Source organism: Bicyclus anynana, chromosome 20 (genome assembly GCF_947172395.1).
Source record: "Bicyclus anynana chromosome 20, ilBicAnyn1.1, whole genome shotgun sequence".
NCBI classification, from domain to species: Eukaryota; Metazoa; Arthropoda; class Insecta; order Lepidoptera; family Nymphalidae; genus Bicyclus; species Bicyclus anynana.
In genome coordinates, this window is record NC_069102.1 from 228 (window position 1) to 288,585 (window position 288,358).

The 288,358-nt window shown below is 39.0% G+C and overlaps 18 protein-coding genes and 1 long non-coding RNA gene across 30 annotated transcripts; 8 read left to right on the forward strand and 11 right to left on the reverse strand.

Moving 5' to 3' along the window:
• Window positions 1-7,870: 7,870 nt before the first annotated feature.
• LOC128199207 (uncharacterized) lies at window positions 7,871-13,341 on the reverse strand. The gene is made up of 3 exons (XM_052887679.1): window positions 12,314-13,341; window positions 8,635-8,748; window positions 7,871-8,083 (listed from the first exon to the last, which is right to left on the reverse strand). The coding sequence occupies exons 1-3, from the start codon at window positions 12,812-12,814 to the stop codon at window positions 7,931-7,933; spliced, it is 768 nt and encodes a 255-aa protein (XP_052743639.1). The 5' UTR covers window positions 12,815-13,341; the 3' UTR covers window positions 7,871-7,930.
• A 4,366-nt stretch (window positions 13,342-17,707) lies between these two features.
• On the reverse strand, window positions 17,708-30,416 carry LOC112046116 (tudor domain-containing protein 5). 3 transcript variants are annotated; one of them, XM_052887677.1, is made up of 10 exons: window positions 30,158-30,416; window positions 29,885-30,078; window positions 29,218-29,324; window positions 28,145-28,349; window positions 26,960-27,236; window positions 25,898-26,003; window positions 22,622-22,946; window positions 20,623-21,177; window positions 20,436-20,549; window positions 17,708-18,541 (listed from the first exon to the last, which is right to left on the reverse strand). In XM_052887677.1, the coding sequence occupies exons 2-10, from the start codon at window positions 30,071-30,073 to the stop codon at window positions 17,852-17,854; spliced, it is 2,568 nt and encodes an 855-aa protein (XP_052743637.1). In that variant the 5' UTR covers window positions 30,074-30,078; window positions 30,158-30,416; the 3' UTR covers window positions 17,708-17,851. The 3 variants fall into 3 exon arrangements, with proteins under 3 accessions (XP_052743637.1, XP_023938384.2, XP_052743638.1); XM_024082616.2 differs by having other exon boundaries at window positions 22,622-22,853; window positions 30,158-30,414; XM_052887678.1 differs by lacking the exon at window positions 20,436-20,549.
• Window positions 30,417-30,990: 574 nt separating this feature from the next.
• Window positions 30,991-31,962, forward strand: LOC112046107 (NADH dehydrogenase [ubiquinone] iron-sulfur protein 3, mitochondrial). Its single transcript, XM_024082605.2, has one exon. It carries the CDS (start codon window positions 31,111-31,113, stop codon window positions 31,906-31,908), a length of 798 nt encoding a protein of 265 aa, XP_023938373.1. The 5' UTR covers window positions 30,991-31,110; the 3' UTR covers window positions 31,909-31,962.
• A 2,538-nt stretch (window positions 31,963-34,500) lies between these two features.
• On the reverse strand, window positions 34,501-46,875 carry LOC112046117 (cactin). Its single transcript, XM_052887673.1, has 12 exons — window positions 46,705-46,875; window positions 46,362-46,527; window positions 44,431-44,597; window positions 42,937-43,174; window positions 42,159-42,620; window positions 41,474-41,597; window positions 40,427-40,604; window positions 39,528-39,721; window positions 39,064-39,158; window positions 37,667-37,848; window positions 37,183-37,327; window positions 34,501-35,054 (listed from the first exon to the last, which is right to left on the reverse strand). Coding segments are annotated over exons 1-12 (2,142 nt in total). The 5' UTR covers window positions 46,707-46,875; the 3' UTR covers window positions 34,501-34,865.
• An 8,361-nt stretch (window positions 46,876-55,236) lies between these two features.
• Window positions 55,237-57,695, reverse strand: LOC128199227 (uncharacterized). Its single transcript, XR_008251885.1, has 2 exons — window positions 56,648-57,695; window positions 55,237-55,378 (listed from the first exon to the last, which is right to left on the reverse strand). It is a non-coding gene; the product is annotated as an uncharacterized LOC128199227 (long non-coding RNA).
• Window positions 57,696-62,408: 4,713 nt separating this feature from the next.
• Window positions 62,409-77,592, forward strand: LOC112046106 (inhibitor of nuclear factor kappa-B kinase subunit epsilon). 2 transcript variants are annotated; one of them, XM_024082604.2, is made up of 8 exons: window positions 62,409-63,108; window positions 63,507-63,749; window positions 64,443-64,670; window positions 68,459-68,594; window positions 70,864-71,614; window positions 73,950-74,097; window positions 74,819-74,920; window positions 75,981-77,592. In XM_024082604.2, exons 1-8 carry the CDS (start codon window positions 62,605-62,607, stop codon window positions 76,095-76,097), a joined length of 2,229 nt encoding a protein of 742 aa, XP_023938372.2. In that variant the 5' UTR covers window positions 62,409-62,604; the 3' UTR covers window positions 76,098-77,592. The 2 variants fall into 2 exon arrangements, with proteins under 2 accessions (XP_023938372.2, XP_052743671.1); XM_052887711.1 differs by having other exon boundaries at window positions 74,822-74,920.
• A 4,349-nt stretch (window positions 77,593-81,941) lies between these two features.
• LOC112046137 (protein VAC14 homolog) lies at window positions 81,942-94,520 on the reverse strand. 3 transcript variants are annotated; one of them, XM_024082644.2, is made up of 14 exons: window positions 94,293-94,519; window positions 92,569-92,719; window positions 90,638-90,868; window positions 90,232-90,449; window positions 89,619-89,739; window positions 88,870-88,993; window positions 87,861-88,237; window positions 87,266-87,398; window positions 86,148-86,253; window positions 85,683-85,857; window positions 84,947-85,065; window positions 84,766-84,845; window positions 84,144-84,303; window positions 81,942-83,679 (listed from the first exon to the last, which is right to left on the reverse strand). In XM_024082644.2, the coding sequence occupies exons 1-14, from the start codon at window positions 94,391-94,393 to the stop codon at window positions 83,547-83,549; spliced, it is 2,229 nt and encodes a 742-aa protein (XP_023938412.2). In that variant the 5' UTR covers window positions 94,394-94,519; the 3' UTR covers window positions 81,942-83,546. The 3 variants fall into 3 exon arrangements, 2 of the variants coding, with proteins under 2 accessions (XP_023938412.2, XP_023938413.2); XM_024082645.2 differs by having other exon boundaries at window positions 87,861-88,219; window positions 94,293-94,518; XR_008251873.1 differs by lacking the exon at window positions 81,942-83,679 and having other exon boundaries at window positions 84,235-84,303; window positions 87,160-87,398; window positions 94,293-94,520.
• Window positions 94,521-95,221: 701 nt separating this feature from the next.
• On the forward strand, window positions 95,222-145,412 carry LOC112046118 (E3 ubiquitin-protein ligase AMFR-like). Of its 2 annotated transcripts, none has more exons than XM_052887917.1 (8): window positions 95,222-95,756; window positions 123,002-123,259; window positions 133,640-134,082; window positions 134,546-134,656; window positions 135,200-135,366; window positions 136,845-136,942; window positions 137,471-137,664; window positions 138,009-145,412. In XM_052887917.1, exons 1-8 carry the CDS (start codon window positions 95,487-95,489, stop codon window positions 138,202-138,204), a joined length of 1,737 nt encoding a protein of 578 aa, XP_052743877.1. In that variant the 5' UTR covers window positions 95,222-95,486; the 3' UTR covers window positions 138,205-145,412. The 2 variants fall into 2 exon arrangements, with proteins under 2 accessions (XP_052743877.1, XP_052743878.1); XM_052887918.1 differs by lacking the exon at window positions 95,222-95,756 and adding an exon at window positions 122,477-122,915.
• Window positions 145,413-145,809: 397 nt separating this feature from the next.
• LOC112046109 (dolichyl-diphosphooligosaccharide--protein glycosyltransferase subunit DAD1) lies at window positions 145,810-146,807 on the reverse strand. Its single transcript, XM_024082610.2, has 2 exons — window positions 146,491-146,807; window positions 145,810-145,992 (listed from the first exon to the last, which is right to left on the reverse strand). Exons 1-2 carry the CDS (start codon window positions 146,696-146,698, stop codon window positions 145,862-145,864), a joined length of 339 nt encoding a protein of 112 aa, XP_023938378.1. The 5' UTR covers window positions 146,699-146,807; the 3' UTR covers window positions 145,810-145,861.
• A 1,828-nt stretch (window positions 146,808-148,635) lies between these two features.
• On the forward strand, window positions 148,636-149,519 carry LOC112046103 (proteasome subunit beta type-1). The gene has a single exon (XM_024082595.2). It carries the CDS (start codon window positions 148,781-148,783, stop codon window positions 149,477-149,479), a length of 699 nt encoding a protein of 232 aa, XP_023938363.1. The 5' UTR covers window positions 148,636-148,780; the 3' UTR covers window positions 149,480-149,519.
• Window positions 149,520-149,521: 2 nt separating this feature from the next.
• Window positions 149,522-153,214, reverse strand: LOC112046102 (trafficking protein particle complex subunit 11). The gene has a single exon (XM_024082594.2). The coding sequence runs from the start codon at window positions 153,021-153,023 to the stop codon at window positions 149,712-149,714; it is 3,312 nt and encodes a 1,103-aa protein (XP_023938362.1). The 5' UTR covers window positions 153,024-153,214; the 3' UTR covers window positions 149,522-149,711.
• Window positions 153,215-157,058: 3,844 nt separating this feature from the next.
• LOC112046105 (SAP30-binding protein-like) lies at window positions 157,059-158,705 on the forward strand. Its single transcript, XM_052887955.1, has one exon. The coding sequence runs from the start codon at window positions 157,336-157,338 to the stop codon at window positions 158,194-158,196; it is 861 nt and encodes a 286-aa protein (XP_052743915.1). The 5' UTR covers window positions 157,059-157,335; the 3' UTR covers window positions 158,197-158,705.
• A 1,432-nt stretch (window positions 158,706-160,137) lies between these two features.
• LOC112046108 (zinc finger TRAF-type-containing protein 1 homolog) lies at window positions 160,138-168,361 on the forward strand. Of its 2 annotated transcripts, XM_024082607.2 has the most exons (7): window positions 160,138-160,435; window positions 162,097-162,335; window positions 163,017-163,187; window positions 164,977-165,188; window positions 165,782-165,939; window positions 166,005-166,204; window positions 166,633-168,361. In XM_024082607.2, exons 1-7 carry the CDS (start codon window positions 160,232-160,234, stop codon window positions 166,658-166,660), a joined length of 1,212 nt encoding a protein of 403 aa, XP_023938375.1. In that variant the 5' UTR covers window positions 160,138-160,231; the 3' UTR covers window positions 166,661-168,361. The 2 variants fall into 2 exon arrangements, with proteins under 2 accessions (XP_023938375.1, XP_023938376.1); XM_024082608.2 differs by lacking the exon at window positions 163,017-163,187 and having other exon boundaries at window positions 160,142-160,435.
• Window positions 168,088-179,209, reverse strand: LOC112046134 (WD repeat-containing protein 89). Its single transcript, XM_024082640.2, has 7 exons — window positions 178,868-179,209; window positions 178,281-178,501; window positions 177,711-177,883; window positions 173,330-173,593; window positions 172,841-172,932; window positions 172,074-172,182; window positions 168,088-171,656 (listed from the first exon to the last, which is right to left on the reverse strand). Exons 1-7 carry the CDS (start codon window positions 179,011-179,013, stop codon window positions 171,507-171,509), a joined length of 1,155 nt encoding a protein of 384 aa, XP_023938408.1. The 5' UTR covers window positions 179,014-179,209; the 3' UTR covers window positions 168,088-171,506.
• Window positions 179,210-179,759: 550 nt separating this feature from the next.
• LOC112046132 (translin-associated factor X-interacting protein 1-like) lies at window positions 179,760-187,537 on the reverse strand. The gene is made up of 11 exons (XM_052887956.1): window positions 186,367-187,537; window positions 185,504-185,641; window positions 184,112-184,290; window positions 183,450-183,625; window positions 182,982-183,108; window positions 182,391-182,499; window positions 181,900-182,069; window positions 181,609-181,804; window positions 180,796-180,948; window positions 180,162-180,333; window positions 179,760-179,985 (listed from the first exon to the last, which is right to left on the reverse strand). Exons 1-11 carry the CDS (start codon window positions 187,321-187,323, stop codon window positions 179,819-179,821), a joined length of 2,544 nt encoding a protein of 847 aa, XP_052743916.1. The 5' UTR covers window positions 187,324-187,537; the 3' UTR covers window positions 179,760-179,818.
• A 1,326-nt stretch (window positions 187,538-188,863) lies between these two features.
• Window positions 188,864-231,197, forward strand: LOC112046127 (ran-binding protein 10). 3 transcript variants are annotated; one of them, XM_024082627.2, is made up of 13 exons: window positions 188,864-189,104; window positions 207,619-207,684; window positions 214,139-214,303; window positions 214,870-215,060; window positions 215,555-215,739; window positions 215,922-216,034; window positions 216,479-218,070; window positions 218,468-218,624; window positions 219,629-219,742; window positions 225,569-225,646; window positions 229,304-229,419; window positions 230,162-230,273; window positions 230,916-231,197. In XM_024082627.2, exons 1-13 carry the CDS (start codon window positions 188,912-188,914, stop codon window positions 231,047-231,049), a joined length of 3,216 nt encoding a protein of 1,071 aa, XP_023938395.2. In that variant the 5' UTR covers window positions 188,864-188,911; the 3' UTR covers window positions 231,050-231,197. The 3 variants fall into 3 exon arrangements, with proteins under 3 accessions (XP_023938395.2, XP_023938394.2, XP_023938396.2); XM_024082626.2 differs by lacking the exon at window positions 225,569-225,646 and having other exon boundaries at window positions 188,866-189,104; XM_024082628.2 differs by lacking the exon at window positions 207,619-207,684 and having other exon boundaries at window positions 188,866-189,104.
• A 7,917-nt stretch (window positions 231,198-239,114) lies between these two features.
• LOC112048342 (juvenile hormone esterase) lies at window positions 239,115-250,499 on the forward strand. Of its 3 annotated transcripts, none has more exons than XM_052887749.1 (4): window positions 239,115-239,540; window positions 245,858-246,252; window positions 247,103-248,355; window positions 248,851-250,499. In XM_052887749.1, the coding sequence occupies exons 2-4, from the start codon at window positions 246,082-246,084 to the stop codon at window positions 249,062-249,064; spliced, it is 1,638 nt and encodes a 545-aa protein (XP_052743709.1). In that variant the 5' UTR covers window positions 239,115-239,540; window positions 245,858-246,081; the 3' UTR covers window positions 249,065-250,499. The 3 variants fall into 3 exon arrangements, with proteins under 3 accessions (XP_052743709.1, XP_023941604.1, XP_023941606.1); XM_024085836.2 differs by lacking the exon at window positions 239,115-239,540 and adding an exon at window positions 244,735-244,849; XM_024085838.2 differs by lacking the exon at window positions 239,115-239,540 and adding an exon at window positions 244,738-244,835.
• An 8,906-nt stretch (window positions 250,500-259,405) lies between these two features.
• Window positions 259,406-274,419, reverse strand: LOC112048341 (esterase FE4). The gene is made up of 3 exons (XM_024085835.2): window positions 273,736-274,419; window positions 266,642-267,924; window positions 259,406-261,448 (listed from the first exon to the last, which is right to left on the reverse strand). Exons 1-3 carry the CDS (start codon window positions 273,904-273,906, stop codon window positions 261,235-261,237), a joined length of 1,668 nt encoding a protein of 555 aa, XP_023941603.1. The 5' UTR covers window positions 273,907-274,419; the 3' UTR covers window positions 259,406-261,234.
• Window positions 274,420-283,442: 9,023 nt separating this feature from the next.
• LOC112048344 (cholinesterase 2) lies at window positions 283,443-287,255 on the reverse strand. The gene is made up of 4 exons (XM_024085840.2): window positions 287,036-287,255; window positions 286,069-286,312; window positions 283,942-285,218; window positions 283,443-283,662 (listed from the first exon to the last, which is right to left on the reverse strand). Exons 2-4 carry the CDS (start codon window positions 286,234-286,236, stop codon window positions 283,491-283,493), a joined length of 1,617 nt encoding a protein of 538 aa, XP_023941608.1. The 5' UTR covers window positions 286,237-286,312; window positions 287,036-287,255; the 3' UTR covers window positions 283,443-283,490.
• Between the last annotated feature and the right edge of the window lie 1,103 nt (window positions 287,256-288,358).

Below are 288,358 nucleotides of genomic sequence, written 5' to 3' on the forward strand. Positions count from 1 at the left end.
CCGGTATATAATGTAGACCGGACATCATGCTGAAATTACTAAATGAAACTTGGCAAGATTGAGACCATATAAACTTTTAGTCGCGAAAATTAAATCGGAGCAAAACAGGGGCTGAAAGTTGGTATGGAAAGTCCTTTATTTTTCAAGTTACATTTGTAAAAATGAATAGGTTCGTGCACTACCAAAAATGTACTAAAAATGATGTCATTCATTCATGAAAATTCTACCCCTAAATGGCGTAAATGGTTAAAAAGCGGTTGAAGTTTTTTTTTTAATTTATACGTAACTCATGCGAAAATACAAATAGAAGGGGTTAAAAGTTTACCTAGTACCTTCGATTACTACGCGGACGAAGTCGTGGGCGTCCCGTAGGGTTAAAATAAAAACTATAGTGTTTTTTCGCCCGGTGTTAGTTCGCCCTTTTTAAAAAAATAAAAGAAAATGTTAAAATAAAAAGACGTAGTTGTATAAAAACCATATATGTATTAATTAAAATTTAAAATTAAAATTAACTCGCACAAATATCGTCAAGATCATAATAATGTTACACTCCGTCCCACCGCTCCGCGCACCCCGCGCGTCATCGTACCAGTACGCAGTACGCACCAAGCTGACGCTCGCACCTACTTCACTGCGGCTCTGCGGGCTCGCACGTCACTACGTCACGTACTATAATCTTCAATGGAAAATACATATTCAAGCAAATTGTTTTTAATAAAAAATTATCGAGCTTTAATGTACCACATTAGACCAGCTTTGTAGCTAGCTTCCACCGAGGGATGTTCCCAAGTCAATAAATTACCTCGATTATCCGTACAAAAAGTAGGCGTCGCATCAAATGCATTTTAGTATGCTTTGTATAGAAAATCATACAAGTGATCCGCATCGTACGGATCGCACCGAACGAATTTTATCTACAACATTAAAAATCCGTTTGGATCGATGATCACATCCTTTTGAATAAGTCTGATTTTCTTGTAGCTAACATTGTTACAAACAAAACTCGTAATAACAAAAGCAAAGAAATCTGACACATTCGTATGGATTTGTTGGTGGGTGATACAAACTGTACGTAGCTATCAAAAGTGTCGTCAGCCCACAGAACTTCACTGATGAGGTGCGAGTGTGTCAATCGAAGACAATAAACGTGTACAATAACAAGTGTGTGTGTGTGTGTGTGTGTGTCGACATGGGATCTGCCGGCCTATTCGCTAACTCGGACGCTTTCACAAAAGAAACTTAAATATATCATTGATATTCAATAGTTATACATAAAAGATACACTGCGAAACATTTTTTTATCACTCAATGAACGATAAAGTTGCAATATAAAACGGCTGGTTGACCTTAACCCTTCAATAGTCCCAGAGGTAGCGAATACCCCAGACACGCTAAAGGATCGCTTACAACGGCTACACACAACACGGTCGCATGCACCGGACGGCGCGAACGTTGGTACTCAGATACACGTTCAGTGATATGTATAATAGAAACGTAACAAAATGGATAATAATACAAACATACTGCGGCCGACGCATCTATGAACAGAGATAATCCAGAGCTACAACATTTCACCATAATACTGCATGCGATTAAACTTGGAACAGGCTACAATCTTTTATTTTTAAAATTTTTCAAGAAAATTGCGCTGTAATTAAATCCAATTCCTTTTGGCCACAACACTGATGCACCTTAGAGGTGCACAGGGTATCAATAATAAACCATACATAGTTTGATCATAATATCAAACGGGGTGCAAGTGTTGTAGCATTTATAAATATCTCTGCCTATTGTACTAACTTATACAATAAGTAGTTCGCATACTGTTGAACATACAATTCGCAAGTATGACAAATAGCGTGCGCACGGAGATCACGCAGCGCACGGAGCGCACGCAGCCCACGGAGCGCACGGAGCGCACGGAGCGAGCGGGCGACGGTATAACTCTAAGCTCGGCGCGAGTACGACAGATTCACAAGTACTTGGTATAAGTACACCCCGACCGTTGCACTGCACATATTGACAGATTATGACTTTAGAAAAGCTTTTGAAGCTCGAAGTTTCTTGTTGTAGTGACTACAACCTTCTGATGAGAAAAATTAGCGCGAAATCAGCAGCATTTACGAGTATTATATAAATAAATTAAACAAGACATTTATGGGTCAATTCTGTTTCACAATTTTTACAATAGATATAAATCAGTCTCAGTAGAAACTGTAGCATTTGCAAAAAAGTTTTAACGATATGTAGCTCTAGATTTTAAGATTTAGGGGCCAAATAAACTTTTATAAGACTTCCAACTCTCCACGTTCCGAGGTTGAGTACTTTTTGGGTTAGATGACTAGATTAAATTATATTTCATTATTGTGATGTAGATTGTATCAACATACTTTATAGCAATGATTGCTCATTTTGTTGTTATTTTTTATTACAAATATGTAACAATGTATGAGGAAGTCTATGAATAAGCATTTGTGCAATAAAAAAACAAACAAACGAACGTTCTTTTGTATCAGCGAAATAATCACAGCTGAAGTTGACAGCCTGTCACAAAATGTCAAATATAGTCTAGTGTAACGGACAGGGTATAGACAGTATAAAATTACATGCTATAACATCTTATTCGGTATATTTTGAAATCCCCTTACAACTAACTATAATATCATAACTGTGCCGATTCAGTCGTACACACACGCTGCACCACACTGACAATACAATAGTGCGTGTAAAGCACACTTTACTTATGAGATATTCGCATTTTTGTAACCGAGACGTATGTATTATAAAATAGACTTAACGTCAAAACTATAAAGTCGAAAATTGTGTTTAATCTATTTGTGACGACAAAAATTTAAGTCTTTTTTGTTCGAAGGCGAGTCAGTGGGATACGTCAGTTCGTTGATCCCACACACACTCAGGGAAGTGGAAGAGTCCCAGTGGGCGGGGTGCAGAGAACGGCCGCGGGAAGAATATCCCCGTGTTCATTGGATACACTCCTTGTAACAGTGTACTACGGTTTTTTAAAATATATTGATTTCATAACATTATAGTAAAATGATAATTTTCATGACTTGACATAAGTAGTTTTAATAGTTACATATATTTTTTATAATAGAGCAAATGAACAATAAATATATTTTTATAAACACCCCTTCAAGATTACTTCGTCGTTTGTATTACGAGCTGTCAGAAACGCATTCTGCCAACGGCTGGACTATAAAAGTGGGTGTCAGTGTAGCGCAGCGCGCGTGCGACGAGCGGCACGAACGTGTTACACACTGCGGCACGCAAACTATTTGATCCAATACAAGCAGCACATTACCGGCGGCAGTGCGACACTCGCGCGAGCGACACTTACCACTCCACTCAGGCTGGTTTTACAGTCACGCTGACAAGACGCTGACCGTCGGCGCTGACAGACACAATGTATGAACTCCTAGGGAGCGTTTCAGAATAACGCGTAGCTGTCAGCGCCGACGGTCAGCGTCCGGTCAGCCTGACTCTAACACCAGCCTAAGTCAGCGCCGCGCCGCCGCACGGGACGGTCGTCAGGCGCTGCTGGCGGTAGCGCGTGCGCGTGACGCACTGGCTCGCTATTCGCTATACATAATACACTGATGTGAATTTTGTTAAGTCAAACCTAAGGGCCGGGCTACACGGCGGCGGGACTGCGGCACTCCCCAGCGACAACCATCACTTCACGTCACCGAGTCTTTACATTTTGTGATGTACTCGTATGTACATCGCTTTAGATGTTAGGGACGAGTATGTCCACAGATCGCGCATAGTGTAGCGTCCAGTGCAGCCCGGACCTAAATCATCAAGAGGGTACCCACACGCATCACAGTAACTTAGAAGTTTGTTCCCAAACAAAACTGATCGTCTCAAACGTCATGGATTTCAATACCTCGAGTTTTAGTTTCAGCGTTCTCATATAAAAATACCTCGTTTGTAGCCTGCATTGTCTTGCAGTGTTAAGAAAATATATGTTTTTCCCGAAGATACAATTGATTAGGTACACACAGTACACCTTGGATTCTAAACTTCAGTGGGGTGCTCATATAGAAAAACTGTCAGGTAAACTCAGCTCAGCTGCTTTTGCAGTGAGAAAAATAAGACAGTTTACTGATGTTGATACAGCTAGACTTGTTTATTTTGCGTACTTTCACAGCGTAATGTCTTACGGTATTTTGTTGTGGGGCAAGGCTGCTGATATACATTCTATATTTGTACTTCAAAAAAGAGCAATTCGAGCAATATATCAACTAAAATCACGCGAGTCCCTTCGTCAAAAGTTTAAAGAAATAGGCATTTTAACAGTAGCCTGTCAGTATATATATAACAGTATAGTTTATGTAAGACAAAATATTAATTTGTACAAACGAAAAGGAGATCTAAACCCACGTCTTACTAGACACGGGCATAAGTTAGTTATTTCTGCATATCGTCTCCAAAGAGTTAAAAAATCTTTTGTGGGTTTGGGTGTACTCTTCTATAACAAGATCCCCAAGACTGTGATGGACTTGCCAATGCACAACTTTAAGCAATGTGTTAAAAAACATTTACTTAGTCGAGGTTACTACACTATTGATGAGTTCCTTAACGACAAAGGTGCTTGGAGGCCATTGGATCAGCTTCCACCTTCACACAGGAAATAAAACTATAAGAAATTGTAATTTAATTGTTATCAAATGTAAATTGTAATACTGTATGACTTTTTTCAAAAGAGCAACTGTTGAGTTTCTTGCCGGTATCTTCTCAGCAGAACCTGCCTTCCGAACCGGTGGTAGAATCTTTACAAATAGTCAACTGACGTGTCAAAAGTGCTTGTAAACTGAGCCTACTTGAAATAAATGAATTTTGAATTTTTGAATTTACATATTATGCGTAAGTGCGGGAGCGGACGTCTTCTAAGTAGCTGTGACGTGTGAAGGTCCGGCGGGGGTTGTAGGGCGGGGGGAGGGTCCGTGAGCACTTCAATTATAATATCCGAATGCGAGGTCAGAAGGGAAGGGTCAAACGTGGCAATAATAAAAACTTATGCTAATCGCACATCGCAGCATGCAACACAAAGACGGGCGCCAGTGAACAGCGCCGTATGTTCGTGGAGTGCTGCGCGTGCGATGTGCGATCCCTACACAAAACGCCATTCCTAGACGGCCAGTTCTCGCGGCGTCAATTCCTTTACACGTAATATGACTGAACACTACCAACGACTGCAATCCACTCTAGAGAGCTCTCTCTGGAATCAGAGTTTTTCCGATTGACACTTAATTTTTGATTCCGAAGAAATTGACTTGATTTATTACTTTTATATTTTTCCTAAATGTGGCATTATATTATTAAAAATTAAGTACTTTATTATTTGTTCTCAATGTAGTTTAGAAACTAATATTATCAATTATTTGTGTCTATAAATGTTTTTTTAAAAACAAATATAATGCGTCATATTTGTCAGACAGCCTGTAGGCAGGCTTTTAGAGGCTTTTGGAGAAGAGGGAAGACTGTAGTAAGCCTTCTCCTCTTCTCCAAAAGCTCGCTATCGACGGGCGCCCGTGCCGTGCTCTCGCTGTGTGGAGTGGACTACAGTTCCCGACCCAACCTGTGAACTTGACGAAACAATAAACTCTCAAAACTGACAATATAAAGCTAACCAGCCAGAGAGTACCCAATAAAACTCGTTACCTTCAAACCAAACAAGCAAACTTTGACTTAAAAAAACCCAGTCTCGATATACAGAATAGCATAAGCATATATAATAAAATGTAATACAATAATCGTTTCGTCTACAGAACCATTACGGCGATACGTACGTCCACGTGACTCGACACCGACAGTCGCGACATTCCGGGTTCCGACATTGTACAAAATGGCGACAGAATGCGATGTCGAATATCGAAACGGCCGACTGCCGTTGTCGAGTTAAATAGATTGTACCTTTGTTCACTTAACACTGAAATAGACAACCGTCGGTAGGTTCGACCCACGACAGTTTGTCGGCGGCGTCCCCAGAACGAGCTCGCGACTAGCGACCACGTCGATAATCTATTTCAGTTTTACAGGAAACACTCATTAGCATGTAAAAATTACCCTTCACATATATTTGTATAATGTACATTACTTGTATACAGCGGTAACACTTCGGGGCCCGCGGACGTCGCGTGGACCCCGCCCGCCGCCCCGCGCCCGCGGCGCCCACTCGAGTCGGTCCGACCGACGAGCGAGCGAGACGGCGCGGGTCGGCGGTCCCGTGCGAGAGAGACAGACGTCGACACGCAGTAACCTAATTTTGTGCAAAAACTACAGAGGAATGTTGCTCGAACTCGATACGATCGCTTACGATAAATAAACTTACAACTTATACACTAAATGGACTAGCATCAAAATCAGACTTCGGAAATCATAACATCTATACGTGCGAGCGGCGGGCGGGCGCCGCAACTGACGGCTTCGTTCATTTAAACTGAAACTCGAACGACCGTTTCAAACAGCTTCAGTTCATCAGTCCCTAGTGGGAGGTTTTCAATGTTTCCATACTGCGATGGTCGCGTAACCGTAATTGAAACGGTGCCATCTAGTAGCACTACTGCACAACCGTTTCAATTCCTTAAAAATTCGCGTTTATGGTTACGCGATCGTCACAGCAGTAGGCACTCAGAACATCACGACGCGCGCACTGCGTACTGCTCGGTTTCGCTCGACCGCCGCCGCCGATCAGTAGACTAGAATACAATAGAATAGAACAAATTAACAAAATGGACGTGAATCGAGGCGAACTCTAATGGCAGTATAGACAACTCCGACGACCTCCGACCGCGCCCCGACGCCCGACACGACCGCTGCCGCACACGGGCGGAGCGCACACACAGCACTGATCGCTGACTTGCTCGAGGATGTATCTCGCCGCAGTCTATCGGCACGCTAACACTCAGCACGCACGCACGCATTCTCGCTTTAGAAGACTTCTCGTTTTACAAGATACGCCTGTTTTACTCCTAAAATCAAAAGAATCATTCGGGTGTAGTGTAACATTGTGTTTCACACAAACGATTTACTCTTTGAATGCACTTTTAACAGTAAACGCAGGCTCCCAGCCCCGGCTCGCCGCGGGGACGCTGTTCGACTTCAGTCGCAACCATCGCTGCGCGGACACTGGAGCGTCCTGCTGCCGCCGCCACGTTATCGTACAGCGCACGACAAACGAAACCGCACGGCACGCTCGGTGTACGTCGAAAACGTTGAGGAGCGCTCCGCTGCAACAACGTATCGCTCTCGTCACGATACACGTCGTCGACGCACGACGCAGCACTATACACACGAATCGCGAACAACGCATTTTCATTTCTTTTAACGACGGTAGTTAAATATAAGAAATGCGCCAGCGCCTGATAGACGGCTCCACTGACGCTGACGCTCTGACGCCGTCAGTGTTCGGCGCGCGCCGCAGGCCGGAGCTCGTCGCGACGCGCGCGCGATGTTTACGAAGCGACACACGTAAAAAATACATTTCAATCAAAATTTCAGGGAGGTACAAAAATTGGGGTTCCATCGAAATTGGTTTTTAAAAAAGTTTCCACGATTGGTTCGTTTGAGAGTCCAAGTGAGGCGGCACGCGACCCTCGGCGCGCGGGGCCTTCGACAATTCCGTTTTGGCAAATCGACCTTTGCGTACAGCAGAACCACCGCCGAATCGCGTCAATAACATTCACAGCGCAGAGGCAGAGGTGACACTCGCAGCACCCCTGACGAACAGAGACACGCGCCACACGGGCGCCCCACGGCGCAGGGCTCCGGTGCGTTGCTCCGTAATGTTCATGGAATGAGTTACACTTCGGCAGCGACTTCCCACGGGGCGACCGTCCGTACGAGCGGCTCGTGCGGCGCCGGCGCGGAGCACACTTCAGAAGTCGGTGCTGGCGACGGGCGGTCACTATAAGGCGCGGTCGGCGGCGGGCGCGGGCGGCGCGGTGGGCAGCGCGCGGTAGGCGCGGTCGGGCGGCGCGCGCGCCGGGCCCGCCAGCGCCGCGCGCACCGCCAGCGCGCAGCCCGCCAGCGCCAGCGCCGCGCCGCACAGCCCCAGCATCTGCAACAGTCACGACACTACATGTACTTATGTACAATATGTTCTGTTTTTAGATCACTATAACGTTGGCCTCGTAGGAAAGTTCCGAACCTCTCACGAGTGACGGAGCGGGCTGTACTATATTGATTCAGAGATGATGACCTGCACACATCTAAACTCATCACCGGTATAATATGCATGATCAAATTCTTAATACGATGCAGGTGTTACACGTGGGTAATTACATCAAAATCCCATTGCTCAGCAACCACTCACAGACGTTAATAATTAAATATGTAATAGGTTTCTGTAGTGCTGACACTGCTTGTGTAGTGTATCCAATGGTTGATTCCGCTGCTACACTATTATATTTGTCTCACATCCGCTCCTAAACATTCTACCAAATGGTGGAGGTTGTTTAAAAATGAATAATGATCCAATGCTAATGCTGCTGTACAACTGTGTGTACACCCGTCCCGGTCGCTATCAGTCAGAATCTGCGAGATAGACATCAATACACAATGATTCAGCAGTACGGTGGGGCCAGTGAGCCGAGGCAAGGCGTCACTCACCGCGGCCGCGAACAGCAGCTGCGCGGGCGGGCGGTCGGCGGGCCCCACGCGCGCCAGCAGCGCCGCCGCGCCGCCCGTCAGCCACAGCGCGCTCCACAGGAACGACGCACCGCCCTGCAACACGCGGAGTGCACACTGTATAACACATCGACCGGCACTCCTGCTCACGCCTTACTACGAGAACTGCGAAGTGGGGAACAATACGGAGACGTGGCTCTGAGGCCTGTTATCAAACTGATTGTCGGTCTGTGCACCTACTATAGGTAAGGCAAATAACTCAATTTTCAGAGGTTACATAGTTAAAAATGAAAAAAAATTAAAAATTATTTATTTCAAGACGGCTTAGTTTACAAGCACTTTAGAAACTTCAAGTTTGAATATTCTGAATATTTGACTATACCACCAGTTCCTTCAGAAGGCAGGTCATCTTGAGGGTCTATAGAGAAGGGTTCAGCAATGGACATGAGTTGTCTGACTCTGCTATTACAACATACCCAAAGTGTGGACACCACAGGCTCTAAGACCACTATCTAACATTTCAAATGTTTCTTCATGGACAACACATTATGTATAGGCAGTTCTATGACTGATCTCTCACGTGTGAACAAGGCTATACTAATACCCTATAGATGTTTTTAGAATGTAAAGCGTGTCAAGTAACTCAGTTAGGTAATAAATCCCGTCTCTCCACGGAGCAGAGTGGAGAGGTTTAGCGCGACGGTTAGCGCCGCCCGCCGTATCTAGATCGCGTCGAGTGGCGGCTTGTTCCGAGTCTCGATACAATACACTGAGGGAAGTCGGGAAACTTCTAATGAAACTTTTATTTTTTATTCAATGTCAAGTAGCCACTCCACCGTAACCGCACTCAATAAGTAAGTGAACTTGATACATAGAAGTGCTCTAATCTAGAAGAGGTGTGAGAGTTCACTGAACCCAATACTCGTTTTACAAAATGCTTGGACTTGGTCTCTAACTGTGGGCCTCAAACCTCAGTCACTAAATGTGAAATACTTCAACAAGATCTCCAAATGTACCACTCAAGACAACATCTCCTAAAAAGATAAAATAAAGTGAGAGAGTTTTATCACTAGACTCAAAAAGGCTCCTGGATTTGACCTGATTACTTCTCGTCTCCTCAAAGAGCATCCTAAAGTGTCTAGTATACAAGTATGTGACTAACCTCTTTAACCACATCTTCCAATTAAACTACTTTCCAGATATCTGGAAGGTGTCTCAGATCACAATGATACAAGCGAGGGAAACCCCTGGAAGAAGCCAGCTCTTATTGCCCCATTAGCTTTACTTCCGTCCTGTCAAAGGTCTGGGAAATAATATTCCTAGCAAGAATGGAAGAAGCCCTAAAAGAGAATGAGACTATTCCTGCTCACCAGTTCAGCTTCACACTTGACTGTCAAACAAGTCCACAGGGTAACCACACAATCCGCCAGTGCCTTGAAACAAAGGAATATTGCTCTGCAGCATTACTAGATGTCCTACAGGCCTTTGAGAAAGAGCTCTTAGTAAAAATCATAAAACTACTACCATATTCTATGTTCCTGCTACTTGCATCTTATCTGAATAATAAAATATTCCAAGATAAACAGCACAACGCTAGGTCCAGTTTCTATACCTACGCAGCAGGTGCACCCCGAGGCTCTGTTCTTGGACCAGTCCTTTACAACATATTTACATGTGACTTACAAGAATCACCTGATGTCACCATTGTAACATAAGGTGATGATGCAGCTTTCCTGTCTTGCAATAAAGATGCACATCAAGGTAGTTCCATCCTACAAAATCAATCTTGAATTGGCCAATTGAGTGCATCAAAATCCCATCACATCACCTTTGCACTTTGAAAAGGGGACTGCCCTCCTGTTAACCTAGGAAAGAAAGACCTGCCTCCAGCAACATGAGTTAAGTACTTGGGCTTCCATCTGAACCCACATTTGACATGTAAATATCATATTGACAGTAAAAGAAAAGAGCTCAACACAAGGTTCAGAAATCTGCTCTGGTTATTTGCCAGATAGTTTACACCGAGATTTAACAGCAAATTGCTCATTTACTGTGCAGTCTTAAACCTATCTGGGTCTACAGGATTCAGCTGTGAGGCACCTGCAGTAATTCCAACACAACGTGTAACCAACAGATCCAAAATAATATACAAAGGACTATTACTGATGCCCTTTGGTTTTCTTCCAACAACAAAACCTACCAATATCTGGAAATGTTGTTAAAAACCTCCCCAATGTTACACAACTCACCTGCTTTTAGTCTGATGACTGATCGCAGTTATCAAGAACAAAAAACAATTTATTCCATAAAAAAAATTTTGCACTTAGTAGGGGTTCTTTCTTGCTTGAATTTATAACACGCCCCCCCCCCCCTCTCTCTCTCTCTTAAATAGCTAAAAATAACTGGTAGAAATAATGTTTCAAATAGTATACCTTCCACCTTCCATATTTAAATGACTTTTTAACAGATGTCTGTTAATTGTGTAACTGATAGTTTTATAATGTACATCATCAATGCTCTTTTGTTTTGATACCTGAGTACAGTTAGGTATGGACCTGACTCGCTAGACGTTACCCTTCGGTCACAGTATAAGAGCAACCATCTGACACATCTATACATACTGTCTGAATGGTGGAAAACATGGTTAACTAGAAGTTTCTAGTTTACTGAAAGATAAAGTAACCTTTCATTTATTATAAGTATTTGTAACTTATTTATATCAAATTTATAATAAAAACATCTAAAAATAATTGATTATTTAGTTGGAACAGCAATCAAGTAATTGAATAACTCTGTGAATGTAAACTATGTTTTTGTCTAAGTGGTGATTTTGACTCCTTGTTTTGTAAACAGATGATTTTGATGACATTTATCTAAAAACCAGCACTGGAAAATAGCATCCAAAAGGTTAATTTGTTCAAAAACTATGCTAAGCTACACAGGGTTCAACAACCTTGCCAAACGTAGGAAACGCCAAAACAAAAAATAAGCTGCAGCTTTTTGCAGCTGAGGTCGATGAGGTCAGATTTCTTTTGGTATAGAGTTAAGTAAGGGCTCAAGGTTCGTAGTATAATCTATGATTATTTTTTATTATGTTCATAGACTTTGGCTGGTGGGAGGCTTCGGCCGTGGCTACTGGCAAAGACTTACTACCAAGTGAATTAGCATTCTGATATGTCAAGTAGAAATCAAAAGAGATGTGTATTTTCATCCTCCTCCTAACAAGCCCACTTCCATGTTAGATTGCATCATCACTTACCATCAGATGAGATTGTAGTCAAGCGTTAACTTGTAAACAACAAAAAAAATTAAAATGACAAAATTTCAAGGTGTCTTATCTAGTTGTTTGATCATTCTCAATGTACACACACAGCAAACGTTCAGTTTTACATGTGGTCCACTTGAATACATGTGCCAGTTCAGTGAAACCTGAAACTGCTAAATTGAAAGAAATATTTTATACACATTCAACATTGTAGAAGTTGGTAAACAAGTTGATATGTATGTACTATTCTGTCTACAGTGAGCTGCCGTTAAACTGTCTGTCAATCATCCCAAGCACAGGTCATTTTTTTTTGGATTTTATTTTTAGATTTAGATGTGTCTTGTAGATCTGGCTATATGTTTTCAGTGTAGTCATTGAGGCGTTGAGCACACGTACCAGCCGGTTCCAGTCGAGCGGCAGCAGGCGGTGCAGGCGCGTGACGTGCAGCGCGGCGCGCAGCGCGTGCAGCATCAGCGACGTGAGCGCGCCGAACAGCAGCGGGCGCGCGGCGCCGGCGCGCAGCCCCGCCGCCGCCCACACGCAGCCGCACGCCGCCGCGCTCAGCAGCGCCAGCAGCACGCCCAGAGCGCCGCGCGCCGAGCGCAGGTGCGCCCAGTGGCAGTACACGGGCGCCAGCGCGCGCGGGCGCGGCGGCGGCGCGCGCGAGTAGTGCGCGTGCGAGTCCCACGAGCGCTCCGTGAGCTCCGTGCCGGCGGGCGAGCGGCCGCCCGCGCCCGAGCCGCCGCCGCCGCCGCTGCCCGCGATCTCGAAGTCCTGCACGTCCTCGCCGCGGCAGCTCGTGGGCTCCAGCTCGCGGATCTCGTCTAGCAGCAGCTCCACCTCGTCGGCGCAGTACAGCTCGCTGGCGGACGCGTAGCGCGTCGGCGCCGCTTGCATAGCACCCCGGAGCCCGGCCCTGCGACTGTCGCCTCACCTCGCGCCGCGAGCCCCACGAGCCCACATCGCACTCGCGACCGCTTCACATTGCGGCGCGCTGTCTTTACCTAGTCCGAGTGGTGTCGACCCTCCGTCTGATCGACGATAGCCGCATTATTGTGAACACTTTAAATTAATTATTAATTATAAGTAATAATTGTAAACAGGATTTACAGACGCTGTACTACACGCACGCCATGTTTGTTATCGTATTTTTTTCTAAATCTAAACCACAGTCACAGATTAGATTAGATGATTTTATAAAATAGTTAGAGACCAGGGTGTAATCAGTCTGTACATTACGACCTCAGTACAAATTGCATATGCCTCATTAATTCCCTATTTGCTCAATAGATGGCGCTTTAAGCCACTTTGACCAGCAGGATTCTGAGGTAATCTTAAGCCAGGTATTAAAAAAAAAAATTATAACCTTGTGCGGCTTGTGACATTTTGTTTAATTTTGTAGACGAAACGGTTTTATTTCTTCTGCTTTCTTCATGGTGTTTTTTTGCGTTGATCTTTCCCGACGACCTGGCTTTTATTATGGATTTTGGTGACTGTTATAAATCGTTTTGACCTGTGCTTTACTTTGGATTCCGAGAACTCTGTTATATATGTCTTGTCTTGAGATTTAGTAGAGTTCTTTTTTTATTTTTTCGTGCAGATTTTTTACATTTAATTGGTGTAAGTCAAGAAATATATTTGGTAAGCAGTACCACTAGAGGTTTTGACGAAGATGACTCTATTCAAAGAGACGGAGTTGTTTATGTTCACAAAAGGAGAAATAATAAATAATTATATGTATCCCATTTGTGTTTTTATTATTTGTGTCCGAATTCCTAAATAAAATAATAGAATTAAAGAACAGTTTATACTAGTAGGTAAACATTATGTTTATGTCTCTATGGATATAGGTTTATATACGTAATTCGACGCTCATTTTATACTTATGGGTATATATTATAATTGGTGTAGTTCTCTATTTGCTCACATGATGGCGCTAAGCGGAGATGGCATCTGAGGACTCTATACCCTATATTCAATGTACTCTATGTTAGAGACTCTGTCTGCGATATTCTAAGCCGAATTCTTAATCTGTAGATACCACAGAGTAATATACCATACGACACTAATGACCACAGACGACAAATGAACATTTCCCGTTACCGTACTCGGCACATGCCATGTCCTCTGCCTTTTTAAATTGTTGCACGGCCAGAAATTGTCAGACGGCGCTCTCCGTTAGGAGTATTAGTGTTCTGTGCTCACGGCTCATTGTCATTTGGTAATGACTGGTAATGACCTTCATTTGTCGTCTGTGGTAATGACTAATGGCTGTGTTTAAAGGTGGGTACAGATTGGTGCAATGCAACATGTAATGCAACATGCAATGCAAGAATTTGACGTCCACATTGCTGCAATGTATCACGAATGCTCGTGGTTTTTACGCGTCGCGCGCACGAACTGCGCCTGGGTCGCGCACGCTCCGAGCGTTACAACTCGTGCGCGGTTCAATCCGAGATTTGTCGGTTTTTGGTACGAACACAAAGGGGCGCGCAGGACAGAGCCGACTGATTCGTAGCCAATGCGCGTACCGTGCGCGCCACACGTCCAAGGCAGCAGGGAACATGCAATGTAAGGCAGAATATTACATTACATGTTGCATTGCACCAATCTGTACCCACCTTAAGGCGCTGTCAATTTGTTTAGGTTTTAGCCGCGAGACTTCTTTCATGAAAAGGACTCTGTTTAACATAGATGTAAGAGTCGGTACAAGTATAATTCTATGCTGTTTATAGTCTTCGCTTTCCGTTGGAGAGTTTAGGCCCAGTTCGGACTACTTTAGTGTTTTAGTCGAGTACGAACGATATTTGGGCGGTAAACCCAAAAATTGTTCGTACTCGACTAAAATAGTCCGTACTAGCTATAAATTAATTTACTCTTTGACTAGGCCATAGCTGCAGTAACAGCAATGAAAGGAATATATTTACTCAGGAGAGTGACAGTGAGGAGTGCATCATTGCAGGCAATTATTATTACTTCGGCTTGCCAAAATCTTCAGAAAATATTTTTTTTTTTTTGTGTTTTTGGTATTGATTCCAAATTCAAAATAAAAAAGAAATAAACGCGTTCGTAATCAAAAATACAAGGGCTTTATTAACATCTGTTACGTTCCCATTCGCTTAGCAAATCGTCAGGCTTCTGATCTGACACTCGTCTCGAGCAAATTCAAAACTTCCCTCGTCGGCTCTCCAGATATTAGGTTTTATTTTAAACACAATTAATTTTAATGGGATTGAAAAAAAATACATGTCCTTAAAGTCATTTCTTTATTCTTGATGTATGAAGTAAAAATCTGCTAAAATAGAACATTTTTACTCATGCCACAGACCTGCAGTTTTAACTGTACAGTTTTCTAATGATTTTTTATTGATATATTCATAACATAATGAATGAAAAAAAAAATTTAAGATGAAACTGATAAAACTGAAGGTCTGTAGCCCTCTTCTTTTATCACTACGAAAAATGAGGTTTAAGTTTGAAGCATATCAAAATAATCATTTATAACACATTTGCTCGTAAAGTATCTCATAGTTCACCAATTTCAACGTATCTCATTACGCACATATGCCGTAATGTAATGTAAAATGCACATGTGCCGTAATAAAATTTTTAACATCCGCCTAAAAACCAACAGTAGGTTTGTAACCAACAGTAACTTTAAAAATATATATATATATGTCAGAAAAGTGCTCAACATTTTCTGAATAAAATTAACTTTGTGAGCTAATATATATTAAATAATTCTTTAATTCTTTTATTTTAATAATTTTTGGTGCATTTGCCTACAAAAAAAACGCTGGTGTGCACTCTTCGCTATCTGTGCAAAATTACAATCGTATGAAAATGTCATCTTAGGGAATACAGGCAAAGATGCAAATTCATTTTCAGAAAATGTGTTCAAACTGTGTTTCCTCGCAAAAGTGTTATAAACGTCGTATGACATACGTGCTCTTTGATAATTACAGCCTCTACTTCCTTACTATAGCTCTCGCCTTCGGCTCGAGCTAGCAATATCGCCTCGGCTGTACTTTTCAACTTACCACACTTATATCATAATGTACTATTACATAGAGATCGGATTATATGCAATGAAAAAAAGGTTAGAATACCTATATAATATTAAACAACATATTTTTAATTTATAACACTAAATAACAATATCAGTGGCGTTCACAAGGTTTTTGAACACGGTGGTCATTATACGTAGGTACCTAGAAATTGTACAGATTCGTAATATCCCCTCCGGTTAGACAGTGCATACTGCACGTTTCCATCTACGAGTATGAGCTGCACGACTGCACAATATCTATCTATATACAGGGTGTCCCGAATATAGTACGAGCCTACTCTACAGTATGATTGCTGACATCAAGGCCTACTAAAATAACGATGCAATCTAAGATGAAAGCGGACTAACTTGTCAGGAGGAAGATGAAAATCCACAGTCCTTTCGGTTTCTACACGACATCGTACCAGAACGCTAAATCGCTTGGCGGTACGTCTTTGTCGGTAGGATAGTAACTAGCCACATAACTGATTGTATCTCTTTTAAACACAATGCTAGGTGAGACATAATGAGGTGCATAATTAAATTGTTCATAATGCACGCTGCAATAACTTGACCGCGACAGTCCCCGAGTGCCCACGTATTTGTATATGAGGAGTGTAGTTATTCAATTCACTGTGCATATAACCTGAACTCTAGTAGCTGCTACACACGCTCCACATTAGTTATCACAGGTCCAATGGCCACACTACTACGTAGCACATTTCAATCTTATTTTAATAAACAATTTGTTTTCAACAAAATACATTTTAAAGCACCTCTATTGATACAGCCTATCAGAATTTTTCTCTTGTTTTTCAAGAGTTGAAATAATTCTGAACCAATATCCTTATCCATTACACAATAGGAGATTACCACAGATCTCACAGGGTCCTGTTTTGATAAGCAAAGCTGAAGAAGGTACCCAAATAGAAATTTTACCCTTATTTGTAATTAACTTATACTATTAAGAACTTATACTAACACAACTAGGTATATACCTACTTTTAGGAAAAAAAAAAACAAAAAGTGTACTTGCATACAAGTACAAAGTTTATAACAATTCAAAAACGAAAAAAATCACTACTTGTCATAGTATAACAAAAAAACATGTCAAGAAGAAGCACACGTTACTTTCACCAAGTTATAATTTATTCCTTCAATAAACTACACTAGAGAATATCAGTTATCTGTAAACCCGACCAATCCAAGCCATCACTTGTCGAACTGGACAACAATTCTACGGATTCGTCGTTTTTTGTCGGTTCTGGATTCTGGATGGATCCCTTTGGATTCGTCGGTATTTTGCGAAAAATGGTGAAGCACGTATTGTCATTCATTGTTTAAAACATATCTTATCATATTTATAATATGTTTTAAACTGGCAACTCAAGAAGACTTTGTCCTCAATTATGTGGAATTGGCTTTTAAATAATTCTGTCTATAGCCGCTCCCAAACAGCACGTGAGGTACTACTTCATTATGTCAACTATAATGATATCAAGATCACTTTTTGATACCACAGGTATGTCACTGTTATCAATTATTGAATTACAAAAAATAGGAACAACTTTCACGTTTCTTCGAACTGATAATATTTCTTCGCGAACACTGCCTGGCAGGTCTGATATTGTGAAAACTTACATTAATTATTATTGCTTATTTAAGTGCTAATATACAAAAGCGAGTACAATTGAGGTCAGTTAGAGAATTCTCAGATATGCGTTCAAGGGTGCGTCCGGCGCAGGGCGATGTGGCGCCGGAGACGCAACGGCGAACTAAACTTAGAGCTAGTCTCACTGTAATACTGGAGCGACACTGAGGTAGACGGGCGCCGGGCAGCGGGCGGGGGGCTGCTCGTCGTGCGCTGGCGCGAGGCTGCGCGCGGGTCAGTTGCTCCCGAAGCGGTAGTGCTCGAAGCCGGGCGGCGGGCGGACGGCGGGCGCGGGGGGGTCGGGCGGCGCGGGGGCGGCGTACGGCGCGTGGCCCGACGCGGCCAGCGCCTGCGCCACCGTCGACTTCATGAACCTGTGCGCCATGGCCGGGTCCATCGCGTCCAGCATCATGTACAGCTGCGCGTCGTTCACGGGCAGCGCGAACGTGGGCGCGGCCGGGGCCGTCGGCGCCAGCGCGCGCGGCGTCGGCGGCACGAAGGGCGGCTGCGTCACCGACCAGCTGGCCGCCCAGTCCGGCGGCGCGCACGCGGGCGCCGGCGCGGGCGCCAGGCGCGGCACTAGCCGGGCGCACGGCTTGAGCGTCGGCGGAACTGCAGGCGACGGCGCGACGGCGGGCGCGGGCTCGGGCGGCGGGGCGGGAGACGCGGGAGGCGGGACGGGAGACGCGGGCGCCGGGGGGGGAGACGCTGGCGGCGGGGAGGGAGACTCGGGCGGCGGGGAAGGCGACGGGGAGGACGAGGAGCACGAGGAGGGCGGCGGCAGGATGGGCGGCACGTGCCTGCGGTACTCGTCCACGAAGTCGAAGAGGATGCCGTCGCGCTGGTAGGCGGCCAGCTCGGCGAAGTTCGGCGTCTCGCCGTTCTCCAGCGGGGCGAACTTCGGGAACAGGTAGCACTCCGACGTCTGCAAGCCACCCGACGCGTTAGTGCACACATGGCGGACGAGAGGCGCGACTGTCGCGGCGACGAGCGGACGTCAGAAAGACCGACGCGTCCCGGGCGGCGTGCAGACCTCGAAGCGCTATCGTTCCCTCGCCGCAGCCCCGCCGGGGAGACCTCGGCCTTCCTTGCACGTCGCGCCGATATAATATGTGAGCGAGACCTCGCACGCGTCGTACGGACCGATCGGTTGATCATTTACAACTATATTCACAACAAGCGGACGCCCGCGGCTTTGACCGCGTGAAAATCGATGTAAACTTTCAACTCCTATTTCGCGCTCTTCTATTTATATTTTCGCATGTTTTATACTGTATAACAAATAGTTCACTACACATTTTACAAAAATTAAAACTCAAAACATGAACGAATTAAATTTAAAAAAAAACTCTATGGGTAAAATGAAACGCTTTTCATACAAACTTTCAACCCATAAAACCTCCTTCGTATTATGATTTCAAATCGTGCTGACTGTAAACATACACACTTTCATAAAATAATTCAACCCCTATTTAAACCCTTTAGGGCTGATATTTGCGGAGTAAATTTTTATGTTAAACCGACCGTTTGTAGTCCACTTTTCACAAATATATCTTGGTAAATGGCTAAATTGAAACAAATTTCTATTTTATACACGTTAGGGGTTGAATTTTTCATCCTCATTAAAAATTCTTGTTTATATTTAACGAATCGTTTAAGTGTTATTTATGGACATATTTTTATAACCGTAACACTAAAAATAAAGGACTTTCCATACAAACTTTCAAACCCTATTTCACTCTCTTTTATCTGTATTATTGTCTCAAAACGTGCCAAGTTTAATTTGAATTAATTTAGTAGTTTCAGCGTGAACAACAAAAACAGAAGGACAGACAAAAAATAACCTAAATAGTAATATTAGATATTTCGTTCTAAAAGCTGATCAGTTTGAAGGCGGTGCTAAGCCGGCGTTGTGTTAGTTTAAGCCGTTTCTGAAAAAACTACATGAAAGAACACTGGCAGGAAATCCCAACTCTTTATGATATGCCTAATAATGCCTTTTTTTAATTTGTTCATTGCTATTAAAAAAAAGGCATTACTATTTTTATTATTCGCGCTGTACTATTTTTGTAATATATATAGTACGCTCTATAGTAAATTTATCCTGATTGACAATTTAACGGTTTCACTTCCGATAGATTATAATATGCCGAAAAATAACGCGTTAAATTTTAATCAGTATTTTCAGTTCACAATATAACGGTAGATTACAATATCACGAGTGAGATTATAAAGTAACGTATTTCACAATCTAACGGTGACATATACAAAAGGTCCGAGTCTCGAATGTCCAATCGCTAGGACGCCTGCACGTTGAGCTTGCGGAAGAGCGCCAGCCGCCGTCGCAACATGTTGTCGACGGGCGCGGGCGCGGAAGCGGGAGCGGGCGCGGGAACGGGCACGGAAGCGGGAACGGGAGAGGGCACGGGCGCGTCTAGCCGGGTCTGCGCGGAGAGTTTGCTCAGTAGCGCCAGCCGCCGTCGCAACATGTTGTCGGCGGCGGGGCGGGGCGCGGGCGCGGGCGCGGCCAGCTGGGCCCGCAGCGCGCACAGCTTGCGCTGCAGCATGCCGGACGTGACGGACGTGGCGGCGGTGGCGGCGCTGGCGGCCGACAGCGTGCTGGCGGCGTCCTCGTCGTCGCCGGGGTACGCCCACGTGGCCGAGTCCTCGTCGTCGCTGGGACACGCCCACGTGCGCAGCGAGGACGCCGGGCGCGACACGCTGGCAGAGTCTTCGAAGGGCGCCGGCGGGTCCGCGTCCGACCAGTCGGACGAGTCGGACGAGTCGGGCGCGGGCCCGCCGGCCGGGCGGCTAGTTACCCCCAGGGCGGGGTCCGGGCGCGCGTCCGCGTGGCCCGCGGCCACCAGCTGCGCCGACACGCTGACGTCTTCGTCCGTGGAGGTGTCGATGAGCAGCACCTCGAGCGCGTCGCTCTGCGGACAGAGCGGAGCGGTGAGCGGCGGCGGCGGCGGCGGCGGCGGGGGGGAGCGGAGTGCTGGCACTCACCTGCTCGTCCACGGCCGTGACGCTGGCCACCAGCTGCCGGTCGGAGACGAGCGCGAGGAAGCGCTGCGCGGCGGCGCGCTGCCAGCGGCGGCCGCGCGCGGCGGGGCGCACGCGGGCCAGGCGCGCGCGCACGGCCTGCACGGGCAGCGCGGCCCAGCGGCGGCGCAGCGGGCGCAGGTCGCGCGCGGCGCAGCGCTCCACGGTGCCGTAGTCCACGTGGCGCACGCGCACGTGGTCGCAGTCGTCCACGCGCACGATGAGCGCGCGATGCCAGTCGCCGGCGTAGCGGCTGCTGCAGTAGTGGCCCGCGCGCACGGCGCCGGGCGGCAGCGCGCCGGCGCCGCGCGGCGACTCGTAGAAGCGGTTCATGTCGTCCATGAGCTCCTCCAGCGCCAGGTGGAACTGCTCGCCCAGCTGCAGCAGCCAGAAGTGGCTGGGCGAGTACACCTCGCCCACCATGACCTGCAGCAGGTCCCCGCGCGCCACGCCGTCCAGGCTCAGCTTGGGGATGCTGTCCATGAAGTTCATGCAGTCGGGGGGGAACAGCTCGTCCGCCTGTGGATGCGGAAAAATTATAGGAATGACTAGTGTGTACTTTTTTTATTAAGGTTTTTAAAGTACTACAATTTCATGAAGATTTGGAATCGATCTGATGATAGAGCCAAAATATAGACGAGGGAACTCTTTAACGGTTTACAGAAACTACCTTGATTTTGGGCTTAATTAATTTGTATTGATGAGAACTTTCCACCTAGATAGATTGTGGCTATAGATGTAAATAAACCGATTTAAAACGTTTTAAATAAAATTCTGCGGTTTTAAACCATTTTAAACGGTGTGTTTTATACTTCATTAAAGGATAAATTGTGGTCATCTGACATCGTTTTTCGTTTTAATTAGGTAGTTAAAAAATCAATAAAAAGTACCTACCTGCCTACATACCCAGTACACGTAACATATGTATCTACATATTATGTACGTATACCAAACTATACATATTAATTATGTAATATATATCACGCACATGCTGCTTACATTAGTACTAGTAACTATAATATATTTTACACTGAAAACTTAAAAATAATGAAATTTTAATGAAAATAAATACAACCGACTTCAAAACCTACGTACGGCACTAAATTAAAATGCGAAAAATAACATCATAATATTATTATGTTCTACCTGCTGATCAGTTTGAAGACGGTGCTATGCCTGATGAATTCAATTCAAGCCATGAAAAATTAAAATATTTAGGCGTTTCACATGTTACAGTGTACTTACAACAAAACATTGTTACCAAGTTTCATGATATGGAAAATGAATAAAAGGGCCACAGTGATTTCGGAAAATGTCTTATAAGCGTTTTAAGAAATTATCAGAAAAAATAAAAAATTTAACACCCTTATGGGTGAAATACTGTAAGACTATAATAAATAGTGGCTGTGATAGCCCAGTGGATATGACCTCTGCCTCTGATTCCGGAGGGTGCGGGTTCGAATCCGGTCCAGGGCATGCACCTCCAACTTTTCAGCATTTTAAGAAATTACATATCACATGTCTCAAACAGTGAAGAAAAACATCGTGAGAAAACCTGCATACCACAGAACTTTCTTAATTCTCTGTGTGTGTGAAGTCTGCTAATCTGCACTGGGCCAGCGCGGTGGACTATTAGTCTAACCAATTGGCATAAAAATAAATAATAAAGAAATATGTGATTTCACAATTCTTGAAGAATTTTATTTGACTGACATGTGTTTCATTCCTAACTACATGGACACAGACCGGTCTGCTGTAAGGCTGACCAATCAGGGGCAAGTTCGGACAGTTAAGATTGCAATTTAACGGTTTCACTTCCGATAGATTATGACATACAGAAAAATAACACGTTAAACTGCAATCAATATTTTCAGTTCACAATATGTCGGCAGATTATACTATCACGAGTGAGATTATAAAGTAAGTATTTTACAATGCACAGCACGCGGCGCACACTACTTACGTAGGCCACGCCGGGCAGCGCGTCGTCCGGGTCGGCGGTCGCGGGCGCGGGCGGCGCGCGCGGCTGCGGCGGCGGCGGCGGGCGGCGCGCGGCGGCCGAGCGCCGGTCGGCCAGCAGCCAGTCGGCGCGCGCGGGGTGCTGCACGGCCGCCACGTGCGGCGCGGCGCACGCCAGGCTCAGCACGCTGGTGCAGCCCAGGCGGTGGTAGTTGAGCTCGCGCCCGAAGCGCTGTCTGCGCGACCACGGGGGTGCGTTAACGTAGGACTGATGAGGGGCCCTGCTCGACTCCACTAGTCCGCTGAGCGACTGGAGTGAGCTCGGCTGGCTGAAGTGATTAGTGAACCAGCATCAATGGGCCTCACACTAGTCAACATCTTGTACAAAGAAAAAAGGTGTGTTGACTTTACATCACTACTACGAGGGGTTCGTAGCATAACCAGGAAATTACAAAGCTTATATTTTTTAGTAGCACCTCTGGTTTCCTACCTCCGTCACCCACTATTTCACGACAGCATATGAAGGACCGATTCACTAAAAGATTTTAGCACGACTTCATAAATCTCTTTTGTTGTTGAACCTTTCTTCATCACTGCAAGATACTCGATTTGATGTTCAAAAATAGTCACAACTTGTTCGACAGGACATCGTGGAGAATCGTAATGAATGCAAATAAATTAATGAAATTTTATACTATTGCTATTGAATAATGTAGCTTAAAAAGAAGGGTAATAATTCAATAATATATGACATTCCGATATATGTTAGGCTATGAAATTTTCAAATGACCCTAGTACACTATGGATATGTTCCACATAGAACAACATTGAAAGTTAAAAGCCTCAATAACTCAACAGTAAAGCAGCTAGACTCATCAATGACAGGCCGTGGTTCGATGCCCGCTGGACTATTGTCAAACTCATTCTCAACAGTCTTCACAGACTAATTCAATGGATTACGACTATAATGGTAAAAGTCATGTTTCTAAGTAAATAATCAAGTAAATATTATTTTACAAAAAAACGACAGTACTGTACCACACGACTAAAGTAAAACAACAAAGGGTCATCTACGAGCCTCAGATAACTGCATTGCAAACAGATTCTTTAAGTGTACAAAAAGGAACTGTTTCAAAGTTCTCTAAGAGGGTCATCTACTGGTAGTCTAAAATAACAAACAAACTGTTTCACTGTGCCTGTAGATGGCAGCATTACCCGATTACAATTTTCGTAACGCATTTAACTTAACCACACTAAAACCAGTAGTTGGACTTCATACTAGAGGTCGAAACGCGAGCTATACCTACGCACCTCGAACGTGGGGTGATCGTAGGGTGAAGACAGTCGCGACTGTGCCGCGGTGACAAACGCACGGTGTATTAGCAGAGTAAAGATTAATAATTTAAAAACTGCCGTTTTTACCATATTTTGCATTTTCGCTCGGTAACGGCTTATCTGTTTTACTTGAAACCTATACCAAAAGATAGTTTGGAATCGAAACCATCTTGTTGATTGGGAATTAAAAGCTTTGCAACCGGTGGGCTAGATATTTTAATAAAGTTTGTATAATATTTTGTATAAAAGCATAATTGAAAATTATAAGAAATATAAATAAATGCTTAAATAATAAAATTGTTTAAATAGGTAAATGACGAAAACGTTAACATAATATTAAATCATTATTTATTATAAGTACTACTACTAATACTTGTACAGAAAAAAATTTGTATAATGAAAATAACTTCTGGGAGTCTATATTTTTAACCGACTTCCAAAAAGGAGGAGGTTCTACGTTCGGCTGTATGTATGTTTTTTTTTTTTTTATGTATGTCCAGCGATAATTCCGTCATTTGTGGACCGATTTTGAAAATTCTTTTTTTGTTTTAAAGGGTATGATTCCAGGGTGGTCCCATTTTTTTCATGTCAGGATCTGATGATGGCATCCTGGAGAAATTGAGGAGAACTTTCGAAAATCGTAGGGACGGCTTGTGCGTTTGTTAGTGTTTCCATAAGGTATTTTAAACCACTACAATTTTATGAAGGTCTGGAGTTGGTCTGATGATGGAGCCGAAACACAGACGATGGAACTCGTCAACGATTTACAGCAGGTACCTTTTGTTTGGGCTTGATTTATTTGTATTGATGAGAACTTTCCACCTAGATGGGTTGTGACTGTATTAGGGATCTGGTGATGAAGACGAAGGATAGTTAAGGGAACTCCTCGACGGTTCACAGTAGCTACCTTGTGTTTTGACTTGATAATTTTGTATTGATGAGAACTTTCCACCTGGATAGATTGTGACTGTATTAGGGGTCAGGTGACGAAAATGAAGGAGAGTTAAGGGAACTCCTCGACGGTTCACAGTAGCTACCTTGTGTTTGGACTTGATAAATTTTATATTGATGAGAACTTTCCAACCATATGGATTGTGACTGCATAGGGGGTCTGGTGATGAAGACGGAGGACAGTCACCTTTCACGTTTTTCTGAATATTCATATTACGTGTGGATAAAGGGGGAGTGAAATTTTGTATATGAGTTAAGGTAGTATTTTTAAAATTGGGATTGTAGGACTTAGATACTTATCATAAGAAAATAACGTTTCAACTAATTGCTTATTAATTTTTGTTTACACTCAGTAGGTCTGCTAACACTAAAAATTAAAAAATAAAAATTTTAATAAAAAAAACTCTGAGTTGGAAGTCGGTTGAATTTTTTTTATTAAAATTTTTTTTAGCTTTATCTTTTTTTATTTGTTCACCTAAGGTGGAGATAATACCTAGGTGGCATCACCGAAATAAATATGTTTAAGAATACGACCAATCCTTCAAGGTTACTGATGTATTATCAGCCTTAATTAAATCAACCAATCAAAAAACACGCATTTTTATTGATCACTTCCCATTTTACTACAATTTATAAAGTATTTTATTTGTTTATATAAAAAAAGTTTATTTACAATCACAAAACTAAATGGAAACACAAAGTTGGCAAATGTAATTAAAATGCTGGAGGCGGGCAACCCTATGACATGTTTACGTACCGCGCTGTAGGTATTTATTTCAAAAATACGGCCGAGTTACTATACTGCTTGTATATCTTTACTGTGACTTAACCCTGAAATCAAGCGTGCTTAAAGAAGTTTTATTAAAAAAAATGAAAGTGCCACACCAGCAGATGTGCAAATGTGACGGTCACATTACTTAGCAGCAGCAGCTTACAACTCAGGCGGACAGGCAGGTAGATGGTAGGAGGGTGATGATGAACTGAACCAACTCACTTGTACAGCTGCAGCACGTCGGTGCACCACACCCCGTCTGGGTGCTCGTCGATGATCTCTCTGATCTCTCGGAGCACCTGCATCCTCGACCCACTGCTCACGCTGCCTGGAAAATAGACATCAACGTAAGTTTTGTCATGACTTCCTAAACCATTATGAATATATTCATCAACATTAAAGAGGTATTCTTTAATGTTATTTTTATCTACAGTTTATACTGTGTTTTTCATGTTTATTTTATTTTAGTTCAATCTGTTCATGACGTAATTGTGTGATAGATCCATGTCTATATTTATAAACGCAAATCTAAATCAGTCTTTTACCTAATTAGTCTAATTAACCTATTTATTATTCTTTTTTCATGTTTCTATTTGAGAACTAAATTATAAATGTTGAGGTACATTATAAGTGGGTCTAACATAACCTATATGTGGGTGAAACAACACTAATCCATGTTTTGTAAAACTCAATTTTAATTGTCATAGCCTGTTGGTGCCCTATAAAATAAATAAATAAATATCAAAAGACCCTCACAATGCACACGGTGTAATTTATTGGACAAAGTCTTCAGATATCATTGCCAATTCTTGCTTATTTCAATTGCTTACAAGATCGATACAGATTCTCATTATAGCAAAATTCAGAGTTTTAGATAGATTTAAAATTCATTGCCACCACAATGCTCTTCCCTATTGTATTATAATGAATTATCTGACAGGCCCGTTTCCTTGTGATATTGAGTTGTTTATAGTAATAGCTCTGTTGCTCTAGCGGTTAGCTTGTATGGTTTTTTACAACAAGGTCCAGGGTTTGAATCAGGCTTAGATACTGAGTTTTTCTTCTGAGAAATTTTGAGTTCATATTCTCAGCTCAGAGTTGTGAAGTTTTAAGCTGTCGGTCCAAGTCAATATAATGAATGTCTGATCTGATAGTTGTTGTTAATGAATTCAAGTCAAACCCACATTGGAACTGAGTGGAAGATCTCCATAACTGCATATACAGAAGGCCTAGCCTTGTAGCGGGTTAAAATAGGCTGATAATGAAAAATAGTGTGCTGCTCACTAGCTGGACTGCTCCTGCCACACTGCTCGTCGTCTCTGAAGGCCTCTGAACAGTCGCTGCTGCGGGACTCGGTGCGCTCCCGGCGGGCCTCGTACGAGGCCGAGCCGTGTTCCCGGCGGGGCTCGTTCGAGGCCGAGCCGTGCTCCCGACGGGGCTCGTACGGGGCCGAGTCGACCCGCGCAGGAGTGTTGGCACAAGGTTTGACGGGTGCTGGGGACGCATGCCAACTTGTGCCGACACTCCTGTCCTGAATGTTTCGGTCCTTTCTCTGGAAAACCTACATGTAGAAATACAAAGTCTATATAAATCACTCATGCCCTTAGTCTCAAAGGATTTCAATAATAATTGCAGGAGACAAATAAATATATAATGAAATTGTTGCACTCTTTAACAATGCCTCTTAATAGCCTCTGGGCAAGCAGCAGATGAGTGCAGTGATTCTGTTTACAAGATAGGAACATTCTGGAAAAAGTCCTCAAATGCATTAACTACCTCATTATCAATGTTTACCTTTTTATTATTTCATTGACAATTAATTTAAATCTCATATCACATGGTTTAATTAAGTTCCAGTATAGTCTGGATGACTATTTTTAAATCAAGACTTTTGAAGTAATTATGCTCTTGAATTGCCTAACTTATCTTCAGTTATAGCCTACACTTGAACCATTGGTTGCTATGGCTTTTATTATTTAAAATAGTATTTGTAAGACCACTATGATCAGAGCCTAATTTGTTTATTATCATTTTTCTCTATCTATATATCTCATATATCTCATCTATATCATTCTATTAAAAGTGGATGCACAATCAGTGACCAAAAAACGTCCCCACTAAATGAGTGCCAAACACAACTTCTTGGCACTCAATTCAAGTAGTCGTATTTGCAAATTCAACCTTAAACTTAATCCTTAAGGTTGAATTTACTCTAAATTTGGGAATTTATTGAATATTGAACTATATTTAAAGGCCTTTTGGTATAATTTTCTTTACCAATAATTCTAAAACTGCCAAAGCAAAATTAGCCAGTTTTTAAGTAACATTTTCTTCATGATTGTGCATCTTTTTATTATAAGAGGTCAATGTCAATAGGTTATATTTTATCCCCGTACTCAAATGGGAACGGGAACTACACGGAGCATTGGCTAGTGTTCTATAAAAATGATACATTGTAAGCATAAGTACCTGGGGACCATTCTGTGCGCATTGCAGTGCTGGTGCCGGTGGATAAGCCGATGCAGTCATCTGTCCATTTTGTATAGGCTTGGGTGGTGCCGGTGAACCACGTACACCATTGTGTACACGAGGCGGTTGCGATCGATCTGGTGGTTTGGGTGCAGCACTCTGGGTATTATATGCCGATTGTGGCACACTTCTCCGTTTCCCTTTTCTGGAAAAGTTATGTATTACCAGCACATCAAACAGCAAATTTGAATAAGGGTTGTATAATATTCTATATTTAAATAGACAACAAGCCCATGCCCGCAACTTGAAAATATGATATGAAATTTTTTTTTTTTTTCGGCCATTTGCAATCAGTCCTAAGACTATAAACAAATATGTTGCGAGTGTCTTTGTCTTGTGGAGGTCGATCCTCATTAGGAGTCGGCGCTCAATTGGTGCATCCTGTTTTTCAAATGTCCAGGTCGAGTATGCGTTTACGTTTAAGAAGCCTCGGACAGTCATCAGTCAAGAGTCTGTTTGCTAACATATTAGGATGAATAAGGAGTCGCTTCTTGTATCAATATGATATGATAATAATTGATATAAAAATACACAACATAATAATTGTAATCAAAGAGTCTAATAGCCAGTTTATAATATTGCTGAGGACATTCTGAGAAAAAAAGGAATCACAGATTATAAAGTTTACTAAGTTTGTAAAGAGGAAAAATTTCATTGTTTAAATAAGCTCTGAAACTACTGAATTGAGTTGAACAATTCTTTCACAGAAAGCTACTTTATGCCCAAGTGCTACCCATACTAATATTATAAATTTCATATTTATAATATTAGTATGGATAATGTGCAGGACCAGCTTTTTACTGTATCCTGCTAAACTGGATGTTGTGTTCACCCACGTGGTTCTCATTTCCGTAAGATAATTCTTAAGGAAATGGCGAACTACGCTGGCAAAGCCTCGCGGTTCTGCTAGTAAAATATATTTTTATCTTACAGGTATGGGAACCACACGGCTGAAATAGTGCAGCATATGCTAACTATAATAAAAAAATGTTGAGTGTATCTTTTGAACTTACGCCTTTGTAATAGAAGAAGGTTTTTGTTTTTGCACAAACTTGTCAACATGTTTAATGGCATCCGGCACTATCAGCGTCAGCACGGGGTTGGCTGTCAGCCCCTGGAACTGAACAATCATTCCATATTCACCACCACCAATCACCTGTGACTTACCACAATTACCTGAAGTCACCATTGTAACATAATGCTGATGATGTGGCTTTCCTGTCTTGCAATAAAGATGCATATCAAGCTAGTTCCATCCTACAAAATGAACTTGATGCAACCTAACTGTGGCTTTCTAAATGGCGAACTGTAGCGAGTGCATCAAACCCCCATCACACCTATGCACTTTGAAAAGGGGATTGCCCTCCTGTTAAACATTAAACACAATTAAACATTATCATCAAACCCTGTGCTGTTTAATATCATAATGGGTAATAGTAGTTAAGCCTATCTTCCAAATGACTATGCCTCTCCTCCCAAGGGAGATAGGTGTGGTGGGGGTAACCCCTCTGCCCTCTCTCTCTTATTGAGGATAGGTAAGTTAATACCCATCCACTTACAGTATTGTTTTCAACCTGATTCTTTGATTTCAGACATATAGATAGCTTACAGAAAATTGAATGATAGTGTTTTTAAATGATAGATTTTCATATTGGTTCTATTAAGTGCTTGTTGACTTACTAAGAAGCAATCAGTAAATTTTTCGCGAAGGAAAGTGATAGGGTCCCTGTAGCCAAACTTCGTCGCGGGTATTTGCGCACCGTACATGTCGCGGTAGTCACGCAGCAGCGAGCGCGCGTCCACCTGCGCCGGCGACGACACCACGAACGCCCGCAACACGTTCTTCAGCTCTTCCAGCTCTTCATCCATATTACCTACATAAAGTTCGATAGTAGGTTAGAAATTGCGACAACATAGTAACGGCAAAATAGAATTCAGAGTACGTCTACCTACCTTCAAACTTCAATATAAAATTATTTAATAGAGTGCTTCGGCTTCAACATATACAATAATTACTATAAAATGTGCCTTTTATCAAATTTGTTCGAGTTAACTGCTCAATCTGTTAAAGCTTAAAAACATCAGTGAATCAAATAAACAAGTGTAATTTAATAATTTTAAACAAAATACAAATCACAGACGACAAGACAAATACAAACAAAGAGTAGAGCATATATTAATTTACTCTTTGGAGTAGAGTTTCTAGTCTATAGTGATCTGTGGAGTAGAGTAAATTCCCATAAACTTACTCTACTCCACAGATCACTTTAAATAATACAAATAGCATACACAATTACACAGATTGTTAGATACATAAAAAAAAATCACAGACACATGATCAAGGACCAAAGAATAGTATATGACACTGTCACCACAGAGTACAGACATGACTATGACCACAAATAACTAAAAAAAATAACTTTGACCCTCAGACTAAATAAATATGGACTTGTATCGCACCCAAATTCACCAACAAATGGCAGTGATATTTTGTTCTACGTTTCTTCAACTATTTTAAAATCAAAAATCTCTATTTATAATTGCCGCTGACCTCAAACTCTGAATTCAAAAAAAAAAAAACATACATACAGCCGAACGTAGAACCTCCTCCTTTTTGGAAGTCGGTTAAAAATATTCGTATGGGGAAATAATAACGCTGCTATATCCAATGTTTTCATCTATGTAGAGTCACTTCTTCTCCTCGGAATAAAATAATATTCTTTGGTCAATTTCAATTTTTTTCAATTCAATTTCAAAATTTCATTCATTTGAAGTTTGTGGACTGTGGTCCTTCTTGACATTTGTGGTCAATGTCAAATGTGGTCAAATGTAAATCAAATACTAAGTTAATTTTAATATAGAAACCAGAAAATTACGTAAGGGGATAGAAGGAGAAACAAATAACAATGTCTTTTTTCTTAAAACGCACTCTGGTTGCCGGTCGCAACTTGAGGTGTAGTGTATTAAATAATAATCAATTATGTGGTCTGCAGCGAGTGGCCACGAAAACCGATCAAGCAGCACAATTGGAAACCAGACCGACAGTAGCCAAATTAGACCCTTTGCAGAAATCTCAGTTGATTGACTTTGGCAAATATATCGCAGAATGTATGCCTAAATACGTACAGAAGGTACAAATCACGGCGGGCAATGAACTGGAAGTTTTGATTCCTCCAGACGGAGTCATCCCCGTGCTGCAGTTCCTGAAAGATCACCACAGCGCACAGTTCGCCAACCTGGTCGACATCGCGGGCATGGACGTGCCCAACAGGCCCCACAGATTCGAAATCATCTATAATATATTGTCGTTGCGCTATAATTCCAGAATTAGGGTGAAGACCTACACAGACGAGCTGACGCCTATCGACTCTGCGTGCGAAGTATTCAAAGCGGCCAACTGGTATGAGAGGGAAATCTGGGACATGTTTGGGGTGTTCTTTGCTAACCATCCAGATTTGAGGAGAATTCTGACTGATTATGGATTCGAGGGGCATCCATTCCGGAAGGACTTTCCGCTCAGTGGTTACGTAGAGTTGCGCTACGACGACGAGCAGAAACGCGTGGTCGTGGAACCCCTGGAGCTGGCACAGGAGTTCCGGCGCTTTGAGCTGAGTGCCCCGTGGGAACAGTTCCCCAACTTCAGAGGCAATCCTGCCTCAGAGGAAGTAGTGAACCCAGGGGAAGATCAACCCAAGAAGCCGTAGAAATATTGTGATATATTTTATTATCTATGTTAATGAAATATAATATAGAATATTTATTTTGTATTAATAGATTTCCATTTGAACTATCAAACAAAACACTTACTGATTATTGTTATTACAAGATGCATAGTGCTGTATTCCTTTTCCTCTTCAACAGTTATCAATAAAAGTAGCGTTGCATTGACAGTGAAACTGTAGTTTGTTCTTGGTGGTCATTTATCATAGATCAATGTTATTGTCTTTATTTGATTTTTGAAGGCTTCATAAGCAGGGTTGTGCACTTTTTTGGGATGGGTAAAAAAATATTATAAAAACAAAAACCGGCCAAGTGTGTGTCAGGACTCAGGCCACAAGCAGTGTAAGGTCCCATAGATTAAATGCACAAACTATACACACCGACAGAGATTTTACGGAGTTTCAACTCTAGCTCTACCTACCTAATGTACCGTACCTACATAAAGCCAGCATACTAAACTTTCAATTAAGCATATGCAATAGTTTGCAAAATATATCTAATTAAAATATAAGAGTAGTTTGGGTCCAACCTGTGTGACAAAAACTGTGATAACTTGGCTTATGTACATAATACCACTTTATTATATACCCTATGGAACTTTTAAAATCAAACCAGTAGTTCTAAAGTACCTACTTAACAACATACAAACATAATTGGTTCACTGCAAATAATCTACTTTTGAATGCCAAGAAAACTAAATGTATTGAGTTTTCATTGCCAAATGTTAAAAAATTAGATAAGTCTATAATGATCGATGGTGAAACACTGGAAATGGAGAGTTCCACAGTTTTCCTGGGAGTGACCTTGGATTGTAAACTTCAGTGGGGTGCTCATATAGAAAAACTGTCTGGTAAACTTAGCTCAGCGGCATTTGCCGTGAGAAAAATAAGACAGTTTACTGATGTTGATACAGCTAGGCTTGTTTATTTTGCGTACTTTCACAGCGTAATGTCTTACGGTATTTTATTGTGGGGCAAGGCTGCAGATATACAATCTATATTTGTACTTCAAAAAAGAGCAATTCGAGCAATATATCAATTAAAATCACGCGAGTCCCTTTGTCAAAAGTTTAAAGAAATAGGTATACTAACAGTAGCCTGTCAATATATATATAACAGTATAGTATATGTAAGACAAAATATTAATTTGTACAAACGAAAAGGAGATTTAAACCCACGTCTTACTAGACACGGGCATAAATTAGTTATTTCTGCATATCGTCTCCAAAGAGTAAAAAAATCTTTTGTAGGTTTGGGTGTACTCTTCTATAATAAGATCCCCAAGACTGTGATGGACCTGCCAATGCATAGCTTTAAGCAATGTGTTAAAAAACATTTACTTAGTCGAGGGTACTACAACATTGATGAGTTCCTTAATGATAAAGATGCTTGGAGGCCGTTGGATCAGCTTCCACCTTCACACAGAAAGTAAAACTATAAGAAATGTAAACAGTAATTGTTATTAATTGTAAATTATAATACTGTATGACTTTTTCAAAAGAGCAACTGTTGAGTTTCTTGCCGGTATCTTCTCAGCAGAACCTGCCTTCCGAACCGGTGGTAGAATCTTTACAAATAGTCAACTGACGTGTCAAAAGTGCTTGTAAACTGAGCCTACTTGAAATAAATGATTTTTGATTTTGATTTTGATAACCTCTATATATTAGAGTATAGGTAGAGAGTACACATAAACATTATATACAAAATATTGTATATTGTGCACTCGGTGCACTCCATATATACTCCTAAGAACTGGAATTTGAGTGGCTCAGAAACCAACCATTAAATTAGGCTAGGTTAGGTATTTTTTTATTTGTGCACATACTGATAAAAAAACCTTTTCAATTTAACCAATAATAACACGTTAAATTGAAAGCAGTAAGTATATTGTGGATCCCAATTATCAACAGTTCATAATCTCGCAAGATATATTATAAACTAGCGGTATTTATGTACGACATATTATACCTACTCGTAATTATAATATTTTTTCAAGTAATTAACTTAAATAACTAGTTTAAAAAAAAAACACCTTACAGTAATACGGGAATATACGGGATTATGCGTACATGTGATGAATAAAAAACCCACAGCATGGTTTTGTTTGTATGATGTATATTGTTCTGTATATTGGGACGCGCGACGTCTCAGCGGCGGTACCGGTAGCGCTTGAAGTGGAACCACAGCTGGAAGATGTTGTTGTGGAAGTGGCAGCAGAAGCCGCGCTCGTACGAGTACTCCCACTCGCGGCTCACGATCTTGTTTGTATGATGTATATTGTTCTGTATATTGGGACGCGCGACGTCTCAGCGGCGGTACCGGTAGCGCTTGAAGTGGAACCACAGCTGGAAGATGTTGTTGTGGAAGTGGCAGCAGAAGCCGCGCTTGTACGAGTACTCCCACTCGCGGCTCACGATCTTGTTTGTATGATGTATATTGTTCTGTATATTGGGACGCGCGACGTCTCAGCGGCGGTACCGGTAGCGCTTGAAGTGGAACCACAGCTGGAAGATGTTGTTGTGGAAGTGGCAGCAGAAGCCGCGCTTGTACGAGTACTCCCACTCGCGGCTCACGATCTTGTTTGTATGATGTATATTGTTCTGTATATTGGGACGCGCGACGTCTCAGCGGCGGTACCGGTAGCGCTTGAAGTGGAACCACAGCTGGAAGATGTTGTTGTGGAAGTGGCAGCAGAAGCCGCGCTTGTACGAGTACTCCCACTCGCGGCTCACGATCTTGTTTGTATGATGTATATTGTTCTGTATATTGGGACGCGCGACGTCTCAGCGGCGGTACCGGTAGCGCTTGAAGTGGAACCACAGCTGGAAGATGTTGTTGTGGAAGTGGCAGCAGAAGCCGCGCTCGTACGAGTACTCCCACTCGCGGCTCACGATCTTGTTTGTATGATGTATATTGTTCTGTATATTGGGACGCGCGACGTCTCAGCGGCGGTACCGGTAGCGCTTGAAGTGGAACCACAGCTGGAAGATGTTGTTGTGGAAGTGGCAGCGGAAGCCGCGCTTGTACGAGTACTCCCACTCGCGGCTCACGATCTTGAACGCGATGTCCTCGTAGGGCGGGCCCGCGTGGAAGCGCAGCACGGCGAACTCGGGGTTGTCGGGGCACGGCTTCTGCGACAGGGTACAAGACTCGTGTCAAATTTAATATATACAATATTAATTTCGTATGTATATTTATGTTACCGTTAAATTGTAAAATACGTTAGTTTGTAATCTCACTCGTGATATTATAATTTGCCGTCATATTGTGAACTGAAAATACTGATTATAATTTAACGTTATTTTTCTATATATTATAATCTATCGGAAGTGAAACCGTTAAATTGCAATTCTTAAACGTTTCTAAATTCTAAATTAAAGAATATCTCGCCGGGGCCTCCAGAATAAGCACCGCCCATACTGTTGCGGCCGCTGACTCTGTCTACATGCTTCTCCGCGGCTTCTAAACCGAGAGCTAGCTCCACCGCCTTCTTATATGTTAAATTCTTCTCCATTAATAATCTGGCTTTAATCTCCGAATTTCGCAACCCAGTTAAAAACTGCTCACACAGGTTCTCTTCAAGATTTTGTCCAAAATTACAGTCGGTCGCCAAATGTTTCAAATTTTGTAAAAATTCGAGTATGGACTCCTCAACATTTTGTTTTCGTTGTCGAAATATTTCTCGCTCCACGTAAATTGAACGTTGAGGTTCCAGATGATTCTTCACGATTTTCACCAACTCGTCGAACGTCTTTTCCTCCGGTTTAGTCGGCGCGCACAAATCACACATTAAATTGTATGTACGATCACCCACTAACGTAATCAACGTGGCTACTTTGTCTGTACTTTGAATGTCATTAAGAAATATAAACTGTTCCACTCGACGAACATACAATGACCACTTCCCGGAATAAAGATCAAACGGTTCAATTTTACCGTAAGGCATTTTAATTAAGAACTTTAAGCACGCGTGATCCAAATAATTAAAAATCCCATCCTCGTCGCCAGTGTAATGTACGTCAATGAAACACAGCGGTCGGATGCTAACTGATTTATTTACTCACCCTCACTTAGTAATAACCAAAGAATATAGTATGCCAGACATTACAACACTACAGTCAACTGTCCGAACGAGCCCCTGATTGGTCGGGCTTACAGCAGACCGTTCTGTCTCCATAGAGTTAGGAATTAAACACATGTCAGACTAATAAAATACTTCAAGAATTGTGACATCACATATTTATTTATTATACCCAAAGATCTGACCAAATGCACCCGAATTGTCATGTTCTAACCTAACCTAACTTTAGATTTGATTAAATTATACTTATAATTAACAATAACAACATATTACTAATGGAAGAACAGTGTTTAAAATTAAGTGTTTAAAAAAACTAGGAAACGCGATGGCGATGGAATTTTCTTACTTTTTCTTTTTTCTTTGATTTGTCCATTGTAATTTTTTACTATTTTTATTATGCCCGCTGTAAAATTTTTGTATTAACTCTATGGTAAATTTATCCTGATTTAACGGTTTCACTTCCGATAGATTATAATATACCGAAAAATAACACGTTAAATTGTAATCAGTATTTTCAGTTCACAATATGACGGCAGATTATATTGCGAGTGATATTATAAACCAACGTATTTTACAATCTAACGGTCACATATACATGAAATAAGTGTCCGAAATATATCGATATCAATTAACAAAAGTTAAAAAACTTAATTTAAAAATCATGTATTTTTCAAATTTTTCAAGCGTCAAAAACGCCGTCGTCCATTTTGTGACGTCACAATGTTACTTGGTATAAACGTCAAACTAATTGATAACAAATATTTTTGTCCAACTCTCCGTTTGATAAAGGATTAGTTGACGTCGTGAAAGACGTCATGAAACACTTGAAATATAGTCCATTATGGCCGATAGCGTTTTGGCTCGTATTTTTTTTTATTCTATGCAAGTTAGCCCTTGATTACAATCTCACCTGATGGTAAGTGATGGATGCAATCTAAGGTGGAAGCGGGCTTACTTGTTAGGAGGAGGATGAAAATCCACACCCCTTTCGGTTTCTACACGACATCGTACCGGAACGCTAAATCGCTTGGCGGTACGTCTTTGTCGGTAGGGTGGTAACTAGCCACGGCCAAAGCCTCCCACCAGCCAGACCTGGACCAATTAAGAATATGACAAAGACTACATGGAGGAGGCTGGCCGACGATGATGACGACGATGACGATGCCGAGGGCACTAACCAGCGAGAACTCGGGCGTGTCGCTCTTGTCGATGAGGTCGGGGTAGAAGATGTTGAACTTGTACCCCTGCACGATCTTGGGCGGCGGGTTGTCCATGTCGTAGTGCGTCTGGTTGTACTTGTTCCACTCGAAGCCCGTGTGCACTCTGCCAATGCAAATAAACAACTCAATCACTGCATGTAGTCAAATTTCAACAACGTTTTAATAAAATTCTTTTCGAAGAGATAAAAGATATTTTAAATACACCTCAAAGCAAAGTCGAATACTACTTTATAATAAGGAGTGTGGGGACTGCCTGCACAAAGGTGCGATTCCCACGGACGACGCGGTGTGCGTTGGTGGTTTTTTAATAGGGTAGTTGACTCATGTCATGGAATAAGGGTTCGAAATACATCGATGTTAATTAATAAAAGTTAAGGATTTCGTAGAAAACTTAATTTGAAAATCATGTAGGTGTTATATCAGTATTTCAGAAGTGATGTACCTGTTGAAGTAGCGCGGCTTGCGCGGCCGGTACTTGTCGGCCCACAGGCACGGCTGGTCGGGCAGCGGCTGCTCCACGCTGAACTGCGCCGCGGCGCCGTCGCCGGCCGACTCCATGGCGCGCCGCGCCGCCGCCGTCAGCGCGCCGGTGGAGCGGTCCGCGCCCGGCGCCTCCGCCTGCGTCTGCGCACACCGCCACTTGTGCTTACCTCGCACAAAGTCAAACATCAACAAACAACACCAGCTCAAAACTTAGGAATTTAATTTATACCAGGGTGAGTGGAAAATGTCAGACAGGAACACTGGTGCGGAAAAATCCAGTCCTACCAATGACCAACCCGCATGTCCGGCGTGGTCATTTATGGGTAATTTTCCTTATTCTGAACTACAACAAAACTCAACAGCCCCTAGTCCCCGGTGGCCCCGCTGTTCCCGGCTGTGGCAGCAGTAACCGGAACCCTCATAAAAAGGCTCAAAGTACTCAGCGGGCGATGGAGCGAGCTATGCTTGGGGTTTCTCTGCGTGATCGAATCAGAAATGAGGAAATCCGCAGAAGAACCAAAGTCACTGACATAGCTCAGCGAGTCGCGAAACTGAAGCGACAATGGGCGAGGTACATAGTTCGAAAAGCCGATGAACGTTGGGGTACGAAGGTGCTGGAATGGCGACCTCGCACCGGAAAGCGCAGTGTCGACCCCCCACTAGGTGAACCGAGGATATCAAGCGGGTAGCAGGGAGCCGCTGGATACTGGCGGCTCGAGACCGTGCTCGGAGGTCCATGCAAGAAGCCTATGTCCAGCTGTGGACGTCTATCGCCTGGTAAGGTAAGTGGGAATGGACCATGGCCGCGCGGCCTCCCTCGGTCTGGCGAGTGGGCCGCTTATGTTGAAGTAGCAGAATGCTACACGATGCACGATGAACGTGTTTTTAAAATGATGACAGTCGCCTGGCACTTTGTTTTTTTTTATTCTTTACAAGTTAGCTCTTGACTACAATCTAAGATGGAAGCGGGCTAATTTATCAGAAGGAGGATGAAGACGCTAAATCGCTTGGCGGTACGACTTGGTCAGTAGGGTGGTGACTGGCCACAGCCGAAGTCTCCCACCAGAAGACCTGGACCAATTGAGCAATCCTCAAGCCGGGGATCGAACCCAGGACCTCCGTCTTGTCCATCCACCGCGCACACCACAGCGCCACGGAGGCCGTCAAATATGTCTGTAGAACCACGCTTCTGGTTTGTCGAACTAATTGTGTTAACTAATATTTTTTTCAAACGTTCGTACGGGACTTATTATAGTGACGTCATGAAACAGTTGAAATATAGTCATGGCCGACAGGCATTTTGGCTCGTGTTGTCAGAAACATATTTAAAAAGTAATATCTTCACGTGTCACTCACGGCTCGCTGCGCGGCGTGCAGGCGCGCGCGCAGGTAGGCGAGGCGCTGCGCGTCGTCCGCCGCCTCCGTCAGCAGCGTGCCGGCCTCCAGCGCCGCTGCAGGCGGTGTGTTAGGTAGATAAAGGCGTGTGTCACACAGATAGTCGGAATCATTTGAATTACTTTATTTTTTAGTTATGCAGTTCGGTTGAGGAATACTCCTTAGCACTCTGTATATATTAACCTAGCATATTTAATCTATCTCCATCGCATATTCAGCTCCATCGGCTCAGTAGTTTTTGCGTGAAAGAGCAACAAACATCCTTCCAAACTTTCGCGTTTGCAACACACATTACTATTTGAATGCTGCGGCAAGTCCATCCCACTGACTAGGACGGTTCCGCAAACAACCATTAAGCTATCGGCGACAAGCAGACACGTATGTCGCATACAATACACAAGATGAGAAGGGGCGTGCACACTTACCGGGCCCCAGGTACACGGGCGAGTAGTTCCCGGCCGCGTACTGCGCCGCGCCCCACGCCTCCTCCTCCGAGCCGTCGTCGGCGTCGCGACCGTCGTCGGCGTCGCGAACGTCGTCCGCGTCGCGACCGTCATCCGCCTCGCGCTTCGCCTCCGCGCCGGGAGTCGGCGGCCTGTGCGTCGTCGGTGACGAGCTCCTTCAAACAAATAAACTCTTCTAGTGACTTGCAACCTCGCTCTAAGTTACAACTGAGCCAATTTAGAGAATTCATATTCCTAGAAGCTTGCTATGCTTGGAGTTTATCTGCGAGATCGAATCAAATAAGAACATTCAAAGTCACCGACAGTCACTCAGCGAGTCGCGAGGCTAAAGTGCCAATGGACACACAGTTCGGAGAGACACTGGACGTCGGGAGTCCGAGTCCGCACCGGAAAGCGCAGCGTTGGTTTACTAGATGGACCGAGGACAACACGCGGCTTGCGGGGAGCCGCTGGGTGCTGGCGGCTCGAGACTGTTTTGTTTGGAATAATAGAGGCCTTGGTCCACCGACTGATACGGATGATGATGACATTCTTAACTAAACCAAACCAAACAAATTGTATCAAAATATAAACAAACATAACCAAGTCATGTTTCTAGGGTGCCGAGCATTGTGAAAGGTGATGTTTAGTGGTAGGTGATGGTATCATTTTGTACTGTGTAATATAAACTGGCACTGGCGTTTTGTTCTGACAGCCGTAGGTTATTAAATACGAGTTGTCATCGACAGTGACTGCCCACGACTTCCAGCTTCTGCTCCGCGCGCATCACCTCACACCCGCGCAATCGTTCGTCCCCCGTCGCCCGCATATTATGGGAGTGTCATCAACGAACTTGCCAAGCTATAGGGTTAAACACTCACTGCGCGTCGTCAGCGTTGTCGGCCTTGTCGGCGTTGTCGGTGTTGTCGGTGTTGTCGGCGTTGTCAGCCCTGTCGGCGCTGTCGGCGGGCTGCACGCCCTGCTCGCGCTTCAGCAGCTGCAGCTTGCGGCGCAGGTTCTCCTGGTGGCGGTCGCGCAGGCGCGCGCGCGCCATGTGCGCTGCACAGGACGGTTAGCGACAACGTCAACGGCTACTGACTATTTGTACTCTGTGTGACCACTAACGAATATCATTCATACTGTTACGAAGGACCTTATTACTTACATAAGGTCCTTCGTGATGTACTTACAAGCTGGTTCGGCCACAGATAATGAGGTCCAGGGTATCCCAGGCGAAACCCAGATCGGGCCAACAAAATAAAACGTAATTGTGATTTTTCTTACAAGAAAAACCTTAATAGCAGCCTGGAGTTGGGAAGTTGGCGGTGATAGTACACCCCCCCTCGGCCTCAGGCCTCGGAGTGCACGCAAAGCCGTCGGTCCTGCGCCTGATCGCTCACCGGTCGTGTCGGTCTGCCGGCCCATCGGACTGTGAGAGTGAGGGTAGAGAGTGTGAGCTTGCACACTTGTTCACTATAACCTCTCCTACGTACATGATTAATCTTAACATGAGATTGGCCGCCGTGGTCAAAAAATTCGGTCGAGAGCATATTATTACATCTACAAGTTTGTTTACAAGTTTGTACTTTATACATTGTTATCAGCAATATCGTAGAATTAATTTTTCACCGGCATTCGATTCTTTCATAAGCATTTCGAGAATTCTTCTAACTTATGTCACCGCTGTCAACGGACAAACTGTAGAAGAGCACGCGGCAGTTTAGTTTTAAAGTGATACTTAATGGCATCCAAGCAAAACTAGTGATTAACAAAAGTGTTACGGTTATTATTATGGATTTCGAATCATCTAGTTTCGGAAATGTGTATTTGACCATCAGGTCACGCATATTAAATGTTTGCACCCAAGTATGTAAACATACTATCTCAATTACAAATCAACAGAAATTCATCAAGTATTTATGAAGCACCTTTGAGCTGGCTGAGCAGGCTCTCCCAGTAGGGCACGTCCACGCCGTCCTTCTTGCCGCTGATCTTCTGCTCGATCTGCGTCTGCAGCTCTTCCAGCTGCGCGCCCGTCTTGCCCTTGAAGATCTGACCACAACATTCTAAAGTTAAAAAATTAGTTATTTCAAGGCTTAGTTTACAAGCACTTTTGACAGGTCAAGTCTGTAGTGATCTGTCACCGGAGGACGTGCGAGCGGCGGGCGGGACTCACCTGCGTGACGTCCTCGGCCACGGCCTCGTGCACGCCACGATGTCACTCTGTCACCGGAGGACGTGCGAGCGGCGGGCGGGACTCACCTGCGTGACGTCCTGGACCACGGCCTCGTGCACGCCGTCGCGCAGGCGCCGCAGCTCGCCCAGTTCGTCCGCCACGATGTGACTCTGTCACCGGAGGACGTGCGAGCGGCGGGCGGGACACACCCGCGTGACGTCCTCGGCCACGGCCTCGTGCACGCCGTCGCGCAGGCGCCGCAGCTCGTCCGCCACGATGTGACTTTATCACCGGACGACGTGCGAGCGGCGGGCGGGACTCACCTGCGTGACGTCCTCGGCCACGGCCTCGTGCACGCCGTCGCGCAGGCGCCGCAGCTCGTCCGCCACGATGTGACTCTGTCACCGGAGGCCGTGCGAGCGGCGGGCGGGACTCACCTGCGTGACGTCCTCGGCCACGGCCTCGTGCACGCCGTCGCGCCGCACGCCGGGCGCGCGCAGGCGCCGCAGCTTGCCCAGCTCGTCCGCCACGATGGTCTGCACGTCCTCCCAGTAGGGCTGGTTGGCGTGCTGCTCCAGCTCCTTGTACACGGCGATGTCCTCCAGCAGGTCCTCCAGGTCCTGCGCGTGCAGCCCGTTGAGGTACGTGTAGGGCTCGTGCATCTCCAGCGCGTCCACGCACTGCTCCGAGCTGACGTACCACGCCAGCAGGTCGACGGGCTTGGCGCGGCCGTCGCGGATGCGGATCTGGCTGCGCAGGCGCGCCTGGTGCAGGTGGAAGGCGTCCTCGTGGCGCGCCCAGCTGTGGAACTGCGCCGCCTCGCGCGCGCGCGCCGCCGCCGCCGCCTCCGCCTCGCGCGCCGCGCGCTCCGCCTCGCGCTCCAGGCGCCGCTGCTTCACCTGCCCCCGCCGACCCCGCCGAGCGATGATTCATTTGTAATTATTCATTATCGACTTTTTTTTATATTTTAACATACATTAAAAAAAGACTAGACTAGATTAGTCTTGTTTAAAGTAAAAAAAATAATTTTCAGAAGGTAGCAAGAATGGCACTATATGCATGCTTAAGTTTTGGGTGATGATATACACATGATGTGTGGTATCAGCTTATTTTGACAATGCCTCTGACCCAAAGCAGAGAAAGTCGAAACACGTGGTCTAAATCCTTAACAACTGTCGCACTCCACAGGAGCGAGCTACGAGCCGCTGTAGTCACCTTCTCCAGCTCGATCTTGTTCTCCAGCTGCTTCTGTCGGTTGAGCGCCTCCAGCTCGTCGTGCGAGACGCTGCGCACGCCCTCCTTGGCCAGCTTCTTGGACCACACGAAGGTGTGCGTGAGCGCCGAGTCGCCGAAGGGGTTGTCCTGGTTGGTGTAGCACTGGTACTCCGTGTCCCAGCCCATGCGCTCGCGCCTCTTGCGCTCCTTCTGCTGCTTCTCCGCCAGGCGCCGGGCCCTACTCACGGACAGACAGACTTGTATTATGTTGCATTGCCCTAAAGTAGTTTCATTTTATTTTATATACAATATCTTTAAAGTAAAACTTCATCACGCATGCTCGACTTGAGCAAACTGGTGATGAGTTACGAAAAGTGTTAAAAAACTTAGGTTAACTTACCGCCCACTATGTCAAAATAGATTTACCATGTAAAAAAACTTTTAAACTTAGGTCGTTGGAGATTTAATTTTCTACAATATTTAAGAAAAAACATTTGCAAGAAATTGGTATTTGTCCTCAAATTTTAATAGACGTGGGTCGTGGGCACCCATACCACATGTAAGCCCCCATTCACACGAGAGCTTTTTTAATGGATGTTAAAAATGCATTCAAACAAAACAAATGCATGCCCAAGTATATGTTCACTCAACAGCATTTTTTAAACAAGATGCTTTTTTTAGAGCAATGTTGCATTTTCAATTTTGGGCGTTGGAAATAGACCTTCATTTAACTTCATACTATATTTGAATGCTTTTTATTACATCTGTTAAAAAAACTCATGTAAATAAGGACTTAGTATTGACCATTAGGACAACTTTTTATTTATTTATTTATTTATTTAAGCCTTTACAATCTAAATTTATTACATAATATTTATTACATGCTTTACAGTTAAATTTCATCCCACTGCTGGGCAAAGGCCTCCCCCTTCCTCTTCCATTGTGTCCTTTCCATTGCTGATCGGGTCCAGTATGTCCCTTCAAAGGCAATCAGATCGTCTTTCCATCTACTAATTGGTCTGCCTCTTTTTCTTTTTTCCTCCCTTGGGCACCACGATGTTGTTATGCTACTCCAATCGTCATTTGATTTTCTTGTTATGTGTCCTGCCCAGTTTCATTTCAACCTCTTTGTTATTTTTCCTACGTCTTTCACTTTACTTTTTTTTTAGTCGAACTTTTACAATGCCAAAATACAAGTTAGAAATACTAGCTGACGCCGCGCGGTTTTACTCGCGTGGTTCTCGTTCCCGTAGGAATACGGGGATACTATATAGCCTATAGCCTTCCTCGATAAATAGGCTATCTAACACTGAAAGAATTTTTCACATTAGACCAATCAGACAAACAAACTCTTCAGCTTTATAATATTATAGATTTAGCTGGGTATCTGAAGGTCCTCATCTAACTTAGACTAATTTGACTGAGTAGTCAATCATGTGGTCTAAAGCACTTTTTGTCAATGCTAATGTTAACTTGACAGTTTGAAAAGTTAACCTCTTCTCCTCAGGTGTTTCATTGGCCTTCAACAACTCCTTCTGTTTCTTCTTCTCCTCCCGCAGCCTCACTCTCTCTGCCTCCAGCCTCTGCAGCAGCTTCAACTCCTCCTCGTCACTGTCACTAGATGAACTGCTCGATGAACTTTGTGATTTTTTCTTCTTTTTCTAAAAAAATATGAAATCAATAGAATAATTTTCTTGCCAAGAATTAGCAAGAAAAAAATTAAACCCATAAATTTCAATAAGAACAATAATGGAATATTTTGAATACTATCTACAGTAAATACTTTATTTAGAAGTCTGCATGAATTTCCTGTAGGACCTCCCGTTGGGGAGTGAATTTGACAAATTCTGGATTAATCTGTTCGGAGGAGGATGAAATCCACACCCCTTTCGGTTTCTACGTGATGTCGTATCGGAATGCTAAATCTCTTGGCGGTACATCTTTGTCGGTAGGGTAGTAACTAGCAACGGCCAAAGCCTCCCACCAGCCAGACCTGGACCAATTAAGAAAACCTCAATTGGTCCAGCCGGGGATCAAACCCAAGACCTCCATCTTGTAAGTCTCTGTCTTGTAATACTTCTGTGCCACGGAGGCTGTAATACCAAATATTTACAAATTGGTCTATCCTATATTTATCATGCACAGTTAGGAACTTATTACTACAGCTCAGCTCAGAGACTGGTTTAATCTCTTATAAATGTAATGTAATATTCAAACTAAAGGGGAATGCCCATCCCCAGCCCAGGCCTATCCTAACCACCTGACAAGTTACTTATATCTAAAATAATATTAGTTATAACTCTAGATTACACCATTACAAATTGTTAGCTCTCTCGGATCGTAGAAAGATGTTAGATTTATGTTTCTTATATAAATTACTTAATGGACCGGTAGATGCATCCACTTTACTTTCTAGAATTTCTTTCAGAATACCAAGACCATATTGTCGGGTCAAAAATTTCACGCCTTTCTGGACTAGTTACTCCAAAACAAATTTAGGCGCTTCAGCTCCATTAAATAGAATAATTTCCACATATAACACTATTTCTAAGGAAGTAAATATTGATATAGCTGGTGACACTTTGCCTATTTTCAAAAATAAACTAGAAAAATATTTTTTAACTCAGTACAAAAGAGATACCTCTTAAATGTTATTTTTATCTTTATATTATACTGTTTTTTTTTTTCTTTTTATGGTTATATTAGTTTAATTCTGTTCATAATGTAATTGTGTGATAGATCCATATCTATATTTTCAAACGCAAATCTAAAACAGTTTTCTCCCAAATTTAGTCTAATGAACCTATTTATTATTCTTTTAATTCTTTTTATGTATCTATTGGAGTACTAAATTACGCATGTTGAGGTAACCTATAAGTGGGTCTATGACACAACAACTTCACTAATCTATGTTTTTGTCAAACTCAATTTTAATTGTCATAACCTGTTGGTACCCTATAAAAATAAAAAAATAAATAATCTTGATAATTGTACTTTAATAATGAAATCATCACTTTATCAAAAAAGTAAAAAAAAATTATGACATTTTTAATTCATCTTTAATTTGTCCACAATGAGGGGGCTAAGATCGTTGACTTATGACTGCTTTGTTTGTTTTCATGCTTATTAAACTAGTTTGTTACAGAAAAAAATAATACAGCTTCAATTTGACTTCGCCACTTTGGTACACCGTCGAACACTCTGCCCTAGTGATAAAAAAATGTATTTTGCTACAAGAAACACACTTTTATTTAGCCAATTATTGAACCCGACCTTTATTTAAACATCATGTTATTATCTGCATATACTTTTATACGGGGGTATACCTGGGTTAGCTGAGCCGACATTGTATGGGCCGGTGGGCATTCCTCTTTATAATATTATACAGAATTTGTAAGACTTTTTATGGTTGTCAAGGAGCCTACCTTGCGTTTTTTATGTTTTGATTTCCTCTCTCTGCTTGCAGACTTGTGCTTACTCTCCGACCTTGACCTAGACCGGTTGCGCTCCTTACTTCTCTCTCCAGACTTCTTGTATCGTTCCACAGATCTACTTCGAGAATCATATCTACTCACTGATTGTTTTGATGACCTAAAACAAGGTAAACAATCAAAGCCATTAATGTCATGGTTACAACCAATAAACGATACAATTTCATAATGTTTTGTTATGTGTATGAATCTAAAAATATTCAGTTATTATTATTTCTTTAAGTACATTGTACGTTACCTCAATGAGAATTCTTATGATTTCGCAATCAGTACTTACATTTTTTGAAATCTGACTCACTTTACTTTTTCAATTTACTTAATTAATCTATAAAGTTATATTCATAAATTCCGATTTATTCATTATAAATATTATAAACTACTCTTAGATTTTTAGAATTATAGTTAAGTAAATACAAACAGAAAATAGCAATAACTTAATTTTGCAGATATTTTCTTCTTCTTCTTCTTCTTCTTGGTTCTATGGCTCCGCGCGTCGAGCGATTGAGCCAGTATCAAGTGCTTTTTTTTTTTTTTTTTTTTATTTAAAACGAGGAAACTTGTTTAATTATAAAACTCGAAATTTTGAAGGTACGGGAATTTTAGAAAGGATCAGAAAAGGATAGGAAATAATATAAAATAGAATACTTATACCGAATATTTACAATTAAATACTAATCATTTATTTTCAATACAATAAAACATATATTTACATAAAAAATTGTACATCTAAAAGCATTTACAACTGAATATCATTACTTAGGATAAAAGAGGAAAAAAGTTTATATATACAAGGTTTATCATAGGACAAGAGGATGTCAACGGAAGTAGGAAGTGGGATGTGGAAAAGAATAAGGTCCTTGTAAAATGATTCTCGATTAAATTTTGGACATGATAAAAATATGTGATTAAGGTCACCCACTTCACCACACTCGCACAAATCACTGCTCACAATTCCAAATTTCGCAAGTTGAACAGGAGAGCAAACGTGGCCCAAACGCATACGCGTCAAGATACATGTTACCCTCCTGCTCAATTTTATACTTGAGAACCATGGCTTTGTCGGAATAAAGTTTTGTATCCTAGCAAAGGCTTTGCCCCTCGATTGGCTGGAAATTGACCAAGCCACTTTCCAGGACTCCTGAAGTGAACGTTTTGTCAGTGTACACAAATCATAGGCGTAGTTACAATAGTCTGACATATCTCCGCATGAAATAGCCTCATTGGCAAGCTGATCAGCACGTTCATTTCCAGGAATGCCTGAGTGACCTGGTACCCAGGAAAACACCACTGAATAGCCTTTTTCATTACATGTAAGTAGAAGTGTTCTAATTTTTAAAATAATATGATGAATTTGAGCAGACTTAAAAGGACATCTAGATAGAGCTTGCAGAGCACTCATAGAGTCCGTAAATATAATGGATTTCTTAAGTTTAGCAAGAAGAATATATTCAACAGATTTAAACAAACCAAGGCATTCTCCAGTAAATACAGATGATTCAGGTGGAAGTTTTACTTTCTGAACAATATTATATTGAAAATGAAAAACTCCAACTCCTACTATACCATCTGATGCATGCTTAGAAGCGTCACTATATATATAATGATAATCATTAAATTCATTTTCTTTTAATATGTTTACAAACAGAGGAGCTTCAAATTGATTTCTTGGAATATCTGGATTGATTCTAACATCCGGAGAGGTTATTAATGCATTATATTTAAAACCGAAAGTAGGGTAACAATATGTACTATACATCGGCGCTTGTATGGAGCAAAATATTCGATAGCTTTTGATAAGACACGGGGGAGATTTATGGGACCAATACGAACAAGTGTCTGTAAATTCCAGAAGGAGTTGAAGTTTATTACGTAAAGGATGATATGAAAATTGCATAGCTTTAAATATATACCTATCAGATAGAAATTGTCGTCTTAAACATAAAGGTGGTTCAACACACTCTATTTGCATAGCATTGATAGGACTAGATTTCATAGCTCCAAGGATGATCCTTAAAGCTTTGGCTTGTACGCAATCTAATTTTCTAAGAGCTACGGCACTACATGGCTGTAGAACAAAAGTGGCGTAATCTAGCAAGCTACGAATTAAGGCATTATAAATAAGACGTAAGGATGCAGAATGAGCACCCCACCAGACACCAGTTAAACACCTGATCATATTTAGGTTTCTTTCACATTTAGTTACAATATAGTTACAGTGAGGTACTCCGGTAAGTTTGGAGTCTAAAATAACTCCCAAGAATTTTACCTCAGATTTTACAGGGATAGGATTATCCATATAAAGTACGTTAAACTCAGGAATGACTCTCTTTCTAGAAAATAAAACCACAGTACTTTTAGTAACCGATAATTCCAGACCATTGAGATTTAACCATTTGTTTAATTTAAAAAGGGAAGACGATAAATATTTACTTGCATTTTGTATACACTTGTCCGAGATATATAGTAGGAGATCATCTGCGTATTGCAAGACGTTTACGTTTGTGTTTAAAAATATCTCTAAGTCACAAGTATATACATTATACAGCAATGGACTAAGGACCGACCCCTGTGGTAGGCCTCTCCATACCAGCCTTGAAAGTTGAGTACCGTTGTGTAGGTCTAATTTAATACATCTCTCAGAAAGCATATTGATGATAAATTTGATTAATATTTGGGGAACATGGAGGTCATGTAATTTATTGTGTAAGACAGAGATCAACACATTATCGTACGCTGAGCTAATGTCAAGAAAGGCCGCAAGAACTGCCTCATTCTTCGAGAATCCTAACCTAATATCCGAAACAAGTATACTAATATTGTCTATGGTGCTACGACCTTTTCTAAATCCCAGCTGATTAGCTGTCAAAATATTATTATGTTCAATGAAAAATTCTAACCTATTTTTAACAAGATGCTCAACTAATTTGGCAAGAACAGAAGAGAGGGCAATTGGACGAAAAGAAGAAACATCAGAGGCTGGTTTATAAGGTTTTAATATGGGAACTATTATTTGTGTTTTCCAAGAAGATGGAATGTTACCAGACAACATAATTGCATTAATAACACACAAATAATAGTTCAAAGAAGCGTCATTGCAGTTAATCAAGAATGAGTATGTAATACCGTCTTCGCCTGGAGATGAGTCTTTTACATAAGACAACACCCCTTTCAGTTCGGATAAACTAAAGGGGGCATTAAGGTCTGTATGACTACATGGTACAGAGTAAGGAATACAGCACTGGGCATTATTAAAGTTTGGAACATATGGAGGAGCCAACTTGTCTATAAATTGATCGGCTAGCTCAATTGGTAAGGTACCTGATGAAGATGAATAGAAAGCAGACTTAAATCTTTTAATATTTCTCCAAACTAACGATGGGCAAATATCTGGACTTATGGATTCGCAAAATCGTCTCCAACCCTCAAATTTCTTCTTTTTGAGAAGCTTGCTAGTTGAACGAGCTATTTGGGTATATATTTCAAAGTTCTCTGCAGTCATCACAGAACAATATTTTTTTTCAGCCTCTTTCCGTTGCTTGATGGCTATAGTGCACTCATGATCCCACCAAGGAGGAAATGGAATTTTACCCTGTCTATTACCTTTTAATGGAAATAAAGTGTTAGCAGCATCAATTAAAATTTTAGTAAACTCATTTGAACATATTGTTTCATTACCACCATTAACAATAGGAAGACTAGATATCTTTTGATCAACATAATGTTTAAATGTATTCCAGTTATCTGGCAGTTTATGCTTTAGTTTAGAACTATATTGTAGATTAGAATAAGGGCTAGAGATAGGTAAAGTAAGTACAATAGGTGCATGATCACTGCCATAAGTGTGGTCAAGTACACTCCAGGATATCAGAGAGGCTAAACTTGGAGAGCAAAGTGACAAGTCTGGAGCACTAGGGCCTTCACCAGGGCGAGTGCGTCGAGTTGGAGTCCCATCATTCAATATACATACATTTTGAGAATCTAAAATATCTGTCATCAATTCACCATAATAGTTAGTGTTAAAACTTCCCCATGATTGATTTTGACAGTTGAAATCCCCAAGTACTAAGTATGGGCAAGGCAAAGTAGATAATAATTGACTAAACTCATTATATAAGGAAGTGGAAGGGTGAGGTATGTACACAGAAATAATACAAATTTTATTTACAATCACAGCAATGGCATTAATGCCATCACTGAGAGGAGGGAGAGAAAAAATCTTATATGAAAAAGTGTTCTTAATGAGAATGGCCACTCCACCAAACCCATCAAATCTATCACTTCTTACAGTAACAAAACCAGAGATCCTAAAGGGAAACTCTGATTTTAACCATGTCTCAGAGAGACATATAGCCATAGGCTTATATTTATTTAATAAGTAAATAATATCTGTTTTTTTGCTAACAGCACTCCTACAGTTCCACTGAAGGATTTTGTGGTCCATCATTATTAAAGTTTTGGTTTAAAGCTGTCAGTAAAGAATTGGCGACGTTGGACGGTAAAAAGTTAGTATTTGAAAATGAACAACTAGAATTTGAAAGTAATTTGATAAGTTCCAAAATTATTTCAGCAATAGATTGCTGAGGGATTGTATTTGATCTCTGTTTTAAAACATAACCATCAGGCATTTGAGAATTGTGATTATTATATTCATTGTTAATTGTTTCATGCATGGAGCGGTCATACCCTCTGGTTTGTTTAGGAGGGGCACGACGTTGAGTGAAAACAGTTTTTTTATGAGAACTGTTAGATGCCATAGGTTCATATGATCCAAAGCTAGAGGCAGGGTGTTTTTCATCGGACTTGGGAGGAGAGGAAGCTGCTACATCAGCATACAATTTTGATGTTGGAGGGTGGATCTTGGCTGCTTCTGCATATGATAAACAGCTCTGGGCCATTGAAATTTTAATCTTTTGCTGTCTTGAGAACTCCGGACACACTTTACTAGTGGCAAAGTGGCGACCGGAGCAATGGAGACAGCAAGAGTTTTCATATATAACTGAACATGTTTCTGAGGTATGATCATTACCACATTTAAAACAACGTGGTTTTGATCTACAGAGGACTTTAGTGTGGCCAAATTTGCAGCAGTTATAGCACTGTATTGTGGGGAAAATATATAGTTCTACCGGGAGAGCTGTGTAACACATGTACACCCTTTTAGGTAGCACTTGTCCATCAAAAGTCAGTACTACCATGTTGGTGTTGGAGAATGAAATTTTGCCATCAGTTATATTTTTCTTTTTGATTCTCCTAACCTTGATAATTTGGCCACATCCTATAGGAACAGTGATATTTTCCTGAATTTCTTCCTCCGACCATTCCTGGGGCACACCTTTTACAATACCAACTCTTGTAATAGTGAAGCTAGGAATAAAAACTTTATAAGAAAGAGCAATTACAGAATTCTCAGTGAATAAATTTGCATCTTTATAATTTGTAAAAGCCATGGAAACTCTATTTCTGCCAATACGCTTTAAACTACCATTGACAATGTTCTTAATGTTAATTTTTTTCAAATCTTTACCAAATTGGATTGGGTGTAAAGTAACAGGGTCCGTTGGGGATGATGTTATTTTTTGGACGTGAACAGTGAAAGGGCCTGAGTCTGATTCCACATATTTTCTGTTTAGCGGTTTTGTACTTTGTGGAGGGAAGGAGGTCGGTAAGTCAGTTTTTTCACTATTTTCGTTATTTATTTCAATAGGAACTGATTTATCATCGGAGTCATCTGAACATTTACACTCATATACTTTTCCGTCTTTACTTTTACGTTTTTTAGAGTTGCAATGTCTGCACCTTTTACGGGGTTTACTACGTTTCCTTTCAGATTTAGGGAGAAGACCATCCTCCGTGTCCATTGACGAGTCCTCAATGGTAATATTATATGCTACAGAAGGTGTTTTAGTAAACGTTAAAGGAGGTCCAGGGCCGGTTCCCGGACCGCCGGGATCGTCTGGGGGATCGACCCCCATAGTATAGAAAAAACACTTACCAAATAATCAAATATGTATAATATTTACACAATTTTATATATAAATAAGTAATAATAATTACTAACAACTATTTTACACTCTACTGATCCACTTATTTACAATTATTTATAATCGAAAGCCAAAAACACGTCCGCCAAATCAAAAGTTTCCCGCGCTTTTTTTCTGCAGATATTTTGTGTTCTTTTCCAAAAATTCCTAATCACAGACCACAAAACAAATGAAGTTCCTAATTCCACTCACAGATCACTATGTATAGACTAGAAATTATATCAATATACACTAGATTCCACTTTATGTCTAAAGACGTCAATGGTTTTCTGAATTTCTGCCAAACACAGAGGACAAACTTTGTCCTAAATTGACATTGACAATTGAAGATAATACACGTTAGATGTTTTCGATGTGTAAATTTACCTCGTCCCCCTCAAAAAAACGACAGACTTTTTTGTTGGTGAATTTGGGTGCGAAACAAGTCCATTTCTTATTAATGGTTTGTCTGTTTTAAGAATAACCAATTTTTATTATTTACCGGTTATCTTAATTTAAGCGAAATAAAAAAAAGAAAAGAATCTTATTAATTTTTAGTGTCACAAACAATCTTAGACCATTAATAACTGGACTTGGTTCGCACCCAAATACAAAAGTTATTAATGGTCTAAGCCACAAACGGCTAAAAAGATAAACGGCTAAGCAAACAGTACACCCTATCTAAGATATTATATGACTGTCTGTGACATCAAACAGAAAGGGTTTACCCTTAGATACATAGATAATAGGGTTTACCATAGATTTACGATTTGGTACAAGTACGTTTACAGCTCAGAATTAGACGTTCATAGCAAAAAGCGGTTCTCAGCGCTGATTTGTCAGCTGAGACCTTCACCCTATTCCTAACCGGCTCTAATAAATTCTACAAACCTATCGTCACCGAGGCGCTTTTCTTTGACGTAGCCAAAGCGTTTGACCGAGTCTAGCACGAAGGCTTAATAGTCAAACTGAACCGGTTCAGCGTGCCAATCTAAAATGGTCCGCCTGCTACATAGCTTTCTGTCCAACCGCACCTTCAGCTTAAGGTACCGTATAGACGGCACTCTCTCATCCAGCCTAAAGCCTTACTCGATAAATGGGCTATCACAGAAATAATTTTTCAAATCGGACCGTTCCTGAGATTAGCGCGTTCAATCAAACAAATAAACAAACAAACAAACAAACTCTTCAGCTATAAAATATTACAGAATTATATATATAGATTATATTAATAATAGCTATAGATTAATTTACTCTTTGGGGCACACACAAATTAGCTTTGGGGTATTCATCTTCATTTGACGTTTGTGGTATTCACATAGTATCTAGTACTCTGTGGGTACCTATTCTGCATAGATAATACACTTGGTATTCTTAATCTCATTCTGTGAAAATAATTAGGAGAGTGAAGTGAGATTCGATTTTTGGCGGGAATCGAGAAGCGCGCTTTTAAAATTGAAAATTTTAATTTAAAAAATTTTCAGTAATATACGTGTGAAATACAGTGTTCAAATGTAAATTAAATCCGGCAAAATGCCGTCAGACAGCGATGGCGATGCCCACGAAAGGCTGGACAGAAAAAAACGTAAAGTTCAAAAGTCTGGTGAGGACGATAGTGTAAAATACAAACCCTATATAAAGGCAGGTTATCGCAGAGCCTACACGGATAATAGCACTAACGCGGAATTCCCAGTGTTTGTGGAAAGCAGTGAGGTGGAAGTTAAATTGTGGAACAAAAACCCATTAGTTGTGTCCAAATACTTTAAACAAGTAAAAGGTATCTATGAGAGCAGGCGCATTAATGCTAACAAAATAATGTTAGTATTCAAACAAGCGACAGCAGCCAATGATTTTCTCAAACATGAATGCCTAACAGTTTACAATCTTCGTGCCTTCATCCCGGCATCTTCTGTGGAGAGGGTGGGGGTTGTCAGGTTTATTCCTAAAGAGTCCAGTAACCATGAACTATTTAATAAACTTTCTTCAGAGTGTGAGATTATTGGTGTAAGACGATTCATGAAAAAGGTTGTAGACGATGTTGTTCCTTTGTCAACTATTAGTGTAATTTTTGCAGGAACAACTTTACCACAATATATATATTTAGACAATTGGCGTTATAAGGTCTATACATATATTCCTCCACTAATGCAATGTTTTAAGTGTATGAGATTTAATCACTATGGGAAAATATGCAAAAATATACAGGTCTGTTCACGCTGTGCTGGTGAACACCACTACAAAGCATGCACGGCTGATACATTGAAGTGCAGTAATTGTGGTGGAGCTCACTTAGCCATATCCAAAACTTGCCCTATAAAGGCAGCGAGATTAGAAAAAAATAAACAATCTTATGCTAAGGTAATTGAAATTAATAGTGTTAATTTTCCTACTCTCCCGAAGCCTCAACAAATACAGCAAAAATTCCACCAATCTAAACTAGACACACAAGAAAATTTAGATATTTCTTATTCAGATATCATTAATAATAAAAAAATATTATCAGCAATAATTAATACATTAGTTACTATAGGAAACTCAAATGACATTAAAAGCACAAGTAAAATTAAAGAAGCATTTTTGAAACATTTGAATAAAATTTAATGGCTTCAAAGCTCATTATTGTTCAACATAACATTCAGAGTATTAATAATAAAAAACCCTTAGTAAAAACATTTTTAACACAGGAAAATATTGATATTTTATTATTAAATGAAACCTGGCTTAAAAACTCTAGTAATCTTGTAAAAATCCCAGGCTATAACTTTGTTGGAAAAAATGCAAAGAATGAACATGGTGGCGTAGGTATTTTATTAAGAAATACATTTAAATATAAACTTTTGAAAACAAAATTTTATGAAGATGTTCAATCCATAGCAATTTCTTTAGAAACCAATGTTGGTGACTTATCAATACTTTGTGTTTATTGTCCACCTAAAAATAAAAATAAATGTAAAACCAATAGACTTAAAAGTATCATCAGTGATATGCCAAAGCCCTGTTTAGTAGCAGGAGACTTTAATGCACATCATATTTCTTTTGGTTGCCATAGTACAAATTCAAGGGGTAGAAGCCTATTTGATATTTTTGATGAACAGGATCTGTGCATATTAAATTCTGGTAGGTCTACTACACTTCAGAGACCATATGCAAATAGTTCTGCTATTGACATAACTGGAGTGAGCCCAGTGCTCGCTCCGTTATGTGAATGGACAGTAGGTGTAGACACTTTGGGTAGTTACCGCTATCCCACATTCACAAAAATTAACTTAATTCCATCTAAATATTCTGTCAATGATAAAGTAGAGAAATTTTTATATAATAAAGCAGATTGGGATAAATATTTTAAGAAATCTAAGGAGTATTTTGAGTATATGACATTTAATGAACTAGATCCTTTACAGTCATATAACAAATTTTGTGAAATTTTGAACATTTTAAAAAAAGAATGTATTCCGCTTGTTAAATTTGAGGGTCCAAGAATTATTAAAGCTCCCGCTCCTTGGTGGGATGAAAATTGTGCTGTAGCAGTTAAAAATTCCAAAGAGGCTTTACAATTATATAGGCGAGTAGGGTTAATGGTAAATTATATAAATTATAAAAAAATAGATGCACTTAAAAAAATAATCATTAAAAAAGCAAAGAAAGATAGTTGGAATAAACTTTGTTCATCATTTAATAGATACACTCCTATAACTTATATATGGAATTATATGAAAAGATTTAAACAAATAAATAACCAACCGAGACTTAAAAATGATGTATGGATTCCAAATTTCATCTCAAAACTTAAACAGAATAATAATAACACAAACTTAATCAACTCTGTTTTTGAATACAACAATGACAATGAAAATTCCATGTGGCTACTAAATCCATTCACCTATGCAGAATTCAATATAGCACTTCAATCAAGAAAGGAATCAGCACCAGGATTAGACAACATTCCTTATATAATGTTTAAAAAGTTACATAAAGCAGGACAAATAGCTATACTTAATATTTTTAACAAGTTATGGCTTTCTCAATGTATTCCAGAGAGTTGGAAGATTCAATGTATAATACCAATTTTGAAACAAGATAAACCTGAAGACGATTGCAATTCTTACAGACCTATATCGCTGACTTCTTGCATAGGAAAATTGTTTGAAGTAATGCTTAAACTAAGATTGGACTACTTTGTAGAAACTAATAATTTATTACCAGGTTTTCAATATGGTTTCCGTAGAGGTAAAAGTGCATCAGAGAGTATAACTTCATTTATATATGATATGAAGAATTGTCAATTGTCTAAATCCACAGCAGTATGTATATTTTTGGATATAGAGGGGGCTTATGATAATGTGGACTTAAACCAGCTCATCAATTGTCTTCATGAAATCGGTATCCCTGGAAAAATGTTAAAATGGCTTTCAAATTTTTTTAATAATAGACACTTTTATGTTAAGTACAATAATATACTCCATGGGATAAACCAAACTAGTAAAGGTCTTATGCAAGGTTCAGCATTGTCACCAATTTTGTATAATTTATACACCTCACAAATTGAAAATTTCTTCTTAGGAGATGTTAAAATTTTACAATTTGCGGATGACTTGTTAATGTATAGTGTAAATAGAAATATAGAAATAGCTAAAAATACTATTAATTCTGCACTGTTCCAGTTGCAGTCTTATTATAAAAATTTGTTAAAATTAAATATCAATACTTCCAAAAGTTCATGTATGCTTTTTGGCAGCCCAGTGGGGAATAACATCAAATATAATGGTACAGATATTCCATTTGTAAATCAAAAGAAATTTTTGGGTGTAATTATCGATAATAAATTAAAATTTGACAGACATATTAATTATATTAGCAAAAATGCGTTAAAAGGCATTAATTTATTGAGATGTTTGACTGGAACGTTTTGGGGCTCTGATCCTAAAGTCCTATCTCTATTATATAAAAGCATGGTCAGAAGTCACTTTGATTATAGTTTCCTTGCATATATGCAAGCCAATTCCACATTATTAAAAAAACTTGATGTTATTCAAAACATTGGCTTGCGCATAATAAGTGGGGCTATGCGCTCTACACCTGTTAATTCAATGGAAGTAGAGACTTGTATTTCTCATTTAATTGTAAGACGCATTTATTTAGCTGAAAGATTTTGTTTGAAAGCTCTATCGTCGAGCTCTTCAATAGTGAACAAACTTTTGCTTCCAAATAGTCTACTAACTGTAACTAAATCTACAACTGAATCTTTACAAGTAGACCTGTGTCGATCGCGAATGATCAAATCTCCGACACCCGATCACTACTTGTGCGTGAGTAATTGGGTCGCGGACGTTAAAAACACCCGATCTTATGTGACCCGTTTGGTGACCCGCCCGGGCGCAGACTCGATTAAAAGATCGAAAGGTTTTTGTTTACCATACTAAATTGAACTTTATTTTCATTACAATAACTCTCAAATCTGTAGATCTCGTGAATAATCGGGTCGCGGACGTCTAAAACACCCGATCTTGTGATTCATATAAAAACTCGATCACTCGACCCGACCACGCTAAATTGAACTTTATTTTTAAAACAATAACTCTCAAATCTGTAGTTCTCGTGAATAATCGGGTTGCGGACGTCTAAAACACCCGATCTTGTGATTCATATAAAAACTCGATCACTCGACCCGAACACGCTAAATTGAACTTTATTTTTAATACAATAACTCTCAAATCTGAAGTTCTCGTGAATAATCGGGTCGCGGACGACTAAAACACCCGATCTTGTGAGACCCGTTTGGTGATCCATATAATAAACTCGATCTCTCGACCCGACCACACTAAATTGAACTTTATTTTGATTGTATTAGTGTTATAAATAATTATTTGGCTCAATTGCTTATAATGTCGAATCATCATTCGCAAGTACAATCTGTAGTTGACTCTTTTATTCGTATGTAAAGGAAGATATGTATTACTCTGTATTTATGAGTTTCATCGGCTTCATTCTCTATTCTGTAGTTGATAATGATGATGACTTGAGTGGTAAATTCGTAAGGAATAAAGTCTAAAATATATATGTAGGTATGTATTACTTTTAGCAATAGTTTTATCTATATAATATATAATAACTTTAATTATTTACATTTTTTATCTATATTCATAAATACATAAAATAAAATTTCCCATTTTTCGAATGTAAATTTAGACGATGACTTAATATTATTGTATCACCACGCAAAAGCGATACAATTACAAACCACAATATTTATTTAACTGATAGTAGGCATAACTTTGTTTTGAATCCGTCGGTCAATCAAAGGATCGGGTTCCGGTTCGGGTCTTACGGGTGTTCAGTTCAAATACCTACCTACTTCAAGCCGCGTCGCAACGATACACAAAACCCAAACAACCCGTGACCCGAATGATCGAAATGATCGAATCATTGAGACCCGATTACCATGAGTATGGGTCGCGATCGACCCGGGTTTTACGAAACGATCGAATTACACAGGTCTATTTACAAGCGACCGCAAATTCACTTTTGGCAGGTAAACAACCTACCATATCTATTATTATGACATATATGCATAATATTGCCACTAACATAAATGTTAGCAACGCCTGGCCCATGTACTCTTGCTCCTTTGATAGCCCAAGAGCCCACGACAGCCAGACCTTCGTTATTTTATAAAAGTTGAAAGTTTCTCTGTAGATGTCTCCTATACAGGTAAGAACGACCAGTGACTATAAAGTTTGGGTTGTGGTTACCTGGGCAGGTAACAGGTAGTAAAGGTGTATAAAATAGTACTTGAAATTCGTTAAAGTATAAAGCTCAATTTTTTAATATTTCCTTCGGGATAACTTTAAAAATCTCGTCATCCATTGCCGGACACTTATGACAGTTGCTCCCCCTGCCAGACACCCCTAAACTTTAATAAATTATAATTATACTTTCGTTATAGTATAAAAGCTAAATTTTATATATGTTACTTGGGGACTTATAAAAAGATGTTACCTCAATAGCCGGACAGTTTTCGTGGTTTTTACATCTTGCCAGACACATCGAAAGTCCACTATAGGTGCGAGCGCGAATGCTTAGTCGATTACTATTTTTTAAGATATCTAATAAAAAATAATTTATTACGTTCATAGGCATGTTGTATAAAGTAAAAAATGTTTGTTTAATATCATAATAATATAAAAAAAAAGTATAATTACAAGTAAAAAAAGATAATTAAACTTATTTATTAATTTAAACATTGTCGTCGATGTTTTCATTTTCTTCATCACTACTACTCCAGTCGATGGCAGAATCGTCCTCAACATCACCTTCTTCTTCAGTGTCTGAAAAAAAAAAATAAGCAAGTTCAAAAATTAAGCAAGTTTATACAATTATAAATAATTCAAAAATTATGTATCATAATTTGTCATAATAATTATATACCTGATTGAGTTTTGAGTGAATCACTAACATAACTCGGCAGTTGATCCCCTTCAAACCATTTGAACTGGTATTTGTCATCTTTTAATACCCAGCCATTATTTTCTGGTTGATATGTGGTTGGATTTTTTAAATGAGCATTATTCCAAATTGTACATATATAATTTGCTCGCAGAAATTGCTGCAGTAGTTCGCTTTTGCAAGGTGGTAGGTTGCTAGCGTCAAAATTTCGCAACTTCTTTCGGTCAAAAGCTTCGTTTACATCGGAGACTGTGTACGAGTCGATGAATATTTTCATAGTTGATATTATTAGCTTCCTTTTCAGTTAAAATATTTGCATCCTGAATTGAATCATTATTTTCACTAACATCTGGTTCACAAATTTCAATATTTTCTTGAGAAGTTGTAGCTTGAGGTCCTATTGAAGATTCTGTAGAGGAAGAGTGTAAATGAGATGGTTCTGTGGTCAACTTAGGTGTCAATGACGAGGCTGTTGAGCTACTGTTTGTAGGTACACTAGCTGATTTTGTTTTTTCACTGTTTTTTGTAGATTTTTCAGGTTCAGAAGTTAAATATTTTTTCATAAGTCATGTAAATGCTTTATAACATTCCCGATGATATCCATTTCCTGTATACTCATCAGGTAAAATAATGTCTTTATATTTAAGGTTTTTTTTTCTGACTTTCATAACAGTTTGACATTTTTTTAATGTTTTTTCCGAGAACAATATTATTTTACCATCACTTTTATTACAAACGAAACAAATTAATGTATCTCCCATGATAACACTTTTCACTAAACTTATACTTTTATTTCACAAAAAACTGTACAAATATCAATTATAAAAATTGTTTGCATCTACACATGATAGTTCAATATATCACTAAATAACAGATGGTGCGCAGTAAAAGAACGCACTCGACTAAGCGCTCTATCTCACTCGCACCTACTTGAACAGTTGTTACCCTGCACTCGCACCTATAGTGGACTTTCGATGTGTCTGGCAAGATGTAAAAACCACGAAAACTGTCCGGCTATTGAGGTGACATCTTTTTATAAGTCCCCAAGTAACATATATAAAATTTAGCTTTTATACTATAACGAAAGTATAATTATAATTTATTAAAGTTTAGGGGTGTCTGGCAGGGGGTAGCAACCGTCATAAGTGTCCGGCAATGGATGACGAGATTTTTAAAGTTATCCCGAAGGAAATATTAAAAAATTGAGCTTTATACTTTAACGAATTTCAAGTACTATTTTATACACCTTTACTACCTGTTACCTGCCCAGGTAACCACAACCCAAACTTTATAGTCGCTGGTCGTTCTTACCTGTATAGGAGACATCTGCAGAGAAACTTTCAACTTTTATAAAATAACGAAGGTCTGGCTGTCGTGGGCTCTTGCTCTATGAGAGCTTGATTATGAAAAATAAAATTCATTTGTTGAATATTACGTCAAACATAGACTTCCGGATGTTTATTGATAAAAATTGTAAATATTATTATAAGTTATATACAGATGGATCTAAAAATCAGCACTTTGTAAGTGCTGCTTTCTATGATCCACAAAAAAAATGTAGTAAAGCGTTTAAGTTAAATTCTCGATGTAGTATTTTTACTGCGGAATCTTTTGCAATTTTAAAAGCAATTTCTTATATAAAAGAGGAAATTTTACATAGTGTAAATAATTGTATTATAGTAACAGATTCAAAAAGTGTTCTTTTAGCTATTAACAATTTCAATTTTAGTTATAAGTCTTCATACATTATTTTTCAAATTAAAAATGTATTACTAGACATAAGAAAAACTGGAATGAACGTAGAATTTGTCTGGGTACCCTCCCACAGAGGTATAGCGGGCAATGAACTGGTTGATTCTGTAGCAAGACAAGGATTGTTTAATGAAGATTGTTCAGACAATATCAAAACTCCATTTACAGACTTTTATCATGAAGTGAAGAAGAGACAGAAGTTGCTTTGGCATGAACTTTGGAAAGAAACTAGTAAAAGTAAAGGATGTTGGTACGCAGACATACAAAATGAAATACCGGTGCAGCCATGGTATAACAAAATGAGTTGGGATTCAAGAAAATTCATATCAATAATAAACCGACTAAGGTTTGGTCACTGTTTAGTGCCAAGTCATTTATTCAAATTAAAAATTTATAAAGATAACAAATGCATGTACTGTGAAAAAGACGACGCAGATATCAATCACATAATTTTCAAGTGTTCAGCTTTTGGTATACAAAGAATAATATTAGCAAGTTCGATAGAGTTAGTAAAGGAAGAAAACGAAATTAAGTGTGATCCCCGCCACATTAAGGAATTGTTGAGGAACCATTTATTTTATAAGCCTGTTTTAGATTTCATTAGTAACACAATAGAAAAATTGTAAAATACAGTAGTAAATTTATATTTAGACGACGACGATGATAATTTTAAGTGCTTTGTATTATTTTTAAGAAAAATTGTAATATTTAAAGCAGGGCCTATAAGGACTTGTATCCAAGGCCGTAAAATAAATTAAAAAAAAAAAAAAAAAAAGTGAAGTGAGTTTGTTTCACACAAAAGATTTGTGAGATTTTTTATTGTTAATTAATGTTATTTGGTGAAGATTTTTTTAAAGAAGCAGGAATTAAATATAATTTAAATGGATTTTGAAGTGTCCATAAAGTAACGAAACGTGAATCGGTGGTTAATTAAAAATTTATAAAATTGTAAACAAAAAGAAATGTCTTTCCTGAGAGGATCAGAAAACTATGTGTGGTGTACGACCAGCGTCCTGGGCAAGGGCGCAACGGGGGCGGTGTTCCAAGGCGTCAACAAAAACAACGGCGAGCCGGTGGCGGTGAAGACTTTCAACCAGTTGAGCCACATGCGCCCGCACGACGTGCAGATGCGGGAGTTCGAGGTGTTGAAGAAGGTGAAGCACGAGAACATCGTCAAGCTGCTGGCCATCGAGGAGGAGCAGGAGGGGCGCGGGAAGGTCATCGTGATGGAGCTGTGCACGGGCGGCAGCTTGTTCAACATCCTCGACGACCCGGAGAACACGTACGGGCTGCAGGAGCACGAGTTCCTGCTCGTGGTGGAGCACCTCACCGCGGGCATGAAGCACCTGCGCGACAACAACCTGGTGCACCGCGACCTGAAGCCCGGCAACATCATGAAGTTCATCAACGAGGACGGGACCACCACTTACAAGTTGACAGACTTCGGAGCTGCTAGAGAATTGCAGGTACAAACTACAGGATTGACAATCAATATTTCTGGTGGTGGAGGTCTATGAGGGATTAGAAAGTCTGGTAGTGCAAACTGTAGCAACACATATACTTGATCAAATAATTTTATGTTTGTGTTGAGTTTTCAATAATATATATGTGTGTGTGAGTATTAGAAAATAAAACATTTAATATAGATTTCATTATTTATCACAAACTTTCAGTTCATGATCTTTAGTGATTTAGATGTCACTCAACAGGCAAGGCATATATATGCCACTACTATCACATTCATGTGAAATAATTATCATTATATATATAATGAATGTGTATCCATATCCTGTCTCCTATAATGCGGGTAGCCAGGCCTGGCACAGGAGTGGGCACATACATTACAATGATGTCTGTTACACAGGAGGAGGAGCAGTTTGTGTCCCTGTACGGCACTGAGGAGTACCTGCACCCAGACATGTACGAGAGAGCCGTGCTGCGGAAGCCTGTGGGGAAGAGCTTTGGTGCTACTGTAGACTTGTGGTCCATCGGCGTCACACTGTACCACGTGGCCACGGGGCAGCTCCCCTTCAGGCCGTATGGGGGGAGGAGGAACAAAGAAACCATGTTTTATATCACCACCAAGAAGGCTTCAGGAGTAATTTCTGTCAGTGAAGCATTATTTCTCTATTTTATGGTGACTATGGATATAAGATGACAGAGTTTGAGTGTGAATGAAAGGTTTATTTGGTGAAATAACATACCTTCAAATTTACACACATTAATGTCCTGTACATCAACTCTGTAATGCTTGTCTGTATAGTTGATTGCAATATTTATGATATTTCGGAAATAATCTGTGGGTGTCACTACACCAGGTCCTACACTAAGTATGTGCTTGCAGAATGATGCTCTGCTGCTGAGGCGAAACTTTACTGTTGACACTTAAAATCTTGTGTTGCGTAGTTTAATACACAATGTTCCAAAATGCTATCAAAATTGCATCTGACTGTACACTACACTCGAACTACACTTCCAAACGTAGTCAAACAAAAACTATATTTATACAGCATATTTATTTTGAATAAAACTTAACCTACTTGTTTAAATTATGTTAAGGATAAGGGCTAGTTTAAAACCAGAATTGTCTACGACTTTTTCTTGATATTCATAACTTGCTTATAGCTGACATAACTTGGCCTTTGAATGGTACTTAAAATTCAGTTTGATAAGATAATACTAATAATAATACTATATATGTATATTATTCTTCAAAAATAATTTATTTTAATTGGCAAAAATGTTTTTTACCTTTTGCTTTTTACCTAAATAAAAACCATAAATTCGTTTTCTATTCCAGGGAACACAGACAACTGAAAATGGACCCATAGAATGGGCTAGGGAACTGCCATCCCACTGTCAGCTCAGTGTAGGCCTCCGGAAGATAGTCACACCCCTACTGGCTGGTCTTTTAGAAGTAGACCCTCACAGGATCTGGACTTTTGAGAGATTCTTCTCTGAAGTCCAAACAGTCACCTCCACCACACCAGTCCACATCTTCCATGTCAACAAGGCTGCTAGTATAAAGGTAAAACCAGCCTCCCTGTAACTAATGTGAAATATCTAAAATATGCGTGTATTGAGGGGAATGGGCTGAAAGGTACGTCAAGTCAAGTACTGATATCTAAACTAATAATATAGCTATACTAATATTATAAAGAGGTAAAGTTTGCGAGCTACATGGTACGAAGTAATCTCTGCATCTAGTGTCATAGGCTATATGTTATTCCTTTGGAAACGGGAACTATGCAGATGAATCTATGGTATGGTATTGTATGTAACAAATAAACTCAAAAAGTACTGGATTGATTTGAATTTTTTTTTTATCAATAAAAAACTTAATTATCAATAAAAAACTAAATTATCCAAAACTAACATAAGCTATAAATGTTTATCACTGAATTCCCTAAGGAATAAAACTAAATGATTGAAACCCTTTGGTTCTGCTAGAGTGTGTGTGTATCAGTGGCGAAGGATGGAATTTTGACGAAGGTAAGCCATCCCAAAGAAAAAGAAATTCATATTGGTTGATACAAAATCCAGTTTCTCATACATCCATACATATCATTTAAATTCATTTATATAATATATCATTATGTTGTATGATTAAGATAATATGTCTTAACGGATTTTTTAAATATGTCAAGGGATTTGGATTTCCGAATGTCGACTGGGAATAATGAATATATATGTATGGAATTTTAAAAGGTAACTTGGCGAGAATCTGTCTGTATGGAATCTTCGCTGCTGGTGTGTGTGTGTGTGTCTGTGTGTGTGTAGTGTGTGATATATATACATAAGCAGCCACAAAGTCAAGTATATAAAATTATTGACATTCGGAATAAGAGTAATACTTGTTTGATTGACTTTAGAAATTAATCTATACTAATATTATAAAGAGGAAAAATTTGATTGTTTGTTTGTTTGCATTGAATAGACTCCGAAACTACTGAACCAATTTGAAAATTCTTTCACTGTATGGAAGCTACATTATCACCAAGTGATATAGGCTACATTCTGTCCCCTTATTCCCACGGGAACGGAAACTACGAACTTTATAAATAAATATTTTGATGCAAGTAAGTTTTTCGAGTCAAGGTTATGTATTGCTTCTCTCACGGATCAGACTGTTGCAGTGACGTGCGCACGACTTGTGCCGACGCCAAACGTGCGCCGTTCCGCGTCGTTTGCTTCTCTCAATGTTGAAACTATTCACTGACAAATACAATAGAAGCACCACTTTATGTGCCTTCGCTTTTCACAAATCCTACAGGCATTTTTTTTGTGGGATAAAAAATAACCAAACAACCACAATTTTTGGATTTACCGCCCAAAAGTTGTTCGTACTGGACTAAAAATTTTAATAAAAAAAATTCAACCGACTTCCAACTCAAAAAATAACTTTAACTAAAAAGCAAAAAATAACATCCTACCTATGAGCTACCTTCTGATCAGTTTGAAGGCGGTGCCAAGCCAGTGATGTTTTAATTAAACACGTTCTAACTACAAAATTTCTGTGGTTTAACAGTTTAAGTTTAACAGCTTTAATTAAAACACGACACTGGCTTGGCACCGCCAAATTTATCAAGTCCAAACACAAGTTTGGACTTGATAATTTTGTATTGATAAGAACTTTAGCTACTGTGAGCCGTCGAGGAGTTCTCTTCACTGTGCTTCGTCTTCATTACCAGACCCTTAATACAGTCACAATCCATCTAGGTGGAAAGTTCTCATCAATACAAATTTATTAAGTCCAAACACAAGGTAGCTACTGTGAACCGTCGAGGAGTTCTCTTCACTGTCCCTCGTCTTCATCATCAGACCCTTAATACAGTCACAATCCATCTAGGTGGAAAGTTGTCATCAATACAAATTTATCAAGTCCAAACACAAGGTAGCTAATGTGAGCCGTCGAGGAGTTCTCTTCACTGTCCCTCGTCTTCATCATCAGACCCTTAATACAGTCACAATCCATCTAGGTGGAAAGTTGTCATCAATACAAATTTATCAAGTCCAAACACAAGGTAGCTACTGTGAACCGTCGAGGAGTTCTCTTCACTGTCCCTCGTCTTCATCATCAGACCCTTAATACAGTCACAATCCATCTAGGTGGAAAGTTGTCATCAATACAAATTTATCAAGTCCAAACACAAGGTAGCTACTGTGAACCGTCGAGGAGTTCTCTTCACTGTCCCTCGTCTTAATCACCAGACCCTTAATACAGTCACAACCCATATAGGTGGAAAGTACTCATCAATACAAATTAATCAAGCCGAAACACAAGGTAGCTACTGTGAGCCGTCGAGGAGTTCTCTTCACTGTCCCTCGTCTTCATCACCAGACCCTTAATACAGTCACAACCCATATAGGTGGAAAGTACTCATCAATACAAATTAATCAAGCCCAAACAAAAGGTGACTGCTGTAAATCCTTGACGAGTTCCATCGTCTGTGTTTCGGCTCCATCATCAGACCAACTTCAAACCTTAATAAAGTTGTAGTGGTTTAAAATACCTTAAGGAAACACTAACAAACGCACTAGCCGTCTCTACAATTTTCGAAAGTTCCCCTCAATTTCTCCAGGATTCCATCATCAGATCCTGACATGAAAAAAATGGGACCACCCTGGAAGTAAACCCTTCAAAACAAAAAAAGAATTTTCAAAATCGGTCCATAATTGACGGAATTATCGCTGGACATACATAAAAAAAAAAAAAAAAAAAAACATACATACAGCCGAACGTAGAACCTCCTCCTTTTTGGAAGTCGGTTAAAAATACTAAAGTAGTCCGAACTAGGCATTACGGAAGCCACTGGCCAAAGAAGTATTTTCCAATAAACATTTCTTCATAATCATATTTTTACTTTGCAAAAGTGCATTATGAATTCACACATCCATACCATTATAATAAATGCAAAAGTAAGTCTGTCTGTTACCTTTTTCATGGTTAAACTGCTGCACCGATTTTGATAAATCTTGGTGTACAGATAAGACTTTGGAGAAGATGGTTATTTTTTATCCCAGAAAAAAATACCTGTAGGATTTGTGAAAAGCGAACGCAGTCGCGGAAGTCCGCTATAGTAAGGTATACGATTATTATTATTATTATAATTGGTTTATTTATATTCTCAGCGAAGAAAAGACATCATCACAACCATCTAACAGAAAATTAATTTAAAATTACTTGTGTGTGTGTATAGTGAATCAAAATAGTAGTGTGCAGTGTAAGAACATCTATATACAGGATGCTCGGGAGTATTTCCCACAACTTCAAGGTGTTGACGAGACTTATACAAACCGAACTGCATAACTAATATCTAAAAAAATAGATTTTATGGTTTCATACAAAGTAATTCAAATAATTCCGGCTATCCATGTAAACACACGCCTTTATCTATCATTTCATTTTAAAATACGTAAAACAATAGGCCACGTCATTATTATAAGGATGCGTTTATGGAACACACTTTAAGATCTATTTACTAAAGAAATATTATTTACTCCAAAAATATTCATTGTTCACATGTTCCATGAACATATTGAATTAATTTTTGTTAAAGAACATAAGTTACGGGAAATACTCCCGAGCAGCCTGTATTTATCAATATAATAAAGTCCGGCTGCTCAGAGATTGAAATAAAAAAATAAAAATAGCCTTTACATTAACTCATATGCTTAATACTACTTAACTTATTAAACTAAAGTAGTAAGGGTGTCCCTCGACATAGGCCTCCTCCAGACTTTGCCATTCTGCTCGTTCTCTAGCCTTTGTTCGCTTTTCGGCAGAAAAAGTAAATGGATTACTTTTGGTGGCAGGTCTTCCTCAAGCCCGAGGAGAAGTTCGAGCACCTGCAGACATACATCTGCGAGCAGACCAGCGTGGTGGCCGAGTCGCAGATCCTGCTGTACCGGGACTGCTTGCTACTCACCGAGATCGATGACAACACACTAGGTATTTTTTTTAAATTTCTTATTGACAAGTTAACCCTCGACTGCGATCGCACCTGATTGTCAGGATGCAGTCTAAGATGGAGGCAGGCTTACTTAGCAGAGGCACAAGTTTATTGTACTCTCTATGCACTGTGGCCATAGAAACATAGGTATAAATAATAAATAAAAATCTTAAGCATAGCAAAAAGCGAGGTGATATTATAAAAAAAAATCGTTTATTTCACTTTCTAAATTTACATAAATTAGTGCGAGTTTGGAACCTTCTTTTAGGAGTAGTAAAACTACCTTTGTATTAGAAGTCTCCGCGCTTCCATAGCTAGTACAGAAATATCAAATTCTAAATGAACATTACAAAATTATTATAATAGGTTGTTTCGCACGTTTGTGTGCGTGTGTGTGTGTTTTTCAGGATATAAGGATTCTACTTCATAATTCAATGACAATAAATATTTAATAACTGTTTTCTTGCATTCCTTAATTATTACTGGGTATATGTCGAGTTTTTTGTTTATCTTATTATATAAAACACCAGATTGCAAACAGAACTGTTTTCTAGCAAAATAGGTTCTAGCCCGAGTGGTTTGCACAACCAACATCTTTACGCCTTCTGCGTAGTTAGTAGTAGCTTGAGAGGTGTAAATGCCAACAATTTGTGTTTCCTCAACACCGTGTGCAATATATATAATTTTCTAACCGAAAGCAACTCGCATTCAGCATGCAAATTAGTTGTAGGATATCTATAAGGTGTGGAGAGCATAACCTTTAGAAGTAGCGTTGAGCTCTCTCAACATCTAGAAACCTTATCTTTGCCGCTCCACCCCAGGCTGGTATACAATAACTTATTATACATTGAGCCAAAGCTAGATAGACTGTGTTTAGAAGTTTCTTAGAAGCTATATGTCTTAAGTTATTGAAAATCCAAATGAGTTTCCTAATTCTGCAAGATACTAATTCAATATGCGCAAGCCAATGAAGTCTGTGGTCTAACATTACTCCGAGATACTTAACAGTTTGGACTTCCTTCAATGTTGGGCAGTCACAAAACTCATTAGTCTGCAGACAAGAGTGGATAAGTATAGAATGGTTGTTAAAGTTAACAGTTATATTCCGCTTACATGTCCTAGAGAGTAGCACGTACATACTTATCAGCAGATTCCAGTTTGACGTAAATCAATCTTAATAATTTGTATACAATTAAATTAAGTAGTTTAAAAGGTTGTAAGATATTGTATATATAATACCCAACCGTATAAACTCCGTGTCGTTTCACTTATTACTCCAAGCACGCAAAGTTAGCCTGCCAAAGTTTAATCGTAATACCGTCATCGTACCGGAATGCTATACTGCTTGTTGGTACGTCTTTTCTCGTAGGGTGGTAACTAGCCACGGCCGAAACCTACTATTAAACCAGACCAGATATTTTGTTATATAACGTTGAACCTTCGCATAGAATTAGGAATTTCATCATATTGCTTAATTTAAGGAATGTTAAAATACGTTTAGGTGTTTGCAATTTCACGTTCTATAATTAAGGTGCTTTACATTTTTTTATTACCTACTGTTCATCATTATTGAGATATTGAGATATTGGTCGAAAAATTAAAAAAAATTAGGATGTGAAGTTCGTTTTATGCTATTTTTTTTTTTTTCTCTCTTGTCGTTGTTTTCTATCTCGTGATAGATTAGACATTGACAAAATGTCAACTAGACTTGTATTATAGAATTTACAATTTTGTTGCCTTATATTTTATTTTGGACATAAATTACGAACTCCAGCGCCGCAAAGTCGACAAGGTCGTGCCTCGACTCCTACGGTTGGGTACCTGAAAATGACCATTGATTGGTGTCTTACTCGTACAATGGAAAATTACATAAAGTACATCTCTGGGCACGGCAGCCTTCTTCGAGCTCGTCACTGTTTATTAGCACCTCTTTCTACCGTACCCAACTGGTGATTTATACAAATAAATATTTTATTTTATTTTTATTAATAACCAATATTTTGAGATAATTTCGTGAGACTTTTATAATTACAATCAGCTTTTTGTTGACATTTGTGGCTACTTGATAGTTGTAACGATAAAATTATGTATTGATATTTTATAGGTAAACAATATATATGTCATATTTTTTTAGAGAAGAAAGGATAATTATTATTATTTGTCTTAACAACCAAACAGAAAAAACCTCAAAACGTATTGCGTTAGTGATATGTTTCCCATGAATAGTCGGAGTGGCCCAGAGCTAACGCGTGGTCGCGCCGTCCGCAGGCGAGAAGTACCCGGAGACGACGGCGGAGGTGCCGCTGCTGCTGTTCAACAAGAACAACAACAACGTGTGCATGGCGCCGGAGCCCGACATCCCCAAGTTCCCCGTGTTCCCCAACATCGTGTCCGTGGAGAACGACGCGGCGCAGGCCAAGACGGCCTGCAGCGTGGGCCACGCGCTGCGCCGCCGCGTGCAGGCGCTGTGCGCCGCCTCCGAGCTGTGCGGCGCCTGCGTCGTGCGCTGGGGCGCGCTGCTGGCCGCGCGCCTGGCCGCCACCGCCGCGCGCGCCGCCGCCACCGCCGCGCACGCGCAGCGCCTGCACGACGCGGCGCGCGCGCTGGACCTGGCGGCGGCGGCGGCGCGCGCGCTTCTGGGCGGCGGCGGCGCGCCGGCCTGGGCGCCGGGCGCCGCGCTGGCGGCGGCGGAGGCGGAGGCGCTGCGCGGCGCGGCGGCGGCGCTGCGCGCGCGGCACGCGGCGGGCGCGCTGCGCGCCGACTGGGACGACGCGCTGCCGCACGCGCCGTGCCCCAGCGCGCTGCGCCTGCACCTGAAGGCCAAGACGCTGGTGGAGCGGCTGCGCGAGTCGTGGCAGCACCTGGTGCGCGACCGCGCCACGCGCTCGCTGACGTACAACGACGAGCAGTTCCACGTGCTGGAGCGCATCACCGTGGCGGAGACGGGGCGCCGCGCGCGCGCACTGCTGCAGCGGGCGGCGCCGCTGGCCCGCGCGCGCGCCGACGCCATCGCCGACTGGTGAGCCTCGCTGTGTGCGGATCCAAGACTAATTCATAATAATAATAATAATAAAGCCTTTTATTTCCACATCAATTTACATTTCAAACGTTTGTTAGGTGTGTTAGTTTAAATTATAATTATATCTATATATTAATTCTAATGTTAGTATGGTTAGTTATCTTCTTGTGATGTGGATCCCGTTTGGGTGAAGGCCTCCTCTTTCTTCTTCCAGTAATCTCTATCTTTTGCGAGAGACATCCATTCTCACCCTGTTTTGATAATGATGTCATCAGCCCACCTTTTAGTTGGTCTGCCGACGCTTCTCTTTCCAGGTGGACCTTTCCAGTTTGTGACTTTTATGGTCCATCTACTGTCTTTAATTCTCGATATATGCCCAGCCCATTGCCATTTCAATTTTAGGGCCTGTGTCACAGCGTCAGTGATTTTTGTTTTTTGTCGGATAATTTCTGCCCTTATTTTTTGAATTTTCCTTAGTTTTAGTATACTTCTTTCAATCGACCTTTGTGTTGTTCTTAGCTTAGTTTTCACTGTATGCGTGAAAGCCCATGTCTGACATCCATACAATAAGCTGGGCAAAAGACAAGTGTCAATTACAATTTTTTTCATATCTGTAGTATAATTACCTTTTAAAATTTCCTTCAAGGACCAGAATTTGTTCCAGGTTATTTTACACCTTCTTTCCACTTCTTCTTCGTTATTTGTTGTGCTGAAAGATACTTGTTTACCCAGGTATATATATTTATCCACATATTCTATGTAGTTGCCATATATGTTTATAGGAATTTTTTGGCTATTTGTCATTATTTTTGTTTTGGAAGCATTCATCTCAAGTCCAACTCTAGCACTTTCTTTAACCAGTGACTGTATCATAGTTCCTAATTCTCTCGATGTTTCGGAGAGTATAACAATGTCGTCCGCGAATCTCAAGTGGCTCAGATAGGCACCGCCCACATATAATCCCTTCATTTTCCAGTCTAGTTGTTTGAAGATATTCTCCAGGACAGCGATAAAGAGTTTTGGTGACAGAGGATCTCCTTGCCTTACTCCCCTTTCTATTCTTATTTCTTCTCCTCTGGTTTCGAGTTTAACTCTGCTTGTGGCGTTGTTATATATATACTTCAGGATATTTATATACTTTCTGTTAATGTCCAGTGATGATAATGTGTCCCAAATAGAATTATGGCTTATACTATCGAATGCCTTACTATAGTCTATAAAGGCTATGTAAAGTGGCCACCTAAACTCTTTATACTTCTCTATCACTTGTCCTAGGGAATGTAGATGGTCAGTCGTACTATAACCTGATCGAAATCCTGCCTGTTCTATTGGTTGTGTTTCGTCAGACTAATTCATATGTGTACCAAATTCAACTGGATTGCTCTAGTATATTCGGAGAAAACAGACAGACATTAAAATGTCATTCATCATCATCATTGTCAGCCGATGGACGTCCACTGCTAGACAAAGGCCTCTTGCATGGACTTCCAAACAAAACGGTCTCAAGCCACCAGCATCCAGCGGCTCCCTGAACCCGCTTGATGTCTTCGGTCCACCTAGTGGGGGGGTCGACCGACACTGCGCTTTCCGGTGCGGAGTCGCCATTCCAGCACCTTGGGACCCCAACGTCCATCGGCTCTTCTTATGTGGCCTGCCCATTGCCACTTCAGCTTCGCGACTCGCTGAGCTATGTCAGTGACTTTAGTTCGTCTACAGATCTCCTCATTTCTGATTCGATCACGCAGAGAAACCTTAAGCATAGCTCGCTCCATCGCCCGCTGAGTACTTTGAACCTTCTTATTAGGCCCATAGTTAGCGACCAAGTCTCAGATCCGTAAGTCATCACTGGCAACACGCACTGTTCGAAGACTTTCGTCTTTGCGGAGTTTCCAAACGCTGCCTAGCCGAGCTGAATTCGGCGATTCACCTCTTTCTCGAAATTAGACCTACCTAACTGGCCTAGGTATATACATTCGTCTACAATTTCGAGTCCTCAAACATTTCTATTTCAAACACAGGTACATGCTCGGTTGTAATGGGTGACCACGGAACTACCGTGACCATTTTTGATCTTATGTATTTCTCTATTTCAATCTTAAATATTTTCTTGTTTCTTTCTTTTTAGACCCCTTTTTACGTAGTCGGGTTATAATTTTTAAACCTTATTTATTATTAGTTTAGTTTTTAGGTTTTAAAGTCGGTTTTATTATTTTTTATTTATTATTTATATTAGACACAAGTAATTAGTCGATGATTCAAAATGTGTGCGATTTTTAAATCTTGCATCCGCTCACAAGTATTCCAATACATTCAGTCAACACTCGACACTCGACAGGTACAAGGTGGCGCAGACGGTGTACCTGCAGACGCAGATCCTGGACAAGGACGTGTCCAGCACGGAGCTGAAGCTGCTGGCGCTGGCGGCGCGCCTGCAGGACGCCGAGCACCGCACGCGCGAGCTCGTCAGCGAGGCGCAGGCGCAGGTGACGCAGCGCTGCCATTGTGTACACTTGTAACTGTAGCCGTGAGTGGGGCGCGCCTGCAGGACGCCGAGCACCGCACGCGCGAGCTCGTCAGCGAGGCGCAGGCGCAGGTGACGCAGCGCTGCCATTGTGTACACTTGTAACTGTAGCTGTGAGTGGGGCGCGCCTGCAGGACGCCGAGCACCGCACGCGCGAGCTCGTCAGCGAGGCGCAGGCGCAGATGACGCAGCGCTGCCATTGTGTACACTTGTAACTGTAGCTGTGAGTGGGGCGCGCCTGCAGGACGCCGAGCACCGCACGCGCGAGCTCGTCAGCGAGGCGCAGGCGCAGGTGACGCAGCGCTGCCATTGTGTACACTTGTAACTGTAGCTGTGAGTGGGGCGCGCCTGCAGGACGCCGAGCACCGCACGCGCGAGCTCGTCAGCGAGGCGCAGGCGCAGGTGACGCAGCGCTGCCATTGTGTACACTTGTAACTGTAGCTGTGAGTGGGGCGCGCCTGCAGGACGCCGAGCACCGCACGCGCGAGCTCGTCAGCGAGGCGCAGGCGCAGGTGACGCAGCGCTGCCATTGTGTACACTTGTAACTGTAGCTGTGAGTGGGGCGCGCCTGCAGGACGCCGAGCACTGCACACGCGAGCTCGTCAGTGAGGCGCAGGTGACGTAGTGAGGTATACCGCAGGATACAAGTCAATTGGCTGACGCAGATGGCGGTTGTGTTTCAGAAGAGTGCGCAGCAGGAGCCGCCGCCGGAGCCGCAGCGGGCCAGTCAGCAGAGGTGCGGCGCGCGGCCCGCCGCCGCTGTCAACAACGCGGGCGTTTCCGCTGTATGTACTTGTTTGTTGTATGTTGAATATTTTCTACAGAAATATAAACAAATAATAAAAGGAAATATCCATCCCCGGCCCAAGCCTGCCCTAACCACCCAGCAATTTACTTTTATCTAAAAAAAACTTGATGTTTCTAAAAGTTTGCTTCAACGTTTTACGATATTTTAAATTCATCTTTATGTTCGCGCGAGACGAACGCGCAGCTTGTCGAAGTGTGCGTGGGGCACCTTTTAGGATGTTTTTTTTTTTTTGGTTTCCGTATAACCATTCTTGTTGCATACATACATTGTTGTAGTCTACTTGACGAAGTTATGCGCGTGTAAATTTGTATAGCTAAATGAACTAAGTTTTGCCGCGGTAGTGGACGATAAAATTATCAGGACATTGACGTGCATAGTGGCGGGTAGAGGATTGCTGTAATCTGCAGACGGGTGACATATTGTAACACACCATTATGGACCTTCACATATTACACATAACCTACTCTTCATATCACCCGTCAGCTAGGGCCAACCAGCCTCGGTCACTTTGATCAGCTGATGGACCCCTGATCAGAACGCGTGGGCGCCGGACGTTTGCCCATACAGTTCAATTTGTCTACAACGGGGATAAGCTAAGATTGTTGACCATAAGACTGAGTTTTACGATATTTTTGAAAATTTATGATTAGTTTATTCGTTTTCTTGTTTGTTACGCTTGTTGGTAACAGAAAAAAAAAATACAGCTTCAAATGTTACTTTGCCGTTTTGGTACGCCGGCAAAAATTTTTTTCTTCAAGAAACATATTTTTATTAAGTCAATTATTTAACCAGATCCTTATTTATACATCATATTATTATCTCCATATACAGGGCCTTACCTGGCTTCTCTGAGCCGACGTTGTATGGGCCGGTGGGCATTCCCCTTTGCCAACTTCACGCCCCTTTGTCAACTTGCATTGGAACAACCCCAAACCCCGCCATGGGGTTTGGGGTTGTACCAATGCAGTTAAGAGGAGACCTGCAGTGGGCATGGTGATGATTGTAGATTCTGTTTTTACCGTAACTTTTTGTCACAGAGTGGAGCGGGCCTACGCGCTTTGCTAGCGGAACACGACAACGTGTCCTCGGCCGCCGCGGCCAGCGCCGCGTTAGTCGCGCGACTGTTGCACCTCACGGCGGACGTGACGCCGTAGCGCGAGACACGCTCCGAGCGCGACTGTCGCGACTTGCCGTTTACCCGTGCTCAGCCTGACTCAGTGACCAGTGATTATGTGAATAGCCAACGCAACTGTCGCCACGTCTCGCCTTCTAATGTGACTTTTGATAATAATGTGAATCGTGATTCTGAGTTCAATCAAAATGATGTTACGAATTATGCGACGACTGATCAACTTTTTGAGAATCGTTTTAATTTGACGTCCGAGGTCGATGTAGAAGAAACTCTGACGTGCTTGAACACCGAGTGCTGCGGCAATGGCAACTTTATACATACGAACAGTAATTTAAATGATAGTCTAATGAGTGGTAACAAATCAATAAGTGAAGAATTTCCTAATATCAACGAATCGAGTGACCTTAAATGTTGGTGCAACAAGGACGACTGTCGCATGTACTTAGAGAATAATTATTGTTCAGACTATTATACACAAAACTCTGACGTCGCGTACGAGAATATTAGATTCCAACACAACGATACCTATGCACTTTCACCCGCTGGGAATGACGATGTGTCAGACAGAGCTAGCGACGTTAATGTAAAAAACAATTACAACAGTAAATGTAGGGCGAGTAATTACGCGAACAACACAGAATGTTCAACCACAGACACCAGCGCGACACTAGACAGCTCGGACGAGTCCATGACGTCACTGGAGTCCGGCATCAGGACGGTGATCTATGAGTCGGCCAGCTGTAAGGACGTGCACTCGCTGCCGGAGGACGAAGACGTGAACAGGAACGACTGCACCAAGCCTCCCTCCAAGTCCGCGTGTGCGCTCAGTTAACTGTTATCTCTGCACAGTGCACACCTACCATGTCTCTGTTGTAGATGATGCATTTGTTTTTAATAGGAGTAATTAACTCTGGTCAGCAATTATCCAATGGGAATATTCAAGAGTTCAATTATTGTTTTGTGTTAAGTTAACCAGAAGCCCTCATGATCATTGGTCACTTTTGTCCCAGCCGCCGTTATCATTTTTTATACGAGATTGATGAACAGTTGGTCTTTTCAATTTTTTAGTTGCTTACCAGGGGGAATAGTCTGCAGCTTGTGTGGCAAGATTTTGCAGATAATTGCCTACATCTAATGATGTTATATACTGCTAGATGTGTTATTGAGTCATGAAAAATTAATTGTGCAGCAAGCTGATTGAATTTGAATTTATCTGGTAGTCTGTCATGTTTTTCTAGCCTAAATTAAAATCAAATATTTTACATTTTCTAGTTTTTGCAATTACATAAAACCAAGCGTTTATCCTGATACTGATAAATAAGTACTGTCGGGATTATTATCAGTATATTTTTTTTAATAATTATAGTTTTACAAATTGATCTCTACTCCTCTCGACAGATGCAAGTTGTCAGGAGTTATCTAAATAACAAACTTAAGAGGCTTATGTAAATTCACTTAAAAAGATGACTGAGTAATTGTATTTATAAGATCTCAAATGAATTCCATTATCTATTGTTTTTAGAAATGTTATTCCTACTACTTACTATATATAAATACATATATCATACGTTTGAGGAGGCGAGATAAGAAGTATACAACAGTTATGGCGATGGTGATAACTCTCGCTGGCTTCCCCATGTAACGTACTAACTGTGTTGTATAGTTTACGTTTTTTAACTCATCTCAATGTTAAAAATAATCTAAACAAACTTTGGATTATTTTTAACATAGCACAGTCACAGTACCGTCTGAATAGTGTATAATAATAAGCTCAAGTTATTTTAAGTGTGACGTTACATCTTGGCTCTCTTGGACGCTGCACATAAATGACATATACAAGAATATGTACTGTATTGAGATGACAAGTCAAAGTATAAGATATGCACAGTGGTGACATGCAAATTAGTAGATGAAGTGTGTATAAGCTTGGCAAGTTCGCGGGTTTATATGCGGGCGACGGGGGAAAGGACTGCTCGAGTGTGAAGTCGTGCGCGCGGGGCAGAGGGAAGGACTGCGCGGGTATGAAGATGAGCGCGCGGGGCATCGGGAGTGTTACGAACGAATTTGCCAAGCTATAATTAGGTGAAGGTGATTAAGGTGATCAATTAAGTGATTGAGTAAATTACGAGTGTCTGATATTATATTACAAATGATATTGTATATGTATGTTTATGCTCAATGTTGTGTTTATTCAGCGAACAATGTTCTATTGTGGATTGTTTGTATATTGTTGTATAGTTGTTCTACTTTCGGAAAACGTTTTGGCTTTGGAATTGTAGTAGTTAATACTGACAGTATTTAGCGTGTGTAAAAGGTCCGCCAACACAGTAGACCACATGGGGGTCTTGCATTCATTTACTCTTTGTTTCTTTAACGTACATACAGACAAACAGACGAAAATTTTACTGATTACATTTTTGGCATCTGTATTGATCACTAATCATACCCTGGTAGTTATTATGAAAATATATTTTATGTACAAAATTGACCTCTCTACAGATTTATTATAAGTATAGATCATCTGATCATTTACAAAAGTGTCTTTGCTCTCCTAACTCTGCATCAGTTTGCGACACTATTGTGAATGTGTGTTCACCAACCTGTCTTCAGTAAGTACTCGTAGATATATAGAGAAGTAATATCTATGTTAGAGTGAACTATTCAAACAGACGTTGATCATTTATGCAGTATGTTATAAACCCTGTCAGATACGGAGGGAGCGTGTAACAATTGTTCGATATTTATAATGAGTAAGAAACACGTTTTGCAAATCTGCGTTTTGAAAACGCGTCGTCATATTCATTGATCAATGTTTGGGCTAGTCTTTTAGGTGAGCGAACTATTCTATCCTATCCTTCATGGGTCTAATTATTATTTATATTTATTATGTGATGCATTTGAAGAGGTTTTAGAAGGTTTAGATCTGGCAACATATTATCGCACCATGTCGTTCCAGCATGATGGATTGACACCCCTTCACATTGTTCACGGTCCGTGCGCGACTAGCCTGAATGATCGACTTGCAGAGAGGGGGATTGGTAGGGGTGGTCCATCCTCATGGACTGGACGGTCACCTGATTTGATTCCGCATGATTTTTACCTGTGAAGTCTCGTAAATTTAGTTTTTAAGGATATGTGTGAAACGGAATCCGATATGCATATAATAAAATTAAAACAGATTGTATTTAAAAAGGTACGAGCACATCTTGTTTGAAATTGCGTGAATTCTGTAAAACTTTAAACTTCATATGAATAAATTTTCATATGAAGTTTAAAGTTTTACAGAATTGTGTCTCAATTTTCGTAATTGTGATCATAAAGGTAAAAGTCACGATAGCGGAGATTGAACGTAGTTAAAAAGCCGCCTCGCGAAGCCCTATTGTTGAATACTCGGACCAACTGCGCTCACGCCTAGCTACGTCTGTGAGTACCGAGAAGTTCAAATTTCTGCCTGCGATGATATACAAACCCTGTACTGTAGAAAAAAACACATCCTTAACAAACATCGCGACTAACGTTAGCTCCAGAACAAGAAAGACCATTATTACAAATGCAACTATAATTGAAACATCTAGTATGCTCCGTAGCAAAGCCGAAACTTTCTTTGGCACCCAATCTTGTGATTAAAAGAAAAACAGCGCCACCACTGAATGAGAATTGAGAGCGACGAACAAACGAGCTTGCTTGATGCAGTCTTCTGGTGGCATAAGTGCATATCTTATGGTATCCTGGGGGTGTAAGGGGGAGGCTAATACCAGTCAGTCTCCCCGACTGCCAACCTCACCTGCTCGTGGTGCACCCGGTAGAGTGACTGACGAGGCTCTGGCGACCATGAAATCCAAACCAAACAATTGACGGTTTTGTTGTTTCAAATGTACCTACTGCAAACTAAGCTAAATACGCAAGTAGATGCGAACTTCATGATACAAGCGAAGTTGTACGAGAAGTCGTTGCGAAAGCCGAGTGGCGGTGTCAACTATCACAACACTTTGTCAGTGCTCCGGAATGTGCATATAGATTATGCTATTTACCGTTAAAAGTTGCTTCACGAAAAACGGTCTCTATGACTCTACAGTAATGATACATCCATGAGTACAATATTTTTGACTGGTTTATATTGCCCCAAAACGAATCAGGAGACAAAAGTCGCGCTAAATTCGCAGCGCGAAACGGTGTCTGGCTCATCTTGAAACCATGATGATGGAAGAGTTAAGGGGTCAAGATGTAACGCCGACAAAATGTAGGTATACGACTAACGCGGATGCATATAAGAAATAAGTGTGCAGTGTTGCGCACTTGATATTTTACATTGAAATAGCGACAAAGAAGGTTATATTACTACAACTTATGTACCCCTTCGTGGAGATATGAATTTCTACTTGAAGAGGAAACTGCTGAAGAGTGTTTCATTCGGCAAAGAGAACTTCGAGCATTTTGTTCAGAAAGAGTTAGGTTACGCAGAACAAGTGATACAAGTCTGCTGCTCTAGCGGTCGCGCTCACCGCCGCCCGAGATGAGATACTCACGATGTCACTGGAATAGCTTGTGGATTGGTGAAGTAGACGGCTCAGCTGGAGTTACTTTGTGAGCGGCTACACGTGCTTTTGTCAGGAGAATTTGCTATTGGAGAGGACAAGCTTTTTGTTTTGTTTGCTTGGAAACTCTGCCTGCAACTACAGACAGTCTGTAGGTGGCTGGGAACTGTTCAAATACATGGCATCGAATATACCCCCTCCCTCGGCCCCTAATAAAGTTGAATTTTTCGTAAATCTTTTCTTGCTGGTTGCTTGTCAGTCAATATACCATCACCTCAAAAGTACACCCTTTCAAACAATAAAATATCGAAATCAGTCCGGGCATTTTAAAGTAATCGCGTAACTTACATACGAAAAAACATACAGTCGATCGAGAACCTCCTCCTTTTTACGCTTCTGACACTTATAAACGTGGCTTTCTAGTGGTAAAATATCAAAATCGGTTCAGTAGATCCAGAGATTTCACTCTACCAGTGGTGTGCATAAGGTTGTCGATGGTATGCACTAGTAAAAAATTAACTAAACTGGGAAAATCTTCGTTAAATAAGCATTAAGAAATCAACTTAGGGTATGCAGTACTCTAATGCATGTATGGGGAGCATTACGCCACTTTTGGTATAATTGTACGCCAATACAAACAACCACACGCTTTACCTCTATGTAATTGGATGTATGGACAGGATACTAAGTACACCCTTAAGGATCGGTCAGCGTTTTTTTAACATACTGTATCCTAGTTAAGTTTAGAAATTATGTTAAGTTTGTTTATTCTCTGCGGTGCTTATACATTCAATAAATAGACAATATTGTACAGCCCAAGTATTTCAAGTTATGAAATGAAATACATAAATGTAAAGAAACATTATTATACTGTTATTAAAAATATGAAAAAAAAACATGACTTTTTATTATTATACAAATCATTTAAAGGAGAAACCCAGTCTCCATACAAACTCGGGACCAAAAATTATTCATGCTAAAATTGGCCATAAATTAGAACATATAAGGAGTCCTCACCAAGCCAATTTTCATAAAAATCTACATTGGTCAAATCAGCTAAATTACTTGTTTTCAAAGACAACTGACTCAATCTGACGCAATCAGTGAAATACGCATTTGCAAAGTTAGATCAGTATGAAAATAATGAAAATATCAGCTTATTATCTCTGTTGGCAAATGTTATTTCGTTTGAAATTTTAATGGATTATTCTAGTAAAAAATACAAGTTTTTTAGTACATTTATAATTTCTGTATCGTTCTGAAAGTTTTCAAAAAGGGGCCCAATTTCGGACTTCACTTTTGATGGTGTTTTTTTTAGTGAAACTCAACGATGGAATGCGCAAATAATAATTTATTAATTACAAAATAACATCTTACAATCTATTTACACTGTTTTCTGTAATAAAACTATTTAAAATAGCTTAGGTACAGTTCAGCAATGGGTGCCATCAAACTAGCCACAACTCAACATTGTTATGGTGTATGTCTGTGTCGCGGCCAGTTCGACTAACCCCAGTGTGCTTACTTATTATACTTATACATTTACAATTAAATCAATAGTAAAATTATATAAACTATATCATAGACGACAATTTAACAATAGGGTAGTTGACTCGTGTCAAATTTAATATAAACAATAATAATTTCGTAATTTAAAATAAGTGTCCGAAATATATCGATATCAAATTATACTTAAAAGTTAGGGATTTCATAACAAACTTTTTCCAAACGTCAAACACGCTGTCGTCCATTTTGTGACGTCACGACGTTACTTGATGTCAATAGAGTAATAAACGTCAAACTAATTATTAACTAAAAATTTTGTCAAACACTCCGTTTGGGGATTTAGTGTTTACGTGACGTCATGAAACTGTTAAAATATAGACAGACCATCATGGCCTACAGCGTTTTGGCTCGTATTGTCAAAAAATATTTAAAAAAAAATATTTTTATGTATTGATGTCTCAAACTAATATGATTTTTTTTAAATGTAGTAGAACAATTTAAGAACTTTTGAAAACAGTGTCATCTAGCCTATTATTATTATTATGAGGATAGGGTCCTCTAACCTCTTGAGCTGCATGCTTATCTGAGTACATAACTGTAAACAGAATGTGGGCCTCCAACTGTGCACTCAATACTCAACCTGCTGTATAATATTAGATTGACTTGCGCGCCCCGAACGAGATCTTTTTTTAATTTTTAACAGGTAAAAACAAATTTTGTTATTAGAACCTCATGTTATCATGTATATCAGTATCTTTACAATTTTCTCAAAAACTGGAATAGAATAATAAAGCTCATCTGAATAAGATGGAGTTTTTGCCTTTAAGTATGTAATAGTTTTTAGGGAAAATTTCATTTAGTTTTTTAGAAAATCGATAATATAAAGTTTAATCTGATTAAATGATTTACCTTGATATTACCCTGATTTGTAGTTATAGCAAAAGTAGCAAAATATGTAAAAGAAAACTATCTATTGTTATTCAGTACCTCATTTATTGCGCTATGAAATTAGAGCACTAGAACTTGTAATGTTTACTACTGAAATGTGAATCGCGATACACGCAGGCCCCGACAACTATTGAACGTCCGTGTACGCGTTCGAGAAGTAAGTAATTTAATATCAAATCAACTTTTTCTTAAGTAGGTTAAGTTAACAAGTACTTATTTTATCAGTTTGTAATGATTCTACTATTAGTTGAGAAGGCAGATTATACTGAACCCAGCAGTATTATCTCGTTATCAGTATCGTCTCATCGCTTTATATTATTTTATACTCACGAAGGATAGTTTATATTAAAGAGCGTGCGACAGAGATCAACTTTTACACTATTTATGTTTATTAACTGTTGGAAAACAGATCTGTTGGTTTACAAGCTAACTTCCGTATTCAATAAGGCAGGCTGGGGCGGCGCGGCGGGCGGCGGCGGCGGCTAGGAGTAGGCGCGGTCGAAGAGCTTGGCGCGGCTGAGGCGGCGCTCCAGCGTCTTGTACTCGCGGTGCGCGGCCTGCACGCGCGTGAACTCCTCCAGCAGCGCCGGGAAGTCGATGTCGGCGTGCTCCTCCCTGCCGACCAGACTGCGGTTAGAGACCGACTGCCGCAGGCAGCGGCAGCAGCGGCAGTACCTGTGCTGCGGCGTGTCGGCGCGCGGGGGCGGCGGCGCGCAGTGCAGGCGGCGGCGCAGCGCGTGGAACGCCTCGCTCTGCGGCAGCAGCAGCGGCAGTACCTGTGCTGCGGCGTGTCGGCGCGCGGGGGCGGCGGCGCGCAGTGCAGGCGGCGGCGCAGCGCGTGGAACGCCTCGCTCTGCGGCAGCAGCAGCGGCAGTACCTGTGCTGCGGCGTGTCGGCGCGCGGGGGCGGCGGCGCGCAGTGCAGGCGGCGGCGCAGCGCGTGGAACGCCTCGCTCTGCGGCAGCAGCAGCGGCAGTACCTGTGCTGCGGCGTGTCGGCGCGCGGGGGCGGCGGCGCGCAGTGCAGGCGGCGGCGCAGCGCGTGGAACGCCTCGTTCTGCGGCAGCAGCAGCGGCAGTACCTGTGCTGCGGCGTGTCGGCGCGCGGGGGTGGCGGCGCGCAGTGCAGGCGGCGGCGCAGCGCGTGGAACGCCTCGCTCTGCGGCAGCAGCATCAGCAGGCCGAACAGCGCCGCGCGCAGCTCCGCGCTGCCCGGCCCGCCCAGGAGCTCCAGCCGCATGTCTGACCACACATGGCATTCTTATATACTAATAGTCAAGCGCCCAAGAAAACAGCGCATCTGAACTTGAGTGGATACTTATTATAAACTAGCCCGTCATCGACATTTATATTGACAACCATATTTTTTTGACGAGGAACTTAAACAAGGACTCCGCCACAATCGAACAGTCTAGAATGCAGCCGCTGACGCAGACTACCTATCGGATAGCTGAATCATCATGGCGCTCGCATACCTAGGCCTCTCTAGGAGTGCAGCTGGTTCTATATTAGAACGAGTATCCAAAGATGCTCTAATAGGATCTTACCAAATTTGGCGGCAGGGAGAACAACACGAGCGGAGGAGGGGAGTGTTAACCGATCATCAAGGAATTCCTTAACCCTAAGTCCTTTGGTCACAAGTCCAGGACTCTACTCGGAGTGTTTCTCTCTACCACTCTGCCTTTAACAATTATTCATACTTACATGCAAACACTGGTGACTCGATCAGTTGCACCAATTTGTCAATTTCAGTCAAAAAATCCACCGTTATTTCCAGGTCACCGCTGATTTACTGTTCAGGATATTCGAGAAAATAATAATGATCCGAAGTAGCCGGCGTGTGTGAGCGCGTGTGTATGTCTGTATGTGCGTACACAAAGGATACAATGTGGCGATGAGCGCGGCGCAGTGGCGGTAGTTGTGCGTGAGCAGACACAGCGCCAGCAGCGCCACCGGGCTGTGGCACCAGCTCGCGTACAGCGTGCGGAACAGCGACACTGTCGCCTGCCGCCGCACACCGACCGCACGCCAGCACGCAATCAAACAGATAAGTACACATTTGTTTTAATTTTTGACGCTTTTACGTATGGTATTCACATTAATTATTATTTATATTAATATAGAAAGGAGTTATTTGTATAAAGTTGTTAAGGCAGTGATAGTATGATTAAAAGGCGTATTAAAAGATTTCATTTCAGTTCTTTGGCAGCGTGAACGCCGTCACGCTGCTAGTCGTGTTAACTTTGCTATACTTCTGAATGCATCGCCGTCGCGTCGCCCCGCTCACGCTACGCCGTCGCCAATTTCGTGCCCGCAGCCTAGTGATTTTGTGCGATAATGCTGTAATTATGTTTAGTGTGGCTATGGATAAAATGTCAGGCAGGGGAGGTGAGTGTTGATGCATCTTAAAGTGATACCTTAAACCTACAGCCACGGTCACAAGTCCTAGGACCTGCTCGAGGTGTTTCCTCTATCACTGACGCTGCTACTATAATATGTACTATAAGATATATATATGCTACTATAAGATTATTCGCTGTTGTTAAAATTTCAAGTAAATCGTACTTAAAGGAAAAATAAAACAAGCCGTTACAAATGCAGTAAAAGCTGGGTGCACTGACGGGGTCGTCGAAGGCGCGCAGCCGCAGCCGCAGGTGGTGCAGCTCGGCCGCCGTCAGCAGCAGCGTGGCCAGCACGTCCACCAGCCGCGCGGCGAACCGCAGCTCGCGCTCGCCGCTCACCGCGCGCGCCACGCCGCGGTACACCGCCTCCGCGCCCACCAGCACGCACAGCTGCCTGCGGGCAGACGAGTGCTGAGCGCCGCCTGCCGCCTCCACCAGGCAGGGCAGAGGTGTTAATGTGAACATGATACGCTACTAAACGCATGTTCTCCTCCTTTATGAATATTGTTATATATTCTGAACACAAACGACGCAAGAATGATAGAATTTATTAAGCATGTTGCATTTATTTTTTACAAGTTAGGCCTCACCTGATGGTAAATTAGCTTAGCTTGATAGGCAAAAGTCCCAGTTACAAGGCAAGCGTCTGGAACCTCCTGAGGGCTCGCTGAGGGCACTACGCACCGTATGATGAAGGCGCCGCGGTCCTCCAGCAGGCTCTCGTCGGCAGCCAGCAGTCGCAGCAGGGCCTTCAGGAACTTGTGGTAGTAAGGGCTCGACTCCAGGTCCACTGCAACACACGACAAAATTGGATTTTATCTGCTGTTGGTGGTGCAGTATCAAATCAAGTCTACACAAGCACTATAACATTATTGTAGGAAATAGTAGTCTGAGACGATATGAGAGATATGACGTCGCCCGATTTCGTGTTGGCTCGTACCGACGCTGGGTGAGGCGACTTGTTTGCATAAAGAGTATGGAGTTATAGAGGGTAGCGATCGGTTGACGGGAAATACTTGCGATATAAGGCGCTCGTCGTGCGGTCGGCTTCAGTAAACTCGTAGTGTTCGAGCCTTCCACATTTGTTGTTGTGTAATTCTTTATGGGTCACATAGGATAGGCGGGGAAAGTGACTTGAGTTGAAAAGAAGAGTGTTTGTTAATAGTCAAAGGATCCTTTAACCCTACACACAACGTTCACAAGTGCGTGACTACACTCAAGGTCATTCTCTGCCATTCTAGGATCTTATTTTGGTTACAGTTTGATTTGTCAATTAAGTTGTCCTGACAAATATTGTGAATCATAACCTATTGGTTTATTTCTTGAAATCCACTTTCGTGTCTGCTAAAAATATAGACTTTACCGTGATTGGGCATATCATAAAATCCAGCCTCACAAAATAATGATTTCTGTTTTGTGCTAATGTTAATATGAGTGTAAGTGAAAAAACACAAGTCTTGTGATGTGTCGACGAACGTCTCTCTTTACATCGTGCTAACTAAAAATTGGTAGCTCTCAAGATGACCTCCATAGTGGTGCCGCTCGTCGAGTGATCTAATTTGTCAGTAAACCGCTAGTCCTGCTGACGAAGACGTCCTGTCCGACACGCCGCAACATAGTCACCGACCGTCGCCACAAACATATAAAGGTATAGGATAACTAAGAAGTCCCAAGCAAGGTCAGCGCCACAGCTCACGGATCAATGTCGCTGCACCACGTCGTCCGCCGCGTCCGTGAGGCAGCCCACCAGCTCCGTCTGCTGGTACACACAGCCCACCGGTGGGAGCGGCCGGCGCACTCACCGCCGTCCGCGCCCGCGCTGGGGCACGAGCAGATCTCCGCCAGCACGGCCAGCGCGCGCCGCACCACGTCGTCCGCCGCGTCCGTGAGGCAGCCCACCACGCTCACGAACACCAGCTCCGTCTGCTGGTACATCTGGAGTGGTGGCCACATTGCGGTCAGTCACATTACAGTCAATCCGTTACCCAAGTGTAATAAAGTTAAATAAGTTAATATGTCTTGACCATGAATTGCAATTGCTATAGCGATTGACCCTATAGCAATACAGATTAGAGCATTCATCTTGAGATGCAAAAGTTAAACAAACTAACATTCTAAGTAATTAGCTTTTGGGTCGCTGTGTGCTGCGGTGCTACAGATACTATCAGATGAACATGGAAAATTAAACAATGTTAAAAATCTTTTTGACTACAATTATTGGGATAAGGATAAGAGGGCAGTTGCCGCTGTAGTTAATCAAATGAGACTTAACACCTATCCCTCAGGCCGGTGGACACAAAGCAGAACCCTTCGTGAGACGTGTTCATAATAAGCCTGCGCAATGTTACTCTATCTATAAATGGAAGTAGTTCTGATGATCCTGAGAATAATTCTCACCTGAGAAGGCAACTTGTTGTACAAGTGCAGGATCCAGTCCAAGGCTGCGACTTTAGTGTGCACGGAGCTGTGGTGCAGCATCTGGGTCAGCACGCCCACCACGGCCTCCAGATTGAGTCGCGGGGGGCTCTCGTCTGCGGACGCTTCCGCCGCCGGCTCTTGCGAAGGGGCACCTTTGCTAGGGGGACTTTCTTTTGGGGCTTCTTTCGTAGGCGGGCTCTCTGCGGGGGCTCCTTCCGTAGAGCTTTCTTCTGGCGCTCCTTTTGTATGGGGGTCTTCGGATGACGCGCGGGATTCAGACATTTCTGACACTAGCTTCGTTAGCTGTAGGTTAACAGTTGCCGCCGTTTCTCTAATCTCTGATTTGTATGTAGTAACTATTTTATGAGATGTTTACACATAATATAAACGCACCGCAGTGTACAACTATTCACTGCGCTCTCTGTAAGACCAGTTATCAATATAACGGCAAAGATGATAGTGACCCAACATAAACCACTGTAAAGTTTATAGGAAATTGGGGGTTTCAGGTAGTCTCATGACATTATATTTTTTTCAAGTTTAACTTTATTTTGAACAATATAAAACGGCCGTAAAAGAATAAAAACGCGCAGATTTGTAAATTGTACTGTTTACTACAGTATCATCACCCATCACCCATAGTATTTTTTTTATTTGTCCAAAATTGAATGACAAGCGGGTGGGTCAGTGAACAGTCGAGTGTGATGGACTCTGCCACGGCTGTAGCGTCTAGAAGGCCAACTATCGTTGCAGTTTAGCTGGGATTGATGATTCATCCCGCTTCGACGCACACTTGGACATGGGGCTGAAATGATGGATCAGGAATTCTCACTTTGTTAGCGACGTCCTACTTCAAGGAAGAGAGTTATTACCTGGGTACAGTAATCATGTCCCTTATTCCACTCTCACTTACCTTCATCCATCCTGCTGCTGCGAACCGCTTCGTCCCCGCCGCCAGCTGCGCTGCGGATACAAACAGAAAGGATACTCTTCCTGGGCTCGTCGGTGTAGGCCAGGCACGGCAGCGCGGCCAGCAGCACGCCCGAGGCGAAGGGCAGCACGCGCGCGCCGCTCAGCGCCGCGAACTCCTTCAGCCACGTCACTGCCGTCAGCTGCGCGCGGCACAAAACGACTGGGCTTTACACCACACGACTCAAGTAAAACTTCTTTCAAAAATAAAAACAAAGGGCCATATTTAAGCCTCAGCCATAACTGAATCGCAAAAGTTTCTTGTAGCGATTGTTTCAATGTTCTCTGAGTACGCTATCTACTGTTTGTTTAAAACAACAAACATTGTTTCATTGTGCCTGTAGATGGCAGCGTGTATCTAAAAACTATTTATTGCCTTACACTTTTCGTAACACAGTCACCCCCAATGCTTCCACAGTATTGCTAATGTATCATCTATGTTGCTAATAATTTTACTTCAAAAACTTAAGCTCATAGAAATATAAAAAGGACTAGCAGACTCTCGTTACTTCATTCGCGTGAAACTCCATGTAAACTTTCAACTACCTCTACCCTACCCCTACCTTACCCTATCTTTTCCCTATCCTACCCCTTTATTTTTTTATTTTTTTTTTGTCATAAGAACCTTCTGCTGATAATAACAAACACATAAAAAAATAGTGAAATCAGTCCATTATATGGATTAATTTTTATACATATAAATAGATGACTAGAAGAATTTACATCAAATTCTTAAATATAACAAAAGTAAAACTATAGTCAGTGCACCTGCAGCAGTTCCTCGGTAGACTGCGCGTGTGTGATGAGGATGTTGATCATGGCCTGGAAGTCCACCTCCGCCGGCTCCTTCCTGATGCTGCGCAGGAACTCGTTCAGCTGCACGTCGCACCTGCGCAGGGAGCATGGACCTTGGTGCAGCAGGCGCATCCAGCATGGAGGGCGGCCATGGTGTACATGGGCTAACAGTAATCTAGTGTTCAGGTACACATTATCTGCATAAGACTTTGGCCTTACTAGAACTATAGCAAGTTCTATATTAGAACAGGTATCCAAAGCTGCTCTAATAGTATCAGACCAATGTTGGGCAGGAAGAACAACATGTACAGAGGAGGAGAGTGTTGACACGTCACAAAGGAACTCTAAAAACCCAAACCCTGATTCCATTAAATGCCAAAATAATTGTCTATATGGGCCTCAACCAGACTCAGAGGCACTCAGTGGTCGATGGAGCAAGCTCTCTGACTGGTACATTCAGAAAATCCAATTATTGCTGATCGTGGTGATGACTATACTGCTGCAGATTACCCATATGCACATGCTCGTACACCACATCAGTGGCACATGCACGATGTACACGCGCGCGCTGCCGCAGGACACTCACATGCGCCGTATCTCGGGGTTGGGGTCGTCCAGCACGGTGAAGAGCCCGTCCAGCAGGTCGGGCAGGTGTCGGCGCAGGCCCAACGCGGGCGCGGCGTCCAGCGCCGACACCCACGCCACGGCGAACTGGCGCGACGCCGCGCTGCGCGTGTACATGCGCTCGCGCACCAGTGGCACGATGGCGGCCAACTCCAGCTCCGCGCTCTCCGTCACGATGTCCTGTGCATGCACAACTTGAAAATATTTATACCTTGCCTGAGTGGATTCTTTGTCACACAAGCATGACAGAAGAATTCAATTTACGTCAATCGTAGGAAATTTAGACAACATTGTTAATTAGGCATAAATTATTATTAGGGTAGAATAAATTATACTGAATATGTTGTCAACCCTGTGAATCAAATTACCTTAACAAGTCTATCTAACACTTCAGCACCATTCCGAACTTGCAGCTCCGGGTCGGCTGCGAGCCTGGCGAGAGCATCAAACACCAGCGGGAAGTATGTGACGGTGGCGCTGCGAGCCACCTTCAGCACATTGAACAGTGCCTCAGTAGCTCCGTATCGGACGCGCGCCTCGCTCTCACCGAGGCAGGCAATGATGGGATGTATTAATTCTCCAATATACAAATCGCATCCCTGCAATACATGTTATTTTTACATAATGTATTTATTTATTACAAATATTTCTTGTAAAGAAACTCTTAAAGCAGCCTTTACTAAAGCTAAACTAGATGTGGTATGTTTAGCAACAAACAAATTAAAAATTAAGCTACATAAAAATTTTAATAAAAAAAATTCAACCGACTTCCTACTCGAAAATTAACCTAAACTAAAAAGCAATAAATAACATCTTACCTATGTGCTACCTTCTGATCAGTTTGAAGGCGGTGCCAAGCCAGTGATGTTTTAATTCAAGCCGTTTAAATTACACAATTTCTGTGGTTCATTCAGAAACGGCTTTAATTAAAACACGACACTGGATTGGCACCGCCTTCAAACTGATCAGAAGGTAGCACATAGGTAAGATGTTATTTATTGCTTTTTAGTTTAGGTTAATTTTCGAGTAGGAAGTCGGTTGAATTTTTTTTATTAAAATTTTTATTTTTTAATTTTTAGTGTTAGCACACCTAACTGAGTGTGAACAAAAATTAATGAGCAATTAGTTGAAACGTTATTTTCTTATGATAAGTATCTAAGTCCTTCTATCCCAATTTTAAAAATACTACCTTAACTCATATACAAAATTTCACTCCCCCTTCATCCACACGTAATATGAATATTCAGAAAAACGTGAAAGGTGACTGTCCTCCGTCTTCATCACCAGACCCCCTATGCAGTCACAATCCATATGGGTGGAAAGTTCTCATCAGTATAAAATTTATCAAGTCCAAACACAAGGTAGCTACTGTGAACCGTCGAGGAGTTCCCTTAACTCTCCTTCATCTTCATCACCAGACCTCTAATACAGTCACAACCTATCCAGGTGGAAAGTTCTCATCAATACAAAATTATCAAGTCAAAACACAAGGTAGCTACTGTGAACCGTCGAGGAGTTCCCTTAACTATCCTTCATCTTCATCACCAGACCCCTAATACAGTCACAACCCATCTAGGTGGAAAGTTCTCATCAATACAAATTTATCAAGTCCAAACACAAGGTAGCTACTGTGAACCGTCGAGGAGTTCTCTTCACTGTCCTTTGTCTTCATCATCAGACCCTTAATACCGTCACAAACTATCTAGGTGGAAAGTTCTCATCAAAACAAAGAAATCAAGCCCAAACAAAAGGTACCTGCTGTAAATCGTTGACGAGTTCCATACTCTGTGTATCAGCTCCATCATCAGACCAACTCCAGACCTTCATAAAATTGTAGTGGTTTAAAATACCTTATGGAAACACTAACAAACGCACTAGCCGTCTCTACGATTTTCGAAAGTTCCTCTCGATTTCTCCAGGATGCCATCATCAGATCCTGACATGAAAAAAATGGGACCACCCTGGAATCAAACCCTTCAAAACAAAAAAAGAATTTTCAAAATCGGTCCACAAATGACGGAATTATCGCTGGACATACATATAAAAAAAAAAAAAAACATACATACAGCCGAACGTAGAACCTCCTCCTTTTTGGAAGTCGGTTAAAAACAAATGTTATTTCATTTTGTTAGTCTTGCTAAACTTGAGAACGGCTGAACAGATTTATCTTATCTTGGTCTTGAAATGTTAGTGGAGATATAGGGAAGGTTTAAAAGGTGGGAAAAAAAAAGAATATTTTCCAGGAAAACCATAAAAACAACCCTTTTCTATTTCTTATACAAAATGTGGTTTCACATACCTTTCCCAAGCCTACAGCTACAGAAGACAGGCCCATCAGGGCTCCATTCTTCACATTGGGGTTTGTGGAGGACATGAGGTCCTGCCCCAGCACACGTAACAGACGTTTGATTTGATTTGTGTTGTTGGCATCGCTGAAATCTTTTACCATTCTGGAACCACATTTGAAAAATTAATTAATATCACTATCTACAGTGACCTGACCAAATTATACTCTAATTGGCCAAAACTAATGTAGAATGTACTTCAACAAACAAATTAAAAATGAGGGTATAAATCTTTAATATATTTTTTTTGTTATAAAAGAATGTTTGCTATATCTTTTTTTTAAATGACCAATATTCCCATTGCTCTTTAACTAGTCGGGAATAACTGTATTAGGAGTGGGTACAACAACAATCCAGCAGGTGGAGATCGAACACCACCTCTCAATGATAAGAGAGAGAGGATTTTAATTAACATATTTCCAAATTATTGACTATTGATTAAAAAATTAGATTACATAAACTCAGAGCAATTACATATAGTTAACATCATTTGATAAACATTTTATAATCAAAAACAATACATAACTTTAAATAAATGAGGTGTGAAATGACATGAGTATTCTACCTTAATTTTGAAATTGTTTGTTGTTAAACATTCCACATAGATTTTGACTTTATTATAGGCAGTTTTTTTTTAAATTAATTTTCATAATAATTAAATAAATCTAATATATAAAATTCTCGTGTCGCGGTGTTCGAACTTAAACTCCTCCGAAACGGCTCGACCGATTTTTGTGATCCTTAGCGTGATTGTCGGCCAGGGTGGAAAATCGGCCAACATCTATTTTTCATCCCCCTAAATGTTAAGGGTAGTCCACCCCTAAATTTTTTTTTTTATTTTTTAGGCAAAATTTTTTGTTTTTATTTTTTTATGACACAGCATACAAAAATACATACAACCCTAAATTTTCACCCCTTTACGATCAACCCTTATATTTTATTTGTTAATTAAAAACTATAATTTTTTTTGGTAAATTTTTTTTTTATTTTTTGATGACTTACAATAAAAAATCTCATAATACTTTCAATTTTTCACCCCTCTACGATCAACCCCTATTTTTTATTTGTTAATTATAAACTTTAATTTTTTGGCAAAAACCCTAAAATAGCCCTTTTCTTTTTCCCATACAAATGATTTGTAACTAAAACGTAGTCAATTTGAGCTTTATTGTTATTGTATAAAGTTCATATTAATAATAATTACAAAACGGGGTAGGGGTAGGGTAGTGGTAGGGTAGGGGTAGGGTAGGGTAGTGGTAGGGTAGGGGTAGGGTAGCGGTAGTTGAAAGTTTACATCGAGTTTCACGCGGACGAAGTCGCGGGCATCCGCTAGTTAACTATATAAATAGTAAGGCAATAGTTTTAAATCTATAATTGTTAGTCCAAGTGTTAGCCAACAAACATTTCTAACACAACTCTACAGGTGATAGGTTGCAGTTAAACGTAGCAGCACTCAGATTTCAGTCTACTTCCTCAAATCCTCAATCATTGAGCTGAACGGCGTTGCTATGAACGCCCACTAACAACCATGGTACAGTAAGATACAACAAAATAAAATAAAATATAAATAGTTGTGTCATGGTGGTGATCGACAGCTTTGATGTGTTGTACAATATAGTTTAACGCTTTATAACGCAGAAACAATGGCATAAAAACTTAGGAGCATAAAACAACGTACTTTTCAACTTCGACACCTGCAAACTTTCTTTTGTCATATAATTTATCGCACAACCCGCGGACACAGGCTCCACTTAACGGAGCGTAGTCACGCTCAGTCATTTTGGGTAACCAATTATAAAATCATTCAAACAATACTTTTTTGTGTATCGGCATAAATAATTATATTTTTATTTTCACAAGAATTAACCTCACTTTTCTATTCAATAACAATCAAATCAATCAATCAATCACTGACACTGACAGTGACAGTTGACACCTGACACTAATGACATTTGTATTTTGCTAAATATACTAGCTTTACAGTTGTATGTTCTAGCCTTTTGGAGTTATTATGACCAATGACTAACTTAGACCAATTACATATGGACTTATATGTCATTCAAATTCACCAACAAAATTGTCTGTCATTTTTGAGGGGGACAAGTTAAACTCACATATCGAAAATATTTGTTTTTAATACAAAGATGTAATAAACTTAGAAATACTTGAAATTGAAACATAACTTAATTTTTTAGTAAACTAGAAGTTTTTTATGCTATTTAACTATACAAACTGGCTTTTTAGGGAGCTTTGTACACAACGAAAACGATTACAAGAATGAAACATCGATTTTGTTGAAATAATTTTTATAAACGCTTTACATAGTTTATTTTTGATCTTTGACAAAAGGGTAACTTCTAGCATAGCAAATCCTTAAATAATTAGTCTCAGCATAAAGAACTGTAGCTTGCTAACTGTGCTAGTATTTAGCAAAAGACTCGGGCTTTTTAGATAAGTCGAGTCCTTGTCCTTTACTTCCGTAGTTATCTCAGGTAAATATTCTTTGCACCCTTTGCACAGATTTGTGATACTATTTAAAAAAATATCCTATAAGGGCCATAGAGGAATTAGCTTTCGTCTGAGGTGTGGGGACTCATTAATTATAGTCAACTGAGCAGTGAAGTGAGTGAATGTTCTCTGTGAGCAGTTGCCACCAGTCGCTTTCTGTGATTTCTGTCATTTTGTAATCAATTATCATTTTGTAATTTGTTTGTATTCGATTCATAATCGGACAGTGGGTGGAATGGACAGTCTTGTTTAAATATAATTTCTTTCGTCATAAATTCGATGCCATCGAGCGCGAGGAGGGGAATTTTGTTCAGTGCAAAATCGAAACTGTAATTGATCAGTGGGAATTTCGAGAACGTTTACGATGCCTGTGACACTGGTGGACAGGTTGCCATTGCCGAATCTCAAGGTTTACTCGGCGGGCAGTGTGCTGCTGTTGTCGGTGGCGGTGTATTACGCGGTGAATGTGACGAGCGACCCCAACTGGCGCGCCAATGTAACGCTGCAGCGCCAGGGGGACGCCGACGTGAAGATGGTGCCGACCGACGAGCCCGCGGCGAACGCGTCGCGGAACCTGACCGACCACTTCGCCGAAGTGGTCACCTTCATGGTGCAGGAGCCGCTGTGCATGTGGGTGAGTGTTGTTGATTATTGTTTGTGAACCGACAACATACTTAATGATGCAAGTACAGAAAAAGAAAGTAAGTTAGGGTAATGTAATATATGAACACATAATTACAATTTGTATTTACAATTACAAGTTGTATAACATCATGATCATAATTATAAACCCATACTTGGTTCACTGTTGAGCATGTGTCACCTCTCAGAATGAGAGGAGTTAGGCTAATAGTCCACCACCTTGGTCCAATGTGGGTTGACAGACTTCACACACAGGAAATCATAAAAATTTTTAGGTTTTTCCTTAACCATTTGAGCCATGTGGTATTTCTTAAAATGCACAGAACTGAAATTCCCTAGGCTGGATTCACTGCTACAACTTGCGATGGACCTGGTGGTGAATCCATGGACTGCTAAGATATTTGTCTCTTGTAAAGAAAGGAAGAGGTCATATCCATTGAGTTATTGTGGCTGTTTTAAATTACACATTCAATGATTTACTTAAACAATGCCTACAATCATATTATTGTTTTCCTTCACACAGGAAGTAGCTAGATATAATGCACAAATGATAATAATATATAGAAAATCAGGATTCTTTATTTCTGCCGACTGCAGTCAGAGTTACTATAAACAAACAATCTTAATATTTCAATACTGCTAGTAAAGTAAACATGAAATTAGCAAATTTGATTTTTTTTCTTCAATGTATACATACCCCCATCTCAGAAAATTTAGAAAAATGGGAGAATGAAGAAACTATTAATTCATAATGCCACATAACACAGTATCTTATAGTTGACACCAGGACTATCCCTGCCTTACAAATCACAGATTAGAACACCTCAAACATGGATTGATTACATGCATGCCTATTGTAACACATTGCATACGGACTGGCTGATGTTGAGTTGTATATGAGGAAACACTAGTGTAACACCAACTTCCTGATAAGTTTTTTATACATGAGTTATGAAATGAACCTAAGAAATAAATAGATAATATGAAACATTACTATGTTAATTCTTAACATATGGTTAAATGCAAGAAACTGTTATTTTTGTAAAAACTCAAGTTACATAGATTTATAGATAAAAAATACTATAATTTGTTTTTACTGAAATGTTAATGGTACTTAAGGGTCTTTGATTAATCCATTGACAATACCTCAATACTCAACACATAAATAAAACGAAAGTGTCTTTCTGTAATTAAAAAAAACTGTTTTCAGTGTATTTACACAATACTCAAACGAACTTTTTAAACATTTCTGTCTGTTTATAATCTCTAGAATGTCTGAAATAATTATGATGGTAATTCAGACACATTCTGACAAAACCAAAAGGTTTCCATTTATGATTCATTAAAAACTGTGATGGAAGTTGAGGGCATCAGCTATTATAAATAAAGGTAAAGTTTGTGGAGGCTTTAAGGGTAAACACTTTAATCTGGCTCTACTGAAAATTATTTTCACAATAGAAAGCCACACTATTTGTGAGGCTAGATTTTATCCCCGTGTTCCCGCAGGAACAGAAACTATGTGGATGAAACTGTGGGCCATTGGCTACTAAATCACTTTTATCTAGCTTCTAAAAATACTTGAAAAATACTATAAAAATATTGGTATCAACACATCCAATAAGTGATGTCAATAATAATAATACCCTTTTGTTAAATACTTTGCTACATCCATCCATTTTATAGTTCAAATTATATGATATTCTTATATGAAGTAGATTATTCAATATAGATTATTTAATCATACCTGTTTCAATGACAAATAGATTATAAATAGTGTATAGAAAAGGTCAATGATAAGGATTTGTGTTTAATCAAAGGAAGGTCATCAACAATAAGTTATAGTTTGCTCTTCACCTACTTCACATGCTGATTTGAATATAAACTGGTTTGACTCAGTGGATTTCAGGGCCAAAATGGTGAAAAGTACTTCCTGAAAACATGCCTTCTATTTATTAGTATATTTAGTTGTTATTAAATGTACTTAAATTCACATTTTACTATGAACTTCTAAATATTTTTATGATAGTTCTAGGTCCAAAAAAGGAGCAAAATATGTATTCATGACCTTGTGTTATTTGAGTTGATGGCTTCCTTTGAAAATCTTATTAACTTTTTTAAAAATATTTGTAATTTGAATCTGCTTAAGCAAAGCATAGCCTAACTAATATTAACACTAGTGGTACCATTTGTCTAAACTCCAAACTAATATTATCTATAAAGACGTGAAGATTTGATTTTTGTTTGTTTGTTATGAATCTATACTTCTATACTAGTAATATAAAGCTGAAGAGTTTGTTTGTTTATCTGTTTGAACACACTAATCTCAGGAACTACTGGTCCAACTTGAAAAATTCTTTCAGTGTTAGATAGCCCATTTATCGAGGAAGGCTACAGGCTAAATATTATCCCCGTATTCCTAAGGAAACATGAATCACACGGGTGAAACCACGCGGCGTCAGCTACTAAAGTGGTAGACACTGATTTTAAAAATTAGTTTGAAAATTATATTATCAGTGAGCAAAATAAGTTAATTTTATTCCTGTATTCCCACAGGAATGGCGATTTTGTGGGTGAAACTGCTGCTTAGTTCCTTATACAAGTAATGCAGATCAGTGACCTCACTTATCTTTCAGATATTATTAAATAGCAATTACCTTGTGTGTTTAGTGCGTTCAGTCTATTTGTGTAATCACAATCTACTTAGTTAAGTAGATAATTTTGTGATTACTAATGACTTCAAGATTGTTTTTATTTATATTTAATTAACCTTTATGTCCATTGAGCTTGCATGGTGTGGATTTTTAATTATGTTTAATTTTAAAATTGTATGTGTTATTGATACTAGTGTATAGTGACTAGTAGAGGCCAACAATTCTGTTTCTATTGTGTTTACTGTTGTTCACAAATATGTATCTATTAGAACCCACAAACCTTACTTTGTAACAAACGAGACCAATATTTAGTGAATGGGTGTCAAATTCAGCAGGCCTTTGTTAGTTTTAACTGCACTGTGAATTCAAGGTGATTTAACTGTTTAGTTGACCACATTGCCCGCTGACTCGATAAAGCAATATTTTTCGCGAATTATTTTGAAAGAAATAACGGGAAATTTAATTTTAGCGATGTAGGTGTAAGAGTCAAACGTTATTTAAAACGCGCGCCGCACTCGCGACCCGGCGCCGCGACGATTTTATTCTATGATAAGTCAGCCCTTGACTGCGATCTCCCCTGATGTTAAGTGATGATGTAGTCTAAGATGGAAGCGGGCTATACTTAAGTACAAAGTTATTCTACTCGTACCTCTGACGGTTTCAACGCGGCATAGTACCGGAACCGTACCGGCGGTACGTCTTTGCCGGTAGGGTGGTAGCTACTAGCCTACTAGTACTAGAAGCTAGCCACAGCCGTTGCCTACCACCAGACCAGACCTCAGTCAATTTAGTAAATATAAACTACCCGAACTGGGATTCGTACCCAAGACCTCTTTTGAGATCTAACAACCAACAGCACTACCAACTGCAGAGGTTGTCAGAAAGTTAAGTATAGTAGATGTTTTAAGGTTTTATTTCGATGAATTTGCGTCCGTAGTCGCACTGCACAGTTGCCAGCGTGCGGCGTGATGAGTGTGCCGGCGTCTTTATTGTAACGGTACACTTCGGCACACGTCGCTCGCTACTCCTACTGATCGTTGCTCTGACCTCCGCGACTGACCCACTCGCCGCCGCGCCAGAAAGGAGCAAACGATACAGGGAGCGCGGTCGGTCCTTAAACCTATTGGTTTAAAGAGTTCCTATTATTTACATTTGCATCTTATTTAAAGAACATTTGCCATATTTTTAAGCTAATATACCCATTCCCTTAACTACTGTATTAAGAGTGGGTACGACAATAGAACAACGGGCGGGGATCGAACTACCACCACCCCTCGGTGATCCGGTTCCTTTACCACTGAGCTATTTAAGCATAATACATATGTATTAACCTTTCGCAGAGCTTTAATTTGCTAGAACGACAAAAAGCTAAAAAAGTTAACGAACACCATTCTACCGGCGCCGGCGAAAAGGTCATTATTTATTATTACGCACTCCATTAACACGTTCGCGGTACGAGGTCAATCGACCTCGTACGTCTAGTGTATTCAAGAGTTACGAGGTCGATGGGCCTCGTACCTCAGCACACAAAGTTTTAGTATGAGGTCAAAAAACCTCGTACCGCACCAGAGGAAAGTATAGAAAAATCAGTGCCGCAGTGAACGTGTTAAAATACTCACCTTCTCAATTAAATTTCTTATTTATGTTATGTTTTTCATACACACAAAAATAGGATATTACTTGATGATTATGTTATGCTATCATCAACCCGTTCTAATTTCAGTATACGCTTACTGCTCGCCCGCAGTTTATACCTGTTTACCTTTACCTGGCGGAACTTCAGATCTATTGTTTTGTTATAATTAAATTTAGCACTTCTAAATTACATACTATTGTGTTACTATAGTATAGGCAGTACTTATAGACCGAGGAGCTTTTACATCCACGCAGGCAACGGTATGCCGCCTTGTTGCTGATTTGGGCGGTGCGGTTATAATGAGCGATGACCTTTAAGTGCGACAAGGTCTGAGAATCAAGGCGACGTGATATTATTGATTTAGGATGGCGAGCACATGTGGCGGAGGTTGACAACCTTGCCGCGTGGAGGTCGGCTGACTCGTCGTGAGCAATGTCAGCAAAAACGGTCGTTACTCCCCCTTGATACTTCGCCCCATCGTAGGAGCTTGACGTAGCAAGTTCACATCCATTCAAACTTGCAAAACTAAAAAACTAAAAAAAATATGCTTTTAGCACGCATTAAAAATTACAAATATTGTATTTGAGTCACGTGACTATATTTTTCGTATCGTCCTGACAGCAAACCTTTTCATTTGGTATTCATATCATGGGAGAGAATTTCAAACAGCCAGTCCGCCATCTTGGGGAGGCCGCCATATTGGATTTGTAATGACGTTTCTTGGCTAGTCATGTATTGTCATCAGAACTCAAAGCGTGTGCAAAATTTTATCCTAATCGAAGACCGGGAAGTGGGTCAAATTGAGATTCCAAGATTTGATTTTCTCACATACATAGTAACAAGTGAAGCTGATGTAAACGTATTAAAAATTGGAAATACTCAAAGTGATATTGAAATAAGCACACTGTATAGGTACTGTGCGCAGTTCAACTTAGACATGGATAGTTACTTTTTATTTTCCCTGAAACTCTAAAATGGCTTGAACGATTTCATTTTTTTTCGTTTGTTCGCAGGGGTGATTTATTTGCAGGTTAGTAAGAATTCATCTAGTACTCGTATTACACTTCTTTCAACGTGCCACGGTTCTTTGACTGTACTTCCTGCCCCTTTGTCTTGCACAGCTGAAGTGGAAATCTTCAGCTGTGCAAGTCATTGCTCACCCACTGAGTGACTCTTTTTATAGGGGCCATAGTTATAATGTTATAATTGCAATTTTTCTAAACTAACATGCAATGATTAACTTATTGTAAAAAATGTGGGCGTTGTCATTTACAGTTACATTTATCGGTATCAGTTATCAGTATAGATGTATCTTTTACAATAATTTATAACTATTATCTATTTTCCGATCAAGGATTTACTCGTAGGACGGTGTGGCCGGCGCGCGATTGTGACCGGTTTCGTGTAATATTAACTAATAAGATATGTACATATATGTATATAAATACACATAATATATGATATAACATGTAGCGCGCGACCTTGTCGGCAGGGGCGGCCACGTTTCCTACTGTCACGGTCGCCGTGAGCCTGCGGACTGGATGCAGTGTGCAATCATTAAAGTATTTCGTAGAACAGCTTGATAATATAAAATAAGCTTCTTATAATATTATATTGTTTTCGCAGTTTACAGCTTAAACCTTTCACTTGCCGTTTTCATCAATTTTTTTCACAAATCCGTTGAAAAAATATACAATTTTTTTTGTTAAACAAAATAATAAAATTTTATTTATACTTTTTCTGTTGTATACCCATTGTAAATGATAAGAAAATACCTAAAAGATAAGTACCTACTACTACATTTAAATCTAGAAAAAATATTTACTTATTGAGGACTTGGAAAATACACATATTATGTAGATGATAATAATAATAACCTTTAGTCGGTCGTACTGGGAATATTGAACTCTAATCTAAACAAACGAGATAGCAACTGACAAATTAAGTATTTAATAAAAAATACTTAATAAACAAATTATCACATCAACTACTACAACTGAGACGAATCTATAAATCATACAACCTCATATGGAAAATCTTCCAAACGGTCTGTAGAGCATGCCAAAAAATGTTGGAATATACAAGCTTCACGCAGTAAAAAGTAAAAACATCTCAAACTCAAAAAAATACATTTAAACAAATAACCTCCTTTTTTTGAAATCAGTTAATACCAAGGGTTGTTATCAGATAAAGTAAAAAGTGAGTGTGCTGAAACGTGCTTCACTCCGTTTGGAAGCAATGTCAAATACCTCGGCAGTAAGTAGCAAATACGCGAGGCAGGGAACTCGCCGCGCCGGTATCCTTTCACCAGATCACCGCGCCGTCTTAACTGTTTGTCAAAATATTTGCAATTTAATTAAATAAAACATTACAGTAATTTAGTATCTCTATAGCCGGGTATAACGCTGTAGCTGTCGCTGTCATACCTACTCGCAATGGACTATAAACCTGCGTTAGCCAGACATACTTCATTTATGAAAGCTGAAAGTTCGTCAGGCTATGCACCATTAAGTAAGTGACAACAGGCTATCATTATTAGGTCATAATATGAGATATATAGGAAGTAGTTTGAGAAAAAACCGTATCAAAACTTGTTGTCAATTGTCATTCAATATCAATGTCGGTCTGACAATCGTACGGCATCCATTACTGGAACCTACGTTATCTTAAGCTATCTGCCTTTTACACATTCGGCCGTGCCGAAAAGAACACCTTAGGCACCGTGTGTATAGCTTCAAAAACTGTTCCAAGTTGCGAAGCTCATTGGTCTTGGCGTGCAATCCTTTGGAGACAAGCGAAATAAAAGTTGGTATGATTCTCAATAGAGGCATATTAAACAACACCAAGAGTCGCCTTGTACGTGCCTTAATATTCTCTATGTTTAGTATGGAGTAAAAACTTGGACCATAAAAGCAAGAGAATATGGAATAAACGCGTTCTAGATGTGGCGCTGGCGGCGCATTTTAAGAATACCTTGGACAGCCAAGCGCATAGACATGTCAATTCTATCGCAGCTCGGAATGAAGGTGGCTTTCCTTCTTATGTTACCAACGTATATTGTGGTATTTCGGGCAAATTATGCGGCGTGGTGACTGCAACTCAGAGAAGTTGATAATATACATCACTGACGGGAAAAGACCGAGGACACGATGGGCTGATCAGCTTAAAAAGGATAAAAATACGAATGTCTACACGCTAGCAAAAATGGCCACCAACAGAATCCGGTGGAAAACGTGGACCCGCAGGAGGTTGGGACCACGATCTTCAGAAATGAAAAAACGACCGCAGGGAGATGATTCTCAAATTACTCACTTACTTGTTTGGTTTTGGCAGAAATCAGCAAACACACATACATACAAACACATAAACATATTCATTCCATTCGAATTAAGCAATAAAACCAGCGTTGTTCAAGTTTTGCAAATAACCTAACCTAACCTAACCTAACCTAACCTAACCTGCATATACTTACTTATAATAATAGCAACGGCAGGAGCACGGGCGGGCAAACTTTCAGTGTTCGTAGAATGTGGTATGTCTGGCTGTCGCAGGCTATCGTTGTACTCGTATTCATATTTGGGGCAGGGTCGGAACGCTAATTCAGTGTGCATTTTGCCGGACAGCTCCTTGCTCCGAAAAAGATCAAGGAGACTCGATAGCAGGCGCTTTGCTAACTGCTTATTGCCTTTTATACGACGACGCTAAAGGAAGGTTGGCGATTTGTTGTTTTGATATGAATAATTTATTTTGGGGTTTTACACTTACTAGTCGCCGAGTGATCGAAAATCCACCATAATTCATTTAAATTTTTAAATTTGAACGGCTGTCAAATACTTTTAGTCGCTGATTTGCCAAGGATATACATTTAATTTATCTACCTTTTGTAAGCAAATTACCTATATTATGACTTTTAAAAATACCAATCCAACCTTTTTAAAATTTGTATTAATAAACAATAAATCAGGACCGGCCGGTTTAAATGAGAAAATGGTGTCCATTGTACGTCGTCCTTGATTGTACAATTTCACATTTTAATGATGATATAACACATGTACTTATGAGTATTTATAGCATTATTGTCTTAGAATGTGTGAAACTCATAGTTATTTTATTAAATTATTACATATCTAATACATATTGTATTAATGACGTGTGCTATCATACTTCTCCGTCCCGCGTCATCGGACTACTGTACTAACGACCATACGACTAATTGGAGGGGAAACAAATGAAAATAATGAAGTGACTTTTCGCACGACTCTTTCTTTAGATGATGTCTGACTCCACTCTCGCAAGTCGTGCCGAAGCGCTTATATACCGGTCAACGTAATTACCATAAGATATAGAGGCGGCGAAAGTTTTTTTTATCCTAAGCGGCTGTAACTTTCTATAAATGGCAACATTATAACTAATGACTTACGGATCAACTTTCATTCGGCGACATGCTAACTTTTCGTGGCAATACCCATCTACCTCTAATCTTCGTGGATTAGTTACTCAGCAACAATGTTACTTCAACGTTTACTTCATCACGATCGGTCTCCTAGAACTGCCCTCTTCCCTCCTTATCGCGCGATTTTGACATTTTGACGATTTCGACTGAGGAGGTGTAACACCACCAATTTCCCTAGGACTCGAACCCAAGACTTCTTGTACTGACATCCATAAGTCAACCATTGGGCTAAACCTGCAGCTGTTTATATTTATATTTTACACATACGAGTATTGTTACTGGAAAGGAAACTACGCGGGTGATACCGCGGCGCGTTTGTATACGTTGGTAGTACATAATATGAACTATACTAATATTATAAAGAGGTAACGTTTGTGGTGTTGGAAGGGTGAATCTCTAGATCTGCTGACGCGATTTTGAAAATAATTTTACCACTAGAAAGCCTCGTTTATGATCGTCATTGGCTATTTTTAACCGACTTCCAAAAAGGAGGAGGTTCTACGTTCGGCTGTATGTATGTTGTTTTTTTTTTTTTTTTTTTTTTTTTTTTATGTATGTCCAGCGATAATTCAGTCATTTGTAGACCGATTTTGAAAATTCTTTTTTTGTTTTGAAGGGTTTGATTCCAGGGTGGTCCCATTTTTTTCATGTCAGGATCTGATGATGGCATCCTGGAGAAATCGAGGGGAACTTTCGAAAATCGTAGAGACGGCTAGTGCGTTTGTTAGTGTTTCCATAAGCTATTTTAAACCACGACAATTTTATGAAGGTCTGGAGTTGGTCTGATGATGGAGCCGAAACACAGACGATGGAACTCGTCAACGATTTACAGCAGTTACCTTTTGTTTGGGCTTGATTTATTTGTATTGATGAGAACTTTCCACCTAGATGGGTTGTGACTGTATTAAGGGTCTGATGATGAAGACGAAGGACAGTTAAGAGAACTCTTCAACGGTTCACAGTAGCTACCTTGTGTTTGGACTTGATAAATTTGTATTGATGAGAACTTTCCACCTAGATGGGTTGTGACTGTATTAGGGGTCTGGTGATGAAGACGAAGGATAGTTAAGGGAACTCCTCGACGGTTCACAGTAGCTACCTTGTGTTTTGACTTGATAATTCTGTATTGATGAGAACTTTCCAACCATATGAATTGTGACTGCATAGGGGATCTGGTGATGAAGACGGAGGGCAGACACCTTTCACGTTTTTCTGAATATTCATATTACGTGTGGATAAAGGGGGAGTGAAATTTTATATATGAGTTAAGGTAGTATTTTTAAAATTGGGATTGTAGGACTTAGATACTTATCATAAGAAAATAACGTTCAACTAATTGCTTATTAATTTTTGGTTACACTCAGTAGGTGTGCTAACACTAAAAATTAAAAAATAAAAATTTTAATAAAAAAAATTCAACCGACTTCCAACTCAAAAATTAGCCTAAACTAAAAAGCAAAAAATAACATCTTACCTATGTGCTACCTTCTGATCAGTTTGAAGGCGGTGCCAATCCAGTGTCATGTTTTAATTAAAGCCGTCTCTGAAAGAACCACAGAAATTTTGTAATTTAAACGGCTTAAATTAAAACATCACTGGCTTGGCACCGCCTTCAAACTGATCAGAAGGTAGCACATAGGTAAGATGTTATTTTTTGCTTTTTAGTTTAGGCTAATTTTTGAGTTGGAAGTCGGTTGAATTTTTTTTATTAAAATTTTTACCCCGTATCCTCACGCGAAAGGGAACTACGCGGGTCGGCTAGTATTGCGTATATTCGTATATAGTCGAAAAGATAATAAAATATCGTACATATTGTGTAGCGTACATTGTTATTTTATTATGTTTTCGATAGATAACATTAGTTATTTCGATGTCCTATCAGTGACAAGACAACATTATTTTAGGGATTAACATTTGTTGTTGGTTTTTGATAGATTGTGTGGATAGCAGAATATAATATAATTAGCGCAGGCACGCGACTTCCCGTGAGGGACGATGGTGCAATATAAGTCAGTGTAATTTCGTCCAATCGTCATTTTTTTAACCTCTGTCTAAGTACATTTTAATAATAGTTTGAGTACCTATTTCAACCCCTATTTCACAGCTCTCTGTTTTTATTCGCGACATAAAGTAGCCTATTATTTTCTCTGAGGCCCTACACATTCGTATAGCTACCAAAATTCATTAAAATCGGTTCAGCGGTTCATCTACATACTCGTAGTACAAGACGAGTTAGTGATGGCGCGCCGCACGGACGCAAACGAAGTGCGTATCTATTGATAAGTATCTATTATTTTCTATCATTGGAATTCATTATGTATCATTTTAAAATATATTTATATCGTAATATTAATTATTACATAATAAAATATGGTCTGTTTATCGTCAATGTTCTTACACTTAGTACAACTTTTGGTTCACAAAGAAGACCCAATCGGTTCTTCATGAGCCCTGCCCACTGCCATTCAGCTTTGCAACGCTATCTACATATGTATTCTGTGATGTCGGTAAGTTACGTCTAGCATAACTCTTCGTCGCCCAGAGTGACTCTGGTTCTCGGAGCTTTCTTATAAAACTATATAATTGTATATAATGCAAGGTCGGAGCCTCAAAACCCCAATACTGGTGCTATAAATCATCGTAGCATTATACACTCACAGAAATGCTTAGCCACGGTGGCAACGCTTCGTGCAATGTTTGCATATGTACTTACTCGTAAGTGTAGATTGATTCTTCTATTGCTCATGCTCGAAAGTGTGTATGCTCGCCGGCGTAGGCATAACAGTCGACATTTTCTATTTCTCTTCACCAGATGTCTCGTTGGTCGTATGCTAGGCCTACACTGGTCTTTGATGTACGAAAGTGTATCTACTTTCGCTATTTATGTGAATACTTACTTAATAACTTTCCTTTTACTAATTTCTTAAGTCTCGCAGTTAAATACTAAAGGCGCACATTAAGAATGTGTAAATTTTTAATAAGTACATAAATTATTTATACACGTTATTATAAAATAGCATTGTTTTATTCATTCGTCTGACTTTTTGTGCCATTTTAATAATTAAATTGTACCCAAAAGTTTATATAATATAATATAAAATATTCCAAGGACTTTATGCTCTATATTATGCAAGTAGTCATATATGTATATTTGGACCCAGTAAGGTCGAGGCAGACTGCAATTCCTAAATAACTGCAACTTTTAAAGCGCTTGTAGCTTAGTAGTATTTACACGATACTAAAATATAAGCTAATTTTTTTTTCAATTTGTCTGCCTGTCTTTCTGTTTGTCCGGAATAATGTTTGGAACGACTGAAGCGATGTCAGTGGGGCTGTCACTGGAAAATAGACGAGGTTATAAAGCAGCATATTATATAGGCTACTCTTTGTCCTGAAAAAATCATGGTTTCCGCTGTATTTGTGAAAAATAGAGTTTCAAGAGTTCAAAGTCGCAGGCGTATCATAAACTAACCGTCTGTACATTAATTATATTAAAAAAAAACAATTAATACAGATACATTGAGATTGTAAGTTACTGAGTCCAAAAAGTAGAATTTCATTATGCAAATTATAATGAGAATATATTGTTACGAAGATGGAAGGATTTGGAATGAAACACCCGGTGACTCGCATGACACTACTCCACTCCTTAATCCGAGTATCAATACACACTTCCAAACGGTAATTCGTTATCTAAAATCGTAACTGAGTTCACTTGTCTTGTCTACTTGTATCGCTGGTATCACGCATCATCGTTCCGAAGTTACTACCACAATCGCGTATTTATACCAGTGACAAAGATTCTAGATCATTCTGGAATATCCTACAAAATCTTGGAAATTTTTAACGAATAAAAAAAAAATCTTGAAAGACACGCGTATTGTTCATTCCACGAAATTCGACATAAACAATAACAAAACATCGTTATCGCAGATTGTAAACAACTCGATATTGCCGAATGATTGTAGACCTTATGTCACTAGTACTACGGTTCTCCCTAACGATACTCTCCGTCCAGATTTATATATTCTTGTTTGAGCCCGATAAGCTCAAGAACGTCTGAACCGACTTTATTGCGGTGGTCTGGTGGTGGTGAAACTGGCTACAATACATCGGTATTGTAGCCAGTTTCACCATTTAGTGCTTGTTTAATTAAAATAAGTTCACACACAAAAAAAAATTTCCCTATGTGAAAAATAAGCGCCTTTCGTTCAGCTAAATCGACCGAAGCGAGTTTCTAACTCGATTCGTATTAATAATAACTTCGATTTAGCTGAAACTTTATGCCACTATAGATTGTAAAACCGCTTATTTGGAAGTACATGTAATTATTACACGATTAATACAGAAAACTGCATGTATAGACATAGTATATATTTTGTATTAAGTGGCCCAACCACGAATATTTCCCTTTTCCGTTAGGAGCAGGTGCAGTCCAACTCTTGGATAGGAATCGGGAGCTATCGGAGCTTCATTGACGTGAACTTTTAACTCCGTGTGTTTGCTACTATGCTCGGTGAACTGATTACAGTTCCTTGTGCTCGTTTTGTCTTTTATTTATCGAAAGTTTAACTCGTGACCCCGGGTTCACGTGCCAGTTACACAGTAATTAAATTACCTACCTAAAGATTAATAAAACATTAGCCATAATTAATTATGAGACTCTTACACAAAAGAACCTTAAGAACCTTCAAACGAAAACGTAATGAATAACGATGATTATAGTTGTAATAACCCTGAAATTATTTAACAAAAGCAGGCGTTACTTTGCGGAAGTTCATTATGAATGGGAATAATTGATTTTTTCGCAGTTTTTTGATTTGGAACGAATCCAAGTGACAACGTCACCGATATCGTATAGAAAACCCTCAAGGTTTTTTTTGATGTATGAACACGCATCACTTTTTACTGAGTGGTGCGATTGTGATACTTAATTCGTTTTTGATTAGAAAAGTTATACCTACTTCGAAGTTGGTTCCTTATAAATTCGGAAAAATAATCAACCCTAAGGATAGGAAAACAATTTAAATATCTAGTTTAATGTAGGTACCTATTCTGTTCTCTAATTAATAATTTGGCAACCACTTTGATGTTTTTTTTGGGCAAAATCCATAACGACACACATTGTAATCTATACTTATAATAAATCTGTAGAGAGGTCAATTCTGTACAAGAATTTATATTTCAATAATATCTATCAGCGGATGATTAGTGATCGATACTAATGCCAAAAATGCAATCAGTTAAATGTTTGTCTGTCTGTATGTTCGTACGTACAAAAACTACTCGACGGATTTTAACGAAACTTGGTACAATTATTCTTCATATTCCTGGGCAGGTTATAGTATACTTTTCATCACGCTACGATCAATAGGAGCAGAGCAGTGAAGGGAAATGAAGGAAAGTGTTCCTCGTAGCATTTAAGTTAAGCATAAAATAAACAAATCAATAAACAAAATGCATTTAGTTCGCGTCATGCAATGTTTGGGAACACGGACAGAGACAGTTGCGCTTTATTTGCGTCGGTAGCGCGAGTTAGTGACGTCACGGCCGGATGCGAGCACGACGCGCGACATCACGTGCGAGGATACTGCATCTCACGACGTCATTCGCATGCCTTACTATTTATTTATTTAAACTTTATTTGTTGGCTACAGCACAATATCAAAAACAAGAGAAATAGAGATATTACTATAAGTAGCGATTTCCTTAAACAATCTTTAGACATTTCATTTGTGATGATTTTGCTGGAGGTGTATTGTTGCAAATGAATTTCTCAAGTTTTTAAAATATGAAACTATATGTATAATATTTAAGCTATATAAATTATTTAGATTATTTATTTTAGTCGGATACTATAAATTCTTTTTGTAGTTTTCGATCAACCTTAAAGTACATAATATTTAATTACGTGTCTTTTTACTTTGTTATAAGTACGACGCACTTCACTGGACCTTCCGCAATATATAGCGTCTTTAATTTATATGATACATCGTAAATATTGGGAATTACGAGATTACAGATAATAATAAATCATTAGTGGGAGTTTCTATTACCCCCCAACTTCAGTCTTACCTACGAGTAATATCAGTCTTTAAACTGTACCAAAACAATATCTGTAGGTAAATATGCAATTACATTTTTAGTTTGTTTGTCTCTCTTATCGTTAATTAGTAATTACTAGAGATGCGCCGAGTAACACTTTTGCCGAGTAACGAGTACCGAGTTTTACTCGGTTCAATTTTTTTTCAACCGAGTACTCGGCCGAGTAGCTCGGTTCAGTCAAATTTCTATTTCGCGCGCGTAAACAAGTATTAATTCAATTCAATTCAAAATTGTTTATTTCAAGTAGGCTTAGTTTACAAGCACTTTTGAAACGTCAAGTTTGAGTTGACTATTTGTAGTGACTCTACCACCCAGCTCAGAAGGCGCAGTCTGAGAGGGCGAGAAACTCAACAGTTGCTCTTTTAAATCCTTCATTTTAATTTAATTTAAATTTAATTGAGATTTTCAAAGATTTTCTAAATTACTAATAAATACTTTTTGATTAACACTGTTGTTCTAATTATATCTACCTAAATAATGCTTTTCTTAAACAAAGTATACTCGGCATTCACCGACCGAGTTATTCGACCGAGTACAAGTATCAAAAAATCCGCCGTTACATTACATAGTAACATTACACGGTCGCCCTCGGCGTGAGGTCGACAACGTCTGTGTAGGCGATGATATCGCAGACTAGATAACGAGTTGATATTTTTACCGCAAACGGCTATAATAAAATATTATAGTAGAGGTGTGTGTGTGTTAGAGCTCGTTTATATGGAAGTACTGCCGCCACGCCTGTTCTTGCGTTCAAGAGATGCTTCCTAAATATAGTTTGGATGATAACGATAAGGTAATAAGAATCGATACGTAATATCCCAATTCATGTCATGGAATTTCAATGATTTCAGATAGTACGAGTATATGCAATGGCAAACTAGTCTAAGCGTATCTTGTATTTGTATACATCATACTGGTTAGTACGCACTCGGACCACAATAGCAACAAAGGTTGCCACAGTACAATTGTACTCCAACTGTACCGAAACAGTGTTTATTTTTCACGAACTTTGATTACTCATTATCATTAGCTGATTACCGATAAGAGGTCATTGCAACTGTAATCTGAAACGTGCGATAGTGTCACCTTTGGTTGTGTGCGTTTATATTTTTAAAGCTAATCCGAATGTTTAGAAGACTGATGGGAGGCTTCAGCCGTGGCTAGATACCACTCTACCGGCAAAGACGTTGTGTTGATTTTTATCCTTCTCCTAACTAATTTGGAGTAAGTTAGCCCATTAACATCTTAGATTGAATCATCAATTACCATCAGGTGAGATTGTAGTCAAGGGCGAACTTGTAAAGAATTAAAAAAATAGAATCCCATCCAAAGGTATGAAATGATATTGGAACAAACAATAGGGATCTGCAATCATTACTTTCGGAGCTACAGGGATTTAAAGGGTCAGATTTGCTTAAGTATAGGGTTCCGTCCAGCAGGGCAGGCAATTTAGATATTGGACGACGTGACCAGCGACGAACTAATATTACGTACATGTCTGAATCTAGCCGTTTGTTACTATCAAACTTTTGTTGGCATTGGTGGCGTTGAACTAAGCCCAGAAGTCAACATTAAATTAAAGGTAAATTTGTGTTCGAGTTCATTTCACCGTCAATGTCAATAATCGCCAGATATGCACGGGCCCTTATCCGTGGGAAAGCCGCCAGTAAAGTTCAGACAGAGTTGTCAACATGCCCGATGCTGTGAGTGATAAGAGCAAGGTCAGCAGCGGCGCTAGCGGCGTCGGCCGGCGGCACAGTACACGGACAGTGCCCGGCGCGTTATGTAAGCGTCGAGAGCATGGCTAGCACTGGTAGCTGTACGCACATTTGTATTCGTTACGTCGTAGTGTAGGCCTGAAGTGCACGATGTTATTTGCGTTATACGGTGTACTTCCGACTCGGTGCTGGTCACTACAAATATACAGAACCTGTGCAACGTATTTGATTTGTACACAACATATAGGAGAACAAAACTATATAGTTTTCATTTACAGAGATTTAAGATCTAATCTTAAAACTATTCACATTTAACAATACATTACAATATAATGATCACGCTTCTTCATTCAGGTAGGCAGAGACCACTACTTCAACTTGCTACGACCGTTGCATACATGGTCTGTATAGGGTTTTTTGGACGTGGCATTTGAGAAAGTCCTGGATTTGGTGCAGGACCATTCGACTTGGCCTTCCCCTTCCATTTATCCTCTATGTGCACAAAATATCTAAGTATACCTAGTCCTACCTTTATTTTCCTTATTAATAGACTTATTTTCCTTAGTGAGATCGCAACAATATCACCTTGGGCTTAGGTGAGCGTAGATTAGTGCCAAAGGCCTAGAAGAACGTGGAGGAGGCGTCTCTCCAAGCGCCGTTCGTCTGACTGAGTTTAGTGACACGTTGGAAACGATAGGATACGTGTGTGAGTGATAAGTCCTTGGAGAAGTGATTGGAACACATCCGAGTGACGTAAGATGTCAATAACAATGTGTTGTTGTCTTACGTCACTCGGATGTGTTCCAACAAGATCAAGAATGGAACGTTCGTTAAACTGTGGCGGTCCCTACGTTTACGTTCATGGAGAATGGTTTCATTGATATTATAGATTGCGTCAGGTGAAGGCTGACGTGACGTGGTCAGACGCGGTTCGCTCCGCAGCGCGGGCTACACTCTGGACAGGACACGTCATTTCCTCATACACAAGCTACCTAAGCTCTAGTACCAATTTATTTAATGCTTTTATGACTGATACGACAGTCAGATATCATTGGTTTAGTTTTATTACTAACATACAATATTAACAAATGGGCATAATAAATCGATTTATGTATGCGATTTTATGAAGGGAGGTACACATTTTTTTTGGAGGACAGTAAGACTTAACTATAACGTATATACTCAATGCGTCAACCATGTAGGTACTAATTAAATTGCTACATGATTTAATTACTAGCTACATGTAGTGTAGTCACTAAATTACTACATGGCTTGTATTTCATACCATGTTCCAAGTAAACAATAATAATATAAATAACGTTTACCTGGAACTCCGTAAAGAAATACCAAGTCATAAATTAGTCATAATAGAGATAACAAATGACAAGCAAGAATGCTGTAATTCGCGATAAAATGCAATTTTTCACATTCACGTGAAAAATTGCACGTATTGATACTCGTAATAAACTGCACCACGACCGGCCCTGTGCGAGATTGCGGAACGATTTCATAAATACATTGTTTGGTGAATGGAAAACTTACAAAAAAAGGATATAGATTAAAACTTGGTAGTAGTGAGTACACTCACTTATATTAAAAAGATCTCAAACTCACTAAACGTATATTTACCGTGTTTAAAAAAAACCCAAAAGTTGAACCAATAATCTAGTCACATTAATTCAAGCGACTTGATTTCCTTATGGAAAATAGCGTTTTTCCTTCAAGGCCCCGTTGCAAAACCGTCATTGTGTGCGAGGTTGAACTATGCGCCAGATATTCACTTAGTACCCACGAGTAGATAATAATGTTACTTGAATCATTTTTATTCAAAAAAGACAAAGACTTCAGAACGATACAAAAATTAAAAATGTACTAAAAATCGATTGCATTTGAAAATACATAATTACGTAGTGATTTTTGTATCCTCTTTAAAGTCAATCAATGAATGAGATGTCATTGTCGAATATCACTGTTATCTTGATTTGATAAGATAACAATTTAGTGCAAAACATCTTTAAAACTGTCGCCTGTCAGTTAGACACAGATAATGTAATGAATACTATGTCAAACGGATACGAATTATTGCCCACCTAAAAAAAGTAAATTAATGATTAGGTAAATATAGATTTTTTTTAATTGGCTTCATGAGTCCTCTGAGCTCTGTATCATTCGTATAATTTGGGCCCGAGTTTGTATGTTTGACTAAAGACTGGGTTTCTCCTTAAAGTCGCTTTAGATCGATCGAGAAAAGTCGACCTTATTGATGTCCGTAAAAAGCCTTGCATTCAAGTTAGCAGATGTTATCAACAATACATACAGATATTAGTACCTACTGCACGTACGCTGTAACTGTTTATTTCTCTTTTTTGTATCATTTGTATTTTTAGATTTCCTTAATTAACTGAGTTTTGACAGAATACTCCGAATAACATTGTCGGTCCATAACAATTCAATTAAATCAGACTTATTTTATGGGCTAGTAGAATCTTTGGGACGGTAGCGGTGTTTTTTTTTATTCTTTACAAATTAGCCCTTGACTACAATCTCACCTGATGGTAAATGATGATGTAATCTAAGATGGAAGCGGGCTAACTTGTTAGGAGGAGGATGAAAATCCACACTCCTTTCGGTTTGTACACGACATCGTACCAGAACGCTAAATCGCTTGGCGGTACGTCTTTGTCGGTAGGGTGGTAACTAGCCACAGCCGAAACCTCCCACCAGCCATACCTAGACCAATTAAGAAAACCTCAATCGGCCCAACCGGGGATAAGACCCAGGACTTCCGTCATGTAAATCGACCGCGCATGTCAAAAATTATTGAGATATGTAAACTTTTCTGTATTATTGCTATCGGTAAATGTCTGCTATGTGTCACGTCCATCTCAAGATACGGTCTAAGTGCGTTAGATAAGAGTCAACAAGTCGAGTGACGTTATGCAACGATACAGTACAAGACGTCAGTGAGTGCAACTTTCGCCGCGCGCCGAGCGACCTCCGACCGGGTCCTCTGCGTTGGCAGACTTCCACGGCGAACAGTAAAAGTGCCTGAAGCTTGCGAGCGAGCTGGGCTCCGTGCACTTTCCTTTGTATTACGAATGCCCGCGTCTAGCGATGTGAGTCTGACGCAATACCGCCACAGGGCAGTTTGTTATATTTTTTTTGTATGAAGTAAGCTCGCTTTGACTACCATCACACCTGTTGATAGTGTAGATGTGGCCTAAGATGACTTGACATCCTTCACTTAAAGAAGCTCTAATTATCAAACAAAGCATTAAATTATTGTATGTATGTATATTAAATCTTTTTCTTATTAAACGACATTAAATTACTTAATTAAATTCAACACGTCTAACATTTCCGTCTAATTTTATCATAATTCACTGATCTGATTTGGATGGGGTTTGCGTTATTGAAATGAATATGTATTTTAGGGAATATTGTGATAAATAATTGGAAGGCGGTTCGTTTTATTTTTCGCGGTTTATTCAATTACAGAACTAAGCTAGAACTTTTTAGCTAGAGCTTTTTCTTAATATTTCCGAATCGTCATTTATTTTGATCCAAATGATGATAAAAGCTGCGGAATGTGGTTTCTTGAATTTTGGAAAATTATAACATTTTATTTGACTTGGTTGAATAGGTATAGTTATAAACGAGAAGTACTCGTAAATCTTCGACCGTGACGAGTTACCACTTTAATAGCAAAAATGTAGTCGGTACCGTACCGCGGTCTGTCTTCCGTGTACAAACGACATCAATCATTATTAATCATTATAAAGGTATGGTTATGCCTATGTTTGAACTATGGAGTAAGGAATTTTCATTTGCCTATGATTATTTGATTTGACACTGTTTAGTGCCATACAAAGTACAAACCAGCATATCAATAATAAGGTTCGTTGTAATTATTAATAAATACTTTAGTCGTGGTGCTTTCTTTACTAATTTAACGAAGATCTACTAAGTAATTGAGCATTTTGGTAAGTGGTCAAGTGGATGCCGGCTTGATACCCATCTTGATAAATCATACCATATTAGGAAATCGTAAAGGTGTGTCACGATCAATTATCATATATCATCAGCCTGTATGCTGCCACTGCTGGACATAAGCCTCTTCAAGAGCGCGCACACACGATCCTCCGCCATCCTCATCCAGCTACCTTCTACCTTCCCACTACCTTCTTGATGTCGCTCGACCATCTGGCTGGAGGACGTCATTGCTCGTACGTGTGTAATTAATAATGAAAACATTTTCTTTCTTTTGATTAAGTAATTTCAAATTACTCAAAAAGTCAAATCATTTACTAATTTGATAGTAGGTTGCCATCGTTAACCAAAGACATAAACGTAACTTAAGTGCTTTATGTTCTGTGACTTGAACTCTATTATTAAATTTGTTTTTTGTTTAAATATTCGGATTCGGCGCCGAATTAAAATTAATCACGTAGTTACCATTAGGTTAATAGCTTAACACTTTTTGCGTTACTCGATCATTCACCGGCGATTTTTTTGTGCTTCTAAAATATACCTACTTAAAGCCTTGTACGATGTAATTCTGCTGGAGACCGTTTATTTTTTTGTTATCCTAATCCATCTGAAATGGGCTTTTTTTTATACAAAATAAGCTCGCGCTTGACCACGATCTCACCTGATGGTAAGTGTAGATGTGGCCTAAGGTGATACGCGCTTGCCTAGAAGATGCCTATTCACTCTCATCTTAAAGATGCCCAAGTTGTAAGAATTAGGAAATACTGACTTCGGGAGAGAGTTCCATACCCTAGCCATACGTATAAGAAACGAAGAAGCAAATCGCTTCGTACGAGTCCTAGGAATGTCAATGACGTAGGGATGGAAACCTACCCGGTGTCTTGCAGTGCTGTGGTAAAAAGGTGACGGTGGTACAAGCTCAAATAGCTCCTGTGCACACTCTCCGAAATATATTCTGTAAAAAACCGAGAGACTAGCAACCTTCCTACGATGACAAAGAGTTTGAAGTTTTTTCAGAAGGGGTGAGTCTTCGCCTATAAGTCTTCTGGCTCGGCGATCTACTGCGTCCAAAGCAGCCAACTGATACTTAGCAGAGCCATCAAAAAGGTGACTGCAGTACTCCATGCACGATCGAACCTGAGCTTGATATAAAGTTAGCAATTGGTGTGGTGTGAAGTACTGCTTCACCTTATTTAGGATACCAAGTTTTTTGGCGGCAGTTTTGGCTTTGGCTTCTATAGATCGACCGAAATTAATGGTAGCCGATATGTCGACACCCAGAAGATCTATATGATCGGTGATGGGAACAGATATATTTCGGAAAGAAGGAGATGCAGTAAAAGGACTCCGTTTTGCTGTGAGTAGACACGCCTGCGTTTTGGTTACGTTGAACTGAACCAAATTGGCATCACCCCAGTCAGAAACTTCTTTAAGGGTAAGGTAGGGTTCAAGCGTTCAACCATCGTCTTTCGGAGCTCATTAGTTTCAATTCCACTGACGCGTGGACCGGACGTATACCTCTCCGTTACAGGGCTTCTTCCTCATGAGTCATGTTGCTATGTCATTAGAACTACTCGTAACTATTTGTACGTTTATGTCAAGCTTTAATACATCAATCTTCAGATAAATACTCATTCCTCAGTCAAGGCACCTGACGATGCATCATAAGTGATATTTTCACTTATGATGCAAATATAATCTGCCGTCTAATTGGCGAATCCTAATTGGAACAGCGCTGTAAGTCTAAGCCCAATACTCTGTCACGGAGAAAGGCCTGGCAACAATAATGGAAGATTTGGCTGATTAATGATGGATGTCTATCATACTAGCAAAACCTACGCAGTTTTGTTCGCGTAATTCCCATTCCCGTAGGAATACGGGGATAAAATATAACCTGTATTAATACCTAACCTGTGTTACTCGATGATAATGTAGCTTTCCATTGTAAAAAATGTATCAAATCGATCCAGTAATTTTAGAGCAGAGTAAGCAAAACAAACAAACGATCAAATATAATATTAGTAAGTAGGTATAGACGACTGTGTGACGTCATAAAGTATTATTACCGCACGGACGTTACGTAAGGAGCAAAACTTTCACTCTCAAACGTAGTACTTATCTCAAATCTCTTAAGCTAACAACCACCACCGATAAGCCCACATGCCTGCAGCTCTAACGGCTTGACACCCGATAAAACTGGTGTGTTGGTCGCGATGAACCTACGACCAGTTTTATCGAATGTCAAGTCGTTGTTAGCGCTGCAGTCAGTACAATTTGCGAAACCAAGCTAGACCAAAACATACTCTAGTCAATTCTTCTTTGCCGTACCAAATTGATTCTGACAATGTGGTTTCAATCTAATGGCATGGTTGGACTTACGGCCTGACCGACGGACCTGAGTCGGGACATAGGTAAAACTATTTATGTAGAGCAGTGTGTGTACACATAGATCCTTTTAAAGATAAAAATCCATTCCACTAGATGAAGGGTGATTCAGTAAATATGTACGAGTATCTGTGATTCAGCATAAGTCTCGAGGAGCTAAGCCAAGTTGGCATCGTTCCATTGAGCGGCGTCAGGCGAGCCGGATTGTCCCTGACATTTTCTTGTTTTGATTGTTTGGTTCTCGTGACTTAGCTCTTGAAGCGGTGGACCCCAAGAAAGTTGAGCTTTTTAGTCAGCGAGGGAAAGTAAAATTACAAGATACTTTTGGTAATTCTGGCAATGCAACGTTTAGTTAGCTTATTATACATTAAAGAAATGGGGATGATGACTAGGTTTGAATATACATATTGATTTTTATGATACATCGGGTAAATAAAGTCAATGTTAACTAATTTATTATTATTGACTGGATATTTGCAAAATAAATGAGATTATAAAATTTCAAAATCTTTTATCGTAATTAGATGAAAATTCATACAGTTTTAGCTTCCTTACATTAAATGTGACATTTTTAATAAATGAACTATAAACATAAACGCACAAATCTGCACAGCGTCGCAAATCTGACCCTTTAAATCCATGTAGCTCCGAAAGTAATGATCGCAGATACCCTGTTCCTTTTACAAAATTGCTTTACTATTGGCATACTCTTAATTTATATACAATTTAAAAAAACTGTCATCATCCCTATTGTAGCGCGCATAGTTAAACGCATCTTCATAGGCTATTCCATCAGTCCTTCTAAGCAGAGGATCTAGTCTCACAGAAGACTTGTTTCCGTTGTTGCCTAGCTCCTATCTCTTCTGGCAGACATTTTGCCCTCGCTTTAGCTTGCTGGTGACACTGCTGCGGTCATGGGCCCAGCCAATACACAGTCAGAAACTGTTGTCGATTGTACATTGTCCGCCGATCAGCTGCAGGTAGCGACGGATAGATCACGAACGTTCCTTGTAGCCGAGGCCGACGACATTCTATGGCATTTAGTTTCACACAACACAAATATTAAATATCATTTTAAACTTTTGCATTATTTATAACATTTAACTTATATTATAAAGTCAGTCCTTCAACTACAAGTATCCAATATATAAAATATTTGTGCATTATCTAAATAAATGTAAGTAGTAGGTATGACTTGCTCATAATATTTTAATTTATAATAATATAATAACTCGTGCATACAATAATAAACATGTAGCTGTCACGTTTGTCTATTGTTTGTTTAATGGCACGTAAGCTTGACTGCGATATCACCTGATGTTAGATGACGTTACAAAAAGATCCATTTATATCTACAGACCTGATATGTGATGCATGTGCATGACATCGTGTTGGTTGCGATGTGCATGACACACGATCAGTTTGTGGTGTTGTTTGCAGGTATGTGAGTTTACTTGATCGTCAGTGGCTGACACCAGGCGTAACAGGAATCGGTTGTTTGCAGAACTGACCTAACTTGCACATAATTTTGTTATCAGCAGATAACTAGTTTTTGCTTTTAGTGAGGATCACTATCGCTCTATGACTCACAGTACAAACGAAATTAATTATATAGATATTCTATTTCCGGCAGGCTTCGGATGTGGCACAGAACATTTAAAATATTTTGTGAGACGTAGAAGTAAAGTGACAGCATGAACACGTTTACAAGTGTAAACAAGAAGAACGTGACGTGAGCATAGCGGAAACGTATTGTTAACTTGTTTAGAATTTTACAGGAGTGTGTGAAATCAAAATCTGTTTACCAAAAAACCGTTGCCTTACCAACCACCCACACCCAGGTGATAATTTACAAAAATTTTTCTCTTTTGCCGATGCTCCTACAGTTAGATTCACAAACGTGTCAATCTGTGTTACTTATAACCCTTACCACTACAATCAAAGTTAAACCGTCGTCCAAAAGTAGAATATCTATAACAATGTCGAGTGCCACTTGGGTAGATACAAATATGACAACCAAAGAGATTATCCTGTGGACGCCCCCGAACACAGAATACATAACGCCAGCCACACACCGTCAAGTAGGTATACCACGCGCTTAGAGATGTGGACAGTATAAAAATGTCAATATTTTCGATATATACCCGCATACGCGCGTTATAATACGCGGATAAAATATTGCCTATTTAGTCGCGGACAATGTTTTACTAGAGGTTCAGCTCAGACACCCTTTCACATTTATAATACTTAAGTATGGATAAGTACCTAATGTTGCTAAAACTAAGTTGTTTACAGCTTGATAATAAAATAAATGACTATTATCGTCATTAACATAATTCCCGTTAATCCCTTCATTAGCTGCTCTACTGCGTTACCGCAAATTACAATAGTTAACTATGCGTCACACACACAAGCGCGCGGTGCAGTGTCGCTACGGTTTGTTTACTAACAACGTTGTGTGTGTGCGTGCCGCCTGCCAACTTTGAGCGTAAACACTGGTGAGAGATTAGTGCGGTTATTTATAGCACTCGCATACCTGCCACTTTGTTATTGTGTCTAGTTTTCATTACACGTCATGTGTGCGACACGATAAGAGGACCGTTTTGACATTCGTAGTTTTGTAGTTCTAAATATGTCTATCAATCACATCAAGAAACTTAAAACAATGACCATTTACAACATCATTTTACGTCTATTTCCGATGTGAAGATGAATGTCGGTGTAATTTTTTCCAAGCGTCCATATCTGGACTCTTTAATAGTTAACCCTCGGTTTAATATGATTTTCAACTTATTTTAAAGCTCGTAGAACGGCAGGCCCAAAACTGTATGAGAGATCATGTAGAATAGTTCAAGTACTTGATTTAAATGCCCGACCGTGACCGAGGAGCACCCTGCGCCAGATGACGTACGGTCTACTCAATATGTTAGATAAACTAATCTATTATTAATATGAGGCGCGTTAAATGCCGATTAACATTTACCTTCCGTCCTGAGAGACTACGTGATATTGTACACGTTTATTAACTGCCTCTTTGCCCCAGTAGTTAGTCTATTCAGCTTCGGGTTTGACTCCTCGGGTTGCGAATATTGAGTTTTTGTTTCTTCTAAAGAAATGACAGTAAAAATATTCTCAGCCCGGCGTTGACTCTCGGAGTTACACTCCCGTATTTATAGAGCAAGTTATACAGATTAAAATAGACTGATAATAATGATTACTATTAAACATTTACTAGGTACTAGATTTAGTTCCGTGGCACATATCGTGTCAATATATCTATCACGCTTTGCATTACGGTTCCGGTTTTAGATTGATAACACTACAGACACACATGCAAAACTATACATACGAGTAGGTATACTATACGTAACCGCCATAAATCCAAAATTAAATACATAATTCACCAACCAAAGGTTCAATTTGCAAACTAATAACATACTCCTTCAAAAATCTTTATTATAGCAGGTAGAGCCTCACGCACCGCTAACTGTCAGACCTCAGTGTGATTATGTATCAAAAATATTAATAACGATCCCTTGAGTTCGGTGGCCTTTGCTTTATCAATTTACAAAAACAATTTAGCTAACAAACTTGACATTACTTCGAAAAAACAAAAAACACGTTGATGATAATTCACCTCGGAAATATCTCGTATGTAATCAGAAATACCTTATGCCAACCACTCACGCTCAAATTTAATCGAAACCACACCTACAACCAATCCATGTTTTGTTAATTTTTCATTGCTAATATGACTGAGCTTGCTGCAGACTTGACGATATACTTGATCATGTGTGGCTGGCGTTATGATACTACACGACAAATATATGTGTAAACTGTAAATGTTTAAATGACAAAGAGCTAAAGTTAATACTCATAGGTATACATACAATACATACTTTTAAATAAATTTTGAGTAGGTAATTGGAAACTCTGGCACAGCTTTGGACAGGATCTGATCTCGTCTTTGCCGGCGATGACTCTGTGCAGACGTTTTTAATTGTGCACTCGTAGCAGAGAAAGCGTTGTATAATTTGAAAGTATTGTAAAGGCCTTGGGGTCTGGGCTGGACGAACAAGCCACTATAATTATATATAGTATTATTAGTATTTTATAGTCGGTTGGGGTGAATGGTAGTTGGAAGCACACTAATAAACCACTGAGAATCCTGCTACAGCTCTTCGAGAATCAATGTAGCAAGTGACGTTGTTAGGTTGTATCTGTGTGATAAGGGTTGGGGTGTACGAGCAAGCACCCACTAGTGGCACTGGAAGGGCTAACGGTCGGCGCTTGTTGCAGACGCTGATCAACATGGCGTACTGCTCGCTGGCGCTGTTCGGCTTCGTGCTGCAGCGGCTGGTGTTCGGGCGGCTGCGCGTGGCGGAGGCGCAGCGCGTCAAGGACAAGTTCTGGAACTACGTGTTCTACAAATTCATCTTCGTGTTCGGCGTGCTCAACGTGCAGTACATGGACGAGGTGCTGCTGTGGTGCTCGTGGTTCACGCTCGTCGGCTTCCTGCACCTGCTGGGCCAGCTGTGCAAGGACCGCTTTGACTATGTGAGTACCTTCTTGTTTTGACGTGATGACGTCTTGTCAATCGATGACCGCTGACTGTCACGTCACGTGTCACGTTCCGCCTCTCTGCCGAGCGAGAGCGCGAAAAAAGCGATAGAGTGGCACGATCTGCCTAAGCTTTCGGTTTGTGACGTTTCTAGCTAAGTCACGTTAAGTTATCGAAAAAACCACCACCCCTCGGTGGTGAGTCCAACCGCTCTTACCTTTGAGCTATTGAGGATTTCACTCAATGACGAGTCAGCCCTTGACTGCTATCTCACTTGATGTTAAGTGATGATGCATTCTAAAACGGAAGCGGGATTACTTAAAAGAGGTACAAGCACAGAAAACATATGTACAAGTATACAAATTTATTCTACTCATGAGTACCTCCGACGGTTTCTGCGCGGCATCGAACGGAAACGCTACATCGTTAGTTGTACGTCTTTGCCGATAGAGTGGTAACAGTCAGGGCCGATGTCCAGACCACTAACCCGTGCGCGGTCATCAAAAACCTATTTGACTCGATAGCTCCACGGACAAGTCTAGGGTTAGGCTAGACAAACCTCGCTCGATTATTGTCCCGCCTACTATGGCTAAGGCTCTTTACCTCTTAGGAAGATTAGCTGATTTAGATAATTTCAGGCGGACGGATGTAAGTTGACAATACAAATATACATTTTAAGTTTCTTCACGGTAGATACGCTTTGTTAGATTATTATTATACACATTGATATATTAAGACAGGTGATATTTAAAAAAATACATATCATAAAGTTAATTACTAAAATGTAAATAACGTGCAATCAGTTGTTGTCCGGTAATGTACTTTCAAATGAAGTTCGTTGAAATCGCAAAAGTACTGAACAATAATATAAGAAAAAGTAAGTAACATATTCGGGAAAATATCGACATTAAAAATCGCGATGTGTTATCGTGGTATGTACCCGTTTAAATAATATTCGTAATATTCGAGAACTTTCTCATGTAGAAGTAGGCAAATGAAGTTTTAGTAACCCACTAATAAACAAACCCATGATTCACTTGGCATTTTGTATCATTCACCACGAATCGTGACGATGCAGCGTCAGGGTTTTGTTTTTCCCCTACTAGCTCACTTGAAAATAATTCAATTGCACTATTCATCTATGTATTATATAAAAAATCGGTTGTGCTGTTCGTATGTAAGGCTAACATAACGACTTGATGGATTTGTATAAAATAAAGAGAAGTAGGATAAACTCTAAGAACCCGTTAAGGTTATTTATATTTAGGTTATACAATAACTTTATCGGTTTTTACATGTAGGTTGTATTGTATGGGAATAGTCATTTTGGTTTGGTATAAGAATGCACGACGATTATTTATGTACTCTTTTTTACTTTTTATATTTTCTATATGAAATGTAGAAACGCGATTTATTTGACAATCAGTCTACGGCAGGACAACGTCTGTTCGGTCAGCTAATTTAAATTATATATTTATGTATATTCATATCATAGCACTAGCAGAACAGTAATATTTATGTAAATATATACAAAAGTTTATGTATTCTATATTATAGTTTCCTCTTTGTTTGTGAAAACGTGACCACGTGAAGTAAAGCAATTACATTATAGAATGAGCCATTTTCCTCCAAAGGTGTTGAAAAAATCCGCAAGGAACAGCACCGAGGGGAGGTACAAATAAACATAATGACTGTCAATATATAGTAAGCGAAACTTTTATCATATGTGTCAATTTTAATACAAGTAACATTTTCAAAGGAAAACATTTTAAAATTAGTTTTACTAACGATAACAAACCGATTATGTACCCGACTGTACTGTAATATCTTTATCATAAGTGTACCAGAATTTTATATTTTCAACGCAAGCGGAATTAGTTAATGTGGGACTATACATTTTCCTAAGAAGATTTAAAAAAGGTTCATGTACCTAAAAATTCGTGACATAGCTGCATAAATTGCAAACGGTAATGAAAACAAAATGTCATTAGCATTGATGGTAATTTAATAGAAAATTCAATACATTTGTCTCTCAGTCAGTAGCGGATTTTTTAAATACTTTTAGAGGAAAATGGCTCATAGAAGTGTGTTTGAGAAAAACTGACATGAGTGATGTGTCACACGAGTATTATACAGTGAGAGGCACTTGTCTCATTCTACACTGTACTACATAGTATTGTTGAATACATAATACATTATAACTCCAGCCGCCACACTCACGTTGAAATAATAATATTTTTTATTAATGGTGCAGCTGTTTTTATTACTCAACAGTCAGTCAGAGAAAACAGTCATGTTGACTGTTTTCTCACCAAATTACATCCAACGATTCATTTTCTCAACTATATCATACCAACAAATAATCTATGGTTCCTAACATTAGTACTGTTATCACATAGACAGACTTGAGACCACACTTTTGATTATTTACATTATTTTTTTAAAGATAACGATACTCTGATGATGAACTGAATCAGTTGCTACTCGCACATAATATAACGTCAATAATACTTATATTAAGAAACTATTAAAATAGCTTCCTACTTTGAATTTGATAGTGACATAAAAGTTGTATATCTTACTACTGGGAAATCATTAAAAACTAATAAAATATTGTTAATGATAGACGCAGATTTTATTATTGTAGACAAAAAATATTTAATTTTTAGCATAATTACAGAAAACACATAATATATAAATTAAAAAGATTCAAGCAAATCATTTAAAGCTCGTTTTGGTAGCGTGGGAAACCCGTAGTGTGTGAAGGACCTTATTAGTCTGAGCGCCGAGCGCCGACCTAGATTACATTAGGCTTTCAGATAGTAACCGTAAGTTACACTATCTTAAGCATATTGTATTAGACACAAGGTAACGTTTTTAAGTGCCTATTGAATTGTAACGGGCTATCTGTTACATATGCTACTTGCCTCGCGGTTTCACCCTTATAGATCAAATTGCTGTGAGAATAAGTTAGGTTATTAGCTACCTATATGCTATCTATCTCTGTGCTACGTTTCATCCAGATCCATTCAGCCATTATGACGTGGTTAAGTAACAAACATTCATTCAACAAAGTGAACTTTCGCATGTATGAGTAGTAACGTTAAAATAATGGTTGAATTGTTGTTTGTTTTAATGCTGATAGTTTTGTGGATGTTATACATTTTCGTTCGGTAGGTCGGGGCTTCGATCCCGGCACGCATCTATCACATTGCAATGTTTAAGCAATTTAATATCATTAACTTTAACGGGAAGAAAAACATCGTGAAAGCAATCGAGAAAATCTGCAAACCGAGGAATTGTCCATAACGTTGGCACGGTGTACATCTGTCAACTTGCACTTGGCCAGCATAGCGACCTTTCGCCTTTGATTGTGAGAGGATATTGGTGCCCAGTATATGGTGGATATTGGTGCTCAGTAGATGGCCGATGATGGATTGATGTATGTATAATAGTTCGTCTAGAAGTATTTAATACTAGGGGACAAAGTACTACGTCGACCTCGTCCAAACATCCTAACTTTTGAACAAATCTAAGTTTTTACTGCTTGTGAAAATTGCTTGAGGAACTGTGAAAACAAACATTTTGTACATTGTACTGTTACTCTTTCTATTATCGCCCTCCATTTCAGTCTGCGTACAACTGTACAGCCAGTATGTTTCTACTCTTTTATTATACGTACTTAAGATTTTATAAATATCTAGAGTACGATGCAATGTATGATCCAAATAAAATCTGGGGCACAATCTTTATATTGCTGGACCTACATACTCGTAGAATAAGGTCTCTCGCAGACTGACACTGTCATGTTTATGTTACACTCGTCCTGCCTGCTACGAGTCACAAGATGTATGAAAGTATCAAAATGACGTAGGACATTAGCCTGAGTTTGAGGCCAGCTGAAAATGTGACGCGAGATCGAATGAGAAATCGAGTAAGTACAGTAATTATAAGTAATTGCGTTTATTAACATAAATTGCTCTTGACATTTATTGGTTGTAGAAAAACATGTTTTGCGAGTCTTTATTTGAATAGCTAGCTGATGTACTGGGATTTGACTACATATTTAACATATAAAATATGTACTGAGGAAAATGTTTTCTTTAGCGGTACAGTATTAGCGGACCAGGTCAAGAATTCGCTTTGACTTACATATGCACTTCTTCTCTATCCCTACCCTACCCTACTCCTACCCGTACACTACCACAAACCACCCCCTATTTTAGGAAAGTCGGTTAGAAAGAGACAAAAAGTAACCTATGTCACTCTCCATCGTTTTAACTATCTCCACTTAAAAAATCACGTCAATTCGTCGCTGCGTTTTGCCTTGAAAGCCGAACAAACAAATAGACAGACAGACCGGCACACACACTTTCATATTTATAATATTTATATGGATAGTATAATCGTATAACGTAATTTTAGACTTATAAGTTGTATACCTGCTAAAACTTGATGGTTTTCCTACGCGTTGCCCGGTACGAGCAAGGAGCCATGGTGCAAAAAGCGCGTCTTGTTCGGAAGCGAAACTTTGTTAGAGTCTATATTCACAACAAGAGAATGTGCCAGCGGATTTTCCGCGGGGCTGCCAAGACTGCAAAGGTCAAGCTTGTTATGTTGACGACTCTCTTATGTCGGCTGTACACACCGTTCTCTGGGAGACACGCATTCTTCTATCCTTATGTACGTAGTTGCCTTTTTGTAGATTCGTAGCCGCCGGAATAGATGGTTTCGGAAATTAGTTAATTTGATATCGAAAACGAATTTAAAATTAGACGGGCAGATACGAAATAAGGAAGTTGATCTTATAAAATGTTGTTTTCAATAAATGTATTTTTTTAAAATGCATTGCAAAATAAATTTAATTTTGTTAATAAATATATATTTAAGTACATCATTTTTAAATGTTAACAACATTAAAAAATATGATGTTGAAAAAAATTATTCAAATTGATGTTTTGGTGTAGTCATAATATACAGGATGCGCGGTGCATGTCCCATGTCCACTTCTGAAAATACCGTCAAATCTTTAAATTCATCAGAGTTTCGGATTCTCCCGGCATCCGTGACTCCGTCTGATGTGGTGCATCCTTTATACTTTGTTTTTTTTTACAATAGTAGTTTTTTTATTTTGATTAACGCCGTCAATGTACGAACGCCTGCTTGTTTATCCGCCCCTTAAATAATAGATATATTATTAATAATCTTCAATGAAGAAAATAATTGCAATGCCTGCATAGAAATATTTCTATTGTACCACACGATGATCGTCCACGACAATTCAAACGTTGCTAAAATAAAATACGTGTATACATAGGTACTACAATATATGTATATATCTTGCATTTCTCTGAAAACAGTCCGACAATACGATAACTTGATTATCTACTATTGAATCAATCGCTAAATCTCGGTATTAGAATGTGTCATCATAATTATCAACCCATATTAGGCTCACTGCTGAGCTCGAGTCTCGAGACTTCACATACTCAGAGAATTAAGAAAATTCTCGGATAACCTCACGATGTTTGTCCTTCACCTTTTGAGACACGTGATGTTTAATTTTTTTTAATGCACACAAGTGAAAAGCCCCGGACCGGATTCGAAGTTCGAACATACACGGAATCGGAGGCAGAGGTCACTGGGCTATCACGGCTCTTTCGAACTATGTACTTTGTATCATTTAAGATTCGGGTCACTTTAGACCCTTGTACAACAATCATCGATTGATATCGAGCAATGGTTGTGAAATAACGAACGATTTGCTTGATGAGTCACGTAATGGGCCCGTGTGCTCCTCTCAACGTGACAGCGGACAGCCAATAGACAAGCCGGCGCGCTCGTGAGAATCATCCGATATCGTTCACCTACGTCACAATAATTAATTTCTTTCTATAATTACATTTTGACGACCTCTCCGGCTCAGTTGGAAGATATCCTGGGTTCGATTTCTAGCTCGGATCAATTTAAGATCATATTATATTTTCTAAATTTAAGTCTAGACTGGGTAGTTTCTCTATGCTAAGGAATAAATAAAACAACCTTTATTTACTTTCTATTGAGTTTTCAAGTTATTACTTTCTTCTATATAAATGACGATTTCGCTATGTAAAGAAAGATATAATATAAAAATATTAAATGAAATGCGTCAACGACATATCTCGTCAAGAGAAATAGACAATGGGAGTCGTCCAGACCAGTCCCATCTCCTTCGCCCCAACGCAACGAAATAGAGAGCTCGATATTGTCGACTCGGCCGCCGTACTGGTCGACATTTATCTTACTCTCGTCTTAAGAATGTCTTGGGCCTACATGAACAGGGTGTGCACTCGAGGATTGGTCTCCGCTGCGCGACGGATTCCTCGTAGACATTATATGTTTCCTGCGCACTTTTATATCTAGCTCAAATACGAGTTAATAAACATTAAACCGTGAAACTAATAATAATCAAAAGCAATAACATTATTAGTATCGCTCGCGGCGCTACATAAAGCCCGCGTCACAAGGAGCGCAGATATTTTTATCGGCTAAAAATAAATTAATAAACATGTCGCACACTAACGAAGCGCCAATTCTTGTTTCCCCGTGGAGAAAATTTATTCCGAGGTTAAACTGTGTATAATTATTTAAAATATATTATATATTAAAAGTAGAGTGTATGTGGATATATCCACCCAATTGACACACGCATAGAATTAAAATTTAAGAAAATTCTCTGGTAGGTATGCAGGTTTCCTCACGATGTTTGTCCTGCACTGTTTGAGACACGTGATATTTAATTTCTCAAAATGCACACAACTGAAAAGTTGAAAGTGCATTTTAGAAAATATTAAATGCCAAATTGACATGACTTTGGATTCGAACAATAGTTTGCCGGATACCTAACCCTGTCCAGTTAAGAGTTACCAGAAAACCAAGTAACTGGCGTCTGAGGACATGACTTCTGATATTACACCGAAGAAAGTGTAGAAATTACGCTTTACCCAGATGATTGAGGGTCTGGAATCTGGGACTTTTGTTAGCCAAAGTGCCAAAGACACCATCGATCCGAACTCTATGTTTAGTTGCCTGCCATACTTATTAAGGGTACGTCAACGTATGTTCAGTTTTATGTGGATGACGAAGATCTTACCATTGCAGGTTCTCGTAGTCCAATATCATCGGTTGCCCAGCTGTGGTATTAAATTAAAGCTTGAATATTATAAAATACATATTTGTTGTAACACGAACCAATATTAAAAACTTGGAGGCAAATTTACAGTTAGCTCTGGATACTTGAAGGAATTCGAAACAAAGTTATTTGTGATGTTAGGAAAATAATTGACTTTAGCGGCATTGTGTGTAAATTAACTGTCATTATGTGTGTGTAATGTAATAGTGTGTAATGTTTGTATGTATAATGTACATGTTACCAGCAATCTGTAAAATCTGGTTTTTTATACAATACCTAGGCAATGTATGTAGGAATACTGGGGGCGGTCTGACAATGTATGAAATATTATGAATATGATTGCCCATTTACATATGTTACTTAGGTATTTTGTTTTGTGTAATAAGTTTATTGCGTAATCTTCTCTTCTCTGTATTTTCGACTCTATGCAAGTTGATTGCCCTATCCCTAGAGTGATTTTGTAGTCTTCTGGTGTAGGCAAAATTAAAAAATTGAGTCTTGTGAAAATGTTTGCTATGTTAATTTGACGCTTCCAATTTAAGTTACTGTTGTGAACCAAAGCCAACCAACAAACCCATAGCCAGAAAGCCAGTTATTAAAAAATATTTAATAATGTTTCATACATTGCCATAACGCCCTCGTTATTATATACGTTGCCTAGGCATTGTTTAGAATACCTGAACTATACAAACTGACGGTAACATAAATACGAGTATGTGTGCGAGACCAATGAACTAACGCTCTTCATTAGCAAGCTCTTGACCCGCGTCGAATAGATACAGTTGAGTGGCGGGTTACAATGTTCACTTCCGTTTGCGAGTTTGGCGACCTGTGATCCGCAGGTCCTGGGTTCTACACCCTGAATTGCGAATTTTTAACCGACTTCAAAAAGGAGGAGATTCTTGTTTAGTTAAGTATCATTTCAAAGTAAAAATCAACTATCTTATTGTGCCCATAACACAGGCATGTTTTCTTTGGGGTTAGATCGTGAAATATGTATTGTTTAAGTAGGTATATTTATTCTATTTATAGATCTTTAAATAATAAAGGATAAAAAGTAGATATTATCACACTTCACACTAATATTATACAGGCGAAAGTTTGTGTGTAAGTGTGTAAGTATGTTTGTTCCTCTTTTACGCTGCGGCTACTGAAGCAATTTGGCTGAAATTTTGAATGGAAATAGATTTTACTCTGGATTAACACATAGGCTACTTTTCGTCCCGGAAAAATCCATGGTTCCCGCGGGATTTGTGAAAAACTGAATTTCACGCGGACGAAGTCGCGGGCGTCCGCTAGTTACGTCATAAATTTCGAAGTTACCTTAGTAATCTACAGTTCCTAAACTCAATAACCCTAAAAATAATATACCTATACGGGTCGGTGTATAGATACTATCGCGTGTAATTCGCACGCGGTCGTTATGAATATTTTAGCTGTTAACTTCTCGTCCTTTCGACTGGACACAAATGGATGGAAAAATACAACTACTTTATTTAAAAAACAACAACGACCTAACAAGGCTGACGGGTGCCTGTATAGGTGCAAAAAAATTAAAAATACTTTATTTATCAGAAGATTTTACGCACGCAAACCATTATAGCAAGCTTAGCTTATGGCCCAATGGGGATTGGCAGACTTCACACACGCCGAGAATTATGGAAATTCTCTGGTATGCAGGTTTACGTTCACCGTTTGAGACACATGATATTTAATTTCTTAAAATGCACACTACTGAAAAGTTGGAGGTGCATGCCGGACTCGAACTTACACTCTCCGGAATTGGAGGCAGAGGTCATATCCAGTGGGCTATCACGGTTAATATTAAAATAAAATAAAACTATAAATAGGTCCAGTGAAGATCATGCATAATATGATAGTCGTTATGAGTCCGGTTCAGTCGGCATGTGGCACGTATCTATATGAGCACATAGTTACAAGCGAAAAATTTGCGTATGTTTACTTAGCAGTTTGAACTAGCGGACGTTTGCGACTACGTTCGTCTTACTATGAAAAATACCAACCGAGGCCGCGACTTCGCGTGAAATTTAGTTTTTCCACAAATCCCTCGGGAACCATGGATTTTTCTGTGATGAAAAGTAGCCCATGTGTTAATTTAGAATAAAATCTATTTCCATTCCAAATGTCAGCCAAATCGGTTCAGTAGTTGCGACGTTAAAGAGTAACAAACATCCATACAAACTTTCGCGTTTATAATAATAGTAGGAATTAGGAATAGGATTGTATTTTTATTTTTGAAGTAGGGCGTGCATATAAAAGTAAGTAACCCTTGCGCAAACCTTAGGAACATTGTATATTGTCTGCCGCAACATTGTCTATGATAGACTTCGTAATAAATAATCTTAGGACATGGTTAAAAGCTAAAACTAAAATTTTACATGAACTACTTCCAAATAGCATTAATTTTTGCGTTCTAATTGGGTGGTTTATAGATAAAAAGTATTTAGAACATCGACCGACCTAAAATATCTTATTTTTTTGGCAATTTCGCTTGATAATAATAAGATAACCTAATTTAATGAAGTTTGTAAAGGCTTTATCGTCTATCTGGTTCATCCTAATTTTCGTTCATTACCCTTAATTGGCGAATATTTGACTTTGGTTAGGCATTCATTTATTTCAATTAGAGTGACACGAATGTCACGATGTTGCGAACGAAGAAACTTCAATAATGTCCTATCTACTAACTGTGTTGTATAGCCACCTAATTTAATTAACATCAAATCAATAACAACCGCATTTTTAGTATTCCATAAACTCCATTGTTAACGAAAATGACAATGTCAATTGGGCAATATCTACAAAATTCAAAATTCAAATTGAAAATTTCAAAATTCACTTCCCTAAAATGCGGGGTGGAAGTTATTTATGGAGCATTTGTAGGGTAGCCGTAGGGAAAAAGCGCACATAAGTCAAAGCGAAGCTTGAACGGTTCCGCTACTATACTATAATTTGCCCTATAGATAGACTATCGCTTCAATTAGGTACTGGTTAGTAATTGATAAGTTGGCAATAAATAAATGGTGAATACGAAATAACGTGACATCAGGATTACTAACAACAGCGAGTTAGTAATTTTTGTGAATTTCTACTAAAGTTACTTAATGTTAGTGAATAGGCCTGCGGTACAATGTACAGTACTAGCTACCTAGTACGTCACGTAACGTCGTACTGTGTGATGCAGCTGTCGTCCATGCCGGCCGCGGCGCGCTGGGCGCACACGCGGCTGCTGGCGCTGCTGGTGGGCATCCTGTGCGCGGCGGGCGCGCTGCTGGGCGCGGCGCTGGCGTGGGGGCTGCCGGCCGGCGCGGACACGTTCGCCTTCATGGCGGCCGAGTGCGTGCTGGTGGGCGTGGCGGCGCTGCACGTGCTGGCGCGCTACTCGCTGCGCGCGCGCGACGCCGACGCGGCCGGCCCCGCCGCCTACTACACGCAGCTGGCCTTCGACGCGCTGGCGCTGCTGACGGAGACGTGCCACGTGGCGCACATGGTGCTGTACAGCAACGTGGTGGTGTCCATGGCGTCGCTGGTGCTGCTCATGCAGCTGCGCCACCTGCTGCACGCGCTGCTGGCGCGCCTGCGCCGGCACCGCCTCTACTCGGCGCTCGCCTCGCACATGAGCCGCAAGTACGTACGACCACGCAACATGCGCTTCATGTTCTGTGATGACGAGTAGCGCTACAAACGGTAGCGTTACGGTTATTACTCATCTGACATTTAAGATCAAAGATCGAGATATTAAGTTAAAAAGAGATAAGAGAGATTTTTTCCGAAAATGGGTTCAAAATTTGTCTCATTAACGTTATTCTGGTTCACTAAATATTAATGATGAGGTATGCTTGCGCATTACGTCTTACGATGTAATTAATACTGGTAATAAACTGTAGCGGTTAGCTACTCGCCCGTGTGATGTGGCCGGCCACAAGTGTACTCCTACGAGGTCATTCTCGCATTCAAATCGGTAAATCGATTTCTCGGCTACTTGCCGTCATCAAATATTAAAAGAGGAATGGCCTTTTAACGGTTCCACAAAACGAATCTGTGCTTGTAGTGTGTAAATTTTGAAAAAAGAATTGTTATTGTATTGCAGCTACCCGATGGCAAGCCCTGAGGAGGTGGAGAAGAACGAGGACAACTGCGCCATCTGCTGGGAGCCCATGAAGGAGGCGCGCAAGCTGCCCTGCGCGCACCTCTTCCACAAGTGAGTACTGCCGTCTTGTGCGCGCTTCTATGTCACTCCTCTGGAGATTTACTTATGTATCCACCTCACGTTTGGGGTGAATCAGTTGACAATCACATAGAGCCCATTAATGTCTTTTAATCTTAACTTGAGCTTGTATCCCCAACAATATTTTACCATCGAATTTCAAATTCTAGAACAAAGCGTAAGTCTTCATTCCTTTGATAGATGAGTGTATAGCTCAGCCGCTGAGTCTGCTTCCCGAAGACTGTGATCCTTATAAAGTGGCCATCTTCAAGACTTCTTTTTATAACGTATATGCAAGCCCTTAGCTACAATCACGCCTGATGTTAAGCGATGGTGTAGCCTATGGTGGAACGCGCTTCACCTTTTCACCTTCAATATGAAGATACCCACATTAAAGGAGATGAGGAAACGGGTGCGGGCTGAATAGACATCTTCTGCGCAAGGGCATTCCTTGTGCCACATCTACATTAACCATCCGTTAAAATTGTGTTCAACCGTTAGACTATTTCAAATGAAAAGTGATATGTCTGTCCGCAGCTCGTGCCTGTGCCGCTGGGTGCAGCAGGACGCGTCGTGCCCCACGTGCCGGCGCGCGCTGTCGGCGGCGCCCGAGCCCGCGCGCGCCCCGCTGGCGCCGCGCCCGCCGCTGCCGCCGCTGCCGCCGCTGCCCGACGTGCGCCCCAACCACCTGTTCCACTTCGACGGTGAGTGTGCATCCGCCGCAGACTACTATTTCACGTTTCAGAGGATAGACGAAGACCCGAGATGCCTTGCGTTAACTTTACCTTTGACTATTATTTACTAGCAGCAAACACGCTCAAGCTTCGCGTTGACTCTTTACCTACCCCTATCCTATTCTACTGCCACCCTAGCTTCCCCTACCCAACCCTACACCTCCCCTTATATCTGTTTGTGTAGTCTAAAGCACACTCGTTTTTTCGTAGTAGAAATAAATCTAGAAATCAAAGAAATTATATAAATTGTTAGAACTCAATTATAGTGTTTCAAGTGTTACAATACGGTTGCATCCATAGATTTCCGAGTCGTAAGTGTACATCCGAACAAAAAAAAACATAAAAAGGTACCTATCCAATATCCATCTTTGGTATCATATGACAATCTGAACTTTTTATAAAATTTTGTCAATGACATTAGTTTTAATTTATGTCAAAATTATCGTGTCGCAGAAATGTTAAAAATGGACAAAGTTCAATGAAACAAATGTGTATTGTGTACAAAGTCACCGTCGGAATGTGTTGAGCCGACACCGGCTCCGCCACGGGCGCGCACCGTCGCCATGCGCTAGATGCGCGCGCGGCTCGCGCTGGCCGCCGCGCTGTGTGCGCTGGCCGCCGCGCTGTGTGCGCTGGCCGCCGCGCTGTGTGCGCTGGCCGCCGCGCTGTGTGCGCTGTGCGCGCTGCTCGTGCTGCAGTGGAGCCGAGGTCATCAGCATCGTTAACTTAACCATGAATTGTTACATTTCGCTCTTCGTCGCTGATATGTTGCACATGAAATGCCATTCTAGCTATATATTTTCATTAGCGCCAACAGTCATTTTAATTCAAGAGTTAGTGTCAGAGGCAAACTCGATGTATATCAACAAATTAATTATAAATGTAAAATATAAGTCGATTCATACCTAATTTAATTAAAACTATATATTGTTTTTTTATATAAAATTAGCGGACGCCCGCGACTTCGTTCGCTACCTTTTTAATCCGCGGTTTTCGGGATTTCGTGATGAATGACCTTTCCCATTTATATATTAAGATATATAATTAACTATATCCAATTGTTATATGCTTATTAATCATATTTATTGTCATTAATTTATGAACAAGTTAGGTGTAAGTACTAAACTACGAGGGCTGCACTAAAAGTATCGGTAATGGAATATTTCCACTGTTTCTGTCATATTTAAATATTTTTAATATAAAACTCCTTGGTTTTAAAAATTTAATACCATTTATTTATTTAAAAAAATATTCTCGGTCTTGTCACAAGGTTTTGTTAAACTTATTTAGTCGTTGAGAAAATGACTTGAAGCTAGACGGTAAAGACAAGGTGTCGCCATTGACGGATACGTCAAGGACACCATCATAGATAGTCTACGTTGATGGTATCCTTGTCGTATCCGTGTACGTGGTGTCGAGTGCTGGTAGTGAGTGGTCCGTGTGCGCAGGCTCGCGCTACGTGTCGTGGCTGCCCAGCTTCTCGGTGGAGGTGACGCGCGTGCGCGACCCGCCCGCGCCGCAGCTGCTTAACGCCATGATCGAACAGGTGACTACTCGCGCATACTACACGTCACAGGAGCCCACCAACCCGCTTTCAACGTATGGTGGCTCCGTTCAAACGGGCTAATAACAATAAATTAAAACTGTTGCTCTTTTCATTATTCTATTCGTTATTATAATTTATTGATAAAAAGATTACCAAATTCTTTTTATTTTTACTTTCCGTGTGAATGTGGAAGCTGATCCGATGGTCTCCGAAGATCTTTATCATTAAGAAATTAATCAATTGTTATAACTTCGACTTAGTACATCGCTTGACTAATAATATTTCCACATAAATTGTACGGCAATATGAAAGATACGCGTAAGAGTTCACTGTCATTGTAACAATTATTCAAAATTCTTATAATTTAATTCTAGAAGTTAGATAGGTAGAATATGTGTTAATTAACTTATTTATACATACAGTTTATTGCACAAAAACTAAAACAATAACTAAGATAATAGAAGAAAACATACTGTACAACATGTGTCGTATTGCTTGTAACATGTGTGTCGTGTGCGGTGTGCGCAGGTGCTGCAGGTGTTCCCGCAGTACCCGCGCGCGCTGGTGGCCGCCGACCTGCACGCCTCGCGCTCCGCCGACCTCACCATCGACAACATCCTCGAGGGCCGCCTGCCGCCGCCGCCCGCGCCCGCGCCCGCGCCCGCCTACGTGTCTGCGCCCGCGCCCGCGCCCGCACCGGAGCCCGCGCCCGCGCCGCCGCCGTGAGTACACTGTTATACATGTATATTAATCACATTACTAGCATAGGTTTTTTTGAATTTACTATTATTTTTACTCACACATTTCTTTTTAAACATTACTGTTTACTGTTAACTAATGTACTGGAATTTTATTATGTAATATCTAAAGATTTATAAATTAAATAATAGTTGTTCTATAAAAAATGTAAAACTATGGGCTAAAACGTTAAAGCAGTTGATCTTATTAACTTTCTTATAAATCACTATCCCGTTGTTATATCAATCTGGAAATATTTTGTATACAAATATTTAATGTTTGCATCAAGTTGTAAAATTGATTGTTTAATGTAAACTGTGTATCACAGCGCGTCGCCCGAGCCTGTGAGCGTGCAGTTCTCCGAGCACGCGGCGGAGCGCGAGGCGATGCTGCGCCACCGCAAGGAGCAGCTGCTGGCGGCGGCGCGCCGGCGCTACCTCGAGCGGCACCCCGCGCCCGCCGCGCCCGCCGCCCCCGCCGCCCCCGCCGCCCCCGCCGCGCGCCCCGGCGGCTCGCGCAGCTGAGTGTTCCGCAACCTCTTCGTGCGCCTCGCCCATCGCAGCGTCGGCCGCCCGAGCGCCGCCCGCCGCTTCGCGCACGCGGACGCGCCCGCCGGCGGCATCTGCGGGCCTGCTCCTGCTGGCGCCCAACGGAATCCCTTCGCCAGCGCCTTCCCTGGCGTACACCCTGGCGTCACCGGTTATACCACCGATAATAATATTGGCACTCGCACAGATGATGGCGCTAGTACTGGTCGTACATCCGCTGGCGCCGCTGCTTTTTCTGCCCCCCTCCATACTGGTGCTGACGTTACTGGCACCGCGACTGGGAGTATCGACGCCGCCTATGTTACCGATTCTGGAAATATTCACTCAGCCGTTGGCAGTTCTGGCACCTTCGGTAGTGCTGTTGGCAATCGTGTTTTGGACGTCGGCGTTGATGCAACCGGACTGGGACTAAAAACCGTCAGTAGGGAAAGTGGAGATGTTTTAAATAGGGCTAATTCACTCGATTCCAAAGGCAACTCGAGAAACGACACTGCCAGTGATGTGACAGCTGCGAGTGGCACAGGAAATGGAGTTGCCAGCGCGTCCGCCGAGCCGTGCTTTGCGTCCGCCACCTTCGTGCTGTACGCCCCGCGCGCGGCGCGCAGCAGCAGCCAGCACGCGTACCTCAGCATGCGGCGCCTGCTGCAGGCCACGCGTGCGCGCGGCCTGGCGCCCTACAACAACTCCAACGTGTAAAAGACTCCCCAAATACTTACTTCATTTTAATCATATTTCAAGTAGACCAAGATATGTACATCTATTAAATATTTTCTCAATATTCGTTACATAAAAATTAAGATATAACCCCGTTGGCATCGTCGTTTCCTTCTCTGGCACTGATGTTTTTTTGTTCCACAAAAGGTGTCTTAATTATCTCACACAAAATAATATTTTATATAAATTTTTGTGCACACGGTATACACTATTTTAAAATTTTGATGATTTTTGTGTTTAATAAAAAAGCATTTAAATCACAATCGAGTCTAGGGCTGGACCCAAACAGACCGCGCATACTGTATCGTCGTACCTGTAGGGGATGTATTTTGTCGTACATATATGCTTCTCGGATTAACGCATCTGAGCATCAGGTTACTGGCAAATGACGTATACATTATCAGAGGCGGATTAAATGTTGAGAGTTCTACTTATTATACTTATACAATTAATTTATAATAATATTTTTTTGTTTAAATACTCCGCGCGAACGCTCTTGAAGGTTTCGCATCACTGGGCGCGTGGTATGTATGATCCGCCTCTGTATTGTATGTTAAATTATAATCGAATTCAAAATATTATTAAATAATTCCACTCAAATAACCTTACGGACGTTTTAGAACCATTAAACATTTCGTCTAGGGGATCTAATGTAAAAATTACGTATTTTAATCCGGAAATTTAGTAGGAGTAACATAAATTCGATATCTAACTGTAAATATCATTCTTTTGGTACTCATGTAAGCCTAGCATGCGACCAAGGACATATCTCGTAAAGGAGAATCAACAAAAAATCAACCAATGGCGGCGGTGTAGTCCCAGTCCTATCTCTATCATTCCAACGCAATGAAAGAGATAGCGATGTTTCCGGTTGCGCACTGTTGGTTGTCATTTATCTAGTTCTCTTCACGAGTTATGTCGTCTGGTCACATGTTAGGGCTACTGAAGTTTTAGTGCCTAAGTACTGGGCTTAGGGTTGACAACATTTTTTCAGAAAAATATAACATTTGTCATATTTAAGTTGAAAAAAATATAGTACACTTGAAGAAAATATAGTATTTTTTTGGAATAAGTAAAAATAGACGAAGATAATTATTATATTGGTTGTTGCCTATTTATTTTTATAAAATCCATATTTACTGGCAAATCTCTCTTTTGCATTTTTCAAGAATGTTTTCTCTAAAATAAGTGAGTGGCAGATGATTTGTCACATTTAATTTTAAAATTTATGAAAAAGAACTTTAAATTAGACTCTTTTTGGATATGCCGACTAATGCTTGTGCCGAAAATTAATGAAATGAATGAATTAGAAATATAGTATTTTCGCGTACTATATATTTTCAACAGTATATAGTACGCAGACCCAAAATATAGTACAACACTATATATTATAGTACGGTTGGCAACCCTAACTCTGGGCTTACTGTAAGCTCCGACTCGACGTACCTTAGTGGCAGTCGTCGACGTAAGCACACATGCGACGGTAGCACGGTAGCGGTGATGTAAGGCTGACTTTGACTGAGTTATTGTAGGTGTATATACTTAGAGCTCGAACGTTTCGTACGTCTGTTTATACTTGGAGCGTTCGGACGGTCATCGGTACTGCGATACAAAGACAATAGGAATAGTCGCGACAAACATTTGAATATTAATGTGATGAATTTGAATTTCATGAAACCAAAGTACTTAGTGTTACGGAGTTTGACGATAACAGTGTTCTTGTAATAAGTTACTTTATATGTATACATCAGTCTTTTGGGACGCAATACAGCTGAGCTAAAGTTTCGGTAATATAATTTTAGGCAAACTGTCATAAATGAGTCTTTCCCTGCGTAGAACAGGGGTGTGATTGGGGTGGGACGACGGGGGTGTACGAAAAAGGGACGGAAACGCGCGCCTGGCGCTTGTACTTGTACTATTTAATTGTGCACCTCGCTCTGTGACGTCACTATAGCCCAATTCCGCGAATATCGAATGTTACTTAAGTGTCACGGATCACACGAGACAGCCACAAACATCGCCACAAGAACCAAAAAGGGGCCACAAAAGTAGCTGAAAAGCGCGACAGCCACTTGTGGCCGGTGGCTGCTACTTTTTGAATCCCAACTCACAGGACGGGATTGAATCTGACAGACTACGTGCATGCGTTGCCGTCGACTCTAACAGGTTTACTGAGGTAAGGGAGACAGTGGTACGGAATTGCGCGAGTGGTGTGTGGCGGCGTGTAGTGGCCGGTGCGGGCCACAAGAAGCGAGCACGACGATTGTAGCGTGTGGCGGCCACCGGCGACAACCGTGTGGGTAATATCCATATAAAATGTGTGAAAATGTGTACAATATGCCGGTAGCGGCGTTTTGTGGTTGTGGTCGGTGGCTCGTGTGCGGAAGCCCTAACATACGCGGGAGAGAGTTACATAGTCTAATCGCACATATGTTGTTTACTAGCTGCTACCGAGTATCGTAGTACTTGATGACTGACTGACTGCCGACCCCGTCCAGCCTGCCGGACGACACACCGTCCGTCAGGCTGGATGCACTTTTACATGCGTTATGTATACTCAGAGGCACAATTATCCGCCCTCTTTTATATGACGCAAGTATATTGAAGTGGGCGGATAATTGTGCTTCTGAGTATATATTTTTTACTATTCCGCTTGAATGTTTCGCACATGTTTACAGTCCACGTTTTAAATAATAAACACCCTTTACATACTCGATGTATCCATGGTGTATACAGTTATTGTGTATAATGATAGTATAATGTGTTATTTGTCTACACTTAACCAAAAATAAATGTATTCTCATTCTACACGTACGCACTTATATTAAAGGTGAAAATTTGTAAATATGTGAATGTTGAGAACATTAACAAAATGTATGCAAGAAGCGACAAATGCGTCTTTCGGAAACTGAAAGGAAAACTACATTAATTAAAATACCAGTGAACATTCTGTCCAATATTAAATCGTTTGAAACCTTTCATACTTATAACTCATGCAATTTGTTTTTTTTAATAATAAATGTTTGTCCACCATTTTGTAAAATAAAATGAATGTGATATTTTAGAATATAAACTATGTGAGTGGTATTCGTAATTCGCAAACTGTCCGGATTTACTCGTCCGTGTCTCGGTCAGCGTAGGCCTGATTAGTTAGACTCCTCTCACAATGAGAGGGGTTAGGCCAATAGTCCACCACGCTGGCCAATGCCAATGGTTCGAACCCACACCCTCCGGAATCTGAGGCAGAGGTCATATCCACTGGGCTATCACGGCTGTGACTGTCTCCCGTTTTTAAATAGTTTTAACACAGTCGACTTGTTGAGTTTGCTTTCAAGTAAGGCGTACACCGACCGAAACACCGCGCGAATAAAATCGAACCGTTTGTTTTAATTTATTGTAAAATCGATGTTTAGACAACGTGTGATCAGAATAAACGTTGAGTGTTTTAGTGATATTTTGTGATGAGTGTGTGTTGTGTAGCTGCAGTCAACACGACACGGTTGTGTGTGTTTTGTGTAGCTGCAGCCGACACAACACAGTTGTGTCTGATAATCTGCTCATGTGTGTTGCGACTCACAGCCGCAAGTTAAGGGCGTAGCCTGTAAGACCTGCTAATATTAAGATACCTATTTAGTTTATTAAAATCTATAAGAGTTTGTGCTCATTACAAATTCTATGAACTATCTTCTTTAGTGTTTTTTTTCTGATGCTCTCAACGACATGTCACAGTTTATACTATAACTTTAAACTCACAGACATCTGTGATTCTATTAAACATTAAAATTTCCTTAAAATGTTTGTTCTAACATTCGATCTCAATGTACACAAAGTGTACTTCTCGCTCCAGACGTTGCTTAATTGTTCACATATGAACATTAGTCTCTTAGTATTCGAGTGATGCTTAAACAAAAACCAAACAATAAAATCGACTATTGTTTCTGTTTTATTATTTATTTTATTTTTTGAATTGGCGTATTGTGGGTTAATTATATGTAAAATCCCACTTCTGATGTTATATTAATTAACTTGGTATTTCCAGGCTGCGCCACTAATCTGTGTGGGTCCTATTTATAATAATAGATGTACGCGTAGTAGCTTTTTTAGTATATAGTTGTGATAAATTACTTCGGCGCTAATTCATATTGACTCAATTGACTGAACTAAAACAAAGTTCCCGTTTTTATAAAAATAATCGTTTAATACTATCCAGCCGCAATTTAACTAGGCAACCTATGTGCAATGTGTCACTGTCAGGCGCGTAGCTCCCGCCGTGTCAATGATACGGGGCCCCCGGAATACAGGGACCCCATAAGTGTGAAAGCAAATAGTAGTAAAATGTAATCCAAAATCACACTGAGTCTGATGATATCCGGAAAAACAAACAAAAAAACTGCCTGCAGAGTTTCACTCCAGAAATGATAAAGTTTTTTGTGACAATGTTTTTATTCGGGGTTAAGCAAGCACTCAAAAGTTGGAAACATCCTACCTACAAAGGTTAAAAAGTCACAGTCATATTTATTTTAAGTATATTTCTTTTGTGTGAAATTTACCCTTCATTGCCACCGCAAACTAATTTTGATACAGGGCTCCTCTAAGGCAAACTATTCCACTGGTGAATATTATCTATCATTTATTTATTATCTATACTAATATTATAAAGAGGTAATCCTAAATAAATAATAAATTAGGGTACATATTCCTTATGCGGGATCTTAGACCAAAAAGAGATAAACTATACTCGTATATTGTATGCTTAAACGTAAATGAAGTCTTTTAAAGTTACCTGCTTTTAAGGAAGCTGTTATGTCCGTTTTTTGAAGACTCCATGCTTTGTGAATGTATTAGTTCAGTCAATTTAGTTTAGTTTTCGTGAACAATCAAATTAGCTCCTTGAAGGCGACACATTTTTAACCACCAACGCTAACTGTGAACACATTTCGAATCAAGTCTCGAAGTGACGCGCGCTCACAAATCGCGTCGGGAGTTAAAAGTGTGTCTCCGCCCTTATCATTTGGACGTGTATTCGCTAGTTGCTAGCGACTTATTTTTCTATAATATTGAAAGTGTATTTTTCTATGAGTAGATGAGATTTTAAATATGTACGTTGTCCATAGCTGTTAAGTTAGGTTTAAATGTTGTTACTTTTTTTTTTGGATCTATTTTTTAAATGTAATTCAAATCTTTTTAACATTTTGATGTCACAATTGTAGCTCGAAGTCTCCTCGATTATTCAGCTGCAGTCCCTTCACACTAGCCATTCAGCCTCGAGATAGTGTTTGTGAAGTTAGCAACAATTGACTGCGCAATGAATCAATAACGACAAACGGCGCGGGCGGGGGGTGTTCGCGTCTGTACGATTGCGCACTCATTCCGCAGCTAACTTCACAAACATAAAGGTCCGTGGCGAGCACTGTGTGTGAAGGGGCTGTAATTTATTCTTGTGCTTTTCTATGCATTCAGTAAAAGGAAAACGCAAGTATAACATATTAATAAAACTGTACTACCGTTAGCTTTACTCATTTTGGTGTTAGAAAATGTTGTCATAATATTTAATGAATGCTCAGTCACAGACAAACTGTAGTTGTGTGGAGGAAGAATTTATTAAATATCTTCTTTGTCCATGACATAGCAATTAGCATCCTGAAGTTAATTTATTCAATGTTCAAGCAATTTAAATTTTCGTGTGAGGCAAATATTTTGCTATAGTTAAAATCTTTTTGGAGTTTACTCCTTAAGAATTGATTTTTCATATAATATAGGTATGAAAAAATATGGGCTGTAAAATTCGATGAACGAATGACAGCGTTACGTTTTTGTGCACAACCTATTCTGCGCACCTTTCGCCATACGCTGCTGCGCACGCCGCGGCCTGCTGCTCCTCGGTCGGTATTGAGATGTACATAGTGTATGCTGATCGATCTGAGAGAGTAAACTCCATTCATGCGTCGGAGATGACACACTTTTTTTTCATTTACTTTAATAGAGGTTTACATTTATAAAATATTTTAGTAACGTGAGGCTGCAACACTTTATTACTATATAATTACGATACTATTAAATATCTGATTAAATCTACAGTTTGTAGAGGTTAGTGAAATACAGTTGAAGTAGCAGTTTGATGTTATACAGTAGTTGTTATTACTTTATTGTACACAACACAACAACACATGTCTCGTATGGCTCATTCTGTAAGTACTTAAATGTGTGGAAAGCTTGAAGATAGGAATATGATTTTTGTGATCCAAGTGCGTATATCTTGCAAAGTTAGCTCTCATGTTCACTAGGCAATATCTATAGGACACTGGCTCTCAATCTATCTAACCGGAGGTTCTATCACTATGTGATATTATGACATTGATTGCTTAATGAATATGAGGCTGTAATTTTAGTTATTTGTGTATTAGTTTAATATGATAATGTTACTAAAATTTATTGAAAACTAGTCAAAAATAAAATTATTGCATTAAAAATGTCTTTAATTGACTATGAACAATCTAGTGTTAAGGTCTTTTTATTATTTTGACTAGGCAAAATGAATTTTAATTCTGAACTGTTTGTGGCTTTCAACTTTTTTAAGTTTATAAACCCTTCCAATTCCTGTTATGTTCAAATCATCAGATTTTGAAAGTGTACTTTAATAGTATTCATTAACTACCCCACCCCACCCACCTTACTCTTATCTGATATGCTCACTGTGTAACTTTTTTTTGGTTTTTCAAAACATACCCACAAATATTGGGCTTATACTTGGTGGAGATACTTAACAGCGTGCATCTGACATGCTCTAGTAAATCCCGAAATTCTCTCTCCCATATCCATTAACAATCTCTGTAGTGACTATAAGGATAAATAAAATAAAACAGAAACTAAAATAGATACATAATATATTAATGAATAGACATATTTCAAAAACAATATCTTATCCTATGAAGTTGACGACCACTATGTGCAGCACGAGGTGAGCAAAGATGAAGTCAGCGAACCCGCGCTCCGCACTCAGCCCCAGGAACTCTGTCTTGTTCTCTGGATTCACTTGTAGTCTCAGACACACTGTCAAATGAAATAAATGTATAATACTACAAATGGCACCATATTAATCACTTTTATATCAACTGCACTAATCATAAAGCTTTGAATAGTAAACTGAAAAATGTATTATTTCTAAATAATAAGGCTCCTTTAGTCTATATAATAATCAACACTAGTGGATATACACCAACCAAAGAGGTACAAGTTAAGAGTATAATCCTGCTAATTCTATAAAGTCTTTAAAATTTGCATGTTTATAAAGGTATCCTCTAAATGTAATTGACAGGATTGTGACTGGTAAGACTACACCTTTTTTTGACATAGGGTAATGCATTTACACGCTTGAAGCTGCTTAGGCAGAAATTTCTAACAGTTACGTTTAGTATTTTATACTAATGTAATGTATGATGGTAGATAAAGAGTCTGTTTATGTCTACACTAGCCCTAATTTGAGCAAATATTTATTTTCTATCACATGGGACATACATAGAACATAGAAGGAGGAACAACTTTCCATACCTCCAAGTACGAAGCAGCTGACGGTGGAGATAAAGCCGCTGAGGAAGGAGTTGAACGGGAAGGTGCCGACGAGGCAGCAGTACACGAACTGTATGACGGCCGTCAAGAACACATACAGAAGATACGCGTCGATGATCTTCAACTTCTTGGGGGTCTTCGTCGTGTATTCTTGATACAATTTGGGAATTACGGAAGCTATTGAAGTCATTTTGAAATTTAAAATTGTTATTTTAAAATAAATCCACGCTAAAACCAATAGCCGGTATTTATTACTATGACATTTTGACAGCAATTTGACATTTTATGACGTGGTTTTAACCACAGAAATGTAGTATATGTAATGTAGATAATAGGCCGTACAAGACTACTTTAGTATTTTAGTCGAGTACGAATGATTTTTGGACGGTAAATCCAAAAGTCGTTCGTACTCTTTGACTATTTAGGTCCAACAGGTCCACAGTGGACCTGTTTCGCACCCAAATTCACCAACAAAAAGTCTGTCGTTTTTGAAGGGGAACGATGCAAACTCACACATCTAAAATATTTCACACCATTAAATATATTTTGTGTCCATACACTACACACAACTATAAATTTACCTCGCAATACACGCACGCGTAATTTTTAGTAGTGCTGAGCGTTTTTTAACGAACGAACATAAAAAACAGTTTGTCTGTGAAAAACGAACGGACTGTTTCTCAGATAGCTAACATTAGGTTCTTAGAAAAACGAAACGCGCTCACTCACTCATGAATCTGTCATTGATAACGTTGTTCGTTCGTTTTTTTTAATAGGCAAATAAATATAAGCTCTAATGTCATTAAATTATGAACTATTATTAAATGCATCCTAAAAACATAGAGAAACTGGTTCTTATGTTTGGAGTGGAGGTTATGCCAAAGTGAATCTTATTTGTAAAGAGATAGATTTAAAATTTCATTGATGAAATTAAGGACTGGTTTTAAAATACGTTTCGTTTTTTTAATGACCTAATAAATACTATGCTCTATTATTATGAAATTATGAACTATTATTGAAAATATCACAAAAACTAAAAGAAACTGGTTTTTACGTTTGGAGTAGTGGTTAAGCCAAAGCGAATCTTATTTGTGAGACGATAGACATATCATTTCATTTGATTTATATTATTGAAAATTAAGGACTGGTTTTAAATACGTTTCGTTTCTTTAACGAACTATTAAATACTATACTCTATTGTTATGAAAATATGAACTATTATTGAAAATATCACAAAAACTAAAAGAAACTGGTTCTTCTTGGGTTTGGAGTCGCGGTTAAGCTAAAGTGAATCATATTTATAGATGAGTACATCTATAATTTTATTAATAATAAAATTAAGGACTGCTTTTTATGTCTTAAAATTACATTTCGTTTTTTTCATACTATTATTGAAGAATCATATTAACTTAAAGAATCTTGTGTACAATAGTAGAATTTGATTTTATGGCTTCGGTTATTTTCTGCATTATGAAAAAAATTGTTAAACTTTTTAGGTTAAGCATACAAAAAAAACTAGTTTTTTTTTAAACTGTTTCTCGAAACAGTTTTTCACGTTTAAAAAAACGTTGCGTTTCGTTTTACTCAAATCGTAAAACGACCCAGTACTAATTTTTAGAAGCACATCGCTCAGACTATCCACAGAATATATACATAAAATATTCGATTACTCGATCGATTTTTTAATGTTCTGTCAAAATAATCGATTCTTTTTAGAAATTGTTTTAATTAAAAATTTGATAAAATTTAAGTAGAAATACTTACTAATGAAACGTTACTCCATTTTTTGCTAAAGTACAAGTTGTTGGTAGTTTTTTATGCCATTCAACTACAACCGGCATTTTTACGGAGCTCTTTACACAACGAAAACGATTACAACAATAAAACATCGATTCTATAGCAACAGTTTTTATAAACGCATTAGATCATTGATTTTTGATCTTTTTTAGCGAGGCAGGTCCTCTTATTAATGGTCGAAGTTCGTACTCGACTAAAATACTAAAGTAGTCTGTACGGCCTCTTAGAGCGATACTCTTTTGTAGTTTTTCGGTAACAGTAGACAATAATTTTTATGAAAATGCTACGTCAAGTTGACACTTGACAATTTGACATTTCTCAAACAATTTTGAATTTTGATAAATTTTGCATGTCATTTCATTGTGAATTGTGATTTCAAAATTCAATTTTCATAACTCATCCAGAAAAATAAAGCAAAGCTTTTGTATTCAATTTATAAAAGTATTAGAAAATATAACAAGAACACCCATTCAAAATGCTTAGTGTCAATGAAAACTTTCCTGAATATGCGGTTCCTGGTGCGAAACAAGTACATTTCGAGCCCTACGCCGACAACGGAGGCAGCGTCGTCGCAATCGCCGGCGAGGACTACGCCGTCATCGGGGCCGACACTCGCCTCAGCACAGGCTTCGCGATCTACACGAGGGAGCAGAAGAAGCTGTTCAAGCTGTCGGAGCTGACCGTGCTGGGCGCGACGGGCTGCTGGTGCGACACGCTCACGCTGACGCGCCTGCTGCAAGCGCGCATGCGCATGTACGAGCACGAGCACAACAAGGCGATGTCGACGCCGGCGGTCGCGCAGATGCTGTCCACGATGTTGTATTACAAGAGATTTTTCCCTTACTATATCTCTAATGTGCTAGCCGGACTGGACGCCGAAGGTAAAGGCTGCGTATACAGCTACGACCCCATCGGGCACTGCGAGCGATCCAACTACCGCGCCGGCGGCTCGGCGGGCGCTCTGCTCCAGCCCCTGCTCGATAATCAAATAGGTCTAAAGAATATGCAAAATGTCCAAGAGGCCCCTCTCCCCAGAGAGAAGGCTTTGTCTCTGCTGAAGGATGTGTTCATTAGTGCCGCCGAGCGCGACATCTACACGGGCGATTGTATCTACATACTGATCATAACAGACAGCGGGATTCAAGAAGAGAAGTTTGAACTCCGTAAAGATTAAGCTTGTGTAAAATGTATACAATTAAAGTTTTTAAAATAAATATTTCTTTAATTTTCAATAAGAACTTTAATACCTTCTGTTAAACAAAACAGACTTAAAAATAAGTAACTGAATTTATCCTAAGAATTATAATCAATTAATTACAGGGTAACTACAATATAATTACATGTTTGTTCAAACTATTTACAAATCTCAATTGAAATGACTAACAATATAATTTAATACAATAAATTCATTTATACTTAGGCATAACAAATATATTTCTCGGAAAGTGTTTCTCAAAGATTTCTGTAACTATTTCCTGCCTTGTGTTGTCTCCTAGCACTACGGCTTTTAATCTTGGAGGAACAGTGTTGCCAGTCACCAGAGGGAGAATGTTATAACACAGCTCAAACTTATCCTTGGGTGGAACCGTCACAGAAAACTTTTTGTATCCTGAAAATATGTAAGTGTCTGTGCCCTCTACTGTCAAACTTAGCCTGATGGGAACGTCAGTTCTACCGATCAATCTACACTTGAGCGGAACAGAAGTCATCAATTCAACTACTTCTGGATAATTGACTTCAATGGAAATAGGGCACTCTTCTATTGCAATACCTGACAAGGCACTGCTGCTCATAACACAGGGGCCACTGGTGCTGCTTTCTCGCCTCCACATGATGTTGTATAACCCTACCCTGGTGGGAGGGTCTTTTGGTTTGTACCTTGCCTGTACACATATAGCATCAGATGCTACATTTCTTTCGGCTACCTGTAAATTCCTAATGCACGATGATGGCTTTTTATCATCACCATACTTCAAGCACTCCACAGTCTCTAGCTCAGTATCTAAAATAAGTAAATCCCACGGACTGAGAATTTTTATCTCAGGCATTACTATAAAAGGATCATCTACAAAGCATTTTGTTATGGGCATAAAACCCATGTCAACAAAATTAGTTGTTACTTCAAAAGGTTTAATTACTGTAATTTTGGTAGTAAAATCCTTAACACATTCAAGTTTAGGCATCTCTTGAAAATCAATTTTGTATGACACTCTTAATTGTACTGTTGCTGTTGCAGTTCTGTTAGTCTTTAAATAAAATAAATTGGTGTAAGCAGAAGCCTCGTCGACAGTACCTACTTGGAACTTCAGAGGTTGTGGCTGTGACTCACCGTGAGCGTAACTCAACTCTGTCACTGAGTCAGGGTTAGGATTGTCCGGTGAGCTCAAAAGGGACAGGGCTATTGCCAAGTCATAAACTGAGCTTTCTTCATTATTGACCACAGTAAATGTTGTGGGAAACCATTCTCCCTGGAGAGCAGGAACTGCATTTTCAATTTCTATAGATAGCCTACATTCTCTGCTAGTTATACTGGTGGTATTCAAAGGCACTATACAATCAAACTCATAGTCACTTTTAGGACTCAATATGAAATGGAGCAGTTCAGGATGTACAGTAGGCTCTAGAGATTTACTATCTTCAACTTTAAAATTCATAATTATCTTTCTTCGCCTTTCATGATCAAGTATAAATGACACATTTTTAATGCTCATATCTGACCCAATATCATGTGGATTTGTTTTAAATTGACATAAAAACCTCCTCACCTTTCCACCTTCTAACTTCACATTTGTCATTCCACTATCCAATATAGGAATCTCTATGGTTTCTACTTTGCTGGCTATTGTAAGTAAAGCTGCCTTTGCTAGGAGGGTTGTGTTAAAAGTGAGACGCACAAATAACTCAACTTCAATTGTGTCATCCATTCTGTATTTAGCTTGTTTAAATTTAGTCTTTACTTCTAGGAAACTTGAAATATTAACCATGTCTATAACTATTGTTAGAGGCTCTTTCTCAATAGCCAGCTGCCAAAGTTCCAGAGCTCTGCTCTGTGAGGAAACAGGCAGATCTGGCTCCGGTGCTGGAATGTTCAGATTAAGAACAGACATAATATTCCTGAATATCCTGTCTTTATCATTGTTAGGGACTTGAATGTGCTTTGAGAGTGCCTCTATAGAGAGCTGGATGTAATCTTGGATTTTTGCTGACAAGTAGGCACATTGCAAAGCTCGGTTCAAGACATGAGATGCTAGAAACCACCATTTCTCTCTTCTGTAATCCCAAAGCATATGAGTCAATAGAGTGAGAGCTTTACCATAGTCTGCACAATAGTAATACTCGTTAGCCATTTCTACAACTAGCTGCTTTCTCATCCGGGGAGAATGAAAAGTCTTGAACTGTGTGATGGCACTACTTAGAAAGCTGATAATCATAGCTGAGTGATTGAAAACTCTCTCATTGTACTGCAATGCTAGTACAGCAGCCTGCTCCTTTTGAGGGTCGTGAGGATCGGCACTAAGTCTACCTGGCCTCCAGGGTCTCTGTCCGTAAAATTCCACAATGCCTTCCATAGGGTCTGGGGGTGGTGGGTACTGTAGAGCTTCACAACAGACGGACCGCATGGCTTGCCGTCTCATCACAGTGAACTGTGCAGCATGCTGGTAATAAAAACCAGGGTGTTGGGACTGAATAGCTGGAAGCCCTAAGCTAATCGCCTCATCAAAAAGTTCACCAAATGCGCTATACTGTCTGGCTATCCAAGCATAGTGCTCAAAGAGTAATTCAGTAGGGCCAATTCTATTTTTATATCTGTCAATATGTGATTTGAGCTGTGCAATGGCATCACGGGCCAGATTCAGTGCAAACAGCAGCTTGCACAGTTTGTAATTGATATAACCTGCCACAGTTCTGATTTCATGTATATTAGTATCAACTTGCCTGGTTTCTAGCAAGTTGTTGTAAGCGTGCATGTAGTGCTTGTGAGCCGTGCTCAGGTCCTGCTTCAATTCATTGAGGAAGCCCAGCTTGAACTGATGTCGAACAAATAAATATTGATGGGTAGTTTTATTCAAATGGTCTCTGTGTTGTTTGATATTTTTGGTCTCATGGTGATAATAGTTCTGTGCAATATCATAGAAAGCATTCTCTAGTCGAACTATGTAGCCCATGAGATGGTCACTGTGTGGAAGGACAAATAGGGACTTGGACTGTATCTCGCAAGCGGAGCAGAGCACCTGCGCTCTCTCGGCGCCGAGCATGTACTCGGAGGGCGGCGGCGACAGGCCGCTCTGCACCACCACGACGGCGACGCGCGTGGCGTGGCCCTCCACGGCGGCGCGGATGGACTGCACTCGCGACGCGCACTCTATGATCTTCTCGTTCCACTGAGGGTCGTTCCATTCCATGTCGTAGAATATGACGACGACGGCCGGTATGAGTGCGACGCGTTTCGGTATCCAGTTTTTCTTCAATATTCCCTTCGGGATGTACCATTCGTACGAGTTTCTCTTCGGTTTGATGACGGGAAACTCGAAAGTGTTGTGGAGAAGTTTGAACTGGACGGAGGCGCGGTCCGGGCGGCGGTTGTTGGAGAAGGCGTCCCATATCGTCTTGTGGATGGCGTTGTTAATCGTGTCCAGGCCGGACAGCCCGATCAGTGCGAGGGGTTTGAGTGTAATCTCGAGAGGAAACTCCGTGCTGTCGCTCGGCTGAGCTGTCATCGTGGTGCGTTACCTGGACCGACGCCACCGAAACTTGACTCAAGTTGTTAATTCATATCACTATTTACAATTAATTAAACGATCCAAAAAGTTGTCGAGCTCCAACACCCCATCGTCAACCGAGAAACGTCACTTTTCAATTTTCAATTTTCATGCGACAGCTATCAGCAGTGATTGCAGTTAGCGTAATCTGTTAACATCACCTTCATTTGTCGTCTGTGATCATCATTTATGTCGTAACGTAGTGATTTTATCATATACTTAGAACAAGTTATATATAGTGTAGTTATATATCTATGGATTTTATACTCTTTAAATTATCATCAAAGATAATAATTAAAAAAATTTCTAATTCCCGATTATTTTCGATAATTTAATTATTAATAAAAAAAGTTCATTTAAGTAATTAAGTATGCCATAGCTTTTTTACATTTATTGTATATTATTAATTTTTATAACTTTTAATTTATTAACGTATGTTTGTTTGTACCTTTGACACCTATATATAATGGACCTGTGGTATTTTACGTCAAATTTGGTCAAGGATTTAATTTTTTAAAGAATAAACAAAATTTTTTCGTAACCTCTCTAACTTAAAGAAAGCTACCTTAATGGAGCGAGATAGATATTTTTTAGCCATTGCGTAAAGAGGTTAGACATATTTTACATGACAACATCAATAATGTCATTTGTGACCAAATTATCTTTTGTTTTTAGTGACCAAAAATGGCTATTGTTGTGGTTCCGGTGTAACGGTATTCGAAATATTACGGAAATAATAACCAATAAGGTTGTGAATCGCAAATTAAATTAAATATTATACAATGGTGAAGTGCGCAGTTGTTGCCTGCACCAACAAAACTCAAACAAAACTAGCGGGAAATTCATTTCACAAGTAAGTATTAAAATCTTTGATTTTTCTGTTCATGTTGAGTATTTTAAAGGTGTTTTTTTTTAATTAGGCCCATTGACTAATTCAAAGCTTTACAATCCCTAAAGAATTGAATTATTTCACGAGTTTTGGTTTGACCGTATACATAGTGTTGGGAAAGTATTGTTTACAATATCGATGAATAGTGAAAAATTGATTTATTTCGCTATATCATCGAAATGTTCTATAAGTATAGTTATCTATACTAATATTATAAAGAGGTAAAGTTTGTAAGTTTGTAAGTTTGTCACATTTTTTTAAATGGGGTAATCTTCGGAACTACCGGTCCGATTTCAAAAATTCTTTCACCAGTAGAATGGTACATTATCGGGGAGTGCTATAGGCTATATTTTATATTAGTATGATATATATTCGCCGAGTTAACACAGTTTTTATCATACAGGTCGGACCGAAAATCCTCTTAAGCAGACTTATTCGCATGCGCTGCCTTAACCATTGTGTAAAATTGAAATTAATGTTTGGAGGCTTTATGTATCTTTAAAAGTTCTACAAAAAAGTCCGCGACACCATATATCTATCTTCTATATATTAGCAGATATAGTACCTTTTGTGTTTTAAAAATTATAAATTTTATATATTCAGGTTTGCGTCATTATTTATGCTACTTAACTTAAATCCTTATCAAAATAAATTATTTAATAATCACAAGGAAATTATGGAGATAAGATTTGCCCTTTATAGTATGTTAATTAGTTAAATAGTTTCGGAGATAATACAAAATTTCTAAAAGACGCAGAAATTCCGCTACATGACACCCCGCGCTTTCAATTACATAGTTCCCGTTCCTGCGTAAATATGGGAATCAATCATAGCCTCGCAAATTTAGTAGCTTTCTATTGGTAAAACAATCTTTCAAATCGGTCCAGTAGATCCAAAGATTATAATTTTAGCATAGAAGTCTCTATTTTCCTTTGTCACGCTCATAGGGCTGGACCGATTTTGCTAAGGGTAGGGGTAAGGTAGGGAAGGTATAGGGTAGGGTAGGGTAGGGGTAAAGGTAGGGTAGGAGAGTGTATGCCTAGGTTAGGGGTAGGGTAGGGGTAGGGAAAGGGAAGATTACGGGTAGGGTAGGGTACGGGTAGGGTAGGGGTAGGATACAGTTAGGGTACGGGTAGGGTAGGAGTAGGGTAGAGGTAGGAGATCGATACTGAAGCCTATTTTCTATTTTTTGTCTGTCTGTTTGCCTTTTTTTTGACCGGGCATCACGCTGAAACTACAGAATGAATTCAAATGATACTTAAGACGATTTGAGACCAAAAAACGTAGAAGGATAATAGGATACTTTTTGTCGCGAAAACAAAATCAGAAATGGGTGAAGTAGGGGTAGAAAGTTTGTACGGAAAGTCCTTAATTTTTCTAGGTACATTTGTAAATGTAAAATGATAAGTGGACTTTTTATTAGGTATAAGTTATGTTATGTTATGTGAAATAGGGGTCATATTGACATCGATTTTTACGCGGACGAAGTCGCGGGCGTCCGCTAGTATATTATATTTTTCAGATTTCCAAAAAACATGATTTAAGACAAAAATGGCTAAACAGCATTAACAGGCCTAATTTCCATCATGATACAGCTGCATATGCATTTTAAGAAGGATCACATTAATTTAACATTATTCCTTCCGCGCCGAGCCTTCCGCGCCTCAAAGACAATGCCTGCCCATCTATCCCGGTGAGAATTCTTTTTCATCGTAATCATTCTTGTTTGTGATAATATAGGAATTCCCTCATTTTAAAATATCTGAATACTAGCAAATTTTAATTTTAACATTTATTTATATATATTTTTTTAAAGTGTCCAATAGTGTAAGAGAAAGATATCATTCACAAATTTGAAAAAAGATTTTGCTGGTTGGTTGCTTTATGTCCTCATATAAATACTAATGTTGCATTTATAGTAATATTTTAGTAGATAACCAAAGAATAAAAATTACCTATTGCAGAATTTATCAACTGAGCAACAAGTAAGACAACCCTTGCAAGAAGTGAATCTTAATCTGTTATCAGAGAGTCATGACAATGCTGTTTCCCAAAATGGAATACAAGTAAGTAAAATAATTTATTACGGGTATAATTGTATTTTAATAATGATTTATAATTTGGAATCTATAGCCATTGGTCTATTTATTTGGTTGGCATTTAGGTAGACTCGACATAATTAAAGACTTATTAAATTTATTTTTTTATTAAGATCTAGATTTTCGACTCTAACTACCTCTGGCCAAGTGGCTGGGCTCAAGTCCAGGGTTATCCTAAAAAAATAATTACCTATGAAAAGGAAACTGTGCGACTTGGAGAGTTTAGTATTAGGCTGGTAGTGTAGGAGAACATCATATTCATCTGTTAGTAATCGTTACACATTCAAGACATAAACACGTTCGTGAGTGCCAATACAAAACAATATAGTTTAAATAATTTATACAATGTTTATAAAATACCACAGAGTAACCGGAGAGAGTCTTTACGTGCGTGCAAACCATAAAAAAAACAATAGTCACGCGTCTCCTTGCATATAAAAACAATTACGTAAATTGATATAATAATCAATAAAAAAATACTCCATCTTATTTCTTTAGTTTTTGAGAACAGTTTTTAAAATATTTAGAAACATATGACGCCATTTTTCTTGAATAATATTGAAAATTACTGATGCGTCGGTTCGTATCCTACTGACAAGAAAACGTATTCGTTTTTGAATTTCATATTCGTAGCGGGTACGACACCGTCATGTACGTACGCTCCATCTGTATATTATTGATTAATCTGTGTTAAATACAAAACACTTTAATGATAAAATCAATTGTATGGAATTTTATATTATAATAATGTAAGACAAAATTTAAAATGTTTCATTTTATTAAACATAATATTTTGTATAATTTTATATCGAGTGCTAAATTATTATCGATAAAACAGCCCTAGCTCAATATAGTGACCAAACATGGTTACCGGAAGCCTCAAAAATAATTACTTGTCACATATCCTCTATTATCTATGTATCTAAGGTTTGTACATAGTTATTAGTTAGAGGAATTTCAATTTTGATAAATTATGAATTTGTCAGTCTTAAATACATAATTATATAAATATAGTTGTCAAAGGTTAGAGTTTACATAAATTCATAAAAATTGGTTTGTTTTTTATTTAGGCATAAAAGAGTCAGAACTCAAAGTTTAAAAAAAAAACTTTTTTCAATGTGAAAATCAAACCCAGTGAAAACTGAAAACCGAAATTGTGATTATTGATTTATCGATTTCTTTATGAGGCTTAAGATTAGACTTTCATTTCGAACATTTGTTGCGGCTTGGGCTTTTAAAATTTAATAATTTGGTTACGAGGTTAAGCGATCGACTCACAATCATGACCTCCCAAGCCCTAGCTTCCCTCACGGCAACGTACACGGACTCTGAAGGCGAGGAAGATATGGAGGATGGACAACAGACGCCAGACAAAGAAGAGCCCACGGTTACACAAGCTGTGCCAGTCAGTCCGCAGACCGCAGGGGAAAACAAACAATCTTCGTCAGCACCCGTGTCCCCTAAACGGAGACTAGTTTCATACGTAGACGACACAATTGTCTCGGACGAGGAAGCTTCGTCGCACAGCGCTGACGACATGAGGAGACTGTCCATGGAGACAGACACGGACGAAGCGATTCCGCGCTCGGAGGAGCCCGACGACTCTGAAGATGGAGTCATGATACCGCCCGAGCCGCCGGGCAAGTGCCCCAAGGAGCTGCAAGATACCATAACCAAGTTCTACAACCGCATGATTAACGAGGGCTTGGACATGAATAAAATTATCCAGGAGAAGAAAAACTTCCGGAATCCCAGTATTTATGAGAAACTAATCCAATTCTGTGACATAAATGAGTCAGATACTAACTATCCACCTGAGATATATGACCCATTTAGATGGGGAAAAGAATCTTACTATGATGAGCTGGCGAAAGTTCAGAAAGCTGAAATGGAGAAACGAGAAAAGGAAAAGAAGGATAAATTGTCGAAGATTGATTTCATCAGTGGAGTTGCTAAGAAATCAGATAGTGACGATGACAGGAAACGGAAGTCCAAGTGGGATCAAGCAGCACCCAATGTGGCATCCAAGCCCAGTATCAAGCAGCCTGGCTTGCTGCAACAACCTTTGACCAGCAGTGCCACAGGCACCAAGGGAACGGTCATATCTGCTTTTGGGTCAATAGCAAAGAGGTCTAAAATATGACAAAAAAATAAACTCCTGGCAAAGTTATTATGGGGACATGAATAGAAACAGACAGAACTTTGCAGAATTTTTTTAATAACAAACATTTAATCATCTATGTGGCTTCTGTATTGCATTGCATATTATAGTCCTGTAGGGATGGCATTGTTGCTTATTAGATTTAGTGAAGTTAAATAAATGACATCATATTAATTATTATTCTGTAAAGTGGCATAACTATAGGGTGGAAGAGCTGGCAAAAGACCATGGGCCCAAGGCTCATAGGGCTCCATGTCTGTGAGCTCAGAAGTAATCTAACATTAAAAGTAATATGATTTGTCTGGGGCCCACCCAATCATTTGCCAAAGGCCTTAGATGGTATAGCTATGACACTAGTTCTGTAATAAATACTATTTTAATCTATTTACTGTGTATTGGCATTCTTATAAATTAATCAATGTCATATAAATTATTCAATGTTATAAATTAGTTTCTAAGTATTTCTCAAATATATAAAATTAATAAAATAATTGATTGTTCAATTTATTAATGTTTCATGACAATTTGCTATATTTAAAATTAAACTATGTCTATTAAAAGAAGTAGATCAAAATTTCAAACTGAATTTGTACACTTATTCTGACTTCATCTATTATTCCTAGAAAAAAGAAACGCTTCTTATGGTTATCCATTAACTATACTTATAATAAATCTGTAGAGAGGTCAATTCTGTACATGAAATATATTTCCAAAATAACTATCAGGGGGTGATTAGTGATCGATACTGATGCCAAAAATGCAATCAGTAAAATTTTTGTCTGTCTGTATGTTCTTTATAGAAACAAAAACAACTGGACGGATTTTAACGAAACTTGGTACAATTATTCTACATACTCCTGGGCAGGTTATAGTATACTTTTCATTGCGCTACAATCAATAGGAGCAGAGCAGTGAAGAAAAATGTTGAGAAAACGGGAGAAGTTACTCAATTTTTTAAGCTTCCTTCGCGTGTACAGGCTTAATGGTTAAAGCTACATAGAAATCATGTATGACGGAAATGTTCTCCTTAAAATTATCTATAAAAATGCAACAGCATATATGTCTATCTATTATGGTTGACTCACAATAACACGTGTAACTCCCGATAGCTTAGCAGTTCGGAGCTTTCTAATTATATTTGTCTACTTTTATGTTTATAACACTCATCACTCATCCCTTATAAGAAAGTTAACATTATTACCTATTCAATAAAAAAAGAATCATAAAAATCGGTAAAGAAACACCAAAGTTATACAAGAAATACGCTGAGCCATCGCGCGTGAATACTAATTCATGCTAAATGGATTATTTTTGTGTAACGGTTGCCGCGCTCGACGCGACTCGCGGTGGGAGGAATAAATAAAGAAGTGCAGCTTTAATGAGTAGGGTAGGGGTAGGGTAGGGTAGGGTAGGGGTAGGGTAGGGGTAGGGCAGGGGTAGAGTAGTGGTAGTGTTGGGATAGGGTAGGGTAGTTGAAAGTTTACAACGACTTTCACGCGGACAAAGTCGCGGGCGTCCGCTAGTTAAAAATAAATATATACCCTCGTTACTGTTATCTAATTGAGATTAGAAATAAATAATAAATCCATAGATTTACGATTCGGTCTTAGACCATTAATAACCGAATCGCTTAGACCATTACTTTATTAATGGTCTAAGCGATTCGGTACAAGTGTACATTATAATTCTATGAATAAATCATATTCACCTTGACTCATTGCACATAGGTTGCCAATTAAAATTGTACCCAGTATTAAATTTATTTAATATACCTACTTCCATCTTTGCTTAATTAATAAAAATCTAAAAAAAATGGTCTAAGCACTTGACAGATTGAGATTTATTTATTAGCTTATTTTCTAGTCTATACTCTATAGTGATCTGTGGTAACAACCAAACCAATAACTTACGTAGTAACTAATAACTAATCTGTGCCAATAACCATCTGTGTTTGACTTTGACAGTAAACGGTGCGCGTTGATCGTATTATTTTTGTTTTCATTCGTGTAATTGTAAAATGGCTGAGGCTCCTGATTCCGAGCCCGTAGCGTCTTCGAGCAAGAGTAGCGTGCCTGCCGAAGCGCAGGAAGACGAGGGCCCGGCCCCCAAGAAACGCAAAACCGTAGCTGAGGGCGAGGAGATTGAGAAATTGGAGCACAGGCTCGGCGGCATTCTGTGCTGCGCAGTTTGCCTCGACCTGCCGCAGGCCGCCGTGTACCAGGTATTCAGAACAGCTGGTACACAGGGCCTTCGTGTATCAGCTGTTTTCATTTTATTATTGTCTTTGTTTACTAACTGTTTCCGAAATCAAATTAATCTTTCTTACGCAATAATATTTGCTCATTTTCGAAATAATTGGTCGACAAACGGTATTACGTCCATGCTAAGCACCTATTGAATATCGTTGTTCTTATGTCTAGCGTAGATTATAGAAATATCTGTTTTATGTTAGTTGTGGAGCCCCATTGAATCGTTATTATTTTAACTAAATTGTCATCAGTTAACGAAATTTTACAATTTGTAATTGTTAAGTTAGTTAAATTATTGTCTAAGTTACTAGTGACTAGTGTGTTTACATAATAATGCTGTAAAGTCTCTCAGTGCAGCAAGACAATGTAGGTTCCAACATTATATGATGAAACATTTTTGTAGCAATGTTTGTGTAAAATTTTCTAGTTACATTTCTGGTTACAGTTAGTAATGATAGTTGTTGCTTCTGACTGCACTGTGAGACATAGTCACATTTGTGAACACAAGCTGTCTGTGATATATTGTGAAGCTCATATTCTGTAGTCTGTATGATCTCATACTGTATGTTGAATGTAGTGTTCTCATCAATAAACATTTTATTTGAGATATACAGTTCTTTCTTTATTCGTACACCTCAGATATCCTATCCCAATCCAAATACTTTAAATTTATTTTTACTTCTGATTGAAGTTTTATTATTTTGAATATTTAAAACAAAGAAGACAGTAAATTCACAAAAGAACTCAATAAAATAGCTTAAACATTATTCTATGCGGTAATTATATTTTAAGTTCTGATTTGAATTTGTAATCTTATTGGTTTAAGGAAATTAAATAACATTGCATATAGAACAAAAGAGAAAGTCATTTGCATTGCATTATGAAGTTAGCTTGCAGTATGAGTTAATAAATATTAGAACAGAACTCATTCACAGTTTGATTTCAGGATCATCAAATGAGCTGCGCAGGTAGAACACACACACACACACACACACACACACACACATAACATACCTACTGATGTTCACTTTTGACATAAATATAAAATTTCAATATTTAGGTTTCTTTCAACATATATTATTTATATTATGGAATATTGGTCTAATAAAGTGTAGCTACTTGAAGATTTTGATATTTTATAAAATTAAAGACATTTAAATTCTATAGAAGTCAATTGGTTAAATTTTTAGACTTAAAGTAGCTTGTTCTTTAATTCAAGTGACACATACACATCAGTTGTGTTTCCCTGATATCAGACTATTAATGCATGTTTTATGTGATAATACATATCACTATGTTTGTTGAAAACTTTTCACTTGTTCATAGAAGATTCTATTATACTGGTAACTAAAGTTGTACAAAGTTACATCTCGCATTGCTGGTGATTCGGCTCAACTGGTAGAATCACCAGGGATGTGTCTTTACAGTATCTATCTATCTTTACAGTAGTGATCTATCTTTACAGTACTACATTTTCCAAGTAACATAGTGCATAGTGCTTTATAATAAAAATGTTTTCTTTTAGTACTTTTGCTTACACCTGAAGCGTGTGAAACAAAGGTCTGATACCAGGGGGCATTCACATTGACACGAGTTTGCGCTGCAGCGAGCTGACAGTGCTGCTGTGTTGCAGTGCAGCAACGGGCACCTGATGTGCGCGCCGTGCTTCATGCACCTGCTGGCGGACGCGCGCCTGCGCGACGAGAGCGCTACGTGCCCCAACTGTCGCGTGGAGATCTCCAAGACGTCCGCCTCACGCAACCTGGCCGTGGAGAAGACGGTGTCGGAGCTGCCGTCCGAGTGTCGCCACTGCGCGCGCGTCTACCCGCGACACTCGCTGCAGCACCACGAGGAGAATGTTTGCGACGACAGGTGAGACTCCCTGTACTCCCTGATATTGTAGCTTTATATTGGTAAAATATTTCGACACACAAAAATACAAATGTTTCCTCTATATAACATTGCTTTATATATTTGCAAATAGCTTCGGACACTCTATATACGCAAATATCATGGCTTTCTTTTCGACTTTGAACATTATTTTACCACTAAAAGAATTTTCAAAATCGGTTCAATAGATCCAGTAGATATCCATCATCCAGAGATTGCCTCCTACAATACCACAAATAGCCCAGTGGATAGACCTCTGCCTCCGATTCCGGAGGGTGTGGGTTCGAATCCGGTCCAAGGCATGCACCTCCAACTTGTCAGTTGTGTGCATTTTAAGAAATTAAATATCACGTGTCTCAAACGGTGAAGGACAAACATCGTAAGGAAACCTGCATAACAGAGAATTTTCTTAATTCTCTGCGTGTGTGAATCTGCATTTGGCCAGTGTGGTGGACTATTGGCTTAACCCCTCTCATTTTGAGAGGAGACGAGCTCAGCAGTGAGTCGAATTTGGGTTGGTTAGTATAGACATATAGATAGTGTAGATCAAGGTCGCTCCACCTCACTTACTGCACTCTGCACTGCGCAGTGCAGCTCAGTGCAGAGTGCAGCAAGCGGCGCAGCGTGGTGCACCGAGGGCGTCAGGGCGCGTTTGGTCCGCAGGGCGCACCCCTACAGGTTCTCGCAGACGGTAGTGGAGCGCGCGCCGCTGGGCGCGGTGTCGGGTTTGGTTCGCATCGTGGCGCGCCTGTATTGGCTGCTACTGTCCGCGCTCGGCGGCTCGTACCGCTGTGAGCGGCCGGCCGCAGCCGCCAAGCGGCGTAGGGTGCGCAGGTGTGTGCCACCGGGCGCCCCCGCCGCCGCCCAGCGCTCAATCTACGCCTTACAAACGAAGGAAGCTACCGTGGTTCATAATCAACTGCTTTATGGCTCGTTAGAAAGCGTTTGACAAGTCAGTCTTAACTGAAATCTCACCTGATGTTAAGTGACGATGCAATCTAATAGAGGCTTCCTTGGTAGAGGTGACAAGTTTATTCTAACCATACCTCTGACGGTTTTACGCGGCATCCTACCGGAACGCTAAATCGCTCAGCCGTTGCCTACCACCAGACCAGAGCTAGAAATTGACCCCAGGACGTCTCTGTTGAGATTCACAGCACTATCAACTGCGGCAGAGAAAGCCAAAAGCATCAAGGGCGTCAAAAGTCCCATCTTATTAGAAAGGGGTTTGGAGATTAGATAAACCACGCTAGTTACACGGGTGAAGGGTAATGTTTGAACTATTACTATAAAATGTGGGACTGGTTTTACCTACGTATATAGACATCTAATCTTCAAGCAACAAGGTGTAACACCACCAACACCGGGTTGCAATTATAAATTTCTTTAGAGAACATAGAAAAGCTAGTTCAAAAGTTTTGACTTTCGTTTTTTAAAAGGCGTATGATTTGGTGCTGAGGCGAGGGTGGGGTAGCGAGTGTCCATCCTTACATATTCAATTATTCATTGACGCTTTACCTAACAATAGAGTCGCTTTTTCGCTTTATTTGGTAACTGCTTTAATACTTAACTACTCAATACTCGATATTGCGTTAATGAGGTCACACAAGCTAATCACCGATAACGTTAATTAGGAAATTCACCGAATCGTTAACCGCGTAATAAACATTGTGTATCTATTGTAAATAATATTTAACTAACAGCGCTAAAGCGATTAACCGTACGAGTTGTTCGGTTCAAGTGGCAGATAACGCCCGGTCAGATGCGAACCAAACGACCGTACCTAGGAATTAATTATAAAGGACGTACAAAAACTACACTATCGGTTTTTAGCATTGATCGTACCCTAGGACATGTTGACTGTTGTACCCAAATTTTTAATTAGATCTGCTTATTGGGATTGGATACATAATATTAACGCTATAATCTAAATAGTAGGAGGTAAAAACTTGATAGTAATAGAGCTGGTCCAGGTGAGGCAGTCTGGAGGGTGAGGTCACTTTCTGCTGATGGGTGCAAAGCAGTGTACGTACTCGTAAGTTAGTAACTAGCGATATTGCTCGGTTGTCGAGGATACAAAGCCGATGCTTAACTGCTTGACGACGCAAGCAACGCAAAGCAAATGAATTGGAATAACGAAAATCTTGCCACACATCTAGTCTGCGCTTTACAAGTAAGAAACAGAAAAGATATGAGTAAGAAATTTCGCCACACATCACAATATTAAATTATAAGTATCTAATAGATAAGTGGCGCAACCACTCAAACGGTAGAAGTAGTAAATAAATGCCCCGCTATGAAAATTATATAGAGAAAGAAATGACTGCGCAGAGTATATAACAGTTTCCAACGAGGCCCATGCAGGTGCTCACGTTGCAGCTTTACGACTTCAGAAAGTTGACTTGTAACGGTCGGTCAGCTATGTGAGATATTTTTTATTCAATGCCAAGTTAGTTCTTTCGTTAGTTCTCATGCCTCAGACGGTCTCCACGCTGCACTGTATCTAAACGCCAAATCTTTTGGCGGTACGTGTTTGCGTGTAGGGTGGTATTTAGCTACGGCACCAGACCAGCAGAGAGTGTGCCGTCGGGTGGTGAGGCGATGACGCTGTTGTCCTGCGCAGGCTGACGGGCTGCCGCTACGCCTGCCTGGGCTGCGGCTGGCGCGGCGCGGCGCGCGCGGCGGCGGCGCACGAGGAGGCGTGCGCGCACCCGCGGCAGTCCGCCGCCGACCTGGTGGAGCTGCTGGCGCAGCGCGAGCGGCTCAACGGCGAGCGCCTGCAGCTGCACACGCAGCTGCTCGACCTGCTGTCCGTTGAGAAGATCACCTTTACAGGTAACCAACTGTTGCACCTGGCGGATCTGCCATCATTTAACGATTACCGGATCCGGAGCCCAAATCTGGATTAAATTTTTGGTAAAATAATCTATTCCAGGAGTAGAAGTAACTTGTTGATTAAACTAAAGTTGTAATGCCTGTAGTGGAACTGCATTCGTTCATGAACAACATCTTATGAGTCCCGCAAATATGATGAACACGTCATATTTGCGGGACTCCATTAAATTTTACCGGATGAACTATGATTACCTTTTTGGTTGGTTTGTCAGTTCTGATCATCATATATACTGTTACAGTATGTAACCATTAGCGCTAGCAACTAGTGTCAGTAGTCAACATCATCAGCCCACTTGACTACCGCACTGCAGGGCCAGGCCTCCATCTTTATAGGATAAATCACTCTGTAACTATCACTATCAAATGTTAATGATTATTACCGAGACCAAGCGCTTCACTTGCTCTCAGAGTTATATGGTGCCACTTGACCAACTTCCCAACTGCAGGCTGTTACTGGAACTTTCTTAAAAGAACGAAAGGCTCATTATTTCAGTTCCCAGCAGAAGTAAGTAGCGACCGTCGCGTGTCCACAGACCTGCAGCTGAAGCCGTACCGCACGGAGGAGCTGCACAAGCTGTACTACGAGACGTCGCGCTTCTCCGCCTTCGGCCACCAGTGGCTGGTGAAGGCCTTCGTCAACAAGCACCAGCGCGACCCCACGCAGAGCTCGCAGCGGGAGATCACCTACCAGGTACCGACCGCAGCTGGCGCCGAAGCTCGGCTGCGGGGAGAGCTCACCTCGCTGTTTGTGTGCAGCTGATCCTCAAGAGCAAGCCGCCGGCGCCGCTGGGCGTGAGCTGGACGTGGGTGCGCGGGCCGTGGGGCGAGGCGCGCGTGGCGCCGGCGCTGGCCGCGCACGCCTTCCGCGAGGACGAGGCGGCGCCGGCGCGCGCGCTGCCGCTGGCCGACGCGGCCGACGCCAACCGCCTGCTCTCCAACAAGGCCATCCACTTCAGGTGACGCGTCGCTCTGAACCATTCATTCACAAAGTGCTCCATGCGGCTCATTTGATATTGATTAACAATCTATTGAAATCAACTGAGAAATGTATCTACCTACTGTAACTATGATGCATGTAAGGGAGGGACCCTAAAAAAAATATTTTTCAAGATTTTATTTTACGACTTAGTTCACATTTTATTAACATATTCATGCTAATTTACAGCTTTCTAGTAGTAATACCTAGTCTCTGCGCTAAACCGCGGACGGACGGAAACTATATGGGTTCCTTGTGGACTACGGAACCCTAAAAACAGGGCACACATATAAAATTTAACTGTACAGTTGGACTTTTCAGTTTAAAAATTGCACGTCTGTAGCACACTCGTGTTTTAGGGTTCCGAACGTATTTATAACTGTTATTATAATGGTTTTTCTTTTCCAGATTGATAATGTTCTTGTCGGCGAAATGATCTCATGAAACCCGCCGCGGACTCGCCTCATTTGGTACATTCGGGTACATTCGGTTTACAGATTAAACTAACAGCATATTCTCTTACCAGATACCTTATTGAAACATCGTAAATTCAATGCGCGCTAAACTTTACAAGCATCTACGTTCAAACTTTTAAACTTTTCGATTTACCATTTTATTACAATTTTATGTTTATTGACTTAGAAAATGTTATAATTTACATTTTTGCTGTTTTTTTACAAACAGATAAGTTTTTAAAATAAGCAGGTCACAACAACACCCACAAACAATTTGGCGCGAAATTAATGAAATATAATAAAAATTTTAAATTTTTTTAGTAATCATTATTGTTCAACGTGCTAGAAGGGTTGGCGTGAGGTATACGTTTGAATTGAATACAAATAATTAACTTGTTTATAATACACAAGGATCTCGATCTGGATTCGCAAATCCTGTAAATATAAAAATCTTCAAAACTACGATTTTCGAAGTTTGATAGATGATGACTGTGCCGGCCAAGTGGCCGTAACATAATGTTCATATGGTTTCTTCATTTAACAAGCGCCCATACCCATGTGGCTATTTGCTTTTGTTGCTACAAACCCTAACGCTTCGAAAACTAACTAAATGTATGAGAATGACAGATCCGATCGACAATTTGATCACGTTACCTGTCGATAGTGAATGTCATTCTGATACATTTTTAAGTTTTCGAAGCGTTGGCGTTTGTAGAAAGAGAATAGACGTTGCCACATGGGTACAGACTGTGGTCGCTGTGGCCACTGGTTCTTGACATAACGAGGCTAAATCTTTTGTTCTTTTTTATACATATATTTTATTGACATTAAAATATATGTTTATACACTAAATTATGTTAAATAATTATTTTAATTAACAACGAATATCTGCTTAGTTTTAATTGTGGTAAAATTAGGTAGTAAAATAATATATTGCGAATATTGAGTACAAATTTATTTATACACCATAGTTAGGGATGATTCGGAGGAATATCAGGTAAGGTCTAAAACGGACGTCCTGGTCAAGTTACTAACAGTGGAATTCATAGACGTTGTAGGGGCACCCCCAGGGGCTCATTCACCCGCTGAGTGTCAAATTCTCAAACAAATAGAGGTTAAATTTGACACTCAGCGGCTGAATGATCCCCTGGGGGTGCTCCTACAATGTCTATGAATTCCACTTTAAGACTTCAATATAAAATAATTATTATTTTCTTTTGCCTTAATATTTTAGTTCTATACAACTTATCCATATGTAAAAAAATAAGTACATAACAAGTAAAATAGCCGGCTGCGTGAACAGTAATGTGAATTCTTTGTTTACAGTTGGTAGTTATAATGTTGATTGTTTATAGTTCATATAAAACAAGCAACATTCAAATATGAGAATTTTTTATGAAACAATAAAAAAATTACAAAAAGGAATCGCCTATTTTCTCGGGACTGGGTGCTTCTGATTAAATTCTAATTTCGAGAAACGCAAAATAAAACAATTGCTCATAATGAACTTCCGTGAAGCAACGCCTGCTTCTATTCAACATTAGGACTATATTTAGTTTCGTTGCACGATAGCTTTAGTGCAGGTGTGAGTTTGTTATGACTGTATTTCACAAATAGATTATTTTAATACGTATATTAGCTGAATTTAATAATTAATAATTATAATATATTATTTGAATAGATCTTTTTTTATTTTTGAATTAATAAAGTGCTATATAAAGATAATTAATAAAGATGGGTATATTAAACAAATGACGTTTTATTTGTATCCTTTTCGAGTCCTACTAGTCTTTTCTAGTCCTAAAATTAGAGTAATAATGACTATAAAAATTCTTAAAAGTGATGTCGTCCTTGAGTTTCAATGAAATTTATGAGGAATCAGATGCAGAAAAAGCATTCAATAAATTTCATGAGCTGGTTATTTTGTTTTATAACTTATGCTTTCCAATAATAACAGTTAAAGTCTCAAATAAAGTTATAGAGCAAAAATGGATGACTAAAAATATCAAAAGATGTTGTATTCGTAAAAGAAGTTTATATTTAAGATATCATCTTTCGAAATCTAAAGCAATGAAAAAAAATTATAAGATGAAATACCGTAAATATTCTTCAATACTTAAGAGATGTATAGGGACTGCGCGACGTATAAACAATCACAACAAATTACAACAGTCCAATAACATTTGTAGGTCAGCTTGGCAGATAATAAAGAACAACTTTAATTATAAGACTAATGTAAATAATAACTTATTAAAAATTAGACATGATAATGAAATTTATACAGACCCTAAAATAATTTGTGAAAAATTTAATAATTCTTACATTAATGTAGTAAATAACACTAATAAAAAATCGGACAAACATAATTTTAAGATTGACATTCCTTTTAATCCTAATAGTATATTTTTAAGCCCTGTAAGCTACTTCGACATATACAAAATAATAAAAGCATTAAAGAATACAGCATCTACTGGTTACGATAATATTAACACTGGAGTTTTGAAAGAGACAGCTTCTGTATTAGCTCCTCCTCTAAGCCACATTATAAATTTGAGTATTGTTCAAGGGCATTATCCTTCACGCCTGAAGTACTCTATAGTTAAACCGCTCTTCAAAAAAGGGGACAAAATGGATATAAATAATTACAGACCTGTCACTTTGATACCAATAATATCCAAAGTTATAGAAAGGGTCATGTACAATAAATTATACAGCTTTTTGTCGACTTGTGATATTTTGAAAACTGAACAGTTTGGATTTAGGAAAAATAAGTCTACTACATTAGCGTGCTTTTCATTAATCAAAAGTGTGACAGAAAGCCTTAATGAAGGTGTAGCTCCTATAGCAGTATACCTTGATATGAGCAAAGCGTTTGACTTTGTTGAACATAATACTCTTCTCAAGAAACTGGAACATTATGGCATAAGAGGACCAGCACATGATTGGTTCGAATCGTATTTAAGGGATAGGAAACAATGTGTTGAAATTTGTAACATTGTCGGTACTACTAAAATAATATTTCGATCGTGTTATCGAGAAAATAGATTTGGAGTACCACAGGGCAGTGTTCTTGGACCCTTACTTTTTCTCCTTTACATTAATGATTTGCCTAATACAACAAATCATGAATGTATCCTTTTCGCAGACGACACCACCCTGTTAATTAAATGTAAACAACATCAAAATATTGAAAGTGAATTAAAAGGTGCAATAACAGGTGTGGTGGAATATCTTAAAAATAATAATTTAAATGTTAACATGGGCAAAACGAATATAATGCGATTTCAAACTTATAAATCTCAACTACAAAAGATTGATATAAAACTAAATGATACGTGCATTCAGGAAGTGGATGAAAATAAATTTCTAGGTATTACATTAGATAAGTATTGTAATTGGAAGGCTCATATTCAACAACTTATTCTAAAAATTGACAAATATGTATATGCCTTAAGACGCATAAGGCAAGTTGTATCTGTGGATGCAGCAATTCTAGCATATCATGGTTACGCCTCTTCCTTATTAAGATATGGATTGATACTTTGGGGTAATTCAACTGAAGCGCATCTAGCATTTAAGGCACAGAAACGTTGCATTAGGGCTATATGTAATGCTGATTGGACGGATAGCTGCAAGCCTTTGTTTAAGAAGCTAAAAATTCTACCACTTCCATGTTTGTACATATTTGAAATCTGCATTTTAATAAAAAAGAATCCCGAATATTTCAAGTTTAAATCAGAATTAAACCCAGAATCAAGGCTCAAAAATAAATTATGTGTACCCTACCAACACTTGGCCTTGTATAGGGATAATGTGTATTGCTCAGCTATACGTATTTATAATAAGTTGCCACCGCACAGTTATGACATGTCATTTTTGTCTTTTAAAAAATATTTATTGAAATTATTATTATATAAAAATTATTACTGTGTAAAAGACTTTTTAAATGACAAATTCTGAATGCAACAATAAATATAATCAGTTATGATTTTCTTATAAATTATTGACAATTTTAATTTTAATTTCTGACATTAATTTTTAATTTTTGACTTCATTTTTTTAATTATATGACATTGATTGATTTAATGTTGCATTACACCTGACATAGCATTTATATTGACATTGTTTAATTTTAATGGATTCTGATAGTATATTAATTATTTATATTTGATGTTAAGAATGCTTCGTCAAATTATGCTAATTGTACTTGTATTTTTTTATTTTTTTATTTATACCATGTTCACCGATTGAATATTTAATTATTGGAATTATGGAATTATTAGTTAGTATAATATTATTTTTAATATTCATACACCTGTCAAGGTAGAAAGTATGTATGTCTATAGCAAGTTCTGTAAACCTTCTGTACTTTCTCATGAATAAATAAATTATTATTATTATTATTATTATTATTATATCAGTCTTTTTTTGTTTGTTTACAAGTTAGTCCTTGACTACAATCTCACCTGATGGTAAGTGATGATGTAATCTAAGGTGGAAGCGGGCTAACTTGTTAGAAGTAGCATGAAAATAGTATGATGTTGTGTAGACAATAACATTTTTTAATTTAAAACAAACAAAATACCAATATTCATGAAGTATCAAGGTAGTTGCAGTCGCTAGTTGATGACCCCTATAGTGGTTAGATGGCTGAGGGTCTGGATTCTTGAAACCTGCTATCTCCCAAAGCCACTATGTTCCAAAATTCATAGTTGGTTACAGTACTCATCTATAGAAGAAGCATGAGCTGATAAACTTTCAGCTTTTATAAAATGACGAAGGTCTGGTTGTCGCTGGCTCTCCCTCGGTAGCAGGAAAGTCGGTAACTCAATAGGGCTTGTGCCTCTTGTCGCTCAAACGCAAGCTCTTGTGCAGCTTCTTGGGCACGGCCTCCTCGTCGGGCTCGTCGGACCCGTCGGTGACTCCGCCCCACACGTCGATGAGGCCCGACTCGCCGGTCGTCACCAGTATGTCTCTCTGGAACACACAGTTACTATAGGGTAGTTGACTTATCTTTAACATATACAATATTAATTTCGCATAGTACATGGAATAAGGGTCTGAGATATATCTATATTTAATCATAATACTGCGACTTTTCATCTATTAATTTATTGGGACTTGTATGTTACGAGTAGACCTGACAGATCTATAGGGCATATTGTTAGGTTCACAAAGGCAAAGGAAGGTACATGAAGGTTTGAGGGGGAACACTGTAGAGACACCAGTGAACCTGTGTCCTATACCACGGGAATTGGGTGGCATGGTCTCTAGTTAGGACTGATCACCCGTCTGGCCTCGTCAGACATCCCCTCTATAAATATATATATGGTACGATAACTTTGGGGGAATGTGAAGTTAGATGTGGGATAAGGTCAAGAGTATGACGAAGACCTGCTTGTCGTAGGCGGCGCAGCGCACCAGCTGCTTGTTGTGCGCGAAGTTGGTGAGCGGCTCCAGCTTGTTGCTCTTGGTCGACACGCGCACCGAGCGCAGAACGCCTCTGCAATATCATTCAAAATATAATTCATTAAAAAACATCAAAAAAGTTCGTAAATACTGTTCAACTGGACTTGCGATTTTGGAGTTAATTAAATCACGGTGACCGTGGGTTCGATTCTTACACATTCGTTGTATACACACGGCTGCAATCTTACCCGATGATAAGTGACGACGCAGTCTTAAGACGAAAGCACAGTTTACCGCGCGTTTTCCTATACCTCTGGTTTCTATGCGGCATCGTACCGGAACGCTAAATCGCCGAGGTACGCGTCCACCACGTGGCACTCGTCGCTCGGCTCTGAAACGGGTGCCAGGAGGCACATACACGTGGCACTCACCCGTCGCCCGCCACGGAGCCGGCCAGCACGACGGGCCGGCCGTCGGCGCCGAGGTACGCGTCCACCACGTGGCACTCGTCGCTCGGCTCTGAAACGTGTGCCAGGAGGCACATACACACGTGGCACTCACCCGTCGCCCGCCACGGAGCCGGCCAGCACGACGGGCCGGCCGTCGGCGCCGAGGTACGCGTCCACCACGTGGCACTCGTCGCTCGGCTCTGAAACGCGGCGCCGAGGTGCCGAGGTACGCGTCCACCACGTGGCACTCGTCGCTCGGCTCTGAAACGTGTGCCAGGAGGCACATACACACGTGGCACTCACCCGTCGCCCGCCACGGAGCCGGCCAGCACGACGGGCCGGCCGTCGGCGCCGAGGTACGCGTCCGCCACGTGGCACTCGTCCGCTCGGCTCCTCTGAAACGTGTTATCAATAAAGTACTATGTTATATCAGCAATCAATACTAATTATAAAGAAGTAAAGTTTCGTGCTATTGCAGGGGGTAATCTGCAGATCTACGAAACTGATTATGAAAATTCTTTTACCACTAGAAAGCAATATGGCCATACAGACATTAACACCCATGCCGAACTATGGGCCAACACAACTTACATGCAAACATACAAAGAGGCACTACCAAGCCCCCACCTAGGAATAACGAAGAAATTCATGTGCCTCACGTGAGAAAAGTTAAGAACAATAGTTGGCCAAATCGCAGGCCACTGCCCGCTAAACAACACCTTTCAATTCTAGGTTTGACTGACAGTCCTCTGCGCAGAGTTTGCATGCAGATGACCCCGTGGTGCGTCTTACTTTAATACTGCGACAAATCTTCTCTCTATCATAATGCTTCAGTTTGTCTGCTGTAGTGGTGTCCCATATCTGCAGGTCATTGTACTGCGTGGCGCACGACAGCCGGCAGTGGTCCAGCCACGTGAGCTTCTCCACTGCGTGGTCCACGTTCAGGGTGTACTGCAAGGCGTCATCCTCTGTCCCCTCTTCTATGTTGTATATGTTAATGATGCCGTCTAACGAACCCGATGCAAGTGTCTCTGATTTGTCTGTGTGGAACTTCACCTGGAATTCATTGTACACATAATTATCTCTCCAATGCACATTGGAAGGTTTTAAGTAAGATATCATGTCCAACCCAAGCTGTTGGCCAAAAAAATATTGAAATTTAATGAGCCCTTAAAGGCTGCCAAGTCAAACAGGTTGTGAATTGGCAATACCTTCAACCCAATCAATAGATAGAATAATACAATGTTATTTTTTGGCTAACAATTCAAAAAAAAGTTGAATTGTTATTGAAAATTGTTGTGACTTGTGATCGAAATATAACTATTTTACATTCCATTAATAATCGAATATGGATGAAAAATCGATGTCGCTTTTAATTACAAAAATGAAAGAGGAGCTCGACAAACAAACAATAAATATTATGGAAGCTATAAGTAAAAGTTTAATGCTGAAAATTGACGAGAAAATCGAGCCCATTCTCAAGGAAAATGTACAAATGAAACAGGACATAGCCATACTACAAAACAAAATTAGCTTTTTGGAAAGCAAAACCAAGAAAAACAACATTATACTGCATGGATTGCCTGAAAAGGACGAAAACAGGATGGCTCTATCTGTTCAAGTATTGGAGCAGTTACACCAAACGGGAGTGCAATTAGAAAGGTCAGATATTTGTGACTTGTACAGAATAGGAAGAAAAAATGAAAATAAGTGTAGACCGATATGTATTATCTTCTCATCCTTTTGGAAAAAAGTGGAGGTAATGAAAAACAAGAAAAAGCTTAATAAAACTTTTTACCTCTCCGACGATTATCCAAAGGAAGTTCTACTAAAAAGGAAGGAGCTGCAATTAAAATGCAGAGAAGAAAGAGAAAAAGATAACTATGCCTTTATTAAATATGATAAACTTATTGTGAAAGAATCAAACTTAGTAGACAAAAGGAAACGGTCACCATCCACAACTCCACCATCGAATGATTCTGATACAAGCATGTCTCGACCTAGCAGCAAAATAAATAAAAAAGATGCTTTTGCATATATGAAGGCCCGAGCATACTCCATGTCTGAAAATAACACATATAATCTGCTACCATAGGATAGATTTGACACTGGTTTAAAATCTCCACTTAAATTATGTTATAAAAATTCACAAAAATTTCCCAAGCAGGCTAGTCACCATGGGAAATTAGACTACCACCCTCCAGAGCACACACCTAAAAAGATAAATACTAACAGAATAAATAACATATACATAGCAACATTAAACACCAGAACACTCAGAAAAGATGAAATGCTAATTGAGTTGGAAGAAGCTATAAAATTGATTAAATGGGATATTATAGGACTTAGTGAAGTCAGACGACTTGGTGAACATATTGAGGAACATGAACACTATATTTTCTGCTATATAGGTGAAACCCAAGGCCTTCATGGAGTAGGATTTATAATTAAGAAATCACTAAGAAACAAAATAATTGAATTTATTGGTGTAAATGAAAGAATTGCGCTTCTCAATATAAAACTTGACAATCAGAAGGACCCATGGTCAATAATCCAAGTATATGCACCAACTGAATTAGCTACAAAAGAAGACAAAGATCAGTTTTACTATAACCTCAATAAGACAATGGAAAGAACAAATAAGAACCTCATTATAATGGGCGATTTCAATGGCCAGATAGGGAAAGAAAATCATACAAGAAACCCTTCTATAGGAAAATACTGTACTGGAAAACTTAATAACAATGGTCAAAGATTATTAGATTTTTCGTTGCAATATAACCTCTCAATAATGAATACATTCTATAAGAAGCGCAAATCAAGAAAATGGACATGGATCTCCCCAGATGGAAAATACAAAAATGAAATTGATTTCCTACTCACAAACAAACCAAAAATATTCAAAGATGTAAACATTGTCAACAAATTTAATTTCAATACAAATCATCGTCTTCTGAGGGGAAAAATATCTTCTACTTCACCAAAAATATCAAGAAAACATATTAATAGAAAGACAAGGCATATTCAGACTTCAATGCCACCAAACTTAATAGAAACACTTAAAATATCACTACAGGGTATTAATAGGACACAATCAGTTCAAAAAAACTATGATTGCATTGAAACGACCTTGAACAGTTTAAACAAAAAATTTAACACTGAAATAAGAAACACAGACAAGATAGGGTCTGAAGCAAGAGACCTCATAGCTAAGAGGAAAACACTATTAGTAGACAAGAAAAATAACAGGAAAGAAATTGCCAAAATAAGCAAACATATAAACATATCCATAAGAAATCACAGGAAATCATACAGAAAAAAAATTATAAGCAACTTTATTAATGAAACAGGAGGTGTACGCAAAGCTTTAAAAGTGTTACAAGAAAGCAAGACATGGATAGCTGGAGTAAACAATAAGGGGAACAAAAAAATAACAAACCGTAAACGAATAAACCAGTTAGCTACAGATTTCTATGAAGACCTTTACTTTGATGCTATTACTGAAGAAGTAGATACCAACAATGACCAAGAAAACGAAGAACCTATCCCATGCATCCTAAACGGAGAAGTAAGAAGAGCCATACTGTCCCAAAAAAAGGACAAATCACCAGGGGATGACAGCATAACAAACGAACTTCTTAAAAATGTAATAGATATAATAACTTGTCCCCTCACTATGCTTTTTAATAATATCTTAGATACAGAAGAAGTGCCAAAACAATGGACACAGAGCACAATAATCCTGATTTATAAAAAAGGAAGTAAAGAAGACATTAACAATTACAGACCCATAAGCCTTACATCAAATCTATATAAAATATTCTCAAAAGTTTTACTAAACCGAATATCTAGCACTCTGGATGAACACCAACCAAGGGAACAAGGAGGCTTTCGTAGTGGGTACTCAACACTTGATCACATCCATGTTATAAAACAGATAATGGAAAAATATAATGAGTATAGTATGCCCTTATATATAGCCTTTGTAGACTATAACAAGGCTTTTGACTCCATTAAACACAATAAACTATGGGAAGCCTTAATGGATCAAGGAGTTGAACAAAAATATGTACGCATTTTAAAAGAAATATATAAAAACGGTGTTGCAAAAATACAATTGGAACAACCAGGAAGAGAATTCAGAATATTAAAAGGAGTAAAACAAGGTGACCCACTATCGCCCAAACTATTCTCTGCTGTACTCGAAAATATATTTAGAAACTTACATTGGAACAACTTTGGCCTAAATATAAATGGAAAAAATTTAAACCATTTGAGGTTTGCTGACGACCTTATTTTACTATCAAATAACTCAAAATCACTCCAAATAATGGTACAACAACTAGCCACAGAAAGTGAGAAAGTCGGTTTACACATGAACACCAACAAAACAAAAGTAATGACTAATTGTAAGAAAGAAGATATAAAGTTGGGTTCAAACATATTGGAGTATGTTGATGAATATATTTATTTGGGTCAAACAATATCACCGAGAGAACAAAACACAAAGGAAATAGACAGGAGAATATGCAACACCTGGAAAAGCTACTGGTCCCTTAAGGAAGTAATGAAAAATAAAGATATCCCTATATCAGACAAGTCTAAAGTATTCAACACCTGTATCTTGCCATGCTTAACCTATGGTTGCCAAACCTGGGGTCTGACTGAGAAAAATATTATGAAACTGAAAACATGCCAAAATAATCTAGAAAGAAGCATGCTTCATATAAAAAAACAAGACAAAGTCAGACTCTCTACTATCCGAAGCAAGACCAAGGTCAGAGATGTGGCAGTAACAATTAAGAAGCTTAAGTGGAAGTGGACAGGACACTTCATGCGGGATAAAAGGGATAAGTGGACCAGGGATGTGACAGAGTGGTATCCTAGGATAGGAAAAAGGAAAAGAGGTCGCCCCTGCCAAAGATGGGAGGATGACCTCAGACAGACAGCAGGAGACACATGGAGAAGGAAAGCAAGAGATAGAGAGCTATGGAAGTGTCTGGAGGAGGCCTATGCCCGAGGGCAAGCTGAAGAAATGAATCAGTGTCAATGATATGTTGTAATAATATTTTGTTTATAAATTCAGCAAATAAAGGCTTTATTATTATTATTATTATTATTATTTTTTGGCTTTTTATTTTTGTATTTCATGAAGTCGAATGGAAGTTCAGACCTGTGTGATATCTTCTGTGTGTGAATTCCAATATCCCCCCAGGGGCTCCGCTTTCCTCTGGTCCCAGAATACCAGGTAAGCGTCATTTTGCTCAGTCTCGGTGCCAGCACAGATGACTCGTCCCGAGCACGACACATCCATGCACGTGTAGCTGTGGGGCTGTCTTTCTTCATCTGGAAACCAAAGTCAAATCAAAATTATTTCAACAAGGTTAACAAGCAACTTAAAGCACTTTTGAAATGTTTTTATAGTAATTATATTAAGTAAAAAAAATAATTTTAAGTTACATGGGTTGTAGAAAAAAGTATTAAATTAAAATGCAATCACGTTATTCAAAATTATTTTTATCTATACTAATATAAAGAGGTGAGTTTCTTAATTTGTGCAGTTGCTGGGGTTTTCTTGACAATTTTAAAAATTATTTTACTAATAGAAAGTCACATTATTTGTTAGTGTCGTAAACTATATTTTATTCCTGTATTCCCACAGAAACAGGAACTACATAAGTGAAAGTGTGAGGCATCTGCTAGTAGTTTGTATAATTTGTTACATTTTAGTTGGTTAATTTACCTTTATATTCCTGTACACAGAGGCCACTGGTCCTGGTGTCCCACAGTTTGACCCCGCCGTCCCCGGATGAGTACAGCAGATGATCCTCCTTAGTGCTGAACACTACTTCTGTGAGTGATTGCTGGTGACCACTAAGACGGCACACTTTGGAGAGGGAAGACTTGTCTAGTCTGTATACTTCTATACTGTTGTCGAGTAGGCGGACTGCAATGTTCATTGATCTTAAACATATTTAAATAACCATAATTAAATACTTGCATAGATGTTTATTCATAGTATTCAGTAGTAAAATAAATTATATTATATGAGAAAACTAGTCCTCATAGAGGAATTTATGCTTGATTAGGCTGAAGTATTCAGTGGGCACAAAAATTTTAATAAACTGGAAGGTACGACACATATTTATATATTCAAATCTACTTGACTTAGTTTACAGCCTTTCAATGATCACTTGAATGTCTGTTAATAGTATGCAACCCAAGACCTTTTAGCAGAGATTTTGTCAAAAATTGTATCAAAACAAATGTTTTGGGTTAGAAATGGATTTCGTTCAACAAGTATTTGTTAAGAGAAATTTATATACTCACTTTGAAACACTTAACTTATTAATATAGGTTTTCTTTAGTGTAACTGCTGTTTCGGCCAGCAAATTGTATTTTTTGCTGAATAAAGACTCCAGTTCTTTAGAAGAAACTGTGTCTTTATCAATCTCTGTATTTTCTATTATCTCCATGTTTTTCGTATATCTAAATATTAAACTACATATAGGCCTTCATAGCACCTTTTTGATTTAATTATCACACCAAACTAATGTTAAATTAATTAAAAATCATTGATATTGTAAGCTTTTTAAATAATAGCACGAGTTTTTTGACATTTAAGTTTAACTTGAAGCACAGACCACAAACACAAATGAAGTCTTGAAGGCACATTGAATTGAAGGCTTGAAGAACACGCCACAGATTAATAGATTTACCAAAAACCCTTTTTCATAGAGTAGTATAATTGGGAACCCTCTTTGGTCAAACCACAGATTAGACATTACTCACAGACGACAAATGAAAATATTACTAAGGTAACCACCATAGACTTACGAGTCGGTACAAGGCAGAGCCTAACAAATCGCTAAAATACAATTCATTTTAGGGCCCTCGGTTCATGCTCGGTTCTAATAGGCCGTACTACTTTAGTATTTTACTCTACAGACAATACTAAATTAAGTATAACTTTTCAGCACTAGCATTCGATCACAGACCAATAACTCCCTTAAAAGGTATTTTTTTTTGTTGTTCTGAATTTTGATATTTTTTTCAGCTCACGTTATAAGATCACTAAGCCAGAAGTAGACAGAGAATGCTGCTGCCTGAGCCGCATTAAATTAATTGCACATAATAAACTAAAAAAAGGAAATTTTATGTAATACTTTACTATCGTAAATATGTGATTTTATCTAAACAATCAAAATAGGTGCGAACTAGATAATACGAGTAAATAATAATAAAATTAGTATAAGCGGCACGGGCGGCACGGGCGGCACGCTATCTGTAGGCTCTGCGCGTGGCTCGGTGCCGCGGGCCGACGCGCTCGATGTCGCCGGCCGCGAGCCGCGCCAGCAGCGTCCGCAGCGGCACGGGCGGCACGCTGCTCAGCTCGCACGCGGGCGCGGAGAACGCCCAGCGGATGTAGCGGTCCATACGGATGTGGTCTGAAATTTTATAAACTTATCGTATAGTCTGCACCCAACAAATAGTCCGCTCTGAATTTGCAATTTAAGGAACCGAGCAGGATAAATAACCCCGCTGAGAAGTGTTCTTGTACACTGCACTGCGCAGCGCTGGGTGATATGACATGAGTAGGCAATTAAAATGAGCTACCACTCACTGATGGCGGGGTCGACGACGGCGAAGGCGCGCTTGAGCCCGTCGACGCACACGACGCGCGCGCGCCGCCCGCCCAGCGCGCCCAGCACCTCGCGGATGTACTGGTCCTGCGCGCGCTGCCGCTGCCGGAACAGCTCGCGCGCCAGCTCCGAGCGGTCGAAGCCTTCCTCGCTCTTGGACATACGACCAAATCGTTATCTTCATCTCATCAACTGATGAAATTGAAGTCCTTCGCTGGACATAGATTTTATGTATAGTTACCACCGTCCTGAGTCGTCTAAGACCTTACGAAATATAACGTCGTCAGTTCACCTAGTGGATGATGAATCAACAGTAATCTTTCTGGTGAGAAGACACAACTTTATTGGGTTGGGTATCGGGGACCCCGATACCCAACGGCTCTTAGAAGTATGTGGCTCGCCCATTAAATTGTTTGCGACTCGTTGAACTATGTCAAAAACTTTCTGGTTTATCTGCTGTGCTATAGTCCATTGCGTGCTGAGCTATTCTAAGACTTCGAAATTACTTAGACGTCTTTCCAGTGTTACAGACGTACAACATATAAGGTTATTAGCACTAAATAAGTGTATTTAGGTACATACTTTGCCACTTAGGAACAGTATTAGGTACCTCACCTCGAGGAACAGCTTGTCCAGGTTGATGTCGACGGCGTTCAACTTCAACTTGAGCTGTTTCTTCACCACGTCGCTCAGGTTTTTTATATCCACTTCGCTTTTCAGAGGAAATGTTGACCGCGTGATTTTCTCGAAATCGTCGATCGTAATAGTCTACAACACAAAGTCCTTTCACATATTTCTCTGCTGATATTTCATCCGCTATGTTGCTTGCCCTTTAGGCGTCTTTTAATAACGCCTTGGCTATAGGCGATTTTAGAACTACAACATGATAGAAACCAATCAGGTATACCGTAATTAAGCTCTTTCCAAGCTACCGCGAAACCATCTGAGACTTTTTATTCACTTAATATCAGGTAAATAATAACCTCGCAGCATAAAATAAAATAGATCTGGTAGTTGAGAACTTCCCTATCCTTGACTTGATTTAAGAGTTGAGCCATGAGCGTGCACCACTTTCTATCCTTCACCTAGATAACTATCTCTCCATTCTAACTGAACTTGAATTGTTCTTTGAGTTATGAGTATGTATCGTACTTTGTACCGTTAGATGTTATAACTTATATTGGCTATGGAAAAATTAAGAAAAAAAGAAGATCTCAACAATGCTGTTGATAAAAACTTGCATGTAATGTATATGTTTAAACAATAAAGATTTGTGTTTATCTGGTAGTTGATAATTACCTTCCCCTGCTATACTGGTAAATATTTTAGAATGCTTGTAGAGTTGTTACCACAGTCTATCTTCTTGACCCCTCTATACTAAAGTTGTTCCTGATCTCTTTGTGTGCTTATCTATTAGATGAGAATTACCTCCCCATCCTTGCAGTGCCTGTAGAGTTGGTCCTTGAGCGTGTACCACTGCGCGCGGTGCCCCCAGTAGATGTGCTCGCTGAGGTGTCCGTGCAGCACGCCCCAGAACAGCTTCACCGCCGGCTCGTCCAGCAGCTGCTCGGCGCCCGCGCACAGGTTGTAGGCCCACTCGGCGCGCACCGACGGCTGCTGGTATCTGTTCGTGGAGCACGATTGTACAGGCATTTCATTCTTGCCTTGAAGGAGTATATATATTGTAGGTGGCAGGAAACATAGACATGTGAGAGATACCTTTCTTCGAAGTAATGGGTGACGTAGTCCTGCATGGAGATGTCGCGCGGCTGGCGCAGTTTGCCGAGCCAGATGTCGTTGATGATGACGCCGATCTCGCGCCGGGACAGGCGCAGGTTGCGGACGCGGCCCTCGTAGCGCAGGTAGGGGGGGATCACGGGGTCCATGCCCTGGTGCGATAAACATAAATATATCTCATAATCAGATGGCATAGTAGACTGAGACGATCGAAAAAAGATCAGGCGAAAGATCGACGGATTTATATGCTTACCAACGCACGAATGTCTACCAATACTGTCTTGCTAACTCCGATTATCTTCATAAATTTTTCTTGTCCAAAAATCGCAAATGTTTGTAAATTAGGTAGGTATGTAGGTCTAAGCTTGGACCTATGTGTGGATCCGTAGTTGAATTAACCACAGGATTCATAAGGCGGGAGTCAATTGGAAAGCGGTGTAGAAGAATTTTAATATGTGGGAACAAGTACTCACCAGGCCGTCAAAATACTCCAAATGCTCGCTCTCCGCGGCCGGCCCGAGCTCCTTCAAGAGGACTCTGAGCATATCCCTCGAAGACAAACCGCTCGCTAGTTGCCACCATCTTAATTAATAAATCATCAAAAAATAAAAATAGGGAAGTTTTTATACCTAAGTAGGTATGTATGTTATATCTGCAGACGTTAGTATCAAGGAGTGCGGAAAGCAATGATGCTTTCCGGTATCATATGGAAAAGTTTAGATGTGGCTTAAGATAGAACGCACTTGCCTGGAGGTGCCTTTTCTTGATTTAAATATGCAGGTTGTAGATACGTATCTACCTAATAATCAGGAAGCACAAACTTCGGGAGAGTTCCATGCCCTAGCCTAGCCATGCGTTTATGAATTGAAGGCGTAAAATGCGTAAGGGATATCATCTTATGAGAGATAAACCTAAGGATGAAAACCCATCGTGTAATTTCGTAGACAGTGCAACACTGTAACATAAGACTGTTAATTGTGACTTGGGTGATCTGTCGAATAATTCTCAGCTCGAGAAAAACTTGATGATCTATCTATAATTGTATCTACCAATCTTTCGCTCACCTCTCTCGCCCTCCACCGATGAAGTCGCCGCACAGCTCCCACTCCGGGCGCGGCGTGCCCGCGCGCTCCAGTTCACTGCACTTCTCCTTGCATTCTATCAGCTCCTCTTCCACGGTTGCCTTTTGAGCTACGACAATCGGTTTTTTACTTGAGAATGCTGAGCTACGGGTTCAGCTGATGATGTAGATTCAAAGTTGTAGTTGTCGATACTGGCCCGTGATAGCTGTTATGGCAAGCGGATATGAGCAGGTGGTGGTCAGGAAACCTACATCGTATCGTATCGTACATAACATAACAGCAAACGAACAAGGTCTGTAAACGTTCGGCGCAGGTCTGAGTCTGCCTGACACAAATATGGTGACTACCAGCGCCGACTATCTGCTGGTACTGCTTTCCACGTAAACAGGCCCGTAGTGTGGCGACACCTTCATAATATCCGATTGTGTACCTCGGTGCGCAGCGTGTTACCTAATGCCCGCTCGTGCGCAGTCCGCAGCGCCTCGTGCTCGGCCGCGAGCGCGTGCAGCCGGCCGCGCAGCGTGCTGCAGCGAGCGTCGAGCGCGTCGTGCTCGCGGCGCGGCACGCTCTCCGCATACTCCTCCTTCATGCGCTTCAGCTCCGTCTGCGTCACTGACAGCTGCTCCCTGAAAACGTGAACACATCAATATCGAATGACGTTTTGTGATGTCGGAAAAAATTGACGCAGCGTGCTAAGATACTCGTTGTTACAACTAACGAGTAAGTTAGGGCTGATGAAAACGCGAAAGAGATTTCAGTCGGTTTGGCACCATCGGTTCTGTCGCACACTGGAAGTGCCATAACAGTGCGTGAGACGGAATATGACTGGAGAGCCAATCATTTCGCATTTATCCCTCTAGTTCTCTATGAATCCTTAGGGTTCATTTACACGAGCAGGGCACGTTGCTAAGGGCAGCTGGCAACTGCTACCGACGACGACTGCAGTTAACGGCACTCGACTGCCGTCGATTGCCGCCGAGACGTCGCCGACTGCAGTCGTTGGTACCAGTTGCTGCTCGTGTAAATGAACCCTTACTTTTGATTTCTGCGCAATAACGGTCACCGCTAGAGTTTCCTGCCGACACTTGTTGTCCTTCTCGCGGGTCACTCACCGACACCTGTCCAGCGCGATGGCGCGCACGGCGGGGTCCCGCCCGGCGCTGGTGTCGCGCGCGCTGCCGTCCAGCTCGCGCAGCTTGAGCTGCAGCGCCACATTCTCGAAGTACAGCGTGTAGCGCGCGTCTCTCTCCCGCATGAGCGACAAGTAGTCCGAGAACTTGTTATCGTTCACCTACGAGGGTACAAATGAACATTGTAGCGCTTAAAGCGCCATCTCGAGGTATGTCAAACCTCACTCAGCGACCGGAATTCGTATTAGTAATAAAGTAGTAGTAAGTAAAATTACATTTTAAAAAACTTCCATTAATAGGTAGGTTCTTGAATAAGTACATGGAATCAAGTCATATGACCGGATGTCGTCATCAACCCATATTCGGCTCACTGCTGAGCTCAAGTCTCCTCTCATAATGAGAGGGATTAGGCCAATAGTCCACCACGCTGGCCCAATGCGGATTGGCAGACTTCACACACGCAGAGAATTGAGATAATTCTCTGGTATGCAGGTTTCCTCACGATGTTTACCTTCACCGTTTGAGACACGTGATATTTAATTTCTTAAAATGCACACAACTGAAAAGTTGGAGGTGCATGCCCCGGACCGGATTCGAACCCACACCCTCCGGAATCGGAGGCACAGGTCATATCCACTGGGCTATCACATGACCGGATGGATAGGCGGATAATATGCCTATAGAGCGAGAGGTTGTGATGATTAGACCTTCGAAATTTAGTAAAAGTTGAGAGCCCACTATGTTTATTATAATGTATGCTATACGGTAAGAAAGTAAGAAACTATGGATTTTAGACCATTTTTGCTTTCAGTTATTAACAACCTCATTAATCCAACGGAATTAAGTTAAGTTTTTTCTTTCTGGCATATTTTGTACAAGATAGTGAATTAGGACAAGGTAGGATTGAAATAAAAATCCTTAAGTATTGAATATTAAAAATGTATGCAATTTAACAACCAACGACATTTATTGTGCCTACGGTACACATATTTGTAGCAACAATGTAGCATAATAGTTTAACAGCTCAAGATAGAAAGTCATAACAATACTAAGTTATCAGCCAGTCTTATTTATATAAACAAGTTTTTAATGCTCAACCAAGCCCTTACTTAACATACAATCACAAACCAAACACAACATAAAATACAACACTTATAGTAACAACTAGTAGACGCCGCGCGGTTTCACCCGCGTGGTTCCCGTTACCGTAGGAATACTGCGATAAAATATAGCCTATAGCCTTTCTCGATAAATGGGCTATCTAACATTGAAAGAATTTTTCAAATCGGTCCAGTAGCATGTTCAAACAAACAAACAAACAAACTCTTCAGATTTATAATATTAGTATAGATTTATGGCCTAAAGTTCACAAACCTTCCCTAAATTTTTCTGCAGTCTTGATATTTCAAAAGTCAATTTTAGATTTTCCTCTTTCAGTCTTTGATTCTCACTTGTGAGGAGATTTAACTTATTGTCTCTCTGTTTCTTTTTAACAGATATACCAAATACTTTCTGGAAAAATACATTATTTATATATATACAATGTTTTTTCATTTCTCTTTCTCGAAATCTGCTTGTCGTACAAAGATAAAATTTGGCAGAGGGGTAGTATATAGTTAATAGTCTTCTGCTAAGAACAGATTTTGTAATTAAATATGTCTAAGTTGTTGTCCGCCCTTAGACCTATAATAAAAGATTAAAATATTTTGTTTTCTTAAGCAAAAACAATTCAGAACTTATGTCCTTTTGAAATCAGATGAAAAGTTAATATAATATTTGCATAGACTTTACATTTTATTACATCATCTCTAACTGAACTGTAGCTGATAAGTTACATCACACATATTGTACTTTAGCAAGTGACCTTGACATCATGATGCAATTTGAATAATTAACAACAAAGTGTAAATATAATTATAAATATCAAATTTTAATATAAAATATTCTTAAACATAAAAAAGATTTTTTATTTATTATCATAAGCAACTGTTGATAACATATTTTATGCATAGAAACTAGCTATTTTATATGAAAATTGATAATAAGGAGTATATTTACAGATTTTCACATAAAATGTGTTTTCAAGATGACAAATGTAAATATCCTAATTAGCAAAATTAAAAAAATATATTTTTCAATTTGAATTTCCAAAAACGCTATTGTATAACTTTGGATTACATCTGAAATGATCATATGAGTATTTAAGGCAGCACCTAACTCTTAACTCCTGGTTGAACTTTGACCCAATCATCAATTACTTTGCGTATGTTAGCAATGTCCTCAGCATATGTCCTGCAGCAGCCGCCCACATACCTAACGTTCAATTTCAACCAATTATCAATAAAAGTATGTAAAGATGCACATGTATCTTTCTCAACCCATCCAATGCCAGACTTATACTTCTCTCCTGAATTTGGGTAAGTTACAATAGGTATGGGCGAGCTTAAGCCATCACTTATACCTTCTATCAAGTTTCTGACATGATTTGGTGACAGACAGTTGATCCCAACTGCAACTAATTGCTCTGTGTTTGACTCCCAGCAAGCCCTAGCGACAGATTGAAAGCTTTCACCGTGAGACAGGCTTCTGTCATCTTTGCAACTGAATGAAATCCAAGCTTTAACATTTGGATAGTGTTTTAACAAATCAATCAGTACCAAAGCTTCTTTTTTACAAGGAATAGTTTCTATTGCTAATAAATCGACGCCTGATGTCACCAGTGTATCTATTCTCGGCTTGTGCCATTTAAACATGGTCTGTTCTTCTGTCTTGTCTGCATAGTCGCCAGTATATTCCGAGCCATCGTGAAGATACGCCCCGTACGGGCCTACTGAACCGGCAATGAGTATTTTACGCACTGGCATACCTTGCGTTTTGCATTCCTCTATGTACTTCTCTCTGGCACGTTTAGCGAGGTCTACAGCACGTCGAATCAAGTCATGTGCCCCATCAACGGTAACTCCGATATGTTCTACGAAGCCCTCGATAGATGCTTGGTAGGTGTTCGTGCTGATAATGTCAGCGCCAGCTCTGAGGAAATCTAAATGAGTCTGCAAGATGTCTTCTGGGTTGGTTTGCAAAAACCTCGCGGTCCACAGGGGATCTCCATCGATGTTGGTGCCCACGTAACGGGATATTTGCGAAGAAAATCCACCATCAAGGACGTGAACAGTTTTATTCACCGGCGTTGTCATTTTTACAATTATAATTTCCGCTAATTGTTTGACTTGATGGTGCAGAATAAAGCGATCCGAATTTCGAATAAACTACGTACCTACCTATGTAAATATTATAATTCGAAGCTATGTTTAGAAATTGATAACGATTATCAAAGTTCAAAAGTAAACAAAATAAAAAAATAAACACAAACAATAAAAAAAAATTGCGATTGCGATCCACCACAGATTACGATCAACTTTGTAACAGATCACAGAGTACGAGGTACCAACAAAGAGTAAATTAATATAAAGCTTAACCTCAGACGAATTAAATATTCGTCTGTGGGTGAGGCACTCACAGTCAGTCAGATGGCCTAAAGAATTATTTTCCCCAGCCTGATAGATTTGTGATTAGCTTAGCTAGCTTAGCTTAGCTAAGACAGATAAATTAAAGGACAAGGTATTTAACTTGAAACAAATACCTACTCAAAAAATAACCACCAGCTCTCGAACTCGCTCACGGACCATAAAATAAATCTAAAGCCGTGGCAAAAATATTAGTTCTTCTTTATCTATTACATTTCTAATTTTAGTAAAAAAAAATACCCTGTACTATGTATAAAGATTAAATTGCACTTACATCTTGTACAATAAATTGAGCAATACGCTCATCTCTTATCCGTAAAGCATCTTCATATGAATTTTTAATTTTATTCAAAAGAGAAGAATGTGTGATTGTACATTCAATTAGACTGATAAATGCTTCTTGATAAATCTGAAAATATGCACAAAATAGAAGAAGGTGCTTTGGAACAACGGGAAGGTCTGTACGAATTATCAAATAGAAGATTTACTTAACAATAGAAGACATGAAATAATTAGAACGATATAAGTAATTACCAACCTCAAGTACTTCATCATAATATATTTGTATTGTTTCCACTATTTCCGAATTGGGTGGCGTGACAAATTTTAATTTTGATTCTATTTTAGATTCAATTGTTTTCATGTATTTTGGAGATACTTTCTGCATTTTTACAGAATTTAGTACAAGTTTAAGTTATCAGCACTTGATTTATCAAGTTGATAAAAGCTTTGTTTCTGTAGTGATTATCAATAAACATTAGATAACATTATGCCCTTTTTTCAATTTGATAGAAAAAAATGAAGAAATAAATAGTTAATTAATTAGTTGTATGGAATATTATGTTCAAAATATTAATTTCACAAAATAAAATTTTTGGTATTTCTTTTTAAACTTTAGTGCATTTCAATAAATGGCGGGAATTTGACAAACCATAGAGAACACTGATTATAGGCTACGTACACACAATACAAAAAGCCATAATAAAAAAATTATAAATGTGCGCCAACCCATTCACTTCATGATGCTATAATGCCTATTTCGGACTTGACTTGTACTCGACTAAAATACTAAAGTAGTCTGTACGGCGGCGCCTATTATTCATAGCTTGGTTTAATTAAAAATGTAGACTAGACTTTGATTTATTCTCTGTCTACTTGTATTCAGTAGTTTACATTGGTTGTGGTTCATCAAATTTGTTACAATCTGTGTAACAGTGGATGTGACGTCATTGACAACCATGAAATACGGAAATTAGAAATGGCTGCGATGGGTAGTGGACGGGGGACGATGGATTCTCAAAATCAAGTTCAAAGTGATACTGTAGATCGTTTAAAATTGCTTTATCCTAATGTGAACGAAGATGAAACACCCCTGCCGCGATCATGGAGTACAAAGGACAAATTCAGCTACATCGGACTGTCGCAAAATAATCTACGAGTACATTACAAAGGTAAGTTTCAAGGTTTGTTTATGGGTTAGTTATATGCGAAACTCTCTCATGATGCTCTCTAAAGTGTCTGAAATGCGTCTACAATTATCTAGCGTACCGTATGAGGTTGGTAGATGGTCTGACGCGTCAGCATTTTGCTATAATGTTAGGCTCCAAGCTGCCATAGGAGTCAAACAAAGAAATCAGCTGATCGTATATTTTGTTACTGTACCCGTACATAAATGATGACTTTGTTTATTCGTCTTGAAAACTGTTTAAAATCAACTTGCGCTTTATCTTCTCTATGTTATCTCGTTTATTGTGACGATAATTTAATAAAAACAGTTCAATACTCTACAAGGTCTCTCCTCTGTTAAAAATATAAATGGCAGACAAAAAGCTAGGAAAAGTTATGAATCCATAGAATTTAATTGCGAAACATTTTAAATTATATCAACATTACATAATACACTCCATAACTTACTTCTACATTCTTGAATTTGATCTTTTGCCATCTTGAAACTCCTTTTCTATGTCTAATCTAGCTAAATTAGTATGTATGTGTATAAATATATTATCAATTGTTATATAATATTTTTTTAATTAACAAAACATTCTTAAAAACTATGCTCACATAAAAATATAACTTATAAGTACTGGTTTTCCATCCAGTAAAAATGTCAAATAACAATACTGGGTTCTTAGAATCCTCCTTCACCACTTCATGTGAACTTTTTAATGTCCTGTACTGTGGTGCACATGATAAATTTATAATAATAATAAATGCAATAATTGCTGTTATTTTCTGTGTTGCTAAATTGTGAATTCAGCTTGGAAAGTTAAGCTATTACATTAGCTGATTGACATGTCTACATATTTCAATGGAACGTTTTGTCTTCAAGAATAATACATAAATGAACTCTTTGCTAAAACAATACATTTGAACCTTTCACTGCGCTGTTAGGATCTGAAAGTTCAGATGACTTTGCAATGCATGTTTTGCATTTAATGTGGCACAATGCATTTGTGTAATCTATTTAAATATGTAGGTATTGTTATCCCATCAACCACCTAGGCGTACAAGTCACACAGTACAAGTACACAGTAGCTCGTAATTGCGGACTCATAGAAGTCTCCCTTTACGGAGCACCCATCCGCTGGCAACATACTGCCAAATACCTAGGCATAACCTTCGATAACTGCATGAGTTTCTCCATGCACATAAAGAAACTAAGGAAAAAAGGCTGCATATGTAATACACTGCCTTTATGCTATGATAAACAAGAAAATAAGTTGTTCCTATGCTACTACTAACACTATAAAACTATGATCCGTCCTATCTTAATTCTTAACCTACACTAGTGTAGTGTTTGCCCACCGTCCCATGGCAACCCTTAGGCTACAAATCACGGGCGCGCTGTGGTTTTTACGCAATAATGACCTCCATGGAGATCTAGAATTACTGTCAACAGCCAACCACATGAAACAGCTCTTTGAAACTATTTTGATAGAGCTGCTACCCATTCCAACCAACTTTGTGGTTGAGGCCTGTAACTACACTCCCAACCTTAACGCTAACGGCAAGCAGAGGCATCTCAAAAACATCCATTTTGATCAAGACAATGACATGATGTTCGACAATTGCTACCCAGGCAACACACACAAGCTACACAACATCTTCGTTTTGCCATTGGCACTTACTCAAACATGAAAAAGAAAAAAAGGTTTCTTTATACATTGACTAAAAGTTCATGTTATTTTATAAAATATAAAAAAATGAGAATCAATTATTGTATTTTTTTTAAATATTTTGAGTTAAGAAAATGTACAAAATGCCACCTGGTCTGGTCCTCCCCTTGCAAGGTTTGAGATCCGAAGAGACTGTTGGTTGGGGCTCTAGTTATTAACCTCACGATATATTTTATGTGCCATCTCTTGGTTTACTGCTTTCTGTATCCAATCTTTGATTCAATAGCCAAACAAAAGCTTCATAAAGTGTTGAAATGAGTAAAATATAATGAAGTTACATACATGAAGCATGAAGCAGTAATAAGTAAAAAGAAAAGAAAAAGAAGAGAAGAGAGTAAAAATAAATAAAGTGCTTGTGGCTCAAGAACAGAAATACAAGGATTTTTTAAATATCTTTGGAACCCTCCCATTATCCTCTGACATTATGTTCAAATCATTAGCTTTTTGAAATGCTTTTAGCTATTGCCTAACCTAGCTTATCCTTATCTCTGCTGGCTAAGTATATCTGATGTTGGTTTTTTTACAGTTGCTCTATATTATACCAATATTAAGGCTTACTTGGTGGAAGTACTCCACAACATGCAAGGTCTGCTACACTCAAGTAAATACAGAAATACCCTCTTCAGCTCTTCTATTTTGGCTGTTATTGTAAATTAACTTGATCAAGTAAGAAAATTTATTTCTAAAATTTCTAAGTATGTGCCTACATGTATTTTTAGACTGAATGAAATGGATTTAAGACCAAAGTTATTGTTTTATGTTGAAGTAAGCTTCCATTTAATTATCCTGTAGAAGTATAGGTATTTTTTGAAAGGTAGTATAGGTAATAGGTATTCTAGATTAGGTCGATGACGTTTGTCCCGCCGGTTCACGCCCTTACCCGGGCGTTAGATTCGCCCTGTGGGTGCATTAACCCAAGTCTAGACTGCAGACTACAACACCCCAAACCGAATAGGTCAAGCCCTTTGTTGTCTGGGTTTGTTTTGTTGATGGTACATTGTTATTTGTGATGTGAGATGAGAACCATAGAGGACGTCGAAGTTTGTTGTTGCTTTTTGATTGAACACGCTCCATCCATGGATTATTTTTAAAATATTGCTTTTTCCGCGAAAAACCGACGAACCCAAGCGATAACGTTACCCAGGTCTGATGAAAAATTCTCTGCGTCGGCTTCACTCGTGAATACGTTAAATGACTTAGCAATTGAACAGTGTGCAGTCAATATTATGTCAAGATATCGTCTGAATGAGACATACGTGGAGGATGTTTTTGTTGGGACTGACCGACGGGTTGACGTTCTTACTGGATTCGTCGCATTTTCGCTGAAATTATTTCTCTAATTTAGATAAGAATATACGTACAATATAGGAAAATCAAATACTCGTAGGCAATATTTACGTTGTTTCTTCGTGAAAATCAAAAACGGACTCATATTTACGATTACTAGGAGACGCTCTTAACTTTGTGCGTGTGGAATTCGTTATGTTCTTAAACATTTTTCGGTCCCAATTAAACATTATTCACTGTCGACGCAACTAAACAAAGTAACTGTTAAATCTGTCAGGAAAAGGCAATTCTTTGAACGAACGTTCGAAAATGAAAAAACAAAACTGATTTTTGTTTTCCTGATTGCTTTGAGTTACCACCGATCATACTAGCGATCAGTGTCCAATTTAGTTAGACGGTGGATAAGATGTGCGGGGTCTTATAGTTATATCACGATACCAATTACTTTACTTTGCGATTTAGTCGGCCAGCTTACAGTTGGTACGTCTGCGTTAGCTCTCAATAATTGTGAGACTATAAACTATAAAGCATAAACTGCCTCCAATTCTAGAGGGTGTGGGTTCGAATCCGGTCTGGGGCATGCACCTCCAACTTTTCAGTTGTGTGCATTTTAAGAATTTAAATATCACGTGTCTCAAATGGTGAAGGAAAACATCGTGAGGAAACCTGCACACCAGAGAATTTTCTTAATTCTCTGCGTGTGTGAAGTCTGCCAATCCGCATTTATGGACTATTGGCCTAACCCCTCTCATTCTGAGAGAAGACTCCAGCTCAGCAGTGAGCCGAATATGGGTTGATAATGGATAAATGTTTTGTATATTTTCTTTGGGACAATACGAGTGAGGAATCATTGTCTCAATCGTCAATAGCTAAGTATCTTCTTGGCAACCAGTCAGCTTTCAGCTTTTATAAAATAGCAAAGATGTAGCCACCACAAGCTCCCACTCTATATATTCATATGATATTTGTACTGGATTTGAAGTTGTGAGTAATGGCTTGCTATTGAATGCAATGCAAAAAAATGCAAGTTCATTCGATTGGAATTGCCGACGGGACAATCAATAAAAGATGTTGTGATGTCTAGCCTCTATCTGAATATCGATTCACTTCCTTGCAGCTTGATTCGTTTAATATGCAACTGAACCTTTGTTTAGCTCTGTTTGTCTTTGTTCTTTATTTGTTGTCGAGCAAACAGTTTCCATATTTTATACAGGATTTGGTTTGGGAATATATGAAAGTTACTTACGTTTTCATGCTAAACTGTTGAATCAGTTGTCATTAATTTTGAAATTTTGTCAAAGTTAATGTTCGTCTATCCAATATGTTTCTTTTAAATTGACAATACATTTGTTATAATTTTTTGAACTTTAAAAGTACGTGAATGTTTGTTAGTGCAGCTGGCCTATTCACAAATTTGTAGGCACTGGATGACATTTTCTAAATTTCGTATAATTAAACTAACATACGTCAAAGTTAGTGAATACTCGCGAATATTCACTTTGTAGCACTTTATAGGATAAAGGATTTTGTATTTTCCGTCAGGTGGGCCTTCTGCTTGGTTGATCAATAATTATTATAAGTATAATACAAAATTAAAAATTAAAGGGTAAGTAAGTAGTTGATAAATAAATGAATTGATTTAATATGTGTCGATTCATTAATTCGATCCCGCAACGTTGTGCCAATGGCAGGTCAATATGTTATTAATAACAATAATAACCGTCCACTAGAATATACTAAACGAATAAACCCAACAGAATTTAAAACGTTAAATTAGGTTGCTTGCTAAATTACCAGATATAAATAAATGAAAAAAAAATATATATATATATATATATTTACCAGAAGCTTCAAAAGTGGATTTAAAAATAAGAAAACCAATACGAACAAAGGTTATGATTCGCAATATTCGTCAGGACAACTTAATTAACAAATGAAACTGTAACCAAAATAAGGGTCTTATTTTGGTTACAGTTTGATTGTACAGTTTGAGTTAGTGAATACTATACTTGTGAACGTTGTGTGTAGGATTAAAATTTTAGATGTGGCAATGTGAATTTTTTGTATCCATTTATTTCTTATCCCAAATAAATAGCAGATGAGGGTATATATTCCTTAAACCGGATCTTAGACCGAGACATACAGTTATTCTAACCGCGCTGGGAGATGTTTTTGTAACATGTACAACCATTTTCAGAGCGGACTCAAAGTTTGGCGCATAGTATACGGTGCACGGCGCGCGCGCATGCCCTGTCTATATTGGTCGTCGCTCTGTTTACTATGAGTGATACAAACATCGCTGATACACGCGTTACTCAGCGTTTCCGCGTGCGATGCGCTCGCGTGTGCTAAACTTAGTGCGACGCACGCTGCTCGTGTCGTAGTGTCGCCGCACACGGGCCACACGCGACAAACGCCACCACAAGAAGCAAGAAGGGGCCACAAAACCCTACCCGGCAAAGACGTACCGCCAAGCGATTTAGCGTTCCGGTACTATGTCGTGTAGAAACCGAAAGGGGTGTGGATTTTCATCCTCCTCCTAACAAGTTAGCCCGCTTCCATCTTAGACTGCATTATCGCTCTGCGTATCTGCGTGGATATCTATCCCGCTCAATGTAATTTTTTTTTTATGGAATAAGCCCGCGCTATTCCATGATCTCACCTGATGGGATAGATGTGGCTTACAGTGGGACGCGCTTGCCTAGCAGATGCCTCTCATTCAGTCTCTTCTTAAAGATTCCCAGATTGTATGAATTAGGACGCAGTGTCGTCGGGAGAGAGTTCCATACCTTTGCCATGCGTATAAGAAACAAAGATGCAAATCGCTTCGTATGAGTTGTAGGGATGTCAATGACATAGGGATGGAAATCTACCCGGTGTCTTGCAGTGCGATGGTAAAATGGAGACGGTGGTACGAGCTCAAACAGCTCCTGTTCACTCTCCGGTATAATGTTTTGTTAAATACCGATACTAATAGTTCATGTAATTGAAGAATTTAATTTTTTTTACAATGATACTTACGCGAGTTATTTTAGTTACCAACTAATATTTTTTTCTATTTATAATTTTATTTAATTTGGTTGGCTTGGTTTGACTAAATAGACGAATAATATTTAGTCCTACAAGAAAAATTACTATTTTGTTTGCGAAGTAACAATTTATCTAGGCGAGTCATTTCAGAATTGCAATAGAATAAGGAGAAATTCTGTGCACCATTACCTGTAATTTTAAAGCTTTCGTGCAATTTCGCTTTCTCTACGTGATATTGAGTAATTGGTAGTGATAGCAACAAAATATTGCATTTTATTCTAGGATACTTTTCAAAGATATAATATAAACTGAATTCAAACTAAATGTTTCTAAGGAATTATAGCGTCGTAGTCCAAAATGAGATGTATTTTTAATTTCCAAAATTATTTACAAAAATTTTACGAAACGTAACGTACTCGACAATATTGTGTGGGTTTGATTTTAGGACCTACATAAGAAAAAATTCCTGATCGCTAGAATAGGTTTTGCGCTGCTCTAATAATCTAGGTTCCTGAAGTGAAAAAATTTCAGGCATAAAAGATATCATCTACGAGTATGAGCCCTTATGTTAAAAAAATATATAATTGGTGGAGAGAAAAACCCCGACATTGCTTGTACCGCTAGGCCGAGACTCAATCGTAGTTCATTAAATGAAAAGCTAGTAAAAAAAATGATTCCATCCTGGCAACCGGCTAGCAGGGCATTGACTGCTAGGAGGGATAGGGCTCATAAATAAAGGGCTATCATTATTCACTTCCACGTGCACGGGGTGTCGGCCCGTTTATACTATGAGTTTTTTTACAAATGTATGATATTAACAAGCTTTTTTAAAAAATGTTTAGTCTTAATTTGGAGTTCAAAATCTGGAGTTAATCTGATGAGACGTAGTGAAACTATATAACGAAATGAAAGAAACGTCTATTCAAAACGCTTATATTAGCTTCACTTGTAATGTATGTAAGAAAATCTTGGAATCTTAAATTGACCCACTTCTTCGATTAGGATGAAATTTTGCACACGCTCTGAGTTCTGATGACAAAACATGACTAGTTAAGAAACGTCATTACAAATCCAATATGGCGGCCTGCCCAAGATGGCGGAGTGGCTGTTTGAAATCCTCCCCTATGATATGAATATCAAATAAAAAGGTTTGCTGTCAGGAATACGAAAAAAATAGTCATGTGACTAAAATCCAATATTGCGGATCAGTGGACACCAGCGGAGGCCATAGAACTGCAATTGATGAAAGAGTTATCATTTGTCGATTGCCGTCCCAACCAATTCAAGTTCATTACTTGCTAACGCTTTAAAAACTTTTTTGTTGGAGTTTACTCTTTAAGAATCGAATTTTCATATATAGCTCCCGGGTTAAAAAAACATATGGGCAGTAAAATGCGATGAACGAATGACAGCGGTACGTTTTTGTATGCAACCTAGTCTGCGTAAAAATCACCTTTCACATGCCGCGGCCTGCTGCCCCTCGGTTGCGCACCTTTCACTTTTCAGGCGTAAGTATTGAGACGTACATAGTGTAGCATAACCTTATTTAGACAGTCGATCTGAAAGAGTAGGTAAACTCCAATCGTTCGTCGGAGCTGACTCACACTTTTTTATAATACAACTAGCAGAACCTTGCGGTTTCACCCGCGTAGTCCCCGTAGTCCAACAAAGTCAACATTATAATACATTATCGAGAACACATTCAGTTAACAGAATTCTCTCACTTTGGGCAACTCGATATAAATAGAACGTCCAGCGCAATTTCTAATACTCACAAGTAAATTATTTTCGTTTAATGATAATATAAACTCTGAGCCAACCTCGTGCTCGAAACGCATAACTATTTTACATTTAAATTAATGTCAATTTTTTTTATTCATACACTACAAAATGTTATGATAAAAACAAAAAACCCGACTGCTTAGACGCAATGAACTGAAAAGAAAAAAACAAGTATCACAATATCTATATAAAGTTCTGACTAAATTCTTTATGTTGCCGCATGCGGTGACAAACGTTGGTATTTCATTCTTTGCCCGTAAGAAAGTATTATTTGTCCCCGCCTGCAGCACCACAAAGAATTTAGTCAGGACATTAGATATTAAGATATTGTGATACTAGTTTTTCTCCGCCGTCCGCTAGTAATAAAACATTGCTAAAACACATCACTTTTGATAGTCTAGTAAAGATTTAAATGAAAACTTTTTCTTCACATTTGTTCATGTTGCATATTAATTAAACATTTGTATACGTAGTGTTCCAAGGCTTCAACCTTAGTCCCCTATCCTTGGCGCATTGAGCTCGGGCCCCCGGGACCACTTGAGTAATGGGGTCAGACTCACAGCGAGGCGACGCTTACTGGATTTCACTTCTACCTACATCTTGAATTATGTACACCGCATATATTGCCTTTCGCCCTGTTTGTCATATCTATACTCATATTATAATGCGAAAGAACTTGTGTGTATGTTTGTTTAAACGTGCTAATCTTTGGAACTACCAGAACAATTGTAAAAATTATTTTGTGTATGATAGCCAATCTCACCAGGAGTTGCATCAGGCTTTAAAGATCTAGGGGTAATGGGTAAAGAAACTTTGTATGAAAATATATCTTGACATTTGGAAGGGCTGCTAGTATTAATAAAATAAATCTATTCTCTTAGTCAGGTTTAAACTTGAGAACTACTTTAAAAAATTACATTTATCTGTTAGTCTATGTTTTCTAATAGAAGGGGTTTACGGGACGAAAAATAATAAAAAATGCTCTGAAAATTAGAAACTTTATTAACATACAAAAAATTAACAGCTTTGTATTTTTGATCATTATAATCGCTTTATTATCTTCTCTCTTTACTTGGCTTTAATATTTTGAATGTACGTCTTTGTTCTTGATTGTAAAGCTCGTGTACACAAAAATATTCTCCGTTTGGTTGAAGCTTAGTTTAGCTTTATGAGATCCCTTTGTCCTCACAGAATGAGATCAGTCAGGGCGCGTACTATGAGCATACTGCGTACTCTGACCTGATTGTATTATTGTGATATCTGTATTTGTTGTTTTACATTATAAGCTATGTACGTTGTACAATTCTTAATTAACTTTGTTTACTAATCCTATCTTGTCTGCTTTACGAGACGCACAATCTCGACCCCAGACTAAGAAAACTACTAGTTCTACTAACAACGAAGTTTCAAGAACTACTTCTGTGTCCAACCCTTATCCAGCGAAAGCGAAAGCTTCTTGAGGTATTGGTAGAAGCCTTTCGCAGTAAAACCATCGACTGAAACGACTATTGGATCAATAATACGAGTAGTTGATTAAACATTCGTCGGTTCTTTTCATTAATCTCGTGATTTTTTTCGGCTTTCAAAAAGAAGGCTCGATAATAATGATCGATAAATCTAAAGCTCGTATGTGTCTATTTAGGTAGAATTAGGTAGGAATTGAGTATTAAAGCTTACATACACACTACACTTCAACACAAAAGTTATTATGTAGTAGATAGTGTATATTAGCTTAATTGCTTTGATTGAACAACATGAGACATAATGAAAAAGACAAAAGAGCAAAACAAAGCTGGAGTTCCACTTCCTCGTTTATTAGGAAGGAGGGACTTATTTATATGCGACACGAGAGGAGGGAATGAGCTAATTTAAAACCATAAGATATTTTCATTTATTTTCTTAATTAATATATAATTTTCTGAATCTTTTTATCATTTTTCATTTTTTTCGTTTCTCATCAGCTGAGTTTTGAAACGCTTTTACGACATCGGCGCTACAATTGTGTCACAGCTGTAAATTTTATAGAGAATCGGATCTCTAAATTCAAAATTCATTTATTACAGTAGCTACCTCTTAAACTTTCTACCTCACCACACAAGGTTTCTATTCAATAAACCTTTTCACCTTCGACAACTCTAATGAGTCTTTGTTATGAATTGAGACTGCTCTAAATAGTCGATCTCAATTAGATTTTTAAAAGACCGCTACAGTTATATAACAGTATTTATATCGCTACTTTTATCGCTTCATTAAATTAAATTCGCAGTTTTTTCACATCAACTGCGTAGTTTTACGTCGTTGTAAAGAGAAGCTTAGATAATTAACATATTCCATTGCGTTAGTGATTCAAAAGTGCCTTACGATTACGAGTATACGTAACGTTCTCGTGTTGTGAACTTTTTTATCTCCAATAACAATTATTGGTCGGATTAAACTGTTATGTCCGTGGCACGATTCCAAAACTGCGCTCGTTTTCAGTATGTTTGGTCTATTTATCTAGTTCTGGTTGTTCACTTCGTTGGATGCGGAACGTGAAAATGAAGCACTCGGTCGTGCCAACCTTCTTTAGTAACTCCATTTTTTTTTCATATGTTTGGGCGTATTCTTGCTCCGAAAAAGGTGGTGGTGAAACTGTAATATTTTTAAGGTGTATTTTGAAAGTATAGTATCACGACATTTTATTTATTTATTTCTTTATTCACCTCATTAACACGTTCGAAATCTATTTTGGAAAAGCAATTATGATTATACTCTTTTATAACTTCGTGAGTTAAGAGTCTAGACTAGACACAAGCTAGTAGTTGGAATTAAACCTACATTGTAAATAGAACATCACTTAAACTATATGAAATGTCATAAAAGAAGCCAGAAAGTGAAGGTATCAAAGGTTCTCACACAAAGAAATCGGCGACGAAGGGCCTCGCTTACGAAATGGGACCAAAATGGTGCATCTACTAACTAGGTCAAGCTCGCTTACGTTGGGTCGCCACGTGCTCTCCCCCGTTTCCAATCCCATCAAACAAGTCTTCTGCACCCTAATCCCGTGCAACAGAGTCTATTTTCCATTGCTAGACAACTGGTCTATCGACCTTGTCATAGTGTTGCACGAACAGGCTTTCGAGCCATTTGATAATCTCTGCTATTCATCGGTAATACAGATTGGATTCCCGTGCAATTCACTCGCATTTAAAAATCCTATACACACGTAACCAACTTCCTTATCCAATTTGCTTTCAAGTATGTCTTGTTATTGGTTTTCCAATATTGGAACTTGAAAAATTGTGACTTCTTTTGAGACAGTCACTTTTTAGGCAGTTTGGATATATTTTTAAGTAATGTAAGTTGGTATCTGCTCATATGTATATGCGGTGAAATAGCTCTTATCTACTGTCGATGTAGACTTGAACTATCTGTTCAGAATCTACTAATACTTCTTAAAATATTATTTTTGTTTAGAATAGTTTAGATAAAAGTCATTAATTTTAGAATTTTAAATAAACTTTAGAAGCTTGTGTACAAAGGACCATAAAAATAAGTTGCTAAATAAGAGTCTCTTATAGCTATTAAGTCATTATTTAACTACTTAACTTTACTTAGGTGTTCGTTCAGTAGATCTTGGCAATATTCTGTGGTAAAATTAAAAATATACATAAAATCAATAAAAAACCTATATTTCTATTGATTATCGTTATTATCTCCTGAAGATAGTATCGGAGTGAATATCGTATTGAGAGTATTGTCAAGAATGTTGTTCACGGATGTGCCAGGTTTTGTGTAAGCCAAATTGAAATTATAAGCAACTTGGACGACAAAGTTGGTCACGTCTGTAAAAGCTTCTGGCATTATACGAACTGTAACCCGAGTCATGACATAATCTGTGCTATTCATCGGTAATAGTGATTAAATTCCCGTGTAATTCTGTACGCAGTTAAAACAATTTGTATTACACTGTACCGCGGTCGCTATGTCGATAGGGCTTGCGTTTTGAATGTTATGACACGGAAGTTACCAAGTCTTTGTTCTTGGCCAATATTGGTGGGAGTGAAGGACGTAAAACCAAACAACTACGTGTTTGTATCTGATACGTAATAGAAGTAAATATATAAACGACTCTGTTTACGTTTGCCGTTGTCTCTTTTACCATATGTTGTTGTTTCTTTATTTGGGTTTAGTGCTTTGTCTTTGCATTTAAGTTGTATGTTCATTGGTCTATGTATTGTATCTTTGATTATCTACAATTTTGACTTTTAACGGCCTCCGTGGCGCAGTGGTATGCGCGGTGGATATACAAAGCGGAGGTCCTGGGTTCGATCCTCGGCTGGGCAGATTGAGATTTTCTTAATTGGTCCAGGTCTGGCTGGTGGGAGGCTTTGGCAGTGGCTAGTTACCACCGTACCGCCAAGCGATTTAGCGTTCCGGTATGATGTCGTGTAGAAACCGAAAACGGGTGTGGATTTTCATCCTCCTCCTAACAAGTTAGTCCACTTCCATCTTAGACTGCATCATCTCAGACTCACCATCAGGTGAGATTGTAGTCAAGGGCTAACTTGTAAAAAAAAAAAAAATTGATTTAAATAGAAGTGATGAAAGCTGCTTGTTACTGCCGATTAAAAGCTGTCTCTTTGTTACATCACTCGCACGTTTATATTTTTGTCCAAATTAGAGTTCAAGCTAATAAATGTGATGGACGGAAGTATTAAAATCTCATTATTATGAAAACATGAAAGGAAAGACAACATAGGAGAGAAGCACCAAAGAAGGGCTGTTTGGATTGTAGTTTGGACCGTGATAGCTTTGGGAAAATCTTTGGGTAGAGTGAATAGGCGATTAGCTTGTACAGAAGATTCTTTTCTCTACAAGCTAATTGCCAATCTTATTAGATTTAGAAGAGAGAGTAAAATTGTGTTCGTACTTTATGTAAGGTTAAACATGTGGAGGGAAAAAAATATATAATAATTACATTCTTTCATTTATTGAGATCATAAGATATTTAAGAAAAAAATATTTTAAAATGAAATTCTACGCGAAGTTTCCGTCTAGAAATAGTAAAGTTATGGACGTAAATAATTTCAGTTCACGTACCTACAAGTACAAATCCAAGGGATTAGAGGGACTGGCCGACTCACAGAACACAGAAAAGTTGTGAACGTCAGCAAAGTTACTCGTATTGTTCGGTTAAGTTTACGTGGGCACCGAACTACGGCTACCAGTTTAGTAACTTGCTCGAGAGAAAGTTCTCTACAGCGTACTTTGTATACTTCTGCTTTAAGATAAGTGGTTTCCTTTATGGGATTTGATTTGGGAATCTTTAACCGTAAATAAATTACTCTTACTCAACTTTTCGCTGCGGTCTTTCGTCATACTAGCCACCCACGGTCCGATGTACCCACATGGCTGCAGTGCTGCTGGTAAAACTTATCGTGGCCCAACTCATGTAAGTGGGTATATCAGACCGTGGGTAGCATAGCAATTTCAAAACTGGATGATTAAGGGACAAATAGGTATACCCTTAAAAGTTGGCACTACATTAGCAGTGCCTCTGTTGTTGTAAGCCCAGCGGTGAACATCAGAACCGAATGCTGGATAGTTTGTGATAAAAATGGTGAAACACTGGAAATGGAGAGTTCTGTTTTCCTGGGAGTGACCTTGGATTGTAAACTTCAGTGGGGGCTCATATAGAAAAACTGTCTGGTAAACTCAGCTCAGCGGCATTTGCAGTGAGAAAAATAAGACAGTTCACTGATGTTGATACAGCTAGGCTTGTTTATTTTGCGTACTTTCACAGCGTAATGTCTTACGGTATTTTATTGTGGGGCAAAGCTGCCGATATACAATCTATATTTGTACTTCAAAAAAGAGCAATTCGAGCAATATATCAATTAAAATCACGCGAGTCCCTTCGTCAAAAGTTTAAAGAAATAGGTATACTAACAGTAGCCTGTCAATATATATATAACAGTATATATATTGTATCTATGTAAGACAAAATATTAATTTGTACAAACGAAAAGGAGATTTAAACTTACGTCTTACTAGACACGGGCATAAGTTAGTTATTTCTGCATATCGTCTCCAAAGAGTAAAAAAATCTTTTGTAGGTTTGGGTGTACTCTTCTATAACAAGATCCCCAAGACTATGATGGACCTGCCAATGCATAGCTTTAAGCAATGTGTTAAAAAACATTTACTTAGTCGAGGTTACTACAACATTGATGAGTTCCTTAAAGATAAAAGCGCTTGGAGGCCATTGGATCAGCTTCCACCTTCACACAGGAAATAAAACTATAAGAAATTGTAATTGTTATCAATTGTAAATTATAATACTGTATGACTTTTTCAAAAGAGCAACTGTTGAGTTTCTTGCCGGTATCTTCTCAGCAGAACCTGCCTTCCGAACCGGTGGTAGAATCTTTACAAATAGTCAACTGACGTGTCAAAAGTGCTTGTAAACTGAGCCTACTTGAAATAAATGATTTTTGATTTTGATTTTGAAAAAATACAAAGTATCGACTCCGATTTTACGGTTATATTTTGTGCAAAAATATCAACTATCCAAAATTCATCAAAATTCGTTACAGCGAATAACAGTACTCAAAGGTTTATACTCTACTTTATATGCTACCTTTATATTTGGACGATTGAGAGTCTGGACCTCTGGAACTTGCTATCTCTAAAGCCACCGTGGTTCAAACTCTATGGTTGCCTGCCGTATTTGCTCGTACCTGTAGTAGCTTGCACCTTTATCAAAATGACAAAGATCTGACTACCAAAGACTCTTAGACTAATTATAGAAACAGCTCAAGTTATTTATGCGCACTACTTTATTTTTTAATAAATAAATACACTTTTACAATACACAACACTATATCTAGCCCCAAAATAAGCATACAAAGCATACTTGTGTTATGGGTACTAAGATAGCTGATATTATAATATTCATATACATTTATATACTTCATATAAATACTTATATAATGTATAAATATACCCAGACACCGGAAAATTATATTACACAATTATTTTCCATTTGTGGGAATCGAACCCACGGCCGTGGATGCAGAAATCAGGGTCACAACCCACTACGGCCGGCCACGCGGCCGTCAATATTTGATGTAATGTTCGATTTAACGACTCTTTGTTATCAAATTCCAAAATCTTATCGCAGCCTATAGCACGGGCATTAGAAATACATAAGTTCATATAACTAGACATAAGTTAGGTCGGTCACTACTTGACTCGACTCTTCAGATCAGATATTCAAGCTTTAGTCTCGCTCTCTTGGGAATACGTGGATAAAGTATAATGTTACTCGGTGAAGCTTTCCAATGGCGAAAGAATTTTTTAAATCGGTCGAGTAGTTATGAGTTAAATTGGACCAAACAAACGAATAATCTAATCTTACCACTTAATAATAGCAGTTTAGAGTTTAGATTTTTTAAATTGTCTCCTTTGTTTTATTTTGATATACATACTTTACGAAAAATCGACAAATTCAATTAAAAAAATCGTCTACGTCCGTTTCACTCAAAAATCGAAATATTCGCAGTTGTTGACTACAATTTTCAATTGTAACATTGCCTTCATATTCATATGCTTTCAATTCATCATTCATCTAATACAATGCCACTTCTACGTATTCATGCGTAGAAGTGGCTTTGTGTTAAATTCATCGATTTCTTCACGAATTAATCATTACGTTAAAAGTTTCATCGTTATCAACCCATATTTGGCTCACTGCTGAGCTCGAGTCTCCTCTTAGAATAAAATTTAAAAATTTCATATGCGAGTATTTTTATAGCTCAGGATTCGAACCTGTGCCTAATACTAATGACATAAATTGTATAGCTGTTAGATATTACCGGTGTTGGCAGACCTTGCAGCACTTATTGCGTACGTTGCTAAGCGCGCACGCCTTGATTTGTGGCCGCGCAAGGATGCCGTTAATGGTATTTACGCTGTACCTCGCACCTAACGGTTGTGTGCTCGTACTCATAAACACCATGATCTGTATACTTTTATTACTTCTAAAAAAAAATTGAATAAAAAAAATTAACGAATGAAAAAAATAATATTTTTTTTATTAACACACAATGCATTGATTCAATGAATTAATCTGTAAAACAGTTAGGTTCAAACAATGATTTTATGATAAGATTTAAATTTAAATTTCAACGACATTATTTAAGTAGGAAAACACAGTTTTCAGTTGTGTGCATTTTAAGAAATTAAATATCACGTGTCTCAAACGGTAAAGGAAAACATCGTGAGGCAACCTGCATACTAGAGAATTTTCTCAATTCTCTGCGTGTGTGAAGTCTGCCAATCCGCATTGGGCCAGCGTGACTATTGGCCTAACCCCTCTCATTCTGAGAGGAGACTCGAGCTCAGCAGTGAGCCGAATATGGGTTGATGATGATGATTTAAGTAGGAATTATTATTAATCGTCGCTATTAACGTCATTATTTGATTATTTGAAAGCAAACAACAAACTTTCATACAAACAGCGGCGTAAACAAAGCCTTATAAATATAGAATTTGATGGCTGGGAAAAATGAAGTCACAATTACGCGATCGAAGTTAGCAAACAATTTCCAAGTCACGTATCACGTTCATCGTTTGATTATGCACAAATGTGCCGGCGGCACGGCAGCGCATCACATCACTCAGTTCACGAGCTACTTGCACGAGATGATATTAAAACTCTTGGCTCTTCATTTAATGTGCTTTAAGGTTTAAACAAACTATACACAAAACACGGCGAATGCGCATTCATCAATGTTTACTCGATGTTGACGAATTAACAAATATCGGTATGGTTGGTTGGCTGGTTGATGGTAGTAAATGCCCCGGACCCGCGGCTCGAAAGGGCCCAGCCTGCGAGCCCAGAAGTAATTTAACATTTAAAAGAATATTTCAACGTGACGACGATATTTCTGGGGATCTATACAATGAATTTATCATGCACCTCAGATTATATGATTACGACATTGACAGCGATGAATATCGTCCGACACTAGTTTGCCATATAATATGCTATGAGCTGCAAGATCGTTTGCTACTCACTTGTTAGGTCTGTGCGCTCATGAGGATAAAGAGCTCCTGGGACGGGTGCTGAAATATAGTATTTTCTTTCTTGCTATATCTTGGAGATCAGTTCCGGTCATATCATAATCTGATAGTGATCGGCCCAGACGCAAGTCACTTTGAACGCAAGACCGCTAGTCCAGCAAACAGCGTAGAGGGTCTAAGCTCCCAATTCCCTCGCCTATATGATGATAGACTTAATGGAGCAGTTGGCCAATAAAAATAGGCAGATTGATGATGTCTGTCATTTTATACCTAAAACTAAAAAAAGAGTCATGTAAACAACAAAGAAAAAAACTTATTTTCTACTATAGGTAGTCGTAATTCTAGTTTCCCTATATTTTATCCACTTAATTTCGCTATAAAACGCTGTGCGCCATTGAAAGAATTTATTTGGTGTGATAAAATAGTCGCCAAGAAAATTAGGTCAAGGGTTGCTCTATATTTGGACAATCATTATATTATTTATGTTTTTTAATCAACGACGAGTTATCGGTATACCTCGATCTCATCTGATGTTAAGTGAGGATGTGGTGGAGAGAGTAGCGCCCATCTTTTTTTTTTAAAAGAATATTTGCCATATCTTTTTTAATATGACCAATATTCCCATTCCCCTCTAACTAGTCGGGAAAGACTGTGCTAGGAGTGGGCACGACAATAGACCAACGAGGCGGGGATTGAACCACCACCCCTCGGTGATGAGTCCAACCGCTCTTACCGTTGAGCTATTGAGGCTTGAAGGGGTAGGTATTATAGGTAGTTTATTTGAACCTATTTTAGTCAAATGCTTCGCGTCATCACAGAAACACTAATACGTCTTTTTCCCATTATTTAAAACTAGCCGACGACCCGTAACGATCCAAAGATTATTCCCTACAATACCACAAACTTTACCTCTTATTAATATTATTTTAGTATAGATTGAATGTTTCAATATGTATTGAATTATTATTTTGCCAATTTTATACAAAATCTATAAATAGAGGAGAGACCTTCAAAAACATATTTTTTCATCGGGAATCGGTGTTTTCGGGAATCTTCGGTTGAAACAATTTAATATTGAAAAGAAAATAACTTTAAGATTAAATGTACATTTAAGGCTATTTAGACGTAGTGTTAAATATAATAATAGTTAATTAGTGATATTGTTAGAGTTAAATGTATTTGGCTCCATAGCACCACTATGCTCTAAATGCTCGACTGCGGGTAGTCAGGGTTTTGCATGCATTGCATCGTATCATCAGTTGCCGCGCCGCTGATTTGCGAAAAAGCTTTGTTTCAGCCAGCAATTAACATACTGATAAATACGTTGAGGATTGAGCTGATTTTATAGATGCACTGCAGTTTTAACAAACTTGAAACGGCTTTAGGTAATTGCAGTGTGTAAAGTATCAACTTTAGAGATGCTTCTAAATTTTGTCGCTTTGGCAGCGTAACTGTAAAATCAGCTCCGGATTCATTGCATACGCACATAGCATTTGCTGGATACATTGGATTCACTCGTAGATTCGAAGACACCGGCGAGCAGCCAGAAGCGTAAGTGGTGTATGGGGCCGCACTGACGATCTGTTTAATGGACATGGATGTTTTCTCTTGTTGGAAGGTGGGACGCAGGGCCCGGGCCGCAGACCCCACCTGCCCTACCTCCACTTACGCCTCTGGATGTATCGTACGTCAGCATCTGTCTGCTACCACACACACCCGTCATCTTGTTAACAAACAGGGCTCGCTAACAGGATTACTGCTAACTTCTAGGCGTTCCAACGCGGCCGACGTTCGTGCCGACTATCATAGCTTGGGCAGTTATTACTATTTCATATAACTTATAAACAAATTACTTAAATTGTATTCAATAGATCATTACGATATATGTTATGAGTGGATCTGCATTGTTAAAATTTCTTGCTAACATGTGCATATTTGCGCGACGAAGAATTAAATAAAACGCAATTAAGTCATCGCTTTTTAACTCAGTCATAGATAAAAACAGGAATCAGAGTACCTACTCAGGATTTTTTGATTTTCTAAACATGTGATAACTGCTTTGCGGTTGTAAGAAACATGAACGTTATTAGTTTATGTAATCCGCTAGTATAGGCCTAATAACGCTGCCCTTTCCACTGGGATTTGTCTTAAAAGGTCATCTGAGACTTCTGACAGATAAATGGCCTCACGTAATCGTAATCCACTTTAGCAATTTATTATTCTTAGGGAATATATTACTTACAAATTACATTTATCATAAATAATTAGAGTACGTTTTTGATAAGATGAACATTGTTACATTGACTTACCTACTCCTATCGCGTCCAAACACAAATACAACCCGGGATTCAAAATGAATTTGGTTTATCGGAAAGCAACTCTGTTTGTTAACCATAATTTAGATACTAACCATATAATTCTTCATGCATCTTCTAAATCCTGTCACGCATTACAATTCTTATCGAAAAGTTATATTGGTGCTGATCCGGTTGTGAAAAAATCAAAAACATTTTATCGTGCAGGAGTATATGATATAGGGTTAATGTTTCTTTACATTATCTGAGTCATTTATCTTCTATTTAAATGTTGATGAAATGAATATGTGTATATATGAGATTTACAACACATAATTCGGAAGAAAGCTGTAAGCTTGTTGTCGATGTAATTTGCACGTTGTAGATACGTTGCTATTTCCACACGAGAAACCTGATCAGCAGAATATACAGCCGGATCAGCACCATTATATAGAGGAAATAAGTGTTTTGGGCTTGAATCACTACATCTTCCTATAGTGCCAACTCGGTAAACAGCCAAATATTTGGCTTCATTAAACTCTGTTTCAATCTTCTCGAGACTTTGTTTCATTTTATGTGTGAGCTCCATGTTTTGTGATGTGTTTTATTTGTGTCTTTACTGTTGTGTCTAATAGTGTTCTGTTTTCTTGCTTTTACTTATTCATCTTACATATATTAATATCATAGATGACTATGTTAGTTACTTCACTACAAGTTGTTACTTCATTGCAATACATTCATAATTATTGTAGTTTCGTTTTATTTCTTGAATTCAATGGCGTGGGTGATGGTATCGACCTGGAACGTCTATATTATTAATAGTTACAGTTTTATTATATTTTAATCTTTGAGTAACACCATAAGAAATAATAATTTTACGCACAATTTTGTCATTAGTATCTAACCACGATCGAACCCTACCACTAGACTTAAACTGAATCAGTTTAGAAACTACAATTTCTTAATTTGACCCGAACTGAGAATCGATTTCGGGACTACAGATTATAAACACATACAAAAATGTGCCAAAAACTTGCGGCGGGAATGGTTAATAGTTGTGGAAACACGAGAAAAGCGCAGCATTGAATAAAAGCTTGTAAAAATAAACGCAATGCAGATTTCATAAATGCGGTTTTGTCTAGAATTAAAAACTCCTAAAAGAGATCGGTGGCCGTGCGAGATTTGTGCATAAGAGAGCAAGTTACTACATTTAATGTTTTTATTGTTATGCACCATTTATAATGCATTTAACTACTCAAAGGCGTTACTAATATGAACTCTGCTTTATGATTATTGTCATCGTTATAAGTGAGGGGCTTGTGGCTTAGACCAACAAATGCTTCAATGTTTAGTGATCTTAAAGTGTTAAACGGATGAATATGACCGGGTCTTGATGCGCTCTCTGACATACATTCAACCATCAACATAATTTTAAGTAAGTGCTCCAACTGAGAACTTCTTAACATAAACAAAATCTCAACCCTGGCTTTTATGATTACAAGCCGCGCAGGCTAAAAGCAACCAGGCAGTTATTTGTTTTTTAATTGAGCGTAATATCTAATCGAGCAATGCCAGCATATTCCGGTGCTATAATGGGTTAAGGGAATGGATGCCTGTGAAATGACAGGCTCTTCTGACCGTGACCGGCGCGTTGCCAACATGCTCTATCGAATCTAGGACTTCACAATCTACTAACCACTAAGCAAACAGACCAGTTAATACAAAAGTGAAGCAATGGCAGTGGGCATGGGAACGGACAAGTGGTAGCAAAGTGAGCAGAATTAAACGCACCGCCGACGGTACGGACCGTTGCTCCCGCCCCGTACCAACACCGTACCGTTATCGCGGAAACACTCGTATCATAACATAACTCATCGCTCGCCACTTCTGCGAGATCCCGGAATATAACGGAAACACGGATATTTATTTTAAGATTACAACGTTAGCTAAACTGTTTGATGCGATCTCGGCGTTTCCACAGCAGTTTGTTTCAAATCTATACTTATAATAAATCTGTACAGAGGTCAATTCTGTACATGAAATAATATATTTCCAAAATAATTATCCAAAATGATTAGTAATCGATACTGATGCCAAAAATGCAATCAGTTAAATTTTCGTATGTCTGTATGTTCGTTATAGAAACAAAAACTACTTGACGGATTTATCAAAACTTGGTACAATTGTTCTTCATACTTCTGGGCAGGTTATAGTATACTTTTCATCATGCTACGATCAATAAGAGCAGCGCAGTGAAGGGAAATGTTAGGAAAACGGGAGAAGTTACTCTATTTCTTAAGCTTCGCTTCGTCGCGTGTGCAGCCTTAATGGGTAGGGGTAGAGTGGGGGTAGGGAAGGGTAGGGGTAGGTTAGGGATAGTTTAATATTATAAATTAAAATAGTAAAATATTTTTCTTACAATTCCTTTATCCTGAGAAATAGCTTCATATGAAAATCAGTAGCAATAGATTCGTAATTGTTGTCCACAGTACAATGACAAGACGAGCTATATCTAAACTAGTACCCAGTCAAGCTTCGCTTAGACAGTTTCGCAAGCAACCAATCGCAAGGATGCTATTTGCGATAAACAGTTTTTAGCCGCTTATATTTAAAATTATCTTCTCAATAAATAAAAGTCACCAATGCTAGGCGCAAAGCTCGAGAACGGCACGACCAATTTGGCTAATTCATTTTACATTTTTGTTAATTCACGGGGAAGGTTCTTATAGAACGCAAAAACCTAATAATTGTAGAGTGTACAATAAAGCAAACAATCGAACATAAATTTTCCCGTTTGTGTTGGCCCTTAAAGGGTAAATATATTCGCTACCAACATCGGTCATGTAGCAAATGTTATAAGAGCGGACGGGGAAAATTGTGGGGGTGCTTCATACAGAGTGCAGTATCTACTGTAGCGGTAGTTGATGTTGGTACATCAAAGTGCTGTTTTTTTTGTATTATTTTATGTAATAGAGATTCGAATCTACAAGAATATTGCGTATGGATTAAGGTAATCATAATATGTGTTTGCGAAGTACAAACTTAATTGGTTTAGATAGTAATGTCGTATCCGTTTCTCGCTTAGTTAGAAAAGAAACATAGAATTAACCATGTTCAACAAAAGTATATGGCTAAAGTTCTGCTCTTTTCTATAAAAACATAGTATGGCAACGTACCGAACATAAGTTCAGTAACTAGTGACATGGAGCTAACACAGTTATTAACTCATTTCAAGACGAAGGTATTTATGTTATACGGTTTGCCTCTACAATTAGACTAAGAATATTAGTGTTTATACAAGTTTTTAACGCATCTATATGTGTGTCGACACTTTTCGCAACTCTCCACAGAACTTCTTTCTATTTACATTCTACTTCATCTATTTTAAGTAAGCTTAGTTTACAAGTATATATTTGGAAATGTAAAGTTTACAGCAGTTACTGTACTCCCCAGTTTCCCTGTAACTGGCCGTGCATTAAGCACTCCCTCAATCTCATCCACACCCTCTTATGCTAAGAAGCCCAGGTTAACGAACCACGTGTAAACACATCGGAGCCGGAGATAACCCGACCGGGTGGCGATGTGGCGGCAATCCCTGGTTGATGAAACGCGCGAGATGCATCGCCCACTCGGTTGGGTTATAGCGGGATTCCTTCCACTTTTTGTTTCGCTCTCATTGTGTATCGATATTGTATTTTTAAACGTTTTCAAAAATGGAAGACGATGACTTTAACCAACTGGTTTTTCAAAGTGCCGATTAGGGCGATAAATAGGGCAATTTGAAAAACCTACAAATAATTAGTGCTACCTAATGGTATTGTGTAATTAATTAAATTAATTTAGGTGCCTGAGTTGGTGCCCTATTTATCGTGAGTCTGCTCATCATTTATGCGCCACTATTACAAACTTTATCTGTTATGTGGCTTATGAAAACTAAAGTCTTGACTGATTGGACTGTTATAACTACTCGTATTTTTATGCAGTAACTAGCGGACCCGGTCAAGCTTCGCTTTGACTTATGTACACTTCTTCCTTACCCCTACCCTACCCTATCCTACGCCTACCCTACTCCTATCCTATGCCTACCCTACTCCTACCCTACCCCACCACTACCCTAATTCCAACGCGCCGAATTGCGCAGCATTTATCTACACTAACATTATGAAGAGTAAGATTTGTATTTATATGTAACGAATGAACTCAAAAACTACTGGACCGATTTGATTTGTCAAGTTTGATTTGTCATTAGTAGAAATTTCCGTTTTGTTACCCACATATGAAGCTTCCTCGTGCCTTAACGGATTAGGAAAATAAAACTAGCCTATTTGGTCGAGCCGTTCTCGAGTATGTATTGCGCTTACGCTTAGCAGCATATTTGACTATTCATTTATAGATAGCGTTTTAAAATATTAATTTTTCGTAAGTTTATTTTTTTAATAACAAGCCATAGTGATGCGCGCGCGCACGTTGACGCGCGTCCAAATGCGCAGTGTCACTGCCGAAGGTCTGTCGACCTTGTGACTGCGGGGTCAGTCGCCTCGCGGATATTCAAAACAACTAATTACTACATATTTTCTATCCAAATACATAGAAGGGGTCAGGCAGTGTTAATGTGATAAAGCTGTGCCAACTATTTGGGAAATGTAATAATTGTTCAATTTACAGTTTACTTTATAGTGAACTAGCCGGCGCCTCGCAGTTTCACCCGCGTAGTTGTCGATCTCGTGAGAATACGGGGATAAAATATAGCATATGAGTTATGATACTCACAAATAACGTGGACTTCTAGTGGTAAAAGAAGTTTCAAAATCGGTGTAGTAGATCCAGAGATTACCCCTACATCACCACAAACTTTACCTCTTTATAATATTAATATAGAAAGAGTTTCGTTGGAGTTAGTTAGTTTTTGTTAGTTTAGTGACTAGGCATCTTCTAGGTAAGCGCGCTCCACATTAGACCGCATTACTGCTTTCCAAGATTCATAATATTTGTCATGACCTCTATTGACCTGCGAGCGAGATGCGAATAGATCGCGAGATATTTGCGAAAAACTAATCTTCGTGACCTATTGACGTGTACAACTTTTTTAGCCGCACGATATCTATGTCGATTTTTCACAACTGACAAACAAACATATGACAGGTGGACAACAAAGTGATCAAAGTTTCCTTTTTTCTATTTTGAGAAACAGAATCCTAAAAATGTTCTATCGCTACTTTTCACAAGTGCTTGTGAAGTAGGTATGCCATTTCTTAATAAACGAATTTATGTTTCCAATTGAAAATCAATCCACAAATGCGGTTCCGAAATCGCTGCGTCAAGTTCACCCGTCCGACCTCCGCCCGACTGCAGCGAGTGACGCTGAACGTTATCCGCCTTGTCATTTCTGTAGTTAAAGACTACGTGACTAATTACTGAAATAACCTGCCTGTAACTTATGATCATTTCAATCTACGACACGGAGTTACTATGTCTGTGTTTCTCAACAGAGAGGTCCAGTTCGGTTCCCAACTTGGATCAATTTAGTATTTTTTTAGGACTTTTTTGCTTAAAAACCTTGGCCGCTTTAGATCTGCAGTAACTTCTATATTAGAATGGGTATCCAAAGCTGCTCTAGTAGGATCTTACCAAATTTGGGCAGTAGTAGTAAAACAACACAACAACACCCTATTTTAGATTTAGCGTTCCGGTACGATGCCACAATAAAGTCGCAAGGCAAGAGTGAATAGGCATTTTCTAGGCAAGCGTCCCAATTCGGACCTCATTATTATTTCCATCAGGCATTAATGTAGTCATCAAGCATGTCATAAAAAGTAAAATAGTACGAGGAGTGTGTCTGCGCAGGGCACGGCAAGACGCACAAGGACGCGGCGAGCGTGCGCGCGACGCACCCCATCCCCGCGGCGTGCGGCCTCTACTACTTCGAGGTGCGCATCGTGTCCAAGGGCCGCGACGGGTACATGGGCATCGGGCTGTCGGCGCACGGCGTCAACATGAACAGGCTGCCCGGTGAGTGCCTTCCCTCATCATTCATCAACCGATGGACGTCCATTGATGGACTTAGGCCTCCTATAAGGACTTCCAGTCACCACGGTCTTGAAAGCTATTGGATATAGGCAGCTGCATTAGCTCTCTGTAGCATTGAAAAACTCGTAAGCTTTCCGAAAATGAGTACCTGTGACTATTTTATCAGACTATTTTAGGCCAGAGATTTTTCCGACGTGATACAAGTGACCTTTTTTATCCATGACCATATAGATTTTTCTATATTCTGTTTGTTTCTTTACTGTTGTGTGGTCAAATAAATGTGGACAAATAAATGTGGAAAAATGTGGACAAACAAAAATATGTTCTATTTTATTCTCCATTTATTTATATCCATTTTCATTTATTGATTCTGTCGACTCCCAATAGATTGATATTGGCCCCGGGTGGTCGATATTGACCACTTTGGGAATTCATATCGAAATCAATAATCTAGAACATCGATTCCATTTCTTAAATTTAACTGCAGGTAGGCTGACTGAAAAGAGGTTTTACAGCAGATATAAATAGTGAAACCCAAATGTTCCCAGGCTGGGACAAGCACTCGTACGGCTACCACGGCGACGACGGGCACTCGTTCTGCTCGTCGGGCACGGGGCAGCCGTACGGGCCCACCTTCACCACGGGCGACGTCATCGGCTGTGGCGTCAACCTCGTGGACAACACGTGCTTCTACACTAAGAACGGACACCATCTCGGCGTCGCGTTCAGAGGACTGCCCGTATGTGTCACCTTTATAAAGTTTTTTATACCTACCGGTAGATGGCGTTCTTGGAGAACTTTGAAACAATCCCTTTTTGTACACTTCAACAACTTTTAGCGTTGCAGTTGCCTGAGGCACGTTGACGGCGCTTTGTTTTTTTACTTTTTCAAAAAGTTCTTTTTTCATTTTTTTCACAATACGGCAGCGCCCATAGTACTTGCATCGTGGTTTCATAAAACCACACAATATGTTTTTTTTATCCTAGCTGAATCTTGTCAGAAAACAGGAAAAACAGACTTCGAAAGCGTTTCGACCCTATTCCAGACTGTATTACACCGGCAATCAAAATGTATACCTTCAGACCGGCACACAGTTACGCTGCATGGCAGCAGAAACAAGCATTATTATGATTTATCATATTATAACCTTAACAGTTCTTGGTAATCTTAAATCTTGGAACAAGAGCGGAAGGAACTTTCTTTAATAGCACAAAATCCTTAAATGTGTTCCAGCCCAACCTCTACCCGACAGTAGGCCTGCAGACCCCCGGGGAGGTGGTGGACGCCAACTTCGGCCAGCAACCCTTCGTGTTCGACATCGAGGACATGCTGCGCGAACTGCGCGCGCGGACCCGCCTCGCCATCGACGAGTTCCCCCTCCCCGACGAGCAGGGCCAGTGGCAGCAGGTGTTACACAGGTGAGGACGATGAAATTAGCTTAATTATATTCCATTCTATACAAAATGCGTATTTTTCTTTAGGTAAAATGATCAGGCCAATTTAAAACAGTGACACGTTGTTTTACAAATGTCATCTATCCCAGTTTTACATGTCCCACTCAAGAACATACATAATCCAATACTGAATTATTAATTTCCAGGATGGTGTCGACGTACCTGGTGCACCACGGCTACTGCAGCACGGCGCAGGCCTTCACGCGCGCCACTGGACAGCCCATCGACGAGGACATAGCATCCATTAAAAACAGACAAAGTTAGTGCTCTACATATTTAGTTATAATATACTTAGCATCATGCCTCATTCCTGGGCGAGGCGAAGAGCACATTCTTCCACTTTCATTAATCCTTGCGTATTTCTGTTTTTTCTTACATTCTCATCAAGCCTTTTTTACAAGTTTGTCTATTTAGAATACTCTTGACTTAGCGTAGCCTGTTTCTTTATTTTAAATTTAAAGAAAAATTGTGGAATGCCCCTCCGGCGGTTTGTTCCCTGCCATCTAAAATGTAAGGCGTCAGTGAATAGACATTTTTCGCTCAAGCTCATTCCAACTTAGACCTCATCCCTGCTTTCTGTCTGACGTGAAGGTCAAATTTAATTGAATTGAAAAAAAAAATAGCTGCGCAAATCTGAAGCCGTAACGCCTGCGAGATCACTGCGGCGATAATAGTCTAATGTGTGCTCACCGGCGCGTTGCAGGGATATCGAAGCTGGTGCTGTCGGGCCGCATCGGCGAGGCGATCGAGGCGACGCGGCGCCTGTACCCCGCGCTGCTGGAGCGCGACCACGAGCTGATGTTCCTGCTCAAGTGCCGCCAGTTCGTCGAGATGGTCAACGGCTCCGACTCGCAGGTAGCAGACTGTCGCAGAGATATCGGCGAGGCGATCGAGGCGACGCGGCGCCTGTACCCCGCGCTGCTGGAGCGCGACCACGAGCTGATGTTCCTGCTCAAGTGCCGCCAGTTCGTCGAGATGGTCAACGGCTCCGACTCGCAGGTAGCAGACTGTCGCAGAGATATCGGCGAGGCGATCGAGGCGACGCGGCGCCTGTACCCCGCGCTGCTGGAGCGCGACCACGAGCTGATGTTCCTGCTCAAGTGCCGCCAGTTCGTCGAGATGGTCAACGGCTCCGACTCGCAGGTAGCAGACTGTCGCAGAGATATCGGCGAGGCGATCGAGGCGACGCGGCGCCTGTACCCCGCGCTGCTGGAGCGCGACCACGAGCTGATGTTCCTGCTCAAGTGCCGCCAGTTCGTCGAGATGGTCAACGGCTCCGACTCGCAGGTAGCAGACTGTCGCAGAGATATCGGCGAGGCGATCGAGGCGACGCGGCGCCTGTACCCCGCGCTGCTGGAGCGCGACCACGAGCTGATGTTCCTGCTCAAGTCCCGCCAGTTCGTCGAGATGGTCAACGGCACCGACTCGCAGGTAGCAGACTGTCGCAGAGATATCGGCGAGGCGATCGAGGCGACGCGGCGCCTGTACCCCGCGCTGCTGGAGCGCGACCACGAGCTGATGTTCCTGCTCAAGTGCCGCCAGTTCGTCGAGATGGTCAACGGCTCCGACTCGCAGGTAGCAGACTGTCGCAGAGATATCGGCGAGGCGATCGAGGCGACGCGGCGCCTGTACCCCGCGCTGCTGGAGCGCGACCACGAGCTGATGTTCCTGCTCAAGTGCCGCCAGTTCGTCGAGATGGTCAACGGCACCGACTCGCAGGTAGCAGACTGTCGCAGAGATATCGGCGAGGCGATCGAGGCGACGCGGCGCCTGTACCCCGCGCTGCTGGAGCGCGACCACGAGCTGATGTTCCTGCTCAAGTGCCGCCAGTTCGTCGAGATGGTCAACGGCTCCGACTCGCAGGTAGCAGACTGTCGCAGAGATATCGGCGAGGCGATCGAGGCGACGCGGCGCCTGTACCCCGCGCTGCTGGAGCGCGACCACGAGCTGATGTTCCTGCTCAAGTGCCGCCAGTTCGTCGAGATGGTCAACGGCTCCGACTCGCAGGTAGCAGACTGTCGCAGAGATATCGGCGAGGCGATCGAGGCGACGCGGCGCCTGTACCCCGCGCTGCTGGAGCGCGACCACGAGCTGATGTTCCTGCTCAAGTGCCGCCAGTTCGTCGAGATGGTCAACGGCTCCGACTCGCAGGTAGCAGACTGTCGCAGAGATATCGGCGAGGCGATCGAGGCGACGCGGCGCCTGTACCCCGCGCTGCTGGAGCGCGACCACGAGCTGATGTTCCTGCTCAAGTGCCGCCAGTTCGTCGAGATGGTCAACGGCTCCGACTCGCAGGTAGCAGACTGTCGCAGAGATATCGGCGAGGCGATCGAGGCGACACACTGCTGGAGCGCTGATGTTCCTGCTCAGGTCTAATGGTAGACATCGACAGTGGCTAGTTACCACTTTGACGGCAAAAGACGCACTGCCAAGCGATTAAGCGTTCCAATGCGATGTTGTGTAGAATCTTCAGTATGGGTAGAATAAACTTGTACCTCTTCCAAGTTTCATTTTAAGACTGCATCGTCACTATCAATATATCACTGTCGTCAATATCAGGTGAGATCTCAGTCATAAAAGTTTGACAACAGCTCGTTCTTAGACGAGCTTTATCATGAATAGCTGTAATCAGAAATAAAGGAATAAGTCCCTGGTCCGCGCGGACAAGGACTCACTCTGTATGTATCGGCAGGCGCTGTGCGCGGGCGAGCGCGCGGAGGGCGAGTGCGACAGCAACGGCGTGGCCACGTCCGTCATCTCGCACGTGGGCCGCGCGCCGCCGCTCGCCGCCAACGGCGACCACGACCACGCCGACCACGACCACGCCGACCACCCCGCGCACACCAACGGTGAGTCGGCGCACCAGTCGCGACTCCGCATTGCGACCCGTCTGATTATAATATTCAAAAATAATAGAGGTTAATAAAACACGAGTCCCTTTTATAAAAGGAACGACATGATTTGCTATAAAGCTATGTACTGTTATATTCTATTTTATCTAACCTGTACAAAAAAAATTGTACAAAATTCTTAACAAAAGTACATTTTTTTTAACGTAACGCAGTTAAAGAGAGTTTCAACATTTTCTTAGGTTTCCAATCAAGATTAAAAAGTAAATGAAATTTGTTAAAAGCTATGAATTCAGACCATCAACTGTACTGTAAAATATAGTAAGGAAGGCCGCAGGTATTTATAATTATACTTTTAAATTTTAACACATGAACGCAATTAATCGGAATGTAATTTAATATCTGTAGTCTGTACATTGCCACATTCTGGCACGTAAAAATTAAAAAGTCCCGCATAACATAAGTACACCTTTAGTAGGCTGGCCACAATTGTGAGCCGCCTGCGTCCATCAACTCTTGCAACCCGATTGTTGTTTAATCCACCTAGGGGAGGGTAATTATCAAGGAAGTAACATAGGGATATAGCATATTCTATACCGCTATACCCACGGGAATGAGAACTACGCGAATGAAACCCCAGCCTTCTGCTAGTACTGAATACAGGGACAACCCACCACCTCCCATGGCCCTTTCAACCTCTCGGTAATTTGGGCCGAATCGAGGGAGGGCGAACCCGGTACTTGCTCTTTGCGTGTTCCCGGGACGCCTTCTTGACTCCCCACAAGTTATTTTCTCTTTTCGCTCCTTGTCCCTTGATACTCACTCTCCCCCTTCTGGGGCTGGACGACACACGACGTTGAGATCCGCTTGCCCGCCGCGGTGCATGCATCACCTTCGACCGGCGGTCAACGGTCGAGCAATCCGCCTCGCGTGCTACCGATGCGCGAACTCCCGTAGCTTGCCGAAGTACTGAATAATCGAAACTGACTTGAGTCACGTGAAAGGTGTGGCGGAGGCGGAGGAGGACCCGCGCCTCAGCTGCGACGTGGACATGCCGCCCGCCGCACCGGCAGCGCCCGCCGCGCACCCCGCGCCCGCCGCCAACGGCGCGCACGAAGGTACGTCACACGACTGGTCTCTCGTGAGAGAAACAGACAAACATCGACCAATAGTGGTGCAACCACATATATCAATATCTTTTTCGCAACGCAACGGAAGAGAGCGATATTTCCGGTTCAACGCTATTGGTCGATTTATCTTCACGAAACAATGGCGTGGATCGCATTTAATCCTGGCATGCATCAATATCTCGTGCAGAGAAAACGACATATTGTCGAACAGTAGCGGCGGAATTGTATTGTCTCTCTTTTTCTTTCCCAACGCTATGAAAGAGAGCGATATCTTTGACGGCGTCGCTATTGCACGACATTCGTCTTTTACTATTGAGATATATCGTAAGGCACATCTACTGGTCCCATTTTGAAAAAAAAAACTGCGTGTATATATCGTGTCAAACTTCTAGTCCGCTGTGAACACGAAGCGTGTGGCTGTGCAATGTACACAGTCCGTTTTAAATGAAATTTCCAAAGTCCATAACAATAATGGCGTCTGATATCTGTCACTAATGTAATGTGAAACATTGATATATAAGTTGTGAATGGAGATTAAATGAATACATTCTTAAATCGCATTAGAAGAAGAAAAAGTACATGCACAGCAGCATGTACGCTGGAATTACATAATTAGGTACATGCCACTAACGAAAAATCTCTACAAACGTTTGAGGGAATATAACATTGTCATTCACACGTTTGCCAATATGTAAGTGGAATCTCCAGAGGCAAGAATGACGACGTGCTTTTGCCTGCAATCATATTTTATCACTTGACCCATTACTAATTTTTAAAAAAGTGTAGCAAAAGCACAGCTGTCTTAAGAACTTACGGCAAAAAGTTCGATGTGTGCCAAAATCGACGCTTGCTAACTTAACCAATCAACACGTTTAAGTAATAGTTTGTTAAGGCACGGCAAGCTGTTTCCTATATTTCCTATATTATATCTGCGCACTTTGGTGTGTAGCAACTTCAGAGCGGACTACGAGTTTGGTGCGAACTATGTGTAATTTCTCAAATAAATTATAAAAATAATGAAAATAGTTTATCATGTAAAAGAAGACTTCTATATATAATTAAATATAGTATAATTGTTCATAAGATATATGTAATCTAATTATGCATAAAATTATGATTAAGTATCGTTAATTACTTTTATTGTAATATTTATGATTCGTGTTGTTTTAGGTTATTTATTATTATTTGCACGTCATCTCGCCCATTATAATTACATAATTTGTATCATAATTATTATGTTTATATTATTTAAATATTATTATTTATCATTATTCAATATTATTTGCTCCTTGCTTTTTAGTTTCTCATTTGATTAAATATGTTTTATTGTATGAATTTAACAATCTTTAATTATTATATAATATTCTGATTATCCGAAATCCCTTTTGGCATTACAGAAGGAATTATTGCTGTATTAGTGTCAAAAATACTGGTGAATTCTATTATTTACCAAATAAATCAAATCAAATCAAATCAAAATTTGTTTATTGCGAATTCAGGTTACAGTCAGATCTTATTGAAATAAACACCAAATTCCGCCTTACAGCTTGCAATATCATTATAAAAAACATTATTATTTACAATAATCAATTCACACATTTATTTGTACAGTGATTAATTAATTAGTAGGTACATTGAATATTTTAAAGAATAATTCTAATGATGCCTTTACGTCAATATAATGTCAGTTTATGTCAAAGATAAGTAAAATGATAAATTGCAAAAAAAAAAAAAAAAAATTAGTCATTAATATGGTGTATTTGTATAGTAAGACTATAATAAGTCTTGAAATCAATTGAAATTGGTTTATTCATCAAGGTACTCTTTGATGGAGTAGTATGCTTTGTTTATTAAAAAATTCTTTAATTGTTTCTTAAACCTTGCCAAGTTGGAATTATTTTTTATATTAAATGTCAGCTTATTGTAAATATTTATTGATTGGCAAAATACACTTTTCCGAAACTGTGCTGATTTTGCAGCTTCTCCACACAACCTTAGAGGACGTCTTTTATTATTCAAGTTTTTGAAAAGTGATAGGTTAGCATGTACAAATACTGCTGTTTCAAAGATATACAGAGAAGGAAATGTCAAGATTTGTAACTCTTGAAAATGGGGTTTACAACTATCTGTCCAGTGTAGATTCCTTATTGCCCTGATGCATCTTTTCTGAGCTTTAAAAACTCTTTCTCTGTCGACTGAATTACCCCAGAACATTATTCCGTATCTCAGAGTTGATTCGACATATCCAAAATACGCAATACGCAGTGTTTCAATATTAGCTGATTTGTTTAACTTATACAGCGCGTAGGAAAATTTAAACAATTTCTTACATATATTGTCAACCTGTGTTTTCCAACTAAGATGCCTATCAACAATTATTCCTAAAAACTTAGTCTCACCTGTTTCGCTAACTTGCATACCCTTATGATTGATATTATTTGTTGATATTCCAAATCGATCCCAATTAAAATTCATAATTTTAGTCTTCTCCAAATTAATACTTAAATTATTTTTTACAAGCCAATCAATTACTTGATCTAAGGATGTATTTATATCATCCTCATAAGATAATGTATTATGACGTTCATATAATATTGTACAATCGTCTGCAAAAAGGACCATAGGTTGAGCTATTACTGAAGGGAGGTCATTAATATATATAATAAATAACAATGGGCCTAGAATGCTCCCTTGTGGCACACCATACTTAACACAACGGGATGTTGAGTTATAAGATATCTCTGTTAAGTTATTAGGACATATTCTACTAATTTCAGTAATTTGAGATCTATCAGTGAGATAAGACGTCAAGAGATCTAACACAGTTCCTCGGACACCATATCTATATAATTTATGTAACAAGATATTATGATCCACAAAATCGAAAGCTTTTGTCATATCCATGTACAATGCCGCTATAGGTATTTTTCTATCTATACAAGTCATGACTTTGTTAAGGAGTTCATAAATTGCCATGTTTATTGACTTCTTTTTCCTAAACCCTTTTTGCTCATTCACTAGGATAGCATTTTCTTCGAGGTATTTATAAAGTCGATTATATATTACTTTTTCAAAAACTTTCGCAAATATCGTAATTAAAGCAATGGGTCGATAGCTACTAACATCACTTCTGTTATTTTTTTTAAATAGTGGTTTAATAATTGTGAGTTTTAAGGCCTTCGGAAATTTACCGCCCTGGATACATATGTTTATAATATGACATATAACCTCAGAGACATATAGTGATGACGCCTTTACCACTTTTGTTGTTATACCGTCATAACCTGTGCTTTGCGTATTTTTCAGGGATTTTATTATTTGGAAAACTTCCATAGGTGTGACAGGGTACATAAACATAGATGAGCATTTGTTAAAATTAATATGATTAAAGCTCTCATTAACCGTATTTAATCGTGATTTATTAGAAATATCAATAAAGTAATCATTAAATATTTGAGCTATTTCTGTCGGATTTGTAACTTCTCGATTCATAAAATTAATTTTCTCAATTTGCTTGTCATGAGATGTATACGATTTATTGTTTTTAATAACCCTCCAAGTAGCTAAGCATTTATTTTTTGCATTTGCTATAAAGTAATTATTTTGAGATTTTTTTGTTAGCTGAATAATTTTTTCAACCTTTTGGCATACACATAACTATGAAGTCGTAATGTTTTCACCAAATTAACAAAATATTTAAGGGATTTCGTATGTTATAAAGTACATGTAACATATACAACTATGTATGTATGTATGTAATACAATAATAACCACACCATCCCATTCCAACAGATCTAACATTAATAGGTGTTTTGACAGACAAAGTCTCCACATATTATGTACAATAAGCTTAAATTATTACTTATAGAAATATTAAAATTGCATACTGAAACTGTACAAAATAGTTATAAGCGTTTTGAGTTTGGAAAATCTATGGAGATACTACGTCGTAGGCCATTTGCAATGTATCTAGTCATCTCTGTGTAGCCACAAGTATGAGAACGCTTATAACTTTGAAATTAATTGGGATTAATTTTGTTATCATTATTCATTACAGTGTTTATATAAGAGTCAAATTAAGATGATACGGATTGTGGAGTCTTGACATTAAAACATTGAATTAACAGAAACTACTGAAAGTTCCAGTTAGCTTGGAATATATTAGTCGCAGTAACATAGTGCAGTTAGTTGCTCATGCTTACAAGTAAACTAATATAAAACCTGTGTCCATTTTATTTTCATGGCTCATATTTGGAGATCCGCGCTTTTATAAAAAACGGAACCTTATTGGATCACTTTGTTGAGCGACTCTGACAGTCTGTCACGACTTTCAGGAACACCAAGTAAATAAATTTGCAGTCCCTGAAGCTGGGAAAGAATCTAGACTTGTGTCAATAGATACGGTCGTTTATGTCGCATATTTTGACACAGGGAATTAAAAGAATCAAGCCTGCAGTGTATATCCTCACACTGCCCATATGACTCAACTAAGTACTTTATATGTAAGTACTTATGTAATCAGTTTTTTTATTTCATTTCATTAGTTCATAAACCTAAAGTTTGTACAGATCTCGATACATGAGTATGCACTTGCCTGGGGATGACTGATTAGAAATGTAGGGCTTAAAACATTACGAGTTTTAGTAAAGAACACTTAAAAAAATTACAACGTCTAAAGTTATATGAAAGGAAGAAAGAAGTTGACAATATCCGTGACACGCATTCAGAAATCGCATCCAGCTATTACGTTAAAAAAAAATGAAATGGACATAGGTGCCTTCAAAGGATTAGTTTGATGGTTTTTTGACTACAAGGTTGCATGTTTAGCTTCTTATGTCTTGTTCCTCACCGATCGTAAGCCGCATTCACACCGGCACCTTAGTCGCATAAGCTTATTATGATTATTTCGTCTGAAACTACTTAGGCAAGGATTTTGTGAAACAAATCATGTCGATACCGGACGTTTAGAGTCTATACTGTCATATCTGTGTAAAGGATTTTAGGTCCGTATTTTATGTTACATTTATGATGATGATGATGATGATGATGATGATGATGATAACTTCTGAGGTAAGATAAAAACGCGGCCAACATGTTTAACCTGTCAACTATACGTTGAAGTCCCATGCTTGGCGAAACATAATTTGGTCGTCCTTAAGATGTGGTCTGTTTCACAAAAACGTGTGAGAGGAGGAAAGTTACAGTGATCGCGATATGTTATAATTATATTTGTAGTCAGTAGTTTGGATTTTTAAATTATGCTGAAGTTAAAATGAAGCAAGCAAGATGTTATAACTTCTGGAACGTTCCCGGCGACCCCCTCACTTAACGTTTTGCTTCAACGTTTCTTATTCGAACTGTTAAAGTGTGGAATGCCGTTCCGGCGGAACACATATAAATCAAGAGAGAATAGGCACTTTCTGGTCAAGCGCCTCCCATTCTATCCACAGTCCCATCTCTCTTGTCCTGGTTATTACTTAGATAATGGTAATGGTAATCATAAATCTCGATCTAAAGATTGCCACCCTATTCTACTGTTGGACTTGCTAGATATATAAATAAAGATAAAGTTATATTTATCGCGATCTCTGTAGACTGTAGCGGTGGTAAGCTAGGAAAATGGCGCGCACGTTTGCTCCAGCGAGCGCACGCTGCACGCCCAAATGTTGCGAACTCAACGTTCAATAAGTTGTGCTCGCGTTTGCTCGAGCAACCGTACGCTGCTGGCCCTAGGGCGCTATCTGCTGGCTCTAGGGTGGGTGTCGCTGGCCCTAGGGCGCGGGTAGGGCGCAGGTAAAGAGGCGCGGGTTGTAGGTGGCGGGCCGGTGGTGAAGGGCATGCCCGGCGTGACGGCCAGTGTCGCCGCGCTGCTGGCCAGCGTCAGCCGCTTCGGTGGGTACCGCGACCTCGGATACATCATCTCTGTCGTCCTCTATGCCTTATACTCAGACTAGCCTCCGTGCACAGGAACAGTTCAGGCGTGCTGAGTTCTGCGTTTCGCGTTCTTTGTAATGTTATAGCAGAGAACAGAAAGCCGTTAGCGAGTGCGAATGAACTCAAGAGCTGTTTCTCACTGCGCGGGCTGTTTGACCAATCAGACTATCCGACAAATGGGCACTAATTTATTTAGGAACTTTAATCTGTGAAGTGTAATTTCGATTTTCCAATTGTACAGAATATCGTTTCAGTAGCACAGGAGGTCCTAAATTGGTGCACTATTTATCGTGTTGTCTAATTGGCACTTCACCATTTGCCGCTCATTTTAGGATCTCAAAAAAAGTGACTGTGTCTTGAGATTACTAATAACCCGATTACAATTTGTCAACCATGAGTGTAACCACAACATTACTACAGACCAAATTAGTACTACTCGTTTCTATTTTGTCTTTCTAAAATAAGCGGTAAGTGGCATGTCTGAGTGGCATTTCTGTTGGCATTACTTGTCACTTCATTTGTCGATGTCATACATTTTTACATTCAGTTGAATTTCATTCCTTAGTTTTATGTTCCATGCAATAAAGCTCATATAGTTCAATCTTCTTCTGTCAGTGGATTTAAATCTGACGGGTGAACGAGTTTCGAAAACTCCATCTGTTAATTATAATTAGTCCAATACAAGTTTTTCGCATAGTTGTGAATGGAGAAAGGACATATTTTCTTGTATACTATTTCATCTATCAAAACAGTAGAGGAACTAGTAGTTTCTGGTCATGTCACATTTATAACATGCCTACTGGATGGACTTACAATATTCGGAACTGCAATTCTCATACAATATTAACAATTATTTTATTTACCTATTCTTTGGTTTTATCCTTATTTTAGTTTTTCCATCCAAGCGTCATTGTAAAAGGAAATAAAATAAAAAATATATTCAAAGCTGTCTTTGCGATAGCTTTGAATATATTTTTGTGACAGGCGACTGTCACCGTACGGATGCTACCTGAAAAACACTTTAACGAATCTCTTCGTTACTATTATTTGGGTCTTCGCAGTAAACTTATTTGTTTCGTGTTTTCGGGGACACATTTTCCTCCATTGTATTTCTTGTCGTTTACCCTCAGTATTTCTTCGTTATCAGTCTGAAAAATACAGTATCGTAGTATTTTCACTTATACAGTTTTGATTTGTCATCTGACTTAATTTCTTATCATTCAACTTATCAAACAACATTTTTTAAACCTTGGCAAAATAATAATATATCTACTTGCGAACATTATCGTTTCCACTTACATTTTTTTCCGCATCGCATTTCATTTAAATTCTCTTCCTTATTTATAAAACATATCTCACAAATGTCAACAATTATTACCTAAAAATGAGAAGAAGGTACGTATAATATTCTATGTTGTTTTTGCGATTTTTCCTTGTTTTTTCTATCTTTAATGAATTCGATGTAGCACAGTGAGTTGCAGTAGTACACAAAACTCATTTTCATGTTTGTCGCACTTGGTCTCATTTCTTGCTAAGTCTACAAACGAGCTGATTTGATGGTAAACAAAGATAAACAATACTAAATTGATAGGTAAACAAAATCGATGACATATTATAGATTTACTTTAAGTGATCCACGATTTATAGTAATGAGGTCAAGTCGTGAAAAATATTTGTATTTTTTACTTTATTTAAATGTGAGAATAGAGTTAATTTAGTTTTAGTTTACATTTTGTTTACTACCAATTAAGATGCATGAATATGGGTGAATGTAATGGGATGGGATGGGATATTTTATTTATGGAAATTATATCACTTTCTGCTTTATATGTATCTATTTATATTATTATATACTCTGTTCAATGATAAACATCTCTACATTTTTATGTCACACGCTCATATATTATAATATAAAATATATATACACGATATGACACAGTGTTAAAAGATCTATCCAAACATATCAGGGTCAAGGCTTCCAACACTGATACCACATTGTCTTGTCAAAGACGGTATATGTGGTAAAATCATTTTCAAATTCTGTTCAATAGTTCCAGAGACCACCCCTTACAACACCATAAACTTTACTTGTATATGATATTAGTATAGATAAAAAATAAAATTCTACATCTATAAAGATTTATCATACCTTATTTGTGTGTGTTCAACTAGTTTGTGTGGGTACACAAATTGTTATTATTTGTTATCTGTGACTACATTTGTTTATCACAGGAATCAACTGCAGTCAAATCCATCTCTCCTTCAGAACTCTACTGGAGGAGGTTTGAGTCTAACAGGGCTACAGCTTAACTGCAGTAGGCCTAGCATGCGTCAACATATCAAATCAAATGGAAAAAAATACACATTGTCAACCAATAGCGCCGGATTCGAAATTTCGCACTCTCTCTCTGTTTCTCATGTTCCCCTTCTCTCTTTTCCTCTATCTCTCTCATCTTCAACTTTCTTCTCCCCCTCTTCCCCCCCCCCCCCCCCCCGCTACTCTCCCCCTTCCTGTACATCTCCCTAACGCAACGAAACAGTTTTTTTTCCAGTTTTTTGATTCCGACACTATTGGATCAATAGTTTCCTTGATCAATTGTTTTCCTGTCGTTTCGAAATATGTCGTGGTGTCATCTTAGGCCTACAGATAGAATATAAGCTTCTTTTTCTTGGACCTTAAACCTGATATGTCGGCATATATGTCATGTACTCGTATCATGTAGCTATTGTTTTTCGATTTAATCTCACTATTATGCGAGTTTTATTTCAAGATTTCTTTTTTTTCAAAGCTGTCTTACTAACTTGAAAGTGTCGTGAAATGTACGTTTTACTTTAAAAAAAATGGTTTGTAAATAACGAAGCAGACAGGTCGAGTGGTAGCTTTGTGAATGCACGAATAATATACTGCTCAACAATCGGAAATAGATGTTTAATATTCTTGGGGGGTTCCACAATATTACCTTTTATATATTTTTACATCACTGCCACAGAATCGTGGATGTCTTGCATGTGAGCTGGGGTTTCGGGGGAAAAAAATACATTTAGCTAGGTTTTCTTTTTAGAAAACATACCGTTATTCGGGCACTGTATATAAATTGAATGCAATGTGAATTTAGATTTTTAAAATGATATGGTTGTTGTAATAGTTCCTATAAAGGAGTAATAAAATAACCTATCAAGTCACTGAAGACATATTTTATTGATAAGTACGAAAAAGATCTGTCTCTTAAGAACGTTCAAATAACTTCAACTCAAATCCAGAACCATCAAAGCTTCTATAGACGTCTATTAATACATTCGGATATATCACAATGATCTACATTATCTGGATGTTTCGTTATTCCCAAACCGAGCCGTAAACCCTCATTCACACGAGAGTTTTTTTAACGGACGTTAGTAAAGCTTCAAATACAACAAATGCATTCCCAAGTATATTATGTTCACACGACAGCGTTTTTAAAACACGACGAGATTGGAAAGCGAGCGAGAGCGTTGGAAATAGACCTTCGTTTAACTCCATGCTATATTTTAACGATTCTTTAACGTCCCATAAAAAAACTCTCGTGCGAATGAGGGCTAAGTCACTCGGCGAAGCTGTAACTGAGTACCGTGCAGAGGGCGAGGGCTGCAGCGCGCGCGCGTCGGTGGAGCGCATGCTGGCGTTCGGCCGCGAGCTGTACGCCATGAGCCAGAAGCTGCGCCAGGACCACTACCACAAGTCCATGTTAGAAGTGAGTGCTTACGTACCTACTACTGTTTATACTATCCTAATGCGAGCTTTAGACGGGTCGATTTTTGCCATATGGATAGGCTGCACGGAAATGACCGTCTAAATGACAATTTGACAACGCCGCAAGTTGGCCGGAAGTGACTAAAATCGCAAGTCCCAAAGGATACCGACTTTCATCGTGATATCGCCAAATTTTTGCGCTGTGTTGTTCCTCTATAAAAGCTCTGCTCAAGATTTTCTTTGGAAATAAAAAAGTCCCATGTTGTGTTGTTTGTCGACTGATGTAAATGGGGTGGCGATTCGATTTTCACAAGCGATGAGACTGGTAATTGTCCGCACGGTGATAATTAATGGCTTTAGGCGCACGATGGAGGAGTAAGTCTCTGTCTATCTGTAGAAGAATCTGCTAAGTCACTGACATAGCTTAACTAGTTGCAAAGCTGAAATGTCAATGAGCAATGATTGGAACAGCCCATGGACGTTGGACGTCCTGGACAGGATTTGAAGGACATGAACCCAGGATCTTGAGATCCGAAGCTGCATAGATGGAACATATCAACTGAAGGCTTTATTATGCATACCCACTAAAACATTAGAAGGAAAGCTATACAATGACTCGTGCTACTGGATACTGGACACACTTCCGTTCTCGCGGAATTGAACGGAATGGATTCCTTGCTAGAAAGCGTGAGGAACGATGCTACCCATAAAACGTGGAAATGATATTATGGCACAATTTGCAGGACGCGTTCAGTTTATTAGCGTACAGCAACCCGTGGGACAGCCCCATGGGCTGGCAGCTGGAGCCGGTGCGGCGCGAGGCAGTCTGCGAGGCGCTCAACTCCGCCATTCTCGGTTAGTTGGATGTATTTTATTTCGCCGACTACAACAAGACCACTTGTACCCAGTTTTTTGGCTGTACTGAATACCCGTTTTCCGGGCATTAGCTGCTTCCAAAATAGGCAGTTGTTTGAGCAGATTCGGTGGTTGATATTGCCCTGACATTTACCTTCCCATATACCGCATGATGTATGACTAGGTTAATGTTTATGGCCTTCCGCCATTCAAATTGGAGCAATAAATGTCCACAATTGTAGTATTCCTGAGCTAGACTACCTGTGGAAATATCCGTATTCAGTGAGAGATTGTGCCAGTAGACTGACTGGTGCTCTCATCTGTTCTACCTTAAGTTTCTTCTCCTGTTTTGATTTTTTTTCCTTCAGTAGCTTGATTTCTGTAGCTGTTGTTTTCATCATTACAAGTGTTATAATTTTGACGTGTTTATTGTAGCATATTAGCTTTTAAATGAATGGGTGAATAGAAATGCGGCTTTTTTATTTAAATGATGACGTGATTGAGATGTTTCCGAGCTATATTAAATGAAGATCCCAAATTTCAAACCAAAACCAAACAAAGATTTTAATAGGAAAACGCTTAGTTTTACTTAAAAAAAAATTACCTTAGCGAAACATAAAACGGCAACTCCTGTATCGCCAGAATGGCAAGACATGCAGTGGGTGTCGCCGGTGGAGGCGTGCGTGTCGCACTCGCGCGAGCTGCTGCGGCGCATGGCGCGCGCGTCGCTGGGCGCGTGCGCCTTCGCCGACCTGCCCGCGCTGCTGCGCCGCTGACCCCGCGCCGTGTCCCCGCGCGACCGCCACCGCGGCTCGCTGCTGCGCGTGCTGTTCGCGCGCAGCCCCGACTCGCCGCCCTGCAGCCCCGAGCGCAGCCCCGAGCGCAGCGTGTGAGCGCGTGTCCTCGCCCGCCGCAGTCCTAGGACGTTTGTACTTTGTACCGCCGCGTACACTCCAGGTGGTCAGCCCGACGGTCTGCGTATTGCTATAAAGTTCCCGTCTGGATGGGCTCGAACGCCCTGCCTTCCTGAACTGTTTTTGCTCGAGTTACACGTATCACATACTCTGAAGCCCCATAAACTGGTTTATTGTAGATTAACGGATACCCAAGACTTGTTGAATTCATTCCCAATACTCAAATGAAAGCCTGTGGGATAATTTTAAATTATTTAATTATTAGATATGCCAACAATAGTATCAAAAAAAAAATATTATATAACAAAGTATCATTTGTTTAATGACATTGCTTACTATCTGTTACTTTACTAATCAAGTCTCATAAAAATTCATTGAACAATGTTGGTGGCCCACATACTCGTAACTGAGTCATCGTGCGCGCGTGTGTGCGGGGGATGCGGGGAGCGGGCAGACGCGCTCATTCATTGTAAGGCGCTGTTGCCGCCGCACAGGGTGCAGGGTGGAAAGCGGATCGGGAGAACACGCACCCTTCTATTTTCATACCCCGCATCCCTATACTGCGCGTACGAGGAATCCCTTAAAGAATTTGTGTGTCTACGAATGTATAATATTTAGCTCTTGTCCAATGCGAACTGCACGCAATTTGTGGCATTTGACACAACAGCGACAAAGTTTGATAGCTTTTTACAATAAAATTGGCCCGAAGCCTCGTTTTACAATAGCGTAGCGTTAATCTGTAAAAATTTATGACAGTTTCAAATCATTGTGACCAAAATTATATTAGTGTCCTGTTAAAATACAACGCCAGAATCTATCATTTCAAATGAATTCCAAGCGATTTTAGATTTTAAACGTCTATTGTCGTGACCAGTTCAGAAGGCTGGCAAAGCGTCCTAGGGAAATTTGATTTTTTCCGCAATTCCCTAAAGTTTTACTTACAACTGGATTAATGTGTACATAATGACTGGTTGTCATTTCTGGAGATTCATTGACAGCATTCTTAAACGTTGAAATGTTATGTCATATATTATGTGTGTGATTCTCAAAGTATTTGATTCTGCACCATAATTTTGTAAATTACTTGGTCATTTCCTAAACATGTAAGACGCTGAGAGTGTAAAGGCGTTCATTGTCGATAATTTGGAGTTGTCTTAAATTGCATGGAAAAAGAGAAAGTTGTATTGTAAAGTCACTTCTACTAATAAATTGACAAGATATAATTGGAGACATCGCAGGGCGGCGTAAATGGGGAGACTTTTGTAATATATACCAATTTGTAATAATGAATTTAAATATAGATCTTATGCCAATGTAAATAAAAATCAATTTAGTTTGACTAATGTGTATAAATGTTACGCACAGACGTTGCCTTAGCGAGCGACTGTTGCGCGCGTGTGCGGCGGCTTGTCGACTGGACACCGACGTGTCTGCGGCCCTCCGGGACTGCATAGTGTCTGCTGGACACTTCACTAACTTTGACATTATATGTTAGCTGCCTAATATAATTAACATTAAATTAATAACAACCGCATTTTTTGTATTCTGAAGCCTATTGTTAACAAAACAACACAATACCAACTGAGTTTACCTACGAAGGGTTGTCAGTTGCCACCGGATGACATTTTTACTTATATTCATAATGTTGATCAGTTTGCATTAAATATATAGTGAATACCAAATTATGTGACTTAAGGATTACTAATAATAGGTAGTTAGTAACGCGTTACATTACCTAAAGGCATTCGACGTTTTTTAACTAGCTGGACTATATGTGGACTACGACTACTACATTAATTTGTCCCAAAATGAACCCTAGATATACATTTTTTAGCAGACTCAGAAGTGGATTAAAAAAATAAAAAAAAAAACACAATGTAGAACAAATTATGATTCAAAATATTAGTTAGGACAACTTAATTAACAAATCAAACTGTTACCAAAATAAGACCTTAGAATTGCAGAGAATGACCTTGAGTGACGTCACGCACTTGTGAACGTTGTGTGTAGGATTAAAGGATCCTTTGACTATTAACCAACACTCCCCTTTTCCACTCAAGTCACTCTCCCCGCCTATCCCAAGTAACCGATAAAGAATTACACAACAAGAAACGAACGCCATAAACATACTGAAGACGACCGCACGACGAGCGCCTTATATCGCAAGTCGTTCCCGCCAACTGAACGGTACCCCTCTCTAACTCCCCACTGTTTAAAGAAACATCCGTCTCAGACATTTCCTACACATGTTTCTCTTGACCCTCAAATTGTTGAAATAAAAGGAATTTCTTTCTTTCTTTAAATTGAACGCTAAATGCGGCCTCTGTTTCCTGCCTTTTTGTACTGGGTATAAGGATATAGTCCGGAGGGCCGCTATATTGTATGATACGAGCTAATATCGCTTACCGCAGCTCCGCTTTTGCTATGTGTGATGATGTTCTTTATATATATGTAAATGAAGCCAAAGCGAAGATTGGGTCTGTTGTCAACATGAGAAATAGTACACTGTGAGATGCAATATTTAAAAAATAGCTTGGTTTATTATACCTACGACATATATTTGTATAATATCTGTACGAGTATATTGTATCTGCATATTGTAGGCTTCCAATCTTCTCGTCAGAAAACCCAAAATTTTTAAATGACTTCAAAAAGGATGAGGTTCTCAACTTGATTGGTATTTTTAACCGACTTCAAAAAAAGGAGGAACTTCTCAATTCGACGCTTTTTTTAAAATAATAATCCGTGTGGGTTCCTCGTCGAACCAATCGGGTAATGAAAGTTTGCAGTGATCACTTTGTGGTCAAATACCATGTTAAATTGTTAGCGGGGATAAATTAAATGTAAGCTTTGTATGTATTTTTTGTTTGTTAATATGTATCGAGTCAATCGGAGGCTTTGTTATACTCGACTGTAAGGGTCATGTTTCCGTGCACCGTTTTACACTTAAGTCTTAGAAATAATTAATGTATGCTTACTGCACGTGCACGGGAAAATGCTCCTTACTGAACGTGACAAAGTGAAAATCTTAATTATTATTTTTTAAATATGTTTATTATTAGTTGGTAAGTTTTTTACTGCGTGTGAGCGTGAAAATAAAAACAAGATGGCGCAAGATGTGTCATATTTTGTTCGACTTGCAGAATAAAAGTGTACGAAACTTTTTAATACATAAAAATATAAATATAAAAATAATTATATATATATAATATATGTAATATAATTATGATTTTAACATTTGAAGTGTGCTAGTGCTGATAAAACGAAAACGGACGTTGTGAAAAATGATTTTATTGAAAAAATCTTCGAATGTAGTTATTATCGTGACAAACATTACACATACTATGCGTCGTATATTTCAGTGCATTATAGATTATATTGATACAAAGCCTGTACGCTTAGAAAGTACCAAATACTTAATCAAAATATAAACATGACTGTAAAATACTATAACTTGAAAGTGCTTGGTATCATTACGCGAGCCTGCTTTAACAAAAATTGTTTAGTATTTAGAATTATCTAAGCATACAGGTTTTAAAATATTACATAATATAATTGATGTAATACGACATAGCGGGACGCTTAACGTGAAGTGATCCCACGGGACTAGATATGTAACATGTAATATATATGTATAATATCGCATGTAACCTGTGCACTCGCTTGTTGACCGCCAGGTCGTGGAGATATGATATTTTACAGAGCCTGTGTAATGTTTTGAATAATAGTTTTTAATATGAATAAAATTTTAGTGTCGGTATTTTTTTTTTGTATCTTTCACCCTGCCCCTATACATTTATTATTTTTTTTATTCTCTACAAGTTAGCCCTTGACTACAATCTCACCTGATGGTAAGTGATGATGCAATCTAAGATGGAAGCGGGCTAACTTGTTAGGAGTAGGATGAAATCCACACTTCATTCGGTTTCTACACGACATCGTTCCGGAACGCTAAATCGCTTAGCGGTACGTCTTTGTCGGTAGGGTGGTAACTAGCCACGGCCGAAGCCTCCCACCAGCCAAAATTACATATTGGAGATTGAAAAAATACATGTAACTGTTCGTTTGGAGACAATTACTGAGATAATCTTTATAATTTTAGTCTGTCTACTTTAGGAAGCCTGTTAATTGGCCTTGTTAATTTGTTTGTTTGGATAGGTACAGACAAAATGTTTAAATAAAATAGACGGTTGCCAGACAGCGCGTTCTGAAGGACATTTCTATAATTAAAGAAACCTTCAGTTATACACAAGCGTACTTTTGTTAGTCTGTCATGTAACCACTTTATAAAAATAAATTAATTAAACAAATAAAAAATCCCGACTGCATAAATGATACAAAAACTGAAAAGAAAAAAAACAAGCTCAGTCCAGAAATGTAGAAAGCTATTAAAAAACAGTCGGGACCTATTATATTGAATAGAATGATTTTCGTCTACATTTTTTAATAGGTCCCGACTGTTTTCGAAGTAACATTTAGATATGCAGTCGGGATTTTTTATTTGTTTAATTAATTTATTAGTTTACTGGACTGGAGCTGGGTCTTCACCACTGACGACCGCACGTGCTCAAAGAGTAAGTTTCATAGAGCACGCTAATATAGTCAGTATAGATAGGTCATAAACTATTACCTTAGATTAGAAAATAATGCATTACTCAAGTAGCCAGTTTCTCACCTAGAGATTACCTAGTCTATATTTTTACAATGAAATGTGGAATAATTAGCTAATTAGCCCGTGACTTAGTCCACTTGAAAAATATAAGATGGTGGATTTAGGGTTTTCAGTATCCCGCAGGAAATCCATTAATTTTTAGGGATCACACGTAGCCTACCGGATTATAGCTATGAGCAAAAACAAACCATTGCGTTTTAGTACATACTGCGTGACTAATTATTTTTTTCAGCAGGTGAAATCCTCATGGACACACTAAAGGGTAGTGACAGGCTCCTGTCGCCCTGTTACAGGGCTATCACACTAGAGGATTGCGAGCGTTATCAAAGCGGAGCGGGCTCGCAACGTATACGTTACGGGCGCGCAACGGACACACGGACATTGTGCATCCGCAGCGAATTCGTTGCGGACGCACAATGTACCTACTGCCTCGTACAAACGCCAGTCCGTCGGACGAACCGTCGCTGCGGATGTGCGGCGTATTCGTTGCGTAAAAATAATTTGTTCTGCTTAGTTGACACTCGGAATAAAGGCCCTGTCTCCATACAAAATTGGAACATCCTTTACATTGATTTCCAATCTGATTTCTGACTTCATCTTGATATTGTTTTTATAATATTACATAAGCTAAACTAACTAATTAAGAAAATATCCTCACTTAGGTATATAAAACATCACGTTGCTACTTTATCTTGCAAGAAATACTTACATAATCGTTGGAAACACGTCCTTCCATCACTTAGCCACAGTATTAGCCTTGTACATAATTATGTTTTCTGTGACTTAACTGTAGGTAGGTAGGTATATTGTGTAACTTCACCCGCACATTTTAAGCCAAAGATCATGGTTTTTCATGGTCAATTTAAATTTTATATAATACTAGCGGATGCCCGCGACTTCGTCCGCGTGAAACTCGATGTAAACTTTCAACTACCGCTACCCTACCCCTACCCTACCCCTACCCTACCCCTACCCTACCCCTACCCTACCCCTACCCTACCCCTACCCTACCCCTACCCTACCCCTACCCTACCCCTACCCTACCCCTACCCCTACCCTACCCCTACCCTACCCCTACCCTACCCCTACCCTACCCCTACCCTACCCCTACCCTAAAAAATAAAAAAAAAAATTTAGGGGTGGACTACCCTTAACATTTAGGGGGATGAAAAATAGATGTTGGCCGATTCTCCACCCTGGCCGACAATCACGCTAAGGATCACAAAAATCGGTCGAGCCGTTTCGGAGGAGTTCAAGTTCGAACACCGCGACACGAGAATTTTATATATTAGATTTTTCACTACTCTTCCTCAATAACACTGTCATATTACCACTCCACAGCGAGGCTAAAGAAGCATTTCAGCCTCTAGGGGCTAAAGTTTTTTTTTTATTCTTGTCTTTTACTAGCCAAGTACTAGCCTACTATAAAACGGAGGAGGTTCTATTCGACAATAGAATCATTATAGGTAAAGCCCTGATTGTTTTGAAAAATAAATAAAAAACTTTAAATTGGAATGAAATGCAGCGTTCTTGTCTGTGGAATGCGTTCATTTATTTATTTAATTTTTATTGAGTTGCGAATAGAGCGAGATTTGAAAACATGGGACATCCTGTACGGTGTTATACCTTTGCCATTTTCTCATGTAAAAGAAAAATAAAATTAAAAATCGAGAATTTAAAAAACAATTGGCGTGAATAATACACACTTGATTTTTTTAAGAAATTCATTGTAAATTTGTGACCGTAACTTACGTATTTTTCAACATTAATAAATTGTTATTGTTGTCTTAATCTAGTGAGAATTGTGATCCTCTAATTTGGAGATGGATGAAATTTTCTATCTGTTACCATCAAAGTCGAGACGCATTTACTTAAATATCTACCTAGGTAAAGTGGAGAAAACAACAACGAATCGAAAATCGAAAAGATCAAGAATCAATGATCTAACGCGTTTATAAAAACTGTTGCTATAGAATCGATGTTTCATTGTTGTAATCGTTTTCGTCGTGTAAAGAGCTCCCTAAAAATGCCGGTCTGTGTAGTTTAATGGCATAAACAACGGCTGTAAAATCTGTAGTTTAGTAAAAGATGAAGTAACGTTAAAAACGATTTCTAAAAAGAATTGATTCTTTTGACGGAACAGCAAAAAAATGGATGTGTTGATTAGTCTGTAGTGTTTAAAATATCTTCAATGTACAGAATTTGACCTGTCAAGAGTTTTATTATAACTGTAGGTACCTAGATATTGAATAGAATATAGATTATAATAGATGTTAAGATTAGTTACTAGTATAATAAAAAGTACCTAGGCTAGGTATTTGAAGTTCACAGATTCTTCGACAAGAAGTTTGTCCAGCTACAAAGAGCGGTTTATATTCAAAAGGTAAATCTTCAGAAATTGCACAGAAACTAAGAATTTACTTTTCATTAAAACTTAAATGCACATAATTACGCAAGTCCCCGGCGCTTGAGGTAAGAATTTAGTTAGATATTTAAATGTTCCTACTCGAGACCAGAGGCAGAGTCCGCTCGCCAGAACCCTCATTAAATTGTAGATGTCAGTAGTTTTAAATACTTTTGACCAGTTTTTGGTGTGGAACTACGAACTACGTAGTATGTACCTAATTAAGAGTCTTCACTTGTTCTAGTACGACTAGATAACACTATTATTTTGTGAGAGCTAAACAACTAGATTTCTAGGCAAGTGTTTACGCTTCCACGATTGTTTACTTCTGCCTACGTAAAAAGTTTACGTAAGATGTTGAAGATTCGCAGTATCCCAAGTTGTCGACATAGCTCAACGACTCAAAAAATAAATTGAATTCCATTGTATTAGTAAAGGGTGGCAATACTTAGTTCAAAGTGTTGAAAAGTTCACATTAGGGTTTGGCGTGCTCTCTTCGCAGAGCGCAGTGCTGGGTGAGGCTCGAGGGTGGTGGGCCGACGACATTCAGGAGCCGCTGGATGCAGGCAGCTCAGTGCCGCAACCTGTGGAAGTCTGATGACCAGTATGTCCTTCGGCTAACTAGCGTCATCAGATGATAGGTAGTTGGTGGTTGCCTAATTACAATTATATTTCCTTGCATCCTTGTTCATATATGATAATTAAACAAAGGTAGTGTCCTTATTTGGTTGGTAACTATGCGCACTATTTTTAAAGAAAATTAAAATAGGAAGTCAAAAAAGTACTTCTTATTACTCGTAATGCCGCCTCAGACCTCCATCTTGGATATCTCTCATTCCTTTTTTGTGCGCGGTAACTATCGCACGCGTCTCTTACAAAAAAAAAAAAAAAAAAGAAAGAAAGAAGTTTTTTTCGTTAATATAGTTTATTTTCATATGCCTTCAAAGGTAAAGTGTAAAATCAGTGATCAGTGAAGATTCGAAAAATATCGGAAGAGAAAATATCTTCGTTAGATTTTTTATAGTCCGACAAAGAAAGTTAGTGAAGTGTTTGTCGATGATATTTCAGTCCCAGTGAATAAAAATATAGTGAAGTGTTTCATTGCAGGAAATAATTGTAGATTAACGAATTAATCATAATATTTCACTTTGTTCATAATATTCCAAAATATCCGATGTATCCGGGTTGACTGCGAGTTTTCAAGGATAACGGATGGAATATTTGTTAACTGATATTAAGGAGGTATCCGGGTTGACTGCGAGTCTTCAAGGATAATGGTGGGCATACGGATTAACTGCGAGTTTCTAAGTTTGCCATAATACCTACTCCAAATCATAAAGAGATATTGGAAAATCTGCCAGTATTTAATGTTATTGCAATTAATTACAATTGACTGTGAGTTTGGGTATAATATTCTAAAATATAAGGAGATATCCGGGCTGACCGCGAATTTTCAAGGATAGTGGCGGGCATTCGGATTAACTGCGAGTTTCTAAGTTTGCCATAATACCTACTCCAATTTACAAAGAGGCATTGGGCAAAACTATCGGTATTTAAAGTTATTGCAATTCATTTCAATTGACTAGGAGTTTGGTTATAATATGCTAAAATATAATGACCGAGAGTCTTCAAGGATAATGGTGGGCCTTCGGAATAACTGCGAGTTAATAAGTTAGCCATAATACCTACTCCAAACTATAAAGAGATAGACAGTTTTCAACCATAACCTAAGCAGAAAATACGTACAGTCTAAATTAGATGTAACGTTCATCTGCAATCACAAATAATTTTTATACCCGCAAAATTTTTTTTTTTGAAATAAAATAGCTTATTTAGATAAGATACCGTAGTAAACGTATACTGCCGTGATTCAACCTCGAAATCGTTTGTAGTTGTACCAGACAATATAAAACTGAGGCCTATATTGGCCGACAACCCTGAATAAAATAAGGACTTAACTGAGCCTAAACTTTCAAAGGCTCCCGCCTCAATTAAATCATCTGATTAAGACCTAGAAATAAAACAATTTCATAGAGACGGATACACGTCTCCATCAACGTTCGATGCACATTCGATGCACGGATATTAAGGTGAAAATTTATACAAATTGTTAAGTCCGCAATTCTCAAAGCTGAATGCAGAAATTTCTGCTTCTGTACTGGACGTAATTATTAAAGCCTAATAAAATAAAGTATATTTCAGCACAACTGTGCATAGTCATCAATGCCATCAAAAAAGGCATGTAAACCTAAAATCATTACCCTTCCTTTTGGCTTCGCCGTAGTCGGGTAAAAAGGTCACGACAACGTTAAGGCCTCAAAAGCAATGTTTGCAACGCTTGCCGCTTGCTTTGTGACTCTCACCATAAATAATTTCAAAATAGAATGCAACTGCTAAGTCCTACTTTATATATATATATATATATATTTTTTCAATTAATATTAATGTGCCAGAAATGGGACATTTTTTGCTTATTGGTGATGATTAAGGCCAACAAGGCTATTGAGAAAAAGGTTTTCTTTAGAAATAACTCTGATGACCCTGACCTCGAGGGCCGACCTACCTACGACTTTCTACCAGGGAAACTGGCATGCGGCCACCTTGTTGTTAGGTGAGCAGGGCGCAAGGAGGATACAGGAGACCGACTATATACTTCGCTGCCCTTTTTTCAGCATCAGTGCTATCGCCATAACGAACTATCGCCTTGCATAAGATCTGTGCCCCGGCGCAGACTCACTATTAGCAGACATTACCTCGTACGGTTACGAGTTGGTTCCAATTTTTTTTACAGTAGTTGGTTAAAACAACTAACAAAAACGTACTACTGTATTCGATCAAACATGGCTACTTTGCGCCATTACGTAGTAAAATTATTCAGCCTTCAAAATGCTTGAAATAATTTGTAAATAATTGCCACATAGCCCATATTAAAGTGACAATGCACTTCCAAATAAATATGTAAATTAAAAATAATTTTACCATAATAATGAAAATTTTTACTTTATTTTCAAAATGAACAACTTGGGTAATACCACGTGATGGACGGGTATCTGAGCGAATATATATCATAAGAACCGCATAATAGCCCTATGTGAAGTTTACCCGTATTTACATAGGATAAGCTATGGTTTATAAAGGGACTCGCACTAACTAGGACCGTTAAGTTCCACTAAGAAATGGTTCAATAAAAAAAATGCATTTAAATAAATAAATATTTTTTTTTAGTCATCAGGTTACTTAAACGACATCCTATGTTTTCGCAATACACATGATGAACAGTACCTTATTAATTTAACTTCAGTTTAAAATTGTGCTAAGAAGTTAACGAAACTTAGAAACTTAAGCTTCGCCGTCAAAAAAAAAAAAAAAAAAGAGAAGATAAGCGAAAAGCATACCCCGTGTTATGGGTACTAGCTGATATATCATAATATACGAGTACATTTATATAATACGTATAAATACTTTTATAATGTACATAATATACATCCAGACACTGGAAAACAACAAACTACGCCGCGACAAACGTCCTGTAATTTTTCAAGATTTATAAAATATGCTTCTAAAATCCTTTCAAAATCCATGCACTTATCTATCTTAAACTGCAGAATTCGTTAAAAAGTTCACTAAGCTACCAACATGTCCTATTCACGAATTTGCTCAACTTCCAGTGCAGTACTCGTAGCTAAGTAGGTACTGGTGATGATCTATCATAATAAGTAGAAAAGTAAATAGAAATTACTTGGGGTTTTTTCTTTTTGTGTTCATTCACTAATAATTAACTAATTGCGCAATAGTATTACGCATAGATTGCACAAATGCAATAATAAGTGTTTGTGGGCAAACAATATCCTCACCTCAATCCTGATTGTTTTGTAAATGGTTTGTGTGACAGTGTGCGTTCGCATTATATGCGAATACCAAATACAAACCTCGACGCTCATCTGCAATAGTTAATTCGGATATCGAATGATCCCTATTCAATAAGCTGTGCGTGAAGTCACAAAACACTTTCCCGGTCAACGGGATATTCACTAATTAGCATCATAATGTGATGCGAAATCCCATACCTAAACTTTAATGTTTGATATTAAAAGACTCTAGAAGAATCATTGAAATACATTCTACACCGAAATACTAGGGTTTCCATAGTGGCCTACACAACTCTGGTTTCCACTCCACCTTCATAGTTTCAGATATTTATTACTCAAATCCAGCATGAAAATTTTCTACTAACATATTTCGAAGATCATCTTCTCTTATGTAAGAGTTTTACTGGCTGGTTCATCCAGAATCTATCTGTTCTGTGTCTGTCCTGATACTGGGCATGCTGACAGAACAATAAAACAGTCTATCACATCGCTGAAGCTATGGCATATTGCTATATCAATACATAACACCCACGTTTTTGAACCCTTTAAGCTTGTTTATCCTTTAAGCATGCTTACCTTCTTAATTAAACAATTTATCAGTGGTTGTAGTTGTGTGACTACAGCAATCTCAATCCCTACCGGTCAGACTTGTCAGCCTTTAAAGGTGACATTATAAGTACTGTCGAATGGTTGAATGCTCATTCTTAGAAGGGCTTATAAACCAAAACCCCTAAATATTGTAACACTTGGGAACCTCAAGTTACCGATTATTCCTGGGAAGAATCCAAAGAATCTGGTAATTTTATTAGCACCTGTAGACAGGGTTCACACACTATCTTTAATAAAGTTAAATCTTAAATTGTTATATAATAACAGTGTCAAAATAATATCAACAAATATCATAAAATATGCTGCTGCTCCAGGGACCGATCAGTCTGTTCTATTTTTGATAAATCACACCAAACGTCGGATAATATCTGTTAAAAAAGATATTTAAGACCTTCGGGCACAGATTAGACTATTAATAACATACAAGTGATCCCATCAAGTGAAAGAATGCAAACTGGACAAGATCATCCCTCTATTTTGCCCGATCTTACTAAAACACTTCTTGGACAAAGCGGAATCCGCTAGATCCATATACATAAAATCTTAATATTGTTATATGGTAGATTGATAGTAATAAGAAATTTAGTTCTTGATTGTAACTCGAATAGAAATGAATGATAAAAATCATAATTATAACTAACTTATGATTTATTTCCAAACTTTCTCCCTTTCGCTCTTAACATCTACCTTTGTTTAATTATCATATATGAACAAGGATGCAAGGAAATATAATATATGATCAAACGAACTTCCAAGTGAAGTTCGATCATTATTATATGAGTTGCATCCTTGGAATATATGATCACCCACCCTCCCAGAAGCTCTCCCAAATAATACATGAAAGTTTGTACAAGTTACAATACCTTCTCTTAAATAATGAGAGATATCCAAGATGGAGGTCTGAGGCGGCATTACGAGTAATAAGAAGTACTTTTTTGACTTCCTATTTTAATTTTCTTTAAAAATAGTGCGCATAGTTACCAACCAAATAAGGACACTACCTTTGTTTAATTATCATATATTCCAAGGATGCAACTCATATAATAATGATCGAACTTCACTTGGAAGTTCGTTTGATCATATATTTTCGCGATCTTTTACTGCGAAAATAAGTACTATACCCAAGTAATTCGTATCGTAGGCGTATAAGTCGTTTATTGACAACATATTACGGACTTCATCCGCCCTTAGATCTATTTAATTCATAGCATAGATTTAGCGTTCCGGTATGATGTCGTGTAGAAACCGAAAGGAGTGTGGATTTTCATCCTCCTCCTAACGAATTAGCCCGTTTCCATCTTAGACTGCATCATCACTTACCATCAGGTGAGATTGTAGTCAAGGGCTAACTTGTAAAGAATAAAAAAAAAAAAAAAAATTCAGCCCTTACAGTAGTATCGCTGTAAAAATAGAGTAACTTCTCCCGTTTTCCCAACATTTCACTTCACTGCTCTGCTCCTATTGATCGTAGCGTGATGAAAAGTATATACCTACTATAAGCTTCCACAGGAGTATGATGAATAAATGTAGGTACCAAGTTTCGTTGAAATCTGTCGAGTAGTTTTTGTTTCTATAACGAACGTACAGACGTACAGACTAGAAAATTTTTACTGATTGCATTTTTGGCATCAGTATCGATTACTAATCACCCCCTGATAGTTATTTTGAAAATATATTTCATGTACAGAATTGACCTTCTGTTAGTTAATGTTCAGATAGCATGGGTACGGTGAGCGTCGCCTGTATGACGTTCATAATACGTACTATTATTGCGGCAAACTTTCAAGAGTGAAACGAACTGTCACCAGCACCATTCTACATGAAACGAACTGTAGATCAACGTTATTTAACCTTACAAACGCCAATCAATGAGATATACTTATTATAGGTAGGTATCTGTCGTAACTTATGTTTGCACCAAGGTAGGTACTACTGGTATTTGCTTCCATCGCACAAGGCTGGCTATAAAACGTTTTGCGCAATTTAAGCTTCGCAAGATCTTGCATTCGCAGAGCATGTGAGATTTGCACTCTCCCGTTCTGTGTCAGTTCACTGTCCGTGCCGGTTGTGATAAGTGTGCTAGCTAGTTCACAGGTTAATGACTAGTTGTAAGTTAGTTACAATCTAAATACTAAGCTAGTAAACAAGGACCTTAAATGTCCTTGTTTACTAGCTTAGTATTTAGATTGTTTACGGATAAATATTTGTTTATTGATGTGTTTCGTGTTGGTTGTTGGAATATGTTTAATCCATGTTTTTCAATTTAGGTGGAATTGTTGAACCTACATTTTCCTACTAATATTATAAACGTGAAAGTTTGTATGGATGTTTGTTATTCTTTAACGCCGCTACTACTGAACCGATTCGGCTGAAATTTCGATCTCTAGCTACTTTTATCTCGGAAAAATCCATTGTCACCGTGGGATTTGTGAAAAACTGAATTCCACGCGGACGAAGTTGCGGGCTTTCGCTAGTATGATTAATATACTTCAAAACTGTGACCCGATTGCAGAACGAAAAATTGAATTTGGATGTAACTTTGGATGATATGATTATGACTTCAATTCTACAGAATCAACAAGTTAGGTATACTTACCTACGTCTCGTAGACCATAATAAAATCATATTGCCACCATAACGAGTTAATTGAAACTTTATACCTAACTGGAATGCAGATATGTAAATGCATATTGTATATAGGTACTAGGTACTTGAACTTTTTGACTATGAATATTTTATTTTTTAAAAAGAATATTTGCCATATATTTATTTTTAATATGACTAATTTTTCCATCCCTCTCTAATTAGTCGGGAAAGACCATAGATTTACGATTCGGTACAAGTAGACTGTGTTAATATAAGTACCTATTTACTTTATGAGTGTAGAGTTAAATGAAAGGTTTCGCCACACAGCGGACAAGACGCGACGGCAACGCGTAGCTGACGGTAGTAAATTAACTCCCGTCAGCGTCGCGTCGCCGTCCTATCCCGTTCGTGTGGTTTAACCTTTATAACACTTAAACTATTACTGTTCCTCTTGACTTTGCTTAAGTCGGATAAACAGTTACTTTTGTTCTTAAATGCTTTCGAAATCACACTCTGGACATTTGTTTCAGTTACAAACTGCGGTTGGGAGGTTTTTAGTGAAATAAAAAATAATGAAACCTTAATGCTTCCGAGAGTATTGAAAGCTGTATTTACTACGCCTGATATATCAGCGTTCGTGTCGGATTATTATCTATCGGACTATTAGAATGGTCATGTGAACACAGGTTTCAAATTCACTTATGCACTGAAATGTTGTTCAAAAATGTGAAAACATAAATGAATATATCAGAATATGAAGATAATAAGTTTGGCGATACAGTTATTGCTAGCGTATACTTCGTTCGCATGGAGCACTCTCACGCATGTGGTGGAGATAAGACAAGGCAAGCTGCGCGGCGTGCGCAGTGCGGGCGGACACAACCGGTACTACAGCGTGCCGTATGCAACGAGCGAGAGATTCCAGGTACGTGCTGTAGTATGTATGTGCTGGCTGTCCAATGCATAGCTTTAAGCAATGTGTTAAAAAACATTTACTTAGTCGAGGGTACTACAACTTTGATGAGTTCCTTAATGATAAAGATGCTTGGAGGCCGTTGGATCAGCTTCCACCTTCACACAGGAAGTAAAACTATAAGAAATGTAAACAGTAATTGTTATTAATTGTAAATTATAATACTGTATGACTTTTTTTAAGAGCAACTGTTGAGTTCCTTGCCGATATCTTCTCAGCAGAACCTGCCTTCCGAACCGGTGGTAGAATCTTAACAAATAGTCAACTGACGTGTCAAAAGTGCTTGTAAACTGAGCCTACTTGAAATAAATGATTTTTGATTTTGATTTTTTGATTTTGCTGTGTCCTGCGGTTCCTGCCATGTAGATTCCTTTACCGTGAATATAAGTCTAAAGTATATAAGTAGCATATGCTATTCCATTATAATTTGTCTCTGCATATCTAAACTTAGAGTTATGTAGTTATTATCAGGATGGTCCTGATTTCGGTTCCAAATATAGTCCTGTTTATGAAAGAAGTACCCTAGATGCGTTAATGTCTTAATGGCGCTCATAGTCATTTGGTAATGGTGGTCTTATTGTCATTTGTGTGAGGCGCTGTCAATTTTAGTTCAGGTTTTAGCCACGGGACTTCTTTCAGGAAATGGACTGTAGTCTACCTGTCGTAACATTTTTTTTTTTAATATTCAGTCACCAAACCTTGAATTGAATAAATTGTACCCACTTCATAGCTATTAGAAAAAATATTCCCAAGTTAGTTTACCAGACGATTAGATTTCTAAGAAATGAGTATTTTTTTACAGCCTCCAAAAACAGCACCAAAATGGGAAGGGATATTCAACGCGATAAGCCCATTCATAAGATGTCCACAAAAAGTTTCGTTCTTCATGTCCGGTAACGAAGATTGCCTGTACCTCGATGTGTACACCCCAGGGATATCAAGTTCCTTGAGCAAGTTTCCTGTCATGGTATTCTTGCATGGCGGAGCGTACTTCAAAGGGAGTAAAGAACTATACGATCCGCAATTTCTAGTCACGAAAGGCGTGGTGGTGGTAATAATTAATTACAGACTCGGAGTGCTTGGGTTTTTGTGCTTGAACGGGATCTCAAATCTGGGCTTAAGAGATCAAGTAGCAGCTTTGAAATGGGTCAGAAGAAATATAGCGGCGTTTGGAGGTGATCCTGACAATGTAACTTTATGCGGCCAAAGCGCCGGGGCCAGTTCAGCTTCAATGCATTTGTTAACAGAATTAAGCAAAGGATTATTCCATAAAGCGATTCTAATGAGTGGAACAGCGTTGTCAACTTGGGCTTTTAATATAGAGCCTTCGACAGCGGCATTCGATGACGCGAGTAAAATCTCTACACCTTTGACAGAAACAGACGTGTTCCATACTTTTGCTGAAGCCGATTTAGATTTGATCTTAGATGCGACGTATGATACTTCAGTAAATCCACGGTTTTTCAAATATTCCCCGTGCGTTGATGTAAATTTCACTCAACCATTTTTTAGAGACGCTCCTTTTAACATTCTGAAATCTGGGAAATTTAACAAAGTGCCTCTAATGATAGGTTATACTGATAAGGAAGGTGGTTTTTTCTATAGACTACTAAGTGAGGATACAGTTAATGATTTAAGTGATAACTTTGTGGATAGATTGCCTTGCGTTTTTTCGTGGTGTTCGAAGGAAGAGAGAAGGAAGATTAGTGAAATGATGAGGTCGCATTATTTTGGAGAAGGTTATCTAGATTACAGAGCTTCAGTAACGGGTCTGATCAACTACTTCTCAGACTGGATAGCTTACGGATCAATAAACGCATTTTCAAAAGTCATGGCACAATTTTCGGATCAACCCATTTTCAACTACCAATTTTCGTATGGAGGTGGAAGGGATTTTGGAAAGTTCTTGGCTGGAACTGATTTTAACGGAACTACGCATGCCGGTGAAGTCTTCTATATTTTTAAACCGATGGGAATAACGTTGCCTCTGTCAAAGCAGGACGAAGAAATGATTGATAGATTGACAACATTGATAAAGAATTTTATGACTTTTGGGTAGGTAAAGGATTTTTATTTTTTTCAATGTTTATCATTCGTTTTTAATGGCTTTTAGCAGATACAGACCTTTTCCTATAGGGGAGGGGCTTTGAAGCTGTAACTATCAGTACCAGGTGATAATTGTAACGACCAAAACAAAACAAAAACGAAATATTTCGAAGCCCACGACCCAAGACTCGAACCCAAGAACAATTGACCTAAAGTCACATAGGCTAACCACTTCACTAACGAAGCAGTTATTATGATAATGTCTAATTGATTGATATTTTGTTTATTATCATTACTATATTTTATAAAGGAATTTACTAGTGGTATTTTAAGAAATGCTAACATGATATGATGCTTTAAGGCAATCAAAGATTATAAAGTTTAATGAAGATTGAGCAGAAATCTCTAAATTAATAAATAATAAAGAAATGGTTAAAGAAAAGTAATATTTGAGAACTCATTTTAGAAGCCATTGAGGTAAAGAATAATTTTTCCAACTTCCAGAAATCCCACTCCGAAGAGAAGCAAGCCGCTGCCACTGCGATGGCCGCCGGCTAGCAACGACTCGTCCAACATATTCGTGATCAACAAGAAGATGTCAGTGATCAAGCGACCGAGACGAGGTCAGAGGGGCGAGTTCTTCTTAGAGATGCTGTGCAGCTATGGGCAGAGCGGCTATGTGCCGTGCGAGAGTAGGGCCATGTGTACACATAAATAACATTTTACTAGTTAGTACTTACGCACAATAAATTGAAATTTAAAGAAAATTATATTCACCTGATTGTTTAGAATAACAACGTATGCCGGCTGCAGACCTTTAGTTTTAATTGTACAGTCGAACTGTTCAGATAAATCGTTTTTCTAATAGTTTTGATTGAAATTTCCATTAAATAAAACTGTAGAGTTAAAACTGCGCAGTTAAAATTGCAGGTCTGTAGCCCGTATGTTTTCTATGTGTATAGAATGTTCAAGTATTCAGAATGTCCATATTTTAAATAAAACTACCAAATGTTTATTGGGATATAGAAGACGAAAAAAAGGACAAGTGCAAATAATTATTGTTTGTCATATATCGAAAACTACACCATAGTAGCAATAATGCTCATTGCTCCTCTTTCATACGACACCCCACATTACGTGCTAAACTCTGTTCAAAAGTTTGTTTTTTTCACAGCTTCAGGGGATGTAGACCTGAGAATAATATTATGGTTTTAATTTTAACTCGAAACTTTCCCGCGTTCCCAAAATAAAGGGTTCAGACGAACAGACAGACTACTAACCAGATGGACAACAAAGTGAGTTTCGTAATTTTCTTTTGAAAGACCCTGAAATAAATTAACTTTTTCTTCTGTTTGTTGATTTGATGACGCTTAACTATTCAATGAATATTTCTGCAGATTTTGCCTCTAGGCACAAGATATCGTATTGGGTTTGTTTTAACAAGATCTCTTTTCAAAATTTGTATCCCAAATGAAATATGTATTATATTACTTGGGCTCTAGGCTAAATATTGTTAGTAATATAGGTTTATAGTAAATGTTGATAACATTGGAGAAATAACGAGGTTATGTTGTACAAATATGTAGACGCGTTCTACCAAAATTCAAATGAAATAAGATTTCATTCTAACTACGAAATACATGAGCTTGTTACTTTTAACGATACTTTTTCTTGACAAGCAATGTTAGATCCAGACAAATTCTGTTTAGTGACTATTTTCTAGGCTATCATAATACTGTTTATATTTATACTCGTAGGTATATTAATTAAACTCAATTTTTTTCAAGATGGTTTGGTAGACAGGCGGGTTTTTGTGGGGAACCATAGCTTTTAAAACATTTAGGTTGAACCTGAGCGTACGAGTAGTAATTATTAGTTCAAATAAGGTAAGTTTTTTGTTGTATTGTAAATAGTTTGTGTTCTGACGCTACGTACTTTGCTACTTATCTAGCTTATGGCCTGAATAGTATTTACCTGACAGTAAGTACTGGTCATGGTCACTGTCCAGTATTCTGATTAAGTATCTAATAAATTTATTTTCAGTTTATTTCAAGTAGGTTAACAGTTTGCATTACTAAAAGGCAGAATCTACTAAGAAGAATCGGTAGGATACTTAGCAGCTGTACCTACGTATTAAAAAATTAAGCTTTACAGTCACGTTCATTTTATTTTATTATCTGTTATAACATGTGGCCTCGTGTGCAGGTTAATACGATTGTCACTATGCATCTTCGTATTTAAGTCGGTAATTCGTCAATTATACCATGTCGATGTTCCATTAATGCAATTCAATCTCAGTAACAATCCTATTCTTACTTTGTGTATTTCATATTTTGTTTAAACTTGACATTTTAGGCAAGTCCATTAATCCAAGTGATAAACGTCTTGAACGTCTGGATACCATTTAAAAATGACCTACACATTAAAAATTAATGTATTATAGAAATTTACAAAACATAGAGGTTGGACGTTGGAGTAAAAGAAGAATATTACTTCGATCATAGAAAACCGTTTTTTTTTCATTGTTAACATACCTACTCTCTTTATACGCTTGTTCGCGCTAATCTCAAGAACAACGAATTTTTCCGCAGCTTTCACAAGTAAATTGAGAAAACTATGGACCTTTATTTCATATTATCATAGTATATTTGTTATAAATACAAGTTGTTCGGAAAAATACAGAATTTCAACTGGACAGAATCGCAAGCGTCTGCTAGATGTTATATATTTTTATTATATAACATGATCAGTCTTGATATCGAAAGCGCGTTCACTGAATACGCCAGTCGGCTCAAATCCCCGAGATTTGCACAAACAATGCTCCTGAAATGGAATAAACTAAACAAACTACAGATCAACAGCCGCCCGCGGCGCACAAATAACCCCCGACTTTTATTTTATAAACATACAGATCTAAATATTAAAAGGAGGTCTCAATGCAGAGCAATGAAAGAGATGGCGAACACGTTGCTGGATAATCATTTACAACCTTCGAGTAAGTAGGTATTGTTGATTTTGTAAGTTTAACCACATCAACATCCGAAGTCAAATAGGAACTTTTAAGATGCAACGTTTGTACTTAAGTAAGTTATTTGGTTAAGTATTTACCATAATCGAATATAGGTATCTTTACATAGCGTCGTCCGTCCGTACGTTGGACGCTGGCGCAACGTAAGCCTTTGTAAATTGTATTATTATATTAGTCTTTATCTTTACAAAACTCAAGTGACATTTAAAAGTGCTTGTAAACGGAGCCTATTTGAATTTTGATTTTGGTATTAACTAGTATAATACAATTCAATAACTCCCGCCAACGTTGCCTCGCCGTCCTGTCTCGTCCACTATTTGTCGAAACCAGACGACCGCACCGACGGACCGCTAAGCGGAGAAACCTTTGTTAGCTTAGCCGCAAACCGATAAACTGCAGTTTCCGATCTCGGTGCTTACTTTCAAGTAAATATTCTCGTTAATCCTTTCTTTCCATAGCTGATCTGTGTCCCGGTTAACAGTGGAATATATTATATAGGATATAAAGTATTTGCCGTGGTCCGGGTCGCCGCGGGCGCCTAAAGGCGGCGCGGATAAATATTCAATGTTTTGATTCAATCGCGGCCGGCGCGGCTCGGCCGCTGCTCAAACACAGATATCAGCTCATATTTCGTATTGACTCAGCAAAAAATTCATAAATCTCTTGGACTTTAATGTAGTTTAATTTGAATACTGCCTCAGTGACTCTCTTTAAACGACTTTTAAAATCATCATCATCATCATATCAGCTGATGGACGTCCACTGCAGGACGTAGGCCTTTTGTAGGGACTTCCAAACATCACGATACTGAGCCACCTGCATCCAGCGAATCCCTACGACTCGCTTGATGTCGTCAGTCCACATGGTGGGGGGTCGACCAACACTGCGCTTACTAGTGCGGGGTCGTCATTCCAGCACTTTGGGATCCCAACGTCCATCGCCTCTTCGTACTATGTGCCCCGCCCATTGATTACTATAGATATCAACAAAAGTAAGAATCTTTCAGAACACCTTTTAAACTGTAGCTTAGTGCATTTACAAGACAGAGGTCCTGGGTCGATCCCTGGCTGGGCAGATTGAGGTTTTCCTAATTGCTCTAGGTCTGGCTGGTGGGAGGCTTCGGCCGTGGCTAGTTACCAAAGCAACGACGTTCCGGTAACATGTCGTGTAGAAACCGAAAGGGGTGTAGATTTTCGTCCTCCTTCTGACAAGTTTTCATCTTAGATTGCACCATCGTTTACAATCAGGTGAGATTGTAAAGAATAAAAAGAAAAATAAATTGTGATGTTAATTAAGCTAGTGCTTAACCCGAACTGGGAATCGAACCCAGGACCTTTCGGTTGAGAGCCACAGCACTACAAACTGCGTCAGAGAGGTCAGAGAGGTATTTAAAGTATTAAAAGTTTATTACATATGCAATAAATCGGCACGCGCGTCCGCACATAAATAAAGGCTTTGCCCGATATCTCGTCACTGAATGCGCGCTGTATCGGCGCGTGCATTCCCCCCCGTCCCCCCCGTCCCCCGCGGTAATCCCTGCATACTGTTACATCCCGAAATATTACTATTAAATACTTGATATATCAATGAAATAAATAAAACGCAATAAGCCTTTATTGCTATTATAAAACATCAATAAGTTACGCGTTGTATTTTAGTTTGGCAAAGTTTGGAATTGATATGCCTTTTTTCTAATTGGATGATAAGTGCACGTAGTTATCTTTTCTTAAAAAGAGCTTCACGATTGACAAAACTCTCTGTAATAATTTCCGTTTTCTGATCCATTCTGGTGAAATTAGTCTGTAATCTCTCTCTTGCTGCCGTCACTGAAATATTTTTTGCCTATTTCCTATACAGTACATGGCATTCATTTCTATTTAACAATTATTTTCTGATTATTCAAACTACACACATAAATAGTTTAATCAGTATGGTGGACTATGAGCCTAACTCACTAACTTTAGCGTTTTTTGTTCTTTCAACATTGCATGGTTGTTATATGTATACATTATATCCGGCCTAGCAATGATTGTTTTGACATTTCTAACATTTAATTTCTATAATTTAACTTACTGGTCCAAGGTTAGAATCGTGTCATGGAATACTTACTGAATTTTCCTTATTCTAGGAATTTTTTAGTAAAAAGTTTCAAGTTGAAAGTTGAAATGAAAACTCTCGTTTCTCGGAGAGCACGTTAAGGGCTCGTCACGATCATTATCATCAACAGCCGATGGTAGTTCACCCCAATCCCGCCAACCCGTGTTGGAGCGTGGTGGGTGTAAGTTCCATATACCCGGGGAGGCCTGTCCCTGTATTCAACCGTTAAAGTAGGCTGATAATGATTAACAGTTACAGTTAATAAATTCTTTAACAACTACCTACCTATTATTTTTTCTTGTACGTAATGTGTAAGCGCGTAGTAATCCGCCTACTCGGCTTTTCTATTCAAGTGTGCACAGAACGGTCGTCGACACAACTCGGTCATTAAGAAACCTCGGCAGTAACATAAATTACCGATAATCACCGCCCCGGGCCGCGCGGCTCAAATCTCAATCACCCTCACAATTTTAGTGCATTGAGGCTGGACCCCGATAATTCTTTGTCAATTATCATAATTATTCAATGACTCGTTATCATCTTTGCTAGAAGCTTCTCCCATTAGAGAGCTAACATTGTCAATTCTATAAAAGTACTAGACCGTTTGGTCCTTAACATTAATCTTAGTTGCTTATTGGTGCATAGAATTCAAATTCAATTCAAGTTTGCTTACTACAGTCAGTTTAGAAATATGTGTTTTTGTAATGCAAAACACATTTGCATTTTTGATATCAACATTTTGAATTAGGTTTGAATTTAGCATCTTATTTCATAATTTTGAAAGCAAAATGTAACCACGTTACACCTTTTTTTCTAACAGTATTTATATCAAATGTACGTAAATAGTTAATAGATTAATTATATTTCGAGTGTGCACTCGATCAGTAGTATCAGCCTATTAATGACTCAAAGCCTATTATAGACCGCGGCGGTAAGCCTCCTTGAGGTAAAGAGGGATATCGGCTGGCTTTTGTATTTCTGAATATAATAAATATCGTGGTAAGTATTTATATTAAAAAAAATTGAGTATTAATTTCTTAACATACATGCAAGCTGAGTAGGATTTGGTACAATTGTTAAGTAATTTAACAATTTTAGTTGATACGAAATAAAAATAACAATTTTGATTTTTCGAATTCCCTTTAAGCTTTTCCTTAGCTATTTTTCTCAAAACTACAGTTTTAAAACTAATTTATATTTATATAACATATTTATATAGTATATTTAATTGATTGCTGTTTGTACGCGGCATCATGTCATAACGCTGATGATCATTTAAATGAAGTAATGACTTAAGTTTTTGCCAGTAAGATTGTAACTAGCCACAATACAAATATAAACTAGAAAATACAAAGTTCTAATTTAGCAATGTCTAAATAACATGGGAGACGAGAAGGTTGCCTGGAAAATAAGCCAAGAGCAAGAACCGGGCTCACCCTCCTGTAACTTAGCCTGAATCACTGTGAGGTAAGAAGGGTTATGGGAGGTGGCGGGTCTTGAATTGACCCGAGCTAGAATCGAACTTATCCGTTGAAACCAAACTGCGCCAGAGAGGATCAAGATACACAGAACGGAATGTCTACTCGCAGACGTGTAGCTGTAAGCCGGTACGCATCGTTTGTACAGCGACGCAGGACTTGTTCTCAATCACATTATAATTTACATATTTTACAGCAAATCGCGGAAAAATTATAATCATTGTATTGTTGATCTCTGGGGCATCAACTACGAGTAAATCGAATTGAAAATATTATCTCAGGACACGGGCCTTTCATTCCTGCGCTTCATTAAGTTACATTTGAAATATTTCTATTGCTATGGGAATTTACAATAAGAATAATATTTATATATTCGACTATGGAATTTGTTTTAATAGAAATTAATAGAATTTCACAGCACATATTTTTTGCTATGAATTTGATGATGAAATGTGACAAAACTGTAAAATAAAAAAAAAAATAACATCCCTCTTTTTTATGTAGAAGGTTAAAAATGTTAATTTCTGACCGTACCTCTATCACGCCCGTTACACATTGACTTTCGTTTGAATACGATCTCCTGGCAAACAAAGATGAGGTTTAAGTCTGAGCGCGCTTGCCTAGAAGATGCCTACTCGTTGCCCACTAGTTGCCCACTAGTTGAACAACTGTACGCAAACAGCTACACGTAGGTATCAGGAATTAGCGAGTAGTTGCCAAGTTGCAGTTGCGCAATTGTGAAACAAGTTGCAACTCGCTGACGAGCTGTTTGCTCGGCTCGCCCCTCGCCCGGACGCTTGTACCGATACTAACTGTTACACTAGAGTCTACAACTAGACGTTTGTACAACGGTTGAAATTCTATCGTACTTAACGGAATAACGACAAAGAAAACTGCTTACAACAACTATAACAAAAATTTTCATGTTACCATCTAAAAGGGTCACAAGAAGAGTTTTATGCATAAAACTTGAATTTTCTTTTGCTTTCTTTTAAAATCTTGTTTACTTTCGAATTTGCCATCTAACTAAATCATAATAAAATGGGCATAATATCATGGAAAGTTTAGGTGAGATTCGTCCAGGCGTTCGAGACAACTTAAGAAAACCCCTGAAAATACCGTATAGCATTTTCATAAGGAAGGACTAACAATTTTTACACAAGAGTGTCATTACTTTATTGTGCAACAAATAAGGCTAATAAAAAGCAATGTATCACAATTCACAAACAATAATAGGACTAACTATAATTAATACAAGTAGGTATTAATGTCGAGCTTAACCTTTCCACTTAACTCTGAGTCTCATCTCTCATAGCAAGCATTGCTACACTGCGAGCTATCATCAAGAAATGCTCGCGATTCATTGTGAAATGTAATTACAGTGGCCAAGTGCTTCACCCGGCTACACCCGGCTACACCCGGCCGGGTAGACGCTGTTAATCCGGATAATAAAGAAAAATACCCGGCGAGCGGCTAATTGTTATAAACTGGGGAAACATGCAAATGAGAGCGGCGCACTTCCTCGAGCTTTTAATTCTTTAACTTATCTCTCTGTATCGGCTTATATTGTTACTGATATCTTAGAACCAGCTGCTCGTACGTGTCTAAGCCCCATATCCCCTCTTCCATAAGAAGGGACCAGCCACCAAATTATCATCTTTGACGTATGCTAGTTGACATTATATGAAATTGAGATTCTATGTAACAAATGCCAGTGCTTACTGGTGGATATGACATAGTAGGTAAATAACATTTTGTAATTGATTTGATGTTTATTTTAATAGGTTGATAATAAAGACAAAAGTAGTGAATTGACCAGCTAGTGTTGTAGTAGGCTTGAAATAGGCTCACAATGATGATGTGACATTCTCTTACGATGTGTAAACTAAGTTTAATTGAAGTAGTAGATAACGAATTTGAAAGTGAGTTTCGAATTAACTTCTCTATTAGCAGATGCCATGGACGACCCAATAACATATCTGTGGACTGTGTGTTTGTCATACGCACTATACATATCATAACTCTTATGATATGTATAGTGGTTTCGTATTGTTTGAATTTTACCTATCTACCTACCTGTTATAAAATATTACCTACTCAATCCTCTAAAGAATTTTGTAAGTATATATTTACTTACTTTCGGAGGCGATGAGCTAATAATAATAATAATAATTTAAAGCCGAATATCTCTGCAGTCCAATGTGACGCAAGTTTTAGTGACTTCAGCAGAAATGTAAACCGCAGAACATTTGAAGTTATTCCACGAATATTTTATAGTTAAGCACTTCAAAACAAACGCATCGGGGACAGTTTTATGACAGTGTCGCGTTCCATTCAAGTGGTTTATGGCAGCGCGGGTAGGGGAGGGGGGATGTGTGTCAACGCAAATCGTCCATTACCCTCGCCAGGTAGCTGGTATACGACTTGCTGCTTACCTAACTGTTCAATTGGGTGTTTCTAATAAACGGCTAACTATCATAAACAGGCTAACTATCAAGTCAGTCAGTTAATACTTAACAATCCCTCCCTGTCGGAGTAGAGGGGATACGGAGCTTACAATTACCACGCTGCTACGATGCGGGATGGCGGGCTTCGATCGGATTTGTTATCGATGATGACCGAGACGGGAACGGGAACTACACGTGTCAAACCGCAGGTCATCTGCTATTATTAGCATTTTATAAAAAGAAAGGTAGAGATAAGTCAGAGAAGCTTATTTCGTTTTCAGCGTGTGTCAGAATCGCTAAAGACAACTTAATCCAAATCGAATGTGAAAGAGAATTTTCCTTTTCTTTTCCCGAATCCTTTTGTCGCTCGCGCCGCGCTCGCCCGCGGCACAGCTTCGCTTGTAAGCGCAGTTGACAGCTCAACAGCTACTGTCAACTTCTTACTTTGCTGGTTCTTTTTAGCTTTTTGTCGCTGACCGAGGGCTTTTGGCTGCAAAATATATCTACGACTGTATCATATCATTGACTTTTTGCGCCGCTAGATCAACTGTGAACATCGGTGACATCTTTACAAGGCTCTTAATTTTTCAGTCAGGATTTAAACGTTAAATTGCCATTCAAATTATGAGTATAAAAAGCTTTATACATCGATCAAGTTGAAGAAGTTGAAGGACGTGTTCTTTGCATGCCCTGTGAAGTATTATTTTATTATAATTGATGGTTTTACAGTTATCATAAAGTGGTGGCTAACTGCTCGGTCTATTTTAATGAATTTTTCACTTGGTCACTTAGTGACACTATTAGTATCCCTTATCATTACTTATGATGAGGGATCTTATCACCACTAATTTGTGCAATAGTGACTGAAAGCAGTTATACGAGTAGTAGCAAATTTTCTCGTCTGAGCTCACTTAGAGAAGTAGTTACTATGCTTTGCAGTAGCTATTCTGTAACGATGTTTTGTATAACTCGCAAATGTTAGTTACGAATTCAACTCTATCTTTCTCTTTATACAGGGTGCTCGGGAGTATTTGCCATAACTCTAGGGTTATAATCTATAAGAAAAAATAATTAAAAATGTCTAAGAAACACGAATATTTTCTGAGTAAAAATTATTTATTTTGTAAATAGATCTTAAAATGTGTCTGTTATACGCATCCTTATAAAAAGATGTATTTATAGTTTAAAATGCATCGTTGTCTCTTGTCACTTTGTTACCTAAAGGAGTGTGTTACATGGATAGTTGGTATTATTTGAATTATACTTTGTTTAAAAACGTATTTATTTTTGTTTTTGTAGTTAAAAACATATTAGTTATGGAAATCGGTTCCTATAAGTGGTCTTGTGTTTTTTTTAGTCTGAATAATCAAGTGAATTTTTTACAATGTATGTACGTTTTTATAGATATTATTAATATGTACTGGTTTTTAATTGCGTGGAGGCGTTCATTGTACAGATTGTAGAAATGCTGTTGTTATATTTTAAACCTATTACGAGCGTATAAAATACATTACAATAATAAATATGAATTTTTAAAAGGTAATCCGATAGGACCGCAGAAGAACCAAAGCACCCTACAAAAGGCCTATGTCCTGCAGTGGACGTCCATCGGCTGATATGATGATGATGATGATGAATCTGATAGGAATCGTGTTGTTAGGATCCATCGCCCCTGCTATCTATGGTAGTCATAGTAATTACAGGCACATAGACTTATAGTTGATGGACACAGTGTTTCTAGAATGTTATGGGTTTATAGGCTATGATTTTCCAATTATCATCAGGTAGGTCATCTGCTTGTTCCGTAATAACTATTACTTAATATGAAAAACAAAAAAGAAGAGGCTCTATCAAAATTAGCAATCAATTAGGTTTAATATTTATGTAACAGGCCTATTTGTAAACGGATTTGAATACATTTGTTAAAAAAATATTTTAACTTTTATTTAACGTGCATTTATTACTTATTTAAGCATAATTTATTATAGGCAATAAAGAAAACAACTGAATATTTTACAAAAATCTTAACTTTATTCATAGACTAGATATCTATCACCTTTGAAAATAAAACTAATTTAAATAAACGATAAATTGATTACGCTTAATTAATTTTTTATTACATTTTGGTGCTTATCACATGTTTCGTAACCTAGTTAAGACCTGTTCACCATCACTATTACAATCATAAAAGCCTACATCATATATTCATATTTCTGGTTAACCAAGCCTAACCAAGAATATGAATCGTAACTTAACTCATATAAAGTCTCCTAAAAATTAACTTCAATTAGCTCCATTCCATATATGTATTTTATAAAACCTTAAAGGGTTTTTATATAATATATGGAATGGAGCTAAATGTATATTATGGAGGAAAATGTATATGTATATTATGGAATAAGGATTATGGGTTTTGTGAAGAAAACTTTTTATGGCTAGTTTTAAATGGAAATTCAATAATTAATAAGTACTTTCCCCACACCTTTATTGATCTTCTCTCCAAAATAATTTAAACACTAATGGAAATTATAAAGCCTATATACACCTACCTAGTAAGAGAACTTAATATTTTATATCAGTTCAAGCATCATCTAAACTATACTGTTAATATAGTGTTAATGTCTATGTATGTATGGACACGGTACTATATGGTTGTTTATTAAGAGTAGGATCGTAAAGTTTTGAAATTGTGTGAAGGATCAGATCAGATCAGATCAATTCCCTTTATATAATCAAAGTACATTCCTATACTTACATATTATTGGTCGTTTTATTTATTTATTTAACTATTATGGCAATTAGATACTTATATAGCAATAGAACTTAAAGTCTCTGATGGTCAGATGTTTGTCATTTTAAAAAATACAACGTTTAACCTTTTCAAATTTCGTAATATTATCGATAATAAAAATTAACACGAACAACTTTAGACATCAATATTTAAGATATACATCTTTGTTACCTACCAAATTACCAAAACCACCATGATCCAAGCTCCATACTTTCCTATCATACAAATTACAATTGTACACATTAGCTTTTTTTAAATTATAAAAGGTCTGGGTGCTACAGGCTCATATTTTATTTGTTTTTCGTTGTTTGGGAGGAAAAACATCCCTCCAGACTTCTGCCGGCAGAGCATTTCCGACTTGCACGGACTAAAAATAACCTCATCTGAGGGCCTAGTGGCAGTTTGATACTGTGACGATCGCGTTAACGTAAACACGAATTTCTAAGAAATTAAAAGCGTCACCTAGTGGCACTACTGCACAACTGATTCAATTCCGTATAAATTCGCGTTTACGTTAACGCGATAGTAACAGTATGAAAACTACTACTAGGCACACTGTACTCCGTGGTCAGCGCGGACCCGCTTGGCATTTCTTAGCGCTGATTTTCCTGATGTTACATTTAGCTCTCTCGCTTTTCTTCTCTATCTTTTTCCTCCTTTCTTTCATCATGGCTCATATACAAAACTAATAACATAAAATTAAAAATATTGAAGAACTCCTCCCGAAGTCATGAAATTATTGTTAATTACACTCAATCAAGTCATCGATCGATCGATCAAGTCATTAATATTCTCTGTCAGTGGGCTTTCGTTTTGACCCCACTCGAGTATATTTGCAGTCATTCGGCTATTCTTCCCCACTTTCAACCCCCCGAATTTTTAAACGACTCAACCGATTTTCATCAAAAATGTCTAAGAACACTCACCAATAAGTCACTTTTCATATAAAAACAACTAAATCGAAATCGCTTCATCCGTTCGGGAGATATGGCACAGACAGACAGACATATGCGTCAAACTTATAACACCATCTTTTTGCGTAGGGGGTTAAAAATGCCGGTGAGAAGTGTTAGTAAAAGAGTCGAACTGGTAAAGTTTCCGCCTGTATTTGGTGTAGGTGCAGTTCCAGAAGCTGAGCATGTGGTCGGTCCACAGCGGCGCGGTGCTCAGCTGCCGGTCGATGACCAGCGCGATGGGGTGGCTGGACCGGCTCGGGCGCCAGCGCAGGGGGATGAGGGCTGACGTCTGAGGTGTTGGGTCCCTGGAACAAATATTTTATCATTACTTTTTTTTACAATCTCTTTAACATTTGTCGGCGAGTGGGTTATTTGAACGGTTAGCTAAATCTACCTTAATTATTGTGATAATATTAGAATCAGGTTTCATGGAATTGGGATTTAATTATTTACTGTTTAAATAAATAAGACTGTGAAAGATTGATTACGTGACTCTCGTCCAATTGTATTGCGTTAAAATGGCGCCTAGGCGATACGTTTTACGGAGTGGAGGTGCTTTGCCACTCTGTGGCCTGTTGGTCGAGTAGTTTAGTGTAATCAAGTTCTTGGAATGGATACTCGTCTTCCATTTGTTAAATAGTAATGGTGCGGTGTTAAAATAGTGATAATAGAAGCTAATGGGTGAGTTAATAGAAGTAAGGCCATTGCATTGTTAGCTGGAAAGCAACACAAGTGGAGAAAGGGAGTATTAGTAAAAGGATCCTTTAACCTTGCTACTAGCGGTTACCAGCCCGCGATTTCACTCTTGGCTGCCTTACTGCCGTACGCTAGTTTAATCCTGGTTTACATCTGATAGTATCAGCGCTATACTTGATCAAGTGTAATTAGAGGGTAGACCTGTAGTTGTAAGTTAAGTGATCGATTCCAATAATAATTGATAGTTTTACTTTGTGTATCTGCCATCCTTGACACATAAAACTTAGAACCTGCTCTTAGACTACGGCTTCGCCGATATCAGAAGTGGAATATAGTCGATGCCCCGATACATTATAAAGCTGAAGAGTCTGTTTGCTTGAACGCGCTAATCTTAGGAACTACTGGTCCGATTAGAAAAAAAATTTTCAGTGTTAGATAGCCCAATTATTAAGGAAGGCTCCTCCCAATTATTATCTCCATATTCCTATGGGACCGGAAACCTCGAGGATGAAACCACGCGGTGTCAGTTAGTAATTGATAAACCAAGTGTGTGAAATACCATCGCTTATGAAGAGAAAAACACTACAAGTTGAGTAAGGAAGGTCATAAAAGTCAAAGTCATTTATTTCAATTAGGCTTAGTTTACAAGCATTTTTGAAAAGTTAGGCCATGAGTTACGGAGACCAGATGATCATGTTATGAAGAAAGTGCCTTTCCATAAATACTAAGTAGAAAGGAAGACAATCAACAATGTGGTTGACGAAGGTCCGTAAGGACCTGAAGGATAAGGGCCTGATAAAAGATGACGCAAAGGAGCGTACAAAATAGCACCACATTATTTGAAAAGCCGATCCCGTAAAATCGGGACAAGGCGAGGTCGAAGCAAAAAGTCGAAAACTTAAAATTAAAGTTACGAGGATTCTAAACACGCCTTGGTCCGAATATAAATAAAATGCTACCTTGTGGTCGTCGTCCTGAGGCGTAGATGTTTTGGTTTAGGTTCAAAGGACGGTGACTTCACCCACCGCCTCTCAGACCGGAACAGCTGTTTGGCTGTTTGGCGTCACAAGTCTCACCTAATCTCAATCGGGTGAGTTTCAAATCTACATCCTCCCCCTCCCTCAACACCTCATGTAATTACCTAATGGACGCCCCTTATCTATTCTGTGATTTATTAGACCGTTTGTGAACTATCATGTATATTGTTTATGTGATTATTGATAACACAATAGGCATTAATAACTGGACGGATCTGTGAACCCGGACATCGATTGTTTTATCAATTACGCAATGGCAAGTTAGAGCTGATCTCTCACCTGAAGGTAAGTGATTATGCAGTTTACGACGGTAGCAGGGTTAAGTTTATTCATTCTATGACAACTTATGCTATATGCTTCTGAAGGATTCTGCGAGGCATCGTACCGGAACGCTAAATCGCTTGGTGTCATGGCCCTAGGATGGTAAATAGCCGGAAATGGGAATTAACTGAGACCGCGGGGCGTCGGCTAGTATCTTGTACACATATATTCTGTGGTACAACTATAAAGGGACGCGACATCGTACGCAATCGATTGTTACTTCATCTAGCCAAGGACGAAGCCTATCGTCCGAGCTAACGATCGCTACCAAGACCTGTGGCTATAACCCATATACAACAACGTCAACATGCAGGGTTGTCTACCGAACTTTATTATAAAATAATGCAGGTACGTTATTTTGTTATTTAAAGAGCCGTGATAGTCCATTGGATATTTGGCCCGTGGCATCCAATTTTTCAGTTGTTTGCATTTAAAAAAAATATCACGTGTCTCAGACGATGAAGGAAAAACATCGCGCTGAAATCTGCATACCAGAGAATTTTCTTAATTCTCTGCGTGTGTGAAGTCTGCCAATCCGCATTGGGCCAGCGTGGTGGACTATTGGCCTAACCCTTCTCACTCTGAGACGAGACTCGAGCTCAGCAGTGAGCTGAATATGGGTTGATAATGATGATGATGATGATGACTTTATTTGAAGTGTCAAGCCTAGCTTTACAGTAGAGGGCGTATGGTGCTGAGACCCACCAGCCATCAGCACTTCGCTGCTCATAACTGCACTACGCTGCTGCTGCGGGTCGGTGGGCAGAACGTTATTTAAATTGTTTGAAACACACATTATCTATACTAATATTATAAAGAGGTAAAGTTTGTAAGTTTGTAAGTTTGTAAGTTTGTAACAATTTTTTGAAATGGGGTAATCTTCGGAACTACTGGACCGATTTTAAAAATTCTTTCACCAGTAGAATGCTACGTTATCGGGGAGTGCTATAGGCTATATTTTATATTTCTATCATATATAACTATTGAGATATCGCGGGTTTTCTCTTACAGGTCAGACCGAAAAACTTACTTATTCGCATGCGCTGCCTCAACCATTGCGTATAACTGAAATAAATGTATGGAGGCTTTTTGAACCTTTAAAAGTTCTACAAAAAAGTCCGCAGATATAGTACCTTTAGTACTTTAATAAATTATTTAAATTTTAAACTAAGGTTTACGTCATTATTTACACAACTAAACTTAAATCCTTATCAAAATAAATTATTTAATAATCACAAGGATATTATAGAGATAAGATTTGCCCTTTACAGTATGTTAATTAGTTATATAGTTTCGGAGATAATACAAAATTTCTGAAAGTCGCAGAAATGCCGCTATATGACGCCCCGCGGTTTCAATTACGTGGTTCCCGTTCCCGTCTGAATATGAGGACCAAACATAGCCTATGACACTCGCAAATAATGTAGCTTTCTATTGGTAAAAGAATTTTCCAAATCGGTCCAGTAGATCCAGAGATTACCCCCGACAACCACGCAAACTTTACATCTTTATAGTATTAGCATAGAAGTCGCTTGGGAAATTATAGTCTTTTGGTCATTGCACCACGCACAAAAGGCTGGACCAATTTTGCTGAGGGTAGGGATAGGATAGAGGTAGGGAAGGGGTAGGATAGAGGTAGGGTAGGGGTAATTTAGGGAAAGTGTAGGGTAGGGTAGGGTACGGTACGGATAAGGTAGGGGTAGTGTAGGGTAGGGGCAAGGTAGAGGTAGGGGAAGGATATGGAACGTATAGGGTAGGGGAGGAGTAGGATAGGGGTAGGGTAGGGTAGGGGTAGGGTACAGGTAGGGTACGGGTAGGGTAGGGTTAGGGTAGGGATAAGGTAGGGGTAGGGAAGGGTTAGGGTTAGCGGTAGGGTAGGAGTAAGGTAGGGGTAGGGTAGGGGTAGGGTAGGATAGGGTATGGATAGGTTACGGGTAGGGTTAGGGTAAGGTAAGGTGGAGGGAGGGAAGGGTTAGCGTTAGCGGTAGGGTAGGAGTAAGGTAGGGGTAGTGTAGGGTAGGGGCAAGGTAGAGGTAGGGGAAGGATATGGAACGTATAGGGTAGGGGAGGAGTAGGATAGGGGTAGGGTAGGGTAGGGGTAGGGTACGGGTAGGGTAGGGTTAGGGTAGGGATAAGGTAGGGGTAGGGAAGGGTTAGGGTTAGCGGTAGGGTAGGAGTAAGGTAGGGGTAGGGTAGGGGTAGGGTAGGATAGGGTATGGATAGGTTACGGGTAGGGTTAGGGTAAGGTAAGGTGGGGGGAGGGAAGGGTTAGCGTTAGCGGTAGGGTAGGAGTAAGGTAGGGGTAGGGTAGGGTAGGGTAGGGTTGGGTAGGTTTACGAGCAGGGTAAGGTAGAGGTAGAGAAGTTTACATCAATTTTTACGCGGACGAAGTCGCGGGCGTCCGCTAGTATTTTATATCACTCATAAGTCGATAGTCTACGTACCATATTTCAAAATTATAATTCGACTAAATTAGTTATTTATTTTTTAAGTAGGTAAAGTTGTTCGAAATTTTACGAAAATGATGTCGACGACCCATCTAAATATTTGAAAAAATTGCGGCCGAACCAATAGATGTACTTCTTCCTACATAATCTGAAATTAACGATAATGTGACTCGACTCACTTTCAAGCTTTAACTGCCCGAAACTATGGTAGCAGCCCTAGAAAGAAACACTTCAAGATGCGTTGGAAAGGCCAAATCCGAACATTCGAATATTTTTTTAATTACCTAGGTTACCTAATCTTATTGAGACTAATACATATTAGAAAAGAAACTACCAGACTAAAAGACCTTGTTTTGTTCATTTTGGCTTTGAAGGTTCTGTCTGCATTATAAGTTTATACGCGTATTATGATAAGGTCATGTGATTCAAACACCGCCTTGGCCTCTTTGGTTTCTGTCGTTTGATATCGACAACAAAACAATGAATCGAATCGACGTTAACGTTTGGTCGGATACACCGAATCGACGTAAATGACATAACCTGAGGTCGAGTTATAGTTGTTTTCGGAATAAATTTGCATTCCTATCAAGTGGATAGATACCTACTTAGGTTAATGTTTAGACTCGCTCCAGAATAGCGAGACTATCTTTAATCTAAGGTTGCAATTTACATACATAAGTTTAAAATTCAGATTTTTGCATTTACTGACTAGGTATCCTCAAATGTACAAAAATTATAATAGCTTTAATAGGTATTTACTATGAGAGATTAATAGAAAATAGCGCCTCTTGTTGTACTGCACACATGACAAATTGAAATATTTTTTTAGTAGAGCTAATGTTGATTTTCATGTTGGCTTTTCAGTAGAATCTGCTTTTTCAATCGATGGAAGATCACTTTGTAACATACTTGATTATTCAAAATGTTTGTTAGAAGCGTATTTGAAATAAATACGTATCAAAAGATTTCTTTTATAAAATGGTGATAAAATTCTTACCCATATTTAGCAAAGTTCGTCCACAGCGTGACCATACGCTCCACCATCTTCATCTCAAAATATCTCGTCGGCAAAGGAAAAGTGTAGGGCTTGAACATATACATGAGCTCGTCACCGTGCGACGCTCCTTCCTTGAACACGAAGCCCGATATAAACTTCGCCATGTTGATGTAGCCGTTGTATTTGAACAAGTAGTAATATATTGGCTGGTCGGTGGTCTGTGCGTACATACCGAATTCTAAAGCAGCCGGGTATTTAATATGGAGATCAGATATCAGGTCGACCAGATTCATAACCATGTCTTTTTTAGAAGATAAATAATGACTCAGAATATTCGTAGCCGTATCATTTCTATCCGCTTCCGAAGGGAATTCTAAATCGCTCGGAATTAGATCGTAGGGATCGACTTTGTCTACTCTCTTAAACGTATTACCGTGGGTTACGAAATACATGCCCTCGTTGTCGTTGTAACCGATTATTATTGGCATTTTCGTATAATTCCCAGATTTGATCACGTCGACTGGGTTTTTGGTAATTATTGGTTCGACTCCCGGGATTTCTTTCTCGACGCACGGCACGAACAGTGTTTCTGCCGTCACAAATTGTTTGTGTTTCGAATATTTGATGGCAGATATTAATTCTTCAACTGTTTTAGTCGAAAGAACATTGTAAATGTCGTAGGGGTCAGTGCCGTTGTATCCGAATTCTTTAGCTACTTTATTGGCAGTTTTAATTGGATCATATTGTATCGCCCAAGGAGCCATTGTGGCGCCGCTCTGGAGAATAGCTCTGTGGAAAAGACCTTTAGCGGCTGGTGCTAAAAATAAATAGGAGATGGACACGGCACCCGCGCTTTCACCGAAGAGGGTGATATTATTTGGGTCTCCTCCAAACGCTGCTATGTTCTCTTTGAGCCATCGAAGGGCAGCTATCTGGTCTTTCAAACCAGCGTTACCGGGAGCTTCTTTGATACCCAAGCATAGGAATCCTTCGACATTTAACCTGTAGTTGATTCCTACGAATACGACTCCGTGTTCCACAAAGAAGTCAGGCCCGTACAAGAACGCAGTGCCGATTCCTTCGAAGAAACATCCTCCATGTATGAACACCATCACCGGGAGAAGGTTCCCGGGAGTGTGCCATCTGTCGGCGGGCGTGTAGACGTTCAACTTCAAGCAGTTCTCGTCTCCTACGATGATCGGTCCGAATAGTCTTTGTGGGCAACGAGTGTTTTCGTTTTGAGCTTCGAATATACCTTTCCATTTTGGCGGCGGTAGCGGAGCCTAGAAATTAAAATTAAACAAAGTTTAGTTTAATAAACTTTGTGACATGGAAAAAATATTGAATGTAAATAGACATTTAGTGTATTAATACTATGTTTTGGTGTACTCAGTAAGTATATATGCCATATCTATTTAAATACCAATGTTCCCCTCCAACTAATCGGGAAATTTGATAATAACGACAATAGTCCAACGGGGTGGGGATCGAACTACCTCTCAGTGATGAGTCCGACTTTACCGTTGAGCTATTGAGGCTCTTATTGGTGCAACTAGAGGCATAGATGAACCGCCATTTTTCTATTACTTTTTGACCTATGGTCCATAGGTCTCACAAAAAGTAGAGACCATTTAGAGTCCATAGGCTATGGATAGCGAGCATTATATTTTGTATCTATAATTACTATATTATTTTACGTATTCGAAGGCTTTAATTTTAAGGTTTATAAGTATAAATTACGGGCAGGTATGACCACAGATATAAGAAGTAACTAGATTTATAAAGTGCCAATTCTTTGTATTGAAACCAGCGTACCCGGGGGCGTGGCCTTACAAACACATTTATAGTGTAATAATACTAATCACACTGATAAACTCTTCACTTAATTGGCTGTTTAATATTTAGTGAAAAAAGACATATGTTACCCTTATATTAGAGTTGAAATTTATTTATTACTGTTGTCTCAAAACAAATGAAAATTCTTGAATGAAAAATCATGAATGAAATCTATAGTACCGCTACTCGTCACTAGTTGTCTCTATTTATAAGCTTTATTACCTTATAAATAAGATTCAAAATGATCCTAACTTTGTTTTATTAATATTGTCTAGGGATGTGGCATAACGATAGTCTTAAACATCGATAGTCATCGTTACTCGCAGTAAATAAAACGAACGTCTGTTGTTTAAAAAAAACGAAGAACAACATAGGTCAATCAAAAATTTAAAATATATGAAGAAACACATACAAGAAAGTAAAAAACAAGCATTTTTTTAATGTACCACTCTGAAAAAACATTAATACAACTGAAACTTTGCACGATTCGAGTTTACACAACAAAGAAGGTCAAACACAAATCTATAACTTGTGAACTTGAAAAATTAAGTACTTTCCACGAAACCTTAACAAATAGGGGCTAACCCTATTTCACACTTTCTATTTTTATATACGCAACATGAAGAATCTATAACCTTCTTCGTACTATTTGCTTAAATTATGCTAAGTTTCATTTCATTTTATTAAGTAGTTTTGGAGTGATACATTTGGAAAAACCAATGTTTAATGTTCAGGACAATTTGACTTACAAATGAAATTGATATAAAATCAAATAATAAAAAATAAAACCCGAGATTGTACAGTGTCGTCATATCTTTCTCAGACTATTCTTTTCCAACTATATTTATTTACAGAAGAAGATTTTTTATATTTTTTTCAGTATGTACTGTACAATATTTGCCAATACAAAATAGATCAAATAGGAAATAGGCCAATACAAACTGCATGTATTGTTATGCCTATCTGTCAACTTTAGATATCATCAGAAAAACACCACAATGTCACATTATTGCAATGTCTAAATTCGTTCGTTTAAGTTTTGAGAAACACGTGACCAGCTGCTCTAAGTATTTCGTAAACTTAATTCCTAAATATTTCAACAAAAAGATTCACTCTTTTCCACAAGGTAAAAATAGTTCCTAAATATATAAAAAACACGATAGTATATTTTTTTTTAATTCGTCGGTTTTTGCAGAAAATAACTCAATTATTTCCTATTTAACTATAATGAGTTTCATGATGAATGTTACCAGTAGATTATTTTCCAACCCGTTAGTAGTCAATAGGTCAATTACAAATACTCAGACTTGACGTTCCTAACACTTTAAGTATGTACTTTATTTGTATCCTAAAAGACACGAAAATCTTTTTATTTGGCACTGCCGTGACTACTAAATATCTTCTGTTTCCACTTTACATTAACGTATCTGACTGCGTAAAATGTTTGGAACAAATTACAATGCGGTTTTGCATAAAACAAATTTTGCTTCCTAGTCGCCTCGATAAATTTTTTTCCTTTCCGTATTCCTAAAAAAAATTTTCGAAAATTTCATCATTATCGTGTCATCATAATAGTAGTAGATATAAAATATCGATATATTATTATCGACATCCCTAAATGAATAGTCAAATGACATATGGCAGCTGCTTAAATTCAAAACTAACATAAATCAAAATTACACTTTTTTCAGGAGAACTAAAACAAGAAAAATAAAAATATTTTTTTGGACAATTTTTCGTCTTATTTTATATAAAGCATAATATAATATATACATTGGAATCATATTTTTAAATGCTGCCTCCTGAATGCTAGAGGAGATATTAAAATCATAAAATATGCTGCTTTTCAATTGAAACCTTTGGCTTTGAAATCAATAAAATAATGGTATATTTATTTATTATTATATAAATATAAAATAACAAGGATTAATAATATTAATAATTAATACATTTAATTAGGAATAGAAGAATTATTGCAATAAAATCATTTTTGTATATTTTTGATTTATGATAATTTTGTTTTGTTGTTGACGCAGCAAATGTATGCCCATTGGTGTCAACAGAATCATCGAGAAAATCGAACTTGTATTAAAATAAAGTAAACTTTAGTACTATTCCCGTAAAGTTTATTTTAGTTTGTGACTTTGAGTAAAATTATTTTTTCATATTTTAATGAAAATATAATAAAATACGTCTTAACGATGGTACGAAACACCATAATTTGATACATGTTTGTGGCGGCTATCATTTTTGTATTCCAAAACGGCACAATACAGCATTTTTCTAATCGTTTTTAATTATTTTCATTTACCGAATTTGACAACCGCAGGACGTAACGTGTCAGTCAACGAAACAAGACTGCTAGTACATGCGCGGATAGGCTTGCGAAGCTCCGCACACCCGGGTGTAAGCGGGCCACGCCCCTATGCTACTTCTATTGCTAAAAGCGTTAGCTTTTAGCGATCTCTGTTCTGTGGGTATGACGTACATCTATTGTATATGTCATAAATAGTTATTTGTTAAACCTATCAATTTAAATTACATATTTAACGCGTGTGTGTGAATTTATGTAAATTTTCGTATGTGTATGACAAAGGCTTAGAAGTGTTAATTAGTTAATTTTTTGTAATGTTTTAGTAATATGTATAGGTATTGCTATAAATAGTATTTTTTTGCTATCTGAATGGATTGGCTTAAAGTGCTAATGGCTTAAATGTTGGATGCACGAAAATATACAACATTAACAAAAAAATTTAATTGCAATATTATTTTAGACCTTTTTCAAACCAATATAATTATTATCATAGTCTAAGAGTCAATTCAGACCAAACGTTAATGCTCAAGGTTTACTTTTCTGGACACAATTCGCACCGTTAGGAAAATTTGCGCGTCTACATTTACACGCGAAAAACTGGTAAATCCATGCGACAAAGTCACCTAGATCCAAATGAAAAACGCTCTACGCACTAAAACTGGTTCCTTTACGATCCAGACGATGACAAGACGACCGACAATGCTTCCCAGGCAACACAATCACAAGCTACACAGCGTGTTCGCCGGCGAAGACGAGGTCCCCGATATCTAACGTCACCCGGACGTGGGTTTTATAACTCACGATCTCGGGACACGTCCGGACTGATTCACTCAGGTCACGGTTACACCCTCCCGAATGGCCCTCTAAGCCGAGATCCGAGTCTCATAGGAGACGCCCTTAGAGAGTCATTCCGTCCTCTATCTTTATTTCAGCCTTCGGGTCTCCTCAGGCGATGCTTCTGCGCTCGCCCAAACCCCCCGGTGACGGCGTAGTGGTCCCACATGGAGCCATCGGCACTTACTCAACACGAAAAAAAAAAAACTGTAACTGGGTGACTCTCCGAATTATTTCGCCGCGGACGGTGACTCGACTGGAGACAGAAGAAGCTTAATTTTTGCCTGGCGGTCCAAAGGTAAATTGTATTCTCGTCACCATTCAAAGTGGGCATTATTTGTATAGTTTTTTTTCTTTTTCTTTTTTTTTATTCTTTACAAGTAAGCCCTTGACTACAATCTCGGAAGCGGGCTAACTTGTGAGGAAGTGGAAGAAAATCCACACCCCTTTCGGTTTCTACACGACATCGTACCGGAACGCTAAATCGGTTGGCGGTACGTCTTTGTCGGTAGGGCCAAATAGCCATGGTCGAAGCCGAACCAGCCAGACCTGTAACAATTAAGAAAACCACACCAAAAACCAAGAACCCAGGGCCTCCGTTATGTAAATCCACCGCGCATACCACTGCACCACGGAGGCCGTAAAAACTCCGTTAGCTTAAGTTTCCCAATATGCTTCTGATCTCAATAAAAAAAAAATATATATTTTTGGTTTGTTAATATTTGTTTCCATTATCATTAACAAACGGTGATAATTAAAGCCTTGAAATTAAAGCTACTAAGAAGATTCGAACTTCCAAATCAGTATAATTACTTTTGCCAATCGGTGTGAATGCGGCCAAGACCTGACTTTAACAAGGCAACGTGTTTGTAATAGATAATTTATGGATAACTGACAACAATGATATTTTTTTCTTACAACATGTATTACAATAATAAGTATTTTCAAGTGTTTTTGTATTATATAATATAGTATTTTGTAAGCATTGTTAAATAAAATAGTCATATCAATATCAATATCATAATCAATTAATGAAAGAAAAACAACTTACTTAGGTTGTTTTTCTTGTTTACTTAACAATGGCAAAACACGTTATGGCATTTTATTACTTATATAACATACAATATTTTCCTCTATGTCATGCTATAAAAGTATAACTTAGCACCTACTCGCAAGTATCAAGTATTTAGTGCCTAGGTCACCGGAGCCGGTCTTGAGATTACATTTTCCACAGTCTGCTTGATATAAACGACTGTATAAAAACGTGTAATGTAGCGAAGTAACTTTACCATAATAAATACCGTGGGACTGGGTACGACTCGTGTTAAGTGGAGGTTCTAATTATAAACATTGACGTAACTATTTACACAAAAAAGAGTTTTGGCAAATCCACAAACTTCCAAAACATCTAATATTAGCAGGCTTATAAAAGACGGTGGAAATCGCTATTCAATAAGATAAAAAAATCTATATATTAAGTACCTACGGGAATCTACATCTACATAACTGATATTATAAACAAGAAAGTTGGAATGAGCATACGTTCGTTAGTAATTTACACCAGTCGTTATCAACCCTTCGGCTCACTGCTGAGCTCGAGTCTCCTCTCAGAATGAGAGGGGTTAGGCCGGTCCACCACGCTGGCCCAATGCGGATTGGCAGACTTCACACACGCAGATAATTAAGAAAATTCTCTGGTATGCAGGTTTCCTCGCGATGTTTTCCTTTACCGTTTGAGACACGTGATTTTTAATTTCTTAAAATGCACACAACTGAAAGGTTGGAGGTGCGCGGATCAGATTCGAACCCAGACCCCCGGAATCGGAGGCAGAGAGAGAGATCCACTGGGCTATCACGGCTCTCCATTTACACCAGAGGCTGAACTTATTTGGATATAATTTGTCGCAAAGATAGATTATAATCTTGAATAACATGTAATTGAATAACTTGAATAACATTGTAAACATGTACTTTTATCCCAATATTTACACATCAATGTGTGGATCCGCGTGTATCCTACGCGGGAGAAATCACTGCTATAATATTATGACTATTCATGTTAATGTTTTTATTGTATCTATAAATTAATAAATTGGTTGATTGATTTTACCTGAAACCTGTTCCTTTCATCGACAGTGGCGTACGGTATCCCGAGGTACATGTAGAACCTCCCACTGTCACTCACTGTCCCCCTCACCAGCCCACTCCCCACTCGCACCACGGGCGCCGGCTCTTTTACTATATTCGCGAAAATCATCGACAACAACACTAACCACTTCATTTTCCAATTATTTTTTATTTATTTTATATACGATACGATATAATTTTTTAAGAAAGTATACTTTTTGCATAGGTAACTGTTTTACGAGTTTTCTTTTTTCCATTTTCCAGGTTTCTAAAGCTTAGAGTTTAAAAAAATCGTCAGATAACTTGAATAAAAAATAATAATAATTGTGAGAGACCCGAATTTTAAAATGCATTCCTTTTTTGAATGATTTAAATTAAGTACACATTTATTATGAGAGACCCAGTATTAAGGGATCCTGTCGAGATACCCAATTTATTTAAGGACTATTTTGCACGTCACTTGTTGAGTAAAATCGATATAATATTACGCTTGATTCGTTCACTGATTTTGCTTGCACACGAACGTTCGTATCTTAGCGAGTGGAGCAATACAATGTGGAATGATTAATGTGTGAGTGAGGCTTTACAAGTACCAGCGGAATATGTCTGCGACAAGCAGACCTTCAAAATTAATTGCAGTTTTTTTTTCGTTTTGTTTTTTTTCATCGGCTTAACTACACGTGTATGTTCGAGATCGAGACACAGACTAAAGAATAATGGGTAAATAGAACACGGCATTTTAAATACAAATTCAAAAACCAATATATTCTCGAGTCAATACGACACAAACCGTCGCATCAGTAATTTTCAATATTATTCAAGAAAAATGGTGCCTTGTGTTTTTAAACTGTTCACAAAAAGTAAAAAAATAAGATGGAGTATTTTTTATTGGTAGTTTTAGTCTATTATGATATAAATTTATGTAATTGCTGTTAGTAAAATACAAATTTAAAAAAAAAGTTTGTATCTGGTAGATATCAACATTATGCGGATGTCAAAGAGACGCACGCGTGACGTATGTTTTTTTCGTGAGTTTCACCGGCTTCACTGCGCGGTTTGTAAATACTCATTCTGTATCATTCTCTATTCTACGGTTCGAGTTAAACGTTTTGTCAAATCATTCCCGGGCACAAAAAATTCTAAGGTATACTTAATTTTATCGAAGTTTGCATGTTGTGATATTTTTTGTCTAATTTAGTATTAAGTAATTTATCATTTGTAACTTTTTTGTATTAAGCAATTTATTCATGCAGGTAGGTATACCTAATCATGTTTTATACCATATGCTAGTTAACACTTAAATATTTCACTAAAAACCTAAGTTTCGGAGTATAACATACGTAGAAGGTTTTCTGTCAGCTGATCTCCGTAGCTTTGTCGCTAATTCGTTTCCCGCGGAGTAAAGCAAAATAAAAGTGGTATTCATAGACGTTGTAGGGGCACTCCCAGGGCATCATTCAGCCCCTGTGTATCGAATTTAACCTCTATTTGTTTGAGAATTTGACACTCAGTTGGTGAATCATCCCCTCACTCAAACACTATAATCACTGTAAATCTACTATACTGGCAGACGAATGAACGAATACCTCTGAGCCATAAAAAATTCTAACACTTCCAACTAATTTACGCAAAACATTGTCGATATCTATACCTACCGCTCAAGAATCAGTCTATCATAACAGGGAAAGTGACATGAAAATCCGTTTAGTAGTTTTTGAGTTTATTACGAATAAACAAACAAACGCGACAGAGGACTTCGTTTTGTCATATGTATAGATTTAGGATATCTTTTCAAACTTCTCAAGCGGAGTTTAAATTATAATATTACGGCGATGATAACGGAAACCTAGTTTTGTAATCAGTTTGTAGTAATTATGTCACGATGATAAGAGTAAATACCTACCTACATACTAACATCATCCTAACAAGAACAATTCAACTAGCATACACAAAATAAATAATTCGTTCAAAGATAATTTAACGTTTAAAACGTAGTTTTTGGACATTTTTTACGGGATATCATGAGGAGTCATGTCACCAGTTGTCAGACCCTTAGATTCGTATTAACCTTTCTTTAGAGACCCTTATTATTTAACGTTGTTTTTCAAAGGGAAGCCAAGTAACGGACGACTGGGGCCAAATTGTGGCTATGGTTTCAGCCTTCATAAAGTGATATATCTGACTATCGTAAGCCTTTAGTACATAGTATTTATTGCCTAAGTTGCCGGGACATTTTACTCTGTGATAATAGTGACACAGTTAAACGGGCGGGGATCGAACCCAAGGATTGCTTGATTAAGTTAAAACAACGTTTGCACTCCTTTTGTATTCGATGTTTTGACGGAACCCTAAAATGGGGACAAGGCCGTCGCCAAGGAAAGAAACGAGGGGTTAGCTGCTCTCCCCCTAGATATTAAAAAAATAAGCAAATAGGAAGCAACCAAAAAGTCTTCTAAGGCCATTCAGTCGAATTCATTTGCAAACGTCATCGTCATACATACAACTACTGTAAAGATGCAACTTTCGTTGTAATATATTTCTCACTCTCCATAATATTATTTACTAGCGGACTTCGTCCGCGTGAAGTTTAGTTTACACAAATCCCTCGGGAACCATGGATATTTCCAGTATGAAAAGTGTTCTAAGTGTTAATCCAGAGTAAAATCTATTTCCATTCCATTTCTATTTCAATTCCAGCCAAATCGGTTCTATAGTTGCTGCGTTAAAGAGTAACTAACATCTAAACAAACGTCCAAACAAACATCCATACAAACATAAGAACTTTTGCGTTTATAATATTTGTATGACTTTGCTTAAGTAGGCAACAGTCTGACAACGCCCTTGGGGGAAAAGATAAGATTTCCCAAAGTGTGACATGTAGCACGCGGTGAAAATTGCGCAGCAATGTAACACTTGCATGTATTTGCTCACCGCGACGATTGCGACACGATTGCGATGCGAGCAACCTTCCCAACCTCCCGACACTAGACCAGCGGTTCCCAAGAGGTGTTCCGCGGAATCCTAAGGTTCCGTGAATGGCCCTCAGGGGTTCCGCGAAAACCGTTTCACTTGTGATAATATTAATTGACGTAATTTATTATTCATTTTCAATTAACTTGTTTTAAAATATTGCATTCCAAATTTCCATGGCACCATGTAGGAAACTGATATGCTTCTGGCGCACTACCACACGAGACGTAAGTGTATTTCTGTCTTTAGTTTACTTCTTTCTCAATTTAGGGTTCCGGCGAAAAATGGTGAAACAAAAAGGGTTCCGAAGTCAAAATTCGGGAACCGCTGCACTACACAGGACGGTATATCAGCTGTAGAGCTTGCACCAGTACTCGACCCGGGAAGAACTGCCACTATGCTTATTTCTATCCATGTAACACACGCCTATAACTTCTTTGCTTTTTAATATACGTAATCGTAGTGGTAAAACTGTCGATATCGACGAGATATTGCAACTGGCGCTTCGCACTTCACTAGTAAGCTACTTCATGATATTTATCAATGAATAAGTTTGGCTAGATCATAATATAAGTATATAAAGGACACAATTTAAGATCTCTTTACAAAAGAAATATTTTTTACTCCGAAAATATCCATTTTAAAACACATGTTCCTTAGCCATGTTTATTTTATTTTCCTTAAAGAATACAACCCTAGAGTTATAGGAGCACCCTGTATATTTAAATTAATATATTCAGTATTTTATTAAAATTCAATTGACATGATTTTACTGAATACAAAAAAATGTTCATGTTAAAAGTATGAATTAAAGTAAACAATATGGGTTATAGGTTACTGGTTGCTTGCATTCATTAACCCCTTTCATGAAAACGTGACGTCATAATGGAATAGCATTGTGACGTCACGATGAGCTGTTCAATGTGAAATTATTTTTATTCCAATACATATTTTTAAGAATAGCTGTATTTTTAGTTATACTATGCATAGTTATATAATGTAATACATATGTTAAAGAATAGATAATATTTTATTTCCATAACAAATAAACAAACTCTAATAAAACCTTTGTAACAAAAGACGGTGCCAAAAATCAAGGCGCAGCACCGCCTTCAAATTGATCAATAGAAAGGACGATATTGATCACTTTTTAGAGTAATGCGTCTTTGAAGTCGGTTCAAATTTTTGTTAAAAATATTCAATTTTTCTGTTTTTAGTCTGTTTGTGTGTGTGTAAACGACTTAGTATGGGTTCACATATTTCAGTTGTTTTGATTTTAACACAAAATTACTAAAACAATTTTCGTGAAAATTAAATGGAACCAATCTAGAACAAAAATAATTTTCAAAATTGGTTAATAAATGACGAAATTATGAGATAACAAACATTAAAAAAAAATACGCTTTAAAACCTCCTCCATTTTTTGATATCGGTTAAAAACAACAAACATTGTTCTTTGCATTGATTTTTCGCTCAAGAGCGGAAATGCAATGTTTCCATCCGCTGTGTGGAACTACTTTGCCTCCTTTCTAAAACTTAGTACAAAAGTTATTACGGTTTTACCTACCTAAGTACGTAAGTACCTAAGTATGTAATATACATTTTAACACAACTTACAGTCTTATCAGGTAATTACGTAGGATTAATCTCAACAGATAATTATGTATAATGTTTATGTAGATATATAAAATGATTAATACAGAGCTATTAGGCAAATTTCACTTTACATTGTTCGGAGTGACCATGACAGTGTCAAGGTGCGAAAAACGCACGTACTTTGATATTTAAGGATTTGAGCACACTAACTACCTACTTGTATTGATTATCTTGAATGGGATCGCTTTTGAGCTCGAAGTAATCCTACTTTCTACTAATATTATAAATGCGAAAAATAGTATGGATGTTTGGATGTTTGTTTTAACGCCGCTACTACTGAAGCGATTTGGTTGAAATTTGCAATGGAAATAGATTTTGTGGATTGACACATAGGCCTCTTATTATCTCGAAAAAATCCATGGTTTCCCGAGATTCGCGAAAACTGATGATTTTGGTGATATGAATGTTTGTTACTCTTTCACGCCTCGACTGCTGAACCGAATTAGCTGAAATTTGGTATTAAGATATATTATAGCCTGGATTGACACATAGGCTACTCGCGGGCGTCCGCTAGTCTAACCATAAAAATCCAGATGACAATATTTCTGGGACCTTCACCAACGAACTTACCACGGGCATCATATGGTATAGTTACTCTACTCTACATAGTGTTTTAGTGTTTTATACTATTGCGTACGTAGTGTGGATGGTGATTTCTATAGTATAACTAATTTACTTTGCAGTAGGGCTTTTCAACGACCCTGGCGACGCCGCACTAGAAGGCGCAGTTTTCGACCTCCCACCAGGTGAACTGACTACATCTCCACCTGGTGGGTGGTCGACCGTTGAAGCGAGTCGCAGAGATTTGCTGGATACAGATGGCTCAGCATCGTGATGTTTGGAAGTCCCGACAAAGGCTTGCAGTGTACGCCCATCATCTGATATGATGATCATGAAGGCTTTTCATATAATGATATGTAGAGAATTACGTAGAAAGCTAGTAATCATCAAATAGACAAGTCGCTATTTTTACAAATTATCCTGGATTATACTTACAAGTCAATCTAAATATATAAAACTCAAAGACTGACCTTTATAATCAAAGTGAAATTTGGTATGCTGGTAGATGTTATGACGTAGGCATCCGCTGAGAAAGGATTGTGATCAATTCTACCCCCAAGGAGATAAAATAGGAGATGAAAGTTTGTATGAAGCTTTGTAAATTTTTCGGCGATTTGGCTAAAATAAAAATAGATTTTACTCTGGATTTACACATTTTCATCTAGAAAAAATCCATAGTCCCCGTGGGATTTGTGAAAAACTTAACTCCACGCGGACAAAGACGCGGGCGCCCGCTAGTTGATAATTAAAATAGATACGTACTTATTGTGGTTTATTGTTTAAATCACAATCAAAGTTAACCTTAAAAATATTACACGTAACGTTTGATCAGGAACAAGTAAAATACTCCATTTTATTGTCTTGCTACAGTCTCAAGTGTGGTCTATCGTTTAGGCAAGTTGTTTTACTGTAGTGAGTAGTATGCCAACATACCGTGACAAGCAAAACGCAAGTAAAGTATGACAACATACAGTTTACCTGTAAGCGGGCTTGTGCAACGGCCGGTCAGTATACGCGCCAAGGATAAAGTACAGTGTATACACGAGTACCTATTACAGCTGATGGTTATATGATAGACAGTGATAGATAGGTGGTAAGTGGCTAGTAGTTAGCGAATTTTGTTGCTTCAAAAAATAATGCTTTTTTTATTTCATTTTTCTTACTAGCGTGACAAATTAAATGCAACCTGTCTAAAACACCGTTAAGATCTAACATTTAGGGTCTCTAGCAACGTATTGCCCAAGCTAAGCCTAAGGAAGCTAAACACCTCCGTGGCGCAGTGGTATACGCTTTGAATTTACAAAACGGAGGTCCTGGGTTCGATCCCCGGCTGGGTCGATTGAGATTTTCTTAATTGGTCCAGGTCTGGTTGGTAGGAGGCCGTGGCTAGTTACCACCCTACCGAGAAGCGATTTAGCGTTCCGGTACGATGTCGTGTATACCTTAAACATGGACAAACTTATGGACAGTGAGGATCTTTAAACCTGCTACGGTCCAAAGCTACCACGGTACAAACTCGATAATTGGCTACCATACTTACCTATGGTAGAAGCGTGAGTTAACAATGTTTCAATGTCGTATGTCTGGCCACTAAACAACTAGTCGACGCCTCGCAGATGGACCCGCGTAGTTCCCGTTCCTGTGAGAATACGTCCCTGCGACATTCACAAATAACGTGACTATCTGTAGTAAAATTATTTTCAAAATCGATATGGAGATCCAGTGATTACCCTTACAACAACACCACAAACTTTAATCTCTATAATATTAGAACTGATTTAGGAAGAACAATGTAAATAATATATATAGGCGATAATATTATAAAGGCGATAGTTTGTGTGTAAGTGTGTAAGTATGTTTGTTCCTTCTTTACGCAGGCGGCTACTGAAGCGATTTGGCTGAATTTGGAATGGAAATAGGTTTTACTCTGAATTAATATATAGGAATAAAATGTGATTTTACTTTTCGTCCCGAAAAATCCATGGTTCCCGCGGGATTTCTAAAAAAAACTGAATTCCACGCGGCCGAAGTCGCGAGCGTCCGCTAGTCAAATATAAGGTTACCCTCCAGTTAGTCGGAAAAGTATTTTTATGACTAGGAGTGGGTACCAACGAACCCATGACATGTGTTTTGTCCGGCTTCCTTACCTTTCTTAGCTATATTGAGGCTTCGGATATTTTTCACAATGTGAACTGCCTGCTAAAGTTTAATAGCAATCTTGTTTCTCACGGCAATGAGTGCCTACAGACAATAAAATTACTTAAGGCGTGTCCAAACAGCGCGACAAGTTCGCTGCAGTAACACGCGACAATCGCGAGACACAGCCCTGTCGCTCGACTAGTGTTGGCATCCCAGAAACATTCACGACCGTCGGCCGTCCACACCACAGAACAGACATGGCTAAAAGCTAACGTTACTTCTTATATCTGTGGTGCGGAGTGCCGCTCAAGATTGCCGCGCTATGTTTAGACATGTCTTTAGGTATTCGTTATTATATACGTTAAATGGAGTATTTAATTTAATGACAGGCCAGCGCTTAATTACAAGCTATTAGCCTCAGGTAAAAACCCACTTTAAACGCTTCACAATAATCGAAGATACCTTCCATCTTCGATTATTGTTATATTGTGTTGTTGTAGATTAAGAACTACAATATAAAGATGTACAATACTGTAGAATTTCTTCAATAAGTTAGGTGAAAAACAATAATTAATAAAAAATAATATTTTGCTATTTCTAGTGAAAAATTTGGAAAGTATGCGGCTAGTCCACCAAGTTTCGACGTAATACTTTCAACATCTGTTTCACTCCAGGTTATGGCGCTAAGTACAACTAAATCGAATTGAATGATTACGGCTGTCTGTAACATCTATAACTCATAATATCATTTTCATTTTGAATAAAATTTGTGGTTGTAATAGATCGTATTTCAGAACTCGTGATCTTCATCGTGTATTATCATGGCCAACGTCTAGACTCGTTTGTATTAATTTCTCGTAATCAACTTTCGCAAAGTAATGCCTGCCAGAGCCGTGATAGCCCAGTGGATATGACCTCTGCCTCCGATTCTGGAGGGCGTAGGTTCGAATCCGGTCCGGGGCATGCATCTCCAACTTTTCAGTTGTGTGTATTTTAAGAAATTAAATATCACGTGTCTCAAACTGTGAAGGAAAACATCGTGAGGAGACCTGCATACCAGAGAATTTTCTTAATTTTATGGGTTGATGAGTGATGCAATCTATACTTATAGTTTTACGAGTACCTACTTATTACTTGTTTACTAATAATATTACGAAGGACCTAGAATAAGTTTTCGCCGTTCTGAAATGAAATGGCATTACGAGGAATAGGAATATATTAGAATAAATGGAATTCCGGACCGTATGGTCTCTGCCAGTTTCAAAACATCTCAAAACATTAGCATTTGGAAATGATCCAGCAGCAAGGACTTGGTGTCATATGAGTTGTAGCCAAAAGACGTCAAATGACGTTTTCTCACCTATGAATTACTGCTTTAATGACAAGTAATGAAAGGTTTCTTGCATAGAATCTGGCAAATTGAAAAGTGTATAAAGTACGACAATTAATTGCAGAAGATCACAAAGTTAAGCCCGGGGTTTGTGTCAACGTGATCAACTAAACCAAGTATCAATATTTTGAAGCTTCTTCTCTGTACTTGAAAGGATCGGCAGAGTGTTTTGGTATTTATTACTAGCAAAATTTAACAGAATATTACGAGAGATCAGTAACGACTTCAATTGACACTTTTAAGTACAACATTAAAAGCAAGACGGCCGTCATTAAAGCAGAAACATGGCAAAGTGGTTTTGTTACATGACAATGCTAGGTCAAATGTTGCCTTACCAGCAAGAATCTAACTGAAAATGCCAAAATGTTAAGGTTCTACCCCACCCGCTGCATTCACCGGTCTTTTCAATGAAACACATATTTGCCATGACCTGGCGAACCATTCTTATGACGATACCCAAAAGTGGGTTGATTCGCAGAAATCCTCAAACGATGAAAAGGTTTTTTATCCTGAAATTCATATACCTACATCTATATCAGTTCTCTCTAGTAGTGGACAATACTTTCAGTTAAATATTATAATACCTTAGCCTTTAAATAAAGCACAATAAGTTTGTTTTATCAAAAAACAGTGGGAACTTATTGTTAAGTTTGTGTTAAGTTTGGTTAAGTTTGTGGTATTGTGTGGAGTAATCTCTGGATGTACTGAACCGGTTTTTAAAATTATTTTACCATTAGAAAGCCAAGTTGTTTGTGAGTGTATACTAGCTCCTTATGCTCACGGAAACAGAAAATACGTGGGTGAAACCGCGGGGCGTCTACTATTACTAATCATAAACATTGATCATATCAGCTAATGTGGATATCTGCACTTTGCAGTGATAACAAAACTTTGACCAGCGGCTCCCTGCGACACATCCGTTAGTCAGTCAGTCAGTGAGTCTATCCAGCTTGGGGTCAAATACAAAATCAAAGTAATGTGTAGGGATTTAATTTTAACTACTTCAAATAATTTCCGTAAGTTTAAGTTTTTCTCCGATACTTAGTGTAGGTTTTATTCCAAAACCGTAGGTCAGAGTCTTTCCAAAGCGGTTCTGTTGAAAACTCTTGATCTATAACGAGTAGTTCCGGTTTCTTTACATCTAGTGGATGCCACTTGATTGCAATTAGTTGTGTTTCGCCTGGAGTAGGTAGTCTGAAAGGATATTAAAATAAGTTGAATTTTTAGTTTTAATTAAAAAATAAATCCTTTTAATCAAAAGGTTAACAAATAATAAGAGGTACAAGGCACTCCACTGTCCAAGGTTTACCTGCCTTCCAACAATAACTTTTATACATTGACCGTTTTTATTGATTAATTACTTTTGTAGGTCCGTATTAAACAAGTTATCTAAGATTCACCATAGGTTTTAAGGTAAGATATCAAATAAGCGTTAGACCTTTAAATAATAATTAATTACTTTAGTGGACTTACCCATATTTAGCGAAATTCGTCCACATGGTTGTCATTATATTTATCATGTTCTTTTCTAAAAATGAGTGAGGCAGAGTCACAGCGAATTTGAAAATATAGAATAAGTCATCAGCATGTGTAGCTCCAGGGTAATTACCGAATCTGAAGAATGTTTTAATCAAATTCATCCGTCCATCGCGACAGAATTTATACATGTATACGGGATGATCCATGGCTTTTGCTAAAAGTTCAGCTGTCATAGTAACAGGGTACACGATGCCTGCATCGCCTTCGTATTTAGATAATTTCATCAGCATATCTTTGCCTTTATCATCTTTATTAAAATAAAGTTTTTTAAATTCTTCCGCCGTTTCCTTTTTCTCCAAATCTGTATGAAAAAGTAAATCTCTTGGAAGTGAACCATAGGTATTGAAATTACTTATTGTTGTATCATTTTCTTTACCAACAAACATATAACCTTCTGCATTGTTGTATCCGATTACTATTGGAAGTTTACTGTAAGTGCCTTTTGTTATTAAATTGTAAGGGGAGTCGGGTAAGAATTGATCAGTACCAGGAATTGTCTTCTCAATACAAGGAACGAAGATATTCTCCGACAGCACTACATCCCCCCCATTCCTTGGCACCCGCGTGCTTAAAAGTTCCTTGACAGGTTTATTTTTAAATAACTCATAAAGTTTATAAGGATCAGATAAATTGTAACCCATTTGGTTAGCTAACAGTTTCGCTGTTTTGATGGGTTCGAATTGTAAACTCCACGGAGAAATGGCAGATCCGCTCTGCATGATTGCTCTTTGGAACAGCCCCTTAGACATCGGCGACACTACGTGGTACAGCACTGATGCGGACCCCGCGCTTTCTCCGAACAGCGTTACATCGTCGGGATCTCCTCCGAATACTCTGATATTGTTCTTTACCCAATTCAGAGCTTGCACTTGATCTTTAAGTCCAACGTTTCCTGGCGCTTCCTTGATTCCCAGACACAAGAATCCTAGAATTTCTAGTCGGTAATTAAAAGTGACGAGTATCACGTCATGCTTTACTAAATACTCTGGTCCGTATAGAAATGGGGATCCGGAGCCATCTCTAAAGCCTCCGCCATGGATGTACACCATGACAGGTTTCAATTTCTTTCCTGTTTGTAACGGTGTATAGATATTCAGTGTGAGGCAGTCTTCTGTGCCTAATATCATAGTCTCTGTAAATCGTTGGGAGCATCTTATATGTTCTTCTATTGCATCTAATACTCCTTCCCATGATACGTTGGAGTGTGAAGTCTGGAAATTTTGTCAATTAGATTTAATTAAGGCGATTTCAAGACATTGTGAAATATCATGTAGTAATATGACTGTATAGCAGAACAATTAGATGGTCGGAAGATAAGTGGAAAATCGTTGCCTTTAAAAGAGCAACATCTCGCAGGCTTTTACTATCACTACCCTGCAATTGTCAAACTAACGTGATTTACCCCTGGCAACCAAAATTTAGATTTCAGACTGGAACATAGCAAATTTGCTTAGTACCAGACATAAAGCAAGAAATTTTAAAGGCGTTTCACAAACAATCTAAACCAAAGATTTTGTTATAAAATGTACAACTATACTATTAGTATTTGAAGTAAAGTAAAGTTGTGTGCATTTTAAGAAATTAAATATCACATGTCTCAACGGAAAAACATCGTGAGAAAACCTGCATACCAAAGAATTTTTGTAATTCTCTGTGTGTGAAGTCTGCTAATCCGCATTTGGCCAGCGTGATTGTTGTGTATACAGAGTGATTGGTACCTAACACCTCTCATTCTGAGAGAAGACTCGAGCTCAGCAGTGAGACGAATATGAGTTATAATGATGATGATAACAGTTTGTGAGTTTGTAAGAGGCAATCTGTGGATCTAGAACCAATTTTAAAAATTCATTTACTAACAGAAAGTCACTTTAATTGTGATTATCATAAGCTATATTTTATCCGCGGATTCTCATGGATACGGCAAATACGTAGGTGTAACCACATTCTCTTGTGTATATATTTCTAAATTATTATTTAAAAATAGATCTGAAATAAAAAATATATAACAAAGCGTAGTTTTTCAATCAAACAAGTGGTTTTTTGAAAGACCAACAAACTCACCTGAAATCTATTTTCGTATGTAGCATACGGTATTCCCGTGTATCTCAAGTGTGAGCCATCTCTCGCGACCTGGCCGCGCAGCCAGCCGCCGGACACGCGGACGTCCGCCGTTGGTTGCCGGACCAGTTGCGTCGCCAACAGCGACCAGATCACCACCCAACTCTTCATTTTGTGCTCATTTGCATTGCTTTGAGTTGATATCCGGGTTTGGGTTATGCTGAGCTACTTGGATGACCATTATGATCTGTGAAATATTAAATTAATGTTTTAAAATGATGTAACTTCAATGAAATTTTCCGTTTATTACTTCATTACGTATGCTCGCGCCTTCGAAAGTGGAACGCTTTTTTACGTAAGTAGGTAAGTCGTTTACTTATTTACCGTTATTTTTTTTTTTATTCTTTACAAGTTAGCCCTTGACTACAATCTCACCTGATGGTAAGTGATGATGCAGTCTAAGATGGAAGCGGGCTAACTTGTTAGGAGGAGGATGAAAATCCACACCCCTTTAGGTTTCTACACGGCATCGTACCGGAACGCTAAATCGCTTGGCGGTACGTCTTTGCCGGTAGAGTGGTAACTAGCCACGGGCGAAGCTTCCCACCAGCCAGACCTGGACAAATTAAGAAAATCTCAATCTGCCCAGCCGGGCATCGAACCTAGGTCCTCCGTCTTGTAAATCCACCGCGCATACCACTGCGCCACGGAGGCCGTCAAAACAAATACCTTTACTTCTAATTTGTTTAATTTGTTTACCAACAAATTAGAAGTAATTATAATTATTATTAGGTGTGAAATGACTAGCGATTTATACCCTCATTTTTAATTTGTTTGTTGATAAACAGTACTCTTCCAGTATGGCTAAGTATAAATCCAAGTTTTTGCAAGAATAAAAATAACGCTTACCTATTAAACAGACATATACCTACATAAGAATAATGCAATAAGTTCATTTAAAATTACCTACCTTCTTTTATTGTATTTTCCACTAGACCTCTTACGCTAATTGTAAACTACTAATTAACGGGTAGTCCAACAAATCATTCAGTTATCACACAAAATTAAGCACTAAAATAACACGAAATACACTACATTGTATTACTACACTATATTACACAATTAAAGTAGTGCACTAAAAAGATTGTACATGAACTGGCCACGTTAAACATCGGTTGAGGAATGATACGACATCAAAACTAAGATGCACGTAGCCGACAGTAGTGTGACCACGCTCGAAAGGAAATTAGGGACGAAGTTAGTAACATAAAGATAAAGTAGAAACTTAGGGGACACCCAATACTAGATTACTATAACTTTTAATAATTTAAGGTTTCAGTCATATGAAGGCTATAGGTAAATCCTAACACAACATAAACGATCTATTGAACTACGAGCAGGCGCCGCGTGGGTAACGTTGCCGTAGGAATATGGAGATAATATATAGCCAATAGCCAATTATTAAATATAGATTAGCCATTTAGCCAATTAGCACTCGTCGATAGTGTAGCTTCCTAACAGTGAAAGAAATTGTCAAATTCTATTCCTGTTCAATGCAAACAAATTAAAACATTGTTCAGTCCATACCCTCGACATCAAAGGGGTATGGACTGAACAATGTTTTAATTTGTATAATAAAAGAATAGGCGAACAATTCTCCTGGCCACATGCACAGTCGTAATCTGCATGCTTTTCTGAGTTCAAATCTGTAAACAGAATGCGGTCCTCGAATTATGTACAGTCGATACCTCACAGCGCCTGGTCATACTTTACACTCTTTCAACAACCTTGACAGAAGCAGACGCAGAGCCTTAACTAGAAAAATGAACGATAAACCTCAGAATCATATCAGAGGGGTGTCTTTATTATATTACGACCAAATACAATGGATGTCAGATTTGTTTATTTGCTAGAAATCACTCAGATTATACATTTTTTTTCAGATTTTCTTATCGAATATATTCTGATATTATCAAGGAAAATAAGGGTAAAACCAATATTTTTTATCATTTATTGTAATATAGAAACTTATGAAAAGTAGTATAATAACTTTAGTTTTAATTTGTAATTTTAACAATATCTAGAAATTATAATATAAAATTTGATTGAATTCCGGTTGCTGCAACTTGAATTTAATTATTGCTAAAAATAGCTATGTTTATAGTAAAATTTTAATCAAGTTAAAAAATATAGGGATAGGTACTTAGGGTTTATCAACGAAAACAAAGACGTTCTCTGTAATATCAGGCCAATGGTGACCCTACTGCAGCGATTATAAATTCCAGTTTTACCT

What these genes read in the sequence shown, in the direction of transcription:
- LOC112046105 (XM_052887955.1), top strand. Translation starts at nt 157,336, where the DNA reads ATGACCTCCCAAGCCCTAGCTTCCCTCACGGCAACGTACACGGACTCT.
- LOC112046106 (XM_024082604.2), top strand. Translation starts at nt 62,605, where the DNA reads ATGTCTTTCCTGAGAGGATCAGAAAACTATGTGTGGTGTACGACCAGC. An exon ending in GAGCTGCTAGAGAATTGCAG is followed by an intron (nt 63,109 to 63,506) that starts GTACAAACTACA and finishes TCTGTTACACAG; the next exon opens with GAGGAGGAGCAGTTTGTGTC. An exon ending in TCAGCGAGGCGCAGGCGCAG is followed by an intron (nt 74,098 to 74,818) that starts GTGACGCAGCGC and finishes GTTGTGTTTCAG; the next exon opens with AAGAGTGCGCAGCAGGAGCC.
- LOC112046102 (XM_024082594.2), bottom strand. Translation starts at nt 153,023, where the DNA reads ATGACAGCTCAGCCGAGCGACAGCACGGAGTTTCCTCTCGAGATTACA.
- LOC128199207 (XM_052887679.1), bottom strand. Translation starts at nt 12,814, where the DNA reads ATGCAAGCGGCGCCGACGCGCTACGCGTCCGCCAGCGAGCTGTACTGC. An exon ending in CGCTCGACTGGAACCGGCTG is followed by an intron (nt 8,749 to 12,313) that starts GTACGTGTGCTC and finishes CGCGTGTTGCAG; the next exon opens with GGCGGTGCGTCGTTCCTGTG. An exon ending in AGCTGCTGTTCGCGGCCGCG is followed by an intron (nt 8,084 to 8,634) that starts GTGAGTGACGCC and finishes TGACTGTTGCAG; the next exon opens with ATGCTGGGGCTGTGCGGCGC.
- LOC112048341 (XM_024085835.2), bottom strand. Translation starts at nt 273,906, where the DNA reads ATGAAGTGGTTAGTGTTGTTGTCGATGATTTTCGCGAATATAGTAAAA. An exon ending in ATGAAAGGAACAGGTTTCAG is followed by an intron (nt 267,925 to 273,735) that starts GTAAAATCAATC and finishes TTTAATTTCTAG; the next exon opens with GCTCCGCTACCGCCGCCAAA. An exon ending in ACGAACTTTGCTAAATATGG is followed by an intron (nt 261,449 to 266,641) that starts GTAAGAATTTTA and finishes TATTTGTTCCAG; the next exon opens with GGACCCAACACCTCAGACGT.
- LOC112046127 (XM_024082627.2), top strand. Translation starts at nt 188,912, where the DNA reads ATGGCTGCGATGGGTAGTGGACGGGGGACGATGGATTCTCAAAATCAA. An exon ending in TCGCGTTCAGAGGACTGCCC is followed by an intron (nt 215,061 to 215,554) that starts GTATGTGTCACC and finishes AATGTGTTCCAG; the next exon opens with CCCAACCTCTACCCGACAGT. An exon ending in ATCCATTAAAAACAGACAAA is followed by an intron (nt 216,035 to 216,478) that starts GTTAGTGCTCTA and finishes GGCGCGTTGCAG; the next exon opens with GGATATCGAAGCTGGTGCTG.
- LOC112048342 (XM_052887749.1), top strand. Translation starts at nt 246,082, where the DNA reads ATGAAGATAATAAGTTTGGCGATACAGTTATTGCTAGCGTATACTTCG. An exon ending in CAACGAGCGAGAGATTCCAG is followed by an intron (nt 246,253 to 247,102) that starts GTACGTGCTGTA and finishes ATTTTTTTACAG; the next exon opens with CCTCCAAAAACAGCACCAAA. An exon ending in AAGAATTTTATGACTTTTGG is followed by an intron (nt 248,356 to 248,850) that starts GTAGGTAAAGGA and finishes TCCAACTTCCAG; the next exon opens with AAATCCCACTCCGAAGAGAA.
- LOC112048344 (XM_024085840.2), bottom strand. Translation starts at nt 286,236, where the DNA reads ATGAAGAGTTGGGTGGTGATCTGGTCGCTGTTGGCGACGCAACTGGTC. An exon ending in CATACGAAAATAGATTTCAG is followed by an intron (nt 285,219 to 286,068) that starts GTGAGTTTGTTG and finishes CAAAATTTCCAG; the next exon opens with ACTTCACACTCCAACGTATC. An exon ending in ACGAATTTCGCTAAATATGG is followed by an intron (nt 283,663 to 283,941) that starts GTAAGTCCACTA and finishes ATATCCTTTCAG; the next exon opens with ACTACCTACTCCAGGCGAAA.
- LOC112046137 (XM_024082644.2), bottom strand. Translation starts at nt 94,393, where the DNA reads ATGACTGAGCGTGACTACGCTCCGTTAAGTGGAGCCTGTGTCCGCGGG. An exon ending in TAGCTGTAGGCTTGGGAAAG is followed by an intron (nt 90,869 to 92,568) that starts GTATGTGAAACC and finishes CATGTATTGCAG; the next exon opens with GGATGCGATTTGTATATTGG. An exon ending in CACCGACGAGCCCAGGAAGA is followed by an intron (nt 88,238 to 88,869) that starts GTATCCTTTCTG and finishes CTCATAAAATAG; the next exon opens with TTACTACATACAAATCAGAG.
- LOC112046118 (XM_052887917.1), top strand. Translation starts at nt 95,487, where the DNA reads ATGCCTGTGACACTGGTGGACAGGTTGCCATTGCCGAATCTCAAGGTT. An exon ending in AGGAGCCGCTGTGCATGTGG is followed by an intron (nt 95,757 to 123,001) that starts GTGAGTGTTGTT and finishes CGCTTGTTGCAG; the next exon opens with ACGCTGATCAACATGGCGTA. An exon ending in TTAACGCCATGATCGAACAG is followed by an intron (nt 136,943 to 137,470) that starts GTGACTACTCGC and finishes CGGTGTGCGCAG; the next exon opens with GTGCTGCAGGTGTTCCCGCA.
- LOC112046134 (XM_024082640.2), bottom strand. Translation starts at nt 179,013, where the DNA reads ATGGAGATAATAGAAAATACAGAGATTGATAAAGACACAGTTTCTTCT. An exon ending in AGATTTGTCGCAGTATTAAA is followed by an intron (nt 172,933 to 173,329) that starts GTAAGACGCACC and finishes AACACGTTTCAG; the next exon opens with AGGAGCCGAGCGGACGAGTG. An exon ending in GCGCCGCCTACGACAAGCAG is followed by an intron (nt 171,657 to 172,073) that starts GTCTTCGTCATA and finishes TGTGTGTTCCAG; the next exon opens with AGAGACATACTGGTGACGAC.
- LOC112046103 (XM_024082595.2), top strand. Translation starts at nt 148,781, where the DNA reads ATGCTTAGTGTCAATGAAAACTTTCCTGAATATGCGGTTCCTGGTGCG.
- LOC112046109 (XM_024082610.2), bottom strand. Translation starts at nt 146,698, where the DNA reads ATGACTTCAATAGCTTCCGTAATTCCCAAATTGTATCAAGAATACACG. An exon ending in CAGCTGCTTCGTACTTGGAG is followed by an intron (nt 145,993 to 146,490) that starts GTATGGAAAGTT and finishes TTCATTTGACAG; the next exon opens with TGTGTCTGAGACTACAAGTG.
- LOC112046108 (XM_024082607.2), top strand. Translation starts at nt 160,232, where the DNA reads ATGGCTGAGGCTCCTGATTCCGAGCCCGTAGCGTCTTCGAGCAAGAGT. An exon ending in AAGCGGCGTAGGGTGCGCAG is followed by an intron (nt 163,188 to 164,976) that starts GTGTGTGCCACC and finishes TGTCCTGCGCAG; the next exon opens with GCTGACGGGCTGCCGCTACG. An exon ending in AACAAGGCCATCCACTTCAG is followed by an intron (nt 166,205 to 166,632) that starts GTGACGCGTCGC and finishes TTTCTTTTCCAG; the next exon opens with ATTGATAATGTTCTTGTCGG.
- LOC112046132 (XM_052887956.1), bottom strand. Translation starts at nt 187,323, where the DNA reads ATGACAACGCCGGTGAATAAAACTGTTCACGTCCTTGATGGTGGATTT. An exon ending in ATCGCGCTGGACAGGTGTCG is followed by an intron (nt 183,626 to 184,111) that starts GTGAGTGACCCG and finishes TCACGTTTTCAG; the next exon opens with GGAGCAGCTGTCAGTGACGC. An exon ending in ATCGGTGGAGGGCGAGAGAG is followed by an intron (nt 182,500 to 182,981) that starts GTGAGCGAAAGA and finishes TTATTAATTAAG; the next exon opens with ATGGTGGCAACTAGCGAGCG.
- LOC112046107 (XM_024082605.2), top strand. Translation starts at nt 31,111, where the DNA reads ATGTCTTTTTTCTTAAAACGCACTCTGGTTGCCGGTCGCAACTTGAGG.
- LOC112046117 (XM_052887673.1), bottom strand. An exon ending in GAAACACCTGAGGAGAAGAG is followed by an intron (nt 43,175 to 44,430) that starts GTTAACTTTTCA and finishes GTCCGTGAGTAG; the next exon opens with GGCCCGGCGCCTGGCGGAGA. An exon ending in CCTGCTCAGCCAGCTCAAAG is followed by an intron (nt 40,605 to 41,473) that starts GTGCTTCATAAA and finishes CGTCCTGTGCAG; the next exon opens with CGCACATGGCGCGCGCGCGC.
- LOC112046116 (XM_052887677.1), bottom strand. Translation starts at nt 30,073, where the DNA reads ATGGATGAAGAGCTGGAAGAGCTGAAGAACGTGTTGCGGGCGTTCGTG. An exon ending in AATTTACTGATTGCTTCTTA is followed by an intron (nt 29,325 to 29,884) that starts GTAAGTCAACAA and finishes ATGATTGTTCAG; the next exon opens with TTCCAGGGGCTGACAGCCAA. An exon ending in CCTTCTTCTATTACAAAGGC is followed by an intron (nt 28,350 to 29,217) that starts GTAAGTTCAAAA and finishes TAACTTTTCCAG; the next exon opens with AAAAGGGAAACGGAGAAGTG.